We start from the raw sequence: 288,358 nt of genomic DNA, 5'->3' as shown, positions 1-288,358 counted from the left end.
AAATCGAAAATTCAGACACTTTTTTGACATTTCTAATTTTTCTATTTCTCGATTTTTCGATATCTCCAATTTAAAATTTTCGATTTTTCCGTTTCTCGATTTCTCGATTTTTCAAAGTTTCGATTTCTCGACTTCTCGATTTTTTTGTTTTCAATTTTTTGATTTCTTGATGTGTAAGTTCTGAGATTTTTCAATTTTTCGATTCTTCGTTGTCCCGATTCTCCAACTTTTCGATTTCTCGATTTTTTAATTTTTAAATTTTCGATTTTTTCGAAATAGAGAATTTAGAAACGTCAAAAAGTGAAACATTTTTTGACATTTCTAAATTTTCTATTTTTCGATTTCTCAATTTCTCGATGAATCGATTTTTGATTTTCCGAATGTTCGATACTTCTTGATATTTCGACTTTCAAAATTTTTTATTTTCCGTTTTCTCGATTGTTTAGATTTCTTGATTTTTCACTTTTTAGCCATCTTACTTTTTCCTTGTTTCGGTTTTCCCATTTTTCGACTTTTCGATTTCTCCATTTCATACTTTCTCGATTTTTCAATTTTTGATATTTAAAATTTTTGGTTTTTCAATTTTCAGGGTTTTAAATGTTTCGATTTTTCAATTTTTCGTATCCTCGATTTACGGAGATTTTTCTGTTCAAATTTTGGAATTTTCAATTTCTCGATTCGCTGTTTTTATAATTTTTCGGATTTTTGATTTTTGTTATTTTTCGATTCTTTAAATTTTCGATTTTTCAACTTTTCGATGTCTCGATTTCTGTTTTTAGATATTTCAATTTTTAAATTTTCGTTTTTTCCGTTTTCTGATGTTACGATGTCTCGATCTTTTTATTTTTCGACTTCTCGGTTTTTCAATTATCCCATTTTTCGATTTTTCAGTGTTTTGATTTTCCAAATTTTCGATTTTTCCACTTTTCGATTTCTTTCTTGATTTTTCCCTTTATCGATTTCTCGATGTTATAGTTTTGAGATTTTTCAATATTTCGATTTTTTTTTATCGTTAGATTCCTCGGTTTTTCAATTTTTCAATATTTCAATTTTTCGATTCTCCATTCACGCTATTATCCAAGTTTTCATTTCTCGATTCTGTATTTTCAATGTTTCAATTCTTCAATTTTTAGATTTTTGGATCCAGGCTTTGATTTTTCAATTTTCTGATTTTGTTAAGCTTCCGATTTTTGATTTCTCGTTTTTCACTTTTTGATTTCTCAATTTTTCCTTGTCTCCATTTTGGGATTTTTCAATATATCGATTCTACAGTTTTTCGATTTTTCGACTTTTCGATTTGTCGATTTTTTGAGTTTGAACTTTAGATTTTTCAATTTTTCGATTTTTAAATTTTTCGATTTTTTCATTTTTCAATTCACCGATTTTTCAATTTTTCAATTTTTCGATTTATCAATTTTATAAATTTTCGATTTTTCAATTTTTTTTTATTTTAAATTTTCGATTTTTCAACATTTCGATTTCTCGATTTCTCAGTTTTTGGATGTTTCTGTTTTAGGTCTTCTCCATATTCCGTTTTCCCGATTTTTTACATTTTAGATTTTTCAATTTTTCGATTTTGAATTTTTAATGTTTCAATTTTTCAATTTCTATTTTTTTGATGTTTCGATTTCCGATTTTTTGTTTTTCGATTCTTCAGTTTTTGAACTCAATGTTTCTAATTTTTAAATTTTCATTTTTTCAGTTTTCTGATGTTACGATTTTAATTTTTCGACTCCTCGGTTTTTAATTATTTCATTTTTCGATTTTCCAGAATTTTGATTTTTCAATTTTTGGATATTTAAATTTTGGATTTTTAAGTTTTTCGATGTTTTTGACATTTAGATTTCTCGATTTTCCAATTTTTCGATATTTCAGTTTTTGGGATTTTTCAATTTTTTGATTGTTCATACTCCCGATTCTCCAAATTTTCGATTTCTCGATTCTTTATTTTTAGATTTCTCAATTTTCTATTATTTAAATTTTTCGATTTTTAAATTTTTAAATTCTTCAAAATCGAAAATTGAAACACTTTGTTGACATTTCTAATTTTTCTATTCCTCGATTTTTCGGTATCTCGACTTTCAAATTTTTTATTTTTTTGTTTCTCGATTTCTCGATTTTTCAAAGTTTCGATTTCTCGACTCTTTGATTTTTCAATTTTTCAATTCTTCAATTTTTAGATTTTTAGATCCAGGCATTGATTCTTCAATTTCTGACTTTTTTAAACTTTCGATTTTTGATTTTTCGTTTTTCACTTTTTGATTTCTCAATTTTTCGTTGTCTCCGTTTTGGGATTTTTCAATATTTCGATTCTTCAGTTTTTCGATTTTTCAATTTTTTGATTTCAAAATTTCAGATATTGAAATTTTTTTAATTTTCAATTTTTCGGTTTGTAAATTTTTCGATTTTTTAATTTTTCAATTCACCGGTTTTTCAATTTTTTGATTTATCAACTTTATAAATTTTGGATTTTTCAATTCTTTGATATTTTAAATTTTCGATTTTTCAACATTTCGATTTCTTGATTTCTCAGTTTTTGGATGTTTCTGTTTTTGGACGATTTTGAATTTTTTAGATATTTCAATTTCAATTTTCCCGATTTTTCATTTTTCGATTCTTCAATTTTTTCATCTCAATTTTTACGGTGCCTCGATCTTTTGATTATTATTAATCGAGTTCTCGGTTTTCAATTATTCAATTTTTCGATTTTTCACTTTATCGACTTCTCGTTTTCAGATTTTTCAATTTTTCGATTATTAAATAATGTATAATAAATTTTAGATCGTTAAATTTTTCGATTTTTTGATGGTTTAATGTCTCGACTTTTCAATTTTTCGAGCTTTTTTAATTTTTCGATTTTTCATTCTCCTGATTCTCCAAGTTTTTGATTTAGAAACGTCAAAAATTGAAACACTTTTTTCAGGTTTCTAAATTTTAAATTTTTCGACTTTTCAATTTTTTCGTATTCTCGATTTACGGAAATTTTTCTATTGCTCAATTTCCCGATTTTAAAATTTTCTATTTTTCAAGATTTCGATGTCTTGAATTCTCACTTTTTGGATGTTTCTGTTTTAGGACTTCTCAATATTCCGTTTTCTCTATTTATTACATTTTGAACTTTTAGATGTTTCAATTTCAATTTTTTTGATGTTTGGACTTCCGATTTTTTATTTTTCGATTCTTCAATTTTTTGATCCCAATTTTTCAAAATGTTAATTTTTCGTTATTTCAGTTCTCTGATGTTACGGTGTCTCGATCTTTTGATTATTACCTAAACGAGTTCTCGGTTTTCAGTTATTCAATTTTTCACGATTTTGATTTTTCAATTTTTCGATTTTTCGACTTTTTGACTTCTCGATGTTTCGTTTACAGATTTTTCAATTTTTCGATTATTAAAATAATAATGTATAATAAATTTTAGATCGTTGAATTTTTCGATTCTTCATTCTCCTGACTCTCCACCTTTTTGATTTAGAAACGTCAAAAATTAAAACACTTTTTCGGGTTTCTAAATTTTAAATTTTTCGAGTTTTCAATTTTTCGTATTCTCGATTTACGGAGATTTTTCTGTTGTTCAATTTCCCGATTTTTAAATTTTTCAATTTTTCGATTTACGGATGTTTTAAATTTTGGAATTTTCAATTTCTCGATTAGCTGTTTTTAGAATTTTTCAGATTTTTGATTTTTTTTATTTTTCGATTCTTTAAACTTTCGATTTTTCAACAATTCGATTTCTTGATTTCTCACTTTTTGGATGTTTCTCTTTTGGGATTTCTCAATATTCCGTTTTCTGTATTTATTACATTTTGAACTTTTAGATGTTTCAATTTCAATTTTTTTGATGTTTGGATTTCCGATTTTTTATTTTTCGATTCTTCAATTTTTTTATCTCAATTTTTCAAAATGTTAATTTTTCGTTTTCTCAGTTTTCTGATTATTAATCGAGTTCTCGGTTTTTAGTTATTCAACTTTTCGATTTTTCGGGATTTTGATTTTTCAATTTTTCAATTTTTCGACTTTTCGATTTCTTGATTTTTCACTTTACCTACTTCTCAATGTTGCGTTTTCAGATTTTTCAATTTTTCGATTTTTAATTTCGGGCTGTTTAATTTTTCGATTCTTCATTCTCCTGATTCTCCAATTTTTTGATTTAGAAACGTCAAAAATTTAAACATTTTTTTCAGGTTTCTAAATTTTAGATTTTTCGATTTCTCGATATTTCGGCTTACAATTTTTTTTATTTTTCGCCTTCTCGATTGTTTGGATTCTGGACTTCTCGATTTTTCAGTTTTCAATGTTTCGATTTTTTGATTTCTTGATTTTTCATCTTTTAGATATCTTACTTTTTCCTTGTTTCGGTTTTTCGATTTCTCCATTTCATACTTTTTACGATTTTTGAATTTTTCGATATTTAAAATTTTTTGTTTTTCAATTTTCAGGTTTTTAAATGTTTCGATTTTTCAATTTTTCGTATTCTCGATTTATGGGGACTTTTCTATTGTTCAATTTCCCGATTTTTAAATTTCTCGATTTGCTGTTTTTATAATTTTTCAGATTTTTGATTTTTTTTATTTTTCGATTCTTTGAATTTTCGATTTTCAACTTTTAGATGTCCAGATTTCTCAGTTTTTTGATATTTCAATTTTTAAATTTAGCGATTTTTCAGTTCTTCGAAATTTCAATTTTTCAAATTTTTAAATTCTAGATTTTTCAGTTTTTTGATGTCTCGATCTTTCGATTTTTCAAATTTTGGTTTTTCGATTTTTCAATTTCTCTGCTTTTAATTCTTTTGATTTATCAATTTTTAATATTCTTGATGTTTCGATTTTTCGATTGCTTAATTTTCAGATTTTTGAATTTTTAAAATTTCCCGACTTTTCGATTTTTAGAATTCTGGTTCCGCGTTGAACCGCAACCCTCGACCTCGCCTCGCACGTATTTGATAAACTCGACGTTACCTCGATCAAAAAACACATTTTTCGTTAAAACAGTAAGCATTTTGGTGACGATCGACCCGAAAATGCGTAATGACGACAAAAAAAATCAAGGCGGATTCATAAACCACAAATACACACCTACATAACACAACACAAACGTGAGATTAAAATAATGCTATTAACGTTTTTACATCAAACATATAGACCTCGTTTAATGCATACCAACCATTAACAGTAAACTTATTTAAACGAGCCATAATAATTACACCTTTGTTACTCAAACACAAACGGTACATAATCTGAATCCTGGATTGTAACTCAAGAACTATAAAATACGATTGAACATTACCAAACAAAGAAAGAATAGGCAGTAGAATTAATTCGTTGTAATTTTCCCCGCATTCTCTTCCATTTAATGTAAATCGAACTAACTGCAAGTAACGGTATATCGTATAACGTTCCTCTTTTTACGACACACGTTTCAGTTTATGTCGATTCTCTGTGACGTTAAATTTTTTATGTGGTGTATTTCTATTTATTACCTTAAAAGCAAGTTGTGGTGTTTCACACAAGTGGCCATTCTCGCCTGAATCCCCCTCTGAAATTTCGCAGACTTAAACTTTTCCACATCCCCGCAGTGTTCCATTAGCCCACGATCCAATTTTCCCAGCATTCCCTTCAAAAGCATGAACTGACCACCTAAATGCTGACACGCATAAACGAAAAAAAAATCAAAAATTGCGTTTCCAAAAACCGACATAAACATATTCCAGGTCAAAATAACAAGCAAAATTTCGTGTAGCGGACTATCGTCTTGGTTCCACGGTAAAGCGATGAGGGTGGGTAACCATCTTGTTCGACCTTCCGGAATGGACACTTCGGCAAACAACAAATGCAAAATAACGTAAAAAATACTGGTGGTTAAATGTGCGAGGAGAAAATAGTTGACAAGTTTGTAGCGATTTTTCAAATACGTTTCCAGTTGTTTTCCCGCTATACTCACATCCCAAAAATCTTCCGCAACGACATTAAACAAAAATCGCACATTTTTGTGTTTAAATAGGACGAAAACCATCTTAACTATAGCCTGCAAACCTAAACTCTAAAATCGATCGATTTGTGTCCAGATTTACCAAAAGTGGGATCGAGTAAGTCGCTGAAACTTCAAGAAGAACGTCCAAGTTGTTGAGAGATTGTAAAATAAAAATTGTTCTAGGGACAAAGCCGAAGATTTTTATAACTGTGATTGCTAGACATACAGTTATCAGTTTTTTTCTTTGTCCCCAAAGTCGGATTGTGTCCCGTAGTTGCCAAAACGGGTCCTCTAAAAATTGATTTTTATTTTTGTCGAAATTTTTATTTCGTTTCTACGTTTAATGCGGAATTTGTTGTTGGCCATTGTGGCTGAAACGAACTGAAGTTTGCGTCGATCGATCGATGTAATTGGATTAACCGTGATTTCCGTAATGAGGATTAATTTTCGACATGCGATCTCTCGTATGATGTAATTTGTGGGCTGGTTTTGACCTTTTTAAAAAATTTAGGTATTTTGGGGGGTGTGTCAAGGACGTTTGACATCTTGTTGCGCAAATAGGAATCGATTGTTGCAAGGAGTAGCTATCAGTGGTTGCCCCCATGATCGAAATCAGCTGATATCTAGTTATCAGTTTATGTCATCTCTAACTGATAAACTAATCTACTTTGATGTTTTTTTACAATTGTGGTTCTCTCCTGTGATAAGATGTTTTATGGAGATTAAGTATAATTAATGTTATATACGAAGTGAGATTTTTTTATTTTTGGTACTTGGTGATCCCGCGAAAGTCGCATAAACAACCTGCGCTGCGTTCATAATTTTTTTCGATTTTTAAGTTTCTCGTTTTTTAAGTCACCCTGTGCACGTAATTATGAAAACAATGAATACACTGATAAATCATAATAATAAATATGTATAATAATATACATATCAAAATTTTTTCAAGTATACAGAGTGTTTTTATTTTAAGAGGTAACACACAACTTGGTGTTTCAAATGGAATTCCCTATATATTTTTATATATGTATTCCGACGTTGCGAAGTTATTCCAATTATTTTGAAATATTTTACCAATGGAATTTTTTATTAAAAATAATAAAATTCGGTTTTGATATACAGAGTGCCAGTTTTTTTCAAATAAACCACCCTGTAAATAAAATATGAATATTCCAAATAAATACGAGGCGAAACCGAGAGTTGTAAAAAATAACATGAGTTTTTTGATTTTTTTTAATTTTCCTTGTGAAACAGAAAACTGAAGAACCAAAACATTGAAAAATCGAAAAAATCAAAAATTCCGAAATAATTAAAATCAACAGAGTCAAAAATCTAAAAAAAAAAAACGAAAACTATGAAGTCAAAAAATTGTATAATTTAAATTTGAGAAATTCTAAAATGAAAACGTGAAAAAACTTTGCAAATCAAAAAATCGTAAGATAGAAAAATGACGAAATAAAAATCGGAAGACTAAAAAATCGAAAAGTGGAATACGTTAAAGTCGGAAAAATCTAAAAATTTAAAATCGGAAAATTTAAAATTTAAAAAACGACAAATTGAATAATCTAAAAGTGAAGAAACGAAAGGTAAAAAACTCGAAAAATTGCAATGAAAAAACTGAAGAAACGACATTGAACAATTGAAAAATTAAAAATCTAGAACTTCAAAATTAGAAACTGAGAGATGATCAATAAATCGAAAAATCTAAAATTTGAACAAACTCAAATCAAAATAAAAAATCAAAAAATGAAAAAATTGAAAACTTGGAAACTCGAAAAATTGAAGAACGAAAAATCAAGAAATTTTAAAATCAAAATTAGAAACATCGCAAATCGCAACAAAAATCGAAACTTTGAAGAATTTGAAAATTGAAGAAACGAAAAGTAAATAAAGCAAAAAATTAAAAAATAAAAAATCTGAAATTGAATTCTTGAAAAATTGCAATCGAAACGTTAAAGAAACGAAAAATTAATAACCCAAAAAATTCAAAAGATGAAAAATCGAAAAACTGAGGAAACAAAAAATTAAAAAATCAAAAAAATTGTTAAGTTGAAATACTGAAAAATTTTAATTTGAAGATTAGCAGAACTGCAATTTGAAAAATTGAACAAAAAACCAGAAGATTGAAAAATCGAAAAACTGATGAAACGAAAAATTAAAAAATCAAAAGTTTAAAAGTTGAAAAACGGAAAAGTTGAAATCGTAAACTAAAAATGCAAATCAAAAAATTGAAGAAAGCAGAATCTGAAAAATAGAAAAATTACAAATTCAAAAGTTGAAAATTATAAACATTTGAAATCGAAAACTAGAAAAATTGTAAATCCAAAAGTTGAAGAAAGCAGAAACTGAGAGATCCATAAATTGAAAAATCTAAAATTTGAAGAAATTCAAAATAAAAAAAATCAAAAAACGAACAAAATTGAAACATCGAAAAATTGGAAAATTTAAACTTCTAAACTCGAAAATCGAAGGAACAAAAACCTGAAAATTTAAAAAATGGAAAAATCTGAAAACTGAAGAACGAAAAATGAAACAAATTTAAATTTAAAACTAGAAAAATTGCAAATTGAAACCAGAAACTTAAAAATCGAAAAATGGAATACATTAAAGTCGGAAAAATCGACAAATTTAAAACCGGAAAATTGAAAATTTAAAAATCGAAAAGTGAAGAAACGAAAGGTTAAAAAATCGAAAAATTGAAAAACTCATTTTGAAAAATCGAAAAATTGCAATGGAAAAATTGAAGAAACAAAATATTGAGCAATTGAAAAATTCAAAATCTAGAACTTCAAAATTCGAAAAATATCATCTAGAAATTAAAAAGTTGGAAAGTCGAAAAATTGAGGAAATGAAGAATCAAAAAATCGAAAAACGAAAAAACATTTGAAATTCGAAACTAGAAAAATTGCAAATCCAAAAAGTTGAAGAACGAAAAATGAAGACATTTTAACATCAAAACTAGAAAAATTGCAAGTCGAAACAAAAATCGAAAATTTGAAGAATTCAAAAATTGAAGAAACAAAGAATTAAAAAATAAAAAAAAAAGTGTGAAGTTGAAATACTGAAAAATTTTAACTTGAAGATTAGCAGAACTACAATTTGAAAAATCGAAAAACTGATGAAACGAAAAATTTAAAAAGCAAAAAGTTTAAAATTTGTAAAAACAAAAAATTAAAAATCTAAACTGAAAATCTGAAAAATCGAAGACTTGAAGAAACAAAAAATTAAAAGTTCGAAAATTCAAAAATTAAAAAACTAAATATTTGAAATCGAAAATTGGAAAAATTGCAAATCCAGAAAGTTGAAGAAAGCAGAAACTGAGAGCGATAAACTGAAAAATCTAAAATTTGAAGAAACTCAAAACAAAAAGCTAAAAAATTAAAAAAATTGAAACGTCGGAAAATTGGAAAAAATAAACTTCAAAACTCGAGAAGTTTAATTAAGAAAGAAAAACCCGAAAGTTTTAAAAATTGAAAAATCTAAAAATTGAGGAACGAAAAATGAAAAAAACTAAAACGTAAAAACTAAAAAAATTGCACATCGAAACAAAAAACTCAAAAATCGAAAATTTAAAGAATTTAAAAATTGAAAAAACGAAAAGTAAATAAACCAAAAATTTAAACTGAATTCTTGAAAAATTGCAAAGTCGAAAAGGATAGTCGAAAGATTTAAAATTGAACAAAAAACACAAAAATTAAAAAAAATCGGAAAATCGGAAAATTAGACAATTTAAACTTGAAAACTCGAGAAGTTGAAGAAACAAAAACCTGAAAGTTTGAAAATCTGAAAAATCTAAATGTTGAAGAACGAAAAATAAAAAAAAATCTGAAATCAAATTCTTGAAAAACTGTCGAAACGTTAAAAACCCAAAAAATTCAAAAGATGAAAAATCGAAAAACTGAGGAAACAAAAAGTTTCAAAGTTGAAAAACGGAAAAGTTGAAAGCGAAAACTAAAAAATACAAATCAAAAAATTGAAGATAGCAGAATCTGAAAAATAGAAAAATTAAAAATCTAAATTGAAAATCTGAAAAATTGAAGAATTGAAGAAATACAAATTCAAAAGTTGAAGAAAGCAGAAACTGGGAGATCCATAAACTGAAAAATCTAAAATTTGAAGAAACTCAAAATAAAAAAAATCAAAAAATGACAAAAATTGAAAGATCGAAAAATTGGAAAATTTAAAATCTAAACTGAAAATCTGAAAAATCGAAGAATTGAAGAAATACAAATTCAGAAGTTGAAAAATATAAACATTTAAAATCCAAAAATTAGAAAAATTGCAAATCCAAAAGTTGAAGAAAGCAGAAACTGAGAGATCGATAAATTGAAACATCTAAAATTTGAAGAAACTCAAATTAAAAAAATCAAAAAATGAAAAAAATTAAAAGATCGAAAAATTGGAAAATTTAAACTTCAAAACTCGAAAATTGAAAGAACAAAAACCTGAAAATTTAAAAAATTGAAAAATCTGAAAACTGAAGAACGAAAAATCAAACAAATTTAAATTTAAAACTATAAAAATTGCAAATCGAAACCAGAAACTTAAAACTTTGAAGAAACGAAAAATAAATAAAGCAAAAAATTCAATGGTTGAAAAATCAAAAATCTGAATCGAATTCTTGAAAAACTGCAGTCGAAACGCTGAAGAAACAGAAAATTAAAAACCCAAAAAATTCAAAAGATGAAAAATCGAAAAACTGAGGAAACAAAAAATTAAAAAAACAAAAAAATTGTGAAGTTGAAACACTGAAAAATTTTAACTTGAAGATTAGCAGAACTGCAATTTGAAAAATTGAACAAAAAACCAGAAGATTGAAAAATCGAAAAACTGATGAAACAAAAAATTGAAGAAATAAGAATCTGAAAAGTAGAAAACTTAAAAATCTAAACTGAAAATCTGAAAAATCGAAGAATTGGAGAAATTCAAATTCAAAAGTTGAAAATTATGAACATTTGAAATCGAAAACTAGAAAAATTGCAAATCCAAAAGTTGAAGAAAGCAGAAACTGGGAGATCGATAAATTGAAAAATCTAAAATTTGTAAAAAGAAAAAATTAAAAATCGAAGGAGCAATCGAACTTTTTTGTAAAAAGAAAAAATTAAAAATCGAAGAAGCAATCGAACTTTAAAAAATTGGATAATCTAAAAATTGAGAAAGGAAAAATAAAAACATTTTGAACTGAGAACTAGAAAATTTGTAAACAGAAACAAAAAATAAACAATCGAAAATTGGAAGAATTTAAAAATTGAAGAAACGAAAAGGAAATAAATCAAAAAATTCAAAGGTTGAAACATAAAAAATCTGAAACTGAATTCTTGAAAAATTGCGAATCCAAAAAGTTGAAGAACGAAAAATGAAGAAATTTTAAAATCAAAACTAGAAAAATTGCAAGTCGAAACAAAAATAAAAAATTTGAAGAATTTAAAAATTGAAGAAACGAAAAGTAAATAAAGGAAAAAATTCAAAGGTTGAAAAATAAAAAATCCGAAATCGAATTCTTGAAAAACTGCAATCGAAACGTTGAAGAAACGGAAAATTAAAAACCCAAAAAATTCAAAAGATGAAAAATCGAAAAACTGAGGAAACAAAGAATGAAAAAATCAAAAAAATTGTGAAGTTGAAATACTGAAAAATTTTAACTTGAAGATTAGCAGGACTACAATTTGAAAAATCGAAAAACTGATGAAACGAAAAATTAAAAAATCAAAAAGTTTAAAATTTGAAAAAACTCAAAACAAAATATTAAAAAAATGGAAACATTGGAAAATTATTATTATTATTATTATTATTATTATTATAGAAACAAAAACCTGAAAGTTTTAAAAATTGCAAAAATCGAAAAAGACCATCGAAAAATTTAAAAGTTGAAATAATGAAAAACAAGCAACTTGAAAAAATGAACAAAACACTAGAAAATTGAAAAATTGCAAAATCGAAAAACTGAAGAACTGAAAAATTAAAAAATCAAAAAATTTAAAATTTAAAATTTGTTAAAACAAAAAATTAAAAATCAAAACTGAAAATTTGAAATATCGAAGAATGGAAAAAAAATCGAAAAATTCAAAAGCTGAAAAATCTAAATATGTATCTGAATTCGAAAACTAGAAGTATTGCATATCTAAAACGTTGAAGAAATCAAACTGAGAGGTCGATAATCTGAAAAATTTAAAGTTTGGGAAAATTCAACAAAAAAAAAATCAAAAATTTAAAAAATTCGGAAGATCGGAAAATGAGACAATTTAAACTTTAACTAGAGAAGTTGAAGAAACAAAAACTTGAAAGGTTGAAAATTTGAAAAATCTAAAAGTTGAGGAACGAAAAATAAAAAAAATCAAATTGTAAATCGAAACAAAAAACTGAAAAATCGAAAATTTGAAGAATTAAAAAATTGAGAAGTAAATAAAAAATGTCAAAGGTTGAAAAATCAAAAAAATTTAAAATGAATTCTTGAAAAATTTCTAAAATCGAAAAGAATAGTCGAACAATTCAAAAGTTGAAATACTGAAAAATCCAAAAAATTGAAGAAAGCAGAAACTGAGAAATCGATAAATTGAAAAATCTAAGAATTGAAGAAACTCACAATAAAAAATCACAAAATGAAAAAATTGAAAAATCAGAAAATTGGAAAATGGAAAACTGAAGAAAAAGTTAAAAAAAGTTGAAATATCGAAAAATTGAAACGTTTTAAATTCAAAAGTAGAAAAATTGTAAGAGACAAATTGAAGAAACGCAATACCGATGAATCGAAAAATAAAAAATCGGGAAACTCAAAAATCGAAAAATTGAGGAAATGAATTAAAAATTCAAAAAATTCAAAAGTTGAAATACTGAAAAAGTTTAACTTGAAAATTAGCAAAATGAAAATTAAAAAAAATTGAATAAAGAACTGAAAGATCGATAAATTGAAAAATCCAAAATTTGAAGAAACTCAAATTTAAAAAAATCAAAAAAAGAAAAAAATTGAAAGACCGAAAAATTGGATAATTTAAACTTCAAACTTCGAAAATTGAAGGAACAAAACCCTGAAGATTTAAAAAATTGAAAAATCTGAAAACTGAAGAACGAAAAATCAAACAAATTTAAATTTAAAACTAGAAAAATTGCAAATCGAAACCAGAAACTTCAAAATCGAAAATTTGGAGAATTTAAAAACTGAAGAAACGAAAAGTAAATAAATAAAAAAATTCAAAGGTTGAAAAATGAAAAAAATCTGAAATTGAATTCTTAAAAAATTGCAAAAAGGTGAAAAAATGAAAAATTAAAAAATCGAGAAATTCAAAAGTTGAAAACCTGAAAAATTTTAAATTGAAATTCAGAAAAATTGCAATTTAAAATTGAAAACTAGAACAAATGTAAATCAAAAAATTGGAGAAAGCAGAATCTGAGAGGTAGAAAACTTAAAAAGCCTAAAATTTATAAAAACAAAAAATTAAAAATCGAAGAAGCAATAACCTAAAACTTTACAAAATTCAAAAATCTAAAAATTGAGAAAGGAAAAATAAAAAAATTTTGAACTGAAAACTAGAAAATTTGTAAATAGAAACAAAAAATGAAAAATCGAAAATTTGAAGAATTTAAAAATTGAAGAAATGAAAAGAAAATAAATCAAAAAATTCAAAGGTTGAAACAAAAAATCTGAAACTGAATACTTGAAAAATTGCAAATCGAAAAGTTGAAGAAACGAAAAATTACAAAAATCGAAGAATCGGAGGATTGAAGAAACAAAAACCTGGAAATTTGAAAAATAAAAATCTAAGAGTTGAGGAACGAAAAATAATAAAAATTTAAACTGAAAACTAGAAAAATTGCACATCGAAACAAAAACTTAAAAATCGACAATTTGAAGAATTTGAAAATTGAAGAAACGAAAATTAAATAAATCAAAAATGTCAAAAGTTGAAAAAAGTGGAAAGTGAGAGGTCGAAAAATTGAAAAATCTAAAATTCGTAAACAAAAAATTAAAAATTCGAAGTCAAAAGTTGAAAAATCTAAGGATTTGGAACTGAAGAAGAAAGTTGAAGAAAACAAACTGAGATCAATAAATTGAAAAATTTGAAATATCGGAAAATTGGAAAATTTAAGTTGAAACTTCAATACTCGAAAAGTTGAAGAAACAAAAATCTGAAAATTTTAAAAATTGAAAAATCTGGAAATTGAACTACGAAATATCAAACAAATTCAAACTGAAAACTAAAAAATTTGCAAGTCGAAACAAAAAAACTCAAAAATCGATTAAATTTGAAGAAACGAAAAGTAAATAAAAAATTCAAAGGTTGAAAAACTGAAAAATTTTAAATCGAAAAGTGGAAAAATTGCAAAACCAAAAAGTTGAAGAAAGCGGAAACTGAGAAATCGACAAATTGAAAAATCCAAAGTAGGAAAATTTAAACCCGAAAACTCGACAAATTGAAGAAACAAAAACCTGAAAGTTTAAAAAATTCAAAAATCAAAAAAATTAAGAAATGAAAAATTAAATTGAAAACTAGAAGACTGCAGATCGAAACAACAAACCCAAAAAATCGAAAACTTGAAGAATTTAAAAATTGAAGAAACGGAAAGTAACTAAATCAAAAAATTCAAAAGTTGAAAAACAAAAAATCTGGAATTAAATTGTAGAAGAATTGTAAATCGATAAGTTGAAGAAACGAAAATTAAAAACAAAAAAAAAACAAAAAATGCAAAAATTAAAAAACTGAAAAATTTTAAATTGAAAATCAGAAGAACTGCAACTTAAAACTGAAAACTAGAAAAAATACAAATCAAAAAATTGAAGAAAGTAGAAAACCGAGAGTTCGCAATTTAAAATTGAAAACTCGAAAAAGTGCAAATCAAATAATTGAAGAAAGCAGAATCTGAGAGGCCGAAAAATAAAAAAATCTAAAATTTGTAAAAACAAAAAAAATGAGGATTTGAAAAACCGAAGAATTGAAGATACAAAAATTCAAAAATTGAAAAATATAAACATTTGAAATCGAAAACTGAAAAAATTGCAAAACCAAAAAGTTGAAGAAAGCGGAAACTGAGAGATCGACAAATTGAAAAATCTAAAGTTGGAAAATTTAAACCCGAAAATTCGAAAAATTGAAGAAACAAAAACCTAAAAGTTTAAAAAATTGAAAATAAAAAAAATTAAGAAACGAAAAATTAAGTTGAAAACTAGAAAACTGCAAATCGAAACAAAAAATTCAAAAAATCGAAAAGTTGAAGAATTTAAAAATTAAAGACACGAAAAGTAACTAAATCAAAAAATTCAAAGGTTGAAAAAACAAGAAATCTGGAATTTAATTGCGAATTCAAAAAGTTGAAGCAAGGAGAAACTGAGAGATCGATAAATTGAAAAATCTAAAATTTGAAGAAACTCAAAATAAAAAATCAAAAAAAAGCAACAGAAAAATCAAAAAGTTGGAAAATTTAAACCTGAAAATTCGAAAAATTGAAGAAACAAGAACCAAAAAGTTTAAAAAATTGAAAAATCAAAAAAATGTTCAAAGGGGGAATCATTAAATCGAAAACTATAAAAATGTAAATCAAAAAATTGAAGAAAGCGGAATCTGAAAACTAGAAAAATTAAGAATCTAAACTGAAAATCTGAAAAATCGAAGAACTGAAGAAATACAAATTCAAAAGTTGAAAATTATAAACATTTGAAATCGAAAACTAAAAAAATTGCAAATCCAAAAGTTGAAAAAAGCAAAAAGTGAGAGATCCATAAATTGAAACTAAAATTTGAAGAAACTCAAATTAAAAAAATCAAAAATGCAAAGGTTGAAAAATCAAAAAATTTGAAAATGAATTTTTGAAAAATAGCAAAAATCGAAAAAGATCATCGAAAAATTAAAAAAAATTAGAAGGTTGAAAAACTAGAAACAATGAAAATCAAAAAATTGATGAAAACAGAAAGTGAGCGGTCGAAAAATTGAAAAAATTGAAATTCCAAGAATTGAAAAAAAAAACTCGAAAAAGTCAAAAGTTGAAAGATCTAAAGATTTGATTGAAACTGAAGGAGGAAATTGGAGAAAAGAAACTGAGAGATCGATGAAGTTAAAAATCTAAAATTTGAAAAAACACAAAAGTTGAAGAAACAAAAACCTGAAAATTTTAAAAACTGAAAAATCTGGAAACTGAAGTACGAAAAATCAAACAAATTACAATTGAAAACTAAAAACAAAAAACTCAAAAATAGAATAAATTTGAAGAATTTAAAAATTGAAGAAACGAAAAGTAACTAAATAAAAAAATTCAAAGGATGAAAAAACAAAAAATCTGGAATTAAATTGTGGAAAAATTGCAAATCGATAAGTTGAAGAGACGAAAAATAAAAAAACAAAAAATTAAAAAATTAACAAACTGAAAAATTTTAAATTGAAAATCAGAAGAACTGCAATTTAGAATTGAAAACTAGAAAAATCCAAATCAAAAAATTGAAGAAAGTAGAAATCGAGAGTTCGAAAAATTGAAAAATATAAAATTTGTATACACAAAAAATTAAAAATTAAAATTGAAGATCTGAAAACTCGAAAAATTGAAGAAACAAGAACCAGACAGTTTAAAAAATTGAAAAATCAAAAACATGTTTAAAGGCGCGAATAATTAAATTGAAAACTAGAAAACTGCAGATCGAAACAAAAAACTCAAAAAAATTGAAGAAACCAAAAATTAAAAGATCAAAAAATTCAAAAATTGATTGATAAACTAAAAAAATTTAAATTGACGATTAGAACAATTCCAACTGAAGAAACAAAAAACTAGCAGATTGAAAACTTGGAAAATCGAAAAACTGAAGAAACAAAGTTCTTTTTTCAATTTTTTGTGTGTAAGTGGCTGTTACGTAACGGGTTACAATCAAATTCTAAAGTATGATAGATATCACAGTTTTGCTTATCATTCACTGATTAGTAGATACTGACATGCAGTGAGCGCCAATGTTACCGACACTTGATAATTGTCGGATATATCAGTATCTCAACTTATCGGACATTAATTGCATGAGAACCATAATCTGGGCCACCAACAACATAACAACGAAATGTTATGACTGGAACCACTCGATGATCCCGCCTCCAACTTTTAATTTTTAAATCCAGTCGTACCAGTTTTACCAGTTTTTACCGGTTTTATAGATATGTAAATCAGTGAACTGTTTCTACCCCTCATTCTAAAATTTAAACCACAGCCTGCACACACTCTCCCTGAATCCGCCCCTGCCCCAGGTAGTACGCACCGCTTCCTCCCCTCCCATCGCGCGTGTAAACCCGACTTCAAAGGCACGCAAGGTAGCAGTACCAGCACAGTACCACCAGCCGCCCAAGCATCTCTCTCTCCGTCCCATTGGTCGCGCGCGTCACGTGGCCCGTTTATATTACTCAGCCACCTCTGCCACTTGTTGTCGTACTCGTTTCGCCACGAAAACCGCATTGTTCGCCGCAAATTCGGGTCCCTGAAGATGCCACCGGTGACGACGTTTCGGTGCCCGCCATCGGCGATCGATCGTGTGCGTGTCGGCAGCCGCTAGACGCGATAATGCAACCAAACAGTGCGTACGTGGTGGTATTCGATGCGAGAATTTCACGTTTCCGGATCGCGGCTCCGGGTGATTTTCCGGTAGTTTGTTGAACCGCCGTTCCGATTGTGTGGTACCGTTGGCCGACCGAGTACTCGCTCCAAAATGGAAGATGTTGCCTTCAGCGACTGGCCCGACGGCGCGGCGACCAACTCCTGGTTACCAGCCTACGGCTTCCAGACGCCCAGCGCCCTGCTGGAAAGGGAGGACTTCCTGGGCAACCCAGGTGGGTGAGCGGTGGGCGGCGGGTGGGTTTGGCTGGGACGTTTCGCGATTGATGGCTTGAAGGTGATCGGTTCAAAAGGAAAGGAGATTTGTGATTGTGACGCCATTGCAGGAAGTGTTGGTTCGGAGTGCATTGGTGGTGATGGGTGACTGGGTTGAGGGTCGGGGTACCACCGATGTTATCTCGATCATGAGACATTTAAAAATTTTTTCACTTCTATTATTAGCTTGTGTTTATTTACGATAGTGGAGATAAGGGGTTTGAGAAAACAATAGAGAAACCTTGCGGTTCTACGGGTACGAATAAGGAAGCTAGAAATGAAGGTTAATTGCCCGAAAAGTGGATTTTCTATCTTTTTATATTAAAAAAGAAAGCTCTCTGAAGACGCCAACAGACGCGAAAAGGGAAAATATGTTAACTAAAATTTGCGTTATTTGCTTATTTTCATATTTAAATTGTGTTTCTGTTTTCGTATCATACATATTTATATACACACTATATATTCTATAATACGTTACGCGAAAGATTATATCGCATTTCCGCCAATGAATCAATGATTTGTTTACAAAAAATCAGGACAAGTTTTTTCTGTCAGTTTTTATGTAACACATAATACAAGTACGAAGTGGCTCATTTTAATTACAATTTTTCTGTAATCAGACCAACTTAAGTTAGACAATGGGTTGTAAAACAGCAGGGAAATAATAAATCGTATAAACGAACCACTTTCTATTTTCTTAAAAATAAAATAAGTTAACCCAACTTTTAAACGTCACTTATTCCATTTATATTTCCGTCCTATATTGTTAAATTCGGATGACTATACTTCAAAACTGGCTAACTTTGTCCTGTTGCCTCAGTCAAGTAAAAAACCATCGCAAACAATTACTAGAAAGCCGTATAATTTGAATCGTATAATCGTAATGACTTTAATATAAAGTTTGTAATAACTCAATAATTGTTTCAATAAAAATTTCTAGTAATTTTATTCTGATTAGATTTTCTATTATTTTATTGCTATTGTAGTTTAGTGTTGTGATTTCTAGTCGTAATTAGTTTGAATCGCTTTGAGTTAATTACTAGAGCTATAGTATTTTAAAACAATTTTCATTTTTGTTCACTAGTAGAATTTATTTTGGAAAACGTTGACTTGTTCACTTCACAGTAAAGTAATAAATTTTTATCAAATCAACAGAAGATCAAGTGCAATTTCATGTAGGTAGTTTTTAACGGAAATGTAGAAAGATAAAGAGATAAAAATATAAACAATAAACCCTTAAAATATTTATCTTTATCTGCTGAGACTGTCTTGATGCGTTGTATGTCATAAAAAAAATCGTCAAAATTTTCGAAATTCTGTATACAATTTTTTTTGGATAACTTTTGGAAAATGTTCCTGTCTTTCTAGTTTCTTAATACATGGCTTCAGAATTTTAATGATTTGTTTTAACATTTACTTTTTCCAAATTTATAAAATTTGCCGCTTATTTAAGCGTTATTGCAAAAGTATAGTTTTTTTCATTTTTCTAGGTTATTTAAAATAGCTGCACATTCCGAAGTTGCGGAAACTTTTGTGTAAACTAGCCCATTTTAATGTTTTCTTTTTTGCATACATTTTGAAATGTTTCGATTTTTCAATTTCTTGTTTGTTTAATTTTTCGACTTTTCTATTTTCACGTATTTTAGTTTTCCGTTTTTTCAATTGTTTTCAATTGTTCGATTTTTGAGTTTCCCGATTTTTCAGTCTTCCGTTTCTTCAATGTAGTTTTCCGTTTTTCAATTTTTGATTTTAGAATTTTGGCATTTTTAGATTTTTTGTTTCTTTAGTTTTTTAATTTGCAATTTTTCCATTTTTATTTTAATTAATTTCTGTTTTTTTAATTTTTGACTTTTCAATTTGAAATTTTTAGATTTTTCAATTTATTTCTTTAATTTTTCGATTTGCAATTTTTTTATTTTACAATCTTTCGATTTTTCAATTTTTAGACATTTTCGTCTTTCGTATTTTTCGGTATTTCAAATTTTGACTTTCTATCTCTAGTTTCAATTTTGAATCTTTCAGTTGTTCAATTTTTAATTTTATAATTTGGAAATTTCTAGACTTTTCAATTTTCCGTTTCTTCAATTTTTCGATTTTTCAACTTAAAATTTTTAGATCTTTTGATTTTAAGTCTTTCAATTTTTCCGTGTTAGGTTCCTTTAGTTTTTTGATTTGCAATTTCTCCATTTTTTGTTTCTTCAATTTTGAAAATTTTATAATTTAGAAATTTTTCGATTTTTCAGTTTTTCTATTTTTCAATTTCTAGATTTTTCAACTTTCCGTTTCTGCAATTTTTTGATTTGTACTTTTTCGATTTTTCAACTGGTAATTTTTCGATATTTCAAACTGAAATTTTTATATATTTTGATTTTAAATTTTTCAATTTTTCGATTATTTGTTTCTTTAGTTTTTTGATTTGCCTCTCTTCCATTGTTAGATATTTTCGTTTTTTTCAATTTTTTGATTTTTGTGTTTCTCTATTTTTCCATTCTTCGTTTCTTCAGTCTAATTTTCAATTTTAAATCTTTCAATTTTTTTTCACTTTGCAATTTGCCGATTTCTCGATTTTTTAATTTTTCAGTTCATCGATTTTTCAATTTTTCGATTTGTAACTTTTTATATTTGAAAATTTTAGATTTTTTTATTTTAATTTTCTTCAATTTTTCCATTTTTTGTTTCTTTAATATTTCGATTGGCAATTTTTAGATTTTTAATTTCTCTAATCTAGTGTTCAATTGTAAACCTTCAATATTTAGATTTTTCCTAATTTTCCAATGGACAATTTTTCAGTTTTCAATTTTGCGATTTTCCGTTTCTTCAATTTTTCGATTTTTCATATTCAAATTTTTAGATCTTTTGATTTTAAGTTTTTCAATTTTTCCGTGTTAGGTTCCTTCAGTTTTTTGATTTGCATTTTTTCGAATTTTTAGATATTTTGATTTTATATTTTTCAATTTCTCCATTTTTTGTTTCTTTAATTTAAAAAATTTTATCATTTAGAAATTTTTCGATTTTCAGTTTTTCTATTTTTTAATTTCTAGGGGCCGGTTGCATAAACGCAAATCAAATTTAATCTCTGATTAAGAACAATTGTAACTATGATAATAACAATCGTTACTATGGAGTTAATCAGAGATTAAATTTGATTTGCGTTTATGTAATCGGCCCGAGATTTTTCACCTTTCCATTTCTGCAATTTTTTGATTTGTACTTTTTCGATTTTTCAACTAGTAATTTTTCGATATTTCAAATTGAAATTTTCATATATTTTGATTTTAAATTTTTCAATTTTTGCAGTATTTGTTTCTTTAATATTTTGATTTGCCTCTCTTTGATTGTTACATATTTTCGTTTTTTCAATTTTTTGATTTGTTTCTCTATTTTTCCATTTTACGATTCTTCAGTCTAATTTTCAATTTTAAATCTTTCAATTTTTTTTTTTCACTTTGCAACTTGCAGATTTCTCGATTTCTTAATTTTTCGTTTCTCCAGTTTTTCGATTTGTAACTTTTTTTATATTTGAAAATTTTAAATTATTTTGATTTTAATTTTCTTCAATTTTTCCATTTTTTGTTTCTTTAATCTAGTGTAAACCTTTCTATATTTAGGTTTTTCCTAATTTTACAATTGGCAATTTTTCAGTTCTCAATTTTTCAGTTTTTCGTTTCTTTAATCTTTTAATTTCTCGATTTGCAATTTTATTTTTCGAATTTACAATTTTTAGATTTTTAGATATTTTCGTTTTCCTCGATTTATCGATTTTTGAGTTTCATTCTAAATTTCTGGATTTGTGAATTACTAGAAATTTTAGTTTTTCGTTTTTTCAATTGTTCGATCTTTGAGTTTTTTGATCTACATTTTTTCCGATTTTGAATTTTTTGATATCTTCGTTTTTTCAATATTTCGATTTTTGAGTTTTTTTATTTTTGGATATTTCATATGTTCAATCTGGTTTTCAATTTTTTAATTTTACAAATAGGCAATTTTTCGCGTTTTCAGTTTCTCAATTTTTCCATTTTTAGATCTTTCAATTATGTATGTGTTTCTTCAATTTTTCGATTTTTCAAGTTGAAATTTTTAAATATTTTGATATTATATTTTCCAATTTTTCGATTTTTTGTTTCTTTAGTTTTTTAATTTGCAGTTTTCCCATTTTGCAATTAATTTTTATTTTTTAATTTTTCGATTTGCATTTTTTTTTATTTTACAATTTTTCGATTTTTTAATTTGTAGGTATTTAAGTTTTTTCAGTTTCAAATTTTTCACTATTTCCTTTTTTGTTTCTTCATTTTTCGATTTTTCAATTTTTAGATATTTTCGTCTTTTCAATTTTCAATTTTCAAATTTTGACTTTCTGTTTCTCGATTTTTCGTTTCTTCAATCTAGTGTCAATTTTAAATCTTTCAGTTGTTCAGTTTTTTAAGTTCCTTGTTCGTTTTTTCGATCTCAAATTTTCAGATTTTTTGACTTTAATTTTTCCAATTTTTCCATTTTTTGATGTTTCTATTTTTCGTTTCATCAATTTTTCGATTTTTCAACTTGAAATTTTTGGACATTTTCAATTTATATTTTCCACTGTTTTCCATTTTTTGTTCGGCGTTTTTAATTTTTCGATTTTACAAGGTTTAGATTCCCGTCGGTTTTAAATTTTTCGATTTTTTTCAGTTCCTCGATTTTTCAAAATTTTTCGATTTGCAATTTTTCGATATTTCAATTTGAAATTTTTATATATTTTTTTATTTCAAATGTTTCAAGTTTTCCTTTATTTATTTCTGTATTTTTTTTTATTTATCTTTCTTCGATTTTTAGATATTCTCGCTTTTTCCATTTTTCGTTTCTTCGGTCTAGTTTTTGATTTAAAATTTTTCAATTTTTATTTTTTTTAACTTTCCAATTTGCCGATTGTTTTCATTTTTCAGTTCCTCGTTTTTTTCAATTTTCCGTTTCTTCAGTTTTTCGATTTGTAACTTTTTTTCTGTTTGAAATTTTAAATCTTTCAATATTTTGATTTTTCCTAATTTTACAATAGGCAATTTTTCAAATTTAAAATTTTTCTATTTTTATATATTTTTGTTTTCCTCGATTTTTTGAGTTTCTCCATTATCGATTTGTGGATATTTTCGTATTTCGTAATTTTCAATATTTCGAATTTTGACTTTGTTTTTCGATTTTTCGTTTTTTCTGTTTGAATTTTAAATTTTTCAGTGTTCAATTTTTTAAATTTTGTACTTTATAAATTTTTCAATTTTTGGATTGTTCAATTTGTATGTAAGTTTTTAATTTTTTCAATTGTTTATTCTTTGAGTTTATCGATTTTTTAACTTTTTGTTTTAAAATTTTTTATTGTATCCCTTTTTGTTTCTTCATTTTTTTATTTTTAGGTATTTTCGTCTTTCGTAATTTTGAATTTTGACTTTCTGTTTCTCGATTTTTCGTTTCTTCAATCTAGTGTCAATTTTGAATCTTTCAGTTCAATTTTTAAGTTATTTATAATTTAGAAAATTTTCGCTTTTTCAGTTTTTCTATTTTCCAATTTTTAGATTTTTCAGTGTCAAATTTTCAGATTTTTTGATTTTAACTTTTCCAATTTTTCCATTTTTAGATGTTTCCATTTTTCGTTTCATCAATTTTTCGATTTTTCAACTTGAAATTTTTAGATATTTTCATTTTATATTTTCCAATTTTTTTCGTTTTTTGTCAGTTTAATTTTTCGGCCTTTTTAATTTTTCGATTTTACAAGGTTTAGATTCCCGTCTGTTTTAAATTTTTCGATTTTTTCAGTTCCTCGATTTTTCAATTTTTCGATACATATTTCAATTTGAAATTTTTATATTTTTTTGATTTTAAATGTTTCAAATTTTCCTTTATTTATTTCTGTAATTTTTTAATTTACCTTTCTTCTTTCTGGTTTTTTTCCATTTTTCGTTTCTTCGGCCTAGTTTTTGATTTAAAATCTTTCCATTTTTTATTTTTTTTAACTTTGCAATTTGCCGATTTTTTTATTTTTCAGTTCATCGTTTTTTTCAATTTTCCGTTTCTTCAGTTTTTCGATTTGTAACTTTTTTTGTGTTCGAAATTTTAAATCTTTCAATATTTTGATTTTTCACAATTTTACAATTGGCAATTTTTCAGTTTTTCAATTTTTCAGTTTCTATATTTTTTGAATTTAATTTTTTTCAATTTTTAGATATTTTCGTTTTCCTCGATTTTTTGTTTCTCCATTTTCAATTTGTGGATATTTTCGTCTTTCGTAATTTTCAAGTTTTCGAATTTTGACTTTGTCCTTCGATTTTTCGTTTTTTCTTGTTTCAATTTTAAATCTTTCGGTGTTCAATTTTTTAAATTTTGTAATTTAGAAAATTTTCAATTTTTCAGTTTTACTATTTTCAAATTTCTAGATTTTTACATCTTTTGATTTTGTTTTCCAATTTTTCCGTGTTAGATTTCTTCAATTTTTTGATTTGCATTTTTTCGATTTTACAATTTTTAAATATTTTAACTTTACATTTTTAATTTGTCCATTTTTTGTTTGTCTATTTTTTCGGTCTTTGAAATGTTCGATTTTACAATATGTATTTAGATTTTTCAATGCCAGATATGTTCCTCCTGTTTTTTTAATTTTTCGATTTTTGAGTTTGTCTATTTCTCTATTTTCTATTTTTCAGTTTCTTTATTTTTCGATTTTTCAATTTTTTAATCATTGAGTTAGTTGGTTTTCAATTTTTCATTTCTTCGATTTTTAGATATTCTCGTTTTTTTTTTATTTCTTGATTTTTGAGTTCCTCTATTTTTTCATTTTTCGTTCTAGTCTAGTTTTAATTTGCAATTTGCCAATTTTTCGATTTGCAGTTTTTTAATTTTTCAGTTCCTAGATTTTTCAATTTTTCGCTTCTTCAGTTTATCGATTTAAAACTTTCTTTCTATTTGAAATTTTTAGATTTTTTTATTTTATTTTTCCATTTTTTGTTTCTTTAATGTTTCGATTGCCAATTTTTAGATTTAGATACAGACAAAGTAGCTACAGATTCGGAATTAGATGAAAATTTTTTATAATAAACTTACAAAATTTTTGGAATCCTCTCAAATTAGCAACCCATCACATCCCGAGTCGGTCGATTCTCGACATGACGTCAAGTGCAGATATCTCACCTGCAATTTGACAACTACAAATCTAGAAAGCCGCAACTTTCACTATTGTTTTTATAAATGTTTCGTCTCGATTATCTCTTTAAACATCGAAATAAAATGTTCCTTGTTTTTTTTAATGATTCAAGCTAGTCCGGACCTTCAACTTTTTTGTGTACTCTTTGTAGATCATTGTTGTTTTAGCCAGTCATTAATACTAATCTTGTTTGTTTATTTTTTCCATCCTTTTACGACCCATCCGCGCTATGTAAATCACTTCCAACCGCGATTTAAGTTTCATAAAACCGCCTCACATTCCCACGTAAACAAACAATTCACTCTTACTTAATTTAATTTCGTTTCGATGATTTTCGCTTAACCATTACGCCATCCTCTCTCCCACATAAATATTTATTTATTTTATTATGTCATAATGTTTATTTTAATTCGTTTTTTTCCGCCATTTCGTTTTTTTACTGCACTTAATTAAACAAACCTAAACACGTCAGACAAATTTATTCAAGCCAACCTACTTAAAATCAGAAACAAAATCGACACTGTTCTGACACTACTACTATTATTATTATTAAGAAAGACAAGGTCGCACGTCATTGGAGAACCGCAACCTTTTGTTCTTTCCCCAATATCTTCACTAATAACAACCTTGAATACGTGGTATTGTGTTTAACAAAAATGTTCATCCTGTAGCGATCCTTTCACCTTTCTCTTGCCGTTTCATAGTGTACCAGATTCCAAAAATTTGTCGCAAGACGTCGCATTAGCATATAATTATAGAAGTGTCCCACATGGGTGCCGGTTACAACGAAAACGGTTTCACATACCGCCTAGTTTTGAAGAAAAACGAACATCCAGATGCTATTGTCTCGTTTAGTAGTTTTATTGTCGGAAGGAAGAAGAATTCGATTGTTAATGACCCGTTTCGCGGATTTTCTTCACGCAATCGTTATCTTCACCATCAACGCGAGAAAGTACTACGTACGAGAGAAAATCCACAGACCATCACAATAACACGTTCGAAAGCTTTGCAACGAGTATTTGAAATGTTTTTTATCACTTTTCAGGGTGAGTCAGTAATGATATTTCTATGTACAGCATGCAAGTGGTATTTACGGCCCATCCTGACTCGCGGAATGCTGCTCATTACATTTTAATAAGAAAATTACCGACTTAAGGAAACCCTTTGCATTCCAATATATTTGCATTCCAAGGGTATTTGTTCGCTATTGATTTGGTTATTCAAGTGTGACAGATAATTGGGTGGGGACGTAATTAAATTACGTACGTTGAAGCCAGTTTGAAATCTCTACATCCTGAAAAGCGGCTGACGAAATTACAGTTATCACATTCTTCAAATCTGTGGCAAGAATGCAGGTTTAATATCCGGCATTCGGTTGCTCGTTCGTATGCACTTTCATCGAGATTGGATTGTAGATGCAGTCGCAGGTGTCTAAATCTTGCTTAAATTTTCAAAACTGACATGCTTGTAGTTGTGGTTTATTAGTCCGCCCTTATTTTTCACCTTGGACTTATAAATTTTCGAAAAAAAAAGTTATTCGTCAAAAAAAAGTCTAAAACAACTTCTGGCGGTCACAATCTACAAAATCCCTTTAGCTACTTTTCGAAAGTGGTAGGGGAGAAAAATGAAAAATTGAGATATTGGAAAAATTTGCCTAAAAATCCACAAAAAGCTCTGAGATGTCTATAGATCTTAACGAGCTGATCCTCAAAATACAGATGTTTATGTTTCCGGGCTAAGGTTTTCGCAATATTCGGTTTATTTCACAATTATATTTTAAAAATTTCCTTTGGCGATTCTGGAAAATGGTAGGAATTTTCGAAAAAATGAAAATCAAAACAACTTCTAGAGGTCACAATCTAGAAAAAAAAATGTCTTTCGGTAACTTTCGAAGGTACTCAAACGGGGGTTGAGAATTTCATAAGGGGGAGTATTGAAAAAATTGAATTTTTGAAAAATTGCGTAAAAATCCACGATGTATCAGTTCTCTGTTCTTTGTCCTATATTGTTTCTTTTCTATCCTATTTTCTGACTCTATTCTGTGTCCTATATCCTCCGTTCTGTGTTCTCTATCTTAAATTTTTTGTTCTCTATGATCTGTTCCCTCTCGTCTATTCGCTGTTCTTTATCTTCTATTCTCTTTTCACTGCCTCTATTCTTTATTATCTCTCTTCCATCCTCCATTCTGTCCCCTTTCCTCTGTTCTTTGTCGTCTTTCTCGTGTCGTCTGTTCTCTGTTCTTTTTTCTATTCTCTCTTTTCGTAATTCTGTCCTGTTATCTGTCTTCCATTCTCTGTTTTCTCTTCGCTCTTCTCTACATATGTTCTATCTTCTGTCTTCTATCCACCATTCCCCGTTTTCTGTTCTCTGTTCTTTGTCCTATATCCTTTATTCTGTATCTTCCATATCTGTTCTTTATCCTGACTTCTGTTATCTATTGACTCCTCCCTAACTTCTATTTTTTTCTCTGACCCCTATCCTGTTTCATCAGCTATTCCCTGTCCTCTGTTCTCTGTCCTCCGTCCTGTTCTCTGTTCACCATCCTGTGCTTTGATCTCTATTCGGTGTTGTGTCCCCTAATCTCTGTTCCTTATCTTCGTTTCTCTGTTCTGTGTCCTTCTCTCAACTGTATCTTATGTCTTCTATCCCCTGTTCTTCATCTTCCACCCTATTCTCTGCCCACTATCCCGTTCTTTGTCCACTGTTCTTTGCCGTCTATCCTGTTCTGTGTCCTCTATGCCCTGTTTTATGACCGTCATACTCTGTTTTTTATCTTCTATTCTCTCTTCTCGGTCCACTATTTGGTCGTGTCCCCTATCTTCTGTTCTCTGTCCTCTGCTCTTTATTCTCTATTTTCCTTCCTGTTCCATGTCCACTGTCCTCCAAACTGTGTTATTTATGTTGTCTTCCACTTTCTGTTCTCTGTCCTCTTTCCTCTATTCTTTGTCCTCTATCCTCTGTTCTGTGTCCTCCACACCTGTTCTTTATCTTCTATTCTCTTTTCTCTGTCCTCTATTCTCCTCCTGTGGTCTGTCGTCTATCAGCTACTCTCTGTCTTTTATTCTCTGTTCTCTGTCTTCGGTCCCCGTCTCCGTTCACTATCCTGCTCAATGTCCTCTTCTTTTATTCTCTCTTCTCTGATCTCTATCTTCTATTACCCCATTCTGTTTTGTCTCCGCTATTCTCTATGTTCTATCTTCTGTCCGCTGTTCCCTGTTTTCTATTCCCTATTCCTTGTCCTCTATCCTCTGTTCTGTGTCCTTCACACCTGTTCTTTACTTCTATTTATCCTCTATTCCTTGTTTTCTAACATGTACTTTGACCTCTTTCCTGTTTTGTGTCCTTCATCATGTGTTATGTGTCCTCTATTCTCTGTTCTTGATCTTTGTTTCTATGTTCTGTGTCTTTTATCCTCTGTTATCTATTTCTCTTCTCTCTTCTTTATCTTCTATTCTCTCCCTTCTGTTCTCCATCAAAGTAACAGTGACAGAGTTACCTGTCTTCCATTCTTCATTTTCTGTCCTCTATTCCTTGTCTCCTATCTTCTGTCTTCTATACACTGTTCTGTGATCTCTATCCCCTGTTTTTCATCTTCTACCCTGTCCTCTGCCCACTATCCCGTTCTTTGTCCACTGTCATACTCTGTTCTATATCTTCTATTCTCTTCTCGGTCCACTATTTGGTCGTGTCCCCTATCTTCTGTTCTCTGTCCTCTACTCTTTATTCACTATTTTCCTTTCTGTTCTATGTCCACTATCCTCTGTTAAGTGTCCTCCAAACTGTGTTATTTATGTTGTCTTCCATTTTTTGTTCTCTGTCCTCTTTCCTCTATTCTTTGTCGTCTATCCTCTGCTCTCTATTTTCTTCTCTATTTTCTATTCCCTCCTCTATCTATTGTTCTCTGTCCTCTATCTTTTATTCCCTCTTCTCTGATCTCTATCCTCTATTGCCTGTCTTCCATTCTCTGTTTTGTCTCCGCTATTCTCTATGTTCTATCTTCTGTCCGCTGTTCCCTGTTTTCTATTCTCTATTCTTTGTCCTCTATCCGCTGTTCTGTGTCCTCCACACCTGTTCTTTATCTTCTATTCTCTCTTTTATATCGTCTATTCCGCCCTTTGTTATCTATTCACTCTTCTCTGTCTTCTATTCTTTTTTTTCTGTCCTCTATTCTCATCCTTTTGTGGTCGGTCGTCTGTCAGCTACTCTCTGTCTTCTATTCTCTGTCTTCCGTCCCCTTCTCCGTTCACTATCCTCCTCAATGTCCTCTATTCCTTGTTTTCTAACATGTACTTTGACCTCTTTCCTGTTTTGTGTCCTTTATCACGTGTTACGTGTCTTCAATTCTCTGTTCTTGATCTTTATTTCTATGTTCTGTGTCTTTTATCCTCTGTTATCCATTTTTCTTCTATCTTCTTTATCTTCTATTCTCTTCCTTCTGTTCTCCATCAGAGTAACAGTGACAGAGTTACCTGTCCTTCATTCTTCATTCTCTGGGCTCTATTCCTTGGCTTATATCCGCTGTTCCTATGATTTCTAACCTGTTCTTCGTCGTCTATTCTGTTCTGTGTACTCTATCCCCCAAACTCTGCTGTTTATGTTCTATTCTGTCTTCTCTGTCCTGTATTCGCTGTTTCCTGTCTTCCATTTTCTGTTATCTATCTTCGTTCCTCTGTTTTTCCCCTATCCTCTATTTTCTGTTCTTTATCTTCTATTCTCTCTTTTGTGTCCTCAATCTTGTTCCCTGCTGTCTATTCACTCTTCTTTCTCTTCTGTTGTCTATCCTCCGTCCCGTTCTATGTCCTTTGTTTTCTAACCTGTTCTTTGACCTCTTTCCTGTTTTGTGTCTTCTGTGCCGTGTTAGGTGTCCTATATTCTCTGTTCTGTGTCCTTTATCCACTGTTATTTATTACTCTTCTGTCTTCTGTATCTTCTATTCTCTCCTTTTTGTTCCCTATGAGAGTAACAGTAACAAAGTTACCTGTCTCCCATTCTTAGTTCTATGTCTTCTATTCCTTGTCTCCTATCTTCTGTTTTCTGTCCGCTGTTCTGTGTCTTCTATTCTGTGTTCTCTATCCTCTGTTCTATGTCTTCCACCCTGTTCTCTGCCCGACGCTCCTGTTCTGTGTCCTCTGTCCTCTGTTTTCTAACCTATTCTTCGTCGTCTATTCTGTTCTGTCCTTTATCTTCTATTCTTTCTTCTCGGTCCTCAATCTTGTTGTGTCCTCTACCTTCTGTTCTTTGTCCTCTGTTATAAGTCCTTCAAATTCTGTTATCTATTGTCTTTTCTCTGTCCCTTATCCGCTGTTTCCTGTCTTCAATTTTCTGTTATCTGTCCTCTTTCGTCTGTTCTTTGTCCTTTTTCTTTAGGCGTTTAACCTCTGTTCCTGATGTCCATTCTCTGTTCTCAATCCTCTATTTTCTCTTCTTTACCTTCTATTCTCTCTTTTGTGTTCTCTATCCTGTCCTCTGTTGTCTATTCACTTTTCTTTTTCTTCTATTCTATTCTTTATCTTCTTTCCTCTGTTCTATTTCTTTTATCCTCAATTATCTATTTGTCTTCTATCTTTCGTATTTTCTATTCTCTCCTATCTGTTCTCTATCAGGGTAACTGTATCTTCTATTCGGTTTTCTCTATTCTCTGTCTTCCACCCTGTTCTCTGCCCACTATCCTGTTCTATGTCCTCTGCCCTTTGTTTTCTAATCTGTTTTTCCTCATCTATCTTGTTCTGTCTTCTATCCCCTGTTCTGTGTCCATCATACTCTGTTTTTTATCTTCAATTCTCTCTTCTCGGTCAACTATCTTCTTTTCTGTATCCTATATTCTTTATGCTCTAGTCTCCTTTCTGTTCTCTGTTCACCATCCTGTTCTATGTCCTCTGTCCTGTTTTCTAACCTATTTTTCGTCGTCTATTCTGTTCTGTCCTTTATCTTCTATTCTTTCTTCTCGGTCCTCTATCTTGTTGTGTCCTCTACCTTCTGTTCTCTATCCTCTGTTATAAGTCCTCCAAACTCTGTTATCTATTGTCTTTTGTCTGTCCCTTATCCGCTATTTCCTGTCTTCCATTTTCTGTTATCTGTCCACTTTCGTCTGTTCTTAATCCTTTTACTTTAGTCGTTTAACCTCTGTTCCCTGATGTCCATTCTCTGTTCTCAATCCTCTATTTTGTCTTCTTTATCTTCTATTCTCTCTTTTGTGTCTTCTATCTTGTCCTTTGTTGTCTATTCACTTTTCTTTTTTTTCTATTCTCTGTTCTTTATCTTTTTTCCTCTGTGCTATTTCTTTTATCCTCAATTATCTATTCGTCTTATATCTTTTGTATTTTCTATTCTATCCTATCTGTTCTCTATGAGGGTAACAGTAACATAGTTACCTGTCTTCCACCCTGTTTTCTGCCCACTATCCTGTTCTATGTCCTCTGTCCTTTGTTTTCTAACCTGTTTTTTCTCGTCTACCTTGTTCTATGTCCTCTATCCCCTGTTCTGTGTCCATCATACTCTGTTTTTTATCTTCTATTCTCTGTCAACTACCTTCTTTTCTCTATCCTATATTCTTTATGCTCTATTCTCCTTTCTTTTTCTGTTCACTATCCTGTTCTATGTCCTCTATCCTACGTTTTCTAACTAATTCTTTGACTTCTTTCTGGTTTTGTGTCCCCTATCCTGTGTTATGTTTTCCTATTCTCTGTTCGTTTATCTTCCTTTCTCTGTACTGTGCTCTTTATCTTCTGTTGTCTCCTTTCTGTTCTCTGTCAGAGTTACCCGTCTTCCATTCTTCGTTCTCTGTCCTCTAATCTGTGTTCTCTATCCTCTGTTCTCTCTCTTCACTATCCTGTTCTGTCTTATAACCTTTGTTTTCTAAGCTGTTCTTTGACCTCTTTCCTGTTTTGTATCCCCTATTCTCTGTTCTTTAACTTCGTTCCTCTGTTCTGTGTCGTTTATCCTCTGTTATCTATTTCTCTTCTCTCTTCTTTATCTTTTATTCTCCCCTTTCTGTTTTCTATCAAAGTTACCCGATTTCCATTTTTCGTTCTCTGTCCCCTATTCCTTGTCTTCTACCATCTTCCTTCTATCCGCTATTCTTTGTCTTCTATTCTGTGTTCTCTATGCTTTGTTCTGTCTTCCACCCTGTTCTTTGCCCACTATCCTGTTCGGTGGCCATATCTTTATCTTCTATTCTCTGTCCCTTATCCGCTGTTCCCTAGCTTCCATTGTCTGTTCTATTTCCTCTTTTCTTTATTCTCTTTCTTCTGTCGTCATTTCCCTGTTTTCTAGCGTGTTCTTTGTCTCATATTCTGTTGTGTCCTCAATCATCTGTTCTTTGTTACCTATTCTCTGTTCTCTATCTTCTACTCTCACTTCTCTATTGCCAGTCTTCTATTATCCGTTCTCTGTCCTCTATTCTTCGCCTTCTATCTTCCTGATCCTAAATATATTCTATCCTTTTAAAGTCTAGAGATTTATTCTTCCAAGAGAACCCTAACAACTTCGCTGAGATTCTTTCCCGCACACTTCTGAGAATAAAGTGGAAAAACAGAAGTAAAAATGCGAGCACAGCGAGTAACTTTGCACCAATTGTTTTCGGAATAAATCAACAAAAAGAGATTCTCACTGAACGCGAGCCGAAGCCGAGAGTAAAAAATTTTGATCAACGATTTACTAAATCGCTTTTTTTCCCAGACGCCGAGTACTTTCTCCACGGAACTTCCGCCCCCTGCCTGTACCTCGAGACCATCCACGAAGAGACTTCCGACGACTTGCGTTCCGACAGCGACGTTTCGGACATGAGAGGTTCGCCTTTAGGGTGGCTGGCGACCGACTCAGAGACGGACTCGGTCATTTGCATGGACGCCACGAGTGAGTACCGATCATAAAAAATCCGAGTCAGTTGTGCGTGCGCACCGGAAAACACTTCCTTTGTGTCGCAATTGTTCGAGCGACCGAAAAAGTGCAATTATGCAACGCCGTAAAAGTTTCATTTTCCAATTAGATCGTGATTGGGCAACTCTACGACCACATCTTTCGCCAACGACCGGCGATAATTGAAATTCGCGCCTCTTCCAAAAACGATTTCGAAGAAATATTTTTCGTTTTGTTGGACTTTCTTCATTCCAGATCGAGCATTGCAGTTTCACTTCTGCGTCCATGTCGCAACGGAATAATGTAATTCTCGACATGTATCCATGCACCAAACGAGAAACTCTTAATTTGAAGAGTTACGAAACACCGAAAGGTGTCAATCCCTCATGCAAGTCATTCCACGACACCCATTATGACCGTATCATTTAATTCCGATTGTTCTTTCACTCATCGTCCATTGTTCACTCTCGCAAGGTTGATTGTGGGAAAAAGCCATTCGTTGCTAATATCAATAATTAAACTAACGACTTATGCAAACCCGCCAAATTGAGTTGTTAATCGCAAGCGGTCTCTCCATAAAAGCCAGTCAATATTTGCTCATTTGTATATTATTTATAAGTACGTATGGGGGTACAGATTTCTGCACTCAGTCAGTCGTGATGCACACAGATGGCGCCAGCCTCCGCGTTCCGAGTTCGCCTTGGAGCGGTCTCCCCTAAGCGCAATTAGACCAAACCCATCGATCCGTCATTTACCTAATCCACTTTGTTTCCAAACGAATACCGACGTTAAATCCCGCATTTATGATTTAATACAAAGTCGTTCAGCGAACCGCAAACATTTAAACCGATGTTTAACGGGATTAAGTTTACGTTTCATTTAATTGAATTTGGTCGACCTACGTGTTTTTTTAATTGTTGCAGATTTTGTAGTGGAGTCACGCAGTCATTAGTTCGTTCCCACTAGGCTTAAAGTGTTACGTTGTATTGCAACGATATTATTTTGGATACGAGACGATCGTGGAGATTATTTCTTCATTAAATTAAATTGTTGCTTTTATTGCGACTAATTAAGTCTAAGTTTATGAGAAAAGTTCCCAGGATCGTTGCGCAACGTCCGCTAGATTAGACACGAAATGACATGTGTGCAACAAAAAAGTGGTAATTTGGTAAAGATATATTTTCTCACTTTCGGAATTTTTGAGCGATAATTTCTGAGTACCTTGTTAGTGTTCGGGTTGCTAATGAGGCTAATCATTCAAAAAATTGTGCGAATTGTTCTGACCACTGCGCACACGTGTCAGTTGCGCACCGCGTCCAAATTTAAATTTAATTAGTGCGTATATGGAATTAGATACAATTGTTATTTATTTCACCTTGACTTTCAAATTTTTTCCAAAGCGCTAATAAAACAAATTTTCGATAAGAAATCGCAAAACGAGCTCATGAACGTCCAACAAGTAACAGTATCGAATTTAAATTTTGCCTAAAATATTTGCATAATGAATATTAAATGGGAATACATAAACAAAAAAAATTCGACCATCGCAATTCAGGTTATAGTCTTTAGATTTAACTTTCATACAACTTCCAGTTTATGACGTAATTGGGGTCGCTAAGGTTAGCTTGCACATATTTTCTATGAACGTAGCGTTTTAAAAGGATATTCCGCAAGGTAACGAGTGGAATAAAGAATTTTATTGTACTCGAGGTAATTGCGGTTCAACAACAAAAACAAAACGCGCACATGCCGCTAGCAAAAAATATTTCAACTGGTGTTGGAAAAAAATATGTGTGGAATTCCAGATTGATTTATTGTTCGGACGAAAATTGAGAAGCCTGAGGCTGAGCCGAGGTTTGCAAAAATATTCACAAAATGTAACCAATAAATGTATTTTGAACTTGACCTTGACTCTTGTTGTGAGAAAAAGATTACGTATATTAAAAACAAAGGTAAAAAGTGAGCCCCGCCCACCCGCCCTTTCTCAATTGTGATGATTTTTTTATTTGTCGTGAGCCAAGGGGGCGGAGCTTAATTGCAAAATCTTTATTGTACTACAAGAAACTGTGTGAAACATGTCCTTAACCTATGTAAAAACTACGTGCATTAAATAACACAGAAAGCCACAGATTAAGTCCCACCTTCACCCTCCGATCTCAATTCTGATGAATTTTTCATTCGTTGTCAGACTGAGGGGCGGGGCGTAATTCCAAAATCCATATTTCCTACATTTTTCTCTAAATTACTTGTTGTAAAAAGAAGACTACCTATATTAAGAAAAAAAACTGTAAGCCCCGCCCACCCGCCCTATCTTAATTGTGATGATGATTCTTTTCGATATTTTACTTTTTGATTTTAATTGCTAGGTTTTTAGATTTTTCGTTTCTTTAATTGTTCAACTTGGTTTCTTGATTTTTTAATTTTCAAAATAAAAAATCCAAAAAATTAAAAATGAAAACACTGAAAAAAAACGAAAACTAAAATATCTAAAAACTGCAAAGTCGAAAAATTGTATAATCTAAAATTTGAACAATTTTAAATGTGAGTACAACAAAAAATCGTAATTTCGAAAAATCACGTAATAAAAATCAAAAAACAGAAAACTGGGATACATAATTGGAAAATTGGAAAATGAAAAAAAACAAAATCGGAAAATTGAAAATTTAAAAATCGAAAACTCAAGAAACCAGAAGTTAAAAAATCGAAAAATTTGAAATTTGTAAAAACAAACATTAAAAATAAAAAAAAGAAAAATTCTAAAAATTGATAAATTGAAGAGACAAAAACCTGAAAATTATAAAATGAAAAACCGAAGAAACGAAAATTTAAAAATCGAGCAACTGAAAAATCGAAAGCTAAAGAAACGAAAAGTTATAAAATTGAAAAATTCATTTTTAAAATGGGAAAATTGAAACGCTTTAATATCAAAAGTGGAAAAATTGTAATGAAAAAAATTAAGGAAACGAAATATTGAAAAATCGAAAAATTAACAACCGAGAAACCCAAAAATCGAAAAGGATTATCCGAAAATAAAAAAAAAACATTTCAAATTGAACAAAAATAATCAAAAATCAAAAAAATAAAAAATTGGAAAATTTAAACTTGAAAACTCGAAAAATTGAAACAAAAACCTGAAAGTTCGAAAAATTGAAAGATCTGAACCTTGAGAAACGAAGAACCAAAAAATTTTAAATTGAAAATTAGAAACATTGCAAGTCGAAACAAAAAACTGAAAAATCGAGAATTTGAAGAATTCAAAAATTGAAGAAACAAAAAGTAAATGAATGAAAAATTTCAAAGATTGAAAAGTCAAAAATTTAAAGTTGAAATCTTGAAAAATTGCAAAACGAAAATTAAAAAATCAAAAATTTAAAAGTTACGAAACTAAAAAATTTAAATTGAAAACTAGAAAATTTGACGAATCCAAAATTTGTAAAGACAAAAATTAAAAATAAAAAATTGAAATTCTTAAAAATCGAAAAATTGAAGAAACAAAAACCTGAAAATTTGAAAAATGAAAAATCTAAAAACTGAAGAAACAAAAAATGAAAAATCGAAAACTAAAAAACGAAAACTTAAAAAATTGAAACGTTTTAAATTCAAAAGAAGAAAAATGTTAATGAAAAAATCAAAAAAACAAAAAATTACTAGAAAAAATGCCAATCCAAACAAAAAAAACTGAAAAATCGAAAAATAGAAGAATTAAAAATTTGTAGAAACAAAAAGTAAATAAATTAAAAAATTCAAAGGTTGAAAAACAAAACAATTTAAAATTGAAATCTTGAAAAATTACAAATCGAAAAGTTAAATAAAAGAAAAATTAAAAAATCAAAAATTTAAATGTTAAAAAACTAAAAAAAAACTGAAAATTAGAAAAATTGCAATTTCACGAATTCAAGAAACAAAAAATTTGGAAAATTGGAAAAACGAAAAACCTAAAAATTGAAAAATCGAAAACTCCAAAAAACGAAGTTTAAAAATTGAAAAATTCTTTTCGAAAAATAAAAAGTTGAAGCGTTTTAAATTCACAAGTAGGAAAATTGGGATGAAAAGTACTGAAAAATCGAAAAATTTAAAGGTTGAAAAACCAAAAAATTTTAAATTGAAAAGTAGAAAAATTTTAATGAAATAAATAAAAAAAAAAACTGAAAATGGAAAAATTGGGAACCGAAAAATCAACAAATTTTAAATTGAAAACTAGAAAAATTGCTAATTGAAACAAAAAATTGAAAAATTGAAAATCGCAAAGTTAAATAAAAGAAAAATAAAAAAATAAAAAACTTAAATGTTAAAAAACTAAATAAAAATGAATTTGAAAATTAGAAAAATTGCAATTTGAAGAATTCAAGAAACAAAAAATTCGGAAAATTGAAAAATCGAAGAACTGAAGAAACAAAAACCTGAAAATTTGAAAACTGAAAATCTACAAATTGAAAAATTACAAATCGAAAAGTTAAATAAAAGAAAAATTAAAAAATCAAAAATTTAAATGTTAAAAAACTAAAAAAAAAACTGAAAATTAGAAAAATTGCAATTTGACGAATTCAAGAAACAAAAAATTTGGAAAATTGGAAAAACGAAAAATGTAAAAATTGAAAAATCGAAAACTCAAAAAAACGAAGTTTAAAAATTGAAAAATTCTTTTCGAAAAATAATTTTAAATTCAGAAGTAGGAAAATTGTGATAAAAAATATTGAAAAATCGAAAAATTGGGGAAACGAAAAATTGAAGACCGAAAAATGTAAATATGGGAAATTGGACAATAAAAATAAAAAATCAAAAGAATAAAAAAATTGAAAAATCGAAAAATTGGAAAATTTAAACTTGAAACTCGAAAAATTGAGACGAAAAATTAAGAAATTTTAAATTGAAGACTAGAAAAATTGCTAATCGAAACAAAAAACTGAAAAATTGAAAATCGCGAAGTTAAATAAAAGAAAAATTAAAAAATTAAAAATTTTTTTTTTTATTTTAAACTAAATAAAAATGAATATGAAAATTAGAAAAAGTGCAATTTGAAGAATTCAAGGAACAAAAAATTCGGAAAATTGAAAAATCCAAGAACTGAAAAAACAAAAACCTGAAAATTTGAAAACTGAAAAATCTAAAAATTGGAGGAACAAAAATTGAAAAACCGAAAACTCAAAAAACGAGTTTAAAAATTTAAAAATTCAATTCGAAAAGTGGAAAAATTGAAACATTTTAAATTCAAAAGTAGAAAAATTTTAATGAAATAAATAAAAAGAATGAAAAAAACTGAAAATGAAAAAATTGGGAACCGAAAAATCAACAAATTTTAAATTGAAAACTAGAAAAATTGCTAATCGAAACAAAAAATTGAAAAATTTAAAAATTCTAGAAATAAAAAGTAAATAAAAAAATTCAAAGGTTGAAAAACCAAAAAATTTAAAATTGAAATATCTATTGAAAAATTGCAAATCGAAAAGTTAAATAAAAGAAAAATAAAAAAATAAAAAATTTAATTGTTAAAAAACTAAAAAAAATGAATTTCAAAAAATTAGAAAAATTGCAATTTGAAGAATTCAACAAACAAAAACCTGAAAATTTGAAAACTGAAAAATCTAAAAATTGAAGGAACAAAAATTGAAAAACCGAAAACTCAAACGAGTTTAAAAATTTAAAAATTCTTTTCAAAAAATGGAAAAATTGAAACGTTTTAAATTCATAAGTAGAAAAATTGTAATGAAAAAAATTGAAGAAACGAAAAATTAAAAGCCGAAAAATTTAAAAGTTGAAAAATCTAAATATTTGAAATTGAACAATAAATATAAAAAAAAATCAACAAATCTTAAATTCAAGTAGAAAAATTGCTAATCGAAACAAAAAACTGAAAAATCGATAATCTGAAGAATTTAAAAATTTTAGAAACAAAAAGTAAATAAATAAAAAACCAAAAAATGTAAAATTTTAAAATTAGAAAAATTGCAATTTGAAGAAATCAGGCAACAAAAAATCTGGAAAATTGAAAAATCGAAAAGCTGAAGAAAAGAAAAAATAAAAAATTGAAAATCATAAATATAGAAGAATTGAAGAAACAAAAACCTGAAAATTGGAAAAATGAAAAATCGAAAACTCAAAAAACTGAAACGTTTTAAATTCAAAAGTAGGAAAATTGTGATGAAAAATACTGAAAAATCGAAAAATTGGGGAAACGAAAAATTAAAAACCGAAAAATCTGAATATTTGAAATTGGACAATAAAAATAAAAAATGAAAAGAATAAAAAAATTGAAAAATCGAAAAATTTAAACCGGAAACTCGAAAAATTGTAGAAACAAAAAGTAGATAAATCAAAAAATTCAAACTTTGAAAAACCAAAAAATTTAAAATTGAAATATGTATTGAAAAATTGCAAATCGAAAAGTTAAATAAAAGAAAAAATAAAAAATTTAAATGTTAAAAAACTAAAAAAGATGAATTTGAAAATTAGAAAAATTGCAATTTGAAGAATTCAAGCAACAAAAAATTCGGAAAATTGAAAAATCGAAGAACTGAACAAACAAAAACCTGAAAATTTGAAAACTGAAAAATCTAAAAATTGAAGGAACAAAAATTGAAAAACCGAAAACTCAAAAAACGAGTTTAAAAATTTAAAAATCCATTTCGAAAAATGGAAAAATTGAAACGTTTTAAACTGAAAAGTAAAAAAATTATAATGAAAAAAATTGAAGAAACGAAATATTGAACATTCGAAAAATTCAAAGGTTGAAAAATCTATATATTTGAAATTGAACAATAAAGATGAAAAAAATCAACAAATTGTAAATTGAACTAAAAAAATTGCTAATCGAAACAAAAAGCTGAAAAATCTGAAGAATTTAAAAATTGTAGAAACAAAAGTAAATGAATAAAAAACCAAAAAATGTAAAATTTTAAAATTAGAAAAATTGCAATTTGAAGAAATCAAGCAACAAAAATCTGGAAAATTGAAAAACTGTAGAAACGAAAAAATAAAAAAATCGAAAAATTGAAGAAACAAAAAACTAGAAGATTGTAAAATTCAGAAATAATCAAAAAAACTGAAGAAACAAAAAATTAAAATTAAAATGATTTGATTTTGCTGTGTGCCTAGGATAAAAAATCAAGGCGGATTCATGAATCATAAGTACAGGAGGACGTAATTTTATAACTTTTATATGAGATAACGTTATCAAATTGTGTGTGTTAATTGGTACTAATCTAATAAACATCGTCACAGTCGACAGACAGACGGATGACAGACCGACGGAAACGGGACACTCATTCTTTCATACCCCGAATACTCGTAAAACAAAAACACTATCTTACGCACGTATTTTTTTCAACTCATAAATAAAACTTCCAATATACATTTTGACGACAACCTCGCTATCAACTGCTCCACAAATCCATCTATAATTAAAAATCCAAATCCCGCTCCACCCTATTTTTAACCAAAACAAGCGCACTCATTCAAGAACCCCCCTTTTTCAGACGACACCGACTGCGAATCCGACCGCGAGCTCGCCTGCCCCATCAAGCGTCGCCGCCACGAGGCCCCCCCGTGCCCTCTCGACGACGAGCCCTACCAATCCCTGAGCCGCTCGAGCAGCCTCCTCCAGTTCGAGACCCTCGAGAGGCAGTGCCAGGAGACGTCCAGCAGTTCCCCCAGCATCTACTCCCAGTTCAGCCTCGACTCCCTCGAGCGCGCTAAGCCGCCCCCCAGCGACAGCGACAGCGGCGGCAGCGAGAGCACCCTGGCGCCCGCCAAGTCCTGCGGCAGCCTGCGCGCCTGGCGCAGCTTCGAGAACCTGCAGCGCGGCGCGCCCAAGCGCGACATCATCTCCGCGGAGAACCTCAGCGAGGACAGCGGCTTCGGCGACCAGAAGGAGAAGAAGTCCCCCAGGAGCCCGGCCTTCGGCGCGTACGACTACTGCGAGGGGTTCGCGAAGATGGGCGGCAAGTTCGGGGCCAGCTGTCAGAACCTGAGCGTGGTGGGCAGCGAGTGGGTAATTTTAGAGAAGGAGGAATGTCAGGTTAAAAATAGTGCGACGTCTGCGAGCGAGCCCGACCTGCGGGGGGGAGATGGGGACCAGCACGAGAAGGAGGACGAACACAGTGTGTGTGTGTGCAGTGTTCCGAGGAACTTGGACCTGGTGGGCAAGGAGGATGAGCCGAGGAAGACTTCTATAGCGGCGAAGAATTGGGACTTGGGGGACTTCAGTCAGGAGATGGCGTCGTTTAAGAGGGAGGGGAGTTATGCGGAGGCTATGAGGAACAGGGTGGATTTGAGCGACGACGAGACGAGTCTTTGCTACAAGAGGAAGCTCCCGAAGACGACGATCGTGGAGTTTGACAAGAAGGTGCTCCAGGCGATCTCGGAGAGTATACACAGTATTAACTCCGTGAGTGTGGCGGATGCCCACTTGAGTAGCATCTATGGGAGCTCAGGAGCTATACAAGGGAAGAGTATACACAGAAATGTTGTAAGTACTCCGAATTTGGTCATGAACCAGCTGGAGCAAGAGAGGATCGTGGACTTGTTACTAGAAGAAGAAAGAAGAAGATCGGTGCAAGATCTAGCAAGAGAAGTGCCGAGGAAGAGCTCATTGGTCAACCATAGCACTAGCACTAGTTGTATATCCGACGTAGACGACAAGACCCTCAACTACGAATCAGGTGAGTACTAGATACATCAAATTCTTGCTTCTATATTTCCGCCTTCCAAGGTAGGTCATTGATCTTCAAAGATTCCTTTGCAATACTCTTTTCTCAAATATTCTGGCACTAACTCACATAGATGAGTTTTTTCTGCATTCAACCAGTTTTGCAAAAATCCTTCGTGTGTGGTGTTAAAAATACATGGTGTTAAACACAGATGGTGTAGAAATGGATTCATCCTCGCTGTTACGACTATAATAATTTAATTTAAGCTACTGGTAGTAAATATGAACAAATCGGAAACTGAATACATAGTTATAAAAAAGTAAACAGACCCACTAGGCAACAGTCCAGAATTCACTTTATTGTTCGTAATCAATGCCGGGTTTACTTTTCTTTTTATGAAGCTTTTATTGGTTGTGTTCATTCTTCAATCGGGACTCATTTCTAATTCTGACGTGACATTTTAGTTTCGACGTAGTCTTTTATTTTAGGATTTTTTCATTTATGTACTATTGGATTATTCACAAGTTGTGCCAAAATTCGAAAGATTTATTGCACGAGTATAGACTGGACATAGCCTCAACAGGGCTTTAGCGCGGGATACTCACGCAGATTTCATTGATGTGATCTAGTATCCTTTTTCTGCCTAATTGAAGTTCCTCAACTGAACCTAGACACTACTTTATCAGCCTCCAAAACGTTCGGAGTAAACGTTAGATTACTTGAGAAATTCGAAAATTTCAATTAAAAAATTGAGCTTCAATTTTTTTCAATTCAAAATTTCAAATTTCGTGTTTTTGTGGTCCCGGAGCAAAATTTTGGAAATTTGCGGCTAGAAAATTAAAAAAATGAGAAAATAGGGAAATTAAAAATCGAGGAGGTACAATGAAAAATCAAGTAATGAAAATAAAAAAACATGAAAATCTAAAAATTTTTAAACAAAAAATTGCAAATCGAATAATTGAAAAGACAAAAAATTAAAAGTTGAAAAATCGAAAAATTCAAAAATTTCAAATTGACAATACAAAAAATTGCACTAGAGAATTTGAAAAATCGAATATAAAAACCGAAAAATTGAAAATCGAGAAATAGAAAAATCAAAAAATAAAATAAATGAAGAATTTAAAATAGACAACACGAAAAATTACATTTTGAAATTTGAAAATTAGAAATTCAAAACACAAAAAAAAATCGAAAAATTGCGGTTCGAAATAAATAAATGAAACATTGAAAAATAGAAAAACTAAAAAATTTAAAAATTGAATAATTAAAAATCGAGAAACTGAAATTCCATTCTTCATAAATCCAATTTTTGAAGAATGGAAAAATTTTAAGCTCAAAAATAAAGTCCAGGAACTGAAATATCGAAAAATTGAAAAAAAATTCAAAAATGGAATAATTAAAGATCGAATAATTGTAAAATCCAAAAATTGCATATGGAATAAGTGAAGAAAAGTAAAATTGAAAAAAAATTCAAAAGTTGAAAAATCGAAAAATCCAAAAAGTTAAAATTGCCTACACAAAAAATTGCAATTCGAAAATTAAAAAAATATGAGAAAATAGAAAAACTTTAAACGATAACTGTAAAATCGAAAAATTGCAAATCGAATAATTGAGGACACACAGGATTAAAAAACATTCAAAAACTGAAAAATAGAAAAAACTTAAAATTTAAAATCGAGAAAATTAAAAATTAAATATACATAAAGGACAAAAAATTGGGAAATCGAAAAATTGCAAATTGAATACATAATTGAAGAAACGAAAAGTTAAAAAATCCAGAAAATTGAAATGCCAACACAAAAAATTACAATTCGAAAATTAAAAAAGAAAAAAAATCGAGGGACTAAAATGAAAAATGAAGTATAATTGAAAAATAAAAAAATTTGAAAATCGAAAAATTTTCAAAACAAAAAGCTGTAAAATCGAATAATTGAAGCGACAGAAAATGAAAACAAAAATCAAAAATTAATTATATATAAAAGATAAAAAAGTAGAGATTTTCGTAAGGTCATATTGAAAAATTGTGATTTTTTTTTCGAAAAATTCGATCTGAAAGACGTTTTTTTTAATCCTGAAAATTACCAGGTGACCTGATGTGGTCTAACTGATTTGTCTTGAACTGACTTGACCTGGCAATTTTGGAAAATCATAGGAATTCTCGAAGAAGTGAAGCCGAAAATAACTTCATAAGGAGGGAGTATTAAAAAATTGAGCTTTTGGAAAAATCAAGAAAATTTTGAGACAGATCTCGACGAACTGATTCGAAAAATATAGCTTCTTTGTGATCCCAGAGCAAGATTTTCGAAATTTTCCATTTGAAAGTCAAATTTTTTTAAAAATCTAAAAATTGCCATACTTCAGTTGGCGATTGGAAAAACAGTAGGAATTTCCGAAGGAACGAAACTGAAAGTAACTTCTGCATGTAAAAATCAAACGTAAAATTTTTTTAAATTAGTTTCGAAGATGAATGAAAAATGTTCGAAAATTTCCCAACAATTAAAAAATTGAGATTTTGGAAAAGTTGCCTAAAAATCAAGAAAAAAATTCTGGGGTACAGGTCTCAACGATGATAATTCCAAAAATATAGCGTTTTTGTAACCCCGGAGAAAGATTTTGGAAATTTTCGGATTGAAAATCAATTTTTTTAAATTCCAAAAATTGCCATACTTCAGCTGGCGATTCGGGGAAAACGGTAAGAATTTTCGAAGAAATGAAGTCGAAAATAACTTCTACAGGTAAAAATCTAAAAAAAATATAGCGTCTTTGTGGTCTTAGGACATGATTTACAAAATTTTCGGTTGCCGATTTTGGAAAAAGTGTAGAAATTTTCAAAAAAATGTTCTTTGCTAATTTTTGAAAGGTGCTCGGAAAACGTCGAAATTTTCATGAAAATTTGAGATTCTAAGTTGGCCAAAAATCTACAAAAATTCTGAAATAAAGATGTCGAATTCGGTTTGAAAGATATTTTTTTAAATCCTAAAAACTACCAAGTGAATCTTGAACTGACTTGACCTAAAAATTATGGAAAAATCGAAAGATTTCTCGAAAAAATGAAGCCGAAAATAACTTCTATTTGTAAAAAAAATTTTTTAACTAAATTTCGGCGGTGGACAAGTAATGTCGAAAATTTCATAAGGGGAGGGAGCAAAAAAATTGAATTTTTGAAAATATTGCCATAAAAACAAGAAAATTCTGAGAAATTGGTCTCTACAAGAAAAATTTTGAAAATTTTCCGGTTGAAAGTCAAATTTCTTAAAAATCTAATAAATGCCATACTTCAGTTGACGATTCTTGAAAAACCATACGAATTTTCGAAGAAATGAACACGAAAATAGCTTCCGGTTGTAAAAATCTACAAAAAAATCTTTTTCGAAGCTATAAGTATTCAAACATTGAAATTTCGAAAATATTATTTGAAAATGGAAAAAAAAAATCTGTCCATGAGCAAGCTTTTGGAAATTTTTCGTTTAAAAGACAACTTTTTAAATATCCAAAAAAAATTATTTCAGTTGGCAATTGTGGAAAAACCGCAGAAATTTTCGAAGAAATCCAGCCAAAACGCAGCAAAAATTGAACTTGAAAATGTTGCCAATAAATTAAGAAAAAATTCTAGAATATAGATCTCGAAAGATACAGCGCTATTGTGATCCTGGAGCAAGATTTTGGAAATTTTCGGTTTGAAAATCAAAAATGTTTTTAAAATTCTAAACATTGCCATTCTTAAGTTGGCGATTCTGGAAAAACGGTAAAATAATTTTGAAGAAATAACGCCGAAAAGAACTTTTGGAGATATGAATCTACAAAAAATTCTCTTTAACTAAATTTCGAAGGTGGAAAAAAATGTAGAAAATTTAATAAAAAATTGAGATTTTGGAAATATTGCCTAAAAATCGCAAAAAATCTGGGATCTCCACAAACAAAGTCTAAAGATACAGCGGTTTTGTGATCTCAGAACAAGATTTTGGAAATTTTGGTTTTGAAAGTAAAATTTTTTTAAAATGCTGAAAATTGTCACAGTTCAGTTGGCGATTTTAGAAAAACGGTAGAAATTTTCGAAAAAATAAAGACGAAATAACTTCTAGATGTCAAAATCCACAAAAAAAATAACCAGGTGTCGAAGTCGGGCGAAAAATGGTCCAAACATTTCATAAGATGTGTCAAAAATTAAGCTTTTGAAAAATCTGGGACGTACGAGTAGATCTGGATAAGCTGATTCAAAAAATATAACGTCTTTGTGATCCCGTAGCAAGATTTTGGAAATTTTGGTTTTGAAGGTAAAATTTTTTAAAAATGCTAAAAATTGTCACAGTTCAGTTGGCGATTTTCGAAAAACGGTACAAATTTTCGAAGATATAAAGCCGAAATAATTTCTGGATGTCAAAATCCACAAAAGAAAATAAATAAACTAGTGTCGTGGGTGGAGGAAAAATGGTCGAATTTCATAAGGGGTGTCAAAAAACTGAACTTTGGAAAATGTTGCCAATAAAATAAACAAAAAAAATCTAGAATATACATCTCGAAAGAGATAGCGCCTTTGTGATCCTGGAGCAAGATTTTGAAAAGTTTCGGTATGAAAATCAAAAATGTTTTTAAAATTCTAAACATTACCATACTTTAGTTGGCGATTCTGGGAAAACGGTAAAATATTTTTGAAAAAATAAAGCCGAAAATAACTTCTAGAGATATAAATCTACAAAAAATTATCTTTAACTCAATTTCGAAGGTGAAAAAAAATGAAGAAATTTTAATAAAAAATTGAGATTTTGGAAATATTGCCTAAAAATCGCAAAAAAATCTGGGATCTCCACACACAAAGTCGAAATATTCGAAGATTTTGGAAATTTTGGTTTTGAAAGTAAACTTCTTTACAAATGCTCAAAATTGTCACGGTTCAGTTGGCGATTTTGGAAAAACGGTCGAAATTTTCGAAGAAATGAAACCGAAATAATTTCTTGATGCCAAAATCCATAAAGAAAATAAATAAACGAGTGTCGTAGGTGGAGGAAAAATGGTCGAAAATTTCATAAGGGGTGTCAAAAAATTGAACTTTTGAAAATGTTGCAAATAAAATAAACTAAAAATTCTGGAAAATAGATCTCGATAAAGTGATTACAAAAATATAGAGCCTTCGTGATCCCGTAGCAAGATTTTGGAAATTTCGGTTTTGAAAATAAATTTTTTAAAAAATACTAAAAATTGTCACAGTTCAGTTGGCGATTTTCGGAAAACGGTAGAAATTTTCGAAGAAATAAAGCCGAAATAATTTCTAGATGTCAAAATCCACAAAAAAAAATAAATAAACGAGTGTCGTAGGTGGACGAAAAATGGTTGAAAATTTACCATAAGGGGTGTCAAAAAACTGAACTTTTGAAAATGTTGCCAATAAAATAAAGAAAAAAATTCTGGAATATAGATCTCGATGAGGTGATTCGAAAAATATAGCGTTTTTGTGGTCCAGGAGCAAGATTTTGGAAATTTTTCGTTTAAAGACGGTTTTTTAAACATCCTAAAAAAATTTCAGTTGGCAATTCTGGAAAAACGGCAGGAATTTTCGAAGAAATGCAGCCAAAATGCAGCAAAAATTGATCTTTAGAAAATGTTGCCAATACATAAAGAAAAAATTCTAGAATATAGATCTCCAAAGATATAGCACCTTTGTGATCCTGGAGCAAGATTTGGGGAATTTTCGGTTTGAAAGTCAATTTTTTTTTAATTCTAAACATTGTCATACTTTGGTTGGCGATTTTGGAAAAACGGTACGAATTCATTGAAGAAATAAAGCCGAATATGAAAATATAAAAATATAAAAATCTCCAAAAAAAATCTGTTTAACTAAAATTCGGAGGTTGACAAAAAATGTAGAAAACTTAATAAAAAATTGAAATTTTGGAAATATTGCCTAAAAATCCCAAAAAAAATTTGGGATCTCCACAAACAAAGTCGAAAAATATAGCGCTTTTGTGATCTCAGAACAAGATTTTGGAAATTTTGGTTTTGAAAGTAAATTTTTTTAAAAATGCTAAAAATTGTCACAGTTCAGTTGGCGATTTTGGAAAAACTGTATAAATTTTCGAAGAAATAAAGCTGAAATAACTTCTGGATGTCAAAATCCACAAAAGAAAATAAATAAACGAGTGTCGTAGGTGGGCGAAAATTGGTCGAAAATTTCATAAGGGGTGTCAAAAAATTGAACTTTTGAAAATGTTGCCAATAAAATAAAAAAAAAATTCTGGAATATAGATCTCGATGAGTGATTCGAAAAATATAGAGTTTTTGTGGTCCAGGAGCAAGATTTTGGAATTTTTTCGTTTAAAAGACAGTTTGTTAAATATCCTAAAAAAATTTCAGTTGGCAATTCTGGAAAAACGGCAGAAATTTTCGAAAAAATGCACCAAAATGCAGCAAAAATTGAACTTTAGTCAATGTTGCCAATAAATTAAGAAAAAATTCTAGAATATAGATCTCGAAAGATATAGCGCCTTTGTGAACAAGATTTTGGAAATTTTCGGTTTGAAAGTCAATTTTTTTTTAATACTAAACATTGTCATACTTTAGTTGGAAAAACGAAGTTACTGAAGAAATAAAGCCGAATATAACTTCTGGATATAAAAATCTACAAAAAAATCTCTTTAACTAAAATTCGGAGGTTGACAAAAAATGTAGAAAACTTAATAAAAATTGAGATTTTGGAAATATTGCCTAAAAATCGCAAAAAAATCTGGGATCTCCACAAAGTCGAAAAATATAGCACTTTTATGATCTCAGAATAAGATTTTGGATATTTTGGTTTTGAAGGTAAATTTTTTTTAAAATGCTAAAAATTGTCACAGTTCAGTTGGCGAGTTTGGAAAAACGGTAAAATAATTTTGAAGAAATAAAGCCGAAAATAACTTCTGGAGATATAAATCTACAAAAAATTCTCTTTAACTAAACTTCGAAGGTGGAAAAACAAATGTAAAAAATTTAATAAAAAATTGTGATTTTGGAAATATTGTCTAAAAATCGAAAAAAAATCTGGGATCTCCACAAAGTCGAAAAATATAGTGCTTTTGAGATCTCAGAACAAGATTTTGGAAATTTTGGTTCTGAAAGTAAAATTTTTTAAAGATGCTAAAAATGGTCACAGGTCAGTTGGCGATTTTGTAAAAACGTAGACATTTTCGAGGAAATGAACGGGGGAAATAGTTTCTGGATGTCAAAATCCACAAAAAATTCTTTTTGGATAAGTTTTGGTTTGTGATCCAGAGCAAAATTTTGGAAATTTTCAGCCTGAAAAGCAATTTTTTTAATTTGTAAAAATTGCCCAAATTTAGTTGGTAGTTCTAGGAAAATAGTACAATTTTTTGAAAAAATAAAGCCGAAAATAACTTCTGGGGTCAAATTCTGCAAAAGAATCTTTGTATCCAAATTTCGAATATGGACAAAAAAATAGTCAAAAATTTTATAAAAATATTACAAAATTTAGATTTTGGAAATATTGCTTAATAATCCAGAAAAAATTCAGGGAAAAAGATCTCGACGACCTAATTCGCAAAATATGTAGTCTGTGGTTCCGGAGTAAAATTTTGGAATTGGCTAATCTTGGAACAACAGTAGGAGTTGTCAAAAAAATGAAGCCGAAAGTAACTTTTAGGTGTCAAAAACTTCAATAAATCTCTAGATAATCTTCAGAGGTCATTGCAGGATGATCTAAAATTTCATCAATGGTAAACTGAAAAATTGAGCTTTTGGAAACATTGCCATAAAATCAAGAAAACATTCTGGGTTATAAATCTCGACGAGCTTATTTTAGAAAAAAAAATGGTTAAAAAGTTCATAAATTTAACCTGAACTGACCCGACCCATTATGACCTGGCAAGCATCAGGTCACCTCTCAGTGTGAGGGAAATACTGCATAAATTCTTTCGAGCGATATTTCCTGCACTGTGACTAGTATGATCTAAACCTAAGGACCTAAACTGTAACTAGTTAACCCCGAACCCTAAACCTTCCAGGCAGCACCAAAGAGGTGCACTTCAGCCCCGTCGTGTCCGAGGTGAACTGGCCCGAGGACAGCCACTCCAGCCCCAGCACCGTCGAGCGCGAGTCCAGCTACAGCCTCTCCAGCAGCCCCGAGCGCGAGTCGTTCGACGCCCTCACCAAGGTCCTGCTCGAGCCCCGGCCGCCCACGCCGCCCAAGCCCTCCTGCTCGCAGTCGCGCCCCGTCCCCGAGAGCCGCCGCACTTTCCGCCCCCTCAGCGAGGCCTTCCCCCCGTACGACGAGCCCGAGTACTCGCCGCCCCCCTACCACCCCCTCAGCGAGAGCCAGCCCGAGCTGCGGCGCGTCCCCTTCCGCTCCGGCCTGTCCCAGTCCCAGCCCGACGTGCGCTGCAGGCGCCGGGGCTCCCAGCTCATCAAGAAGGACGCCGACGGGTGCATCATCAAGGCCTACATCGACGGGGACGGCGTCCAGTACAAGCACACCCATCTGGACCTTGACGAGCCGGCCCCCCCCACGAGTCACGTGCCGGTGGGCCGCGATGCTCAAGTCAAACGGAGCGATGCAGTTGCGGTTATGGAAGCGGCAGAGGTGCCTCGGAAAGAACTGAAAGAAGCGAAACAACAACAACAACAACAACAACAGCAGACGAAGAAGAAATTGGGGGGGTTCTTCTCGCGGTTGGCCAGTTTTCGGTTCTCGACGAGGAAGGATGAGAAGAACAAGAAGAAGAAGGATGGCGACAAAAAGACAGGTGAGCTAGTTGCTTTCTCTTTTTTCGGAGCGCTGGCCACCGCGATCACCTGATTTCGGCCGATCGGCCGGCGGAATGGTTTGTTTGGGGCGTGGGTGTGGAGGCCGCGACATCGAATTTCCTTAAGTCGCGCTAAACATTTTGTTTGGGTTGTGGGCGGAATCGCCACCGCGTTCGCCCGATTCCGCACCATCGACTCGAAATAGTACGCCGATTACAATAATTATGAACTGCGCGCGAGCTCGTGCCATAAATTTTTGTTTGGCGATGATTGAACCGGAAGTGACATCTGCTTTTTTTCCTATTCAATTGAGTGCGGATTTGATTAGGCGTTTGGTAAGCGGGTTACGTAAGCGGAACTTTTATCCGATGGAAGGGTTTGGGAAACGTTCTAATGAGAACAGAGTTGTTCACATTTTATGGAGTGTCATTACTGGTGTTAATGAGCGGGAAAGTGGAATTAATTGATGGAGGGATGGACCCGCATTGTGTGTGATGAATTTTAAATAATGTGGTAAACAAGCTCGCATCCTTTCACAACGTGGTCAAAGTCGGTTATTGAAGTTTAATAACGCGATAATTTTGAGATGGATACATTTCGAAAGGTCATGAAGGTCGGGAGAACCCCTCTATAAATTCAGAATTGTTAACATTAATTTTCTAAACAATCCAAGACCTATTTTTAGTTTCGTACATGCGCAAGTCGAGCATGTCGGCATTATTTGACCCTCATTTTCACACCTAATTACAAATTTGGACTTTGAAAGTATTCACGAATCCCGAAAGTTCTTAATCGAAAATATGGAAATTTCGACGAACCGACTGCGGGAATAAACAAGTGTTTCTAAAAAGAATCTGGAACACTCATAATTCCCCGAGTATTTATTTTCGTCCAGGGAATGAACGTTCGAAGTGATTTATTCCTGCTTTTTCAATGTAAATGCGTTGTTGATAGTTATATTCACTGATCTTTTGAATAGCGCATTCCTAACAAACCAAAAACGGAAAATATTAATAACGACGTTTAAACACCCAGGTTTACCTACAACAAACACACTTATCGTCGTGTAAAGCAACAAAGTAGCCATTCTATACATATTTGTTTAAGTTATTTGCATATTTTCCTTTCTACACACAATTAATTTAAAGAAAGTCCGTCAGAAACAGCCAACACAAACAATCGCCTTATTGTGTGTTTGAAAAGATTTAAAATAGTTTTATGTAAATGGGCGTTGATTGAAATGTTTATGGTACTAATACTTGCCGGGTTTAATTGAAGCTACTAAAAATACCGTTTGCGTGGATTCCGTTTTAACCCACAAATGTTTGTGTTTAGCGGTAATTCTTTTATTGTAAGCAATGCTTCCATGTTTTTGTTAAGTACCAACTACCAATTGGATGACGTCGTCTCCAAAATTTACAGTAATACATTTGGCGAGTTGGGTTTTCAAACCAGATGCCCAGATATTTGGAAAAAAAATGTGTAACAATATTTTGTAATTTTAATTTTATTAAAATTTATTCTTTTACACCCCCAAAAAATTGATGACGTCGTTTCAAAATCTACCGAAGAAATCCTCTCCATTAAATTTTTTCCATTTTTCAACATCTAAATTTTTCAGTTTTTCGTTTCTTCGATTTTTTGATTTGCAATTTTGCAATTTCTCGATTTTACAATTTTTCCATTTTCAATTTTCCAGTTTCTCAATTTTTAATTTTTCGATTTTTCAGTTTTTCGTTTCCTCAATTTTTCAAGTTTTTGTTTTCATTTTTCATTTTTCGTTTATTCAATTTTTCAATCTTCAGATTTTTCAGTTCCTGGATTTTATAATTTTTAAATTTCAATTTTGCAATTTTTGGATTTTTCAGTTGATTTTTTTTTTTATTTTCATTTTATCAATTTTACAATATTTAATTTTTTCGATGTTTCAGATTCTCAGTTTTTTGATCTTTCAGTGTTTTAATTTTTCGTTTTTTCAATTTTTCAAATCCTTGATGTTTCAATTTTTAGATTTCCAAAGTTTTCATACTATACTTTTTAGTTTTTTCATTTTTAATTTTTTTAATGTTACAATTTTGAGGTTTTTTCTTCTTTTGATTCGAAAAGTTGAAAAATCGAAAAAATCAATGAATCAAAAATTATAGAAACGTCAAAATTGTAAATCGAAAAACTGTAACATTGAAAGATCGGGAAATTGGATAATTGAAAATTGAAAAATGCAACGAATGAAAAAGTTTTAAAGTCCAATGAAAATGGAGAATTTCCAAAGTCGTAAAACTCAAAAAGTAAAAAATTTTAAAAATTATAATAAAATTATCACTACATATTTTAAATAAAAACTAAGTAGAATTACAAAAATTGCAAAATCGAGAAACTGAAAAATCTAAAATTGAAACAACGAAAAATTAAAAAATCTAAAATTTTAAAACCGAAAAATTATAAAATCCGAACATTGAAAAGAAAAATTATAAAATCATGACACTGAAAGCCGAAAAAAAGAAAAAATAAAGAAAATAAAAAACGAAACGAAAAATTTAAAACATTTAAAAATTAAAACTCGAAGAGAAAGAAAAAAAAATTAAAAATTAAAAAATTGCAAATCGAAAAAAAATAAAAATAATGAAAATAAAAAATTAACAAAAAATTGCAAATTTGAAGAAATGAAATAATGAAGACTCGAAAAATTGAAAAGTCAAATGAATGAAATATTTTTAAATTACAATAACTGAAAAATGGAAAAATTCTAAAATCGTAAAATTGAAAAAGTGATAAACATTTTTAAAAATTATTGTCATTACATACTTATTTAAAATGAAAACTAGAATTGAAGAAAGGAAAAATTAAAAAATCATGAAACTGATAAATCTAAAATTTAATACGAAAAATTAAAAAATTGAAACATTCCAAAAATAAAAAATATCGTAAAATTGAAGAAATATAAAACAATGAAAAATAAAGAAAAAATGCAAAATCTAAAAATCTAAAAATTGGAAAATTGAAAAAATGGAAAAATTAAGTCAAAAAACTGCGGAAGTGTTATTTACTCCACTGGTTTTAACTTTATAGAGGTTCTAAACAGAAAACAAAAATTGACAGCAGTAGATTATTGAAGAAAAACTGAAACATTGGAAAACTAAAAATTGAGAAACTTAAAAATCGAAAAATTATAGGATCGTCAAAATTTTAAAATTGAAAAACTGTAACATTATAGATCGAAAAATGAAAAGATTCCAAAATCGTAAAATTGCATTTTTTTCGTTGCAAATCGAAAATTTAAAGAAATGAAATATTAACGAATCGAAAAAGTGCGAAATCCAAAAACAGAAGAAACAAAAAACAACTGAAAAATTGCATTTCGAAAACTTAAAGAAGCGGAAAATTGAAAAAAATTAACGTTGAAAAGAAATTATAAAATCGAAACATTGAAAAATCGAAAATTGAAGAAAGTTAAAAAAAAATATGAAAAATAGATCAATTAAAATGTCTTGAATTTGTTGTTTCGATATTTCAATTTTTCGATTTCTCAACTTTTAAATTTTGCGATTTTTCTTTTCGATTTTTTATTTCCTGGATTATAATTACTTGGTTTTTAAATTTTTCGTGTCTTCAATTTCTTGTGTTTTTTGATTTTTACTTTTCCTTTTATTCAATTTTGATGTTTTCCAATTTTTCGATTTTTCAATTTCTTAACTATTCAATTTTACAATTTTATAGTTTTTCGATTTCTCAGTCATCCGATTTTTCAGTTTCTCAGTTATTAATCTTTCATTTCGACTTTTACATTTTTAAATGTCTAGAACTCCCAAATCGAGAAATTGTAGAAACATAAAATTGAAGAACTAAAAAATTGAAAAATCGAAAATTAAAAAATCAAAAAATTAAAAATAACCGCAGCGAAAAAACGAAAAAAAAACGCAAAAAATTAGTCAAAAAATTGTATAATTAGAAATTTGAAAAATTTTAAATTGAAAACTTGCAAATCGAAAAATCGTAAGATCGAAAAATTACGAGATAAAAATCGAAAGACTAATAAAATCGAAAAATTGAAACAAAAAATCGAAAAGGAAACAATTCAAAAGTGGAAAAATGTAAACATTTCAAATTGAAAATTAGTAAATTAAAAAATGAAAATCCAAAAAGTTTAAAAAAACAGAAACGCAGAGGTCGATAAATGAAGAAATCTAAAACAAAAAATGAAATATTAAAAATTGAAAATTCCAGAAATTGTAAATCGAAAAATTGCAAAATCCAAAAACTGGAAAAATTAAAATGAAAAAAAATATATACATATACAAAATCGAAACATTGAAAAATCGAATAATTGAAAAAATAAAGAAAATAAAAAACCGAAACCAAAAATTGCAAATCGAAAAATTAAAAATTGAAGACTGGAGAAATCGTAAAATTCAGAATCGGAAAATTGAAAATTTAAAAACCGATAAATTGAAAAACCGAAAACTGAAGAAACTAAAAGTTAAAAAAAAATCATTTTGAAAAATAAATCAATTAAAACGTCTTGAATTTTCTTCTTTTCCGCGTCTTCAATGTTTCGATATTTCAATTTTTCGATTTCTCAACTTTTAAATTTTGCGATTTTTTATTTTCTCGATTATAATTACTTGCTTTTTAAATTTTTCGTGTCTACAATTTTTCGACTTGTGTTTTTTAATTTTTACTTTTCCTTTTATTCAATTTTACGATTTTTTCCAATTTTTCGATTTTTCAATTTCTTAACTTGTCAATTTTACAATTTTATAGTTTTTCGATTTCTCAGTCATCCGATTTTTCAGTCTCTCAATTATTAATTTTTCATTTCGACTTTTACATTTTTAAATGTTTAGAACTCCCAAATCGAAAAATTGTATGAACATAAAGTTGAAGAACTAAAAAATTGAAAATCGAAAATTAAAAAAAAACAAAAATTATAAAATAACGACAGCGAAAAATGGAAAAAAAAATACGAAAAATTAGTCAGAAAATTGTATAATCTGAAATTTGAAAAATTTTAAATTGACAACTTGCAAATCGAAAAATCGTAAGATCGAAAAATTACGAGATAAAAATCGAAAGACTAATAAAATCGAAAAATTGAAACAAATCGAGAAACTTAAAAATCGAAAAGGAAACAATTCAAAAGTGGAAAAATGTAAACATTTGAAATTGAAAATTAAAAAAAAAAATGAAAATCCACAAAGTTTAAAAAAACAGAAACTCAGAGGTCGATAAATGAAGAAATCTAAAACAAAAAATGAAAAATAAAAAATTGAAAACTCCAGAAATTGTAAATCGAAAAATTGCAAAATCCAAAAACTGAAAAAATTAAAATGAAAAAAAAATATATACATAATAAAATCCAAGCACTGAAAAATCGAATAATTGAAAAAATAAAGAAAATAAAAAACCGAAACCAAAAATTGCAAATCAAAAAATTTAAAAATTAAAAATTGAAGACTCGAGAAATCGAAAAATTCCAAATCGGAAAATTCAAAATTTACAAATCGATAAATTCAAAAACCGAAAACTGAAGAAACTAAAAGTTAAAAAAAATCATTTTGAAAATAGATCAATTAAAACGTCTTGAATTTTATTTTTTTCTGCGACTTCAATGTTTCGATATTTCAATTTTCGATTTCTCAATTTTTAAATTTTGCGATTTTTCTTTTCGATTTTTTATTTTCTCGATTATAATTACTTGGTTTTTAAATTTTTCGTGTCTTCAATTTTCCGACTTGTGTTTTATGATTTTTACTTTTCCTTTTATTCAATTTTACGGTTTTTTTCAATTTTTCGATTTTTCAATTTCTTAAATATTCAATTCTACAATTTTATAGTTTTCCGATTTCTCAGTCATCAGATTTTTCAGTTTCCCAGTTATTAATTTTTCATTTCGACTTTTACATTTTTAAATGTTTAGAACTCCCAAGGCGAAAAATTGTGGAAACATAAAATTAAAGAACTAAAAAATTGAAAAATCGAAAATTCAAAAAAAAACAAAAAATTAAAAATAACGACAGCGAAAAATCGAAAAAAACACGAAAAACTAGTAAAAAAATTGTATAATCTGAAATTTGAAAACTTTTAAATTGAAAACTTGCAAATCAAAAAAATCGTAAGATCGAAAAATTCCGAGATAAAAATCGAAAAGGAAACAATTCAAAAGTGGAAAAATGTAAACATTTGAAATTGAAAACTAAGGAAAAAAATGAAAATCCAAAAAGTTTAAGAAATACAGAAACTCAGAGGTCGATAAATGAAGAAATCCAAAAACTGAAAAATTAAAAATCTAAAACTCGAGAAATCGAAAAATTCTAAATCTGAAAATTGAAAATTCAAAAATCAATAAATTGAAAAACCGGAAACTGATAAAACTAAAAGTTAAAAAATTGTTAAAATCGAAAAATTGGAACGTCTTGAATTTTCCATTTCCCGCATCTTGTATATTTCGATATTTCTCTTCGATGCTTTATTTTCTCGGTTCCAATTTTTCGTTTTTTCAATTTCTTGACTATTCAATTTTACAATTTTATAGTTCTTTTATTTCTCAGTAATTAATTTCGACTTGCACATTTTTCAATGTTCTAAATTCCGAGTCCACAAATTGTAGAACCAGAAAATCAAAAAAATTAAGAATCCCAAAAATTTAAAATCACGACAGTGAAAATAATGAAAAAAACCGAAAAACTAGTTAAAAATTGTATAATCTAAAATTTGAAAATTATGAATTGAAAACTTGAAAAATTGAATAAACGAAATATTAAAAAATCGAGAAACTCAAAAATCGAAAAGGATCATCGAACAATCCAAAAGTTGAAATAAAGAATCGAAAAATTGCAAAATCCAAAAACTGAAGAAACGAAAAAATTGTAATTTGAAAAATTGAAGAAACAGTATTTCGATATTTCAATTTTCCGAATCTTCAACTTTTGAATTTGTGGGGTATCAGGTGATTAAAATAGTATGAGGGAAGAGCCTTGGAGTTTGTGAAATTGAAATGAAAAAACAAAAATTTGAAAGTTTGAGAAATCTAAAAATTGAAGAAACGAAAAATCAGAATTTGAAATTGGAAGCTATAAAAATTGCAAATCGAAACAAAAAAAAATAAAAATTTGAAACATTGGAAAATTTAAGTAAACTAAAACTCGAGAAATTTTAGAATAAAAAAATTGAAGAACAACCGTAGGATTGAAAAATCGAAAAAATAAAAAATTAAAAAATTAAAAATCAAGATAGTGGAAAAACGAAAAAAACATCTAAAAACTGCAAAATAGAAAACCTAGATAACCTAAAATATGAAAAATTTTAAATTGAAAACTCGAAAAATTACAAAACAGAAAAGCGTCAGGTCAGAAAAACTACGAAATAAAAATTGAAAGACAAAAAAAAACAATCACATCTAATTTGAAAATCGGTAAAATTGAAAAAATCATTTTGAAGAATCGAAAACTTGAAACATTTCAAATTCAAAAGTAGAAAATTGTAATGAAAAAATTGAAGAAACATAATATTGAAGAATCGAAAAATTAAAGAACGAGAAACTCAAAAAAATTGAAAAATCCAAAAGTTGAAAAATCGAAAAATTGTGGAAATGAAAAATAAAAAAATGGAAAAATTCCAAAGTTGAAAAATCTAAACATTTTGAAAACTAGAAAAATTGCAAATCCAAAAAGCTGAAGAAAGCAGAAACTGAGACAAACATAAAAAAACAAAAATTAGAAAATCGAAAAATCGGAAGAGTGGAAATTTAAACTTGAAATCTCGAAAAATTGAAGAAAAAGAAAACTGAAACTTGAAAAAATTGAAAAATCTAAGAATCGAGAAACTAAAAATCAAGAAATTTTACATTCAAAATTTGAAGAAACAAAAAGTAGCGTTTGTTCAATTTTTAAATTCAAAAGGGAAAAATTAAAAAATCTGAAATTGAATCCTTCAAAAATTGCAAATCAAAACGTTGAAGAAACGAAAAATTTGAAAATTCAAAAGTTCACAAAGGAAAATTTAAACTTAAAAATTAGAAAAAAAATTGCAATTTGAAAAACTCAAGAAACAAAAACCTAGAAAATCGACACATTAAATATCGAAAAACTGAAGAAATTGAAAATTAAATAAAAATTTTATCTTGAATAACCGAAAAATTTGAAATAGAAAACTAGTAAACATAAAAAATTAAAAATTGAAAATCTGAAAAGTCCAAGAATTGAAAAAACAAAAATTTGAAAGTTTGAAAAATTTAAAAATTGCAGAAACGAAAAATTAAAATATTGAAAAATCAGAATTTGAAATTGGAAGCTATAAAAATTGCAAATCGAAACAAAAAAAATAAAAATTTGAAACATTCAAAAAAAATCAAAAAATTAAAAATCAAGCCAACCGAAGAACTAGTTAAAAATTGTATAATCTAAAATTTGAAAATTATGAATTGAAAACTTGAAAAATTGAAAAAACGAAATATTAAAAATCGAGAAACTCAAAAATCGAAAAGGATCATCGAACAATCCAAAAGTTGGAATAAAGAATCGAAAAATTGCAAAATCCAAAAACTGAAGAAACTAAAAAATGAAAAACTGAAAAACTTTTGAATTTGTGGGGTGATCAGGTGATTAAAACAGTACTTGCGTTTTGGCGTATTTATTTTGATGTTGTCGGTACGGCTGATGAGGAAAGAGTCTTGGAGTTTGTGAAATTGAAATGAAAAGAAAGGTCGGTAGAAAGCGATGGAAACAGTTGTGTCTAAAGGGTTCTTGGAAGGTATTTGAAATCTTGAAAAGGATTAGTATAAGATAGGTTTTACGACATGCAGGTAGACGAAGAGAAAATTTCGGGGTGATACTGGTTGAAAGTAATTAAACACGGATTATATACAAATATACAATTTTGTGGGACTTGACAGCCCCCACAAATTTTTCGATTTTTCTCTTCAATCTTTTATTTTCTCGATTTTAATTGCTTGGTTTGGTTTTTAAAATTTTCGCTGCTTCAGTTTTTCAACTTGGGTTTTTTGATTTTTTAATTTTTCTTTTGTTCAATTTAGGATTTTATAGTTTTTCGTTTTCTCAGTCATCCGTTTCTCGGTTTCTCAGTTATTAATTTTTACTTCCACTTTTACATGTTTCAATATTCAAAACTCCAAGTCGAAAAATTATAGAAAGAAAAAAATCAAGAACTAAAAAATTGAAAAAATTTGAAAAATTTTAAATTGAAAACTTGAAAAATTGCAAATCAAAAAATCGTAAAAGGGAACACTTTTGAAAAATCGAAAAATTGTTGGCTGCAAACCGCTTCCCACGTCACTTCACCCTCTTGACTCTAAAAGCGAATCGTGCTTTATTCTTTCATTCATCCCGTAAAACTTCCGTCTACAAATTGGCCGCTTAATTCCCTTTGTGTACGTCACTTCAACAAACACTACATGAAAACCTCCTTTTGTACGCTTTTGCTCCAGCTTTGGCGTACTTTGTGTGAGCTTTACCAGTGCTTGTGGAGATAAATTTTGCTGTATCTAATTTTTCATAGACTAGTAAAGCTCGAAAAGCTCTCTAGGAAATACCAGGTCTTGAGTGTAAATTAATTACTGGAATGCAGCTACCTGTTTGCTAACCACTTTCAGAGTACACCCCTTTCATGCAGCTTGAGTTAATTAGCAATGCAGTAATTAAATTGTCCGGAGTCCGGTGTAAAGTTAATCGGGACGTCCAGGGTAGAGTTCAAGGGAAGTTGTCTAATTAGGGGAATTTTACGCGACTTTTAAAACTTTTTAGAGTAAATAGCCTTAACCTACGTTGGTGTTGTCGTTTAAATGGGAAACATTATCCCGTTTTGTTGTTCTCTGATTAATTCGGTATTTGATTTCATTAAATAAAATTATCAAGTAAGTAAGTTTAAGCATTAATTAATTATTTAATTGAAATACAGTTTCTGGTGTCGTTCACCAAATTGAATGACCTCGCTGTTAAAATCTGGAAATTTTTCTTAGAAAATGCAAAACCGGCTACCTACTCTCTACCTGCAGTATATAAGTAATATAATATATTAAATCCACCCCTAATTTAGCTTTGTGGTCTTCAGAAATATAACCCAAGAGATTATTTTCTTCCAAAGTACTCACTTCAATATTCACTAATTCCCTGATTTACTACCCCTATTAGCCCATCAGGTAACTCAGAAACATCAAATTAGGGTGGAGGGGGCGAAAAATTTTGTACAAAAGGACACCTGAACAGTATAAAGTGCATTCGACTGTCTTTGGTCGACGTAGCAAGTTGTCTGTGGCAGTTTAGTAAAAGAATAACTGACTTTTTTTGGTGTTGTCCTGTTTTTAGTGGATAAGTTAGTGTAGCGAATTAAGTTTTAGAAGATTGACAATGGGAGGTGAGTTTTAGATATTAAAATTAACCGCCACGGGTGAAATTAGCCAAATTGAATAGTCTCATTGTTAAAATCTGGAAATTATATTTTTTAATGACGTCATTTCCAAAGTTTGCTAAGTAACCCCAATTTAAAATGTTTACGATATTTAATCTAGAGGAAATATTCGAAATAAATGTGAGGCGAAGCCTAGAGTTGTGAACGATCTGAACATTTTTTGTGTGATCGTTTAAACCCGAGACGGAGCCGAGCTACAAAAATGTATACTACAAAATCACTTCGAACTAATTGTTTTCGGAATAAATTAACAAAAAGAGATAGGCATCTCTCCATAACTGCGAGGCGAAGTCGAGAGCTGTAAACAATAATATTCGATTTTTGAATTTTCCATTTTTCTGTTTCTCCAGTATTTGGATTCTTCAATGTTTCGATACTGCTTTTCGATATTTTAGTTTCTCGATTTTAATTACTAGGTTTTTAATTTTTTTGTTTTTTCAATCGTTCAGTTTGGTTTTTGATTTTATAATTTTTCGTTTTCTTAGTTATTATTTTTTCACTTTGACTTTTTTTTGTTCAATTTTCAAAACTTTAAAGTCGAAAACTTGTACAAACAAAAAATTGAAGAGCCAAAAAATTAAAAATCGAAGACAGTGAAAAATCGAAAAAACGAAAAACTAAAATATCTAAAATCGAAAATTTAAAAATCAAAAACTGAAGAAACGAAAATCAATTTTCTGTTTTTTCCCGTCTCAATATTTTTCTGGATTTTATTTACTTGGTTTTTAAATTTTCCGTGTCTACAATTTTTCAATTTCTTGACTACACAGTTGAAGCCGAAAAATTGTAATTAAAAATGGAAAGAAACGAAATTTGTATCGAAAAATGGAGAAACTCAAAAATCGAAAAGGAACATTTGAAATTGAAAACTCGAAAAGTCTAAAATTCGGAGAAACCAAAAATTAAAAAACTTAAAACTTGGAAAATTTAAACTAAAAATCCGATATTGAAAATTCGAAAAAACGAAAAAATATCTAAAAACTGTAAATAGAATAAAATTATATAGTTTAAAATACGAAAAATTTTAAATTGAAAACTCGAAAAATTGCAAAACATAAAATCGTTAAGTTCGAAAAACTACGGAATAAAAAATGAAAGACTAAAAAATCGAATCACATCTAATTTGAAAATCGGAAAAATTGTAAAATTCAAAACGGGAAAACTGAAAAATCGAAAACTGAAGAAATCAAAGCTAAAAATCTAAAAATTGAAAATTTAAAAATCAAAAACTGAAGAAACGAAAATGAATTATCCGTTTTTTCCCGTCTCAATATTTGGATATCTCAATTTTTTTATTTTTAAACTTTTCAATTTTTCAGTGTTTTATTTTCTCGATTTTAATTACTTGTTTTTTAAATTTCCCGTGTCTTCAATTTTTCAATTTCTTAACTATACAGTTTTACAATCTACACTTTTTCGATGTCTCTGTCTTCCGATCTTTTTTTTTTAATTTTTCAAAGTTCCAAGTCAAAAATTGAAGAACCAAAAAATCGAAAAATCTAAAATATAAAAAATCCAAAAAAAAAACGAAAAAACCAATGAAAAAATTCTATAATATAAAATTTGAAAATTTTTAATTGAAAGCTTGAAAAAATGGAAACCAAAAATTCGTAAGATTGAAAAATTACGAAATAAACATCGAAAGACTAAAAAATTAAAAATGGAAAAGATAATTATTGCAAAATCGAAAACTGAGGAAACAAAAAGTTAAAAAATCAAAAAATAGAAACGAAAAGTCCGAAAAATTGTAATTAAAAATTGAACGAAACAAAATTTGTATCGAAAAATGGAGAAACTCAAAAATCGAAAAGGACATTTGAAAGTGAAAACCAGAAAAAAAGCAAATCTAAAAAATTTAAGGAAGCAGGAACTGAGAAGTTGAGAAATAGAAAAGTCTAAAACTCGGAGAAATCAAAAATATAAAATCAAAAAACTTAAAACTTGGAAAATTTAAACTAAAAATTCGAGATTGAAAAATCGAAAAAACGAAAAAAATACCTAAAAACTGTAAATTGAAAAATTATATAGTTTAAAATACGAACAATTTTAAATTGAAAACTCGAAAAATTGCAAAACAAAATCGTTAAGTTCGAAAATCTACGGAATAAAAATTGAAAGACTAAAAAATCGAATCACATCTAATTTGAAAATCGGAAAAATTCTAAAATTCAAAATCGGAAAATGAAAAATCGAAAACTGAAGAAACGAAAGCTAAAAAATCTAAAAATTCATTTTGAAAAATCGAAAAATTCAAACATTTTAAATTCAAAAGTAGAAAAATTGTAATGTAAATATTGAAAAATCTAAAAATAAAAAATCCAGAAACCCAAAAATCGAAAAAAGCATTGGAGAATTTAAAAGTTGATAAATCGAAAAATTGAGGAAATGAAATATCAAAAAAATTAAAAATTGAAACATCGAAAAACTGGAAAATTTAATTAAAATTTGAAGAATTTAAAAACTGAAGAAACGAAAAGTAACATTTTTTCTATTTTTAAATTCAATGAAAAATTCAAAAATCTGAAATTGAATTCTTCAAAAATGACAAAGCAAAACGTTGAGGAAACGAAAAATTAAAACTTGAAAAGTTCGAAAACTGAAAATTTTAACTTAGAAATTAGAATTTGGAAAATTGAAACAAAAAACTTGAGGATCGAAAAATTAAATATCGAAAAACTCAAGAAATGAAAAATCAAATAAAAATTTTTACTTGAGTAACCGAAAAATTTGAAATTGAAACTACAAAAATTGGAAATCGAAACAAAAACATTAAAAAATTGAAAATTTGGAAAATTTAAGTAAACTCAAAAAATTTTAGAAACAAAAAATTGAAGAACAACCATAAGATTGAAAAATCGAAAAAATTAAAAATCAAGGCAGTGAAAAATCGAAAAATCGAAAAAAGTACCTAAAAACTCTGTAAAATAGAAAACTTAGATAACCGTAAATTTAATTTGAAAAATTTTAAATTGAAAACTCGAAAAATTACAAAACAGAAAAGCGTCAAGTTCGAAAAACTACGAAATAAAAATTGAAAGACTAAACAATCGAATCACATCTAATTTGAAAATAGGAAAAATTGAAAAATTCAAAATCGGAAAAGTGAAAAATCGAAAACTGAGGAAACCAAAGCTGAAAAATCGAAAAAGTGAAAAATTCATTTTAAAAAATCGAAAAATTGAAACATTTTAAATTCAAAAGTAGAAAAATTGTAATGAAAAAATTGAAAATACAAAATATTGAAAAATCTAACATTTAAAAATCCAGAAACCCAAAAATCGAAGAAAGCATTGGAGAATTCAAAACTTGAGGAAATGAAAAATCAAAAAAATTAAAAATTGAAACATCTGAAAAGTGGAAAGATTTAAGACACAAAAAACTGAAACTTAAAAAATTGAGAAACAAAAAATCTATTCAAAGACGAAAAATTTAAAAATCTGACATTGAATTCTTCAAAAATGGCAAATCAAAGCGTTGAGGAAACGAAAAATTTAAAAATTCAAAAGTTCAAAACGGAAAATTTTAACTTAGAAAAATTAGCAAAAAATTGCAATTTGAAAAACTGAAGAAACAAAAAACTAAAGGAGCGAAAAATTAAATATCAAAAAACTGAAGAAATGGAAAATTAAATAAAAAGTTTAACTTGAATAACTGAAAAATTTGAAATAGAGAACTAGTAAACATAAGAAATCAAAAATTGAAAATCTGAAAAATCCAAGAATTGAAAAAACAAAAATTTGAAAGTTTGAAAAATCTAAAAATTGAAGAAACGAAAAATTAAAAAATTGAAAAATCAGAATTTGAAATTGGAAGCTATAAAAATTGCAAATCGAAACAAAAAAATTAAAAATTTGAAACATTGGAAAATTTAAGTAAACTAAATTTAGAATAAAAAAATTGAAGAACAACCATAACATTGAAAAACCTAAAAAAAATAAACACAAAAAAATAAAAATCAAAACAGTGGAAAAACGAAAAAAATATGTAAAAACTGTAAAATGGAAAACTTAGATAACTTAAAATGTGAAAAATTTTAAATTGAAAACTCGAAAAATTACAAAACAGAAAAGCGGCAAGTCAGAAAAACTACGAAATAAAAATTGAAAGACAAAAAAATCGAATCACATCTAATTTGAAAATCGGTAAAATTGAAAATTTCAAAATCGGCAAACTGAAAAATCGAAAACTGAAGAAACCAAAGCTAAAAAATCGAAAAATTGAAACATTTTAAAATCAAAAGTAGAAAATAGTAATGAAAAAATGAAGAAACATAATATTGAAAAATTGAAAAATTAAAGAACGAGAACTCAAAAAATTGAAAAATTCAAAAGTTGAAAAATCTAAACATTTTGAAAACTAGAAAAATTACAAATCCAGAAAGCTGAAGAAAGCAGAAACTGAGACAAACATATAAAACAAAAATTAAAAAATCGAAAAATCGGAAAAGTGGAAATTTAAACTTGAAATCTCGAAAAATTGAAAGAACAGACAACTGAAGCTTGAAAAAATTGAAAAATCTAAGAATTGAGAAACGAAAAATCAAAAAGTTTTACATTCAAAATTTGAACAAACAAAAAGTAATGTTTCTTCAATTTTTAAATTCAAAATGGAAAAATTTTAACTTAAAAATTAGAAAAAAATTGCAATTTGAAAAACTGAAGAAACAAAAACCTAGAGGATCGAAACATTAAATACCGAAGAACTGAAGAAATGGAAAATTAAATAAAAATTTTAACTCGAATAACCGAAAAATTTGGAATAGAAAACCAAAAAAATTGAAAATCGAAACAAAAAATTAAAAAATCGAAAATTTGAGGAAGTTAAATATTGGAGAAACGAAAAGTAAATAAATAAAAAAATTTAAGGGTTCAAAAATCAAAATATTTTAAGTTCAAATCTCGAAATTGAAGATCAAAAATTCAGAAGTTAAAAACTGAAAAATTTGAAAATTAGAAAAATTGCAAAATCGAAAAACTGAAAAAACGAAAAATTAAAAAATCAAAAACTTGAAGTTGAAAAATCGAAAAAAAAATTTAAATTGAGAACTAGAAAAAAAGGCAAATTAAAAAATTAAAGAAAGCAGAAACTCAGAGGTCAAAAAATCGAAACCAATGAATTAAAAGTTAAAAAATCGAACAAATGAGGAAACAAAAACCTGAAAGTTCGATAACTTGAAAAATCAAAAAATTGGAAAATTTAAACTTGAAAACTTGAAAACTGGAAAAATTTAAAGAGAACCTGAAAGTCGAGAAATTGAAAAAATGAAAGTTTTTAGAACTGGAAAAATTGTAAACTGAGACAAAAAATAAATAAAAAAATGAAAGTTGAAAAATCAAAATATTTTAAGTAAAAAGAACAAAAACCGAAAACTGAATCAACAAGAAACTGGAATATCTAAAAATAGATTTTTTTGTGTTTGTCTACGACGTCCAATTCCTGTGGAGCTTGTTTTTCTGAAGATGCTCCGATATCTAAATATCGAAAAAATTATATTATCGTGCTTGCATTTTTTGGAGTTTCAACACACCCGGTTATGGGCGCATTACGGACGGCCTACATATTAAACAGCATCAGTTTCGCGTACGCTTAGAGGCAAGATTCGAGTCTGCCCGTAATTATCACGGAAACAGCGACTATAAAAAATAAAAAAATTCAATATATTTCAGATCACGAAACTCTAAAATAATTTTCATCGCTCGAATTATCGCCCACAAAAAGAAACCTGACCGATCTTCGATCATTACCGGCGTCTCATCGCCAGCTAATTAGCCTCCTTTCGGCCGGCCCACCCCACCCAGCGTCCCACCAATTAGTCGCAATTAAAAAATCAAACTCGGCGGAAATTGAAACACCTTCATCACCTGAAAAAAGCCGGCCCGACACGTCTTCTCCGTCTCCCAATTAGCTCCCAATCAAAATGCAAATTCGTCGATTAATTATCGGCCCCGTTTCAGGCGACCTCGTCCAGAACCAGCGCGTCGCCACCAAGGAGGACTACATCTACATCCCGCTCAAGGACCCGTCGCCGCCGGCCAGCGCCGCCAAGCCGCCCCTGCCCAGGGCGCCGCCGCGCGTCGTCGGCGCAAGCGTGAAGGGCGCGCACCACCGAACCCACGATCAGGACCACCGCCGCCGCCGGACTATTGATTCGGGAGAGTGCCCCCGGCCGATGGAGCCCATGGGGCTTATCGAGACAGACCTAGACACCCAAGTGACGGTCATCACCAGCGGTGCGAACAATGTGAAGACGCGCAGCCTCCTTAACCTGGGGGCCGAGCCCAGACTCGGCCACCTCCTCGCCGACGACAGGCAGACCGAGCAGACGGCCAGGCCGCACAAGTCGATGGAGTTCCTGCTGGACAAGCAGAATCTCAAAGTTGTTGAGGTATTTTTTTTTTTTTATTTATGTATATGTAGTGTTTGGGGTTACGTCATTCATTCTCATTGCTCTCGTGGGGCGGTTTGGCGTGGCGGAAGCGTGACGGCGCGCTGCACAGGTGTCCCAAAATGAAGAGTTTGGTATAGGTTTAGTGCGTGTGTGGTGCGGAGAAACGTCGAAACTGCTGCTTATTGCTGAATAATGCAGAATCATCGTAAGTTTGATGTACGTTTGGTGCTAGGTTGAATGAGATGCGGCACTTTCGTAAATGGCTTTCACTTTTTTACACATTTTGGGTTTTCACTTTTAAGCCCAGTTTCAACGATTTCTGAAGAGCTTATTATTCAGACCGCGTTTTACTACTAGTATTTGACGTTGTATTTTTTTAAGGTAACTATTTTTTTTAACAAAATTGTTTAAAAAATAATTACACAAATTTGGCACAAAAACGAAAAAAGTCGACGAAAGTCAACGAATTTTGAGTTGCATAACCTAAAAGTTGAAGTCTTATAGACTTCGAGCAGCAATTTTTCCAAAATTCATTAATTAAAAATAACAGTTTTCGAAATATTAAAAACAAAAATCATTTTCAAAACGAATTTTACCGATTTTTTCGAAAATCTTGGCCCGGGACTATGAACACATCAAGTATTTGGAATCAGTGTGTCGAAATATGTTCTTCTGAATTTTCTGAGGTTTTTAAAGCGAAAATAGAATTAATTTTTTGACCGTTTTTCGAAAAAACTTTGAAAATTACCGAAAGACATATTGTTACAGATTTCGATTTGTAGAAGTTACTTTCGGTTTAATTTCATCAAAAGTAACAATTTCCCAGAAATCAGCTCGTCGAAATGTGTATTTCTGATTTTTTTTTAGGATTTCTAGACTTCAAAAATCTCAGTTATCAATGAAATTAGAATTTTTGGATAATTTTTCGACCACCTTTCGAATATTATCGAAAGACATTTTCTTGTAGACTTCGAGTAGAAGTTCTGTTCGCCTTCATCTCTTTGAAAATCCAATAGTTTTTCCAAAATAACAGTTTTCGGGTTATTAAAAAAAAATCATTTCCAAAACGAATTTTACCGATTTTTCCGAAAATCTTGATCTGGGACCGTGAACACGTCAAGTATTTGGAATCAGTTTGTTGGAATGTCTTTTTCTGAATTTTTTGAAGTTTTTTAGGCGTGTTTTCAAAACTCGAATAGATTTTTCGAAAAAACTTTGAAAATTACCGAAAGACATTTTGTTACAGATGTCGATTTGTAGAAGTTATTTTCGGTTTAATTTCATCGAAAGTAACAATTTCCCAGAATCGCTAAAATATAAAATGACGTTTAAAAAAAAAACAGACATAATTTGATCGAATTTTTCGAAAATCTTGGTTCCGGACTTTCAGCACGCTTTTGGAATCAATTCGTCTAAATGTATTTTCCAGAATTTTTTGAGGATTTTTTTAAGCAACTTTTCAAAAATCTGAATTTTTGACTATTTTTCGAGCACATTTCAGAAATTACCGAAAGATATTTTCTTGTATATTTCAACTTGTAGAAGTTATTTTCGGATTCATTTCTTTGGAAATTCCAGCAATACTTCCAAAATCAATCCATAAAATGGAAAATGACGATTTTCGAAATTAAAAAAAAATCATTTTCAATCTGAACTTTACGGAATTTTGCGAAAATTTTGCCCCGGGACTATCAAAATGTTATGTTTTTGAAATCAGCTCGTCGAAATGTGTATTTCTGATTTTTTTTAGGATTTCTAGACTTCAAAAATCTGTTATCAATGAAATTAGAATTTTTGGATAATTTTTCGACCACCCTTCGAATATTATCGAAAGACATTTTCTTGTAAACTTCGAGTAGTAGAAGTTCTGTTCGCCTTCATCTCTTTGAAAATCCAATAGTTTTTCCAAAATAACAGTTTTCGGGATATTTAAAAAAAAAATCGTTCCCAAAACGAATTTTACCGATTTTTCCGAAAATCTTGATCCGGGACCGTGAACACGTCAAGTATTTGGAATCAGTTTGTCGGAATGTGTTTTTCTGAATTATTTAAAGTTTTTTAGGCGTCTTTTCAAAACTCGAATAGATTTTTCGAAAAAACTTTGAAAATTATCGAAAGACATTTTGTTACAGATGTCGATTTGTAGAAGTTATTTTCGGTTTAATTTCATCGAAAGTGACAATTTCCCAGAATCGCTAAAATGTAAAATGGCGTTTAAAAAAAAAATCAGACATAATTTGATCGAATTTTTCGAAAATCTTGGTTCCGGACTTTCAGCACGCTTTTGGAATCAACTCGTCTAAATGTATTTTCCAGAATTTTGTGAGGATTTTTTTAAGCAACTTTTCAAAAATCTGAATTTTTGACTATTTTTCGAGCACATTTCAGAAATTACCGAAAGATATTTTCTTGTATATTTCAACTTGTAGAAGTTATTTTCGGATTCATTTCTTTGAAAATTCCAGCAATGTTTCCAAAATCAATCCATAAAATGGACAATGAAGATTTTCGAAATTTAAAAAAAATCAGTTTCAATCTGAACTGTACCGAATTTTGCGAAAATCTTGGTGCGGTATCATTAATAGGTTATGTTTTTCGACTAGTTCGTCAAAATATATATTTTTTCTGAAAATGTTTTGTCAACTTTTCAAAACTCGATTTTTCAATGCAAACTTTTGACTATTTTTTGAGCACCCGTCAAAAATGACCCAAAATTACATTTTCTTGTGGATTCTGACATGTGGAAGTTATTTTCGGCTTCAAGACACTGAAAAATCGAAAAACTGTAAAGTCGAAAATTTGTATAACCAAAAATTTGAAAAATTTTAAATTGAAAACTCGAAAACTGTAGAAACGAAAATTAAAAAAATTAAATCATTTTGAAAAATCGAGACATGAAACGTCTTGAATTTTCCATTTTCGCCTCTTCAATATTTCGATATTTCAATTTTTCGATTTCTCTTTTCTCTGTTTCATTTTCTCGATTTTAATTACTTGGTTTTTAAATTTTTCGTTTCTTCAATTTTTTTGAATTTTTAATTTTCCCTTTCGTTCAATTTTACAATTTTTGTAGTTTTCCAAAAACGAAAAACTCTAGTCAATAGAATGTAATCTAAAATTTGGAAAGTTTTCATTTTAAACTTGAAAAATTGTAAATTAAAAAATCGTAAGATCGAAAAATTAGGCAATAAAAATCAAAAGACCAAAAAGTCATAAAATGAAATACATTTCGAAAATCGGGAGAATCAAGAAATTGGGGAATCGAAAAAGAAACAAAAAGTTTAAAAATCGAAAAATTGAAACGAACAGTAGAAAAATTGTAATAAAAAAATCGGGAAACCCAAAAATCGAAAAGCATGATTGAACAACTCAAAAATTGAATCCAAATCCACAAAGTTGAAGAAACCAGAAACTGGGAGGTCGATAAATGGAAAAGTCTAAAATTTGAAGAAATAAAAAATTTAAAATATAACAAAACAAATCGGAAAATTGGAAAATTTAAACTACAAACTCGAAAAATTGTAGAAACAAAAAATTGAAAACAACCATAAGATTGAAAAATCGAAAAAATCAAAAAAATTCAAAATCAAGACAGTGAAAAATCTAAAAGACGAAAAACTGTACATCGAAAAATTGAATAATCTAAGATATGAAAAATTTTAAATCGAAAACCCGAAAAATTCCAAATCAAAAAGCTACGCGATTAAAATAGAAAGACTAAAAAATTGAAAAATGGAATGCACCTGATTGAAAAACCCGAAAATTGAAAACCGGAAAATTAAAAAATACATTTTGAAAAATCGAAAAGTTGAAACATTTTAGATTCAAAATTGTAAAGATAAAAACTGCAGAAACGAAAAATTAAAAGTCGAGAAACAAAAAATTTCAAGAGTTGAAAAATCTAAAAATTCAAAATTTGAAAAATTTTGGGTTTTTCGAACACCCTTCAAAAATTACCGAGAGACATTTTCTTCTAGTTTCGACTTGTAGAAGTTATTTTCGACTTCATTTGTTCGAAAGTTACAACAATTTTTCCAGAATCGAAAAAATGACAATTTCGACATGTTTAAAAAAATTAATTTTCAGAATTTAAAACTTAATTTGATCTAATTTTTCGAAAATCTTGGCTGTGAACCATCAACACATGTTTTTGGAATCAACTCGTGGAAAAGTATTGTCCAAAATTCTTTGAGGATTTTTCGGCAACTTCAAAAATCTCTGTTTTCAATGAAATTACGAATTTTTTGGAAGTTGTTCAAGCGTCCTTCGAAAATTACACAAGTACATTTCGACTTGTAGAAGTTATTTTTGAGTTTGATTCGAAAATTCCAACAATTTTTCAAAAAAAGATAAAAGAAAAAATGACAATTTGCGAAATATGGGTATATTAAAAAATATATTTCCAAATTAAATTTTAACGAATTTTTTGAAAATGTTGATCCAAGACCTTCAAGGCGTTTTTTAACCCAGCTTTGTCCAAATGCAAAGATTTCTTCGAAGATTTTTTGGCAATTTTTCAAAAACCTCAATTTTTCGGTATGGATTTTTGACTTTCGAGAACCCTTCAAAAATTAGCTAAAACATTTTCTTGTGGATTTCGAGTCGTAGAAGTTATTTTCGGTTCCATTTCTTCGAAAATTTCAACAACTTCTCTAGAATCGATATAAGGGGAAATGACAATTTTCGAGATAAATATTTTGATTTTCTAGTTTCATTGAAAAAATACTGAAAAACCTTTTCTCGCAAGTTTATACTTGTACAAGTTGTTTTCACCTTCGACTCTTCGCAAATTCCAATAATTTCTCCAAAAGCGATAAAATAAAAAATGACTACATATTTCCTTTTTTCAAAAATCTTAGTTTTTCAGTGCAATTATGATTTTTTGACAATTTTTCAAGCAACATTTGAAAATTACCGAAAGCAATTTTCTGGTAGATTTCGACTTCTAGAAGTTATTTTCAGTTTCATTTCCTCGACAATTTCGACAATTTTCCAGAATCGATAAAATTAAAAATGACAATTTTCGAGAAATTTCAAAAAAATGATTGTCAAACTGAATTTTACCGAATTTTTCGATAATCTTGGTTTAGAATCATCGACACATTATGTTTTTCAAACCAGCTCGGCGAAATATATTTTTCAGAATTTTTGGAAATTTTAGAACCAACTTTTCAAAAATGAAATTATGAATTTTTTGGAAGTTGTTCAAGCATCCTTCGAAAATTACAGATGTACATATCGACTTATAGAAGGTATTTTCAAGTTTATTATTTCGAAAATTCTATCAATTATTCAAAATTCGATAAAAGGAAAAATGGCAATTTTCCAGATATAATATATTAAAAAATATATTTCCAAATTGAATTTTAACGAATTTTTTGAAAATCTTGATCCAAGATCGTCAAACGTTTTTTTAAACCAGCTTGTCCAAATCAATTTCAAAGATTTTTTGAAGATTTTTTGGCAAATTTTCAAAAATCGCAAATTTTCGATATGAATTTTTGACTTTCCAGCACCCTTCATAAATTACCCAAAAACATTTTCTGGTAGATTTCGAGTCGTAGAAGTTATTTTCGGTTCCATTTCTTCGAAAATTCCAACAATTATTTTCAAACTGAATTTTACTGAATTCTTTGAAAATGTTTGTGAAGATTTTTGGCAACTTTTCAAAAATCTCAGTTTTTCAGTGAGATTATGATTCTTTTACCATTTTTCAAGGAACAATTAATAATTACCGAAAGCAATTTTGTGATAGATTTCAACTTCTGGAAGTATTTTTAGTTTCATTTCCTCGACAATTCCAATAATTTTCCAGAACCGATAGAATTGAAAATAACAATTTTCGAAAAATTTGAAAAAAATCGTCGTCAAACTGAATTTTACGAAATTTTTCGATAATCTTGGTCCGAGAGCATCGACAAGTCATGTTCTTCGAACCAGTTGATCGAAATATATTTTCCAAAATTTTCCGAGAATTTAGAACCATCTTTTCAAAAATCTCAGTTTTTCAGTGAAGTTATAATTTTTGGATAATTTTTCGAGCGCCGTTTGAAAATTGCCGAAAGCATCTTTCTCGTAGATTTCGAGTTGTAGAAGTTATTTTCGAAAATTCCATTAATCTTTCTAAATCGACAACATGAAAAATGATAACTTTCGAAATATTAAACAAAAAACATTTTCAAACTGAATTTTATCGAATTATTCGAAAATCTTGGTTCGGGATCATCAACACGTCATATTTTTAGAATCAGTTCTTCGAAGTGAATTTCCCACAATTTTTTGACGATTTTCAGTTAACTTTTCAAACACCTCAATGTTTCAACAATTTTTCCAGAATCGATTAAATCAAAAATGACAATTATTTAAAAAATTTGATTTTCAGACTGAATTTTTCGAAAATATCGAAAGCAATCTTATAGATTTCGACTTGTAAAAGTTATTTTCGGCTTCATTTCTCCGAAAATTCCAACAATTTTTCCAAATCGATAAAATAAAAATGATAATTTTTGAATTATTTAAAAAAACATTATTTTCAAACTGAATTTTTCGAAAATCTTGATCCGGAACCATCAATACGTAATTTTTTGAGGATTTTGACACAATCTTTCAATGGAATTATAAATTTTGAAATCATTCGAAAACTATAATTACGTCTGACGCGTATTCGCCTGAATTGAACTAAAATCGAGTTAATCCAATCCGAAGTAACAAAATATTTTAACTAATCTCGGTATTACGACTAAATCTGCCAAACTATGTAATGTATAACGAAACCATTTCCTTCCATATTATTAGATTATTAGACTCGGTGAATGTCGAAGTTCCCATGATTGGCTTCTCTTCTTTCAGTCTTTTTTACGACACAACCGCTGTTTAATCTGACACGAAAAATAACCCAACCAAAACCACAAACCCAAAAAACGCCTCACCAGAATTGTGTTTGTTCATCACAGCTTAAAAAAATTGAGAACATAGTTCTCTTCTAGGCGAATAACATCACGAATGCACTAGACTCGACACGAGATTTGCATAAATTTTCGACTCCGAGAGATTTATAGCGGAGATCGTTGCTGAAATATTACGAGATTTAAAAAGACAACGCTGAGAAAAGTCGACTTTATTGTCTTTTTTTAAAGAAAATCGATGACTCCACTAACAATTTGCAACTTCCAGTAATGATTAATGTTATAGCTTCGTCTAGATAAGCCGGAATCGATGTTTTCAAGGTATTAGCATTTATTGATTTTCTTGGTTATAAAATTCATATTGCGCTATAAAATTTAAATGAAAAGTTTTATAACGTGTGTTTATTATTTTCTGCCTGGAGACGTCTGCGTATTTTAACATAACGCTGTGCCTGGAATAAACGCTGTTTCACGCTAGCGAAAACTTACTAGAGTCTGAAATTTTTCACCAAAAAAGTGGTTTGAAAATGTGCTTATGACCATTATGGAGACATGTAGTCCGTCTCGAGTAATAAATATTTGCGACGTTTTATTTCCATAAGCCTCTTACTTGAACGAGCTTTTATCCTCAAGTGCATCTTATTTCAAGGGTTCGTGGAATAATAATCGGGACTGTTGAGAAAATCGCTCCTAATGGAAAAGTATCGTATTTAGTACTTGTGGTTTATGAATCCGCGTCGACTTTTTAATGTAATAATTATCCGTTATTTATCACAGTCTCCAGATAAAATTATTATCGTGAAACTGCGGATGCGGCTACAAGAAAATGGAAAATCTCGCCGTTTCCACAACCATATTTCGAACTTATCACGTGAAAATTACGCTCATCTATTGATTTTCCTTCTTTCTGCCAGCCGGCAGAATTCCTTTGATACCATCAGAAATTGGAATCGATAAGAGGGGTTATTGAAGTTTAGATATGCACCAGAGAGAATCCATCCTGTTTCCTGGCAGGATATGCGCGATATTCCGACTTTTCCGGCAATCCTGAATATTCATTACCCTGTTATTGAAAAACGAAACCTTTCGCGATATTATTTAGTCCTGCTCCACATTATCTCGTCGAAAAAACCGTATTAAAACGATAACGACGCCGTAAAAGAAATTCCAAAGAAAGAAAACTTCATCCGCTCAAGTGCGAAGGAAATATGCCACTTTGATGTGGAAGTATTACCGCTTAATCCTATTTCCCCTGTCTTCATCTTATTTTCTTTACGATGCTTTTTATGCGGTTTTAAGTGTAAGTGCTATTGGAAAAAGGAAATGTGTTCGTGCAGTGTTATCACCGGCTATTTTTATGCTCGACCTTGACCGTTGCGGAGGATTTGCATGGGTGAGTCGATATTGTTTTAAACGCTGTTGCTTCCCAAGAAAATCACCAAAGTCTTAAGCGACAGATTTTGTACTAACATTTTTCGGACGAGAAAATGGCAGCGTAGCTGCTGAAACGCGTCGATGGAGGAATATCGGCGAAATAACGTTGTTGTGTCCTAATCGACTTGAATTTTCACGTCTTTTCCTGACGTGGCAGACTTGCTAGACCCTTTCCTATAACACTTACGATGTTCACATTGAAGCCATTTCGTCAATTTTTTTTATCAAGGTTTTACGACTGTTGCAAAACTTCTCACACAAAGGTTTTGTAGAAATTGATCAAAAGTCGGTTCGAGGAACTTTCCTCGACTTGAAGTACAATAAAATAGCTTTTTCGAAAAATTATAAATACAATATATAATAAATTTTGATTACCGAGTTATGGTAACCATCTAAAAATTTTAAATCGAAAAACTGAACATTGAAGGCTTGATTGAAAAAAACGAAAACACGAAAAATAAAAACAGGGAAATTCAAAAATCGGAAAATTTAAAAAAAACGAAAAACTGAACAACCAAAAAATTCGAAAATTGCAAAGCCAGAAAACTGAAAACTTGATTGAAGAAATATAGACAAACTGAAAAAGCCAAAAATTGAAAAAAAAAATCGAAGGATGAAATTGTCTAAAATCGAAAAATTGCAAATCGGAAAATTTAAGAAACCAAAAATTGAAAAATTGAAAAACTAAAAAATTTTAAATTAAAAACTAAATTGAAAAAACGAAAAATTGGAAAATTAGGGAACTCAAAACAGAGAAAAAACTCAGAAATCGATAAATTAAAGAAACAAAAATTGGAAAAATTTTAAAAATTTAAAATCAAAAAGTTTAAAAATTGAAAATTTTACATTGAAAACTTGATTGAAGAAACGAAAAATTGGAAAATGGAGAAACTTAAAAATCGGAAAATTGAAAAAAAAAACGACATGAAAATATCCACAAATTGAAAAATCGAAAAATTTAGCAAACCAAAAATGGAGACATTGAAAACTAGAAATTTTAAAATTGAAACTAGATTGAAAGAACAAAAATTGAAAAATCAAGAGTCGAGTCAAAGATCGAACAATTAAAAACAAAAAAACTAAAATAACTAGAAACTGAAAAATCGAACGATTTAAAATAGAGAAAAAACTCGAATCGAAAAATAAAAAAAATATTTAAAAATTGAAAAAACTTGAAATTCAAAATCAAAAAAACAAAAATTTCAAATTGGAAAATCGCAATATTGCCAAATTATGAAATTAAAGAAATAGAACAATTGAAAAATTAAAAATAAAATCTAAAATTCTCAAATCTCAAATTGAAAAATTGAAGAAATCAAAACAGAAAAATATCAGAAATCGATGAATTAAAAAAAACGAAAATATCTAAGAACTGAAAATTCAAAATTTTGTACTTAAAATTGAAAAATTAGAGACAAAAACAGGAAAAATTTAAAAATCAAAAAATCAAAAAATTTCAAACTGAAAAATCGAAAAAGAAAAAACGAGAGATGAAAATATGCAATAATTGAAAAATTAAAAATCAAAAAATCTACAATTTTGAAATCGCAAATCGAAAAATTGAAAAACCAAACAATTTAAAATTGAAACTAGATTATTGAAAGAAAAAAAAAATGAAAAATCCAAAAACTCAAAAATCGAACATAAAAACGAAAACACTAAAATAACTAGAAACTGAAAAATCGGAGAATTCGAAATAGAGAAAAAACTCGAATCGAAAAATGTAAAAAACGAAAATATTTAAAAATTGAAAAATCAAAAAATTAAAGCAACCAAAAATTTAAAAATTGAAAATCAAAAATCTAATAAAAACTAAAAAATTTTAAATTGAAAACCAACTTGAAGGAACGAAAAATTGAAAAATCGAAGAATTCAAAATAGAAAAAACTCAGAAATCGATAAATTGCAAAAAACCAAAATATCCAAGAACTGAAAATTCAAAATTTTGTAAAATCGAAAAATTAAAGAAACAAAAATGGTAAAACTTAAAAATTTAAAATCCAAAAAATCTAAAAATTTGAAAAATTGGAAAAACGAGAAATTAAAAGATCTAAAAACTGAAAAATCGAAAATCTAACATTGAAAACTTGATTGAAGAAACGAAAGATTGAAAAATAGAGAAACTCAAAATTTGAAAAATTGAAAAATAAAAACTGCAAAATGATAAAATAAAAAAAATGATAACTGATAATTTTAAAATTGAAAACTAGATTGAAGGAACAAAAATTGAAAAATCAAGAAACTGTAAAATCAAAAAAACAAAAATTACAAATTGGGAAATCGAAAAATTGCAAATTGTGAAATTAAAAAAAAATTGAAGAAACGAAAATTCGAAAAATAGAAAAACTCAAAAATCGAAAAACTGAAAAAAAACCAAAGAGAATTTCAAAAAACGGAAAAATCGAACAATTCAAACAAGAGAAACACTCATAAATCGATAAATTTAAAAAACAGAAAATATCTAAAAACTGCAAATTCAAAATTTTGTAAAATCGGAAAATTTAAAATCAAAAAGTCTAAATATTTCAAATTGAAAATTCGAAACATTACAAATCGAAAAATTGGAAAAACGAGAGATTAAGATCTAGAAACTGAAAAACTAAAAAATCGAAATTTAACATTGAAAACTTGATTGAAGGAACAAAAATTGAAAAATCGAGAAACTCAAAAATCGAACAATTAAAAACGAAAAATAAAAATAATTAGAAACTAAAAAATGAACCAAAAATTTTAAATCAAAAAAACAAAAATTTCAAATTGGGAAATCGAAAAATTGCAAAATTGAAGAAGCGATCTAGAGACTGAGAAATTGAAAAACTGGAAAATCGAAAAGTTGCCAAATTGTGAAATTAAAAAAATCGAACAGTTGAAAGATTTAACTTGAAAACTTGATTGAAGAAACGAAACTTCGAAAAATAGAGAAACTCAAAATCGATAAATTAAAAAAAAAACCTCTAAAAACTGAAAATTCGGAAAATTAAAGAAACCAAAAATTGAAAAATTGAAAATCAAAAATCCAAAAATTGCAAATCGAAAAAACGCCAATTCGTAAATTTTAATCGAAAAATTTATATTCGAAAACTAATTGAAGAAATGGAAGATCGAAAATAGAGAAACTCAAAAATCGAAAAGCAAATTTAAAAAAATTAAAAATCTAAAATAAAAAAAATCTAAAAATTTTAGAATGCAAATCGAAAAATTGAAAAATTAAAAAATTGTAAATTGAAAAAACAAATCTCTTAATACTGAAAAATCGAAACATTAAAGATCGAAACAACCAAGAAATCGAAAAACTGCCAAATTATAGAATTTAAAAAATTTAAAATTGAAACATTTGAAGTTGAAAACAACTAGATTAAAAAAGAGTAAAATCGGAAAATTAAAGGAACCAAAAATTGAAAAATTGAAGCAGCGATCGAAAAACTGAAAATCTGAAAAATCGAAAAAATGCCAATTTGCAAATTTTAATAGAAAAATTTAAAATCGAAAACTTGATTGAAGAAATGAAAGTTCGCAAATAGAAAAACTCAAAAGTCGAAAAATTAACAAATTTAAAAAATGGAAAAATCAAATTGGGAAATCGAAAAATTGAAGAAGCGATCTAGAAACTGAAAAACTGAAAAACTGGAAAATCGAAAAGTTGCAAAATTGTGAAATTAAAAGAATCGAACAATTGAAAGAGTTAACTTGAAAACTTGAATGAAGAAACCAAAATTTGAAAAAAACTGAAAAAAAAAGAAAAATGAAAATTTCAAAAAATTGAAAAATCGAACAATTCAAAGCAGAGAAAACACTCAGAAATCGATAAATTAAAAAAAAAAACAAAACTATATGAAAACTGAAAAATCGAAAATCAAAGAAACCAAAAACTCAAAAATTGCACAATTGAAAAATTGCAAATCGAAAAATCGAAAAAACGCCAATTCGTAAATTTTAATCGAAAAATTTATAATCGAAAACCAATTAAAGAAATGAAAGATCGAAAATAGAGAAACTCAGAAATCGAAAAATTCAATCAAACTTAAAAAACTTAAAAATCTAAAATAAAAAAAATCAAAAAATTTTAGAATGCAAATCGAAAAATTGAAAAATAAAAAAATTGTAAAATTGAAAAAACAATCTCTTAATACTGAAAAATCGAAACATTAAACATCGAAACAACCAAAAAATCGAAAAATTGCCAAATTATGGAATTTAAAAAATCTAAAACAGAAAGATTTATCGGAAAATGAAAGGACACCAAAAATTGAAAAATCGAAAAATTGAAGAAGCGATGTAGAAACTGAAAAATTGAAAATTTGAAAATCGAAAAAATGCCAGTTTGCAAATAAATGAAAGAAATGAAAGTTCGAAAATAAAAAAACTCAAAGTCGAAAAATTTAACACATTTAAAAAACTGAAAAATCAAGAAAGTGAAAAATCGAAAAACTTCAAAATTCCAAAGGAAAATAAAACTTAAAATCCAAATGTACAAAAGCTCAATGGAGCGTTTTTTGTAGGTTACGATTTTAAAGTCAAAATATGAGAAAAAAGGTCAAATTTTCAAAAAAAAAACGAATCTGCCGTAATTTTTGCCATAACACTTCAAACAACTGACAAAAACCTAAATGCAAAAAAAAAACCTAATTTACAAAGGTAGGAAAATGTAAAAAAAAAATTACGAAAGCCTATAGGCGGCTTCATAAACCACAAATACAAGAGCGCCCAATTTCATAAAATATAAATTGCATTCACCACACAAAAGCATGAACGCGGAAGGAAAAAATAGGTGTACTATCCGCAGTAATTATCCCCTTTGTTTCCTAGATCGCCAGTTAATTACTGCAGTGTTAATTAACTGGAACCTGATCTCGCTGCATCAAAGGGTGCATTAACAAGTTCGATCAAAATCGAGCTAGCGCATTCACAAATTAATTTCCATTGTAGACCGCACGATTTCATCGAAAACGGCGCAGTCGGTAGGATTTCCGAAATATAGTCAAAAAAAAAAAACTGAGTTTGAAACTGAGTTTGCTTTACTAAAAATAAACACCGCAAATGTTGGTATTATACTTAATTTTAAAAATCGAGTTCCGCGGACGGTGAATAGCTGCGTTTTTACATTGTTATTAACAAACAAACAAAACTCAACCGAATGCGGACGTTTATAAAAAGCGGAAACGCCCTTATTACCCGAAAAATGGCATCATCGCGCAAATACAACATATGTATTCGGACCTGGGATCTAGTTACAAAAACCACCGGAAAACCCGCCCAGATGCTCCCGTCTTCAATGGGATCCTGTTTTATGTGTTGTTCATGCGAACATCTGCAATATCGCATCGTTTCGAAACGACAAAGACGCACACCCATGTGTTTGTAATATAGACCGAACAGTACTTGGGTTTCCTCGTAAAAATATAACGAGGGTTAGTGTAGTGTAATATGTATTATTAGGAATTAAACAGAAATAAAACAATGAGTAAGTGCAATCATAAAGTGACGCAATGGTAGAAAAATGCGAATTATCGCCTTACCCACCTGGCGGTAACGCGAGATGTTTAATTAAAGACGACACCGGCGAATTCCGATTTAGAAAAATAAATTTCGTCCGCACGACGTCGTTCACGTAAGCGGTGAAAGGGTCAGGCCCGAGGCGACGTCCTTGCGGAGCTCCCGAAATTAATTCACAGTGTCAAAATTATAACGCTGAATGACTACAAAGGCCGCCTGAATTAGGACGATCACTTTTCGTGTTCGCCTGGGGAGAAAAAGTCTCCAGCCTGTCAATATAGCGCTGTGGGAGTAGTAAAATGTAGGAAAACTCTCCCGAGATGTGGGAAGTCAGAACGGTGTCAACGGAAAAGCGTAAAAGGACGCATGAAAAAATAATGATACACGCAGGAAAACTAATCCATAATTCATGCCGCAGCGTTGTAGTGACAAGACACAACTGTGGAAAGGCGGTGAATAACTAAACAAAAACAGTAGTCGCTACGCTGTGGGAAAAACTTCACGATTAACTTTGCATGCACTTAATTTTAATTAAAGGGCGCGTTTTTCATTGATTTCAACCAGAGATCAACGATCCCCCGCCAGCTGCTTGAGTAAATTAAATCGTTTTAACGTCTTTTTAAAAATACCCCACCGACTTTATTGAAAACGATACGAAAGCGTAAACATACCGTGTTATAGACACCAGACTACACCATATCCTGTGTTAGTCACCCGTAATTGCTCCAATTACCCGAATTGATGCACCCATCTTGGAATGTACAGGCTGTCTCATCAAAACAATTTTTATTCGACTTTGAAAGGTGCGTGGCCTCCTTACCTGACTGCACGTGAAACTGATTTGTGAATAAATCAAAAGGTAACGGTTTCGAGTTGCATGATAGAATTTTAACGGCGCTTTTCCGAAACGTGGTCGACTATTATCTGAAGTACTTTTCGGAGGTGGAAATTAAGAGTGACGGCAATCACTTTGAGGCCTTTTAAAATATTAAACCTTTAAATTGTATCGATTATGCAATAAAGTTTGTACACCTCGTGTGTAACAATGAAAGTTGGAACGGTCCCAATATGCTTGGACATCCGCATTAGCGTTTCCGGTGTGGAGGAGAGCGGAAACGGGGGGAATGGGCGAATTCGGTCAAATGCACTTCCGGTTTAAATGGGAGAAGAAAGGTTTTGCATTTAAATTGGAATTTGAAGAGGCGGGGAAATTTGAATTTTCGAGATGGAGTGTGGCGACGATTTGGATAAATTCGTGCGGGTTAAGAGCGGGATAATTAGCGGAAAATGAAGCTCATATTTTTATGAAAATATATATTTAAAAATAAAATATTGCGTCGTTTGTGCAAATTTTAATAGGACATCCTGCCAACGTCACTTCTGTGGTTGTAATCTCGTGTTATTGATAAAATAGGAAACTGAATAATTAGTTATTTTTATTTCTTACTTCGGGTCGAAGTTTGACGGTCGTCAAATGTTGGACAAAGCCGTAAAATATATAATAATGTATATTTTTAATTACTAGGTTTTTAAATTTTTTGTTTCTTCAATTTTCCAACGAGTTTTTTGATTTTTCAATTTCCCGATTTTACAATTTCTCGATTTTTCAGTTTTACAATCTTACAGTTTTTCCATTTCTTGATCATCCGATTTTTTGATTTCTCAATTTTTGATGTTTCACTTCAACTTTTAGATTTTTCAATTTTCAAAATTAGTCGAAAATTTGTACAACAAATTGAAGAACCAAAAATTGAAAAATAGACAACTTGTGTAATCTAAAACTATAACTAACATATATATAACTAAATTGAAAACTTGAAAATTTTCAAATAGAAGCAATAAATTGAAAATCGAAAATTTTAAAAATTTAAAAATTGGAGAAACTGGAAAATTTGGGAAATTTAAACGAAACATTTAACAGTTCAAAAGTTAAAACATCAATAAATCGAGCCAAAAATTGAAAAATTCAAAAACCAAAAAGTCAGAAAATCAAAAAAAAATCGAAAAAACGAAATCTTGAAAAATCGAAAAAGCGAAAGTCGAAAGGTGGAAAACTCAAAAAATCGAAAACAAAAATTGAAAAATCGTAAAATTGAAAAATTTAAAAATTGAAAAAACAAAAGCCTCAAGATTCAAATAAAATAAAAATATACTATATATTAAATTAAAAACTAGAAAATTTTCAAATAGACGCAAAAAACTGAAAATCGAAAATTTTGAAAATTTAAAAATTGGAGAAACTGGAAAATCGGGAAATTTAAACGAAATATTTAACAGTTCAAAAGTTAAAACATCAACAAATCGAGCCAAAAATTGAAAAATTCAAAAACCAAAAGGTCAGAAATTCAAAAAAAAAATAGAGAAAACGAAATCTTGAAAAATCGAAAAAGTGAAAGTCGAAAGGTGGAAAACTCAAAAAATCGAAAAAATAAAAATTGAAAAATCGGAAAATTGGAAAATTTAAAAATTGAAAAAACAAAAGCCTCAAAATTCAAATAAAATAAAAATATACTATATATTAAATTAAAAACTAGAAAATTTTCAAATCGAAGCAAAAAGCTGAAAATCGAGAAACTAAAAATAAATCGAAAAATTGAAGAAATGAAAAGCTGGAAGATCAAAAATTGAAAAATCGAAAAATTTAATAATCAAAAAATTCAACAGTTGAAAAACTGGAAATTTTTAACTTGAAATTTAGAGAAATTGAATAACAAAAAAAAAACTGAAGAAACGAAAAATTAAAGTCTAAAATTTAAAACTGAAAATTTGAAAAATTGCAAATCGAAACAAAAAACAAAAATAAAACGAAAAGAGCGAAGCGAGGAATGTAAAAAGCGAAAAATTCAAAACTTGAAAAATCAAAATTAAAAACCAAGAGAATGAAAAATCGAAATCTTTCAATGAAAAGTTTCAAAAATCCAAAATTTGAAGAGTCGATCGAAAAATCGGAATACCGAACATAATGAAAAACGGAAAAATTGAAAAATCGAGAACACGAAAAATCGAAAAATCAAAAAACGAAAAGTCGAGGAATGGAAAAAACGAAAAATGAAAAATCGAAAAATAGAAAATTTGATTGAATAATCGAAAAATCCAGAATTCGATGTCAGATTAAAAAAAAAATGAGAAATGAAAAAATCCAAGTCGAAGAATTACGGAAAAAATCCAAAAATCCAAAAATTAAAAAATCGAAAATTCGGGAAACTGAGAATTCGAAGTCGGAAAATTCAAAAAACGAACATTTAAAAAATCGGAAAGCCCAAAATCGGAAAATCCAAATTGAAAAATCCAAAAATCAAAAATCGGAATGACGAAAAATCAAGAAATCGAAAATACGAAATCCAAAAATTCAAAAATCGCACATTCAAAAAACAGGAAAGTCCAATAATCGAAAAACCCCTCCAAAAATCCAAAAAAAAAAGACGAAATATTGAGAAAGCTAAAAACGAATTTTAGAGCCTAAAGATGTGAAAAATTGTAAAATTAGAAAATGAGAAACTGGAAAAACGGAAAATTTAAACGAAAAATTTAAAAGTTCAAAAGTTAAAAAATCCACAAATCTAGCCAGAAATCGAAAAATTAAAAAATAAAAGTCAGAAAATCCAAAATTTGACGAATCGATCGAAAAATCCAAGAAGTCGCAAAATCGAGAATTCGAAAAGTAGAAAGAAAAATGCAAAAATTGAAAATTCTAAATATAGAAAAATTAAAATCGCGAAATGGAAAAAACGAAAAATCAAAAGTCGAAAAATTGAAAATTTGAAGAGTCGAAGTCAGAAATTTGAAAAAACTGAGAAATCGAATAATCCAAGTCGAAAAATTACTCGAAAAATCCGAAAATCCCAAAATTAAAAAATCGAAAATTCGGAAAATTGAGAATTCGCGTAAAATTCAAAAATCGAGGAATCAAAAATTTAAAGAATCCATCGATTAATCGAAAAATCCAAAAATCGAAAAATTCAAAAATTGAGAAACCAAAAAAACGAGCAATAAAAAAACGGTCATTCGAAAAATCTAAAAATCCAAAAATCCAACATTCGAAAAACAGAAAAGTCTAAATATCGAAAAATCCCTCCAAAAATCCAAAAATAAAAAAGAAAAATTGTAAAATTAAAAATGAGAAACTGGAAAATCCGAAAATTTAAAATTTCAAAAGTTAAAAAATCAACAAATCGAGCCAGAAATCCAAAAATTAAGAAATCGAAAAAAACGAAATCTTGAAAAATCGAAAAAGCGGAAGTCAAAAGGTCGAAAATTGAACAAATCAATAGAAAAATCCAATAATAGAAATTAGAAAAATTGCAATTTGAAAAACTGGAGAAACAAAAAATTAATAAATCCAAAAAAATAAAAGCTGAAAAATCGAAAAGTTGAAATTAATTGTCAATTCAAAAATGCAACAAATCAAAAAATTGCAAGACAAAAAACTGAAAAATCGTAGATTTGAAGAATTTAAAAACAATAAAGATGGAAAATTGAAAAATAAAAAAATTCAAAAGTTAAAAAAAAACAAAATTTGAACTAAAAATTAGAAATATTGCGAATCCAAAAAATCGAAGGAAGCATAAACTGGGGGATCAATAAATTGAAAAATCTGAATTTTGAGGAAATTGAAAATTAAAAATCAAAAAATTGGAAAATAGGGGAAGTCGAAAATTTAAACTAGAAAATTCGAAAAATTGAAGAAACAAAAAACTTTGGAACATTGAAAAATCGAAAAATTTGAAATTGATAACAGAAAAAAATTCTAATAAAAAATTGAAGAAAGCAGAAATTGAAAAATCAAAAAGACGAAATATTGAGAAATCTAAAAACGGATTGTAGAATTGAAAAAATGGAATAATTGAAAAATTGTAAAATTGAAAAATTAGAAACTGGAAAATCGAAACAATTAAAGGAAAAATTTTAAAGTTCAAAAGTTAAAAAACCAACAAATCGAAAAATTCAAAAATCAAAAAGTCAGAAAATCCAAAATTTGACGAATCGATGGAAAAATCCAACAAGTCGAAAAATCAAGAAATCCAAAAAACGAAATCTTGAAAAAGCGAAAGTCGAAAGGTCGAAAATTGAAAAAATTTATGGAAATACCAAAAATCGAAAAGTTGAAAAATTAGGAAATCGAAAAGACGAAAAATTGAAAAATCTAAAAAATTGTAACCTAGAAAAATTGCAATTTGAAAAATTGGAGAAACAAAAAAAATAGAAGATTGAAAAATCGAAAAACAAAAAAAACGAAAAATTAAAAAGTCAAAAAAAAAAGTTGAAAAATTGAAAAGTTGAAATTAATTTCAAATTCAAAAATACAACAAATCAAGAAATTGAAAGGTCGAAAATTGAAGAATCTGAAAATTGAAGAGAGGAAAATTTAAAAAAAAATTAAAGAACCAAAAATTTGAAATTGAAAACTAGAAAAAATTGCAAAACAAAAAACTGAAAAATCGTAAATGAAGAATTTAAAATTAATAAAGATCGAAAATTGAAAAATAAAAAAATTCAATAGGTAAAATTTGAAATATTGCGAATCCAAAAAATTGAAGAAAACAAACTGAGGGATCAATACATTGAAAAATCTGAATTTTGAGGAAATTGAAAATAAAAATCAAAAAATTAAAATACGAGAAATGGAAAATGTAAACTAGAAAACTCGCAAAATTGAAGAAACGAAAAGTAAATAAATCAAAAATCCCAAGGTTGAAAAACCAAAAAATTTTGCAAATCGAAAAATTGAAGAAACAAAAAACTAGAAGGTTGAAAATTTTAAAATTGATAACTAAAAAAAAATTGAAGAAAGCAGAAATTGAAAACTCAAAAATTGGAAAAACAACACATTCGAGATCAAGATTTTTGGAAAAAAAATCAAAATTGTAAACAACATTTAGCAATATAACTTTGAAACTACACAACCAAATGCCCTGAAATCTTGCAAACGTTTTAAGACCATCATAACTGCAATAAATTGCTAATCAAATTTATCCGTTCACCTCGTCCCAAAAAGTTGATGACGTCATCTCAAAATTTTGACGATAAATCCTATTTAAAATATCCATAATTAAGGTGTTAGAAAACCTGACCTGACCTACTATCAAAATGGATATTCTTCAAGCACTAAATCAATTTAGCTAATTCATAAACATTTCAACCAAGATCAGATTTTGCCGACATTTTTAAAGGCTTGCGGACGATTTCGTCAACATTTCACCGCACCGGTCCCAGAAATAAACCAAAGCAGTTTTCTCCAGTTTCCTCCATTTCTGCGCAGTGGAAATACATCTCACGTCACGAAAATTATTGCTACGGTAGTAAAGAAAACATGTGGAATAATTCGCACCGAGCCGTCTTATATTTAGACCGTCTCATGTGTGTGGCTAGACGTTAACTTTGTATACACAGTGCTCCCATGTACCTACAAGCCACAACACAAACAGCAGAAACACTCTGTATAGATGCACTGAACTATTCCAACAATTGCTCCTCATTTTGTGCTTCTATTTCGGTATTCCAGATATGAACACTAGAATAACCCCATTGTCTGGCTTGCCTTTGCCTAAGCAACGAAACAATCTTGCCACCGCAAAGATATAATATATTGTGTCTAAAACTAACCGGGAAAAACACAAGAAGGCTACATCACTTACCACATTCCAACTAATAAATCATAATTTCATCACAGAGCACAGATTAGTCGGGGTTAACGCACTTGTTGCTTCTTTAGTGCACTCTTAATAGTTCTTTATCTATCGGTTTACAGCGGCCTTGTACCAATCTATAACCACATCAATAAAAACCAAATTTACGACCTCTTCTTCCAAATATTATTATTTGCGGGTTAAAAGACTAATGACCCTTCTATTGACAAAATCCGACTTTTTTCATATTATCGCGCTTCAAGTGAACCTCGTCATTATGCTAATTGATGTTATTACAGTGACGCAATGGAGAGTTTAGAGGGGGTATGGAAGCGCGTGTCGACGTACCTACTTTACATACGCTGTGACATTTTAGCACAGTCACGAAATTCAATCAGTTCGGTGCACAATAGGGAATTGTGTCAACATCATCGGATTGTAGTGTTTGCACTGCTGTCGGTAGCTGGTGGTGGCTAAATCAGTTTGAGATAAAATCGGAAATTGAGAATGGCGGCGAGATGAGGAGTTCGGCAGACACTTGAGATATTATTGAACGAAAATTTTGGCCAGTTTCTACTGTATCGCATTTTACGACGAAACACGACATTGTCAGAACCAGACTTTTCAATTTAGAGAACTAAGAAAAGATAAAAATAAAACTTAATCAAAAAGTTTTTCGAGCTGAAGTTGTGACGCAAAATAAATGCAAACCGAACCGTTATATTTAATTTCAACTCGGCATACCTACTATACATATAATTTTTTTGGCATTTTGTCTTTTTGTTTTAATGGTAAATTTGTATAAGGAGATATCGATTTTGCAATTAGGCTCTGAATCATAATTACAAAATCCATATTTCGTTGCAAAAATGTACGATTTTAAATATGTTAAATAAGTTTCTTGTTGTGAAAAGACGACTACGTATATTAAGAAAAACAAGGCAAAATACAAGCCCCTCCCACCCGCCCTATCGCAATCGAAATGATTTTTTTCATTCGTTGTCAGACCGAGAGGCGGAGCTTAATTGCAAAATCCGTATTTTTCTAGGAGAAACAGGTGAAACATGTTCTTAAGTATTCGTGTTGTTCCAAGAAAAATAAATCTATGTATTAAGTAAAAAACAGAGTTAAAATATAAGCGCTATTAATCCGTCTCGATTTCAATCGCGATGAATTTTTCGTTAGTTGTTAGACCGAGGGACGGTAATCCATATTTCCCTACAAAAGTTTTAAAAATAAAAAAAAATTGAACCAAAAATTTGAAACTGAAAACTAGAGAAAATTGCAAATCGCAAAAAAAACTGAAAAAACTGTAGCTCAAAAATTGGAAAAATTGCAATTTGGTAAACTGAAGAAACGAAAAATTAAAAAATCAAAAAGTTTAAAAGGTGAAAAATCGGAAAAGTTGAAATCGAAAATTCGAGGAAACGAAAAGTAAAAAATCAAATAATTCAAAGATTAAAAAACCAAAAAATTTAAAATTGAAACCAACCTCAATAAATTGCAAATAGAAAAATTGAAAAAGACAGCAAAATTGAAAAACGAAAAGTTGAAGAAACGAAAAATTAAAGAAACAAAAAACCAGAAAACCAAAAAATTGAAAAATCTAAACGCAGAAAAAACGAAAAATTAAAAAATCGAAAAAGCTGAAATTGAAAATTAGGAAAAATACAGATCAAGAAATAGAAGAAACAGAAACTGTAAGGTCGAAAAATTCAAAAATCTAAAATTTGAAAAAACAAAATTTCGAAAATCTAAAAAATTAAAGAAACCAAAAATTAGAGAATAAAAAACAAATTGAAGAACACAAATTTGAAATTGAAAACTAGAAAAAAAGCAAATCGCAACAAAAAACTGAAAAATCGTAAATTTTAATAAAGTTCACAATTGGAGAAACGGCAAATAAATAAAAAAAATCAAAACCAAAACCTGGAAGATCGAAAATTAAAAAATTCAAAAGTCAAAAATGAAAAGAACACTACGTATACTAAGAAAAAAACCGAAAATATAAGCCCCGCCCACCCGCCCTGTCTCAATTGTGATCATTTTTTATTCGTCGTGAATCAAGAGGGCGGAGCTTAATTGCAAAATCCTTATTTTTCTAGGAGAACTAGAATTTTAAAAATTAAAAAAAAATGAACCAAAAATTTGAAACTGAAAACTAGAAAAACTTTCAAATCGCAAAAAAACTGAAAAAATTGTAACTCAAAAATTAGAAAAGTTACAATTTGAAAAACTCAAGAATCAAAAAATATAAGATGGAAAAATTGAAAAATCGAAAAACTGAAGAAACAAAAAATTAAAAAATCAAAAAATTTAAAAGGTGAAAAATCAGAAAAGTTGAAATTGAAAATTAAGAAAAATGCAAATCAAAAATTTGAAGAAATCAAGAAACGAAATATATATTTTTTTTAATTCAGAGAAGCAAAAAATTTAAAAATTGAAACCTTGAAAAATTGCAAATCCGGAAATTGAGAAGCAAAAAAAATCGTAAATTTGAAGAATTTAAAAATTGGGGAAACCACAAATAATAAATAAATCAAAAACTTCAAAAGTTGAAAAACTAAAGAACAAAAAACTGACTCAGGAAAGCATAAACTGGGAGATCAATAAATTGAAAAATCTGATTTTTTTTAGGAAATTGAAAATAAAAAATAACAAATTTGGAAAATTTAGAAAACTAAAGTAACAAAACCCTAAAATGTAAAAAATTAAAAAAAATAAAAATTGAGAAAAGAAAAACTAAAAAATTTTAAATTGAAAACTAGAAAAATTGCAAATCGAATTGGAAGAAACAAAAAATTAAAGAAAAAAAAAACAAAAGAAAACCAAAAAATTAAAAAATCAAAAAAGTTGAAATTGAAAATTAGGAAAAATACAGATCAAGAAATAGAAGAAACAGAAACTGTGAGGTCGAAAAATTCAAAAATTTAAAATTTGAAAAAATAAAATTTTGAAATTCTAAAAAAACTGGAGAAACCAAAAATTAAAGAATAAAAAACAAGTTGAAGAACAAAACAAAAACAAAAACTGAAAAATCGTAAATTTAAAGAATTTCAAAATTGGAGAAACGGCAAATAATAAATAAATCAATAAAATCAAAAGAAAAAGATCGAAAATTAAAAAATTCAAAAGTTAAAAAATCAACAAATCGAGCCAGAAATGGAAAAATTCAAAAATCAAAAAGTCGGAAAATCCAAAATGTGACGATTCGATCGAAAAATCGAGAAATCGAAAAGTAGAAAGAAAAATGCAAAAATTGAAAATTGTAAATATCGAAAAATTGAAATCGAGGAATGGAAAAAACGAAAAATCAAAAATTTGAAGAGTCGATTGAATAACCCAAAAATCAAGAATTCGAAGTCAGAAATTTGAAAAAACTGAGAAATCGAATAATCCAAGTCGAAAAATTAGTTGTAAAATTTAAGAATCGAGGAATCGAAAATTTAAAGAATCTATCGATTAATCGAAAAATCCAAAAATCGAGCAATAAAAAAAAACGAAGTCGAAAAATTCCAAAAACGGTCATTCGAAAAATCCAAAAATCTAACATTCGAAAAACAGAAAAGTCAAAAAATCGAAAAATTTAAAAATCGTATGATCAAAATATTTATGAGAAACTGGAAAATCGGAAAATTTAAAAGTTCAAAAGTTAAAAAATCAATAAATCGAGCCAGAAATCGAAAAATTCGAAAATCAAAAAGTCGGAAAATCGTAAATTTGACGGATCGATCGAAAAATCCGAGAGGTCGAAAAATTAAGAAATCGAAAAAAACGAAATCTTGAAAAATCGAAAAAGCGAAAGTCAAAAGGTCGAAAATTGAAAAAATCAATAGAAAAATGCAATAATAGAAAAGTTAAAAAATCAGGAAATCGAAAAGACGAAAAATCTAAAAAATTGTAACTTAAAAATTAGAAAAATTGCAATTCGAAAAACTGGAGAAACAAAAATTAAAAAATCCAAAAAAATAAAAGCTGAAAAATCGAAAAGTTGAAATTAACTTTGAATTCAAAAATGCAACAAATCAAGAAATTCAGAGGTCGAAAAATTGAAAAATCTAAAAATTGAAGAAACAAAATTTTGAAAATCTAAAAAACTGAAAAATCGTAGATTTGAAGAATTTAAAAACAATAATGGTGGAAAATTGAAAAATAAAAAAATTCAAAAGTTAGAAAAAGCAAAATTCGAGCTAAAAATTAGAAATATTGCGAATCCAAAAAATCGAAGGAAGGGTAAACTGGGGTATCAATAAATTGAAAATTTTGAATTTTGAGGAATTTGAAAATAAAAAATAAAAAAATTAAAAAATTGGAATATAATTGAAACTAGAAAATTCGAAAAATTGAAGAAACAAAAAACCTGAAGATTGAAACATTGAAAAATCGAAAAATTTGAAATTGGTAACTACAAAAAATTCTAATAAAAAAATTGAAAAATCAAAAAGACGAATTATTCAGAAAACCTAAAAACGAATTGTAGAGTCGAGAAAATCCAACAATTGAAAAATTGTAAAACTAAAAATTGAGAAACTGGAAAATTGCAATTTGAAAAACTGAACAATCAAAAAATAGAAGATGGAAGAATTGAAAAATCGAAAAACTGAAGAAAGAAAGTGAGAGATCTATGAACAGAAAAATCGAAAATTTGAGGAATTCAAAAAACGAAATGTAAACAAAATTTTAAAAATTCAGAGAACCAAAACATTTAAAAATTGAAACCTTGAAAAATTGCAAATCCGAAAATTGAAGAAGCAACAAAAAATCGTAAATTTGAAGTATTTAAAAATTGGGGAAACCACAAATAATGAATAAATCTGAACTGAAAAACTAAAGAACGAAGGTTTTTGATTTTTTTAGGAAATCGAAAATAAAAAACTAAAAATTCGGAAAATTTAGAAAATTCGAATAATTAAAGTAACAAAAACCTAAAATGTAATAAAATTAAAAAAAATCAAAATTGAGAAAAGAAAAACTAAAAAAATTTAAATTGAAAACAAGAAAAAAATGTAAATCGCAACAAAAAACTGAAAAATCGTAAATTTAAAGATTTTCAAAATTGGAGAAACGGCAAATAAATTTAAAAAAATTGAAAGATCGAAAATTAAAAAATTCAAAAGTCAAAAAACTGCAAAATTCGAACTAAAATTAGAAATATTGCAAATCCAAACAGTTGAAGAAAGCATAAACTGGGAGATCAATAAACTGAAAAATTGGAATTTTAAACATGTTTTAAGTTTTTCAGTCGTGACGAATTATTTGCAAAATCCTTATTTTTCCACGAGAAATTAACCATGTGAAACGTGTTCTTAAGTGAAAAAGAAAGCCCCGCCCATTCGTCTCCATCTCAATCGTGATGAATTTTTCATTCGTTGTCAAACCGAGGGGCGGCGCGTAATTCTAAAATCCATATTTGTCTACAAAAGTCTTAAATGTTTTAGTTTTCTTGTTGTGAAAAGAACACTACGTATACGAAGAAAAAACGTAAAATATAAGCCCCGCCCACCCGCCCTGTCTCAATTGTGACCATTTTTTATTCGTCGTGAGTCAAGAGGGCGGAGCTTAATTGCAAAAACCTCGTTTCTCCGCAAGAAATGTGTTTCTGAGTATCGTGTCCGTCTACTAAAAAAAATTCCAAATATAAGCTAATTAAATTACACAACATGGACATAATTTTATTTCTTTCATCTCTGTCAAAAACTTGATAACAATTTTTCAGATTAGGCACAATCCAGCCGATTTATCTTGTCAATACATATATCTAAACATCAATTCTAGGTTATGCAACCCATTATACTACTTCTAAAATCCTGCCTATTATTGGGTGTTTTATCACACAGAAACTATCAATTAGTACATAGAAAGCCCCAAAAATTATTATTTCACTCAAACCTGACCACAAAAGTGCCCCCCTTCTCAATTATCGTGAAAATCTTATTCAACCAAGTTGGCTTTGCCTGTCAATGCCGACCCGGCAAACTTTCACAATATTCCAATATTTAATTACCATGGATATTATGGAACTTAATTTAGTCTTGTTTATCATTATTAGCATCGTAATTAGATTAATTTCTACCCCAAAACGAAATATCGTAGTTAAAACCGCCCGAACGTGCACCCTCAGAACTACACCATTATTGAAAGATTTACGAAGATTTAAAGAACAACGTATTAATTGCAAAATTTACACCAATTTCAAGTCAAAACTCACCTCCAGAGAGCCCCTTGTCTTCATTATCAATCAAAACGGGACACATTTATTTTCCAAGAACGCGCACTTTTAATGTCAACTTCGACCATAAATCAGTGCAGCCACTGCCAAGTCGCTCCCTTAAAAAGTCCCTGCAAAATCTCAAGTTGTGCCAGATTTTCAAATAAACGCTTCGTTTATTCACTTTATTGAATAAACAGAAACGTTCGTTAATCTCTCCAACGAAAATAAACCAATCCTGATTTTTTTTGCACTTCCCGTGATAAACGAGTTATCGGCGCAGCCAACATTGGGACACAAAGTTACTAACTGGGCTTTTAACAAACTAATCAAGTAATCACAGAACTAATAATAATAAGGTTGTTGTATTGTTTTCCATAAACGTACAAAACATAGACGGGTTGACGTAACTCGTGAAAAGTGGTGTACTAAAATTAATTCTGTTGCTTGTGTTGCAGAGTTGTGGGGTTATAAAAATGTCACCACAACGTCACTAACTCTGTGGTCTGACTTTTATATTTAGGGGAATTGTAGTTATGCCAACCGTTATTTTTATGTGTGTTCCTAATTGATGGAAACATTTCTAGGGTTTTTAGTAAATGGGTAAAAGTCATTAAGGTATCGATTGTATTTAAATGGAAAGAAAATCATTTATCGATAGCCCTATTAATAATGTAAGGGTGCAGCCTCCTATAATAGGTGTCTTCATATATTTTCCATTAGTATCATTAGAATACATCTTTAAAGTTCGAATTACCACCCAAGAACATATTTGTTTGTTTACATAATGTTTAGCTATAACTTAGGTAGTTATCTATAATAAACATAAAGTATATAATAGCCTACGTTCATCCACTTATTAATTCCGTCATGTTCGATATTGATTAACCTTCTCCGTGCCCGGAATAATTATCCTCTTAATAAATAATGCCCCAGTATTAGAACTAGAAGCTAGAAAATAAACGAACTCTGTAAATAAAATATCGCTCCTGCACGAGTCAACACCTCTACATTCAATTAAAGTCACTCTATCTACAGGGTGGCGCAAAGTTGCCTCACCCTGCACCACCCACACCTACTAATGCTATTTATTTTTATAGTATTTCGTATAGTGTCGAAGGCAAGCTACACACAATTTCGAGGTAAGATTTGTGTGTTCCTCCGCTTGATTTACAGACAAAAGTCCTAACACGATTTTCGTTTGATTTTTGTTTTAACGTAGAACACTTGTCGATAACTCCACTTGTGGCCTTTGGGACACTCTGTACATGCACACGCCCGTTGATCTATTACTTTGAAGGTTAATTACCAATTCCTAGTGCCCCCGTTTTCGCAATTATTTCATTATTAGAGTGCTAAAAATGCTGGCTTGTCTCACTGTATCGGGGAACGTCGTCGTGATGGACGACGTATCGGTTATCTTTGTCAGTGAGAGTGAGCACGAGATGCCCGGCCACCTTGATAGCGATTTGTTTTGTCAACAATGGGTCCGATTGAGTATGCTGTGGGAAGATGTTGTAAGTAATTTTCACATTGTTAGTGGAGTAATTTTGTGTCTTTGTCAGGCGCTGAATGGACTGGGTGGTATCGGGTGGAAGGTGCGGTGGGGGTTATTGTTGTCGAAGTTGGTTGATTTAGCAAATCGCGTCAAGATGGCGATTGTATGATGTCATCGTAGTAAATTGGCTAGGTTTAGGTTTGAAGGTGAAGAATTCCACGGTTGGACCTTGTTACGAGATTCCTCTATCTGAGCCAATCGATGGACTGATAACGCAACATAATCACGGTTATCTCTTCTATAAACAATCACTTTCACTGTTTGGGGAAAATTAGTCGAAGGTTACGAGTATTTCGAGTATTTTTTATTTTCTTTATTTTTACAATTTTTGATTTCCTCAAATTTTCGATTTGCAATTTTTTTATTTTACAATTTTTCGATTGATTTTTGAGTTTCTCGATTTTTTGACTTTCTGTTTCTCGATATTTCGTTTCTTCAATCTAGTGTCAATTGTAAATCTTTCAGTTGTTCAATTTTTTAAATTTTATAATTTAGAAATTTTTCGCTTTTTCAGTTTTTCTATTTTCCAATGTTTAGATTTTTCAATTCCTCGTTTCTTCGGTCTAGTTTTTGATTTAAAATCTTTCAATCTTTTATTATTTTTTTTTTTAATTTTGCAATTTGCCGTTTTTTTTTATTTTTCAGTTCCTCGTTTTTTCAATTTTCTGTTTCTTCAGTTTTTCGATTTGTCACTTTTTTTCTGTTTGAAATTTTAAATCTTTCAATATTTTGACTTTTCCCAATTTTACAATTGGCAATTTTTCAATTTTTCAATTTGCAATTTTTCGAATTTGAAATTTTTCTATTTTTAGATATTTTCGTTTTCCTCGATTTTTTGAGTTTCTCCATTTTCAATTTGTGGATATTTTCGTCTTTCGTGATTTTCAATTTTTCGAATTTTGACTTTCAGTTTTTCGATTTTTCGTTTTTCCTTGTTTCAATAGTAAATGTTTCAGTGTTCAATTTTTTAAATTTTGTAATTTAGAAATTTTTCTATTTTTCTATTTTCCAATTTCTAGATTTTTTAATTTTCCGTTCCCTCAATTTTTCCATTTGTACTTTTTCGATTTTTCAATTTGAAATTTTTATATCTTTTGATTTTGTTTTCCAATTTTTCCGTTCAGATTTCTTAAATTATTTCATTTGCATTTTTTCGATTTTACAGTTTTTAAATATTTTAATTTTACATTTTTAATTTGTCCATTTTTTGTTTTTTTATTTCGGTCTTTGAATTTTTGGTTTTTGCAATATGTAACAGTTTTACAATTTTTCAATTTTTTAATTATTCCATTTTAATACTTTTTCATTTATTACGATTTTTAAATTTTTTTAATTTCTTGGTATTAAATTTTTCAATTTTTCGATTTTTCAGTGTTACAGCTTATCGACTTTACAATTTTGACGATTCTAAATTATTTCGCTTTTACAATATTTCGATTTTTCAATTTTTCGTTTCTTCAATTTTTCGATTTGCAATTTTTCAGTTTTTATTTTTTTGTTTCTTCGAGTTTTCATTTTTAATTTTTTCGGTTTTTCAATGTTCCAATTTTTTGTTTTAATTTTTTTTTTTCATGGTTTTTTCAATTCCTGTGCTTTTCGGTGTTCTGGGTTTATAATTGTTCTTTTTTTCAATGTGAAATTTTTCAGTTTTTGGATTTTCCAATTTTTCGATTTGCAGTTTTTCAGTTTTCAATTTTTCGGTTTTTCAACTTTTAGATTTTTTAATTTTAAATATGTAAGATAGTAATTTTTATTTTTTCAATTTTTTTCCTGTTTTAGTTTTTTGATTTTTAATTTTTGAATTTGTCGATATTAAACTAAATTGTATAATTGAAAAATTAATTATACGTTTCTGGGTTTTCCACTTTTTTGGTTCAACTCGATTCAAATTTTTTTTAATTTTTAGTTTTTCAATGTTTCAATTTTTCGTTTCTTCAGTTCTTCGATTTGAAATTTTTCCATTTTGACAATTGAAAAATTTGGAAGTCGAAAAATCGAAAAATTGACGTTGAAAAACGAAAAATTATGAAACCGAAACATTGAAAAATGAAGAAAATGAAAAACGAAAAAGTAAAAATGAAGACTTTGAAAAATTTAAAAACTGAAAATCAAGAACTTGAAAAATTGAAGAAATGAAAAATTGAAAAATCGAAAAATTAAAAACTGAGAAACTAAAAATTGAAAAACTAAAAATTGTAACATCAAAATTGAAAATTTGTAAATTGAAAACTTGAGGAAACGAAAAATTGAATAAATTGAAGTGGAAAAAACGAAAAATTATGAAACCGAAACATTGAGAAATGGAAAAATTGAAAGATAAAAAAACAAAAACGAAAAATTGTAAGATGAAAATTTGCAAGTCGGAAAATTGAAGAAAGGAATAATTGAAAATTTGGAAGTCGAGAAATTGAAAAATTAAAAAATGAAAGTTGAAAAACAAAAAATTACGAAACGAATCAGAGAAATCGAAAAATAGAAAAAATAAATAAAATGAGAAAACGAAAAAATTTTAAACGAAGACTGGAAATCAAGAACTTGAAGAAATGAAAAACTGAAAAATCGAAAAATTACAAAATTGAAAATTTGTAAATCGAAAAATTGAAGAAACGAAAAATTGAAAATTTGTACGTCGAGAAAATGAAAAATTAAAACATTAAGGATGAAAAACGGAAAATTATGGAACGAAACAGAGAAATCGAAAAATAGAAAAAATAAAGAAAATGAAAAAACGAAAAGTATAAAATGGAGACTTTGAAAAATCGAAAAACTGGAAATCAAGAACTCGGAAAATCGTATAATTGCTAAATCCAAAAATTGCAAAATTGAAAAATTTAAACATGGAAAATCGAGGAATTGAAAAATCAAAGATTGAAAATTTGAAAAATTGAATGAGTGAAAAATTATAGAATCGAAATAAGTATTGACAAAATAAATAAAAGGAAAAAACGAAAAATTAAAACATCAAATAGAGAAAATCTGAATAAAAAATCGGAAAAATGAAAAATTGAGGAAACGAAAAATTGAATAAATTGAAGTGGAAAAAACGAAAAATTATGAAACCGAAACATTGAGAAATGGAAAAATTGTAAGATGAAAATTTGCAAGTCAGAAAATTGAAGAAACGAATAATTGAAAATTTGTAAGTCGAGAAATTAAAAAATTACAGTTGAAAAACAAAAAATTACGAAACGGATCATAGAGAAATCGAAAAATGGGAAAAATAAAGAAAATGAGAAAAAGAAAAAATTTTAAATGACGACTTTGAAAAATCTAAAGACTGGAAATCAAGAACTTGAAAATTTGTTGTAACAAGAAATTGAAAAATCGAAAAATTAAAAACTGGAAAACTGAAAAATTGCCAAATTGAAATATTTCGAAGTCGAGAAATGGAAAAATTTCAAAATCAAAGTACTAAAACGAAAAATTATGAAACGAAACAGAGAAATAGAAAAATAGAGAAAATAAAGGAAATGAAAAAAAGAAAAAGTATAAAATAAAGACTGAAAAATCGAAAAATTAAAAACTGAGAAACTGAAAAATCGAAAAACGAAAAACTGTAATATCAAAAATATACAAAATTGAAAATTTGCAAGTCGAAAAATTGAAAATTTGGAAGTTGAGAAATTAAAAAATTAAGGAAAAAACGAAACAGAGAAATCGAAAAATAGAGAAAATGAAAAAAGAAAAAAGTAAAAAATGAAGACTTTGAAAAATCTAAAAACTGGAGATCAAGAACTTGAACATTTGAAGAAACGAAACATTGAAAAATCGAAAAATTAAAAACTGTGAAACTGAAAAATTGTAATATCAAAAAATTGCAAAATTGAAAAATTTGGAATTAGAGAAATAGAAAAATTTTAAAAATTAAAATTGAAAAACCGAAACTTCGAGAAATCAAAATATTGAAAAAATAAAGAAAACGAAAAAACCAAAAAGTATAAAATGAAAACTTTCAAAACTAAAAATTGAAAGTTAAGAACTTGCAAAACTGAACAAACAAAAAATTGAAAAATGGAAAAAAATGAGAAACCGAAAAGTCACAAAATGAAAAAATGTAGATAAAATTGAAAAATTGCAAATAGAAAATTGAACAAACAACGACAAGAAATTGAGAACTTTTAAAGTCGGGAAATTGAAATATTGAAACAATGAAAAATTATAAAACCGAAACATCGAATACAAAAATTGAGAAAATAAAAAAAAATAAACATCGAAAAATTGTGATATCAAAAAATCGAGAATATGAAAAATTAAAAAATTAAAGTTGAAGAACGAAAAATTATGAAACGAAACATTGAGAAATCGAAAAATAGAAAAAATAATAAAATGAGAAAACGAAAAAGTATAAAAACAAGAACTTGAAAATATGAAGAAATGAAAAATGAAAAATCAAAAAATTAAAAACTGAGAAACTGAAAAATTTGGAAATCGAAACATTGAAACATTTTAAAAATCAAAGTTCAAAGAAAATTTGGAAGTCGAGAAATTAAAAAATTAAAGTTCAAAAACGAAAAACTGTGAAACGAAACATTGAGAAATCGAAAAATAGAGATAAAAAAGAAAATGAAAAAGAAAAAAGGAAAAAATCAAGACTGAAAAATCTAAAAACTGGAAATCAAAAACTTGAAAATTTGAACAAACGAAAAATTGAAAAGTTGAAAATTTAAAAACTGGCAAACTGAAAAATTGAAAAATGAAAAATTGTAATACCTACCGAAAAATTGCAAAAATGAAAAACTTGGAAGTCGAGAAATTGCAAAATTAAAAAATTAAGGTTGAAAAACGAAAAATTATTAAACGAAACATTGAGAAATCAAAAGATTGAAAAAATAAAGAAAATAAATAAACCAAAAAGTATAAAATGAAAACTTTCAAAACCAAAAATAGCAAGTCAAGAATTTGAAAACTGAACAAACGAAAAATTGAAAAATGGAAAAAAATTGAGAAACTGAAAAGTCAAAAAATGAAAAATTGTAAAATCGAAAAAAATTGAAAAATTAAATTAAATTTGAAAAACGAAAAAGTATGAAACGAAACATTGAGAAATCGAAAAATAGAAAAAATAATAAAATGAGAAAACGAAAAAGTACAAAATCAAGAACTTGAAAATATGAAGAAACGAAAAATGAAAAATCAAAAAATTAAAAACTAAGAGACTGAAAAATTCAAAAATGAACATTGTAGTATTAAAAAATTGCAAAATTGAAAAATTTGGAAATCGAAACATTGAAATATTTTAAAAATTAAAAAGCCGAAACTTCGAGAAATTAAAAATTAAAGAAAATAAAAAACCAAAAAGTATAAAATTAAAACTTTAAAAACTAAAAATTACGTCATCAAGTTTTGGAAGGGCATAAAAGAATAAATTTTGGTTGCGGTAAAATTAAAACGTTAGCTTACACTTAGCAAGTAAAAACAACATTTGTTACCATTAACGTGGAATTACTCTTAACAATGTGTACGGTGTGAGTAAGTACACGCTGTTATCAAGCCCAGGGTCATGTGATATTTTTTGAATAAACAGTGATAACCACAATGTTGAGATATCATTAAGCCGATCTAAATTAGCGGAAGAGTTACCGATATCTCCTCTCTGGTACGAGAGCTGGTTTTCGGGGTGCGCGGTTGTGTAAGGGTTACTTAAGTGCGATCTTGAAGGGATGACGGGTGCGAGTACTTCTGTGACTGATTTATCGGTGTCTCAGGTCTACAAGGTTAGTTACAAATGTAGTTCAAATTCGGGTTAAAGTGGCACATACACGGTTGGATTTTTTGGAAGGTGTAGAGGCCACGACCTTGGTGATTGTGAATGTGCACCTTAACGGTGTAATTTTTGTTGACATAAAGTTCCGTCTTAGTTTCTTAGTTTAGCCCCCTATTATCGCGTTTCTTGCGAATATTTATACTGACTGTGTTTTCCTGTTGCAGCCCCCCGAGAATGAGCTCCAGAAGGGCGAACGTGTGATGTCTGAACACCAACTCCGCGTGCAGCGCTCCCTCCAGAAGCTCACAGTCCCCGAATGGTACAAGCAGGCCCAGGTGCCCCGCGAAGGCTTCATCCTCAAGAAGCCTCGCGAGCCCCGCTGGACCGGCACCGGCAGCAAGACCACCTCCCTCAGCAGCCTCGGCTCCAGCAACCCGTCCCCCATCATCCTCAGCCCCACGTCGTGCGCGCAGCCCTTCGTGCGGTGGTCCACCTCCAAGCTCAACTCCACGGCGTCGTCGCCGTGCGCCTCCACCCGCAGCAGCTTCAACACGCGCCAGCCCAACGGCTCCATCTCGCCGTCGTCGGTGCGCAGCAGCTTCAGCTACCGCCAGCCCTACCTCGGCTGGCGGTCGCAGGAGCGGCTCAACAAGCCGCGGACGCCCGCCGAGCGCCTGGCCAACAGCCTGCTGACGCAGGCCGGCCAGCCGCAGAGCGTGCAGGCCAGCCCCGAGATCCAGACGTCCATCAAGGAGGTGACGTCGGCCATCGCCGACTACGTGCGCGGCCTCAAGCCGGACAGCGACGAGAGCCAGCGTAGCCGCTCGGCGAGCCCGCGGGGCAGCCAGAAGCTGTGCTGGCTGGAGAGCAGCTTCGTGGGGATCCGGCCGCTGGACTCGCCCCAGACGCCCGTCACGCTGACGGAGAGCCAGCCCACGCCGCCGACGAGTCTGCGGCTGGACCTGCAAACGCACAATGGTGAGTCTGTACACGCTTAGGACGTCTAGACTGTGGCGATGCTCTCTATGTGGTGCTATCTAGCGATTGTCACCTCCCAGTTTACGGAATGGGTAAATTGTGATGGTTGTTGACGCTTGGTTCGGACGGGTCGGTGCTAGGCCGGCCGAGCAATATTAGCACTAATTCGTGTAAATAATGTTCATATTTACTTAACACGTGCCTTAGATTTTTCAGCCACGAGTTTGTTACGGTTATTGAGCTGAAAGGTCTACCGTTTTATTCATTTTAAGTGTCTGTTGTTTTCCATTGTTTTGTTTCTTGTGTACTTTAATTTAGTTTGACTCATTTAGTATTATATAGTCTATAACTACTATTGTCATTTATATTTAATTTTCTTTGGATTTTATTATGTGTACCACGTTTTTATTTAGGTACGTTTTGTCACATATATTCTATGTATTGTGTTGTACTCTTCAAACGAATGTCGTCAAATAAATTATTTTATTTTAAATATTTTTTTTCTTTTTTTATTTTTATTATTTTACTACGTGTCTGTGTTTCTTGCGGTAAGTGAATGTGTCTTTTTGTGGCGTTTGCACGTGCATGCTTAACCTTCTCTTTCGCTAATAACAAAAAAGCCAAAAGTAATTCTTGAGGGAATCAGTTCTTTATAGTCGTGTCATACAAAGTGACCACTTTTTCCACCAGAATTTTATATGTATTTGTTGCAGATAGCCTAAAACTGACCTTTCGATACTCGGGCAAAATAGTTTTTTTCATTTATCTCCCTAACCACGAGTTTGACGAAAAAATCGTACCAAGCATTTTCATATACAATCTGAAGATCTACAACTTTTATTAAAAACTTTTTGGCGTAACATTAATAATAAAAAAGTTATGACCTAAACAATTTAAAAATTTGGGGACGAAAATCCCAACGCGAGATAACCCGGATTTTCGTTCCCACAAAGCGAAGAAAATGTGTAAAAGTGATCAAAACACAAACCTAAAGGGTTGACTCTCAAGATCGACCGTTTGGAAGTGGGGATGTCGCAGACATACTATGAGCCAAAACCGCGTTTTCGGGACTCGGATAAAATTATTTTTGGCATTTATCTTCGTAACCACAAGTCTAACGAAAAAACTCTAAGAAGCATTTTTGTAGATAATTTGATTACCTACAACTTTGATTCAACACTTTTCAGTGTAACATTAATAATAAACAAGTTATGACCTAAATATTTAAAAAATTTGGGGACGAATTGAGCCAATTCCTTCACCAACTGTGTTATGAGCTGATCATGTTGCAATACCTGAAGTGATTACCGTCAAACTTAGCTAAAAGCCATCTCTGTTAAACCAGGTTTCCAACCAAAAAATCTCTTTGAAATCGGTTCATCCGTTTAGGGGTTACCGATGATACAGAAAGACAGATAAAAACTTCAAACTTAAAATAGACAAGGGTTTCACATCCTTATTTTCAAGATGGAGCCCAAACGACAACATCCAGTCCCGAAAAGTCAGTTTAACCCTTGATTATACTCAAAAAACCTGTTTAACCAGCGCTGGAAAAACATATCAGAATTTCCAGATTGAAAAAAACTGGGTTTGAAGTAGTTTCAAAGAATCTCGAGGACCTCTTGTGTCGGATTGTTGAAGTCATCAGAATTTTGAAACTTACTTTCGCATATAATTTTTAGAACATTTAACATTTCAAATTTGGACTTTGGGCTTCTCCGCAGAATATTACTTTTTTCGTATCACTTAAACTTTTCCAGATGTTTACAATTTTGGAAGTCAACTTACAACAAAAAAATTAAAAAACTAAAATTTTAAATTTTAAACATTCAATTTCGTAATTTTTGAAAAATTTTTGTAATAATTTTTAATGTTTTAGAAATGACAAAATTTTTCAGTTCTTTTACAATTTTTCAAATGTTTATATTCTTTGGAAGTCCAACTTCCAATATTTAGAAATTTTTTAGAACTTCAAAAATTACAAAATCATTCCCAAAGTTTTGAAATTTTTCGAAAATTTGACAAAGTTTGCAAATTTTTGGACTTCAAGTTTCGCAATTTTCGTAAATATTTCAAAACAGATTCAAAACTACTCTTATCGTCTGAAACCGTCAGAATTTTGGGACTTACTGCTTCTCTCCAGATATGTTTTTAAACTCTTAAAATTTTCCAAATATTTACAGTTTTTGGAAGTCCAAGTTACAACATTTAGAAATTTTTTAAAACTTCAAAAACAACAAATCTGAGTTAAGGAATCTCGGGGACCTCTTGAGTCTATTTGTTGAAGTCATCAGAAATTTGGAACTTACTTTCGCATATAATTTTTACAACATTTAACATTTCAAATTTAGACTTCGAGCTTCTCCCCAGAATATTACATTTTTTCGTATCACTTAAACTTCTCCAAATGTTTACAATTTTGGAATTCAACTTAGAACAAAAAAATTAAAAAACGAAAATTTTAAATTTTAAACATTCAATTCTGCAATTTTTGAAAAAGTTCTGTAATAATTTTTAATGTTTTAGAAATGACAAAATTTTTCAATTCTTTTACAATTTTTGGACTTCACATTTCCAAAATTTAAAAACCTGTCGCAATTTTCATAATCGATTCAAAAATAAATTCAGAATTTATTTTTTCGTATGAAACCATGAGAATTTTGAAACTTTTTCCGAATATAATTTTTTGGAGTAGTTATTTAACATTTTATGTATCATTTTTTAGCTTCTTGAAATGTTTCAAATGTTTACAATTTTGGAAGTCCAACGTACAAAATTTCGAACTTTTTTAGAACTTTAAAAATTACAAACTTGAAAGTTTACAATTTTCGAAAGTTCTGTGCTTTAGGAACAACAACTTGACAAATTTTTTACAATTTTTGGTCTTCAAGTTTCCAATTTTTCCAATGTTAACTAAGAAAACTGAAATTGAAAATGAACTTTTTCGGTCTAAAATTACAATAATTTTTAGACATATTTCTGCATATAGTTTTTTATAGTTTTTAACGTTTCACATTTGGACTTACGGCATCCCCTTGGAACATCATACATTTTTCCGGGCTTCTTAAAATTTACAAAATTTTTATAATTTTGAAGTTGACAATTTTCCCATCATTCCTAAAATTTTGAAACTTTCAAGTGTTTTACAAATAACAAAATTCAAAATATATCGTAATTTTCGTAAATGTTTCATGTTTCATCCAGCAGAATTTTATCGACTTCCTCACGTACATAATTTTTCCCTTATTTTCGGTAGTATGAAGTGTATTTTATATCTTTGGACTTGCGGCTTCTCTCCAGATAATTATAACATTATTTCAAACATCTTCAAATTTTTCAAATGTTTACAATCTGTGGAAGTCCAACTTCCAATATTTAGAAATTTTGTAGAACTTTTTTGAAGTTTTTCCAATATTTGACAAGGTTTGCAAATTTTGGACTTCAAGTTTCGCAATTTTCGTAAATATTTCAAAACAAATTCAAAACTACTCTTATCGTCTGAAACCGTCAGAATTTTGGGGCTTACTGCTTCTCTCCAGACTTCTTAAAATTTTTCAAATATTTACGATTTTTGGAAGTCCAAGTTACAATATTTAGAAATTTTTTAAAACTTCCAAAACAAAAAACCTGAGTTAAAGAATCTCGAGGAACTCTTGTGTCTGATTTTTGAAGTAGTTTGAAAGAATCTCGGGGGCCTCTTGTGTCTGATTGTTGGAAGTCATCAGAAATTTGGAACTTACTTTCGCATATAATTTTTAGAACATTTAACATTTCAAATTTGGACTTCGAGCTTCTCCCCAGAATATTACATTTTTTCGTATCACTTAAACTTTTCCAGATATTTACAATTTTGAAAGTCAACTTACAACAAAAAAATTAAAAAACGAAAATTTTAAATTTTAAACATTCAATTCTGTAATTTTTGAAAAAGTTTTGTAATAATTTTTAATGTTTTAGAAATGACAAAATTTTTCAATTTTTACAATTTTTGGACTTCACATTTCCAAAATTTAAAAACCTGTCGCAATTTTCATAATCGATTCAAAAATAAATTCAGAATTTATTTTTTTCGTATGAAACCATGAGAATTTTGAAACTTTTTCCGAATATAATTTTTTGGAGTAGTCATTTAACATTTTATGTATCATTTTTTAGCTTCTTGAAATGTTTCAAATGTTTACAATTTTGGAAGTCCAACGTACAAAATTTCGAACTTTTTTAGAACTTTAAAAATTACAAACTTGAAAATTTACAATTTTCGAAACTTCTGTGCTTTAGGAACAACAAGTTGACAAATTTTTTACAATTTTTGGTCTTCTTCTTCTGCATATAGTTTTTTATAGTTTTTAACGTTTCACATTTGGACTTACGGCATCCCCTTGGAACATCATACATTTTTCCGGGCTTCTTAAAATTTACAAAATTTTTATAATTTTGAAGTTGACAATTTTCCCATCGTTCCTAAAATTTGGAACTTCCAAGTGTTTTACAAATAACAAAATTCAAAACATATCGCAATTTTCGTAAATGTTTCATGACTAACCAGCAGAATTTGGCGACTTCCCCTCGTACATAATTTTTCCCTTATTTTCGGTAGTATGAAGTGTATTTTATATCTTTGGACTTGCGGCTTCTCTCCAGATAATTATAACATTATTTCAAACATCTTCAAATTTTCCAAATGTTTACAATCTTTGGAAGTCCAACTTGCAATATTTAGAAATTTTTTAGAACTTCAAAAATAACAAAATCGTTCCCAAAATTTTGAAGTTTTTCCAATATTTCACAAAGTTTGCAAATTTTGGACTTCAAGTTTCGGAATGTTCGCAAATATTTCAAAACAAATTCAAAACTATAATACTCTTATCGTCTGAAACCGTCTGAATTTTGGGACTTACTACTTCTCTCCAGATATGTTTTCAAACTTCTTAAAAATTTTCAAATATTATCAGTTTTTGAAAGTCCAAGTTACAATATTTAAAATTTTTTTAAAACTTCAGAAACAACAAATTTGAGTTAAAGAATCTCGGGGAACTCCTGTGTCTAATTGTTGAAGTCATCAGAACTTTGGAACTTACTGTCGCATATAATTTTTAGAACATTTAACATTTTAAATTTGGACTTCGGGCTTCTCCCCAGAATATTACTTTTTTTCGTATCACTTAAACTTTTCCAGATGTTTACAATTTTGGAAGTCAACTTACAACAAAAAAATTAAAAAACTAAAATTTTAAATTTTAAACATTCAATTTCGTAATTTTTGAAAAATTTTTGTAATAATTTTTAATGTTTTAGAAATGACAAAATTCTTCAATTCTTTTACAATTTTTGGACTTCACGTTTCCAAAATTTAAAAATCTGTCGCAATTTTCATAATCGATTCGAAAATAAAATTCGAAATTGTTTTTTTCGTATGAAAGCATGAGAATTTTGGAACTTTTTCCGAATATAATTTTTTGGAGTATTTCACATATTATATATTATTTTTTAGCTTCTTGAAATGTTTCAAATGTTTACAACTTTGGAGGTCCAACGTACAAAATTTCGAACTTTTTTAGAACTTCAAAAATTACAAACTTGACAATTTACAATTTTCCAAACTTCTGTGCTTTAGGAATAACAAGTTGACAATTTTTTTACAATTTTTGGACTTCAAGTTTCCAATTTTTCCAATGTTAATTAATAAAACTAAAATTGAAAATATTATTTCAAAAATTTTTAAAACTTCAAAGATTACAAAATTGAAAGTTGACAATTTTCCCATCATTCCTAAAATTTGGAACTTCCAAGTGTTTTACAAATAACAAAATTCATAAGACATATCGCAATTTTCGTAAATGTTTCATGACTAACCAGCAGAATTTGGCGACTTCCTCCAGTATATAATTTTTCCCTTATTTTCGGTAGTTACATTATTTCAAACATTTTCAAATTTTTCTAATGTTTACAATCTTTGGAAGTCCAACTTCCAATATTTAGAAATTTTTTAGAACTTCTTTGAAGTTTTTCCAATATTTGACAAAGTTTGCAATTTTTGGACTTCAAGTTTCGCAATTGTGGCGGGAAAGGGCGCAACGTGATTCGTTTAATTCTTGTGTAGAAAAAGCGTTAATTTTGAAAATTGTTTGTTGACTGGCACAAGGAAAAAAAAAGGTGACTAAGAAAATATTGTTTAATTCAAGGTGAAGTGTTATTGGCAACCCAATGTACACCTACATTAGAACTAAACTAAGGTGTATTTTGGGTTGCCGACTTCTAGAACGTCTTAATATATACTTAAGTCAGTTTTATCTTACTGAGTCACTTTGTATGACACAAAATGAAAAAAAATCAGTGCTTCCATACTATATCGCTTTAACTTCAACCCAGTCCTTCTGCTTCTCTTCCAAGAATTCTTTTAGTTCTCTTCTCGCTGTCGATGGCATGCTCAGCGTAACCCATCGGCCTGAAATATTGATAACTCTGTGTATTAGATGTGACTCTGCTGCATACAACAAGCGGGCCAAAGCCTTCCCCCAGCTCAACGACTCTCGAAGACGTATTAGACTCACTGTTGGGCCTTCCATCATCGGATCGAGCCCCTAGCCCCAGTCTCCAAGGTAGGAGACATGTGTAAGTTTCATTCCAGGTCATTTCTACCGAATGCACTTCTCTCTAACTCTAACAGTATTGCAAAAGCTTTAGCGCACGCTTGTCCGCAGCTTCTCTTCGTCCGCTCACGATTGCTCTTTTCTAGCGACGGGGTCAGCTAATAGCAGTCCGAATCACAGCTCGGAGTTCCGAAGACGCTCGGACGGCAGCGAGCAGACCTCCCTCGGGAGCATTTCTCGCCGAGTGAGTTTCCAGTCGTCACCTGTCATCCAGTGCCGGTACTCGCGCTGCGCTCGGGTGGTCTCGGTGTCTAGTCCGGAGGCTGCCAACTTCAAGAACTGTCACAACTGCTCGTACACGTACTGCTCGAGGGCGTGCAGACGGGCGCACTGGGAGAAGCACAGGAAGACGTGTCTGTTTTCGCGGATCGGCACGTTGTGCAGACAGGTTGTTATTTAAGTGGAAGTTTAGTGGGTGGTCTACGTTCATTCGGTGTAATTTAGCTTTGGAATAACACTCTGGATAGTAATCTTGAAGTCTCGAAGTGTTACGAGACTTATAGACCTAAAGCCCCACAGGTTGCCAAAATTTCTCAGGTTTGTAGGTGTTCCAAAGACCAGGTCTTTTGGAACAAAGCATGCCTAGCTTCGTAGAATTTTTGGGTCCGAAGCTATGCGGACCATAGGTTTTATGGAAACTTAGATCTCCTAGGTTTCTTAGTTCTTTAGGTTCCCGAAACCCAAATTTTGTATGTTCGCGGAGTCCAAGGCCTTCAGGTTTCTAGAACTTCGGTAGCCTATTTATCAAGACTAAAACTTTGTCTTTCAGAAGGCGAAGCTCTCAGGTTTCGCAAACTTCGTGTACTTTCCAAAGCCTAGATTCTTCAGGTTTACAAAATTTTTCGGGATTCTAGGCGTTTTGAGCCTTAATGTGCTCCTCGGTTTTGTAAATCTTCAGGTTCTTGGACTGGAGGTTCTAGAACCATTCTTGGTCCATGTCCCTCACCTTCAATGGTCTTTTGAAACCCTACAAATATAGAACACTTAGGTTCACGGACCTTTTGGAAGCATAAATCTTTCACATATCGTCATTTTTTTAGGTTTGTGTAGAATCAGACGCCCAGGTTTTTAAGTTTTTTTGATTTAAGTCTTTTCTCTCTGAAGTTCTTTAGGTTAGTTAGTTTTGTAAGCTTAGAACTTCAGAGATCTAGGTTTATACGGTTTTTAAGCCATTCTTGAACAAAGTTCTCCAGCTCCGTAGGTCTTTTGGAAGCCTAAATCTCCTAGGTTGTCAAAGCTTCTAAGACTTGTGATCTTCGGCTTGGTACGGCCCAAGAACACTCAGGTTCCTAGATTTTTTGGACGCCTAAATGTTCCAAGTACGAAAATTCAACTTTTGTAGGTCTCTCTGAAGCCTAAATCCTTTAGGTTGTCGAAGTTTCTTAGGTTTGGGAGACATTTGGGACTTCCTCGGCCTCGTAGAACTTCAAGTTACAAGTTTGTACGAGTCTGAGGACATTCAGGACCATGGACCTTTCGGGAGCTTACATTTTTTTGAGATTCTTATGTCTTTCAAATGTAAGGCCCAGGTTCTGTGACCTAAGCCTATTAGATTCGTAAATTTAAGGTTTTCAAGTTCGGTAGTCCTGTAAATTTAAAGTTGCTTTTAGAATTCCAGGAGTCTAGATAATTCAAGTTCTTAAGTCACTCTTAATTCCAGTTTTCCAGTTTTGTTGTGTTTATCTCCCAGATTGTTAAAGCTTCAGAAGCTTAAATATCCCAGGTTCTTCAGGTTTCTAAAGTATCCTTGGTTGAAGTTCTTGAACTTTGTAGGTCTTTCTGAAGCCTAAATCGTTTAAGTTCTCGAAGTTTCTCAAGCTTGGGAGACTTCCGGGACTTAAATTCCTCAGCTTCATAGAATTCCAGGTTCCAAAGTTGTGCGAATCTGAAAAGATTTAGATTCATAGACCTTACGGGAGCTTACATTTTTTTAAGTTTCGTAGGTTTCTCAAGTTTAAGTCCCAGGTTATTAAATTTCCGTGACCTAAACTTGATTCGTAAATTTAAGGTTTTAGGTTTCGGTAGTCCTGTAAATTTAAAGTTGCTTTTAGAATTCCAGGAAGTTGGATACTTCAAGTTCTTAGGTCATTCTTAGTTCCAGTTTTCCAGTTTTGTAGGTCTTTCAAAAGCCTAAATCTATCTCCTAGATTGTCAAAGCTTCAGAAGCCTAAATATCCCAGGTTGTCAAAGCTTTTCAGTTTTGTAACTTTTGGAGGTAAAATCCTTCAGCTTGGTTCCTACATTTTTGGACGCCTAAATGTTACAGGTGTCAAAATTTCTTAGGTTTGTGTAGATCGTAAGGTCAGGTTTGTCATTTTTCAATGTAAGGGTTCGTCAGGTTTCTAAAGTATCCTTGGTTGAAGTTCTTCAACTTTGTAGGTCTTTCTGAAGCCTAAATCGTTTAGGTCCTCGAAGTCAAGCTTGGGGGACTTCCGGGACTAAAATTCCTCAGCTTCATAGAATTCCAGGTTCCAAAGTTGTACAAATCTGAAAAGATTTAGATTCATAGACATTTCGGGAGCCTAAACGTTTTTAAGTTTCGTAGGTTTTTCAAGTTTAAGACCCTGGTTGTTAAATTTCCGTGACCTAAATTCGATTCGTAAATTTAAGGTTTTCGGTTTCGGTAGTCCTGTAAATTTAAAGTTGCTTTTAGAATTCCAGAAAGTTGGATACTTCAAATTCTTAGGTCATCCTTAGTTCCAGTTTTCCAGTTTTGTAGGTCTTTCAAAAGCCTAAATCTATCTCCTAGATTGTCAAAGCTTCAGAAGCCTAAATATCCCAGGTTGTCACAGCTTCTCAGATTTGTGACCTTCGGAGTTAAAATCCTTCAGTTTGGCCCAGGTCCAAGAACACCCAGGTTCCTAGACTTTTGGACGCCTGAATTAGGTGTTAAAATTTCTCAGGTTTGGTAGATTGTTAGTTAAGTCAGGTTTGCCATTTTTCAAGGCAAGGGTTCTTCAGGTCTCTAAAGTATTTTTGGTTGCAGTTCTTCAACTTTGTAAGTCTTTCAGACGCCTAAATCGTTCAGGTTGTTGAAGTTTCTTAGGTTTGAGAGACATCCGTGATTAAAATTCCTCAGCTTCATAGAATTCCAGGTTCCAAAGTTGTACGAGTCTAAGAAGATTTAGATTCATCGACCTTTCGGAGCTTACATTTTTTTAAGGTTCTTAGGTTTCTCAAGTCTAAATTTCCGTGAGCTAACCCTATTAGATTCGTAAATTTAAGGTGTTCAACTTCGGTACTCCTGTAAATTCAAATTTTCTGGATTTATAGGTCTTTCAAAAGCCTAAATCTATCTCCCAGGTTGTCAAAGCTCCTCAGATTTGTGACCTTCGGAGTTAAAATCCTTCAGCTTGGTACAGGTCCAAGAACACTCAGGTTCCTAGACTTTTGAGGTCTAAATATTTCAGGTGTCAAAATTTCACAGGTTTGTGCAGGTTGTAAGGCCAGATTGACCATTTTTCAAGGCAAAGTTTGTTCAGGTTTCTAAATTCTCCTTGATCCAAGTTCCCCAAATACTTAGGTCTTTCTGAAGCCTATTAGATTCGTAATTTTAATGTTCAAATTCGATGGTTCTGTAGATTTAAAGTTGCTTTGAGCATTCTGGGGGTCTAGACTCTTCAGGTTCTTAGATCATTCTTAGTTACCATTCTCCGGCTTCATAGGTCTTTCAAAAGCCTAAATCTCTCAGGTTATCAAAGCTTCAAAAGCCTAAATCTCACAGGTTTTTAAAGCTTCTCAGGCTTGTGACCTTCGGAACTTTTTCATCGTGGTACGGGTCCAAGGACACTCAGGTTTCTGTGCTTTTTGAAGACCTAATTGTTTCAAGAGTTAAAATTTCTCAGGTTTGTGCAGATTCTAAGGCCAGTTTTGACATTTTTCAAGGCAAAGTTCCTTCAGGTTTCTAAAAAATCCTTGGTTCAAGTTACTCAACTTCGTAGGTCTTTTTGAAGCCTAAAACTTTGAAGTTTCTCAGGCTTGGGAGACTTCCGGGATTAAAATTCCTCAGCTTCGTAGGATTTCTAGTTCCAGGCTTTCGGGAGCTTAAGTTGTTCAAGTCTAAGGCCCAGGTTGTTAAGTTTCCGTGGTCGAAACCTATTAGATTCGTTCTAGTTCGGTAGTCCTGTAGATTCTTCAAGTTCTTAGGTCAGTCTTAGTTCCAATTCTCCAGGTTCGTAAGCCTTTCAAAAGCCTAAATCTCTCAGGTTGACAAAGCTCAGATTTAACTTCAGAACTAAAATCTTTCAGCTTGGTGCCGGTCCAAGAACACTCAGGTTTCTAGACTTTTTGAACGCCTAGATGTTTCAGGTGTCAAATTTTCTCAGGTTTGTTCAAATTATAAGGCTAGGTTTGCCACTTTTCAAGGCAAGGGTTCTTCAAATTTCCAAAATATCCTTGGTCGAAGGTCTTCAAATTTGTAGGTCTTTCTGAAGCCTAAATCTTTCAGATTTTAGGAATTTCTCAGGCTTGTGAGACTCCTGGAACTAAAATTGCTTAACTTCGTAGAATTTCAAGTTCCACGCCTGCACGAATCCAAGATTATTTAGGTTCATAGAACCTTCGGAACCTAAATGTTTTAAGTTTCGTAGATTTTTCAAGTCTAACGCCCAGGTTGCTAAGTTTCCGTGATCTAAATCTGCCAGATTTGTAATTTTAAGGTTTTTAAAATATCCTTGGTCGAAGTTTTTTAACTTCGTAGGTCTTTTTGAAGTCTAAATCTTTGAAGTTGTCGAAGTTTCTCAGGCTTTCGGGAGCATAAGTTTTTCAAGTCTCAGCCCAGGTTGTTAAGTTTCCGTGGCCTAAACTTATTAGATTCGTAAATCTAAGATGTTCAAGTTTGGTAGTCTTGTAGATTCTTCAAGTTCTTAGGTCAGCCTTGGTTTCGATTCTCCAAGTTCGTAAGCCTTTCAAAAGCCTAAATCTCTCAGGTTGACAAAGCCCAGATTTAACTTCAGAACTAAAATCTTTCAGCTTGGTGCCGGTCCAAGAGCACTCAGGTTTGTAGACTTTTTGGACGCCTAGATGTTTCAGGTGTCAAATTTTCTCAGGTTTGTTCAAATTACAAGGCTAGGTTTACCAATTTTCAAGACAATGGTTCTTCAGGTTTCCAAAGTATCCTTGGTCGAAGGTTTTCAGATTTGTAGGTCTTTCTGAAGACTAAATCTTTCAGATTTTAGGAATTTCTCAGGCTTGTGAGACTCCTGGAACTAAAATTGCTCAACTTCGTAGAATTTCAAGTTCCACGCCTGCACGAATCTAAGATTATTTAGGTTCATAGATCTTTCGGAACCTAAATGTTTTAAGTTTCGTAGATTTTTCAAGTCCTTGGCCTTGGCCCAGGTTGCGAAGTTTTCGTAACCTAAATCTACTAAATTCGTAAATTTAAGGTGTTCAAGTTCGGTAGTTCTGTAGATTTAAGGTTGCTTTGAGAATTGCAGGAATCTAGATTGTTCGAGTTCTTAGGTCCAATTCTCAAGCTTTGTAGATCTTTCAAAAGCCTAAATCTCCCAGGTTGTGAAACCTCCGGAACTAAAATCCTTTAGCTTGGTACAGGTCCAAGACCACTCAAAGACTTTATAAAGACCTAATTGTTTTAAGAGTCAAAAATTTGTCACAAGTTTGTCATTTTCCAAGGCAAAGGTTCTTCAGGTTTCTAAACTATCTTTGGTCCAAGTTCCTCAATTTCTTAGGTCTTTCTGAAGCCTAAATCTTCCAGGTTGTGGAAGTTTTCAGGCTTGTGAGATTTCCGAAACTAAAATTCTAAAAACATTCAGCGTTATGGACCTTCAGGAGTCTAAATGTTTGAAGCTTCGTAGGTCTAAGGCCAGGTTTCCAAGTTTCAGTGACCTAGGTTCATTAGTTAAGGTGTTCGAGTTCGGTAGTCTCGTAGACTTAGAATTGTAAGTTCTTTAGAGTCACAGTTCATCTTTCAAGTGGCTTTTTTGGGGCTTAGGTTCGTGTGATTTCCAAAGCTAAAGTTCTTCGTCCTTCTCATTCCCATAGACCACGCGGGCCCTAAGCCCTTCAAGTTCGTGATCCTTTCGGAAGCCTAACTCTCTCATGTCCCCCAAGTTCCTCAAGTTCGTGGACCTTCCGGAACCCAAATTGTTCAGGTTCGTTGGACTTCCTGAGTGAAATACTTTGGTTATTTGTTGAAAACTGATCAGAGTGTTATTTTAGCCACCTGGCGACGTACCAAGGTAGTTTTCGTTCATTAATAACCCAGTAAAATAGTGAATGCGTCCGACCAGGTGGAACGACTTATGAGTCCAAGTTGTACGAAAACACAATAATCGACCAAAGTGAGTGTAATTCTAACCCCGTCCCCAGGTCATAGCAGCCATCAAGGAGGAAAAGGAGACCCTCCACCACCTCTCTCTCATCGCCCGACGCGGCTACCTCTCCCAGGGCCCCGGGGCGGTGAAGTGCTTCTTCCCCTGCCCCGAGAACGCCGAGAAGTTCCTCGACGGCGGCCTCAGCGAGCTCGGCGAGCTCACGTACGTGCGCTGGCCCGACCTGCTGCCGTCCGAGATGGGCCCCCAGCTGTACTCCGAGCTGGTGGCCATGTGCAAGGGCTACAACCCCGACAGCAAGCTGGTGCTGTACGTGTCCGTGTGCGTCGTGTCCGAGACTCCCGCCAGCGGCGCCGTCAAGTGGGAGCGCCAGCTGGTGTCCCGTTGTGCCAAAATGCGGCTCAGCAGAGACATTTGCGTGCCCGAGAAGGACCAAGACAATCCCGAGACGCTCATCCTCACCTGCAACTCCCTCGACGCCCTCAGCGAGGACAGGGTGAAGGAGCTGAAGGAGATGAGCATCAACAACGTGCAGAAGCAGCTGCGGCTGCGGGGGGTGTCGCTGCGCCGGCAGCACCCCGTCATCTTCAAGCAGCTGTGCGCGTACGCGAACGGCAGCTGCGACAAGTTCACCCCCATCACGGTCTACCCGAAGGACGTCAACACGGGCAAGAGCTTCATGTGCATCATCATGCTGGAGGCCGACCCCGACAGCCTGAGACAGGTGGAGTCGGCCGGAGTGAAAGTCAGGACTGTGGATGTGCTGTGCGCCGATTGAAACTCGTGTTACCCTATCCTGTGATTTATCGTAGCTTGTTGTTATTCTGCAAATTTTAACAAATCCATGTTGATATCTATGATGTTGCTTTTAATATTATGTTTTTATCGAGATTTGTCTCAAATCGTGCTTCGTGAATATGAGAATCTGTGAGATTTTAGACTTCGTTTTAGGGTACGTGCCTTTGAAAGCCTACTGTACTAAATTTTGCACTGACGGACACATATCGGGTGCCGGGACGTACCTACCTGTTGCAGGATTGATATTCTAAATTTTTTTTACTCGTCGTGTCTGACCCGGTTTTTTTTCTCTCGTCACACCAATTGGAAGCAATAAATGTTACTGGAAGAAGATGGAAGTTTAGTATTTTATTCCTACATCTTTTTGTCGTTCGTTCATTATTATTAGGCATATTATCCGATTGTAAAAATTGTTAAATTAAATTATCATCAAACTCTTACTGTATTTTTATTGATATTTCATCTACTACGATACTACGAAGACATGTTGTACCCCTAAAAGAAACTTCACGCACAACTTATTAGATGCTGTTTGATAACTAACAAAACGATGCTATTTTAAACTTTTTTACTCTGTATTATCATTATCAATCCACTAAAATTTTTTAGAAGTCTTCAGACTCTTATTAGAACTTCTAGCGCTTCAGTTTCCTAAATTCCGAAATTATCCAGTTTCTCAGGTTTATAGATCTTCCAGAAGCCTGAATCTTGAAAGTTCCTTAAGGTTTTCAATTAAGTGGATCTTTTGATACTCTAAATTTCGAAAACTTGTCACGTTATGGGATCATTCGGGATTGGTAAATGGAAAATTAAATGGCCAAAGTCTCGGAAGCCTAAATTTCTTAAATTTCTCATGGTCTTCAGGTTCGTGGCGTTTCTAAGTAACGTCAAATCCATGAGGCTTCTGATTTTAGAAGCTTACAGACTCATATTAGAATTTCTGGCGATTCAGTTTCTTAGATTCCAAGATTATCCAGTTTCTCAAGTTTATAGATCTTCCAGAAGACTGAATCATGCAAGTTCCTTAAGGTTTTCAGTTACTTAGATCTCCTGATATTCTAAATGTCGAAATCATTTTTTAGATGCTTCAGCTCCATGAGACTTCTAAATTTTAGAAGTCTTCAAACTCTCATTAGAATTTCTAGCGCTCCAGTCTCCTAAATTCCGAAATATCCAGTTTCTCAGGTTTATAGATCTTCCTGAAGACTGAATCTTGCAACTTCTTTAAAGTTTTCAGTTCCGTGGATCTTTTGATTTTCTAAATTTCGAAATCAATAGATCTTGTTAGGTTGCGAGATCATCCGGGATTGCAAAATGGAAAATTAATTGGCCAAAGCCTCGGAAGCCTTAAATTTCTTAGATTTCTTATGGTCTTCAGTTCATTGTGTTTTTAAGACGCTTCAACTTCATGAGTGTTCTGAACTTAATCTGATTGTAACTATAAAATTTCTGGCGCTTAAATTACCTAAATTCCAAATTTATTCAGCTTCGTAGATCTTTCAGAAGCCTAAGTTTTATAAATTGCCTTATGATGTTCCTATGTTCCCAAATTTTTCAAATTTCCTTGGGTTTGTTGAGTTTCTGGAGCCAAAATCTCCCAAATTTGGGTCCAAAATTCTGCACTTTTGAAAGAAGTATTCGTAGATACGTAAGACAGTTTGCGGAAATTTACATCATGGAGTTCCTTAAGGTTGTTTTTCTAGGCAATCCGAAGCCTAAGTTAGAAATGTTTCAGCTTTGTGAGCTCTACGAACTTAACTCGTCTGGAACTTTATGATCTTAAATTTCTTAGGTTGCTAAACCATCTAGAGCCTAGGTTTTACGTGCATGCCTTTCCGAAAATCTAAAAAGTTGAGGCTCCGGAAGATATCCAAGTTCATAGACCTTAAAAAGCTCAGTTCTGTAGTCCTCGGGCGTAAACCTAGCAAACTTCTCTCAGATTCTTACATTTCCTGGGAGGTTTCTAATTCATACAGAGCGTAAAAATTTTAGGCTTCGGAAGATTTCCAAGTTTATGGACCTTCCAAAGCTCAGTTTTTCGACTTTCCGACTATCAAACTTTGAATATCCAATTTTTTCTGAGATTTCTGTACTCCCTGGGCCTAAACCTGGCGAATTTCTCTCAGATTCTCAGATTTTTGGCAAAACTAAAACTCTCAGGTTTACCAAAGGTCTTCAGCTTCGTGGATATTCCAACCCTCTGAATTTAGAAGTTTTGGGTTTGTCAGGTTGTTGCGCCATCGGGCATCCAACTCTCTCATACACTTAGGTTTTTGGGAAGTTAAATCGTGAAGATTTCAAAGGTTCTTAGGTTTCCCTAGGTTTGTGAATTTTTCGGAGCTAAAATCTTGTAAATTTGGGTCCAAAATTTTGTAGTTTTGAAAGAAATATTCTTAGATAGTTTGCGAAAGCTCAGATTGTCAGGTTCTTTAAGGTTTTCTTCCTAAGTAATTCGAAGTATAACTTTCAAATTTTCCAACCTTATGAGATTTGCAAACTTAAAATCATCTGGAACTTCATGAGTTTAAATTTCTCAGGTTTCTAAACCATATAGAGTCTAGGATTCAAGTGTATGCCTTTTCGAAAACCTAAAAAATTTGGGCTTCGGAAGATATCCAAGTTCATGGACCTTCCAAAGCTCAGTTTTTCAGCTTCGTAAGACTTCCATCTCTCAGAATTTTGAATATCAACTTTTTCAAAGATTCTATGTTCCTTGGACCTAAACCTGGCAAACTCGTCTCAGATTCTTAGTTTTTTTGGGAAAACTAAACATCTCAAGTTTCTTAAAAATTTTCAGCTTCGTGAATATTCCAAACCTCTTAATTTAGAAATTGTTTGTCAGGTTCCTAGGCCATCCGGGATTCAACTTTCTCATACTCTTAGGCTTCTGGGAAGTTAAATCGTGAAGATTTCCAAGGTTTCTCAGGTTTCCTGAGGTTTGAATATTGTGTAAATTTGGGTTCAAAATTCTGTATTTTCGAAAGACTTATTCTTCGATAATTTGAGGAAGTTCAGATCGTCAGCTTAAGCTTCTTTTTGGCTTTGGTTTGGTTTTGGAATTCAACTCTCTCGTACTCTTAGGCTCTTGGTAGGTTAAATCATGAAGGTTTCCAAGGTTTCCCTGATCTCAAATCTTGTAAATTTGGGTCCACAATTCTCAGTATTGAAAGAAGAATTCTGAGATAGTTTGCGTAAGTTACATCATGAGGTTCTTTATTAAGGCTCTCTTTCTAGGCATTCCAAAGCCTAAATTTCAAATTTTTCAGTTTTGTGAGATTTGCGAATTTGAATCACCTGGAATTTCATGAGCATAAAATACTCAAGTCCCTAACTAAATCACATGGAGCCCAGGTTTCAAGGTTTTGAAACTCTCAAGTTTTTAAGTTTCAGAAGTTACCCAGTTCATAGACCTTCCAAGTGCCAGTTTTTTAGCTTCGTAAATTTTCCATCTGCCTTAAATTTTCTACATTTCTTAAAATGGCGAGCTTTGTGGACCTACCGAGGCAAGATGTCTTCAGATTCTTAAAATTTATATGATTGTTCAAGCTTTAGGGCCCCTCAAGATTCGGTTTTGGATTGTAAAGTTCGCCAGGCTGCTGACAGGTATTTTTAGGTCAGTTAAAACCAATTAACACTCTAGACTTTTGAAGTTTTTAAGTAAAATTTTAAACGGAAATTGTTCCAAAAAGATCTAAAACAAATGACCCAATTTTTCATAAATTAAATCAAAAAGGGCTGTTTTTAAAAAGTATACCACGAGGAAGGTACGTTAAATTAAAAAATCGTCGGAAGCTTTACGAAGTGAAAAAACTGAGCTTTGGAAGGTCCATAAACTTGGAAATCTTCCGAAGCCTAAAATTTTTAGGTTTTCTAAAAGGCATGAACTTGAAGCCTAGGCTTTATATGCTTTGGAAACCTGAGAAATGTAAGTCCAGAAGTTTCAGATGACTTTAAGTTCACAATTCTCATAGTTGAAAAATTTGAAATTTATGCTTCCGGTTGCTTAGAAAGAAAACCTTAAGGAAAAAAGATTTTGGACCAAAATTTACAAGATTTTAGCTGCGAAAAATTCACAAACCCAAGGAAACCTGAGAAACCTTGGAAACCATTACGATTTAACGTCCCAAAAACCTAAGAGTATGAGAGTGTTGGATCCCGAATGGCGTAGTAACCTGACACATCAAAAATTTCTGAATTCAGAGGGCTGGAACATCCACGAAGCTAAAGACCTTTCGGAAACCTGAGAGGTTTAGTTTTCCCAAGAAGCCTAAGAATCTGAGAGAAGTTTGTCAGGTTTAGGCCCAGAGAGTACAGAAATGTTTGAAAAATTGGGGTATTCACAGTTCTGAGAGTCGAAAGTTTTACAAGGCTAAAAAACTGATCTTTGGAAGGTCCATGACCTTGGATATCTGCCGAACCCTAAAATTCTTAGGTTTTTGAAAAGGCATATACTTGAATCCTAGGCTCTATATGGTTTAGAAACCTGAGAAATTTAAACTCATGAAGTTCCAGATGACTTTAAGTTCGCAAATCTCATAAAGTTGAAAAATGTGAAAGTTAGGCTTCGGATCGCTTAGAAAGAGAACCTTAAAGAACCTAATCATTTGCGCTTCCGCAAACTGTCTAATAATCCTTTCAAAACTACAGAATTTTGGACCCAAATTTAGAAGATTAGCTCCGAAAAATTGAAAAACCCAGGAAAGCTGAGAAACCTTTGACACCTTCACGATTCAACTTCTTAAAAGCCCAAGAGTATGAGGGAGTTGCATCCCGTACAATGTAGCAACGTGAAAAACCAAAATTTCTTAATTCAGAGGGTTGGAATATCCACGAAGCTGAAGACCTCTGGGTATCCTCAGAGGTTTAGTTTTCTCAGGAAATCTAAGAATCTGAGAAAAGTTTGCCACGTTTAGGGCCAGGGAGTACAGAAATGTCCGAAAAAATTGAAAATTCAAAGTTCTGAGAGTTGGAAGTTTTACGAAGCTGAAAAACTGAGCTTTGGAAGGTTCATGAACCTAGATATCTTCCGAAGCCTAAACTTTTTAGGTTTTCGAAAAGGCATACACTTGAATCCTAGGCTCTATATGGTTTAGAAACCTGAGAAATTTAAAATCATGAAGTTCCATATGATTTTAAGTTCGCAAATCTCATAAAGTTGAAAAATTTGAAAGTTATACTTCGAATTGCTTAGGAAGAAAACCTTAAGGAACCTGACGACCTGAGCTTTCGCAAACTATCTAAGAATACTTCTTTGAAAGCTACAAAATTTTGGACCCAAATTTACAAGATTTTAGCTCCCAAAAATTTACAAACCTAAGGAAACCTAAGAACCTTGGAAATCTTCACGATTTAACTTCCCAAAAACCTAAGAGTATGAGAAAGTTGGATGCCCGATGGCATAACAACCTGACAAACCTAAAACTTCTAAATTCAGAGGGTTGGAATATCCACGAAGCTATAGACTTTTGGTAAACCTGAGAGTTTTAGTTTTCCCAGAAAATATGAGAACCTGAGAGAAGTTCGCCAGGTTTAGGCCCAGGGAGTACAGTAATGTCAGAAAAAATAGAATATTCAAAGTTCGATAGTCGGAAACTTTACGAAGTCGAAAAATTGAGTTTTACTTAAAAATTTTCAGCTTCATGAATATTCCAACCCTCTTAATTTAGAAATTTTTGGTTTGTCAGGTTACTAGGCCATCCGGGGTTCAACCCTCTCGTACTCTTAGGCTTCCGGGAAGTTAAATCGTGAAGATTTCCAAGGTTTCTCAGGTTTCCTGAGGTTTGAAAATTTTGTAAATTTGGGCTCAAAATTCTGTATTTTTGAAAGACGGATTCTTCGGTAATTTGAGGAAGTTGAGAACGTCAGGTTCCTTAAGGTTCTTTTTCTAAGCAAACGGAAGCCCAATTTTCAAATTTTTCAACTATGAAATTTGCGAACTAAAAATCATCTGGAACTTCTGGGCTTAAATTTCTCAGGTTTTTACACCTAACAATTTTAGGCTTCGGAAGATGTCCAAGTTCATGGACCTTCCAAAACTCAGTTTTTCGACTTCGTAAAACTTCCGACTATCAAACTTTGTATATCCAATTTTTTCTGAGATTTCTGTACTCCCTGGGCCTAAACCTGGCGAACTTCTCTCAGGTTTGTCATATTTTCTGGAAAAACTAAAACTCTCAGTTTTACCAAAGGTCTTCAGCTTAGTGGATATTCCAACTCTCTGAATTTAGAAGTTTTAGGTTTGTCAGGTTGCTACGCCATCCAGGATCCAAGATTTCCAAAGTTCCTCGGGTTTCCAGGAGTTTGCGAATTTTTCTGACTTAACTTGTAAATTTGGGTCCAAAATTCTGTAATTTTAAAAGACGGATTCTTAAATAGTTTGCGGAAGTTCATATGGTCAGGTTCCTTAAGGTTCTCTTTCTAAGCAATCCGAAGCCTAACTTTCAAATTTTTAAACTTTATGAAATTTGCGAACTTAAAATCATCTGGAACTTCTTGAGCTTAAATTTCTCAGGTTTCTAAACCATATGGCGCCTAGGTTTCAAGCTTTTTCGAAAACTTAAAAATTTTAGGCTTCGGAAGATATCCAAGTTCGTGGACTTTCCAAAGCTCAGTTTTTCAGCTTCTTAAGAATTCCAACTCTCAGAATTTTGAATATCAACTATTTCAAAAATTCTATCCTCCTTGGGGCCAAACCTGGCAAACTTCTCCCAGATTCTTAGTTTTTCTGGGAAAACTAAACATCTCAAGTTTCTTAAAAATTTTCAGCTTCATGAATATTCCAACCCTCCTAATTATGAAATTTGCGAACTAAAAATCATCTGGAACTTCTGGGCTTAAATTTCTCAGGTTTCTAAACCTAACAATTTTGGGCTTCGGAAGATATCCAAGTTCACGGACCTTCCAAAGCTCACTTTTTCAGCTTCGTAAAACTTCCGACTCTCTAAACTTTAGGTGCCCAAGTTTTCCAGAGATTTCTGTATTCCCTTGCCTAAACTTGGGAAACATCTCTCAAATTTTTAGGTTTCCTGGGAAAACTATACTCATTAGGTTTCAGCTTCGTTGAAGTTCAACTCTCTCGTTCTCTTAGGCTTTTGGTAGGTTAAATCGTGAAGGTTTCCAAGGTTTCCAATGTTTCTCAAGTTACCTGGGTTTTGTGAATCTTTCTGATCTAAAATCTTGTAAATTTGGGTCCACAATTCTCAGTATTGAAAGAAGAATTCTGAGATAGTTTGCGTAAGTTACATCATGAGGTTCCTTCTCTTTCTAGGCATTCCAAAGCCTAGGTTTCAAATTTTTCAGTTTTGTGAGATTTGCAAACTTGAATCACCTGGAATTTCATGAGCATAAATTTCTCGGGTCCCTAAATCACATGGAGCCCAGGTTCCAAATTTTTAGGTTTCAGAAGATACCCAGTTCATAGACTAAGTTTTTTAGCTAACCAGGCTGCTGACAGGTATTTTTAGGTCAGTTAAAAGCAATTAACACTCTAGACTTTTAGAGTTCTTAAGTAAAATTTTAAACGGAAATTGTTCCAAAAAGATCTAAAACAAATGACCCGCTTTTTCATAAATTAAATCAAAAAGGGCTTTTTTTAAGAAAATATACCCAGAGGAAGGTAAGTTAAATTAAAAAATAATAGTTTTTTTTGTTAAATGACAGTTAAATGGCGGAAATAATAATAACACCAACATTTTTATTCAAGATGGATTGCGTTAGGCCGGTAATACAGACTGCTACACCGCGAAACTCATTTCCGCCGTTAGATGTCGCTCCGGCGCACATCCTGTAACAGCATAACATCAATACCAGCGCCACCTTTCCCCAGAAAAATGTTTGCAGCTTGAGTAACAAGGTCAACAACACTGAATCAGAAAGTGGCCAAGTTTTCCAAAATAGTGATTTCCTCAAAGAAATAATAATGTGATTGTGAGTGGTGAACATTCCCTCCATCACCACCAAGAGTTTGCGGTAAGTCTCATGTCCCGAAAATCGCAAACGCCGCAACTCGACACCGATCCGTTGGCGGTGCGAAAAAAGTGGCTCCGCGGCCCCCATTGAGTGACAACGGACCAGCATTCGCGTGCAGTCGCCGCACATCCTCAGGTTTCGCCGCAATCGAAACGTCGCCCGAATAAACGCCACAGAATTCCGATGTTCTCTCCTGTCATTTGTGATTGTTTACGAGCGGGACGTACATACGAAATTTGCCGCCGAATTCAAACTCGGCCGATTTTCCGCAGCCGCGGAAAATCCGAATTCGGGCGACTTTTCCCCACTAAAGTGCCGTTTTTCCGCAGATTTGCCCCGTTTTGCGTCTTCGGGACGAAAAAGTCGCTTGATGGCCTGCAGGAAACTTTCTATCTGAAGCGCCGGTGCAAGGAGTCGCAGTTTTGATTCAGCAGGTAATTTTCCAACCAAAATATTTAATCAAGCGGGCAAAAAGTCGGTCGAAGGCAGGGTCGGACTCTGAAAAATGGGATGGCTTTGTGTGGGGCGAATGACGTATCGACGCACGGTTGCCATGGCGACTGACGCAAGCATCTGTCTATATGTCAAGAACGAGGTCGCGTGGTCTTTTATTTTGACTGTTCGGTCCGATAACGCTTATTTTTGAGATCGTGGCGACTTGTTGGAGCAGTTGGCGAAATTAAAAAACCCTAAACTCAGACGTCAATTTCAAACATTCTTTTACATTCCAGCTTATTTGATTAGCGATGTGGCTGCCGACGTAATACGATTACGCTACCATTTCGACGAAACCAAGAAAAAATGTAAGACATTGCCATGTCGGGCGCCAATTGTTTCAACGACATGCCAACCGAGATATTCGCAGCGAGCTGCACAACGATCTCGAAAAATGAAAATGAACGGTCCAGTGGAGATTTGATGGAAACAAACGGTGATGTTTATGAACATTTGCCGAACAATAATGTTTGTCCAACGAAGAACTTCACCATCGACTCGGTCATCGGTGACGTCACGTCTCAGCCTGGCCAGCAAGATCAGGGTATGGATGCGGATTTTTTTATTTTTTCGGGGATTCTTTGTCTGATCGGAGCGCGATACGGTGTATTGATAACAGAATTGGAACGACTATAATTTGTTAAAGTATGTCAGGTTTATCTAATAATTGTTCTACTTGACATTGAATGTTCACCAACAACGGTTGCAATTAGTGTAATGGTTGTTCTTGACTTTTATATTTTTGTAGTACCGAGCTAAATGGAGACCAATTTAAATTTAACCCTTTGACAATGATAGGTGAAAATTTTGTAAAGTAGCTGACATTTGTCGTACCAACTACGTCAAAATTCCCCAAAATTTTAAAAGTTGCCGTTTTTATTTAAAAATGGGGAAATAAGAAAAAAATGTATGCATAACCGTGCTAATCGGGCTTAATTGTGTTAATAAAACTGGTGTAATTTATGTTTTCAATGTTAGTAACCATTACAAATGTCACCGTTAAATACCTAACAAATGAAATTAATATTTTGGTTTGCATTTTTTTTAGTTTTCAGGTTCAAATTTTTCGATTTTTGAGCTTTTAAATTTTTTAATTTTTCCTTTTTTCAATCGTTTTTGATTTATTTACGTTCGTTTCTTCAGTTTTTATCGTTTTTTGGTTTTTTCAGATTTTCGTTTCTTCATTTTTCGAACTTCCAGTTTTTTGTTTCTTCAATTTTTCAATTTTTAATCTTTGAATTTTTTAATTTATTTAATTTCGTTTTTCAGTGTCTAAATTCCTCAAAATTGCGATTTTGATCGATTTCTTAGTTTCCGTTTTCTTCAACTTGTTTGATTTTCAGTTTTCTGATTTTTAATTTCATTTTTTTTATTTTTGAACCTTTTTTGGTTTTTTAAATTTTTGTTTTTCAACTTTTCAATTTTTCGATCTTTCAGTTTTTTGTTTCCTCAGTTTTTCGATTTACAATTTGTCGAGATTTCAATTTCAATTTTTTTGGTCTTCATTTTTCAAAACTTTTTGGTTTTTCGTTTCTGAATTTTTCGAGGTTTCAAGTTTATATTTTTGGCTTTGTATTTTTCGTTTCTTCAGTTTTTCGATTTTTCAATTTTTCGATCTTCTAGTTTTTTTGATTCTGCAAATCGATTTTACTAATTTTCAAGTTAAAATTTTTCACTTTCTCAATTTTTGAATCTTTTGATTTTGAAGATTTTCGTTTCTTCATCTTTCGAACTTCCAGTTTTTTGTTTCTTCAATTTTTCGATTTGTAGTTTTCAAGATTTCAATTTAAAATTCTTTAATTCTTTTTGTTTATTTCATTTTCAAAATTCGATTTTTCGGTTTTTGTTTCATTTTGAAAATGTTCTAGTTTTCAATTTAATTTTTTTTTTTAGTTTTCGTATCTCAACTTTTAGATTTTTCAATTTTTGAAGCTTTCAAGTTTTTGTTTCACTTTTTCGAGTTTTCCCAGTTAAATTTTAGATTTTTCAATTTTCCGAACCCTTAATTTCTGCTTTCTTCAACTTGTCGAATTTACAATTTCTCGATTTTTGAACTTTTAAATTTTTGGATTATTAAATTTTTTGTTGCTTCAATTTTTTAGTTTTTTAACTTTTGAATTTTTTACTTTTTAAATTTTTCGTTTCTTCAACTTTTCAATTTCTCGGTCTTCCAGTTTTTTGTTTCTTCCATTTTTTAGTTTACAATTTTTCAAGAATTCTATTTCAAATTTTATTTTTCAAATTTTGAATTTTTTGATTTATTTAATTTTTGTTTCCTCAATATTTAAATTCTTCAAAATTTCCGTCTTCTAGTTTTTTATTTCGATTTGGAATTTCTTGGTTTTTCGCTTCTCAATTTTTTAAACTTTCACGCTTTTGTTTCATCAATTTGTCGATTTTTCAACTTTTAGATCTTTTAGATTTTTGTTTGTTCAATTTTTCTAATTTTCGAGTTAATTTTTTTTCAGTTCTTTAATTGAATATTTTGATTTTTAAGTTTTTCGTTTCTTCAGCTTTTGAATTTTTCCATCTTCCAGTTTTTTGTTACCTCCATTTTCCGATTTGCAATTTTTCAAGATTTCAATTTAAAATTTTTTGATTTTTCAACCTTTGATTTTAATTTAGTTACTTTCCATTTCTTCAATATTTAAATTCTTCGAAATTTCGATTTTACAGTTTTTGATTTTGATTTGGAATTTCTTTGCTTTTCAATTTAAAATTTTTGTTTTTCTTTTCTCAATTTTTTAAACTTTCAGGCTTCTGTTTTTTCCATTCTTCGAGTTTTCAAGTGAAAATTTTTGGATTTTAAAAATTTTTCGTTTCAGTTTTTCGAATTTTCAATTTTTTTAGTTATTTTGTTTCTTTTTCTAGGTTTCAAGTTAAAATATTTCAGTTTTTTTTTGGTTTTCGACCTTTCAATTTTTCAAATTTTCGATCTTCCAGTTTTTTATTCCTTTTTTAGATTTAAGTTTCAGGTTTTTATTTCTTCAATTTTTCAAGTTTAAATTTTTGGATTTTTGAAAATTTTCGTTTCTTCAGTTTTCGATTTTTTAATTTTTCGATGTTCCAGTTTTTTGTTTCTTCCATTTTTCGGTTTGCAATTTCAAGATTTCAATTAAAAAATTTTTGATTTTTCGACCTTTGAATTTTTTGATTTATTTCATTTGATTTCTTCAGTAATTAAATTGTTCAAAATTTCGATTTTACAGTTTTTTCGATTTGGATTTTTTTTGGTTTTTTGTTCATCCATTTAAACTTTCAGGCTTTTGTTTCTTCAGTTTTTCGAATTTTCAAGTTTAAATTTTTGGATTTAAAAATTTGTCTTATTTACTTTTCGTTTCTTCAGTTTTTAAATTCTTCAAAATTCCGATTTTTCAGTTTTTGTTTCGATTTGCAAATTGTCTGGATTTTCAGTATAAAATTTTTTGGTTTTTCGTTTCCCAAATTTTAGAATTTTCAATTTCTTTAAACATTTAGGTTTTTATTTCTTCAATTTTTCGAGTTTTCAAGTTTAAATTTTTGGATTTTTGAAAATACATATTTCGTTTTTTCAGTTCTCGATTTTTCAATTTTTCGATGTTCGAGTTGTTTGTTTCTTCCATTTTTCGATTTGCAATTTAATTTTTTTTTATTTTTCGACCTTTGAGTTTTTTAATTTATTTAATTTCATTTCTCTAGTATTTAAATTGTTCAAAATTTCGATTTTACAGTTTTTTAGATTTGGATTTTTTTTTTGGTTTTTCGTTTCTCCATTTTTTAAACTTTCAGGCTTTTGTTTCTTCAGTTTTTCGAATTTTCAAATTTAAATTTTTGGATTTAAAAAATTTTCTTTTCTTTAGTTTTTCGATCTTCTAGTTTTTGTTTCTTCTTTTTTTCAAATTGCAATTTTTCTGGTTTTCAATTTAAAATTTTTCAGTTTTTCAAGTTTTGAATTTTCTGATTTTTATTTATTTTTGTTTTTTGTACCTTTCAATTTTTCAAATTTTCGATCTTCCAGTTTTTTGTTTCTTCAATTTTTCGATCTGAATTTTTTCAAGGTTTCAATTTAAATTTTTTTGGTTTTTCAACATTTGAATTTATTGATGTATTTACTTTTCGTTTCTTCAGTTTTTAAATTCTTCAAAATTCCGATTTTTCAGTTTTTATTTCGATTTGCAAATTTTCTGGGTTTCAGTATAAAATTTTTTGGTTTTTCGTTTCTCAAATTTTAGATTTTTCAATTTTGTAAGCGTTCATGTTTTTTTATTTCTTCAATTTTTCGAGTTTTCAAGTTTAAATTTTTGGATTTTTGAAAATTTTCGTTTCTTCAGTTTTCGATTTTTCAAATTTTTCGATGTTCCAGTTTTTTGTTTCTTCCATTCTTCGATTTGCAATTTCAAGATTTCAGTTTTAAAATTATTGATTTTTCGACCTTTGAATTTTTTGATTTATTTAATTTCATTTCTTCAGTATTTAAATTGTTCAGAATTTCGATTTTATAGTTTTTTCGATGTGGATTTTTTTTTGGTTTTTCGTTTCTTCATTTTTTTAAACTTTCAGGCTTTTGTTTCTTCAGTTTTTCGAATTTTCAAGTTTAAATTTTTGGATTTAAAAATTTGTCTTTTCTTTAGTTTTTCGAGCTTCAATTTTTTTGTTTCTTCTTTTTTTCAAATTGCAATTTTTCTGGTTTTCAAGTTAAAATTTTTCAGTTTTTCAAGTTATGAATTTTCTGATTATTTTTTGATCTGAAATTTTTCAAGGTTTCAATTCAAATTTTTTTGGTTTTTCAACATTTGAATTTATTGATGTATTTACTTTTCGTTTCTTCAGTTTTTAAATTCTGCAAAATTCCGATTTTTCATTTTTTGTTTCTATTTGCAAATTTTCTGGGTTTTCAGTATAAAATTTTTTGGATTTTCGTTCCTCAAATTTTAGATTTTTCAATTTTTAAACTTTCAGGTGTTTATTTCTTCAAGTTTTCAAGCTTAAATTTTTGGATTTTTGAAAATTTTCGTTTCTTCAGTTTTCGATTTTTCAATTCTTCGATGTACTAGTTTTTGATTTCTTCTATTTGACCTTTGAATTTTTTTATTTATTTAATTTTATTTCTTCCGTATTTAAATTCTTCAAAATTTCGAATTTACAGTTTTTTCGATTTGGATTTTTTTTGGTTTTTCGTGTCCCCATTTTTTAGGCTTTCAGGCTTTTGTTTCTTCCATTTTTCGAATTTTCAAGTTTAAATTTTTGAATTTTCTTTAGTTTTTCGATCTTCTAGTTTTTTTTTTTCAAGTTTTGAATTTTCTGTTTTTCAATTTTGTGTTTCTTCCACTTTTAAATGTTCGATCTTCCAGTTTTTTGTTTCTTCAACAAATTTTCGATCTGAAATTTTTCAAGATTTCAATTTTAAATCTTGATTTTTCAATCTTCGAATTTATTGATGTATTTACTTTTCGTTTCTTCAGTTTTTGTTTGGTTTTACATTTTATAAGCTTTCATTTTTATTTCTTCAATTTTTCGAGTTTTCAAGTTTCAATTTTTGTATATTTTCTTTAATTTTTCAAATTGCAATTTTTCTAATTTTCATTATTTTTCTTTTCTTCAATTTTTGAATTTTTCCATCTTCAAGTTTTTTGTTTCTTCCAATTGTCGATTTGCAATTTTTCAAGATTTCAATTTAAATTTTTTTGATTCTTCAATCTTTGATTTTTTTATTTATTTACTTTTACAGTTTTTTATTTTGATTTGGAATTTCTCTGCTTTTCAATTTAAAATTTTTGGTTTTTCGTTTCTCATTTTTTTAATCTTTCAGGCTCCTGTTTCTTCCATTTTTCGAGTTTTCAAGTGTAAATTTTTGGATTTTTAAAATTTTAGGTTTCTTCAGTTTTTAGAATTTTCAATTTTCTGTTTTTTCTACTTTTAAATTTTTCAAATTTTCGATCTTCCAGTTTTTTTATTTCTTCAATTTTTCGATCTGAAGTTTTTCAAGGTTTCAATTTAAATTTTTTTGCTTTTTCAACATTTGAATTTATTGATGTATTTATTTTTCGTTTCTTCAGTTTTTAAATTCTTCAAAATTCCGATTTTTCAGTTTTTGTTTGGATTTTTTTTTCTGGGTTTTCAGTATAACATTTTTTGGTTTTTCGTTTCTCAAATTTTAGATTTTTCGATTTTTTAAATTTTCATATTTTTATTTCTTCAAGTTAAAATTTTTGGATTTGTGAAAATTTTCGTTTCTTCAGTTTTCGATTTTTCAAATTTTCGATGTTTCAGTTTTTTGTTTCTTCCATTTTTCAATTTGAAGTTTAAAAATTTTTGATTTTTCGACCTTTGAATTTTTTGATTTATTTAATTTCAATTCTTCAGTATTTAAATTGTTCAAAATTTCGATTTTACAGTTTTTGTTTCGATTTGCAAATTTTCTACGTTTTCAGTATAAAATTTTTTGGTTTTTCGTTTCTCAAATTTTATATTTTTCAATTTTTTTAAACATTCAGTTTTAGATTTTGCAATTTCAAGATTTCAATCTAAAAATGTTTGATTTTTCGACCTTTGAATTTTTTGATTTATTTAATTGAATTTCCTCAGTATTTAAATTGTTCAAAATTTCGATTTTACAGTTTTTTCGATTAAGATTTTTTTTGGTTTTCCGGTTATCCATTTTTTAAATTTTCAGGCTTTTGTTTCTTTAGTTTTTCGAATTTTCACGTTTAAATTTTTGGATTTAAAAATTTTTCTTTTCTTTAGTTTTTCGATCTTCTAGTTTTGTGTTTCTTCTTTTTTTCAAATTGCAATTTTTCTTGTTTTCAAGTTAAAATTTTTCAGTTTTTCAAGTTTTGAATTTTCTGATTTTTTTTTGTTTTTTCGATCTGAAATTTTTCAAGGTTTCAATTTAAATTTTTTTGGTTTTTCAACATTTGAATTTATTGATGTATTTACTTTTCGTTTCTTCAGTTTTTAAATTTTTCAAAATTCCGATTTTTTAGTTTTTGTTTCGATTTGCAAATTGCCTGGGTTTTCAGTTTTTAGTATAAAATTTTTTGGTTTTTCGTTTGTCAATTTTAGATTTTACAATTTTTTACACATTCAGGTTTTTATTTCTTCAATTTTTCATTCAAGTTTTGAATTTTTGATTTTCAATTTTGTGTTTCTTCTACTTTTAAATGTTCGATCTTCCAGTTTTTTGTTTCTTCAATAATTTTTTGATCTGTTTACTTTTCGTTTCTTCCGTTTTTTGTTTGGTTTTCCATTTTTTATTTCTTCAATTTTTCGAGATTTCAAGTTTAAATTTTTGTATTTTTTTCTTTAATTGTTCAAATTGCAATTTTTCTAATTTTGATTATTTTTCGTTTCTCAATTTTTAGATTCGTTGAACTTTCAGAATTTCTGATTTTTGAGTTTCACGGTTTTTGGTTTTTCAGTTTTAAATCAAGAGTTTAAAAATGGAGAAAAAAGAGCGAAGTAGAAAAAATTGTAAAATATACACCTTTCATAAGATATTTTAGCTCACTCATTCATGTCCTAAAACAGTGTTTTATGATTGAAAAAAAAAAATGTCGTTTAGTCAGCTATGGAATTAATTTTAAGCCGTCATACTTCCATAACCTCAAAACCGATGACTAATTTTTTCCGCCCCGCCCAGGAGCCGTATCTTCCGGTGATCCTTCACCCTCCCACACCCCTTCCGCCGCCATGAAGTCCGACTACCAGGTGTCGAACTCGTCCATCGTCGACTACAACAACGGCAGCATCAAGAACCACAAGGTCAAGAGCAGCCGAAAGAAACTGGGCACCGGAGTAGGTCGAGGCAGGCCTCGCAAGGCTCTGGTCGCCATGTACCACAGTCAGATAAGCGGCGACAAGAACACCATCAAGATCCGAATTAAGAAGAGCAACCTCACGGCGCAAGTCCAGCTCCAACCAAATAAAAAGAAAAGCGGTCGACGGAAAAAACAGAAAGCCACGTCCGACACGGACGTGAGCGACTACGAATACAACAACGTTAAGAAGAGTAGAGCGAGCAGCGACAATGACGTGGTGACAAGTACTCAGGATCAGGAACCTCAGGAGCAGAGCGTGTGGGGCGAACATATCCCTGAGCATATTTTGTACAAAATTTTTCAGAACGTGTGCGTTCAGGACGGGTGCTTACCGAATTTAGTGAGGTACGAGTCTGATGGTTTGTAAGGTACGAGCTCACGGTTGAGGTTGCAGATTGTGTAGGGTGTGTAAGTTGTGGCGGAACGTGGCTTTGACTCCGTCGCTGTGGAATAAGGTCGACTTGAACTACGTCAAGGAGCCGTTCAGGACGGACTTGCAGTTGCACTGGCTCATCTACAACCGGCTGGCGTGTTGTCAGGATTTAAATTTAGGTAAGTTGCTGGCGACTGCGCCACTTTAGCAAACACGTGTGCAATGAATCGTGAACAGGTGAATGGAAGGTTCGTGATATACAAATCGCAATTGAGGCTCTCTGCGCGCACTGTCCTAACCTACAAGGCATCAATCTGAGCGGCTGGAAGGGACTGAACGCCGACAATTTGAAATATCTGACAACGGAAAGCAAGAAGTTGGAGAGATTGGATTTGTCGTCAATTAACGTAGGTGGCGACGACTGGTTTAAGACGAGGTTTTTATAGCTTGTTTCAGTCTACTTCGGCAATTAATTCGCAACCATTGGTGGCTCTGGGGCAGACCATGAGCAGCCGCTTAACTCACTTGGTTCTAGCTCACAACAAAATGGCGGGTTTTACACAGATCATGGCGTCAATTGCTGTAAGGAACGCAATGTCGTTGCGACAGAGTAATTACAAGTTTTTTTTGTTATAGACAAACTGTCCGAATCTTCAGCTTTTGGACATTTCGAATATTCGAACGTTTGCTCACAACAGCGCTCTGCTTCATGTCGAGAAGCTACAAATCGGTTGTCCGAAATTGCGGGTGTTGCGCATTACTAATAGTCAGATTTGGTTGGCTCCTGCTAGTTTAACGGAACAGGTAGGGTGGTGCTCGGTTGGAGTGTGCATTTTTTTTTGTTTTTTTAATAAACGTAGGTGGCCTCCCCTGGTTTCCCTCTTTTGGAAGAATTGTCTCTGGCGGGATTGGAAGAGGATCAGACGACCACTTCCAGGTCCGTGGACGACGACGGAATTGAAAGGATCCTAAAAAATAGTACAAAACTTCGTTTATTAGATGTTAGGGGATGTATCCGGCTGACCGATTCTGGATTGGTTAAAGTGCCAGCTTGGGACCTGGAACATCTCTTTTTGAGTGGTGAGTTCCTTCTAGACGTACGTCGATCAGAGTGTTTGGAGTAGATAAATTGTGGCGCTGACGTCACGATTGTGGCGCCAAATTCAAAATTTATTAAAAACTTTGCTTATGTTCGGAAAAATAAGCGAAACTTATATATTTTAATTAACGATTCACGATTCTGGTTTTTTTTTTCCAAAAATCTGAGTAAAAACTCAAGACGGATTCATAAACCACAAGTGCAAGAGCATGTGGTTAAGAAAAATTTAAACAGTATTTACTTTTTAATATGTATTTCATTTCTTCAATTTTTCGATTGTTGATTTTTATTTTTTCGTTTTTTCAGATTTTAGATTTTTAATTTTTCGACCTCAGTTTCCGCTTTCTTCAATTTGTTTATTTGAATTTTTTCTAGTTTTCGATTTTAAATTTTTCATTTCATCAATTTTTTCAAGATTTCAATTTCAATCTTTAATTTAGTTTAAAATTTTTTGCCTTGTCGTTTCTGTAGTTTTAAAATTCTTGAAATTTTCAATTTTTTGGGTTTTTCTTGAATCTGCTAGTTCTTCTAGTTTTGATTTACATTTTTTTATTTTCCAAGTTTTGTTTTTAATTTTTTAATTTTTCGTTTCGTCAGTTTTTTGAGTTTTCTTTCTTCTAGTTTTATGTTCTTCAATTTTTCAAATTGTGATTTTTCTAATTTTCAATTAAAATTTCTCAGTTTTTCACTCCTTGAACTGTTTGATTGTCTTTTGTTTCTTCCATTTTTCAACATTTCAATTTCAATTATTTTTATTTTTCAAGGTTTGAATTTTCAATGCTGCAAGTCGGAAAATTGTAGAACCAAAAAATTGAAAAATCGAAAAATTGCAAATCAGAAAATCGTAAAAATCTAGAAATTGAAAAATCGAAAACGAAAAATTAAAACGTAAATTTGAAAATGGATAAATTGTTATCTAAAAATGCAAGAAATGAAAAATTTAAAACTCGAAAAATGAATAATCGAAAAATTCAAAAGTCGAAAATTTAAGTGAAAACTTAAGAGATTAATAAATTGAAAAATTTTAAATTTGAAAAAAGTAATAATAAAAATCACACAATTAAAAAATTGAAAAATCGAAAATTTCAATGAATGCTCGAAAAATTGAAGAAACGAAAAATAAATAAGTTAAAAAATTCAAAAGTTGAAAAATATTAAATTTTCAAATCGAAAACTTCGAAAAATGCAAATAGAAAAATTGAATAGACAAAAAATTTTGAAAATCAAAAAAATTGAAACATCGAAAAACGGGAAAATGAAAATTTTGAAGAATTTAAAAATTGAAGAAACCAAAAATAAATAAGTCAAAAAATTCAAATCGAAAAATTGAAGAAACAAAAACCACAAGATCGAAAAAGTGAAGAAACGAAAAATAAAAAATCCAAAAATTCAAAACTTGAAATATCAAAAAATTTTAAATTGAAAACTGGAAGGAAAGCAGAAGGTCGAAAAATTGAAAAATCTAAAATTTGAGAAAACAAAAAATTAAAAATCAATAAATTTTAAATTGTAATCTTAAAAAAATGCAAATCAAACAATTGAAGAACCAAAAATTTCAAAAACTGAAAAATTTTAACTTGAAAATTTGAAAAATTGGAGAAATAAAGAACTAGAAGATCACAAAATTGAAAAATCGAAAAACTGAAGAAACGAAAAATGAAAAATTAAACACTAGAAAAAATTGCAAAGCTGAAAAATGAGAAAATTGAATTTCAAAATTGAAAGAACGAAAAGTAATTAAGTCAAAAAATTCAAAGGTTGAAAAATATAAAAATTCCTAATTGAAATCTTGAAAAAATTCAAATCCAAAAACTGAAGAAACAACTGAACAATCGAAAAATTGATGAAACGAAAATTGAAAAATCTAAAATTTGAAGAAACAAAAAATTAAAAATTAATTTAAAATTGAAATCTTGAAAAAATGCAAATCGCAAAATTGAAATGTCCAAAAATTGAAGAAACAAAATACATATTTAAAAGCCAAAAAATTCAAAAGCTGAAAAATTGCAATTAAAAAAAATTGCAAATTTAAAAAAAATGGAAAATGAAAATTTTGAAGAATTTAAAAATTGAAGAAACGAAAAGTAAATGAGTCAAAAAATTAAAAGGTTGAAAAATATAAAAATTCTAAATTGAAATCTTGGAAAAATTCAAATCGACAAATTGAAGAAATAAAAAAAAAATTAAAAACTAGAAAAAAATTGCAGATTTAAACAAAAACTGAAAAGTCAAAAATTTGAAGAATTTAAAAATTGAAGAAACGGAAAGTAAATGAGTAAAAAATTAATAGGTTGAAAAATATATAAATTCCAAATTGAAGAAATAAATTTAAAAAACGAAAAGTTTCCACATTGGACATTAAAAAAATTGCAATTTGAAAAATTGAATAAACAAAAGTGTTCTTCACTTTTGTTTATTCAAAAACACAAAAAACTAGAAGATCGAAAAAGTGAAGAAACGAAAAATAAAAAATCCAAAAATTCAAAACTTGCAAGATCGAAAAATTTTAAATTGAAAACAGGAAGGAAAACAAATCAAAAAATTAAAGAAATCGGAAACTGAGAGGTCGAAAAATTGAAAAATCGAAAAACTGGAGAAACAAAAAATGCAAAAATTTTCGATTGAAAACTAGAAAAAATTGCAAACTTAAACAAAAAACTGAAAAATAAAAAAAGTTGAATTTCAAAATTGAAAAAATTAAAAGTGAATGAGTTGAAAAATTACAAGGTTGAAAAATATAAAAATTCCAAATTGAAATCTTTTTGAAAGAATTCGAATCGAAATATTGAAGAAACAACTGAAAAATCGAAAAGTTGATGAAATGAGAATTGAAAAATCAAAAATTTAAAGAAACAAAAAATTAAAAATTTCAAATTGGAATCTTGAAAAAGTGTAAATCGAAAAATTGAAAAATCCAAAAATTGAAGAAACGAAATATTTAAAAATCGAAAAAGCTGAAAAATTGCAAATGGAAAAATTTCTAAATTAAAAAAAGCTGGAAAATGAAAATTTTGAAGAGACGAAAAGTAAATAAGTCAAAAAATTAAAATGTTGAAAAATTTAAAAATTCTAAATTGAAATCTTGGAAAAGTTCAAACCGATAAATGGAAAACTAGAATATCGAAAAAGTGAAAAAACGAAAATTAAATACCCAAAAATTCAAAACTTGAAATATCGAAAAATTTGAAATTGAAATCTGGAAAGAAAGCAAATCAAAAAACTGAAGAGCTGAAACTGAGGTCGGTCGAAAAATTGAAAAATATAAAATTTGAACAAACAAAAAATTAAAAATCAATAAATTTTAAACTGAAATCTTAAAAAATGTAAATCAAACAATTGAAGAACCAAAAAATTCAAAAGCTGAGATTTTAACCTGAAAATTTGAAAAACTGAAAAATCTAAAAAGTGAAGAAACGAAAAATAAAAAACCAAAAATTGAAAATTGGAAAGAAGCTAATCAAAAAATCGAAGAGTTGAAACAGAGGTAAAAACATTGAAAAATCTAAAATATGAATAAATTAAAAAAAAGTTAAACTGAAATCTTCAAAAAATGCAAATCGAAAAATTGAAAAACCAAAAAATTCAAAATGTGAAAAATTGAAGAAATAAAGAACTAGAATATCAAAAATTGATAAATCTAAAAATGAAAACATTCTAAATTAAAAACTAGAAAAAAATTGCAAATTTAAACAAAAAACTGACTAGTCAAAAATTTGAAGAATTTAAAAATTGAAGAAACGAAAAGTAAATGAGTCAAAAAATTAAAAGGTTGAAAAATATATAAATTCCAAATTGAAGAAATAAATTTAAAAAACGAAAAGTTTTTGGACATTTGAAAAATTGAAGAAACAAAAAACTAGAAGATCGAAAAAGTGAAGAAACGAAAACTAAAAAATCCAAAAATTCTAAACTCGAAAGATCGAAAAATTTGAAATTGAAAACTGGAAAGAAAACAAATCAAAAAATTGAATAAATCAGAAACTGAGAGGTCGAAAAATCCAAAACCTGGAGAAATGAAAAGTGAAAAAAATTTTAAATTGAAAGCTAGAAAAAATTGCAAATTCAAACAAAAAACTGAAAAATCAAAAATTTGAAGAACATAAAAATTGAAGAAACGAAAAGTAAATGAGTCAAAAAATTCAAATCGAAATATTGAAGAAACAACTGAAAAATCGAAAAGTTGATAAACCAAACAATTCAAAAGCTGTAAAATTTTAACGTGAAAATTTGAAAAATTGAAGAAACAAAGAACTAGATGATCACAATATTGAAAAAATGAAAAACTGGAGAAACGAAAAATGAAAAAATTTTAAATTGAAAACTAGAAAAAAATTGCAGATTTAAACAAAAACTGAAATAAAAAATTTGAAGAATTTAAAAATTGAAAAAACGAAAAGTAAATGAGTAAAAAAATTGAAAGGTTGAAGAATATAAAAATTCCAAATTGAATTCGAAAAATTGAAGAAACAACTGAAAAATCGAGCAGTTGATGCAACGAAAATTGAAAAAATCCAAAAATTGAAACGATATGCTTACAAAAAAAAGTAGAAAAATTTCAAATTTAAAAAAAAACTGGAAAATGAATATTTTGAAGAATTTAAAAATTGAAGAAACGAAAAGTAAATAAGTCAAAAAATTGAAAGGTCGAAAAATATAAAAATTCCAAATTGAAATCTTGGCAAAATTGAAATCGACAAATTGAAGAAACAAATCTAAAAAACGAAAGTTAGAAAGTTAGAGCTAGAAAATGAGAAGAATTGCAATTTGAAAAATTGAAGAAATAAACTAGATGCTCGAAAAAGTGAAGAAACGAAAAATAAAAAATCCAAAAAATGAAGAAACGACATATTTAAAAATCAAAAAATTCAAAAGCTGAAAAATTTAACCGTAAAAATTAGAAAAATTGAAGAAATAAAGAACTAGAAGATCAAAAAATTGAAAAATCGAAAAGCTGAAGAAACGAAAAATGAAAAATAAAATATTTGAAGAATTTAAAAACTGAAGAAACAAAAAGTGTGTCAAAAAATTAAAACGATGAAAAATACAAGAATTCCAAATTGAAATCTCGGAAAAATTCAAATCGAATAATTAAGGCAACAAACAACTGGAAAAGCGAAAAGGTGAAGAAACGAAAAATTTTAAAAACGTAAAACTAGATGAGCCAAAAATTGAAACATTGAAAAAGTGATGAAACGAAAAACAAAAAATCCAAAAATTCAAAATCGAACAATTTGAAATTGAAAACTAAAATCAAGCAAATTAAAAAATTAAAAATAAAAGAATTTGACATTGAAAAAGATGCAAATCGAATTAAACATCAAAAAATAAAAAAATCGAATTTATCAATTTTTTTTTTTTTGTGAAATTTTGAGATGACGTCATCAAATTTTGTGGTGCATTTAAATTGGCATTCAGAGGATAGAGGCAAGTGAAGTTTCCGCAAATCCGGTAATTTACGTCGTTTAATTAACTTTGTGATGGAACTTGACATTATTTATAATTATAATTATAATTGTTGTCCATTATGCGTCAACTGGCGACATCTATGTGACGTAACCCACTAGGGTTTTTCATTTTAACCAACATAAATCAACCCATTATTTAGGCCGCCTTACTTTTTCCAGCCTGTTACATAACGCGAACCCAAAACTCCGGCCTGGAGTTGATCGTACAAAAGTGGAGCCACAGTTTACTGGAGGTGGACTTGGCTTGGTCCACCGCCACGTCATCTCTCGACGCCGCCGTCACGGCTTTGGCCGAAAAGGGTTTCGAGTCGAAACTGAGGTGAGTAATCCAAAAACGCAAATCCCGTCGAAGTTCCGCCTCAGAGCAACCGAATCACGGCCTGATTTTGCAGGATCGTGAACCTGTGTGGGTCCTCGGTGAGTTTAGAGCCCGTCAAAGCCGTTTTGATGAATTGCCCTAATTTGCATTCCATTAATTTGCAATCGTGCCGGGCACTACCCAGGGGAATAAAGAGGTTATATACAGGGGATGCTGTCCAGGAACTCAAACAGAGTTTGCAAAATAGGCCAAAGAACGACGTCAGCGAGTCGGAGAACGAACAGTCGCCAGCTCATCCTATCGCAGCTGTTGAATAGTTTGTTATTGTGCTTTTTAAAGAGTAAAGTACGAAGTGTGATCAAATGATCTAAAAAGTAGCTGTCAATTAAAGTAGTTCGGTGTCTTTTTTACAAGTACAGCGTGGGTTTGTTTGCAAGTTGCGGCTCTCTCATTCACAAGCATTTAAAGGGACCAATAGTTGCGATTTCCACGGGCAGTTCCTGACGATGACAAACGAAACAGTTCAATCCACACTCAAACCAGAATCTCGGAAATGGGAGAGGGTCGACTCAAATGAGGCCGGCTGTGTAAGCAAGCAATAAAACAAGTGATTTGACGGCGTCTTTTGTTTGACAAAAGCCATATATGACGACTCTGATTTGATCACAGTTCGGTCTAAAATAGAATACTTTAATATAAAATTTATAAATATTTATTATATATACATTGTATAAAAATGTACGATAATTGTCTGGATATTTTCAAGTTGGATATCTTATTTTGAATAATTTAGATGAATACTTTACTAATTTAATACAGGTTATCGAGTGTACAAAGTATTTTATTAAAATTCCTTGTTAGGGCTAAATTATTGTCTATGTAAAGGATTTAAGAAAAAATATTAGAGGAGAAACCAGTTGGCCGTTTTTATTTGTTGTTGTTCCCCTGTCGACGAGATTCTAAATCCGGCAGGTGAGTATTGTTGTGATAGTTTGTTTTAGTTGCACTTTTTTATTACATTAGTAAAGTATTTGATTCCACAGTTGGTATTCATCGCTGAATACCAACTGTCGAAGCCACTTTTCCTGTCTATACGTAAATCATTGAACACCAATCAAAGTGTACAACTTGGCGGAACTAAATACACCGACTTATATGCACCATTTTTTTTCCCTTTTTTTTTTCTGTTTGTTTAAGTTGTTACGAACGCACATTGTGTGTGTTACTTAGGCGAAATAAAACCTCTGTGCGACTTTTGTTGGGATCGTTTTTAGTGAACTGTATTTTATTATCATAGATTGTGTACCTAATGTGTATGTCTATATTAGATCAAAACTTATATTGTATTTCTAATTATGTTAACTGTTTTGTAACAATAAAAAGGTTTCGTTATTTTTACAACATTATTACGCACTTTACCACCATGGGTAGCTAAAATCGGGCGTCCGCTGCGCCCCCTAGGGTCGATTCTACTGAAATACTACTAAACCTGTAAGAATTGCGAGTCCACGAGGTTATGAATCTAGCCGCAGTTGTATCAATCGAGATTTCAATTGTTCAATTCATTTTTAATTTTTCGTTTGGGCTACTTAGATTTCTAGACCCTTTCATTTTTGAATTTCTCGATTTTTCAATTTTTCTACATTTTAAATTGGCTTTTTCAGTTTTTCGACTTTTTTAACTTTGGATTTTTCAATTTTTTGATGTTTCGATTTCTCGGTCCGTCTATTATTCGACTTCTCTATTTTAGAATTTTCAATTTTTCGATACTTCAATTTCTCCATTTTAAAATTTTTTAATTCTTCGATTTCTCGATATTTTAATTTAAATTTTGATTCTTTCGATTTCTCGATATTTCAATCCTTCGATTTTTCAAGTTTTTGGTTTTTGAAATTTTAGTATTTTGATTTAATTTCTCAAAAAATGTACCATTTTTATGCATTTTTTTTTTCTTGTCATGATGAGAAAACTACGTACATATATTAACAAAAAAAAGCAAAACACAAAGCCCGCCCACCCTCCCTCGTCTAAATTGTGACTTTTTTTATTCGTCGTGAGCCGGGGGGCGGAGCTTAATTACAAAATGCTTATTTCTCCACAAGAATCGACCACGTGAAACATGTTTTAAGTATCATGTTGTTGAAAGAAAACTACGTATGTCAAGAAAAAAAGCCTTACCCGCCCGCACCAACCTCAAATGTCATGAATTTTTCATTCGTTGTCGGAGCGAGGGGCGGAGCTTAATTGTAAAATCAAAATTTACCATTTGGTACGGCTTGTGTCACCGACAGCTTCCCTTTTTCATATTTTTTTGATCTTCTATTTATTTTAACGTTAAAATTTTTCAACTTTTGAATTTTTTGGTATTTCAATTTTTCGATTTGCATTTTTTTAAGATTCCAATTTAAAATTTATTGATTTTTAATTTTTTGTTTGTTCAAATTTCAGATTTTTCAATTTTTCGACCTACTTCAGTTTTAGTTCTTCAATTTTTCGATTTGCATTTTTTCAAGATTTCAATTTCAAATTATTTATTTTTTACTTTTTGTTTTTTCAAATTTTAGATTTTTGAATTTTCGTTCCATCAACTTTTCGATTTTTCAGTTATTTCTTCAATTTTTCGATTCGAATTTTGTCAAGATTTCAATTTTGAATTTTTATTTTTTGACTTATTTACTTTTCGTTTCTTCAATCTTTAAACTCTGCGAATTTTTGATTTTTCAGCTTATTGTTTAAATTTGCACTTTTTTAATTTTTTTCATATTTTTTGATCTTCTATTTAATTTAACGTTAAAATTTTTCAACTTTTGAATTTTTTGGTTTTTCAATTTTTCGATTTGCATTTTTTTAAGATTCCAATTTAAAATTTATTGATTTTTAATTTTTTGTTTGTTCAAATTTTAGATTTTTCAATTTTTCGACCTACCTCAGTTTTAGTTCTTCAATTTTCTTATTTGCTTTCTTTCCAGTTTTCAATTTTTCGATTTGCATTTTTTCAAGATTTCAATTTCATTTTTTTTCTTTTTAATTTTTTGTTTTTCCAAATTTTAGATTTTTGAATTTTCGTTCCATCAACTTTTCGATTTTTTAGTAATTTCTTCAATTTTTCGATTTGAATTTTGTAAAGATTTCAATTTGGAATTTGTATTTTTTGACTTTACTTTTCGTTTCTTCAATTTTTAAACTCTTCAATTTTTTTATTTTTCAGCTTATTGTTTAAATTTGTAACTTTTTTAAATTTTTTCATTTTTTTTTCTTCTATTTAATTTAACGTTAAAATTTTTCAACTTTTGAATTTTTTGGTTTTTCAATTTTTCGATTTGCATTTTTTTAAGATTCCAATTTAATTTTTTGTTATTCAAATTTTAGCTTTTTCAATTTTTCGACTGAGCTCAGTTTTAGTTCTTCAATTTTTTGATTTGCTTCCTTTCCTGTTTCCAATTTTAAATTTTTCGATATTTCAAGTTTCGAATTTTTGGATTTTTTATTTTTCGTTTCTTCACGTTTTCGATTTGAATTTTTTCAAGATTTCAGTTTGGAAGTTTTATATCTTTTAAACTTTTAATTTTTTGACTCATTTACTTTTCGTTTCTTCAATTTTTAATTGTTCAAATTTTTGATTTTTTAGCTTTCAATTTCGAATTTTTTCATTTTTCGTTTCTCCAGTTTTTCAATTTTTCGATTTGTGTTTTCTTAAGATTTCGACCTTAAATTTTTTGTTTTTCCAAATTTTAGATTTTTCAATTTTTCGACCGACCTCAGTTTCAGTTCTTCAATTTGTTGATTTACTTTCCAGTTTTCCATTTCAAATTTTTCAATCTCTGAAGTTTTTGAATTTTTGGATTTTTATTTTTCGTTTCTTCACTTTTTCGATATTTTAGTTTTCAATTTATCGGTTTGAATTTTTCCAAGATTTCAATTTAGAATCTTTATATTTTTCAACGTTTTAATTTTTTGACTTATTTACTTTTCGTTTCTTCAAAATTTTCATTTTCCGGTTTTTTTTTTTTAATTTAGAAATTTTTCCATTTGCAATTTTTCAGCTTTTTCGATTTTTAAATATTTCGTTTCTTCAATTTTTTGTTTCTTTAAATTTTTGATTTTTCAGTTTTCATTTCATCAACTTTTCGATTTTTCAATATTTCGATTTGAATTTTTTTCAAGAAGATTTCTATTTGGAATTTTTATATTTTTCAACCTTCATCTCAATTGTCACTTTTTTTATTCGTCGTCAGCCGAGGGGCGGAGCTTAATTACAAAGTGCTTATTTCTCCACAAGAGTCTACCACGTGAAACACGTTTTAAGTATCATGTTGTTAAAAGAAAACTATGTATGTCAAGAAAAAAAGCCCCACCCGTCCGCCCCAGCCTCAAATGTGATGAATTATTCATTCGTTGTCGGAGCGAGGGGCGGAGCTTAATTGTAAAATCAAAATTTCCGACAAAAATTTACCATTTTCAATACGTTTTTAACTATTTTGTGAAAATGCGATTACGTATCTACAGAAAAAAAGGCTAAACTTAAGCCCCGCCCCTCCTGACTGACGACGAATAAGGAAAAACCGTCACAATTGAGATAGGGCGGGTGGGTGGGGTTTATGTTTTTCAATTTTGTTTTCTTTATACAATTAGTTTTCTTTTCACAACAAGAAACTGAAAACATGTTTAAAATGGTCAATTCTATGCCCCACATTTCTCTAAAAATGTACCATTTTTAAACATTATGTACATATATTAACAAAGAAGCGCAAAATACCAACCCCGCTCACCCGTCCTCGTCTCAATTGTGACTTTTTTTATTCATAGTGAGCCAAGGGGCGGAGGTTAATTACAAAATGATTATTTCTCCACAAGAATCTACCACGTGAAACATGTTTTAAGTATCATGTTATTGAAAGAAAACTATGTATGTCAAGAAAAAAAGCCCCACCCGCCCTCCCCAACCTCAAATGTGATGAATTTGTCATTCGTTGTCGGAGCGAGGGGCGGAGCTTAATTGTAAAATCAAAATTTCCAGACAAAAATTTACCATTTTCAATTTGTTTTTAACTATTTTGTGACAATGCGATTACGTATCTACAGAAAACAAGGCTAAACTTAAGCCCCGCCCCTCCTGACTCACGACGAATAAGGAAAAATCGTCACAATTGGGATAGGGTGGGTGGGTGGGGCTTGTGTTTTCAATTTTTTTTTCTTTATACAATTAGTCTTCTTTTCACAACAAGAAACTGAAAACATGTTTAAAATGGTCAATTTTATGCCCCACATTTCTCTAAAAATGTACCACTTTTAAGCATATTTTTTGTTTTTGTCATGAAAAGAAAACGGCGTACATATATTAACAAAGAAAAGCAAAATACAAACCCCACCCACCCGCCCTCGTCTCAATTGTGACTTTTTTATTCGTCGTGAGTCGAAGGGCGGAGCTTAATTGCAAAATGCTTATTTCTCCACAAGAATCGACCACGTGAAACACGTTTTAAATATCATGTTGTTGAAATAAAACTACGTATGTCAAGAAAAAAAGCCACACCCTCCCGCCCCATCCTCGAATGTGATGAATTTTCCATTCGTTGTCGGAGCGAGGGGCGGCGCTTAATTGTAAAATCAAAATTTCCCGACAAAAATTTACCATTTTCAATACGTTTGTAACTATTTTGTGAAAATGCGATTACGTATCTACAGAGAAAAAGGCTAAATTTAAGCCTCGCTCCTCCTGACTCACGACGAATAAGGAAAAATCGTCACAAACGAGATAGGGTGTGTGGGAGGGGCTTATGTTTTTCAATTTTTTTTCTTTATACAATTAGTCTTCTTTTCACAACAAGAAACTGAAAACATGTTTAAAATGGTCAATTTTATGCTCCACACTTGTCTAAAAATGTACCATTTTTAAGCATTGTGTACATATATTAACAAAGAAAAGCAAAATACAAACCCCGCCCACCCGCCCTCGTCCCAATTGTGACTTTTTTTATTCGTCGTGAGCCGAGAGGCAGAGTTTAATTACAAAATGCTTATTTCTCCACAAGAATCGACCACGTGAAACACGTTTTAAGTATCATGTTGTTGAAAGAAAACTACGTATGTCAAGAAAAAAAGCCCAACCTCAAATGTGATGAATTTTTCATTCGTTGTCGGAGCGAGGGGCGGAGCTTAATTGTAAAATCAAAATTTCCCGACAAAAATTTACCATTTTCAATACGTTTTTAACTATTTTGTGAAAATCCGATTACGTATCTACAGAAAAAATAGGCTAAATTTAAGCCCCGCCCCTCCTCACACACGACGAATAAGGAAAAGTCGTCACAATTGAGATAGGGCGGGTGGGTGGGGCTTACGTATTTCAATTTTCTGTCTTTATACAGTTAGTCTTCTTTTCACAACAAGAAACTGAAAACATGTTTTAAATGGTCAATTTTATGCCCCACATTTCTCTAAAAATTTACTATCTTTATGCATATTTTTTGTTTCTTGTCATGAAAAGAAAACTACGTACGTATATTAACAAAGAAAATCAAAATACCAACCCCGCCCACCCGCCCTCGTCTCAGTTGTGACTTTTTTATTCGTCGTGAGCCGAGGGGCGGAGCTTAATTACAAAATGCTTATTTCTCCACAAGAAGCAACCACGTGCAGCATGTTTTAAGTATCATGTTGTTGAAAGAAAACTATATAGTCAAGAAAAAATAAGCCCCACCCACCCGCCCCATACTCAAATGTGATAAATTTTCATTCGTTGTCGGAGCGAGGGGCGGCGCTTAATTGTAAAATCAAAATTTCCCGACAAAAATTTACCATTTTCAATACGTTTGTAACTATTTTGTGAAAATTCGATTACGTATCCACAGAAAACAAGGCTAAACTTAAGCCCCGCCCTTCCTGACTCACGACGAATAAAAAAAAATTTTTTTCTTTATACAATTAGTCTTCTTTTCATAACAAGAAAATGAAAACATATTTAAAATGGTCAATTTTATGCTCCACATTTCTCTAAAAATTTACCATTTTTAAGCATGTTTTGTTTCTTGTCATTAAAAGAAAACTACGTACATATATTAACAAAGAAAAGCAAAATGCAAACACCGCCCACCCGCCCTCGTCTCAATTGTGACTTTTTTTATTCATAGTGAGCCAAGGGGCGGAGCTTAGTTGCAAAATGCTTATTTCTCCGCAAGAATCAACGACGTGAAACATGTTTTAAGTATCATGTTGTTGAAAGAAAACTATGTATATCAAGAAAAAAAGCCCCACCCGCCCGCCCTAACCTCAAATGTGATGAATTTTTCATTTGTTGTCGGAGCGAGGGGCGGAGCTTAATTGTAAAATCAATATTTCCCGAAAAAAATTTACCATTTTCAATACGTTTTTAACTATTTTGTGAAAATGCGATTATGCATCTACAGAAAAAAAGGCTAAACTTAAGCCCTACCCCTCTTGGTTAACGACGAATAAGGAATAATCGTCACAATTGAGATAGGGTGGGTGGGTGGGGCTTATGTTTTTCAATTTTTTTTCTTAATACAATTAGTCTTCTTTTCACAACAAGAAACTGAAAACATGTTTAAAATGGTCAATATTATGGCCCACATTTCTCTAAAAATTACCATTTTTATGCATATTTTTTGTTTCTTGTCATGAAAAGAAAACTACGTACATAAATTAACAAACAAAATCAAAATACAAGCTCCACCCACCCGCCCTCGTCCCAATTGTGACTTTTTTTATTCGTCGTGAGCCAAGGGGCGGAGCTTAGTTGCAAAATGCTTATTTCTCCGCAAGAATCAACGACGTGAAACATGTTTTAAGTATCATGTTGTTGAAAGAAAATTATGTATATCAAGAAAAAAAGCCCCACCCGCCCGCCCTAACCTCAAATGTGATGAATTTTTCATTTGTTGTCGGAGCGAGGGGCGGAGCTTAATTGTAAAATCAATATTTCCCGAAAAAAATTTACCATTTTCAATACGTTTTTAACTATTTTGTGAAAATGCGATTACGTATCTACAGAAAAAATAGGCTAATTTTAAGCCCCGCCCCTCCTGACTCACGACGAATAAGGAAAAATAGTCACAATTGAAATAGGGTGGGCGGGTGGGGCTAATGTTTTTCAATTTTTTCTCTTTATATAATTAGTCTTCTTTTCACAACAAGAAACTGAAAACATGTTTAAATTGGTCAATTTTATGCCCCACATTTCTCTAAAAATATACCATTTTTATGCATGTTTTTTGTTTCTTGTCATGAAAAGAAAACGACGTACATATATTAATAAAGTAAAGCAAAAAACAAACCCCGCCCACCCGCCCTCGTCCCAATTGTGGCTTTTTTATTCGTTGTGAGCCGAGGGGCGGAGCTTAATTGCAAAACGCTTATTTGTCCACAAGAATCTACCACGTGAAAACGTTTTAAGTATCATGTTGTTGAAAGAAAACTATGTATGTCAAGAAAAAAAGCCCCACCCGCCCGCCCCAACCTCAAATGTGATGAATTTTTCATTCGTTGTCGGGGCGAGGGGCGGAGCTTAATGGTAAAAGCAAAATTTCCCGACAACAATTTACCATTTTCAGTATGTTTTTAACAATTTTGTGAAAATGCGATTACGTATCTGCAGAAAAAAAAGGCTAAACTTAAGCCTCGCCCCTCCTGCTTCACGACGAATAAGGAAAAATCGTCACAATTGAGATAGGGTGGGTGGGTGGGGCTTATGTTTTTCAATTTTTTTTCTTAATACAATTAGTCTTCTTTTCACAACAAGAAACTGAAAACATGTTTAAAATGGTCAATTTTATGCCCCACATTTCTCTAAAAATATACCATTTTTATGCATATTTTTTGTTTCTTGTCATGAAAAGAAAACGGCGTACATATATTAATAAAGTAAAGAAAAATACAAACCCCGCCCACCCGCCCTCGTCACAATTGTGACTTTTTTTTATTCGTCGTGAGCCGAGGGGCGGAGCTTAATTACAAAATGCTTATTTCTCCACCAGAATCTACCGCGTGAAACACGTTTTAAGTATCATGTTGTTGAAAGAAAACTATGTATGTCAAGAAAAAAAGCCCCAATCTCGAATGTGATTAATTTTTCATTCGTTGTCGCAGCGAGGGGCGGAGCTTAATTGTAAAATTAAAATTTCCCAAAAAAAATTTACCATTTTCGATATGTTTTTAACTATTTTGTGAAAATGCGATTACGTGCCTACAGAAAAAAAGGCTAAAGTTAAGCCCCGCCCCTCTTGACTCACGACGAATAAAAAAAAAACGTCACAACCGAGATAAGGTGGGCGGGTGGGGCTTATGTTTTTCAATTTTTTTTCTTTATACAATTTGTCTTCTTTTCACAACAAGAAACTGAAAACATGTTTAAAATGGTCAATTTTATGCCCCACATTTCTCTAAAAATGTACCACTTTTACGCATATTTTTTGTTTCTTGTCATGAAAAGAAATCGGCGTACATATATTAACAAAGAAAAGTAAAATATAAACCCCGCCCACCCGCCCTCATCTCAATTGTGACTTTTTTTATTCGTTGTGAGTCGAAGGGCGGAGCTTAATTACAAAATGCTTATTTCTCCACAAGAATCTACCACGTGAAAATGTTTTACGTATCATGTTGTTGAAAGAAAACTATGTATGTCAAGAAAAAAGCCCCACCTCTAATTTGATGAATTTTTCATTCGTTGTCGGAGCGAGGGGCAGAGCTTAATTGAAAAATCAATATTTCCCGACAAAAATTTACCATTTTCAATATGTTTTTGATTATTTTGTGAAAATGCGATTACGTATCCCAGAAAAAAAAGGCTAAACTTAAGCCCCGCCCCTCCTGACTCACGACGAATAAGGAAAAATCATCACAATTGAGATAGGGTGGATGGGTGGGGCTTATGTTTTTCAGTTTTTTTTATTTAAACAATTAGTTTTCTTTTCACAACAAGAAACTGAAAACATGTTTAAAATGGTCAATTTTATGCCCCACATTTCTCTAAAAATGTACCATTTTTATGCATATTTTTTGTTTCTTGTCATGAAAAGAAAACTGCGTACATATATTAACAAACAAAAGTCAAACACAAACCCCGCCCACCCGCCCTCGTTTCAATTGTGACTTTTTTTTATTCGTCGTGAGCCGAGGGGCGGAGCTTAATTACAAAATGCTTATTTCTCCACAAGAATCTACCACGTGAAACATGTTTTAAGTATAATGTTGTTGAAAGAAAACTATGTATGTCAAGAAAAAAAGCTCCACCCGCCCGCCCCAACTTCAAATGTGATGAATTTTTCATTCGTTGTCGGAGCGAGGGGCGGAGCTTAATTGTAAAATCAATAATTCCCGACTAAAATTTACCATTTTCAATATGTTTTTAACTATTCTGTGAAAATGCGATTACGTATCTACAGAAAAAAGCCTAAACTTAAACCCCGCCCCTCTTGACTCACGACGAATAAGAAAAAATCGTCACAATTGAGATAGGGTGGGTAGGTGGGGCTTATGTTTTTAATTTTTTTTCTTCATGCAATTAGTCTTCTTTTCACAACAAGAAACTGAAAACATGTTTAAAATGGTCAATATTATGTCCCACTTTTCTCTAAAAATGTACCATTTTTAAGCATATTTTTTGTTTTTTGTCATGAAAAGAGAACTACGCATATATATTAACGAAGAAAAGCAAAGTACAAGCCCCGCCCACCCGCCCTCGTCTCAATTGTGACTTTTTTTATTCGTCGTGAGCCGAGGGGCGGAGCTTAATTACAAAATGCTTATTTGTCCACAAGAATCTACCACGTGAAACTTGTTTTAAGTATCGTGTTGTTTAAAGAAAACTATGTATGTCAAGAAAAAAAAAGCCCCGCCCGCCCGCCCCAATCTCGAATGTTATTAATTTTTCATTCGTTGTCGGAGCGAGGGGCGGAGCTTAATTGTAAAATCAATATTTCCCGACAAAAATTTACCATTTTCAATACGTTTTTAACTATTTTGTGAAAATGCGATTACGTATCTACAGGAAAAAAGGCTAAACTCAAGCCCCGCCCCTCCTGACTCTCGACGAATAAAAAAAATCGTCACAATCGAGATAGGGTGGGTGGGTGGGGCTTATGTTTTTCATTTTCTTTTTTCTTTATACAATTAGTCTTCTTTTTACAACAAGAAAATGAAAACATATTTAAAATGGTCAATTTTATGCTCCACATTTCTCTAAAAATTTACCATTTTTAAGCATGTTTTGTTTCTTGTCATTAAAAGAAAACTTCGTACATATATTAACAAAGAAAAGCGAAAGACAAACCCCGCCCTCGTCTCAATTATGACTTTTTTTATTCGTCGTTAGTCGAAGGGCGGAGCTTAATTAAAAAAGTTGTTGAAAGAAAACTATGGCCCGTATTCAGCAACCATGTTTATTTTCATGTTTAAGCCGTGTTTAGTTAACAGCGCTGCTAACGCTTAGATACGGTTTTAGCAACGGTCCTATTCAGCACTCATTTTAGGATCGTTGTTAGCTAGCAATGCCAGCGCCGTATAAACAACTTGGCAACGTCGCGTATCTTGTCAAATTTGACAGTTTGAAATTGCCGCAAAAACGACAATTTAATTTTTCTGTTGTTTTCTATACTTAATACAGCAATAATTACAAAAGTAAGCATATACGGCAGTTTATTATCCCGTTCGTATTTATTGCTTTTGACGTAGATGTCCGCAAAAAAGGATAAGCGCGTCAGAGGGGGCAATTTTTCCGAGGAGGATAAGATGTTCCTCGTCCAATTTGTGGCAGACAATTCCGAAATTTTGGAATCGAAAGCAAGCGATCCGCGAATTAATATAAAGAAACAACAACTGTGGAAGGCATTGGCCGAAAAATTCAGGGCGCGGGGGCAGTATAGAGAGCCAGCAAAATTGAAGATGCTGTACTTTCGGTTAAAGCAGCATGCCAAAACAACAATTGCAGCCTACCGAAGGTCACAACATCAAACCGGTGGCGGTCCTTCCTCTGCTGAAGATCCAACAGATTTGGACTGGATCATTGCAGATATATCTGCAGTAGATTTTACTGCAGATGTATCTGCATATGATTCAGAGGGAAAGACCGCCACTGAAGTTGTCAGACCTCAGATGGCCAATGCCCCCAAAGAATATACGGGGCTAATAGATCCCATAACGGGAGAAATTGAAATAACAGAAACGTATGTAATTAATTATATATTGAAAAGTTAAAATACAACATAAAATACGTTTCTAGTGTTTCTGAACCGTTGCATGCAGAAACACCTTCCTTGTCGCCGTCTGCAACACCAGTGAGACCAGTCGCTCCTGCCACCCCTAAACGAAACAAACGGAAAAAGCCGATGAGTGAATTTGAAGAGAGCATGCTCAAGTTGCATGAGCGACATATAGAGCAAAAAATTGAAATGGAAAGAGCCATTTATTTTAAAGAATTGGACCTTTTAAATTTAAAACTCAAAGCCAAACAATTAAAAATAGATATGCTGAACAAACAAAAGGAACAATAATTATAACTTATTTGTTAAAGTATTGTATTGTTAAATTAATTAATTGTTTGCATATATAAAGTGTTTCTATAAGACTGCTATTTTACAAACCTGCAGATCACATCTACCGTTGGAAATGTTGGCGAATAAATTGTTGTCGGAACAAATTTCCAGCCATTTGTTCTGCTACTACCGCCTCCTCTTCTACAGGCTCCTCATCTTCGATATCCTCATTATCTGCATTTGTGTTTTTATTAATATATTATTTTTACTAAATAAATTCTTACCATCATATTCAAAGTTGTCATCATAACTGAGCTTGATGTTGTATAGCACTGCTATGGCTGATATGCAGGCTTTTGCGGTATCCAGTGACACTTGCATGTTGTTCTGGAGAGCTCGAAACATGGATTTCCATCTTCCAAAACAGCACTCCACTGTCACACGTGTGGCTTTGTGCGCTCTATTGTATGCTTCTTCTGCTGCATTGTGGGTGTTCAGAAGAGGCGTGAGCATGTATGGTGTGCATGCATATCCACTGTCACCTAATAAAATGCCTGTCTTTCTGCCGTGCTCAAAGTCATCCTTCAGGGTGCAGTTATTCCAGATTCTGGAGTCATGAACACTGCCTCTCCATCGAGCGACAATATGTGTAATGCGACTGGTAGCATCACACACAACTTGTACATTGACCGAATAAAATCCCTTGCGGTTACAGTACAATAAAGGGCGAGAACCATCCGGATTTTTAATCTTGATGTGTGTGCAGTCAACACACCCAACGATGTTTGGAAAGTGGGCCACATCGTAAAAATCCTGTTTCACCCTCTCTATATCCTGAGGCCAATGAACAAAACGTGGTAACATTCCTGCAATAGCTCGTGACACCCGGTGTACAATTCGTGACACTGACGGTTGGCTAATCCCATGCAGATCGCCTGCGACACAAAATCAAGGGCAATACAAAATACCTTTTCACAAACATAACGTTAATTTCACTTACACTTTAGTTACATATTGAATGAAACTTACCTAGCTCTGTTTGATAGCATCCTTTAGCAAAATACCTCAGTCACCAGTACCTGGAGAGCTGGAGAAATGTTCAAGGCTTGATCCGAAAGATGTTCCAGATCTCCTCGCACCAAATCAATCACGAAGTGTACAGCGTCTTTCGTCAACCGATAACGGTTGCGAAATTCGCGATCACTATACTCCTCAAACGGATCTTTGCGCGGTCTCACATGTCGAACATGTTCAACATTCACACCGAATCCTTCGCGAATATTAACAACGTCTTCGATGTCTCGTGCGAACCCCGCCATTTTCACTAACAACGGCTGTAAACATGCCCCTACCCGCGTTTAAATAGCGTTGCTAAATTGACAGTTCGTCCGCCGCTAAAATGCCCTGTTTAGCGCTAAAAGAGGCAGCTGAATAGGTCAAAGTTAGACAACCCTATTTACAGATTTAACCACTGGTTGCTAAATTTAATAATGGTTGCTGAATTCGGGCCTATGTATTTAAAAAAAAAATAACCTCAAATGTGATGAATTTTTCATTCGTTGTCGGAGCGAAAGGGGCGGAGCTAATTTGTAAAAAAATGTGTGCAGTCACACTTGTCACCAAAAGATTTGTTTTTTTAAAATAACGGTGAAAAAGCGGATAAATTCCACATATTTAGCCCATTAATAGATAATTATAATTTAGTCGTCAAAACAAGGAACTCAAATATACGCTGAAACAACCCTGAAAACTCTTAAAAAAGAACAAACTGGCCACAAAATCAATAGTCCCACGATACTCCATCCATAAATAAATAATTTTGCTTAAAAAAACCCACCCAGTGTCGCCAACCTGCGAAAAAAATCCCGTTCACCCCAACCCCGTTTTTGCGAAATCTTCGTCTCGAAGCCTTTTAAAAACCGCAAGACGTCGCCCGGAAATGCGGGTGATGCCCTTTGAAACCATTTAAGCGCCCATTAACCCAGAAAAAGCCGGGATTGGTTGCTTACGAAATGACTAATTTCATCCAGTCGCCGCTGCAATTTTAATCGTGCGGGCGTTCAATTGTTCTCCGTTCAAACTAAGATAAGATAAGACAAAACCGCAAGAATCGCTCAAAACATATCAAAACATCCCCAACTACTGCCGTTTCTACCATGTTCGACGAATAATTTATTAATAGAAGGAGCAACTCCCACAAGGTCAAAATTGCGAGTGAAGGTAGGTGCAGTTGTTAAAAAGTAGAAAGAGCATCTTCGAAAATTGCGTCACCGTTCGGCTTTATTGACTAATATTTTATTAATAGATTGTTTAAACATTTCGCTATTTGTGTGCGATGGAAGGTGCGAGGTTGCGGTTTTGTTGTCAGTTCGTGACTGTTGTCTTTGTTTTTTGTAGAGACACCCCTGAAGACTGAATACAATGTTAAAATCCTCTGCAGAGACTAAAGTACTGAATGTTTTACCAAACGACAGGCCGATCACAGCCATCCGAGTAAGTACTTTTATCATTATCATTAATAATAGAAAGACAATCAACCTAACATAACCTCTCCAGATTGTCGAAAACTTAGACAAATGCCCCAAGGGTTTTCACCCCATTAGTAGAACGTACGACCAGGACCAAGATGCCGATTTAAGAGAAAGCTCAATTTTTAAAAGTAGTTCGGCTAGGTATTTGTGCGTTTCAAAGACAGAAGGTACGGACGTGTTTACACCAACTTAAATACAGCTGTGTCTTACAGGTCTCCCCAATTTAGTGATTCAGGAGATTTTCGTCCTGACTGATAAATTTAACCCCCCGGCTGGTTTTAGTTTGTTGAATAGAACTGTCGATAGTGAACAAAGAGCGTGGAAGAAGAAGCAGCTCTGTTACAAATTAGTGGATCTAAGAGAGACAAGAGTTGCCATTACTGATATTATTGTTTGTAGTCGATTGAAGAAGGCTCCTGAAGGGTTTAAACTCGCTGGGTGAGTTTTTGTCGTTTGCTTTGTAAATTGATAGAGTCAAGGTCGTGGTAATTGTTGTTCAGGGTTATGAATTTGATGTGGTTGTGGGAAAGTGAATTAATTCAGTCTGTGTTGTTTTGTGTATTATTTTAAGTTATCTCTGTTCCAATTTACTTTATCGTTTTTTATATGTGTTTATGTGATGTAAGTGCATTCAGATGTTAGATAAAACAAATAATATTGGGTAAATAATGGGGATACGCGTTATATGTCATAAAAGTTGTCATGGTGGAATTATTACAAGTTGTAAGTTTATTGATTTTGGCTCATTTATGTTTAGCGCTCGTTTTTTGCAACAATGGGTTTAATTGTCTCAGTAAATATTAGTTTGGTTGTTAAAAATGCGCAGTTTGGAATTTTTATTACAAAATTACGACGTTTCATGACTCCTAGTGTACAAAAGAAACAATAGGTCTCCCGTTTCCGTCTGTCTGAATTTTTATTGGACAGATAAACATCCCCACCAACAACGGGATGACGTCATCTCAAAATTTTGCCGAATAAATTCTCTCTGAACTATGCAAAATTTCATTACTGTGTAATTGTGGTTTATCACTCATAGAAGTCATAGATTTTAGAATTACTTATACAGGTGACTCAAAAAATAATAATAAATGAGGTAGTTTATTGTATAAATTAATATCAACAACGACCCACTCCATATTTTAACTTATAAGGGTTATCATAAAAAGTAAAATTCGCAAAGTCGAGTGTTATAATTTTCCGAAAAATCTAGATTTATTTACCTTCGACCAGTTTTTTGGTGTCACAGTTTTTCGTTTTTCCAATTTCTTCAATTCATCCATTTTCCCATTTTTCAAAGTTTCGTCATAATTTTTGACTTTTTCAACTTTAACTTTATTTTTATTTCTATTTAAATCTTTCGTTTTTTCAATTTTTCAATTATTTTTTATTTTACAGATTTTTTAATTTTCTTTTTGTCGATTTTATATCACACTTTTTCGTTTTTTCAAATTTTCAATCTTTGATTTTTCAATTCCCCGGTTTCCAATTTTTAAATTGTTCAGTTTTGTAATTTTTGGATTTCTCAATTGTAATTTTTCGTTTTCTTAAGTTCTGAAATTCTTAATTTTGATGTTTCATTTTCCCGTTTTTTTAATTTTCATTTTCTCGTTTTTGTATCAGTTGTAATTTTTCAAAATTACAATTTTTCCTTTTTCTTCGATTTTACAATTTTTTAAATAACAATTTTTTCCATTTTCTTTGATTTTTCAATTTTTTCATTTTTCAATGTTTTGGGTCCATAATTTTTGACTTTTTCACTTTAATTTTTTTGAGTTTTTCTATTTCTATTTCAATTTTTCTTTCCCCCAATTTTTCAAATTCTTGATTTTTATTTTTTATTTTCCAGCTTTTTTAATTTTCATTTTCTCGTTTTGATATCACACTTTTTCGTTTTTTCAAATTTTCAATCTTTGAGTTTTCAATTCCTCGGTTTCCAATTGTTACATTTTTCAGTTTTGCAATTTTTGGATTTCTTAATTGTAATTTTTCGAAATTACAAGTTTTTGTTTTTCGATTTATCAGTTTCTCAATGTTTAATTTTTCGTTTTCTCAATTTCTCAAGTTCTAGATTTTTACGTTTCATTTTCCCGATTTTTTAATTTTCATTTTCTCGTTTTTAAATCAAATTTTTTCGTTTTTCCATTTCCTTTATTTTTTCAACGTTTCTTTAGATTCTATAATTTTTCATTTATTCAGTTTTTAAAATTTTCAGTTAATTTTTCGAAATTACAAATTTTCGTTTTTCGATTTATTAGTTTCTCAATTTTTAATTTCCCGATTTTTCTTTTTGCCAATTCTTCACGTTGTTACCTTTTGTTTCATTGTCCCGATTTTTTAATTTTCATTTTCTCATTTTTATACCAAAATTTTTCGTTTTTCCATTTCCATTATTTTTTTCAAAGTTTCTTTGGATTCAATAATTTTTTGTTTGTTCAATTTTTCAAATTTTGAATCTTTGATTTTTCAGTTTCTCTGTTTCCATTTTTTTAATTTTTCAGTTCTGCAATTTTTAGATTTCTCAATTGTAATTTTTCGTTTTTCGATTTATCTGTTTCTCGATTTTTTAATTTTCATTTTCTCGATTTTATATCAAATTTTTTCGTTTTTCCATTTCATTTATTTTTGCAACGTTTCTGTGGATTCTATAATTTTTCGTTTGTTCAGATTTTCAAAGTTTCAATCTTTGATTCTTTAGTTCCTCTGTTTCCATTTTTTAAAATTTTCAGTTTTACAATTTTTGAATTTTTCAATTGTAATTTTTCGTTTTTCGATTTTTCAAATTCTTGATTTTTATTTTCCCGATTTTTAAATTTTCATTTTTTCGTTTTTATATCAAATTTTTTCGTTTTCCATTTCCTTTATTTCTTCAACGTTTCTTTAGATTCTATAATTTTTCATTTATTCAGTTTTTAAATTTGTCAGTTAATTTTTCGAAATTACAAATTTTCGTTTTTCGATTTATTAGTTTCTCAATTTTTAATTTCCCGATTTTTCTTTTTGCCAATTCTTCACCTTCTTACCTTTTGTTTCATTGTCCCGATTTTTTAATTTTCATTTTCTCATTTTTATACCAAAATTTTTCGTTTTTCCACTTCCTTTATTTTTTTCAAAGTTTCTTTGGATTCAATAATTTTTTGTTTATTCAATTTTTCAAATTTTGAATCTTTGATTTTTCAGTTTCTCTGTTTCCATTTTTTTAATTTTTCAGTTCTTCAATTTTTAGATTTCTCAATTGTAATTTTTCGTTTTTCGATTTATCGGTTTCTCGATTTTTTAATTTTCATTTTCTCGTTTTTATACCAAAATTTTTCGTTTTTCCATTTCCTTTATTGTTTCAAAATTTCTTCGGATTCAATAATTTTTTGTTTGTTCAATTTTTCAAATTTTGAATCTTTGATTTTTCAGTTTCTCTGTTTCCAATTTTTTAATTTTTCAGTTTTGCAATTTTTAGATTTTCGATTTTTCAATTTCTCAATTTTTTATTTTTCGAATTTTAAAATTTTTCCTTCCCCAATTTTTCAAATGCTTGATTTTTATTTTTTATTTTCCAGATTTTTTAATTTTCATTTTCTCGTTTTTGTCACACTTTCGTTTTTTCATTTTTGCAATTTTTGGATTTCTTAATTATAATTTTTCGAAATTACAAGTTTTTGTTTTTCGATTTTTCAGTTTCTCAATGTTTAATTTTTCGTTTTCTCAATTTCTCAAGTTCTTGATTTTTACATCTCATTTTCCCGATTTTTTAATTTACATTTTCTCGTTTTTATATCAAATTTTTTCGTTATTCAATTTTTCGAAATTACAAATTTTCGTTTTTCGATTTATTAGTTTCTCAATTTTTAATTTCCCGATTTTTCTTTTTACCAATTCTTCACGTTCTTATCTTTTGTTTCATTGTCCCGATTTTTTTCATTTTCATTTTCTCGTTTTTATGCCAAAATTTTTCGTTTTTCCATTTCCTTTATTTTTTCACAGTTTCTTTGGATTCAATAATTTTTTGTTTGTTCAATTTTTCAAATTTTGAATCTTTGATTTTTCAGTTTCTCTGTTTTCAATTTTTAAATTTTTCAGTTCTGCAATTTTTAGATTTCTCAATTGTAATTTTTCGAAGTTGCAATTATTCGTGTTTCGATTTATCAATTTCTATTTTTCAAGTTCTTGTCTTTTTTATGTTTCGTTTTCCCGGTTTTTTAATTTTCATTTTCACGTTTTTATATCCAAATTTTTCGTTTTTCTATTTTATTTATTTTTTCAACAGTTCTTTAGATTCAATAATTTTTCATTTGTTCAATTTTTCGAATTTTCAATCTTTGATTTTTCAGTTCCTCTGTTTCCAGTTTTTAAAATTTTCAGTTTTGTAATTTTTGGATTTCTCAGTTGTAATTTTCCGTTTTTTTTAATTTCTCGAATTCTTGATTTTGATGTTTCATTTTTCCGCTTTTTTAATTAAACAATTTTCGTTTTTCCATTTCCTTTATTTTTCAACGGTTCTTTAGATTGTATAATTTTTCGTTTGTTCAGTTTTTCAAATTTTCAATCTTCGATTTTCCAGTTCCTCTGTTTCCAATTTTTAATTTTTTCAGGTTTGCAATTTTTGGATTTCTCAGTTGTAATTTTTCGAAATTACAATTTTTCCTTTTTCTTCGATTTTACAATTTTTTGAACTCACAATTTTTTCCATTTTCTTTGATTTTTCTTTTTTATTTTTCAGTGTTTCGGGTTCATCATTTTTAACTTTTTCAACTTTAATTTTTTCAGTTTTTCTATTTCTGTTTAAATTTTCCTTTTTGTTTTTATTTTTCGAATTTTCAATTTTTCAAATTTTCAGTCTTCGATTTTCCAGTTCCTCTGTTTCCAATTTTTCATGTTTTCAAGTTTGCAATTTTTGGGTTTCTCAGTTGTAATTTTTCGAAATTACAATTTTTCCTTTTTCTTCGATTTTACAATTTTTTGAAATCACAATTTTTTCCATTTTCTTTGTTTTTTCCATTTTTCAGTGTTTCGGGTTCATCATTTTTGACTTTTTAAACTTTGATTTTTTCAGTTTTTCGAATTTTCAAATTTTCGTTCCCTCAAGTTTTCAAATTCTTGATTTTTTCTTTCCAGATTTTTTAATTTTCACTTTCTCGTTTTTATATCACTGTTTTGTTTATTCAATTTTTCAACTTTGCAATTTTTGGATTTCTTAGTTGTAATTTTTGGAAATTACAAATCTTCGTTTTTCGATTTATCAGTTTCTCAATTTTTAGTTTTTCGTTTTCTCAAGTTCTGAGTGATTTTTATTTTTCATTTTCCCGATTTTTTATTTTTTCAATGTTTCTTTCGGTTTTATAATTTTTCACTTATTCGATTCTTTAAATTTTCAATCTTTGATTTTAAAAATCTATTCTTGATTTCGAATTTTTCAAAGATTTCATTTTATAGTGTTTCGTTTTTTTTTTCATTTTTGTTTTACAATGTTGCAATTTTTCATTTTTTGGTTCGAAAAATTGGAAAATCGAAAAATTATGAAAACGAAAATTTATGAAATCGTCAAAATGGTAACACCAAAAACTGAAATATAGAAAGATCGAAAATTGAAAAATTAAATCGAAAAAATTAAAAATCAAAAAGGAACAAAATATTGAGAAATTAATAATCGAAGAATAAAAAATAATGAAAAATCGCACATCGAAAAATTGAAAAAACCGAAAATTTGAAGAAACAAAAAACTGAAAATCTTGTTAGGCTGAACTTTAGGGGCGAGGGAAGTTTAGTCGAAATAACCGACCAACTTTTTATTTTAAAAGCGACACAATTTTATCAGGTCGCGTCCGTTTAAAAAAATAATTGATTTACAAGCTTTAAATGGAGATTGATGACTAATCCAAACTCCCCATGACTACCACTCTCATCATCAAATAAATCTCGCATTGGAATTTATTTAAATGAAGCAACGCTAGAAATTTCGCAAACTCCCATATTTTTCGCCTCGTCTTAATTAATTAACTCCGTTAATTCACAATGACTAAACAAATTAAACAACCAAATAAATTACCGCTAGGAGCATGACTCACTAACTGTTAAATTTGGACCTCAAACTTCTTTTGTTTGTAATAGAACTTTATACAACCGCAATCACATTCAGTAAATAAAAGAATGAGTATGTCGTTGTCATTAAACTAACTGGAAGTGGGCGGAATGTAAATTAGCCGGATTCCGTTAGCTACAAAGAACGTTATAAATTTTTACGCAACCCCTTTCCAGTGAACTCAACGGCGTCACCGTCTGCTTCAAAATGGGCAACGTCCAGGACAGTCAAAGCAGCCCCGACGCAAACGGCCGCAGTTACAACGTCGCCCCCTCGCCTCCCGACCGCCCCCCCAGACCCGCCCCTCCCATCACCGGGGGCGCCCCCATGTACCCCAGCATCGCGAGCGACGGGGGCGACCATGATTACGAAATACTCAAACCTCCGGGTTATCCCACGGGACCGTCGCGACCGGCGCCTAAGCCTCCAGCGCCCCCAGTACCACATCAAGGTAACAACAATAGTCAAAACAACGCACAATTGACGGTTTTGCCATAGGGTCCACTACGTCAACCCTCAGTGGTAGCACTACTAGTAATTTAGATGGGGTGCCATTTATACCGAATCCGAAATTTTTGAACTCGACGACTGCCGACAGGGTGAGTTTAAGGTGGTTTAGGGGTTGTGATTAGGGTTTTTGTAGTTTCAGTTTCCGGTTATTAAGGCGAAGACTATGCAACAGATTTTGAACGAGTATGATTACCCGTTTAACGTGGAGAGGCAGACTTGAGGGGTTTGAGTAATAAAGGAACTGAAGTTAGGGAGTGTTTTAATGTAATTAGTTAATATGGTTATTTTTAACGATGTTCATTGTTTGTACTATTTTATTATAACTACGTATAGAGATTTAAAGGTGTGTAATAGTCATTATTGTTAAGAGTTAGCAAGGAGAGTGATTTCAAAGTCATACGAATATTTCAAGTTGGATAGTATGTATACTTAATAAGTGCCCATTAGAGTTGCGACGCGTCATATTATTGTCATTAATTTTATTTTAGTGCCAATGTTTTATATTAATAAAATATTTATGTACGTTGAGGGTTTGGAGAGATTTACCAGTTGTTTCCCTAGAATATAGGCAACCAAGAAATCATCACTTCGAAACGTCAATGCAAAAGCATAGATTAATATAGATGCGACATACAGGCTGATTTTGCAAAACCACTCTTATTGACATTGGAGTCCTCAAGCGCCAAATTTAAATAGTCGATGCCAATAAAAAAACTTGTTTGACTACAACTCGTCGCCTGAGAACTTGTTTGATCTATAGACCAGAGCGCGCTCAGGCGAATGTCGACTCTAAGCGTTCAGACGCGATTTGGTTGGGCACTGTTCTATTTTGTGTGAATTTTTAATGTTTTTAGTGACAATTTTTGTATGATATTGACAGGGTGAAAAAAAATGAAAAACAAAAATAATCGAAAAATGGAACATCAGAAAATCGAAAAAATGTAAAATTCAAAAAATCTAAAATTTAAAAACCGAATAACGAAAAATCGAGAAAGCGAAAAATCAAAAGATCTAGAAATCGTGGAGTCGAAAAGTTAAAAATTGAACAATTTATAAATTAAGAAATTGACAATCAAAAATTCGAAAAATTGAAAAATTGAGAGATTAAAAGATCAAAAGAACGAGAAATCGAAAGGTGATGAAGTCGAAAAATCAAAAAATAGAGAAATCGACAAACAAAAAGTTAAAAATTGACGAATGGAAAAGCGGAAAAATTACAAAACGAAAAAATGGAAAACTGGAAAAACTGAGAAACCGAAATAGGCTAAAATAAAAAATTGAAAAACTGATAAATCGAAAACCTGAACAATCAAATCTCCATAAATCGGGAATGAAAAATTAACAAATCGAAAAATTGAAAAACAGAACATCTAAAATTTAAAAATCGAAAAAGTAATAAGGTAGACACATCGAAAAATCCAGAAGTCAAAAATAGAAAAGCCGAAGAATTGAAATATTGAAAAATCAAAAAAGTGAAGTCGAAAAATAGAAACCTTAAAAAATCGAAAAATTGAAAAATCAAAAACCTGAAAAATTAAAGAATTGAAGAACAGGAAATCGAAACACTCGAAGGTCAAGAATGGGAAAATCAAAACATCGATTAATTGAAAAATCGAAAAATTGTGAGTTTATAAAACTCAAATTTGAAAAATTAAAAAAACGAAATTTGACAAAATGACAATTGAAAAACAGAAAATCTAAAACCGAGAAGTCGAAAAATCAAAAGATTAAGAAATCGAAACACTTGAAAAATTCGAAAACTTGAAAAATTGAAATATCGAAGAACTGAAATGAAAAATCGAGAAATCGAAAAATCTAAAATTTTAAATATTGAAAAATTAAAATATCAAAAAACTGAAAAATCTAAAATTTAAAAATAGAACAATTGAAAAACAGAAAATCTAAAACCGGGAAGTCGAAAAATCGAAATATTAAGAAATCGAAACATTTGAAAAATTGAAATATGGAAGAGCTGAAATGAAAAATCGAGAAATCGAAAAATCAAAAAATTTAAATATTGAAAAATTAAAATACCAAAAAATTGAGAAATCTAAAATTTTAAAATCGAAAAAGTAAAAAGTCGATACATCGAAAAATCCAGAAGTCAAAAATAGAAAAGCCGAAGAATTGAAATATTGAAAAATCAAAAAAGTGAAGTCGAAATATCGAAACCTTAAAAAAATCGAAAAATTGAACAATCAAAAACCTGCAAAATCGTAAGATCAAAAAACTGAATATCAAGTAAACTGAAAAATCCCAAAACTGAAATGTCCAAAAACTGAGAAATCGAAAAATCAAAAAAGTGAGGTCGAAATATCGAAACCTTAAAAAAATTGAAAACTTGAAAAAACCTGCAAAATCGTAAGATCGAAAAATTAAATAACAAGTAAACTGAAAAATCCCAAAACTAAAATTTCGAAAAACTGAGAATTCGAAAAATCAAAAGATCAAGGTATCGTGAAGTCGAAAAGTCGAACAATTGAGAGACCGAAATAGGCCAAAATCGGTAAGTTTATATATATATATTTTTATAAATTGAGAAATTGACAATCAAAATATCGAAAAATCCAAATCTCGATAAATCGAGAAATCAAAAAACTTAAAAATTTGAAAAATTGGGATTGAAAGATCAAAATAACGAGAAATCGAAAAGTGATGAAGTCGAAAAATAGAGAAATCGACAAACAAAAAGTTAAAAATTGAAAAATTGGAAAAACAGAAAAATCAATAAACGAAAAAATGGAAAACTGGAAAAACTGAGAAAACGAAATAGGCCAAAATAACAATTGAAAAACTGATAAATCGCAAACCTGAACAATCAAATCTGGATAAATCGGGAATGAAAAATTAACAAATTGAAAAACAGAACATCTAACCAGGAAGTCGAAAGATTAAGAAATACTGAAAAATAATAAAATATCACAAGATTGAAAAATCCAAAAATTGAAAAACCGAAAATAATTATGTAGACACATTGGAAACCTTAAAAAATCGAAAAATTGAAAAGTCAAAAACCTGAAAAATTAAAGAACTGAAGAACAGGAAAATCCAATCTTTAGATTTTTCGATTTTTTTATATTTTACAATTTTAATTAATGTATTTGTCGCTTTTCCATTTTTCTGTTTTTTGCAATTTCTGGATTTCTCAGTTGTAATTTTCCGTTTTTTTTAATTCCTCAAATTCTTGATTTTGATGTTTCATTTTCTCGCATTTTTAATGTTCATTTTCTAGTTTTTGCATCAAAATTTGTCGTTTGTTCAATTTTTCAAATTTTCAGTCTTTGATTTTCCAGTTCCTCTGTTTCCGATTTTTAAATTTTGCAGTTTAACAATTTTTGTATTTCTCAACTGTAATTTTTCGTTTTTTGATTTTTCAGTTTCTCAATTTTTAATTTTTGGTATCCTCAATTTTTCAAGTTCTTGTTTATGTTTCATTTTCCCGATTTTTTTATTTTCATTTTCTCGTTTTTATTTTAAAACTTCGTTTTTCCATTCCTTTAGTTTCCAACGGTTTCTCTCTTCTATAATTTTTCGTTTGTTCAATTTTTCAAATTTTCAATGTTCGATATTCCAGTTCCTCTGTTTCCAATTTTTAATTTTTCAGGTTTGCAATTTTCGAATTTCTCAGTTGTAATTTTTCGAAATTACAATTTTCCCTTTTTCTTCGATTTTACAATTTTTTGAAATCACAATTTTTTCCATTTTCTTTAATTTTTCCATTTTCCAGTGTTTCGTCATTTTTTACTTTTTAAACTTTATTTTTTTCAGTTTTTCTATATCTATTTAAATTTTCCTTTTTTCGATTTTGCAGTTTCCCAATTTTTTATTTTTCGAATTTTCAATTTTTCAGATTCTTGATTTTTATATTTTTTCCAGATTTTTTAATTTTCACTTTTTCGTTTTTATATCACACTTTTTTGTTTATTCAATTTTTCAACTTTTAAGTCTTTGATTTTTCAATTCCTCGGTTTCCAATTTTAAAATTTTTCAGTTTTGCAGTGTTTGGATTTCTTAATTGTAATTTTTGGAAATAACAGATCTTCGTTTTTCGATTTATCAGTTTCTCAATTTTTAATTTTTCGTATCCTCAATTTTTCAAGTTCTTGTTTTTTGTTTCATTTTCCCGATTTTTTAATTTTCATTTTCTCGTTTTTATTTTAAAATTTTTTGTTTTTCCATTGCCTTTATTTTTCAACGGTTTTTAGATTCTCTCTTCTATAATTTTTCGTTTGTTCAATTTTTCAAATTTGCCATCTTCGATTTTCCAGTTCCTCTGTTTCCAATTTTTAATTTTTTCAGGTTTGCAATTTTTGGATTTCTAAGTTGTAATTTTTCGAAATTACAATTTTTCCTTTTTTTTCGATTTTACGATTTTTTTAAATCCAAAAATTGAAAAATCGAAAAAGTAATTTTTAAATGTCGATTTTTCGACTTTTTGACGTTTCGATATCTTGATATATGAATTTTTCAATATTTCGATTTCTCGGTTCTTCGATTTTCCATTTTTAGAATTTTTTTAATTTCGATTTTTCGATTTTAGAATTTCCGATATTTCGACTTTCGACATTTCGATTCCTGGATTTTTCGAAATTTTTGATTTTCGATTTTTAGACTTTTGAGTTTTCGGTTTGTTTACTTTGTTTGATCGAATTTTTTTAACCTTGATTTTTTAATTTTCGATACTCGAATTTTCAGTTATTCAATTCTTCGGTCTTTCAGACTTTTCAATACTTTTACTTTTCGATTCCCAAATTTTCAGTTTTTCGATTTTTCATTTTTTCGTTGTCTTTTAGTTTTTCGATTTTTAAATTTTTTAATAATCCCATGTTTCGATTTTTCCATTTCTCGATTTCTCATCAGTTTTTCAATGTTTAAAACTTTTCAATTTCTCAGGTTTTCAACACTTCAATTTTGGGAAATTTTACATTGCTGGATTTTTAAATTTTTCAATACATTTTTAATTTTAGATTTTTCGGTTTGTCGATTTCTCGACTTCTCTACTTTCCGATTTTTCGACCTTCTGATGTTTCGATATCTCGATGTTTCAGTTTTTCAATATTTGTATTTCTCGGTTTTACGACTTTTCCATTTTTCGAATTATTTTAATTTCGATTTTTCAATTTTAGAATTTTCATTTTTCGATTCTTGGACTTTTGAATTTCCGATTTTTTGTTTCACCAAATTTTCGTTCTTCGAGTTTTAATTTTTTTGAATTTCCGATTTTAATTTTTCCGTTCTTCAATTTTTAGGATTCTCAATTTTTTACTTTTCGGTTTTCGATACTCGAATTTTCAATGTTTCTAATTTTCGATTTTTGATTTTTCGAATTTTCGATTCTTCAGTCTTTAAGACTTCAATTTTTCTACTTTTTTTATTTTTTCATAATCCCATGTTTCGATTTCTCAGCTTTTCAACACTTCAATTTTGGGAATTTTTCCATTGCTGGATTTTAAAATGTTATGTCTCGATGGTTCAATTTTCCAATTTTTCCATTTTTCGAATTTTTTTTATTTCGATTTTTCAATTTTAGAATTTCCAATTTTTCCACTTTCGATATTTCGATTCTTAGATTAAGAAATCATTAAATCAATTAAAAAACATTTGAAAAATTCAAATATGGAAGAGATGAAATGAAAAATCGAGAAATCGAAAAATCTAAAATTTTAAATATTGAAAAATTAAACTACCAAAAAATTGAGAAATCTAAAATTTAAAAATCGAAAAAGTAAAAAGTCGACACATCGAAAAATCCAGAAGTCAAAATTGGAAAAGTCGAAGAACAGAAATATTGAAAAATCCCAAAACTGAAATATCGAAAAACTGAAAAATGAAAGAAAAACTGACGAATCGAAAAACTGAAAAATCCCAAAACTGAGAATCCGAAGAATCGAAAAATTGGGAAATCGAAAAATCAAAAAAATGAAGTCGAAATATCGAAACCTTAAAAAAATCGAAAAATTCAACAATCAAAAACCTGCAAAATCGTAAGATCAAAAAACTGAATATCAAGTAAACTGAAAAATCCCAAAACTGAAATGTCCAAAAACTGAGAAATCGAAAAATCAAAAAAATGAAGTCGAAATATCGAAACCTTAAAAAAATTGAAAACTTGAAAAAACCTGCAAAATCGTAAGATCGAAAAATTAAATAACAAGTAAACTGAAAAATCCCAAAACTAAAATTTCGAAAAACTGAGAATTCGAAAAATCAAAAGATCAAGGTATCGTGAAGTCGAAAAGTCGAACAATTGAGAGACCGAAATAGGACAAAATCGGAAAGTTAAAAATTGAACAATTTATAAATTGAGAAATAGACAATCAAAATATCGAAAAATCCAAATCTCGATAAATCGAGAAATCAAAAAACTTAAAAATTTGAAAAATTGGGATTGAAAGATCAAAAGAACGAGAAATCGAAAAGTGATGAAGTCGAAAAATAGAGAAATCGACAAACAAAAAGTTAAAAATTGAAAAATTGGAAAAACAGAAAAATCAATAAACGAAAAAATGGAAAATTGGAAAGTCAAAAACCTGAAAAATCAAAAAATTAAAGAACTAAAGAACATGAAAATTCAATCTTTAGATTTTTCGATTTTTTTATATTTTACAATTTCAAATAATATATTTGTCGCTTTTCCCCTTTTTCTGTTTTTCGATATTCGGTTCGATTCGATTTTCGATTTTTTGTGTTTTTGATTCTTCTTTTGAATTTTTCGCTTTCTCGATTTTTGAAATATTTCCATTTTCTATACTACAGTTTCTTGATTTTTCAAATTTTCAGTTTTTCGCCTTTCGATTTTTCATTTTCTCAAAATTTTGTGTTTTCCACTTTTGGATTTTTCAATATTTGGATATTCCAATGTCGCGATAAAAAAAATCGAAAAATCGAATTTGAAAAATGATTTTTCAATTTTTAGATAATTCAATTTCCCGATTTTTCTATTTTTCGAGTTTGGATCTTTTAATTTTTCAGTATTTCGATTTTTCGAATTTTTCAGTTCCTTGATTTTTTCGGTTTATCAATTGCTCGCTCTTTCGAAGTTTCGATTTGAAGTTTTGATTTCTCGATTTCACGTTTTTCCATATATTTCGACTCTTCAACTTTTTGAGTTTTCGACTTTTCGATTTAGATTATTCGATATTTCATTTTATGTCATCTCGATTTTTGATTTTTCTATTTTGCAACTCATCCATTTTCCGACTTTTTGATCTTATTTTTTCGAGTTTTCGATGTTTCGACTCAAATTTTCTATCTTTCAATTTTTGTATTCTTGTATTTTTCAAGATTTCGACGTCACGTTTTTCGATTTTCCCATTTTGGAATTATGGAAATTTTAAATTTTGGAATCTTGGAATCCTGGAACCTGGCAATCTGGGAATTTTGAAATTTAGGAATCTCGAAATTTCGCAATCTCGTAATTTTGGAATAGTAGAATTTTCAAATCTTGGAATTTTGGAGTTTTGGAATTTTAAAATCTTGTGAAATTTTGAAATTATAGATTGCTATATTTCTGAATTTTTGGGTTTCTAGGTTCTTGGATTTTTGGGTTTCTGGATGTTTTTATTTCTGCATATTTTGTTTTTTTTTTATTTTCGGATATTAGATTCTGTGAACTTTTGAATTTTTTTGAAGTTTCGATGTCGACGTTTTTTGATTTTTCGACTTTGTAACTTCTGGTTTGCTGGATTTTCTAATTTTTTGGTAGCAGATTTGAAAAATATTATATTTATATTTCAATTTTGTCATTTCGATTTTTGATTTTTTCTATTTTTCAATTCATCGATTTTCCTATCTTTTAATATATTTTTTCGAATTTTCAATTTTTCGTATTTATTTTCAATTTTTGGCTTTTTGGTTATTCGATTTTTCCATTTTTTTTATTTTCAATATCTCAATTTCAAGATTTTTCGAATTTTCAATTTTTTAACTTCCGTACTTGGGTTTTTGGATTTTTGAATTTTTGGATTTCTGGATATTTTTGGATTCTTGAATTTTTGGGTTTTTGGATCTTTGGATTTTCTGATTTTCGAATTTTCGTATTTTGTGAATTTTTAGAATATCGGAATTTTGAAATATTGGAATCTTGAAACCTTGGAATTTTGGAAATTCGAAATTTTGGAATTTTGGAATCTTGAAATCTTGGAAATTTGAAATTTTGGGATCTTGCAATCTGGCAATCTTGGAATTTTGGAATTTCGGAATCTCTGAAACTCGTAATTTTGGAATTTTGGTGTTTTGGAGTTCGAAACACTCGAAGGTCAAAAAAATGGGAAAATCGAAACGTCGATTAATTGAAAAATCGAAAAATTGAGAGTTTATGAAAGTCAAATTTGAAAAATTAAAAAATCGAAAATTTGACAAAATGACAATTGAAAAACAGAAAATCTAAAACCGGGAAGTCGAAAAATCGAAAGATTAAGAAATCGAAACATTTGAAAAATTCAAATATCGACGAACTGAACTGAAAAATCTAAAATTTTAAAAATTAAAAAATCTAAAATTTAATAATCGAAAAATTGAAAAATCGAAAAAGTAAAATAATCAACACATCGAAAAATCCAGGAGTCAAAAATCAAAAAGTCGAAGGATCGAAATATTGAAAAATCCCAAAACTGATATATCCAAAAACTGAAAAATGAAAGAAAAACTGAAAAATGGAAAACCTGAAAAATCCGAAAACTAAAGATCCAAAAACTGAGAAACTAAAAAGTCGAAAAATTGAGCACTCGAGAAATCCAAAAAGTGAAGTCGAAAAATCGAAACCTTAAAAAACTAGAAAATGAAAAATCGAAAAATTAAAGAATTGAAGAACAGGAATATCGAATGCCAAGAGATCGGAAAATCAAAACATCGATTATTTGAAAAATCGAAAAATTGACAGTTTAAATGTCAAATTTGGAAAATTGAAAATAGAAAATTAGAAAATAAATCGGGAATGAAAAATTAACAAATCGAAAAATTGAAAAACAGAACATCTAACCAGGAAGTCGAAAAATCGAAAGATTAAGGAATATTGAAAAATTAAAATATCAAAAGATTGAAAAATCTAAAATTTAAAAATCCAAAAATTGAAAGATCGGAAAAGTAAAAAGGTAGACACAGCGAAAAATCCAGAAGTCAAAAATAGAAAAGCCGAAGAACTGAAATATTGAAAAATCCTAAAACAGAAATATCTAAAAACTGAAAAATCTAAAAATAAAAAAAGTGAAGTCGAAAAATAGAAACCTTAAAAAATCGAAAAATTGAAAAATCAAAAACCTGAAAAATCAAAAGATTCAAGAACTGAAGAACAGGAAAATCGAAACACTCGAAGGTCAAGAAATGGGAAAATCAAAACATCGATTAATTGAAATATCGAAAAACTCAACTGAAAAATCGAGAAATCGAAAAATTTAAAATTTTAAAAATTAAAAAATCTAAAATTTAAAAATCGAAAAAGTAAAACAATCAACACAACAAAAAATTTGAAAAAACGACAATTGAAAAAGAGAAAATCTAAAACCGGGAAGTCGAAAAATGGATAGATTAAGAAATCAAAACATTTGAAAAATTCGAAAACATGAGAAACGGAAATATCGAAGAACTGAAATGAAAAATTGACAATTCGAAAAATCTAAAACTTTAAATATTGAAAAATGAATATATCAAAAAACTGAAAAATCTAAAATTTAAAAATCGAAAAGTTGAAAAAACGATAATTAAAAAACAGAAAATCTAAAACCAGGAAGTCGAAAAATCGATTTTCGAATTTTTAAATTTTCGCTTTAAAAATTTTGTGACCATCCTTTAATTTTTAGATTTCTCAATTTTTTTAGTTTTCGATTTTCGATACTGGAATTTTCAATCGTTCTATTTTTCGATTTTTAATTTTTCGAATTTTTAATTCTTCAGTCTTCTACTTTTCGATTTCCCAAATTTTCAAATCAAATCTTCGGTTTTTCGATTTTTCAATTTTTTTACTGTACGATTTTTTAATTTCCCGAGTTCACGATATTTCAATTTTCGAATTTTTTGATTTCACAGAAGATTTTACAATGTTTTCGATTTTCCACCACTCGATTTGTCGATATTCCAATTTTTCGATTTTTTAAATGTTACATTTTTCAATTTCGACTTCTCGGTTTTTCAATGTTTAAAATTTTTCGATTTCTCAACTTTTCAACATTTCAGTTTTGGAAATTTGTCGATTTTTCGATATCTCGATATATGAATTTTTCAATATTTCGATTTCTCGGTTCTTCGATTTTTCCACTTTTAGAATTTTCTTAATTTCGATTTTTCGATTTTAGAATTTCCGATATTTCGACTTTCGACATTTCGATTCCTGGATTTTTCGAAATTTTTGATTTTCGATTTTTAGACTTTTGAGTTTTCGGTTTGTTTACTTTGTTTCATCGAATTTTCTCTTTTTCGATATTCGAATTTTCAATTCGTCGTTTCCTTTTCGATTTTCTGAACCTTGGTTTTTTTAATTTTCGATACTCGAATTTTCAGTTATTCAATTCTTCGGTCGTTTAGACTTTTCAATACTTTTACTTTTCGGTTCCCAAATTTTCAGTTTTTCGATTTTTCATTTTTTCGCTGTCTTTTAGTTTTTCGATTTTTAAATTTTTTAATAATCCCATGTTTCGATTTTTCCATTTCTCGATTTCTCAGTTTTTCAATGTTTAAAACTTTTCAATTTCTCAGGCTTTCAACACTTCAACTTTGGGAAATTTTACATTGCTGGATTTTTAAATTTTTCAATACATTTTTAATTTTAGATTTTTCGGTTTGTCGATTTCTCGACTTCTCTACTTTCCAATTTTTCGACCTTTCGATGTTTCGATATCTCGATGTTTCAGTTTTTCAATGTTTTTATTTCTCGGTTTTATGACTTTTCCATTTTTCGAATTTTTTTAATTTCGATTTTTCAATTTTAGAATTTTCATTTTTCGATTCTTGGATATTTAGACTTTTGAATTTACGATTTTTTGTTTCACCAAATTTTCGTTTTTCGAGTTTTGATTTTTTTGAATTTCCGATTTTTCCATTTTTCCGTTCTTCAATTTTTAGGATTCTCAATTTTTTTACTTTTTGGTTTTCGATACTCGAATTTTCAATGTGTCTAATTTTCGATTTTTGATTTTTCGAGTTTTCGATTCTTCAGTCTTTAAAACTTTTCAATTTTTCTACTTTTTTTATTTTTTCATAATCCCATGTTTCGATTTCTCAGCTTTTCAACACTTCAATTTTGGGAATTTTTCCATTGCTGGATTTTAAAATGTTATGTCTCGATGGTTTAATTTTCCGATTTTTCCATTTTTCGAATTTTTTTTATTTCGATTTTCAATTTTAGAATTTCCGATTTTTCCACTTTCGATTTTTTGATTCTTAGATTAAGATATCATTAAATCAATTAAAAAACATTTAAAAAATTCAAATATGGAAGAGCTGAAATGAAAAATCGAGAAATCGAAAAATCTGAAATTTTAAATTAAAAAGTCGACACATCGAAAAATCCAGAAGTCAAAAATGGAAAAGTCGAAGAACAGAAATATTGAAAAATCCCAAAACTGAACTAGTGAAAAACTGAAAAATGAAACAAAAACTGAAAAATCCCAAAACTGAAATATCCAAAAACTGAGAATCCCAAGAATCGAAAAGTGAAGTCGAAATATCGAAACCTTAAAAAAATCGAAAAATTGAACAATCAAAAACCTGCAAAATCGTAAGATCGAAAAATTGAATAACAAGTAAACTGAAAAATGCCAAAACTGAAATGTCCAAAAACTGAGAAATTAAAAAATTGAAAAATTGAGAAATCGAAGAATCAAAAAAGTGAAGTTGAAAAATCGAAACCTGAAAAAATAGAAAAATTGAAAAACCAAAAAACCTGAAAAATCAATTACTTGAAAAATCGACAAATAAAGAGTTTATAAAAGTCAAAAATTGAAAAATCGAAATATTTAAAAATCGAAAAATTGAAAAATCAAAACATTAAAGAATTGAAGAATAGGAAAATTGAAACACTCGAAGGTCAAGAAATGTGAAAATCAAAACATCGAGTAATTGAAAAATTGAAAAATTGACAGTTTATAAAAGTCAAATTTGAAAAATTAAAAAATCGAAAATTTGACAAAATGACAAAATTGAAAAACAGAAAATCTAAAATCGGTAAGTCGAAAAATCAAGAGATTAAGAAATCAGAACATTTGAAAAATTCGAAAACTTGAAAAATTCAAATATCGAAGAATTGAACTGAAAAATCGAGAAATCGAAAAATGTAAAGTTATAAATATTGAAAAATTAAAATATCAACAAACTGAAAAATCTAAAATTGAAAAAACGACAATTGAAAAACAGAAAATCTATAACCGGGAAGTCGGAAAATCGAAAGATTAAGAAATCGAAACATTTGGAAAATTGAAATATGGAAGAGCTGAAATGAAAAATCGAAAAATTAAAAATTTTAAATATTGAAAAATTAAAATACCAAAAAATTGAGAAATCAAAAATTTAAAAATCGAAAAAGTAAAAAGTCGACACATCGAAAAATCCCGAAGGCAAAAATGGAAAAGTCGAAGAACAGAAATACTGAAAAATCCCAAAACCTACAAAATCGTAAGATCGAAAAATTGAATAACAAGTAAACTGAAAAATCCCAAAACTGAAATGTCCAAAAACTGAGAAATTAAAAAACTGAGAAATCGAAGAATCAAAAAAGTGAAGTTGAAAAATCAAAACCTGAAAAATAGAAAAATTGAAAAATCACAAAACTGAAATATCCAAAAAGTGAGAATCGAAAGAATTGAAAAATTGAGAAATCGAAGAATAAAAAAAGTGAAGTTGGAAAATCAAAACCTGAAAAAATAGAAAAATTGAAAAACCAAAAAACCTGAAAAATCAGTTAATTGAAAAATCGACAAATAAAGAGTTTATAAAAGTGAAAAATTGAAAAATCGAAATATTTAAAAATCGAAAAATTGAAGAGAAAAACTGAAAACCGAGAAATTGAAAAACCGAGAAATTGCAAAATTCAAAAATTGAATAATAAATAGGAGTAAACTAAAAATTCCCAAACTAAAATTTCGAAAAACTGAGAATTCGAAAGTTGAAACAGCAAGAAATTATGCTCGAAACGCGTCAAAATAGTTATTTATGTTACAAGTGTTGAAAACAGTCCATTGCATTACGAACGGGAATACGGCGCGAGACGCAGTCGAGCGCTGTATGTAAGTGAGTAATGCAATGGAGTTTTCACACGAGTATCATACAATATTTTTTGCGCTGCCTTTTTGAAAAAATGATATTTTTCAATCGCTAAAAGAATAAATATTATTGAACCGAAATTATGTTGGTATTGAATTTATCACCAAATACGTCAAATACCAAATTGTCAATTTGTCCGGGCTAGATTTTGAATTTCAAAGTTGAAATGGAAATTCCTCCACATATTCAGCAAATTGCTGCTAAAGCAACATCAAATTTGTTGCCTACAAAATCCGCAAGTCGGTATGAGGCAGAATATCACAAATTCATTCAATGGTGCGAAGAAAATGAAATTCGTGAATTTTCGGAAACAACGCTTTTGGCCTATTTCCAAATCAAGTCGGAAATTATGAAAGCTTCCACACTGTGGACAATATATTCAATTTTGAAAACTACTCTTGGCCTCAAAAATAACATAGATCTTTCGAAATTTCATAAATTAACAACGTTTTTAAAACGGCAGAATGACAATTACAAGCCTAAGAAGTCTGAAATACTGACAGAGTCCCAAGTGGAAACATTTTTAAATACAGCTCCAGACGAGAGGTTTTTAATGATTAAGGTACAAACGTAATTTTAACTTTATTTATACATACAGTAATTTACTACAATACAGACATAAAATTTTTAAACAAAGATCTAAAATTAGTATTATGTTGTAGACTGCTCTGATCATTGCAATATCTGGAGCTTGCAGACGGATGGAACTTACAAATCTTCTGACAGATAATGTTACGTTCATGCCGCATCAAATTGTTGTGACATTATGCAACACAAAAAATAAAACTAATCGCACCTTTGTTATAAACAATGAGCAATGGCTGTTGGTAATTCGCAAGTATTACGAATTAAGACCACCAAATACTCCACATCAACGTTTTTTCTTATTTTACGGTAATAACAAATGCTCGCGACAACCAGTGGGAATGAATACGTTTGGCACTATGCCTCGGAAAATTGCTGAATTCCTTCGACTACCCAACCCGCAAAGTTATACAGGCCACTCATTCAGAAGAAGCAGTGCAACATTGTTGGCGGCAAAAGGTGTTGATTTTCTGGGAATTAAACGTATTGGGGGATGGAAATCATCCACTGTAGCAGAAGGCTATATTGAACAGTCCCTCCGCGACAAAATTGCTATAGCTGAGCAGTTAACCACTGGGTCTTCTTCAAGATCATCCCTTGACAACCCTCTACCGTCCACATCAAAGTGTACTTGGGAGCCATCGGTTGAAAACTTAAATGCCGGAGACGTTCATGGACCTTCTACTTCGACTGCGTCGATGAATGTTCAAAACAAGAATTCATCTCTTGCATTCAAAGATGTACAGGGAAATTTCACGTTCGCGAACTGCAATAATTTTACCATTAATTTTATTAATAACAATAAGTAAGTTGTTACCTCCAGATGTTTAGTTTCTTTTTTCTTGTTATACAATTCAATAAATAGTACGTTTTTTCGCAATCTTGTGATTATCATCAGCCTGAGGTCGCGAATAGTGTGAATAACGTCAAGTTTAAACGGTTTTTTTAATAAGCAAGAACTACTAACAAACACTAATAACATAATGCTGTCAACAACGTAAACCATCTAGTAGTGTCAACTGTCAAATTACTACCAATCCAAAATTTGAACAAATTCCCCTATTTAAGATTACAACTTAAATTGCGCTTTTTTAAAATTTCGAGCCACTTTTTGTTATAATAACTTTAGATACATGATTATCAATTAGTCGTAATTACTTTGTGATAATCAATTTATTTTTTCAAAGCTTAAATTCCTCGTTTGTATTTTGCGGCGCTAGATCCTTTTTCATTGCCATTACGACACGCCACGTGTCAACGTAAAATGTCAATTACAACTATGGCAGCGCAAAAAAGATATTATGACATTTTTTTCTACAGTTAAATCCATAAGGTTGTAACCACTCGTTAAATTGTAAGGTTGGCATTACAGCCAATGGTGTTTTTCACATGAACAGATTGGTAGCGGCGCATATGTCAAAATTTGACAATTACGCACGAGAGAGTTTTATTTAAATATCTCACAGTTTGTTATTAAACCATACCATTGAAAAATGGTACCGACACGGCATATTGTGGTAAATAAGCAGATGAAAATGGCACTTGCCAACTGCCACAATGAATTGAAACTTGCTTATCCCCATCCTCCCGAGAACTTGAATTCAAGCTTGTAAAAATCTTTTCAGTATGTAGTTATTCTTATACCATGGAAAGAGAGTACTATACTATGAGAGTAACGTATCGACATTCGGAACTTTTTTCATGTTATTACAACATGGTGGTATGTCGAACGACTTTTAGTTTTAACTATCTCAAGTTGAAAGTGTATATCTCGCTTTTTAGTACAACATTGTCTTTTCAAGTTTTATACCCACTCTTTATATCCTACACAATACAACTAAATGTCCCTCATTAAATTCAAGCACTGCATACTTTCCCTGTAAACTTATCATTAATTCCTATCCTTTCCATAGTGTTCTCGATGTCAAGCCCACAAAATTATAACCCAACACCAATCTGGAGAACCGTTACAAGAAGCAAAGTGGAAACCAAAACAAAAATCGCAGTGGTATTCAAATTTGGAATTTAAAGAAGATCTAACCTACCGTATATTTGACAAAAACAAAAAAAAATGAGTTTTTTACTCTTCAGGATTTGTTTATTTTTGCGAAAGAACATCCAGAATATACAGCAAGTTTAAATACTTTACGTTGAGTATTAAAATCCATGGGATTCAGATTTAAGAAAGTTAACAACAGAAAAATAATTGCTTTTTGGTTATTTGGTCTATGTGTTCCCAATGTTTCTAACCACTCCTGTAACAGTAAGTTTAAATAAGCCGTCAAATTATTTTCAACATACCTATTATTTTAGCCTCTGAATTTTGTGAAGTTACATTTTGTTCATTATTACCACTAAAATCGTCAGGACGGAGGAGCATAGCCAGACCTATCGCCTTCAACCAAATCCCTTGTACATTTTGTAAATAATAAGTAGTACCAAATATTAGAGTTATTAAACATAACATTAAAGACTTGTTGGTGTCCCATTTTTTTGATGAAAAATTGGTCATCCATTGCAACTAATTAAGGTGATCTACCCATTATAGACAATTTTGGTGTTGCTCGCGAGATTGATCATTTCAGTCGAGAGAGCTGATCCTTCGAGTCATAGTTAGCCACACATATAATTATCACGTATACTCATGTACAATAATTTAAACAAATTCTGAATATCTCAGTTATTCCCCATCTGTAAAGTAATTTTTATGAAGCAGCAACAATAAATAAATCAATTCACCTTGTTTTTTTACCAGCCCAATATTTGATTTCATTCGTGACCACAATATTTTTGGGTTCATTTTATCGTAATTCGTAAACGTATCGACTGCAAGTCTAAATTACAGCAGGTGGCATTCTTTCTACAGATGAAAGATAAAACACGTTTCTATTTATCGTTGCTCTTGTATTATAATTACCATGAAGACTCAGGTTATCCTGTTTTTATTGAAAATTGTTTATCAGTTTTTACAATATTGCGACAAGTTACAATGATAATTATGAAATAACCTGTGCAGGAGTGCAAGAATTGCAGTGAAGTCGAACGTAATCATGTGTCGCGAATACATGAATGAACTGACATTATATTGACAGGTCACCAAATATGTCACCAGGTTATTAAAAGACAGATTTACACTGAATAATTTTTAAAAATTTACACTAGGGAGTGGTTACAACCTTATGGATTTGAGTTTAGTTAATTTTATTCCTAGTTAGAAACAAACACTGTTGCCAATATAAATCGAGGAGTCCTCAACCGTCATTTAATTTAAACTATGACGCTTCTCTACGTTCTCTGCTTTTAGTAACTTTCTAGGGACTTTTCTATTTATTGATTGACAATTGACATATAGGTTATAATTTTGAAAATGGATCAGAACGACTCCGAATTTTCGAAAAACTACCAAAAATCGCTCTTTACCGACAACGCAGAAACCGCAAGTCAGCGTGCTGGTATCCAACGAAAATGCCTAACCCAAATGTACAACTTTTCATTATCCAAGTAAGTACAAAATTATCCACAAACACATCTGACCACAACTTTTAGACTAGACGACGCCAGCAGCTGCCACCTCCTCGAAAAAAACCTTCACAAATACTACGCCACCCTCGACGAAGACCCCACAAAAAGCACCTTCTTGTATAACGACAAAATCAAGACAATCCTCGAAAAACACAACATCCGGACACCCGTCCCTCTGAAAACTAACATCGAAAACGTCGACCTTAAATCCATGCTCAAGCGATTACCGTGCTATCAAAGCAGCGACTTCACCTGCACGACAACAGAAGCCGCCTTGAAGACAGATTTCGACACTTTTGTTGACGCTTTCAAGAAAAAGAAACCAGAAAGAGCTGTTAATCAACCACGAAAAGTATGTGAGCTAAAGCCACTATCGCGTTCAAACTCAGACGACAGCCCCCAAACCGCGTCTTTCAAGACCGCCAGAGACGAACTCCAAGCACAAAACGCCAAGAAAAACGCTGGCACGAAACGCAAACTCGGAATCCGTAGAAACGTCAACAGTAAATTCGTGCCCCCTTTACTATCCAACAGCAGTGAAGAGGCTTCAAAAAGCGAAGAATGGCCCGCGGAAGTCGACGATCGTTTAAAAAACATTGACCCAAAAATGGTCGAGTTGATAAAATCGGAGATCATGGACGTGGGGGCGACGATTGAGTGGAACGACATTGCTGGATTGGAATTCGCGAAAAGCGCGATTCAGGAGGCTGTGGTGTGGCCTATGCTGCGACCTGACATTTTCACGGGGTTGCGCCGCCCCCCGAAAGGCATTCTGTTGTTTGGGCCCCCAGGAACCGGGAAAACTCTAATCGGGAAATGCGTGGCGTCCCAAAGCAAGTCCACCTTTTTCAGTATTAGTGCATCTTCGTTGACTTCCAAATGGGTCGGTGATGGGGAGAAAATGGTGCGGGCTTTGTTTGCAGTGGCCAGGTGTCACCAACCGGCGGTTATTTTCATCGATGAGATTGATTCTTTGTTGTGTCAGCGGAGCGAAAGCGAACATGAGAGTTCGAGGAGGATTAAAACCGAGTTTTTGGTGCAGCTGGATGGGGCTACCACTGACAGCGAAGAGCGGCTGTTATTAATTGGGGCCACGAATAGGCCGCAGGAGTTGGATGAAGCCGCTAGAAGGAGGTTTGTGAAAAGGCTCTACATACCTTTGCCGGATTTTGAAGCTCGATTTCAACTAGTCAGTCGATTGATAGTTAAAGAGAGACACGATTTAAACACTGAGGATTTGAAAAGGGTCGCGGAGTTGTCTGACGGGTATTCCGGGGCTGATATTCGCTGTTTGTGTTCGGAAGCGGCTTTAGGCCCCATCAGGTCGATCCACATGAGTATGATCGAAAAGATTCAAGCTGACGAGGTACCGTTTATTACAATTTAAACAAAATGGGGTTTAATAAGGTGATTGTAGGTCCGAGCGCTCAGTATGGACGATTTTCACAAAGCTTTCATGAGGGTAAGGTCGAGCGTCGCTCCTAAGGATTTAGAACAGTACCTGGTATGGGATAAGACTTACGGTTCAGGTTTATAAATGAACGTTTTCTTGTCCTTCTTCTAATTTATTATTGCTGAAATAAAAATGTTGAACGAAAGTCTATATTTACTAAGTAGGTAACAGGAACAACTAAATTACTTCTTGCTTTTTTTGGGTCTTAGTGCGAAGTACGCTATTAGGAGTCCGACGGAGGCGTAAGTGGCCATGGCGACCTGCAACATTTCGATAAATCGATAACTGAAAATTTTAACATAACCTCGCTTTATTGACATTTTGAATTTCATAGCCACCTGCGACCATCGCGCGACTGACTAAAAATGGTCATTTTTGGCCACTTTTCCAAAACTTTGGTTGATTTAAACTGTGCAACCGTTGTGCAAGGTATTGGCGGGGTCCGCATTTACAAGTTGACCGATAAACGACAACCTTCACGTAATTTTCCGAAATTTGAGGTTATGTTGCAAACGAGAGTAAAAACTCGTCAAATGGGCGTTAATTCTTCCGAAATAACGCTAAATTACGCAAAGCACCCCTATTATGCAACAAACTTACGTTCGCCCTTCCTCTAGTGGTCTGCGCGTTGAAAATCTTGGACAACCCCGAAAGTTTCGCTTCTTCTGCTGCCTCGCTTCCCCCGGCCATTGTCTAAACAAACAACCCCATTTTACCCTTATTATCACACATAAGCCGAAAATACTCACAATTTTACTGATTTAAATTCTTGAAGATATTTCTTTCCACACTAGAATTTGCCGATGACTGCTGTGGTTGGCTGTGACTGCGCGTACGTCTCTGTCGCACTCGCAGCGAGTTTCGCGTAGTCAAAAAGAGACAGAAAACGGGAGGGATGTTTATTCGTTCGTCTAGTTACATAAGTGCAGTATTGCCAATACAAGAATTTCGGTTATGGCGGGACCCTTGAATTACTTTTGATCACAGTTGCATTTGCAGAGTTTCTGGAAGAGAAACGCGCCACCGAGGAAAGCGAACGTGGCTTTGGCTACCTGAAAGAGTCGTTAATAGGGTGAAACAACAGACTTTGACTTACATTTGCGCGTCCGCGGATTGTTTTGCTGTTGAAATAGCGCGAAATGCCTTTTAATGAAGGGTCATCATATGGTTCTAAGTCATTCGCCATAACTTTGACAAGGTTCGGAGATGACGGGAGTCATAGATTACTACATTTTCTAAACTATGTTTGTGTAAACTGGGGGACAAAGGAGTGGTGTTCGGTGTTTCGTGGGTACATGGGACGCCAAAGGTATGGAACTGACTGTTGACAATAAAGGTGTTATACCGTACATATTTATTAAACAATTACGTTTAAATGGAGTAAGAACTGCAACTAAATATCGACTAGACAGCTAAACTACAAACTAAAGTGAGCTTAAACGTAATACACGTCGAAATGATCTGCTGGAGCTAAAACAGTAGCAAACACGGTGGCCCTTAGCAAATATACAGCTTGTCTGATACATCCATTGTAAAATAGTGTAAAAAGTTAACTTTATGAATTGACCATCTTATTTAGAAAGTATCAACATTAGCCTAATTTAAAATCAGTCATTACTCAAGGAATGTACTCCTACTAAAAACAGAACATCACGAGATCCCTCTGAGACAGTTTCAAATGCAAGCCAAAGCTCTGAGTGTATTTATCGTTATAAAATAATAGGAACACATAAAACTAAGCATTATTTCTTTCAGAAAAAAAAAAACAACTCCTAAACACTCACTAAATAATTTATGACAACTTAGACTAAACAAGTCATAAAAATAACAGTGGACGGGTCCGTAGATATTAGTTACTGCTGTCCATCTCCGGATCGCTTTCAGCGTCCGAACTGGAACTGACGGCGAGATCCCCCGCCATGGCGACCCTGGCGTATTCGTCTTTGTCGATCGACTTACAGAAGTGAATGGCGTACTTCAATTTTTGTTGCAAAACGTGCTAAAACCCACACTTAGTACGTTAACTCTGATCGAACCCGACTTACCTTGCACGAGTATCGAGGCATTTTAAGCAAGAAAAAGCAGGTGTAGCTTTCCGGTAAGAAATGATCCGGCGGATTATACTTGTCTAAGATTTGTATAACGAAATCTCGGCCTCGGAAGTCGGCTATGGTTCGCGGTAATCGCGTCCTGCCCCACACGAAGCGCAGGAACAGGGAGCGCTCCTGATTGGTGAACTCCTCCATTACTTCCCAGAACCACTGGATGAGGGGGGCGCTGCTGTCGACGCCTTTGTACGTTGCTACGGATTTTAGGAGGTTGAGGGGGATGTCGGGGGAGCCGCAGACCATCGTTTCGAGCTCGTAGCCGCTGAAGAGGGAGAGGAGGGGCACGGGGACCACCTTGGACATGCCGTCGCGGACGGCTTTGACTTGTTCGTCGAATTCATGCAATCTAAAAAAACAATTCATCAGCGACATCTGTGATATCAGCGCAAACTACGCAATATTCACGAGTTATATAAAGGGGACGCCGAATTACGTTTTCATTATTCCATTTTTTGCTTTGCTAGTTCTCCGATTTTGCAATTTTTTGAGTTTTAAACGTTCAGTATTTTTAATTTTTCAATTCGTGCTTTTTTATTTTTCAGTAAAAGAACAAATTTATCCCAACTAAAATATTGGAAAATCGGAAAATTGTATCACTGAAACAATGAAGAATACGAAACTTTTAAAATTAAAAATGCAAAAATTTCAAAATGAAAATTGAAAAACTAAAAAATCGAGACACCGAAAAATTGAAAAAATCAACAAAAAGAAACAATTTTGAAGTTTTTCAATATAAAATTCTTCAAATTCTCAATTTTTAATTCTTTATTTTCTCGATTTTTCGTTATTTAATTGTTCAACAAAAGGACAATTTTATTCAAACCGAAATTTTGAAAAATTCAAAAATTTAAAAACCAGAAAATTGTATCATTGAAGCGTCTAAAAATGATTGAAAATTGAAGAATCAAAAAAATTTAAAAATTGAGAAGTCGAAGAACTGAAAAATAAAGAAACATTGAAAAAAAAAAAACGAAAAAATGAGAATCAAAAATTGAAAAATGAATGTTGAAAATGAAAAAAAATGAGAAATTAAACAAGTAGATAATTGAAAAAACAATTGAAAAATTGACAAAACGAAAAACAAAAATAGTATTCTCTTTTACTATTTCTTAATTCATAGTTAGATTTTGATTTTTTTTTGTATTTTTGATTGTTTAATTTATAGAAACATGGAAAAATTGAAAAATTGTAACATCGAAAAGACGAAACACTGAAAAACCGAAAAAAAAAACCGGAGAAATCGAAGATTTGAAAAAATAGAGAAAATGAAAAATCTGATAATTGAAAAGCCAAGAATTGTACACTTGAAAAAAAAAAAAAACGTAAAATTGAAAGCTGAAAAGGTTATGAATTAAAAATTGAGAAATGAAAAATCGAAAAAACGAAAAATTGGAAAAATTTGACCGAAAAATAAAAATCATAATGAAAATCGCAAAATTAACAATTAAAAAAACCAAAAATTAAAAAATCTCTAATTGAGAAAATAAAAAATCGAAGAAACAAAATAATTTGGAAGTATATACTTTATTTTTAATTTTTCAACAAAAGGATAAACTTATTAAAATTGAAATTTTAAAGAACCGTAAAATTGTAACACTGAAACATCGAAAAATTGAAAAATCAAAAAATTAAAAATTGAAAAACTAAAGAAACTCAAAATCGAACAATAAAGAGGTCAACAATTGGAAAAGCAAAAATTGTAACCTTAAAACTTGAGGAACTGAAAAAACAACTGAATATTTGAAAAATTGAAAAAAAGACACTCTAAAATCGAAAAACTGATTAATTAAAAATCCAGAAATAGAAAAATACGGAAACAAAATTTTCTAGAAATCGAAAAATCGACAAATTCTAAAATTCAAAAGTTGAAGAATCGAAAAATTAAAATATCTAGACACTAAAAAATCGAGAAATACAAAACATTTAAACTGAAAAATCCAAAAATGTCAAAATAACCATCGAAAAACTGTAAAATTAAAAAATCGAAAACTGAAAAATTAAAAAATCGGATAACGAAAAAATCAACAATTAAAAATTTAAAAATCTCGAACTGAAAAATAAAAAATCCAAGAAACAAAATAATTTGGAAGTACTTTATTTATAATTTTTCATTTTCTCAATTTTTCGTTTTTTCATTTCTCAACAAAAGGACAAACTTATTAAAAGTGAAATTTTAAAAATTTAAAAAATCGTAAAATTGTAACACTGAAACATCGAAAAATTGTAAAACTGAAAAATTGAAAAATCAAAAAATAAAAATATCTTAAAATGGAAAAATCGAAAAAACGAGAAACTGTCAAATGTGAAAATTATAACATTGAAACCTGAAAAAACTGACGAAATAAAAATCGAGAAAATGAAAGATCCACAAAACTAAGCAATTCTGCAATTTTTCGATATAAAATTTTTCAAATTTTCGATTTTTATTTCGTCATTTTCTCAATTTGTCACTTTTTAATTGTTCAACAAAAGGACAAATTTATTCAAACCGAAATTTTCAATTAAATTGAAAACTCAAAAAATTGAGAAATCGAAGAATTGAAAAAATAAAGAAAACTTGAAAAAACCGAAAAAATGAGACTTAAAAACTGAAAAATGAAACTTGAAATAACGAAATTTAAAAATCGAAAAATGAAAAAAATTGAGAAATTGAAAAAACAATTGAAAAATCGAAAAAAACGAAAAACAAAAATTTCTATAAATTAAATAATCAAAAATACAAAGATTTTAAAATGAAACTTGAAATATCGACAAAACGAAACAATTCTGCAATTTTTCGATATAAAATTTTTCAAATTCTGGATTTTTATTTCTTCATTTTCTCGATTTGTCATTTTTTAATTATTCAACAAAAGGACAAATTTATTCAAACCGAAATTTTGAATTGAATCGAAAACGCAAAAAACTGAGAAATCGAAGAATCGAAAAAATAAAGAAAACTTGAAAAAACCGAAAAAATGAGATTTAAAAACTGAAAAATGAAACTTGAAATATCGAAATTTAAAAATTGAGAAATCGAAAAAAACGAAAAACAAAAATCTCTATAAATTAAATAATCAAAAATGCAAGGATTTTAAAATGAAACTTGAAATATTGAAAAATTGAAAAATCGAAAAATTGTAATATTGAAACCTGAAAACCCTGATTAATTAAAAATGGAGAAATTGAAAAATCGATAAAACGAAGCAATTATGCAATTTTTCCATATAAAAATTTTTCAAATTCTGGATTTTTGTTTCTTCATTTTCTCGATTTGTCATTTTTTAATTGTTCAACGACAGGACAAATTTATTAATATAATCGAAATTTTGATTTAAATTGAAACTTCAAAAAACTGAGAAATCGAAGAATTGAAAAAATAAAGAAAACCTGAAAAAACCGAAAAAATGAGACTCAAAAACTGAAAAATGAAACTTGAAATATCGAAATTTAAAAACTGAAAAATCGAAAAATGAAAAAATTGAGAAATGAGAAATTGAACAATGGGATAATTGAGAAAACAATTGAAAAATCGAAAAAAACGAAAAACAAAAATTTCTATAAATTAAATAATCAAAAATACAAAGATTTTAAAATGAAACTTGAAACTTGACAAAACGAAGCAATTCTGCAATTTTTCGATATAAAAATTTTCAAATTCTGGATTTTTATTTCTTCATTTTCTCGATTTGTCATTTTTTAATTGTTCAACAAAAGTACAAATTTATTCAAACCGAAATTTTGAATTGAATTGAAAACTCACAAAAACTGAGAAATCGAAGATTGAAAAAATAAAGAAAACTTGAAAAACCGAAAAAATGAGACTTAAACTGAAAAATGAAACTTGAAATATCGAAATTTAAAAATTGAAAAATCGAAAAAAACGGAAAACAAAAATTTCTATAAATTAAATAATCAAAGATACACAGATTTTAAAATGAAACTTGAAATATCGAAAAATTGAAAAATCGAAAAATTGTAATATTGAAACCTGAAAACCCTGATTAATTAAAAATCGAGAAATTGAAAAATCGACAAAACGAAGCAATTCTGCAATTTTTCGATATAAAATTTTTCAAATTTTGGATTTTTAAATTTTTATTTCTTCATTTTCTCGATTTGTCATTTTTTAATTTTTCAACAAAAGGACAAATTTACTCAAACCGAAATTTTGAATTGAATCCAAAACTCAAAAAACTGAGAAATCGAAAATTGAAACAATAAAGAAAACTTGAAAAAACCGAAAAAATGAGACTTAAAAACTGAAAAATGAAACTTGAAGTATCGAATTTTTTTTATTATAGAATTAGCGTTAAGCTGTCAGTCGAAATAAAAAAATAACAACAATGCCATTATTGATTTTAAACCCTCTCTGATACTGAATTACACATTAAAAAAATATCTATGAATTTGTGACATCTGATTAACGTTAGATTAAATTGTTAAGATAAGTAAGACATGAGGCACAAAAAGGGGGAAACCAGTTTTCACATATAAATCACTCAATGAAAAAATATAAAATTAAATTATTGAGTTAATTAATTAACCAAAATTACGCGAAACTAAGTAATCAAGTGAATTTAAAACAGTTTAAATCCGTTATTAAATACGCAATCACAGTACTAAATTCCTTTCCATCTTTCCCGAGATAAGTATTGGGGATTTTGTATTGTTATGATTAGATCAGATCCTCTCTATCTACTCCTAGCATAACAAATAAACGATGTGTTTGTGGCGAAAAATAACTTTATTTTTTCTTATGTTGTATAGAACGATATTCGAGTCATGTAAGTACCCCTTAATTATTTCTAGTCTGCTCCAACACGTCCAGGTTACTATATTTGTTATAACCTGAATGTCCCTTACAGTAAGGCAAATGTGGATAAGGGTGACCACACGCCCATACCGGATGCTTTATATTATACGGGATTTAAAAATGGTTGGATTTTGCTTCGCCGTAATTATTGTAATAGGGGGAATAGTTGTTTATCAAAGTGAAATATGGACAAGGTTGAATGAGCTGAAAAACGGATAAACCAGAAGTGTGTATGATATCTGGGACTTCGAATATTAGAATATTTTAAAAGTTTTTTTTTAAACGTCTTTATTTTTTATAAACATTACATTTACCTAGTAGTGTCAACCAAAAAAAAAAAAAAAACCTGATATGACGTCATCTTAATGTACGTAAAGAACCTTTCACACTTCATACCAGATAAGATTAGTGACAAAAAGCAAAAACAATATCAATCAAAGATTAATAAAACGATCGCACCCACAACGTCTTCAAGTTTATTAATTCCTTTGTTCGAGTATTGAAAAATTCATTGCAAGATGGCTCCCAACGAGATCAAAAAAGCCATGAAAACAGGAGGTAAGCGGTAGTTATCACAATTTAACCGCTAAAATAAATGTGCCTATATTTCAGTGAAGCAATTTTTCAAGAAAACAAAAAAACAAATGCGACAAGATGGCGGTGATATTTCGAAGATTATACTGATTCTTTCTTTCGTGTTAGTGCCCGCTTTGATTTGTTTTTTAAAGGGTTTTACCGAAATTATCAAGGTGGAATCCAACCGCATGATGTCCGATTGCATGGAACAGGACTCTTGTACCTATCGTCCCTGGGTACCTAACAGGGTTCGGAAATCGCTGGTTCGAGTTTTTGAATATGGTTGAAAAAACAGTAATAATGATGTCTTCATATTGTAATTGTGATGTTTATTATAGCTTTTTAAAATTATATAAATATACCAATGTTAAAAAAACACTTAATATGACCAATATATATTATTTTAAAGTTATACTGTTTTTTTGTGCCTGTAATGTATATACCACATAGATTGCACAATTTTTGCAACAATAAAATAATCTTGGATTATTATCTTCCAACCGACGTTAGAGATAGAGATAGGACACAAGGATGCAACATTCCTGATATTTCATCATCTTTGTAATTATTAATTTAACTACATAACATGTAGTCAATTTAAAAAAAGAACGCCTGTTAAAAATTTGAAAATTTAATATCATCTTAAAAATTGTCATTTTTAAGTTCATCTATTCTGGAAAAATTGTTGAAATTTTTGAAGAAATGAAGCCGAAATTAACTTCTACAAGTCGAAGTCTTCAAGAAAATGTCTGTCGGTTATTTTGGAAGGGTGCTCGAATAACTAAAAAATTCATATTAAAAAATTGAGATTTTTGAAATTGCCTAAAAATCATCAAAAAAATTCATTCCGACGAGCTGATTCGACAAACATAACGTTTTGACAACCGAGGACCAAAATTTTCGAAAAAATAGGTAAAATTCGGTCCGAAAATAAAGTTTTTTAAAGATCTCGAAAATTTTCATTTCTTGTTTTATCGATTCGACAAAAATTGTTGGAATTTTTGAGGAAATAAAGCCGAAATTTATTTTTACAAGTCGAAGTCTTCAAGAAAATGTCCTTCGGTAATTTTGGAAGGGTGTTCGAAAAATGGTCAAAAATTCATATCGAAAAATTGAGATTTTTGAAAAGTTGCCTAAAAATCATCAAAAAACTCAGGAAAATTCATTTGAACGAGCTGATTCGACAAGCATAACGTGTTGATGGCCCAGTACCAAGATTTTCGAAAAAATCGGTAAAATTCGTTTGAAAATGAATTTTTTTAAAGATCTTGAAAATTTTCATTTCTTATTTTATCGATTCTGGAAAAATTGTTGGAATTTTTCAAGAAATAAAGCCGAAATGAACTTCTACAGGTCAAAGTCTTCCAGAAAATGTCTTTCGGTAATTTTGGAAGGGTGCTCGAAAACTGTAAAAAATTCATATTGAAAAATTGAGATTGTTGAAGTTGCCTAAAAATCATCAAAAAAATTCATTCCGACGAGCTGATTCGACAAACATAACGTTTTGACAACCGAGGACCAAAATTTTCGAAAAAATAGACAAAATTCGGTCTGAAAATAATGTTTTTTAAAGATCTCGAAAATTTTTATTTCTTGTTTTCACGATCCTACAAAAATTGTTGGAATTTTTGAGGAAATGAAGCCGAAATTAATTTCTACAAGTCGAAGTCTTCAAGAAAATGTCCTTCGGTAATTTTGGAAGGGTGTTCGAAAAATTGTCAAAAATTCATATTGAAAAATTGAGATTTTTGAAAAGTTGCCTAAAAATCGTCAAAAAATTCAGGAAAGTTCATTTGAACGAGCTGATTCGACAAGCATAACGTGTTGATGGCCCAGTACCAAGATTTTCGAAAAAATCGGTAAAATAAGTTTGAAAATGAATTTTTTTAAAGATCTTGAAAATTTTCATTTCTTATTTTATCGATTCTGGAAAAATTGTTGGAATTTTTCAAGAAATGAAGCCGAAATGAACTTCTACAGGTCAAAGTCTTCCAGAAAATGTCTTTCGGTAATTTTGGAAGGGTGCTCGAAAAACTGTAAAAAATTCATCTTGAAAAACTGAGATTTTTGAAGTTGCCTAAAAATAATCAAAAAAATTCATTTCGACGAGCTGATTCGACAAACATAACGTTTTGACAACCGAGGACCAAAATTTTCGAAAAAATAGACAAAATTCGGTCTGAAAATAATGTTTTTTAAAGATCTCGAAAATTTTCATTTTTTATTTTATCGATTCTACGAAAATTGTTGGAATTTTTGAGGAAATGAAGCCGAAATTAATTTCTACAAGTCGAAGTCTTCAAGAAAATGTCTTTGGGTAATTTTGGAAGGGTGTTCGAAAAATTGTCAAAAATTCATATTGAAAAATTGAGATTTTTTAAAAGTTGCCTAAAAATCGTAAAAAAATTCAGGAAAATTCATTTGAACGAGCTGATTCGACAAGCATAACGTGTTGATGGCCCAGTACTAAGATTTTCGAAAAAAATCGGTAAAATTCGTTTGAAAATGAATTTTTTTAAAGATCTTGAAAAGTTTTCATTTCTTATTTTATCGATTCTGGAAAAATTGTTGGAATTTTTCAAGAAATAAAGCCGAAATTAACTTCTACAGGTCAAAGTCTTCCAGAAAATGTCTCTCAGTAATTTTGGACGGGTGCTCGAAAAACTGTAAAAAATTCATATTGAAAAATTGAGATTTTTGAAGTTGCCTAAAAATCATCAAAAAAATTCATTCCGACGAGCTGATTCGACAAACATAACGTTTTGACAACCGAGGACCAAAATTTTCGAAAAATAGACAAAATTCGGTCTGAAAATAATGTCTTTTAAAGATCTCGAAAATTTTCATTTCTTCTTTTATCGATTCTACGAAAATTGTTGGAATTTTTGAGAAAATGAAGCCGAAATTAATTTCTACAAGTCGAAGTCTTCAAGAAAATGTCTTTGGGTAATTTTGGAAGGGTGTTCGAAAAATTGTCAAAAATTCATATTGAAAAATTGATATGTTTGAAAAGTTGGCTAAAAATCGTCAAAAAATTCAGGAAAATTCATTTGAATGAGCTGATTCGACAAGCATAACGTGTTGATGGCCCAGTACCAAGATTTTCGAAAAAATCGGCAAAATTCGTTTGAAAATGGATTTTTTTAAAGATCTTGAAAATTTTCATTTCTTATTTTATCGATTCTGGAAAAATTGTTGGAATTTTTCAAGAAATAAAGATGAAATTAACTTCTACAGGTCAAAGTCTTCCAGAAAATGTTTTTTGGGGAATTTTGGAAGGGTGCTCGAAAAACTGTAAAAAACTCATATTGAAAAATTGAGATTTTTCAAGTTGCCTAGAAATCATCAAAAAAATTCATTTCGACGAGCTGATTCGATAAACATAACGTTTTGACAACCGAGGACCAAAATTTTCGAAAAAATAGGTAAAATTCGGTCCGAAAATAAAGTTTTTTAAAGATCTCGAAAATTTTCATTTCTTGTTTTATCGATTCGACAAAAATTGTTGGAATTTTTGAGGAAATGAAGCCGAAATTAATTTCTACAAGTCGAAGTCTTCAAGAAAATGTCCTTCGGTAATTTTGGAAAGGTGTTCGAAAAATGGTCAAAAATTCAAATCGAAAAATTGTGATTTTTGAAAAGTTGCCTAAAAATCATCAAAAAACTCAGGAAAATTCATTTGAACGAGCTGATTCGACAAGCATAACGTGTTGATGGCCCAGTACCAAGATTTTCGAAAAAATCGGTAAAATTCGTTTGAAAATGAATTTTTTTAAAGATCTTGAAAATTTTCATTTCTTATTTTATCGATTCTGGAAAAATTGTTGGAATTTTTCAAGAAATGAAGCCGAAATGAACTTCTACAGGTCAAAGTCTTCCAGAAAATGTCTTTCGGTAATTTTGGAAGGGTGCTCGAAAAACTGTAAAAAACTCATATTGAAAAATTGAGATTTTTAAAGTGGCCTAAAAATCATCAAAAAAATTCATTTCGACGAGCTGATTCGATAAACATAACATGTTAATGTCCCAGTACCAGAATTTTCGAAAAAATCGGTAAAATTCGGTTTGAAAATGAAATTTTTTAACTATCTCTAAAATTGTCAATTGTTTTTTGATCGATTCTAGAAAAATGGTTGAAATTTTCGAAGACTGAAACCGAAAATAACTTCTAGAAATCGAAATCCACAAAAAATATATTTTTTGGTAATTTTTGAAGGGTGCTGGAAAAATGGTCAAAAACATTGAAAGATTAAGATTTTTGAAAAGTTGCCAAACTCCCAAAAAAATCTGAGAAATACACTTCGACGAGCTGATTCCAAAAAACATAATTTGTTGACTAAGATTTTCGAAAATATCGGTAAAATTCCGCTTGAAATTTTTTTTAGTATTTCGAAAATTGTCTTTTCTATTTTATCGATTCTTGAAAAATTGTTGAAATTTTTGAAGAAATGAAGCCGTAATTAACTTCTACAAGTCGAAGTCTTCAAGAAAATGTCTTTCGGTAATTTTGGAAGGGTGTTCGAAAAATTGTAAAAATTCATTTTGAAAAATAGAGATTTTTCAAAAGTTACCTAAAAATCGTCAAAAAAAAAAAATAATAGAGCAATGCATTTCGACGAGCTGATTCGACAAGCATAACATGTTAATGACCCAGTACCAAAATTTTCGAAAAAATCAGTAAAATTCGGTTTGAAAATGAAATTTTTTAACCATCTCTAAAATTGTAAATTGTTATTTTATCGATTCTAGAAAAATGGTTGGAATTTTCGAAGACTCAAACCGAAAATAACTTCTAGAAATTGAAATCTACAAAAAATATATTTTTTGGTAATTTTTGAAGGGTGCTGGAAAAATGGTCAATAATATTGAAAAATTAATATTTTTGAAAAGTTGCCAGTCTCAAAAAAATCTGAGAAATACACTTCGACGAGCTGATTCCAAAAAACATAATTTGTTGATGGGCTAGGACTAAGATTTTCGAAAATATCGGTAAAATTCCGTATGAAATTTTTTTTTTTAATATTTCGAAAATTGTCTTTCCTATTTTATCGATTCTTGAAAAATTGTTGAGATTTTTGAAGAAATGAAGCCGAAATTAACTTCTACAAGTCGAAGTCTTCAAGAAAATGTCTTTGGATAATTTTGGAAGGGTGTTCGAAAAATTGTAAAAATTCATATTGAAAAATAGAGATTTTTCAAAAGTTGCCTGAAAATAGTCAAAAAAATTAGAGCAATTCATTTCGACGAGCTGATTCGACAAGCATAACATGTTAATGACCCAGTACCAAAATTTTCGAAAAAATCGGTAAAATTCGGTTTGAAAATGAAATTTTTTAACCATCTCTAAAATTGTAAATTGTTATTTTATCGATTCTAGAAAAATGGTTGGAATTTTCGAAGACTCAAACCGAAAATAACTTCTAGAAATCGAAATCTACAAAAAAATATATTTTTTGGTAATTTTCGAAGGGTGCTGGAAAAATGGTCAAAAATATTGAAAGATTAAGATTTTTGAAAAGTTGCCAAAGTCTCAAAAAATCTGAGAAATATATTTCGCCGAGCTGATTCCAAAAAACATAATTTGTTGATGGGCTAGGACTAAGATTTCCGATAATATCGGTAAAATTCCGTTTGAAAACGATTTTTTTTTAATATTTCGAAAATTGTCTTTTTTATTTTATCGATTCTTGAAAAATTATTGAAATTTTTGAAGAAATGAAGCCGAAATTAACTTCTACAAGTCGAAGTCTTCAAGAAAATGTCTTTCGGTAATTTTGGAAGGGTGTTCGAAAAATTGTAAAAATTCATACTGAAAAATTGAGATTTTTGAAAAGTTGCCTAAAAATCGTCAAAAAAAAAAATTAGAGCAATTCATTTCGACGAGCTGATTCGACAAGCATAACATGTTAATGACCCAGTACCAAAATTTTCGAAAAAATCGGTAAAATTCGGTTTGAAAATGAAATTTTTTAACTATCTCTAAAATTGTAAATTGTTATTTTATCGATTCTAGAAAAATTGTTGGAATTTTCGAAGACTCAAACCGAAAATAACTTCTAGCAATCGAAATCTGCAAAAAATATATTTTTTGGTAATTTTTGAAGGGTGCTGGAAAAATGGTCAAAAATATTGAAAGATTAATATTTTTGAAAAGTTGCCAGTCTCAAAAAAATCTGAAAAATACATTTCGACGACCTGATTCCAAAAAACATAATTTGTTGATGGGCTAGGACTAAGATTTTCGAAAATATCGGTAAAATTCCGTTTGAAATTTTTTTTTTATATTTCGAAAATTGTCTTTTCTATTTTATCGATTCTTGAAAAATTGTTGAAATTTTTGAAGAAATGAAGCCGAAATTAACTTCTACAAGTCGAAGTCTTCAAGAAAATGTCTTTCGGTAATTTTGGAAGGGTGTCCGAAAAATTGTAAAAATTCATATTGAAAAATAAAGATTTTCCAAAAGTTGCCTGAAAATCGTCAAAAAAATTACAGCAATTCATTTCGACGAGCTGATTCGACAAGCGTAACATGTTAATGACCCAGTACCAAAATTTTCGAAAAAATCGGTAAAATTCGGTTTGAAAATGAAATTTTTTAACCATCTCCAAAATTGTAAATTGTTATTTTATCGATTCTAGAAAAATGGTTGGAATTTTCGAAGACTCAAACCGAAAATAACTTCTAGAAATCGAAATCTACAAAAAAATATATTTTTTGGTAATTTTTGAAGGGCGCTGGAAAAATGGTCAAAAATATTGAAAGATTAAGATTTCTGAAAAGTTGCCAAAGTCTCAAAAAATCTAAGAAATACATTTCGCCGAGCTGATTCCAAAAAACATAATTTGTTGATGGGCTAGGACTAAGCTTTTCGAAAATATCGGTAAAATTCTGTTTGAAAATGTTTTTTTTTTAATATTTCGAAAATTGTCTTTTCTATTTTATCGATTCTTGAAAAATTGTTGAAATTTTGGAAGAAATGAAGCCGAAATTAACTTCTACAAGTCGAAGTCTTCAAGAAAATGTCTTTCGCTAATATTTAAAGGGTCCTCGGAAAACAGTAAAAGGTTCATATTGAAAAATTGTCTAAAAATCTCCAAAAAAAAAAAAAAATTGAAAAATACATTTCGACGAGCTAATTCGAAAAATATAACGTGTTGATGGTCCAGGACCAAGATTTCGGAAAAAAATCGGTAAAATTCAGTTTGAAAATTAAGTTTTTAAATATACAAGTATCTCGAAAATTGTCACTTCTCATCTCATTTAATCGATTCTGGATTTTTGTTTTGAAATTTTCGAAAAAACGAAGTCGAAAATAACTTTTACGAGTCGAAATCTACAAGAAAATGTTTTAGGTGCTTTTTGAAAGTTGCGCGAAAAATGGTCAAAATTTATGATTTTTGAAAAGTGGTCAAAAATTTTTCAAAAAAATCAGTAAAATTCATTTTAAATTAATTTTTTTAAATATTCGAAAATTGTTTCCCACTTTATCGATGCTGGAAGAATTGTTAGTCGAAACCTACAAGATTTTTTTTTTAATTTTTGAAAGGTCCTCAGAAAAGAGTCAAAAGTTCATATTGAAAAATTGTCTAAAAATCTCCAAAAAAAACTGAAAAATACATTTCGACGAGCTGATTCGAAAAATATAAAGTGTCGATGGTCGAGGATCAATATTTTCGAAAAAAATCGGTAAAATTCGGTTTGAAAATGATTTTGTTTAAATATCTCTAAAATTGTCAATTGTCCTTTTATGGATCCTAGAAAAATTGTTGGAATTTTCGAAGAATGAAACCGAAAATAACTTCTAAAAGTTGAAATCTACATGAAAATATTTTTAGGTATTTCTCTGAAAGGTGCTCGAAAATTAGTGAAAAAAAATGAGAAATTGAGATTTTTGAAAAATTGTCTAAAAACCCTGAAAAAATCTAGAAAATACATTTCGACGAGCTGATTCCAAAAAAAATAACGTGTTGATGGTCCAGGACCAAGATTTCGGAAAAAAATCGGTAAAATTCGGTTTGAAAATTAAGTTTTTAAATATACAAGTATCTCGAAAATTGTCATTTCTCATCTCATTTAATCAATTCTGGATTTTTGTTTTGAAATTTTCGAAAAAACGAAGTCGAAAATAACTTTACTAGTCGAAATCTACAAGAAAATGTTTTAGGTATTTTTTGAAAGTTGCGCGAAAAATGGTCAAAATTCATGATTTTTGAAAAGTGGTCAAAAAATTTTCAAAAAAAAATCAGTAAAATTCGGTTTGAAAATTAATTTTTTTAAATATTCGAAAATTGTTTCCCATTTTATCCATGCTGGAAAAATTGTTGGAATGAAACCGAAATTAACTTATTTCTAGAAGTCGAAACCTACAAGATTTTTTTTTTTAATTTTTGAAGGGTCCTCAGAAAACAGTCAAAAGTTCATATTGAAAAATTGTCTAAAAATCTCCAAAAAAACCCGAAAAATATATTTCGACGAGCTGATTCGAGAAATATAAAGTGTCGATGGTCGAGGGCCAAGATTTTCGAAAAAAATCGGTAAAATTCGGTTTGAAAAATATTTGTTTAAATATCTCTAAAACTGTCAATTGTCCTTTTATGGATCCTAGAAAAATTGTTGGAATTTTCGAAGAATGAAACCGAAAATAACTTCTAAAAGTCGAAATCTACATGAAAATATTTTTAGGTATTTTTCTGAAGGGTACTCGAAAATTAGTGGAAAAAATTAAAAAATTGAGATTTTTGAAAAGTTGTCTAAAAACCCTGAAAAAAAATCTAGAGAATACATTTCGACGAGCTGATTCCAAGAAAAAATAACGTGTTGATGGTCCAGGATCAAAATTTCGGAAAAAAATCGGTAAAATTGTTTGAAAATTATTTTTTTTAAATATTCGAAGATTGTTTCCCATTTTATCGATGCTGGAAAAATTGTTGGAATGAAACCGAAATTAACTTCTTTCTAAAAGTCGAAACCTACAAGATTTTTTTTTTAATTTTTGAAGGGTCCTCAGAAAACAGTCAAAAGTTCATATTGAAAAATTGTCTAAAAATCTCAAAAAAAAAAACTGAAAAATACATTTCGACGAGCTAATTCGAAAAATATAAAGTGTCGATGGTCGAGGGTCAAGATTTTCGAAAAAAATCGGTAAAATTCTGTTTGAAAATTATTTTTTTTAAATATTCGAAAATTGTTTCCCATTTTATCGATGCTGGAAAAATTGTTGGAATGAAACCGAAATTAACTTCTTTCTAGAAGTCGAAACCTACAAGATTTTTTTTTTGAATTTTTGAAGGGTCCTCAGAAAACAGTCAAAAGTTCATATTGAAAAATTGACTAAAAATCTCAAAAAAAAAAACTGAAAAATACATTTCGACGAACTAATTCGAAAAATATAAAGTGTCGATGGTCGAGGGTCAAGATTTTCGAAAAAAATCGGTAAAATTCGCTTTGAAGATGATTTTGTTTAAATATCGCTAAAATTGTCAATTGTCCTTTTATGGATCCTAGAAAAATTGTTGGAATTTTCGAAGAATGAAACCGAAAATAACTTCTAAAAGTCGAAATCTACATGAAAATATTTTTAGGTATTTTTCTGAAGGGTGCTCGAAAATTAGTGAAAATAATTGAAAAATTGAGATTTTTGAAAAGTTGTCTAAAAACCCTGAAAAAATCTAGAAAATACATTTCGACGAGCTGATTCCAAGAAAAAATAACGTGTTGATGGTCCAGGACGAAAATTTCGGAAAAAATGGGTAAAATTCGGTTTGAAAATTAAGTTTTTAAATATACAAGTATCTCGAAAATTGTCATTTCTCATCTTATTTAATCGATTCTGAATTTTTTTTTTGAATTTTTCGAAAAAACGAAGTCGAGAATAACTTTTACGAGTCGAAATCTACAAGAAAATTCTTTTAGGTGTTTTTATGAAAGTTGCGCAAAAAATGGTCAAAATTCATGATTTTTGAAAAGTGGTCAACTAAATGAAAAAAAATCTTACCTGAAATTCAGCGCCAACCTCACATACTCCAACCTATTCTCGAACGTAATCCTCTTATACTTCGTGCTCAGCGGCACGTCGCTCCCACACGACGACGGCGTCGAAAACGGCATCTCCAAATTCTGGAAAAGCGGCTCCTCCGAGCCCATCTCCCGAATGCAGAGCAACCCAGGCACATAATCCCTGTCGATTTCAGTCAAATCGGCCGGAGTCAACTCGATCCCCGCCAACTGCTTCCACACCGGCTCCGCCAGGTTCAAACTAAGCGGCGACCCCGTCCTGATCGCAATCCCCATCAAAACCCCCAAAAACCTAAACATGTTCAAATGCAGACAACTCTTCGCCGTCGGGTTCAGCACGAAGCAATCCCGATTGGGCCCGGCGTCGTCGCGCCCGTTCGGAGTGGGAATGAGAAGAGGGAGCGACCCGTTCTGGAGCTCGTCGCACATCTCGGCGATGCTCTCGCTGTAGCCGCCGCCGCAATCGTCCACGCTCTCACCCACGAACTCCACCTTCCAGACTCTGTGCGGCAGCGCTAGCGTCTCCGACGTCAACAGCGGCAACTTCGCCACCATCTGCCCGAACACCGACTTCATCCCGTCCACCCCCGCCAAGCCCCCTCTCGACCTCGACCTCTTCACCTGTATCCTGTTCAGCTCGATGACCGGCCCGTGGTGCTTGTCACGCACCATCGTCGCCTGCACCACCTTCCTGAACGTCGCTTCCTTGATCGTATAAATCAAAATGCTTCTCAACTCATGGAGGGAATCGGGGCCCGTGATCGGGAACATGGTAATGCACGGGCATATCAGTTCGGCGAAATGGTACAAAAGCACCAGCCGCCTGTGCAGAATCCACGGTGGAATGTCTTGCAGCAGATCGTATTCGAGGGGCGCGACCGACGGCAGGCGCGCGCACGCAGAACTCGCGTTATTGGTGGACCAGGCGAGAGTGTGGGCGGAGCCGCAGGCCACGTTCGTAATTTTTTTACCCTGTAAGGCGGACACCAGTCTCGGTCTTTGTATCGCATTGGTGGTGTCGTCCCCCAACTGGCCTTCGTCGTTGTCGCCCCACGTGAAGACCTCCCCTTCGTCGGAACAGGCCACGCAGTGCAAGGAGCCCGTAGCGATACTGATGATTTTTTTACCCTGTAGAGCGGCCACTTTCTTAGGACGGCGGACGTGCTCGCCGGTACCGTGGCCCAAACGGTGATAGTCACCTTTTCCCCTGGAAAAACGAAGCGAAATTTTGAAAATCGTACTAAGGTACTAGCGACTGCGCCACTTTTGCAGACTCACCACGTGTATACGCTTCCGGATCGCGTCAAAGCGACGGAAAACTGCGACCCGCATTCCACTTTGATCACTCCTAAACCAGCCAAGCTTTCGATTTTCTTCGGGATTTTACAACCATCGGACCCACCTCGACCTACAACACGCGTTTTCGAACCTTCACACTAAAAACAACACCAACCACTAACCCAACTTTCCGTAGTCACCATCGCCCCACGACCAGACGTTATCGTCGTCAGTTATACACAAAGTCTGGGCGTCTCCAGAGCCACAAGCGACATCTATAACTTTATAACCCACTAACTCTTCGACCAACTTCGGTTTAAGTTGATCCTCGCTGTCACCATGACCCAGTCTTCCATATCTACCTTTCCCCCACGTGTATAATTGGCCGTTGGCGGTAATGGCGGCGGAGTGGGCGCCCCCGCACGCTATATCCACGACCTCGAAACCCTGTAGGGCTTCAATCAACTTTGGTGTTTCGCAAGCGCTGCAAAAACTTTGTTACTTAAGTAGGGTGACTTAAGTAGACTTACAGTCGGTTGCCGTGACCGAGCTTGCCGTCGTCCCCTTCGCCCCAGGAGTAGACGTCGCTGTCGGCGGACAGCGCTAAACAGTGTTTGCCGCCCGAGTTCACGGCGATCTTCTTGATAAAGACGTGCTGGATGGACTCTAGTAAAGTCGGGACGAGAACTGAGTCGGTACCACCGATCCCCAGACGCCCACCGGCTCCATACCCTACACAAACCACGATTAACTACTACGTACAGCGAAAACTTGCTGGCGCCTTGTACCTGTCGCGTACACTTTCCCATCCGCGGTCACAGCAAACAGCGTCTGTTCCCCTCCTAGAAGTTGTACCGGTCTCAACGTAGACAACGCCTCACACGGAGTCGGTATTTTGACCTTGGCGCCTTCAATCCCACCCAACTGACCGCGATGGTTGTGCCCCCACCCATAAATGGTCCCCGAACCCCCCCACGACAACGTCCAGTCCTCCGGGCGCCTACAACACACCCAATCTCCAATCGACTGTTTACCCACACTAGCCTGAAACTCAGTACCTGTTTAGCCAAATTAGCAGCTGCTCGTCGTGCTCTTTCTTGAAGACGTCGTGCCTTTCGTGCTCCCACGAGTCGCCCACGCCCGAATCCGACAACTTCTTGCGTACTTCTTGACAGAAGTTGAGGGGCAAGTGGGTGCGATGGATCAAGGCCTTGGCCACTCGCGACGCGTGACAGTACTTCCGGAACCAGGACCACTTGTGGTTGTCGATTAAGCCGACCATCTTGTCGAGTTCGAGGTCGCAGGCGAGGGCGACCAATACCTGTGGTAATCGTAAAGGATAACGCACCCTATAGCGAGAGGATAGAGTCACCTTGAAGAAGTCGGAGTGCATCAGGTGCAGCCCGGCCCGCACGGACACGTCTTCGTACTCGTACTGTCTTAACAAAGCTTGCGGTAGCTCTTCGAGGAGGCTCCCCAGAGCGCTATCGGGCGCTTTTAGTTGCTCTAGCTGTAAACTGACTTCTTCGGCTTTGGCGTCGTCCCCCACTAGGAGTCGGTGTAGTCTCGCTGTAGAGCCCACATTCGTTGACTTGCGGCTGAAACGGCAACGTTGACTCGCGCGTCGTGTGATTCGGGGACTTACATAAGAAGCTGAGTTGCGAACACGCCGCCAACGCCGCCGCCAGTCGACACATGAGAGCCGAATCGGCGGTCGGGTAAAGTCGGGCGTCTAGCAAACACATGACCATGTCCATGGAGGGTTGACTCAAGACGGCGCGGTCCGACCCGATTTCGTTCGGGCTGTGGTTGGACATGACGGGGTAGACGGTGAAGCGCCAACCCCACCCGTTCACCGAACTGTCGCTGGTGAAAGTCCAGCGCAATTCGTCACCTATAATACGAGCGGGAGTGACTATGATTAGCTACAACGAGCGGGAGTGACTATGATTCTTACCGGGAATGCGCAACTCGGCGGACCAATCGCTCCACTCTCGCCCGGATCTAGTGGCCACCACTCGACCAGTCCCGTCGGTTATTTGTAAAGGGTCGTGGCGACGCTCAGTCGAGCATCTTCGGTCGAACTCGACTCGGAGGGCGTCGGCGCCTGGTAGACGGACGTGACCTGAGCAACGACTCATTAAGTACTTAAACACTCAAGTGGGTTGTGGTACCTCTGAGGGTCACGTCGTCGATGTACGGATGGCTGGACTCCTGGACCACCGGATGGGGTGTACTCGACATGGACTGAGTGCTATTCGAGGTGTCTTCCAGTTCAGTAACGCATAGTTCTAGAAGCATGGCCCCGATGGATTTATTCGAGCTACCGAGAGCTACAAAGAGAAAGTCAGAGGGGATCGAGCGACTAGGGGGACGTACTAATGAGGACTGACGATAAAATCTCTTTGGCTTGGTCATCCTCGATTCTGTCCGCCACGGCCAACTTAAGCAAATCGACTAACAATCGGGCGTCGTTTTCAGTCAGGAGGGACGTGAACTCGTCGAGTCCCGCTATGCCACTGTCGCCGATAACCTTGAATTGCGAATTTTGTAGTCGTCTGATACTAGATCAGAAAATAGTGGCGTCCGAAGTGTACTTACCTCCGCGTGGGACGTCAACGTAGCCGCGATCACTGACATCGCACTCGTCGACATCCTCGAGTGTTTCGACGACATGCTCGCCGAGCAACTGCTAGCCGTCATTGATTGGATGAGCGCCAACGGATTTTCTTCGTTTTCTGGCGTCGTTTGGTGACTCTGCATTCCCACGATTTCTGTGATGGAAACCGGCGCTTCGCCCCCTCCTAGCGTAATCTCGCCGTCTTTGTTTAGTAGCGACCCTCCACCGCCTAGAGAGCGCTCGTGTGGCGAGTCTGGAGTCGCACTTTGCTACAACACTCAATTTATCAACCGATCGCCGCTTGACTTACGCTAAACCCACCTTGGCACAGGTGTTTTTCATGTTGGTATGACTGCACAGCGCCCTCACTATCGCCTGTCTCAACTGTTGTATATGCACGGCGTTCAAAATGTGCTGCAACGCTTGCTGTTTGGCGGTGTTGCTCTCCAACGACATCACAATACTGCTCAACGTAGGCGCGTTCTTCGCCGCTTGCTTATTCGTAACTTTTTCACCTTCGTAGAGTTTCAAAATGGACGCCCCTAGTGGGTCCTTAGCAACCGGAAAGATAACCGGCTCGACTTTGTTGACGATCTGCGTGTCCTGCAAAGTCCACGCGATCGAGTGCGAGCTTCCGCAAGCCACTCTGTTGATGTGCACGTCCTCCAACCCATGCACCAGCGCTGGTTTCCGGTTGACGATGGTCGAACCGTTGCCTTGTTGACCGTGGTCGTTGTCCCCCCAAGCGTACACCTGTCCGGTGTCCGTAACCGCCAGACAGTGTAACGCCCCCACAGCGACATGAATCACCTTCTTGTCCTTGAGGGCTTCGATTACCGTAGGCTTGCGGACGTGCTGATCAGAGCCATGACCTAACCGAAAGTAGTCGCCTTTGCCCCAGGTCCAGACCTCGCCGCTCTTCGTCAAAGCCAACGAAAACTGAGCCCCGCACTCAATCTGGACCACGTCCAGCGAGTTCAAGCGCTCGATGTTGTGAGGGACGTTGCACCCTTCAGACCCCCCACGACCCAATTTACCGAAGTCGCCGTCGCCCCACGAAAACACCAACCCTTCGTCGCTGAGAGCCAGAGTTTGAGCGTCCCGGCTGCCGCAAGCCACTTGCACGATGCGATGTCCAGACAACGTTTTGATCTGAAACGTCAGGTTAAATTTTTTCCCGGTTTTTGAGGTAAGCGTTTACCATTTTCGGTTTAAGCTGGGTGATGTTGTCGCCATGCCCCAGCCGCCCGTATTCGCCCAACCCCCACGTGTACAACTCCCCGCTGCTCGTAATGGCCGCCGAATGCGAGCTTCCGCAAGCTATATCTCGGATTTTTTTGCTCCTCAAAGCCTCGATCATCCTCGGCTTGTCTAAATTCAAACGGTTGCCGTGGCCGAGCTTGCCGTCTTCGCCTTCCCCCCACGAGAAGACCTTTCCGTCGAGGGTCAGCGCCATGGCGTGCTTCCCTCCCGAATGAACTGCGACTTTCTTGATCACGTACTGGCTGAGGAAGGGTATGGGGCGTGGGTAGGGCACGTTGTTGTTGTGGCCCAGACCTAACCGACCGTTCGTTCCTTCGCCGCAAGCGTACAGCTGAAACAGTCGAAATAAAGACACCTTCAAACTTACTTAACTCATTACTTTTCCTTCGTGCGACACGATGAATAAAGATTTCGACCCACCGGCGATGTGAATTGGACAAAGTTGACTTAAGAAGTCTGATTGGACGGGTAGTTTGACCTTGGAACCTTTCATGCCTCCTAATTGGTCCTTGTCGTTGAGACCCCAGACGAACACTCGACAACCGACTGTCGGCGACGGCTCGCCGTTGGAGTCTTGCGCTAAAATGGGCGGAGTTAAAATGTGACCAAGGACACGAGTGAAGTGTGGGGTGTGTCAAACTATACAAATATAAAATGACACTAAATGACAGAAATTAACACACACACATACACGCAGTCGTCAAACTTGCTGCTTGATGGTTGCATGCAGATTACACCCCAAATCGTGCAAACACAAATTTTTTGACCTCTTCAAACTCACCCTCTGTACTCTCTTTCAAGCTACTTTTAACAGGCTTTGAGTATCGTTTTTCAACTAAAAGCAATGCGATGACTCTAGTCTCGCTATGCGGAGTGGCGGCACTCACCGATATTCGAGGACGTCGACGGTCCCGGGATTTGTTCCTGATTCAGGTCCCAGTCGTTCGCCAGGAAGGAGATCGACGTCTTCAGCTCGCCGTGGGACTGTCGTTTCATTCCCACGATCGTCATTCCGTGGATTTTGCAATCGATGCCGTTGTTTCGGCACTTGGCGATGTTTACCTCAATGATGGGGTAAAACTGAGGACAATTAACGTAAAATTAGTCGTTTTTTGAAAAGTTAAACAAAATTTTTGCGATTTTTTTTCTGATAACATCTATAACAGTGGGGATAATATGAAATATATTTAAAGCAGATAACCAAGGGAAATAATGCTTGTCGAAAAATCGAAAAACTGAAAAATTGAGAAATCAAACATCTTAAAAATCGAAAAATCGAACAATCGGAACATCAAAAAATCGAAAAGTCTGGAATTTCAAAAACCGAAAAATTGACAAATCTAGAAATTAAAAAATTCTCAAAATTAAAATGTCGAGAAATCGAAAACTTGAAAAATCAACAAATCGAAAAATAGAAAAATCTAAAAAATTAAAAACCGAAAAATTAAAAAACAAAAAATCCCAAAACTGACTGAAATCGACAAACTGAATAATTGAGAAATTGGAAAGTCGAGAAGTCGAAAAAGAAAAATTCAAAAATCCAAATATTCTAAAATACAAAAGTCTAAAAAATTTAACATTAAAAAAATGCAAAAATCCAGAAAATGAACAATTGAAAAATGGAAACATCGAAATCTCGATAAATCTAGAAATAGAAAAAGTGAAAAATTAAAATATCGAAAAACTAAAAAACCTAGAAAATTAAAACCGAAAAATTGAAAACTCTAAAATTTAAAAAATCCAAAAACTGAACATCAGGATAATAAAAATATTTAAATTTTTCTATTTATCAAGTTTTTGATTTGTCAATTTTTCAACATTTCAATTTTGAGGATTTTTTAATTTCTGGACGTTTCAATATTCCGATTTATCTAAAAAATTAAAAATATTGAAAATCCTGAAATTGAAATATTCCCAGAACAGAAATTCTGAAAAATTGGGAAATCTAAAACTTAAAAAATCGAAAAATTTAAAAGCTCCAAAAACTGAAAATCCAAATGTCGGAAAATCCAACAACCGAAAAACTGAACATCAGAATAACGATAAATCGGAAAATTGAAAAATCCAGAAATTAAAAAATTGGGAAATGGAAACATCAAAAAATTGTTTAATCCAAAGTTTGGAAAATTGAAAAATCCAGAAATTAAAAAATTCTCAAAACTGAAATGTTTAAAAATTGGGAAATCGAAAAGTTGATAAACGAAAAATTGACATATTAAAAAACTAAAAAATTGTGAAAACGAAACATCAAAAAGCTGTACAATAAAAAAATTAAAACTCCAAAAATTTTTAAAATTAGAAAATTGAAAAACCGAAAAATTAAAAAGAAAGAAATCGAAAAATCGGAAAATCCATAATAAAAAAAAAATTGAAAAAAACAAAACATCCCAAAACTGACTTGTCGTGAAAGTAGGAAACCGAAAAACTGAATAATCGAAACATCGAGAAATTAAAAAGTCGAAAAACTAAAAAATTTTAAAAATTGAAAAACTGAAAAATCCAAATACCGAGAAATGTAACAATCGAAAAACTGAAAAATTGGAAAATCGAAGCTCTAAAAATACAAAAATCCTGAAATTGAAATATTCCCAGAATTGAAATTTTGAAAAATTGGGAAATCGAAAATTTAAAATCTCGAGAAATCAAAAAAACGAAAAATTTAAAAGCTCAACAAACTGAAAACTCCAAATTTCGAGAAATCCAACAACCGAAAAACTGAACATCAAAATAACGATAAATCGAAAAATTGAAGAATCCAGAAATTAAAAAATTCTCAAAATTGAAATGTTCAAAATATTAAAAAATTAAAAAATTGAGAAATGGAAAGATCAAAAAATCGTTTAATCCAAAATTTGGAAAATTGAAAAATCCAGAAATTAAAAAATTCTCAAAATTGAAATGTTGAAAAATTGGGAAATCGAAAAGTTGATACGAAAAACTGAAACATTAAAAAACTAAAAAATTGTGAAATCGAAACATCAAAAGCTGTACAATCAAAAAATTTAAAACTCCAAAAATTTTAAAAAGTAGAAAATAGAAAAACCGAAAAATTAAAAAAAAAGAAATCGAAAAATCGCAAAATCCATAATAAAAAAAATAGAAAAAACAAAAAATCCCAAAATTGACTTGTCGATAAAGTAAGAAACCGAAAAACTGATTAATTGAAACATCGAAAAATCGAAAAGTCAAGAAGTCGAGAAATCGAAAAGTCAAGAAATTTTAAAAATCAAAAATTCTAAAAATCGAAATTTTAAAAAATCGAAAAACTGAACATTAGGACAATAAAAATATTTCAATTTTTCCATTTATCAAGTTTTTGATTTCTTAATTTTTCAACATTTCAATTTTGACGATTTTTTAATTTCTGGACGTTTCAATTTTTCGATTTATCTAAAAAATTAAAAAAAAAAATTGAAAAACTGAAAAATCCAAATGTCGAGAAATCCAACAATTGAAAACTGAACATCGGATTATCGGTAAATTGAAAAATTAAAAAATCGAAGCTCTAAAAATTCAAAAATCTTGAAATTGAAATATTCCCAGAACTGAAATTTTGAAAACTCGAGAAATCGAAAACCTAAAAAATCGAGAAATCAAAAAATCGAAAAATTTAAAAGCTCGAAAAACTGAATATCTATCAGAATAACGATAAATCGGAACATTGAAAAATCCAGAAATTAAAAAATTCTCAAAATTCAAATGTTCAAAATATAAAAAAATATTAAAAAATTAAAAAATTGAAAACTCCAGAAACTAAAAAATTCTCAAAATTGGGAAATCGAAAAGTTGATAAATCGAAAAATTGAAATATTAAAAAACTAAAAAATTGTGAAATCGAAACATCAAAAAGCTGTACAATCAAAAAATTTAAAACTCTAAAAATTTTAAAAATTAGGAATTTGAAAAACCGAAAAAGTAAAAAAAAGGCAATCGAAAAATCGGAAAATCCATGATAAAAAAATAGAAAAAAACAAGAAATCCCAAAATTGACTTGTCGAGAAAGTAGGAAACCGAAAAACTGAATAATCGAAATATCGAGAAATTAAAAAATTTAAAAACTAGTATAAAAAATTTTAAAAATTGATAAACTGAAAAAACCAACAATCAAAAAAATGAACATCGGAATATCGGTAAATCGAAAAATTGAAAAAAGCTCCAAAAATACATAAATCTTGAAATTGAAATTTTCAAAATTTTTTTTCAATTGCAAATGTTCAGTTTTTCGATTGCTGGATTTCCCGGTATTTGGATTTTTCAGTTATTCAATTTTAAAATTTTTTTAGTTTTTCGATTTTTCATTTTTTTTACTTCTGGATTTATCGAGATTTTTTTCGATGTTTCGATTTTTTTAATTTAAAATTGTTTAGATTTTTCCATTTTATGCCATTTTGATTTCTCAATTTTTCATTTTTTCGACTTTTCGATTCTTAGGTTTTGGGATTTTTTGTTTTTTTTTTGTTTTTTTTTTTTTTTAATATGGATTATGCGATTTTTCGATTTTTTTCGGTTTTTCAATTTTCTAATTTTTAAAATTTTTGGAGTTTCAAATTTTTTGATTGTACAGCGTTTTTGATGTTTCGATTTCCCAACTTTTTAATTTTTTAATATTTAAATTTTTCAATTTTTCGATTTATCAAGTTTTCGATTTCACAATTATTCAACATTTCAATTTTGAAAATTTTTGAATTCATGGATTTTTCAATTTTTCGATTTATCGTTATTCTGATGTTCAGTTTTTCGATTTTTTAAGTTTTCGATTTCCCAATTTTTCAAAATTGGCGTTCTGGAAACATTTCAATTTCAGGATTTTTGAAGTTTTATTTTGGGTTTTTTTGTTTTTTCAAAATCGAAAAGGCGAGATGCCAAGAAATCGAAAAATTAAAAAATCTTTTAATCCAAAATTTGGAAAATTGAAAAATTTTAAAAGTCAAAAAATTGAAAAATCGAAAAATCTAAAATTTAAAAAATCGAAAAACTGAAAAATCCGAATGTCGAGAAAAAGAAAAACTGAACATCAGGATAACAATAAATCGAAAAATTGAAATATTAAAAAATTTAAAAATTGGGAAATGGAAACATCGAAGCGCTGTACAATAAAAAAATTTTAAAATTAGAAAATTGAAAAATCGAAAAAATAGAAAAAAAGAAATCGAAAAATCGCAAAATCCATAATTAAATAAAAATATATAAAAAACGGAAAATCCCGAGAAAGTAGGAAACCGAAAAACTGAATAATTGAAACATCGAGAAATTGAAAAATCGAAAATCCGAGAAACCTAAAAATTGCGTAATTCAAAATTTGGAAAATTGAAATAATTTTAAAAATGAAAAAATTGAAAAATCGAAAGCCGAAAATAAAAAAAAATCGAAAAATCCAAAATTTAGAAACGACAAAAATTGAAAACTGAAAAATTGGAAAATTGAAAAATCGTTAAACTGAAATTTCGGAAAATCGAGATATTAAAAACTAAAAAAAATCGAGATTTTTTTTTAAACAGTTCATTTACCCACACCTGCTCGAAACCGACGCCTCACCTTGTCCAAATTCGTCAACAGAACCACCGACGTGTCGTGGCTCTTCACGTTAATGACGTTCAGCTCCGTCAAGGAGTTGAGCGTGGAGCCCCCGTTGATGACGATCACCGACGGCATGTAGCTGTTGTCGGCCGGATCCACCCCGATCTTCAAACTCTTGACGACGACGTCCGGGAAGATCTCCAGCCGGATCCAGTGCTTGCCCTGGCTGCCGCAGCTCTGCCAAATCGAGCCGGGGATCTCGAACCTGGCGGCGTACTTCGACGAGACCGTGACGTTGCGCACGCACTTGCCCCAGTCGGAGATGAGCTCGCCCTCGCCCTCGAAGGCGTCGTGGCGGCAGTACTTGCCGGCCTTGCCGGCGTGCACCTCGGCGCCCCCCGGCTCGTTGATCCGGTTGAACGAGTGCTTGTGGTTGCGCTTGGTGTAGAAGCAGTTCTCGCAGAAGTCGAAGTTGTCGCAGACCTTGCACTTGAAGCGCGGCCCGGAGATGGGCGCCACGCAGCAGCCGTTGCAGGCGACGCCCTCGTGGCAGGAGGGCACCACCTCGATCTCGGAGACGAGGCCCAACCAGTTCTGCTGCTTGGGGAAGTCGACTTGGACATTTTGTCCGTTCGGAGAAATGCCTACGATGTCGTTATTATCCCTATTAAACGAAACGCGATTTCGTCTTACCAGCAACTACTCCGACGCTGTCGTGGGTCACGTGACCCCACTTGTACCTCGGGGTGGAGACGGTCGATTTCACTCGGACTTTGTCGCCGATTTTTAAGGTGGACGGGGTGGGGGCCGAGGGTGGAAAGCCCAGTAGTTCCACGTGGATGAATCTGACCCAGTAGGTGTTGACGCGTTGTTGCCAGTTGACCTAAGTATCACCGTCAGTCCATGGAAGTCTAAATTTTCATACAACCTGTAGGTTTAAGTCATGTAGACCTTCCCTATCAACTTTGACCACTTTTCCGATGTCACCCAGGTGGACTTCTTCGTAGCTTTTGCAGCATCGGACCAACATTCCCACCTCGACGTTGTCTCGGACGTACATTGCGTACTCGTCGTTTGAAAGGAACTGGGAGCGGCGGCAGTAGGTTTGTGTCGAGGAGAAATCATCGCCCTATATATACAAAAAAAAAGTAAATTCTATCAAGCAGTCCGATACTAGGTCGGAAAATAGTGGCGCTCTCTATCCACTTGTTAAATTATTTAGTGTATATATAACCTTGAAACTGACTAGACCAGAATTACTTATCATAATCTTTAATTAAAAAAATTATTATTATTATCAAGTTTATTAATAATAATAATACATTCTTAAAACACACTTATCGATGACGTCATCTAAACATTAATTATATTTTAAATAAAATTTTTATTGATCCAGCTCTCATTACTTTTGATACGTCATATTTAAATTTGCCGCCATTCAAAAATCTCAGACGTCAACCTTCGCAACAGGGTGTATATAAACATAACCTCAATTCGCGAACTTATATTCTCGATAGATGTTTTAGTTTCTAGCGCCGTAGTGTGTCGTTTTGAGTTGAAAAGCGCAAGGGGTGTTGTTCGGAATGGGGTGGACTTGCTGCGTTATTGGTTGCAAGATGACGTCACGAACTAAGGGGTTGTCGTTTTTTTCGTTCCCCAAGAGTCACGAAAAAGAGTGGCTCGAGATACTCAAGATGGAAAATGGGACAAACACGACATACTTAAGGGTGACTATGGGTGGGTTTTAGTACCAAGTTGACTGTTTTTTGTAGATTTGTTCCCTACATTTTCCGGAGTGTGAAATGTACATGGCTGGAAGTATAAGAAGGCTGCGGAAGTATGCGAAACCGTCGATCTTCAATTCGTGTGAAGAGATTGTTTTTTGTGAAAAAGAAGAAATGAAGGAGGAGGATATAAATGAAATATATGTAAGTGTAAATACATGTATTTGATAAAATTTAAAAGTGGGTTTTCAGTTACCTGAAATGACCACTGATGACGATAATTTTGAATTGGAAGAAATAGCAGCTACAGAGATAGTGGAAGAAATTAACCCCGAAGTACGAAAATATCTTTAGGTTATTATAAATTACCCATTCTGTTTTTTTCAGTTAAGTTATGACGCGCTTTTACTAGAAAATCAACAACTGAAGAAAGATTTAGAACTAATGAAGAAGATAAACCAGGCGCTCATAAATAATTGGCACGAATGCAATGTTAGTTCAAAAAAATATCCTCAAGTGTAGATTAATTTGTAATTTTTTTTAATTTTCAGGTTAAATACAATTCTGTCCTGCTAGAGAATGAACAACTAAAGAGCGAGCTAGAAGTACAGAAAGACAAGGGTCATGGGTTAAGGTTGTTGTTGTAAAGTCAAAATTATTTATTTTATGTTTAGGATAATTAAATCTAAAAAAATGAGTTCAGTTCAAATTTTCTACTCCTCATCCTAATGAAGTGTGCCGCTTACAGAATTTGCACTTTAATTCTTTCAATTTTTATTTTTTGGTTTGGGTAATTTTACAATTTTTCGATTCCACAATTTTTCATTTCCTCTAATTTTCGTGTTGCAATTTCTCGTGTCGGTTTTTTATTTTCTTTAATTTTACAAGTTTTCGACTTTTCTTTCACCGATGTCAAATTTTTCAATTTTTCGTTTCAATTTTCCGATTTTCATTTTTCAATTTTTCATTTTTTTTGGTTTCGTCAATTTTACGGCATTCAACTCTTCGAATTTTCAATTTTTAATTTTTCAATTTGCGATTTCTGAATTATTCATTTTTTCAATTTTTCGAATCCCCACTTTTCGATTTCGGTTTTCATTTTTTCGTTTAGGTATTTTATTTTCTTTATTTGTTTCAATTTCTTGATTTTTTTACAATTACATATTCTTTTTTTCGATGTGAACATTTTCAATTTTTAGAATAGCAATTTTTTGGTTTTATTTTTTTTTTAATTTTCGTAGTTTCGGATTTTTTAGGTTTTCGATTCTCGATTTTTCAATTTTTCGTTGCTCCAATTTTTTGGTTTAGGTATTTTATTTTCTGTATTTGTTACAATTTTTCGACTTGCCAATGTTCTGATTTATAATTTTTTTTTTTCAATGTGAAACTTTTCAATTTTTGATTTGTCAATATTTTGATTTGCAATTTCTCAGTTTTCCTTTTTTCTACTTTCGGATTTTTTAAAAACTATTTGAAACTGAAAAAACGAAAAACTAAAAAATCCGAAAGTAGGAAAATTATAAATTAGAACACTGAAAAGTTGAAAAATTGAAGCAAATAAAGAAAATAAATAAAATACCGAAACGAAAAAATAAAAATCGAAAAAATTTAAGTGAAATACTTGAAAATTAAAAAGTGAAAAGCGGAAATTGAAAAAGCAAAAAATTATAAAATCGGAACACTGAAAAATCGAAAAATTGTAAAAATAAATAAAATAAAAAACCAAAACGAAAATTAGAGGAAATGAAAAATTGTAGAATCGAAAAATTGAAAAATTAAAAAGTCGAATAAATAAAGTTAAAAAAAAAAATTCTAAAATTGTAAAATTGAAAAAGTGAATTTTTTTTAAGATCATTACAATTTCAAATGAAAACTAGAAAAGTTGCAAATCAAAAATTGAAAAAGCGAAAAATGAAAAAATTCGAAAGTGGGAAAATAAAAAAAATGAAAACAGAAAAATTGCAAATCGAAATATTAACAAATCAAAAATTGAAAATTTCACATTTAAAAAAAGGAAAAGTATGAATCAGAACATTGAAAAGTCGAAAAATTGAATCAAATAAATAATTGAAAAATGAAAAAATTCTAAAATCGAAAAAGTGATTTTTTTTAAGATTATTACATATGTATTTTAAATGAAACTAAAAAAATTGCAAATCAAAAATTGAAAAAACGAAAAATTAAAAAATCCAAAAGCAGAAAAATAAAAAAAAAGAAAATAATGAATCATCATACTGAAAATCGAAAAATTGTAAAAATAACTAAAGAAAATAAAAAACCGAAACGAGAAATTGCGAAACGAAAATTATTAGAGGAAACGAAAAATTGTAGAATCGAAAAATTGAAAAATTAAAAACCGAAAAATTGAAAAGTCGAATAAAAAATCCCATAATTGAAAAATGAAAAAGTTCTAAAATTGAAAAAGTGATTTTTGAAAGATTATAACATATTTCAAATGAAACCTATAAAAATTTCAAATCAAAAATTGAACAAATGAAAAATTAAAAAATCTCAAACTGAAAAAACGAAAAATTAAAAAATCCGAAAGTAGAAAAATAAAAAAAAAGGAAAACCGAAAAATTGCAAATCAAAATATTGACAAATCAAAAAATTGAAAAATTTCACATCGAAAAAAAGAAAAATTATAAATTACAACATTGACAAGTCGAAAAATTTAAACAAATACAGAAAATAAAATACCTAAACGAAAAAATTGAAGCAATGAAAAATTGAAAAATCTAGAATCGAAAAAACGAAAAACTAAAAAATCCGAAACTAGGAAAATTAAAAAAAATTGGTCTAAAGAGTTTAGACAGTACTTCCCTCGCTGTCGGAAACTTGACGACTGCATGCCTATTGTGTTTTTTTTCTCATTACATTTTTGTAGTGGGAATTTAAAAAAAAATTGCGATGACGTCATCAACATTTTTGCAAGGACACGTATATCAGTTGGGATAGATGTAGTGTAATACTAAGAATAAAATTATTATATTCTCAAATTTTCGGGAAAATGAATTGGGTCGTTTGAATATTGATTTGTAATAATTAATAAAATAACGAAACAATTTACTCACGTATACCTACGTATCAGAGGCAACTGAAAATCGTGTATGTATAAACATTGTTAATTTAAGATGACAGGCGTAACAGCATACGTGAGAGCCAAACACAGAAACTGTAAACAAAACGACCGTCGGTTTTATTGCTTCGACTTCCGCTTATTATATAAAACATTGGGTTTTATTTTAATTCTTGACGGTGAAATTCACAATTGGTTGATTATAAACATGTCTATTTCACATTCGCGGAATCAAGTGAACGCATAAAACAAATGCAGGTCTGTAATGTTAAAGTCGATGTAAATAAGCGTGCTACCCTTATGTTTCAACCGAGTTTTTCCTTTAACAAATTTTGTGTCTACGAAATTGGGTTGGTTGGGGTGTAATACTAATAATAAGTGTTGCCTTTAATTTAATCAATAAAATGAATTGACTTCATTAATTCTTTTGAACCACCTCTTAAGAAAATCTAAAAAATATGAATGGAATGATAAATCACAAGTACAAACTCATCATATTTTTTGCATTTTAGATAGGATTTATTCAGCAAAATTTAAGGGTGACGTCATCAATTTTTTTAGGAGGGATGAACAAATACATTTTGAACAAAAGTTTACCATGCTTATAATAACTTTAAAATATTCCCAAGATTTCAAAGCATTCGGTTTTGTAATTCCTGATTAAATCGATAAAATAAATTCACGCCTTCATTAATTTTTTTGAGTCACCCTGCATATGCAAATCCAAAAATATGAATGGAATGATAAATCACAAGTACAGACTCATCATATTTTGTACATTTTAGATACGATTTATTCGGAAAACTTTTGAGCTGACGTCATCAGTTTTTTGTAGAAGATAACCAAATATATTTTGACTAAAAATTTATTATGCTCTTTATAACCTTAAAACATCTGCAAGATTTCAAAGCATTCGGTTTTGTAGTTCCTGATTAAATCAATAAAATAAATTTACGCATTCATTAATTTTTTTGAGTCACTCTGTATATGCAAATCCAAAAAATATGAATGGAGTGATAAATGACAAGTACAGGCTCATCATATTTTGTACATTTTAGATATGATTTATTCGGCAAACTTTCGAGCTGACGTCATCAAGTTTTTGGAGGGGATAAGCAAATATATTTTGACTAAACATTTATTATGCTCTTTATGACCTTAAAACATCTGCAAGATTTCAGAGCATTCGGTTTTGTAGTTCCTGATTAAATCAATAAAATATATTTACGCATTCATTAATTTTTTTGAGTCACCCTGTATATGCAAATCCAAAAAATATTAATGGAGTGATAGTTCACAAGTACAGACTCATCATATTTTGTACATTTTAGATATGATTTATTCCACAAACTTTTGAGCTGACGTCATCAAGTTTTTGGAGGGGATAAGCAAATATTTTTTGACTAAAGATTTATGATGCTCTTTATAGCCTTAAAACATCTGCAACATTTCAAAGCATTCTGGTTAGCAGATTAAAAATTAAATTTCAAAATGTTGTTTTATAATTTTGATTTTTTTTCAAAAATCTGGACGTTTCGGGTGAAAAGTCGATTCAGAGTTGTAAACTACATGTGTAGGACTATGTTATTTTATACAATTGAAAACCCATTTACTATGTACAATTTTGAAGTGACGTCATCGCTTTAGTGGTGGGGATGATTCGACAAATTTTGGTTAGCGTTTTACCATCTACATGATATTCTTAATATAAGTACAAAATTTCACAACAATCGGTCGAGTACTTTCGGAGATTATCTGTCTAATAAAAATCCGGGACAACAGACGGACAGACGGACAGACGGACGGACAGACGGACAGACGGACGGACAGACGGACAGACGGACAGACGGACGGACAGACGGACAGACGGACGGACAGACGGACAGACAGACGGAAATGGGAGACCTATTTCTTCGTCTTCTAGGGGTCATGAAAGATCGAGAAAACGTAAAAGTAGAGAGTCGGCCGACGGACTCGATTACAATACTTCCTTTGCTTACGCTCGGGAAGTAAAAATAAAACCGAAAAATTGCAAATCTAAAAATTGAAAATGTTCACATCGAAAAAAAAGAATAATTGTAAATCAGAACATTGAAAAATCGAGAAATTGAAACAAATAAAGAAGATAAAACTAGAAAAATTGCAAATCAAAAATTGAAGAAAAGAAAAATTGAATTTTCGTTTCGGTATTTTATTTATTTTCTTTATTTCATTCAATTTTTCGACTTTTCAATGTTCTAATTTATTTTTCTTTTTTTCGATGTGAAATTTTTTAATTTTTCATTTCTTCAATTTTTCTAGTTTTAATTTGAAATATGTAATAATCTTGAAAAAATTTCACTTTTTCAATTTTACAATTTTAGAATTTTTTCATTTTTCAATTATGGGATTTTAAAACCATTTCTTTATTTGTTTCAATTTTTCGACTTTTCAATGTTCTGATTTATAATTTTTCTTTTTTTCGATGCGAAAATCTTCAATTTTTAGATTTGCAATTTTCGGTTAAATTTTCCTACTTTCGGAATTTTTTAGTTTTCCGTTTTTTCAATTTTAGATTTTTCAGTTTCTCGATTTTTCATTTCTTCAATTTTTGATTTGCAGTTTTTCTAGTTTTCATTTAAAATATGTAATAATCTTAAAAAAAATCACTTTCAATTGTTACAATTATAGAATTTTTTCATTTTTCAATTATGGGTTTTAGAAATGTATTCGACTTTTCAATTTTTCGATTTTTAATTTTTCGACTACAATTTTTCATTTCCTCTAATTTTCGTTTCGTAATTTCCCGTTTCGGCTTTTTATTTTCTTTGTTTTTACAATTTTTCGACTTTTCAATGTTCTTTCGATATGAAACTTTTTAATTTTTGGACTTGCAATGTTTAGATTTGAAATTTTTCGGTTTTATTTTTTTTTTTAATTTTCTATTTTAGAATTTTTCAATTTCTCGATTTTTCAATGTTCTGATTTAAAATTTTTCTTTTTTTCGATGTGAATAATTTTAATTTTTAGATTTGCAACATTTAGATTTACAATTTTTTGGTTATCATTTTTTTAAATTTTCCTACTTTCGGATTTTTTAGTTGTTTGTTTTTTCAATTTTAGATTTTTCAGTTTCTCAATTTTTCATTTCTTCAATTTTTGATTTGCAGTTTTTCTAGCTTTGATTTAAAATATGTAATAATCTTAAAAAAATTCACCTTTTCAATTTTACAATTTTAGATTTTTTTCATTTTTCAATTATGGGATTTAAACAATTTATTCGACTTTTCAATTTTTAGATTCTACAATTTTTCATTTCCTCTAATTTTCGTTTCGTAATTTCCCGTTTCGGCTTTTTTTCCTTTGTTTTTAGGGTTTTTCGATTTTCATTTTTTCGTTTCGGTATTTTATTTTCTTTATTTGTTTCAATTTTTCGACTTTTCAATGTTCTTTCGATGTGAAACTTTTTAATTTTTGGACTTACAATGTTTAGATTTGAAATGTTTCGGTTTTATTTTTGTTTAAATTTTCTATTTTCGAATTTTTCAATTTTTAGATTTGCAATTTTTCGGTTGTCATTTTTCTAAATATTCCTACTTTCGGATTTTTTAGTTTTTCGTTTTTTCAATTTTAGATTTTTCAGTTTCTCGATTTTTCATTTCTTCAATTTTTGATTTGAAGTTTTTCTAGTTTTCATTTAAAATATATAATATTCTTAAAAAAAATTCACTTTTTCAATTTTACAATTTTAGATTTTTTCATTTTTCAATTATGGGACTTTAAAAATTTATTCGACTTTTCAATTTTTCGATTCTACAATTTTTCATTTCCTCTAATTTTCGTTTTGGTTTTTTATTTTATTTATTTTTACAATTTTTCGATTTTTTTATTTTGCACTTCAAGTTTTTCGATTTTAATTTTTTCGTTTCGATATTTTCTTTATTTTCTTTATTTCCTTCAATTTTTCGACTTTTCAATGTTCTAATTTATAATTTTTCTTTTTTTCGATGTGAAATTTTTCAATTTTTCGTTTTTTCAATTTTAGATTTTTTAGTTTCTCGATTTTTCAAGTTTTCGTTTCTTCAATTTTTCTAGTTTTAATTTGAAATATGTAATAATCTTAAAAAAAAATTTCACTTTTTCAATTTTACAATTTTAGAATTTTTTCATTTTTCAATTATGGGATTTTAAAACCATTTCTTTATTTGTTTCAATTTTTCGACTTGCCAATGTTCTAATTTATAATTTTTCTTTTTTTCAATGTGAAACTATTCAATTTTTAATTTGTCAATATTTTGATTTGCAATTTCTCAGTTTTCCTTTTCTACTTTCGGATTTTTTAAAAAGTATTTGAAATTGAAAAAACGAAAAACTAAGAAATCCGAAAGTAGGAAAATAAAAAAAAAAAATGAACATTTTCACATCGAAAAAAGAAAAATTAGAAATTATAACAGTGAAAAGTTGAAAAATTGAAGCAAATAAAGAAAATAAATAAAATACCGAAACGAAAAAATAAAAATCGAAAAAATTGAAGTGAAATACTTAAAAAATTAAAAGTGAAAAGCTGAAATTGAAAAAGCAAAAAATTATAAAATCGGAACACTGAAAAATCGAAAAACTGTAAAAATAAATAAAATAAAAAACCAAAACGAGAAATTACAAAACGAAAATTAGAGGAAATGAAAAATTGAAAAAGTCGAATAAAGTTTAAAAAAAAAATTGTAAAATTAAAAAAGTGAAAATTTTTAAGATCATTACATATTTCAAATGAAAAATAGAAAAATTGCAAATCAAAAATTGAAAAAACGAAAAATGAAAAAATCCGAAAGTGGGAAAATAAAAAGAATGAAAACAGAAAAATTGCAAATCGAAATATTAACAAATCAAAAATTGAAAATTTCACATTTAAAAAAAGGAAAAGTATGAATCAGAACATTGAAAAGTCGAAAAATTGAATCAAATAAAGAAATAGTTTTAAAATCCCATAATTGAAAAATGAAAAAATTCTAAAATCGAAAAAGTGAATTTTTTTTAAGATTATTACATATGTATTTTAAATGAAATTAAAAAAATTGCAAATCAAAAATTGAAAAATTTAAAATTGAAAAAACGAAAAACTAAAAAATCCGAAAGTAGGAAAACTAAAAAAAAAATGAAAACCGAAAAATTGCAAATCTAAAAATTGAAAATTTTCACATCGAAAAAAGAAAAATTATAAATCAGAACATTGAAAAGTCGAAAAATTGAAGGAAATAAAGAAAATAAATAAAATACCCAAACGAAAAAATGAAAATCGAAAATATTGAAAATTCGAAAAATTGTAAAAATTAATAAAATAGAAAACCAAAACGGGAAATGGCAAAACGAAAATTAGAGGAAATGAAAAATTGTAGAATCGAAACATTGAAAAATTAAAAAGTCGAATAAATAGTTTTTAAAATCCTATGAAAAAATTCTAAAATTTTAAATTGAAAAAGTGAATTTTTTTTAAATTACATATTTTAAATGAAAACTAAAAAAATCGCAAATCAAAAATTGAAAAAACGAAAAATAAAAAAAATCCGAAAGTAGAAAAATAAAAAAAGAAAATTATGAATCAGCACACTGAAAATCAAAAAATTGTAAAAATAAAGAAACTAAAAAACCGGAACGAGAAATTGCGAAACGAAAATTATTAGAGGAAATGAAAAATTGTAGAATCGAAAAATTGAAAAATTAAAAACCGAAAAATTGAAAAGTCGAATAAAAAATCCCATAATTGAAAAATGAAAAAATTCTAAAATTGAAAAAGTGATTTTTTTTAAGATTATAACATATTTCAAATGAAACCTATAAAAATTTCAAATCAAAAATTGAACAAATGAAAAATTAAAAAAATCTCAAACTGAAAAAACTAAAAATTTAAAAATCCGAAAGTAGAAAAATAAAAAAAAAAGGAAAACCGAGAAATTGCAAATCAAAATATTGACAAATCAAAAATTGAAAAATTTCACATTGAAAAAAAGAAAAATCATAAATCAGAACAGTCGAAAAATTTAAACAAATACAGAAAATAAAATACCTAAACGAAAAAATTGAAGCAATGAAAAATTGAAAAATCTAGAATCGAAAAAACGAAAAACTAAAAAATCCGAAACTAGGAAAATTAAAAAAAATAAAACCGAAAAATTGCAAATCTAAAAATTGAAAATGTTCACATCGAAAAAAAGAATAATTGTAAATCAGAACATTGAAAAATCGAGAAATTGAAAAAATAAAGAACATAAAACTAGAAAAATTGCAAATCAAAAATTGAAGAAAAGAAAAATTGATTTTTCGTATCGGTATTTTATTTATTTTCTTTATTTTATTCAATTTTTCGACTTTTCAATGTTCTAATTTATATTTTTCTTTTTTTCGATGTGAAATTTTTCAATTTTTCATTTCTTCAATTTTTCTAGTTATAATTTGAAACATGTAATAATCTTGAAAAAATTTCACTTTTTCAATTTTACAATTTTTTCATTTTACTTCCCGAGCGTAAGCAAAGGAAGTATTGTAATCGAGTCCGTCGGCCGACTCTCTACTTTTACGTTTTCTCGATCTTTCATGACCCCTAGAAGACGAAGAAATAGGTCTCCCATTTCCGTCTGTCTGTCCGTCTGTCCGTCTGTCCGTCTGTCCGTCCGTCTGTCCGTCTGTCCGTCTGTTGTCACGGATTTTTATTAGACAGATAATCTCCGAAAGTACTCGACCGATTGTTGTGAAATTTTGTACTTATATTAAGAATATCATGTAGATGGTAAAACGCTAACCAAAATTTGTCGAATCATCCCCACCACTAAAGCGATGACGTCACTTCAAAATTGTACATAGTAAATGGGTTTTCAATTGTATAAAATAACATAGTCCTACACATGTAGTTTAGAACTCTGAATCGACTTTTCACCCGAAACGTCCAGATTTTTGGAAAAAAAATCAAAATTATAAAACAACATTTTGAAATTTAATTTTTAATCTGCTAACCAGAATGCTTTGAAATGTTGCAGATGTTTTAAGGCTATAAAGAGCATCATAAATCTTTAGTCAAAAAATATTTGCTTATCCCCTCCAAAAACTTGATGACGTCAGCTCAAAAGTTTGTGGAATAAATCATATCTAAAATGTACAAAATATGATGAGTCTGTACTTGTGAACTATCACTCCATTAATATTTTTACTTCCCGAGCGTAAGCAAAGGAAGTATTGTAATCGAGTCCGTCGGCCGACTCTCTACTTTTACGTTTTCTCGATCTTTCATGACCCCTAGAAGACGAAGAAATAGGTCTCCCATTTCCGTCTGTCTGTCCGTCTGTCCGTCTGTCCGTCTGTCCGTCTGTCCGTCTGTCCGTCTGTCCGTCTGTTGTCACGGATTTTTATTAGACAGATAATCTCCGAAAGTACTCGACCGATTGTTGTGAAATTTTGTACTTATATTAAGAATATCATGTAGATGGTAAAACGCTAACCAAAATTTGTCGAATCATCCCCACCACTAAAGCGATGACGTCACTTCAAAATTGTACATAGTAAATGGGTTTTCAATTGTATAAAATAACATAGTCCTACACATGTAGTTTACAACTCTGAATCGACTTTTCACCCGAAACGTCCAGATTTTTGGAAAAAAAATCAAAATTATAAAACAACATTTTGAAATTTAATTTTTAATCTGCTAACCAGAATGCTTTGAAATGTTGCAGATGTTTTAAGGCTATAAAGAGCATCATAAATCTTTAGTCAAAAAATATTTGCTTATCCCCTCCAAAAACTTGATGACGTCAGCTCAAAAGTTTGTGGAATAAATCATATCTAAAATGTACAAAATATGATGAGTCTGTACTTGTGAACTATCACTCCATTCATATTTTTTGGATTTGCATATACAGGGTGACTCAAAAAAATTAATGAATGCGTAAATATATTTTATTGATTTAATCAGGAACTACAAAACCGAATGCTCTGAAATCTTGCAGATGTTTTAAGGTCATAAAGAGCATAATAAATGTTTAGTCAAAATATATTTGCTTATCCCCTCCAAAAATTTGATGACGTCAGCTCGAAAGTTTGCCGAATAAATCATATCTAAAATGTACAAAATATGATGAGCCTGTACTTGTCATTTATCACTCCATTCATATTTTTTGGATTTGCATATACAGAGTGACTCAAAAAAATTAATGAATGCGTAAATATATTTTATTGATTTAATCAGGAACTACAAAACGGAATGCTCTGACATCTTGCAGATGCTTTAAGGTTATAAAGAGCATAATAAATGTTTAGTCAAAATATATTTGCTTATCCCCTCCAAAAACTTGATGACGTCAGCTCGAAAATTTGCCGAATAAATCATATCTAAAATGTACAAAATATGATCAGTCTGTACTTGTGATCTATCACTCCATTTATATTTTTTGGATTTGCATATACAGGGTGATTCAAGAAAATAAATGAAAGCGTAAATTTATTTTACTGATTTACTCAGGAACTACAAAACCAAATGCTTCGAAATCTTGAAGATATTTTAAAATTATCATAAGCATGGTAAATTTTTGATCAAAACGTATTTGGTCGTCACCCCTAAAAAATTTATGATGTCACCACAAAATTTTGCTGAATAAATCCTATCTAAAATGTACAAAATATGGTGAGTCTCGTCTAGTGATTTATCATTCCATTCAAATTTTTTCGATTTGCATATACAGGGTGACTCAAAAAAATTAATGAATGCGTAAATTTATTTTATTGATTTAATCAGGAACTACAAAACCGAATGCTTTGAAATCTTGCAGATGTTTTAAGGTTATAAAGAGCATAATAAATTTTTAGTCAAAATATATTTGGTTATCTTCTACAAAAAACTGATGACGTCAGCTCAAAAGTTTTCCGAATAAATCGTATCTAAAATGTACAAAATATGATGAGTCTGTACTTGTGATTTATCATTCCATTCATATTTTTGGATTTGCATATGCAGGGTGACTCAAAAAAATTAATGAAGGCGTGAATTTATTTTATCAATTTAATCAGGAATTACAAAACCGAATGCTTTGAAATCTTGGGAATATTTTAAAGTTATTATAAGCATGGTAAACTTTTGTTCAAAATGTATTTGTTCATCCCTCCTAAAAAAATTGATGACGTCACCCTTAAATTTTGCTGAATAAATCCTATCTAAAATGCAAAAAATATGATGAGTTTGTACTTGTGATTTATCATTCCATTCATATTTTTTAGATTTTCTTAAGAGGTGGTTCAAAAAAATTAATGAAGTCAATTTATTTTATTGATTAAATTAAAGGCAACACTTATTATTAGTATTACAACCCAACCAACCCAATTTGGTAGACACAAAATTTGTTAAAGGAAAAACTCGGTTGAAACATAAGGGTAGCACGCTTATTTACATCGACTTTAACATTACAGACCTGCATTTGTTTTATGCGTTCACTTGATTCCGCGAATGTGAAATAGACATGTTTATAATCAACCAATTGTGAATTTCACCGTCAAGAATTAAAATAAAACCCAATGTTTTATATAATAAGCGGAAGTCGAAGCAATAAAACCGACGGTCGTTTTGTTTACAGTTTCTCTGTTTGGCTCTCACGTATGCTGTTACGCCTGTCATCTTAAATTAAGAATGTTTATACATACACGATTTTCAGTTGCCTCTGATACGTAGGTATACGTGAGTAAATTGTTTCGTTATTTTATTGATTATTACAAATCAATATTCAAACGACCCAATTCATTTTCCCGAAAATTTGAGAATATAATAATTTTATTCTTAGTATTACACTACATCTATCCCAACTGATATACGTGTCCTTGCAAAAATGTTGATGACGTCAGCGCAATTTTTTTTTAAATTCCCCACTACAAAAATGTAATGAGAAAAAAAACACAATAGGCATGCAGTCGTCAAGTTTCCGACAGCGAGGGAAGTACTGTCTAAACTCTTTAGACCAATTTTTTGGATTTGCATATACAGGGTGACTCAAAAAAATTAATGAATGCGTAAATATATTTTATTGATTTAATCAGGAACTACAAAACCGAATGCTCTGAAATCTTGCAGATGTTTTAAGGTCATAAAGAGCATAATAAATGTTTAGTCAAAATATATTTGCTTATCCCCTCCAAAAACTTGATGACGTCAGCTCGAAAGTTTGCCGAATAAATCATATCTAAAATGTACAAAATATGATGAGCCTGTACTTGTCATTTATCACTCCATTCATATTTTTTGGATTTGCATATACAGAGTGACTCAAAAAAATTAATGAATGCGTAAATTTATTTTATTGATTTAATCAGGAACTACAAAACCGAATGCTTTGAAATCTTGCAGATGTTTTAAGGTTATAAAGAGCATAATAAATTTTTAGTCAAAATATATTTGGTTATCTTCTACAAAAAACTGATGACGTCAGCTCAAAAGTTTTCCGAATAAATCGTATCTAAAATGTACAAAATATGATGAGTCTGTACTTGTGATTTATCATTCCATTCATATTTTTGGATTTGCATATGCAGGGTGACTCAAAAAAATTAATGAAGGCGTGAATTTATTTTATCGATTTAATCAGGAATTACAAAACCGAATGCTTTGAAATCTTGGGAATATTTTAAAGTTATTATAAGCATGGTAAACTTTTGTTCAAAATGTATTTGTTCATCCCTCCTAAAAAAATTGATGACGTCACCCTTAAATTTTGCTGAATAAATCCTATCTAAAATGCAAAAAATATGATGAGTTTGTACTTGTGATTTATCATTCCATTCATATTTTTTAGATTTTCTTAAGAGGTGGTTCAAAAAAATTAATGAAGTCAATTTATTTTATTGATTAAATTAAAGGCAACACTTATTATTAGTATTACACCCCAACCAACCCAATTTGGTAGACACAAAATTTGTTAAAGGAAAAACTCGGTTGAAACATAAGGGTAGCACGCTTATTTACATCGACTTTAACATTACAGACCTGCATTTGTTTTATGCGTTCACTTGATTCCGCGAATGTGAAATAGACATGTTTATAATCAACCAATTGTGAATTTCACCGTCAAGAATTAAAATAAAACCCAATGTTTTATATAATAAGCGGAAGTCGAAGCAATAAAACCGACGGTCGTTTTGTTTACAGTTTCTGTGTTTGGCTCTCACGTATGCTGTTACGCCTGTCATCTTAAATTAACAATGTTTATACATACACGATTTTCAGTTGCCTCTGATACGTAGGTATACGTGAGTAAATTGTTTCGTTATTTTATTGATTATTACAAATCAATATTCAAACGACCCAATTCATTTTCCCGAAAATTTGAGAATATAATAATTTTATTCTTAGTATTACACTACATCTATCCCAACTGATATACGTGTCCTTGCAAAAATGTTGATGACGTCATCGCAATTTTTTTTTAAATTCCCACTACAAAAATGTAATGAGAAAAAAAACACAATAGGCATGCAGTCGTCAAGTTTCCGACAGCGAGGGAAGTACTGTCTAAACTCTTTAGACCAATTTTTTAAATTATGGGACTTTAAAACATTTCTTTATTTGTTTCAATTTTTCGACTTTTCAATTTTCTGATTTATAATTTTTCTTTTTTTCGATGCGAAAATCTTCAATTTTTAGATTTGCAATTTTCGGTTAAATTTTCCTACTTTGGGAATTTTTTTAGTTTTCCGTTTTTTCAATTTTAGATTTTTCAGTTTCACGATTTTTCATTTGTTCAATTTATGATTTGCAGTTTTTCTAGTTTTCATTTAAAATATGTAATCTTAAAAAAATTTCACTTTTTCAATTTTACAATTTTAGAATTTTTTCATGTTTCAATTATGGGATTTTAAAAATTTATTCGACTTTTCAATTTTTCAGTTCTACAATTATTCATTTCCTCTAATTTTCGTTTCGATTCTTTGTTTTTACAATTTTTCGATTTCCATTTTTTCGTTTCGGTGCTTTATTTTCTTTGTTTCAATTTTTCGACTTTTCGATGTTCTTTCGATGTGAAACTTTTTAATATTTTGACTTGCAATGTTTAGATTTGAAATTTTTCGGTTTAATTTTTTTTTAATTTTCTATTTTCAGATTTGTCAATGTTTGATTTGCAATTTTTCTAGTTTTCATTTAAAATATATAATAATCTTAAAAAAATATCACTCAGTATTTCAATTTTAGAATTTTTTCATTTTTCAATTATTTATCATTTCAACATGAAATTTTTCAATTTTAATTTTTCTATTTTTTGATCTGCAATTTTTGTAGTTTTCATTAAAAAAAAAAATGTAATAACACAAAAATTTTGACTTCAACTTTACGATAAATTTTTCCCAAAATATTGAAAATTAAAACAAAAAAAAAAAACGTCATGAAACGTCGAGAAAATCCAGTGTTAAATACATACTTACCACAAAAATAACTTATATACGACAATCACGTAATGATATCCATTTCCCACGAGCATATATATACTCGTAGGAAATGAGTATTACTTCCTTCAAAAATACTCACGAACTGCACGAAGGGCTGCATCGCATTTCCATTATCGTACGACACCGACTCCGTGTCCGACTCGCAGATCGAACTCAGTGACTCCGTGTCGGACGCCGCCACCTCCGGGTGCTCCAGCAACCAGCAAACTATAGACTCCGGCGTCGTCAAATTATCAGGACCTATAGCTACAACCGGCGTTACTTCAGCCCACAATTTCACACCCTTTTTTATTTACCTAAAGACTTGATCGCCGTCTCCACCGCCCTCTTCGTGAACCCCATCTCCACAATCTGCGACACCATCGGGTGAAGCGGCACCTCCTCGCTCTCCTTCTTCTTCGGCTTCTCGCTGACGACGCTCTTCACCGAACACTCGCTATTCGGAGTCTGCACCTCGCTGTTGCACCTGGTGCAATACTTGGGGGTGGTCTTGTCGTTGTTGACGCTCCCCGACGAGGCGAAGTTGCCTTCGGCCGCCAAGTACTGACTCAAATTGAGGGCTGCTAGTTGCATTTCTTGTCTGGTGAAGCCCGGTTTCAGTGGGCTGGGTTGCGTGGCTTTGGCTAACAGTTTCTGGATCAGGAGAATCGGTTGTTGGTTGAGTTCTTCCTCGATCGATTGTTGTTCTTGCGATTGGTCCATGCCGTTGATTGCGTGCTTGAGGACTTTTCTTAGTTTGTATTGGTTGCCGTTGAGCATTCGAGCCGCGTTTAACGCACTTAAGGTGTTGTGCTGGGTCCGAAGATACGCGGCGTTGACCTGGCCATGAAGAGGCTTTTTCTCGTGGCTGTTGAGGGCCGTGCTTTGTCGATTCAACAATAAGCTGGCCCAAGTTTTAATCATACTCTCGCTTAAGGGCATTCTATCGAAGTTGTATTCTAGTTGCGGCAGCAACTTCATGCCGTTGATCGACACCTTTTTGTTTTCTCCGGTTTCGTGTATTTGGACACAGAGTTTACCTTTCGGGGTGACTCTAACCACTGTACCTTGCAGACCTTCCAGTTCCACGACACTTCCAATTCGTGGCCGGACGTCCCAAGCACCAATCACATTCAAGCACGCTATCACCATGTAATGCTGTTGGTCGGACGTGTTGCCGTCGTTAATCATCGACATCAAGCAAGTGTCGCTCAAGAAATAAGCCGCTAGATTAAGCTTCTGCGCTAAAATTGCGTTCAACACCTGATTCCAACCGACTAAGCCGTGAAGACACCTCAACAAGTTGATAATTTCTTGACCCAAGGTGCTACTGTGCGACTGAGTCAAAAGCACCAAAGATTTAGCCCCTTGAGGCTTATTCCCGGTGTCGTAGGAACACGTCAGGATTATCTTCCCCAAGATATTCAACAACTTCTCCAGCAAACCCGGGATTTCCGAATTATCCATATCCCAAGATTGTAGAACCGTGAGCAGGAATCTAACGGCGAAAATCTGCTTGGGAAGGTTCAGTTCGTTCCCGCAGATGTTGCTAGGGGCTGATAGGAACCCCAAAAGCATGTTAATCCACGGTTTCGTGCTAAAAGCGCGACACATCTGTGTGGTCTGGGCGATGCTGCGCACCAACGTCAAGTTGCACCACTCCGAAATGGTGGGGGCGCTCAAGGTCGCACAGAAAAGGCTACTTAAGCCGTGTATCGTGGTGGGGTGAAGATTACTTTGCGCTAAACCGGCACTTATCGACACATTCCGGAGAAAATTCACGCTTGCGTCGCGGAGGAGTTTGATGAGTTGGTTGTCTTTGACGATTTGGGAAGCTGCTTGAAAAATACTTAGCAAAATGACGTCACCAATTTTCCGGTGGGGATACTTACTGTGGTCGCTCGGTTCTTCCGTGTCCGTGTCCGTGGTGACGGGCGACGGCGGCGACGCCAGCGCCAGGTCGTACTTCCCCTCGATCCCCATCCTGTAGCTGTTCGTCGTACCGTTAGCCCACTCCACACGCACCCACCCGTCGTCCCCCAACTCCCCTATCACTCTACCTTCCCCGGGCGGACACCCATCCTGGTCCCCCCACTTCCAATCAGCTCCTCTCACTACCTTGGTCCCCAATTTCATCAAAGCGGCAAGCTCCGGACCACTCAAACAACTAGTCTTGGGTTTATTATTATCAATAATGTCAGCGTACAAAACGTAGAACTCTGATACCTTCCGGACGATGCTCTGATCGCAGCCGGTTTGTTTCAAGAGAGCTAAAACCGAACTGATGACGCCGCTATTGACCAAAGGACTGAGTTCCAAAGAGGTGTATCGGTTCGAAGCGAGGATACCCAAAATGGCTAGGATCATTCGTGCTCTGGGGACGTCTCTGAGGAGGGTGTAGGTACCCAGATTGAGAGTAACTTTGGCGTTTGTTCCTTTAGTTTTACCAGTCTTGGCTGGGACGTCCCTCAAAATAAACCCACGCAGATTATCGATACACCACTCGGTGACCGACAGCTGCGACAACAAAATCTCGGTTTTCATGAACGGCGTCACTAATTGGATGTTGTCCAAACAGTGCTGAGTATTCTCGGATTTCGCATGGACGTTCAAGTACCCGTTGATTATCGCGTACTTGACCGAGTTGAGTAAGGAGTTTTCGTGCAAGAGGCGATTAATCAACCACAGACCCTGTTTGCGGATTTTGCACCGCTTCACCTGAAACACGACGCGTTTTCACCTGACACCTTCCGACTACGACCAGTGGCGTCTACCCACCTGAAAATACATAGCTTTTCTGAGAATCTCCACGTCGCAGGTCTCCTGCACCACGAACTCCAAAATCGCGCTCATCAACTCCAAGTTCTCGCCGCAGACCTTCTTCATTTGTCGCTCCGTCAACTTACTCACTATCCCGCTCAGAGCGATTTCGTTCTCGATTTTCTTCTCCTTGTCTTCCTCGCTTTGTTCCGTCCTCGCGTCGTTCTCGATCTTCTCCACGTTCCATTCCACGCGGGTTTTGGGCGGGTCGGAGCGACTCTCGGCTGAGGCTTTCTGCGCTCCGTTTTTAATCTCGTTGTTGACGTCGTCGGTTTCGCTTTTGCTCTCTGATATTTTCCCGTCGGAGGAGGTCTTCTTCATGGAAGATTTGCTGACGTCTTCGTTCGAACGGTGTCTTTCGCTCTGTGATTGTATGGTGGCGTTGACGATGTCCTCGGGTTTTTGGATCTCGGAGGTGTGGCGACCGCACTTGAGGTCTTTGATGACTTTTCTCACTAGAGTGCGCACTCGCGGTTCTTTATACAGGATGTTGACTTTTTTGAAGGCTTCCATTTCGACGCTGACGCTGGGTCTGACGTCGTACAACAAAAACCTGCATTTTTCTAGAAGCGGGATACAGATTTCTTTGTAGCTTTTGTTTAGTTCTTGACGCATTTTAATGAGGTTCCACTTGGTGGTGTGGACTAGCTTGATCATCTCGGCTATGGCTTTGGGTACTTTGACGTTCGGTTGGGACGAGTCTGGCGAAACATCGCGACTGGCATTACGAGAACTCTCGAACTGTGCTAATCTACTTACATGCATCTAAAATGGGTAGCACGACATATCCCAATCCTAAATGTTTCAACAAAACGGCATATAGAACTCTACCGATTTCTTCTATAGGGTGTTCAAAAGAAAAATCCACTCTGGTCAAAAAATTATTCTGCTTTGAGTGCTGCTCTACTATTGCGAGAAACGATATGACATAAGAGTCCTGGTAAAGAAAGAGTAAACAGCTAGACTAACACCACGTGAAGGAAAAACTCACGGAAAGGCGACTCTCGGCCAAAGCGTTTATGAATGAGTTGATGCGGTCGATAGGCAGCTGGAATTTTTTCGAGATTCTTTGAGTATCGTTGACTCGAGGCTCGGTTGGAGTATTTTCGGTCGTCGAGTTGGTACTCCTGGACTCGCCCTTTTCCTCGCCGTAGGGGTTCGGGGGTTGGTCGACCTGGAACATGGATGTTACGTTCAGTTCAGGTCGGGTTGGGTCAGAAAATTGACACGAGATCTACTTAAGAAAGTTTTGAGTTGACGTCATCAAATTCTTGGAGGGAATGATCAATTGTGTTAATATCCACGAAATAGTTTCAAATGCTTATTACAGTCGTGTCAATCTATACCAAGTGTCTGGAAAATGGCGGATTAACTCTTCAGTTGTGCATTATTATTAATAAAACAAGCTCTTATTTTATATTAATAAGCAAACTAAAAAAAAAAAAAAATCAAAAAAATATTTAAAAATTCCTGCATTGTGCATAGAAGTAAGCTCGTAATGTTTACAAATTTTGATCATTTTTTGTAAAAGTTAGTCATCAGTACATGCTAAGATAGAACTGATTTTGGCTCTAAGGAAAGAGAGGGTGGGTGGGCGGAGCCAGTAGCTGCTAAAATAAGACTGATTTTGACTAATGAGATACCTTTTAAAAAAAGAAGTACTAGTCCCGCCAACCCACTCTTTATTTTCTTAGAAGACTAGGTCATCTGCCAAAATCAATCTTATCTTGGCAAGTATGAGACTGATTTTGCCAGATGACCCACTCTTCTAAGAAAATAAAAGTGGGTGGGCGGGGCTAGTACTTGTTAAGATAAGATTGATTTTGGCAAATGACAGGACCTCTAAGGAAACAGAGGGTGGGTGGGCGGGGCTAGTACGTGCCAAGGAAAGACAGATTTTGGCAAATCATATATCCGCTAGAAAATAAAGGGTTAAAACTAACCCAGCCACATCCGCTTTTGAATTTCACTGGTTTTTTGATTAGATGAGAAACGAATTTAATTTTGTCAAGTGGTCCAATCTACGCTTAAAAAAATTCAAAGTGGCCCCGCCCACCAACTCGGTTTTCCTCCTGATCACTCATTCTATTGGACAAAAAGGAAATTTTATAGTGACAAACAACGAAATCTAGGCAAAAAAACGTAAAATTAATCCCACCCACCACCGGTTTTGAATTTCATTGTTTTTTTTTTTTTATTAGATGAAAACTGAATTTTACGACGTCAAGTGGCGAATTAGGCTTAAAAAATTCAAAGTGGCCCCGCCCACCCTCCCGGTTTTCCTTCTGATCATTCATTTTATTGGACAAAAAGTAAAACTAACACCACCCACCTCCGCTTTTGGATTTCATTGATTTTTTTCGATTAGATGAAAACTGAATTTTACTACGTCAAGTCGCAAATTAGGCTTGAAATATTCAAAGGCCCACCCAACCTCTAAGAAAAGAGAGGGTGGGTGGGCGGGGCTAGTACGTGTAAGAGTGATTTTGACAAATGACACACCAACTAAGAAAATAGAGGGCTAAAACTAACTCCACCCACCTACGCTTCTGAATTTCATTCCCTTATCTGGTTAGATGGAAAACGAATTTTATTTTGTTGAGTGGCCAATCTACTTCCAAAATTTCAATTTAAAATATACCCCCCAAGAAAAACTAGGGTGGGTGGGCGGATCTAGCACCTGCTAAGATAAAACTGATTTTGGCAAATGACATACCCCCCAAGAAAAAATAGGATGGGTGGGCGGGGCTAGTACCTGCTAAGAGAAAACTGATTTTGGCAAATTACATAACCTCTAAGAAAAGAGAGGGTGGGTGGGAGGGGCTAGTACGCGCTAAGGTAAGAGTGATTTTGGCAAATGACACATCCACTAAGAAAATAGAGGGCTAAAACTAACCCCTACCACGTCCGCTTTTAAATTTCACTGGTTTTTTGATTTGATGAAAACTGAATTTCATTTTGTCGAGTGATCCAGTCTACGCTTAAAAAACTTCAGTGGCCCCGCCCACCCAACCGGTTTTCCTTCTGATCTTTCATTTTATTGGACAAAAAGGGTGTTTCATATTGATAAACATTGGAATCTAAACAAAAAGGTAAAACTAACCCCGCCCACCTCCGCTTTTGGATTTCATTGTTTTTTTTCATTAGATGAAGACTGAATTTTACTAAGTCAAATGGCGAACTAGACTTACAAAAATTCAAAGCGGACCCGCCCACCCACCCGGTTTTCTTTTCGGTCACTCATTTTATTGGACGAAAAGTGCATTTTCTATTGAATAACAGTGGAATCTAGTAATCTACACAAAAAGCTAAAACTAACTCCACCCACCTCCGCTTTTAAATTTCATTGCCTTATCTGGTTGGATGGAAATCGAATTCTATTTTGTCGGGTGGCCTAATCTACTCCTAAATATTCAAAGTGGCCCCGCCCACCCACCCGGTTTTCCTTCTGATCACTCATTCTATTGGACAAAAGGGGAATTTTAAAGTGACAAACAACGAAATCTGAAAAAAAAGTAAAGCTAATCCAACCCACCACCGTTTTTGATGTTCATTGGTTTTTTGATTAGATGAAGACTGAATTTTACTACGTAAGTGGCGAATTCGGCTTCAAAAATTCAAAGTGGCCACGCCTACCCAGCCTCTAAGAAAAGAGAGGGTGGATGGGCGGAGCTAGTACTTACTAAGATAAGACTAATTTTGGCAAATGACATAACCTCTCTAAGAAAAGAGAGGGTGGGTGGGCGGGGCTGGTACGTGCTAAGGTAAGAGTGATTTTGACAAATGACACACTAGCTAAGAAAATAGAGGGCTAAAACTAACTCCACCCACCTCCGCTTCTGAATTTCATTCCCTTATCTGGTTAGATGGAAAACGAATTTTATTTTGTTGAGTGGCCAAACTACTTCTAAAATTTCAAAGTGGCCCCGCCCATCCACCCGGCTTTCTTTCTGATCACTCATTCTATTGGATAAAAGGGGAATTTTAATATTTTAAAGTGACAAACAACGAAATCTGGACAAAAAACGTAAAATTAATCCCACCCACCACCGCTTTTGAATTTCATTGGTTTTTTTGAGTAGATGAAGACTCTATGAAGTGGCGAATTAGGCTTAAAAAAACCTCTAAGAAAAGAGAGGGTGGGTGGGCGGGGCTAGTACCTGCTAATATAAGACTGATTTTGGTAAATGACATACCCCCCAAGAAAAGATAGGGTGGGTGGGAGGGGCTAGTGCCTGCTAAGATAAAACTGATTTTGGCAAATCACATAACCTCCAAGAAAAGAGAGGGTGGGTGGGCGGGGCTAGTACCTACTAAGATAAAACTGATTTTGGCAAATGACGTAACCTCTAAGAAAAGAAAGGGTGGGTGGGCGGGGCTAGTACGTGCTAAGGTAAGAGTGATATTGGCAAAAGACATATCCACAAAGAAATAAAGGGCTAAAACTAACCCCTACCACGTCCGCTTTTAAATTTCACTGGTTTTTTGATTAGAGGAAAACTGAATTTAATTTTGTCAAGTGGTCCAATCTACGCTTAACACACTTCAAAGTGGCCCCGCCCACCCACTCGGTTTTTCTCCTGATCACTCATTCTATTGGACAAAAGAGGAATTTTATAGTGACAAACGGCGAAATCTAGACAAAAAACGTAAAACTAACCCCACCCACTTCCGCTTTTGGATTTCATTGTTTTTTTGATTAGATGAAGACTGAATTTTACCATGTCAAATGGCGAACTAGACTTACAAAAATTCAAAGTGGCCCGCCCGCCCATCCGGCTATTACTTGCCAAGATAAGTCTGAACAATATTTAGAGTAGTCGTTGGAATGAAGAGGGGGTGGGTAGGCGGGGCTACTGCTTGCTTATAAAAGATTATGTAAGAAACAGTTAAAGTTAGCCCCGCCCACCCACCCGTTCTTTTTTTCTTCTGAAATAAGAAATGCATGTTTACCGCAAATAATATGACAAAAAAATAGGATTATCGTTCTTTCTTTTCTTTTTAATAGCCCAGGTTCTGTTAGTTTCTTGCCACTTTACAGAAGAACATATAATTAAATCCACCCACTTAGCCCGCCTTCATTTTAGTGATTCATTGGATCTAAGTGAAAGATGGATTTTATACTGATGAACAGAAATAAAATCGTTAAAATGAGAATAGAGATTTTGGCAAAGATAAGACTGAACAATATTTATAGTAGTTAGTTACCGGAATGAAGAAAGGGAGGGTGTGTGGGCGGAGCTACTGCTGGTTTATAAGATTCTGTGGAAAAAACTAAGCTCGACCCCGCCCACCTCTTTTCTTCATTCCTCTAACTTATTTTCTTTATTGTAAAATGGGAGTTGAATTCTATTTTGACAAGCGGTAGAATCTAGGAATTAAAACAAAGTCAAAAGATTAATTTGTGTATTCATTTTAAAATTACAAAGCCATATAGGGAAAATGAGAAAAAACAGAAAAATTGTTTTTTTTTCGAAAATTCAAATTTTTTAATGGTGATTGTATTTTTTTTTTAAATGAAAATAAATTTTGGAAATTATGTTTGCAAACATATTTTGAAAAAATCACCCTAGTTGTTTTAAGCCACAGAATTGCAAATTTTGTTCCTAAAATTCTACATTCTTTCAAATTTTTTTGAACTGAATTGAGCTTTTAAAATTATTTCGAAAAATTTCGATAGTTGAGTCAAGGCATTAAATTTTCTTGAAAACAAAAATTTTCGTAGTGAAAAATTAATAATTAGATTAACGATCTTTGGATTTAAAGATAATAATTAACAGTATTACGAGTGGTTACTAGATTGAAAAGGGGGTGGGTGGGCGGGGCTATTGCTTGCTTATAGAAGTCTGTGAGAAAAACGTAAAGCTAATCCCACCCACCACCGTTTTTTATTTTCATTAGTTTTTTGATTAAATGAAGACTGAATTTTACTACATCAACTGGCGAATTGGGCTTCAAAAATTCAAAGTGGCCACGCCCACCCAACCTCTAAGAAAAGAGAGGGTGGGTGGGCGGGGCTAGTACGTGCTAAGGTAACAATGATTTTGACAAATGACACACCACCTAAGAAAATAGAGGGCTAAAACTAACTCCACCCACCTCCGCTTCTGAATTTCATTGCCTTATCTGGTTAGATGGAAATCGAATTTTATTTCCGGTTTTACTTCTGATCAGTCATTCTATTGGATGAAAGGGGAATTTTAATATTTTAAAATGACAAACAACGAAATCTGGACAAAAAACGTAAAATTAATCCCACCCACCACCACTTTTGAATTTCATTGGTTTTTTTGATTAGATGAAGACTGAATGAAGTGGCGAATTAGGTTTAAAAAAACCTCTAAGAAAAGAGAGGGTGGGTGGGCGGGACTAGTACGTGCTAAGGTAAGAGTGATTTTGGCAAATGACATATCCACTTAGAAAATAGAAGGCTAAAACTAACCCCTACCACGTCCGCTTTTAAATTTCACTGGTTTTTTGATTAGATGAAAACTGAATTTAATTTTGTCAAGTGGTCCAATCTACGCTTAAAAAACTTCCAAGTGGCCCCACCCACCGACCCGGTTTTCCGTATGATCATTCATTTTATTGGACAAAAAGTGGGTTTTATATTGGAATCTAGACAAAAAGAATAAACTAACCCCGCGCACTTTCGCTTTTGAATTTCATTGTTTTTTTTTTTGATTAGATGAAGACTAAATTTTACGATGTCAAATGGCGAACTAGACTTACAAAAGTTCAAAGTAACCCGCCCACCCACCCGGCTATCACTTGCCAAGATAAGACTGAAGAATATTTAGAGTAGTCATTGGAATGAAGAGGGGGTGGGTAGGCGGGGCTACTGCTTGCTTATAAAAAAAGACTGTAAGAAAAAGTTAAACTTAGCCCCGCCCACCCACCCGTTCTTTTTTTCTTCTGAAATAAGAAATGCATTTTTACCGCAAATAATATGACAAAAAAATAGGATTATCGTTCTTTCTTTTCTTTTTTATTGCCCAGGTTCTGTTAGTTTCTTGCCACTTTACAGAAGAACATATAATTAAATCCACCCACTTAGCCCGCCTTCATTTTAGTCATTCATTGGATCTAAGCGAAAGATGGATTTTATAGTGATGAACAGAAATAAAATCGTTAAAATGAGAATAGAGATTTTGGCAAAGATAAGACTGAACAATATTTATAGTAGTTACTCGAATGAAGAGAGGGAGGGTGTGTGGGCGGAGCTACTGCTAGTTTATAAGATTTTGTAGGAAAAAACTAAACTCGGCCCCGCCCACCTCGTTTCTTCATTCCTCTGACTTATTTTATTTATTGTAAAATGGAAATTGAATTCTATTTTGACAAGCGGTAGAATCTAGGAATTAAAACAAAGTCAAAAGATTAATTTGTGGATTTATTTTAAAATTACAAATCCATATAGGGAAATTGAGAAAAAACAGAAAAACTGTTTTTTTTTCGGAAAATTTAAAATATTTTTATAATTTTTTTAACTGAATTGAGCTTTTAAAATTATTTCAAAAAATTTCGATAGTTGAGTCAAGGCATTAAATTTTCTTGAAAAAAAAACATTTTCGTAGTGAAAAATTAATAATTAGATTTAGGATCTTTGGATTTGAAGATAATAATTTGCAGTATTACGAGTAGTTACTAGAATGAAAAAGGGGTGGGTGGGTGGGGCTATTGTTTGCTCATAGAAGTCTCTGTGAGAAAAACGTAAAGCTAATCCCACCCACCACCGTTTTTGATTTTCATTAGTTTTTTGACTAGATGAGGACTGAATTTTACTACGTCAAGTGGCGAATTAGGCTTCAAAAATTCAAAGTGGCTACGCCCACCCAACCTCTAAGAAAAGAGAGGGTGGGTGGGCGGGGCTAGTACCTTGGTAAAATAAGACTGATTTTGGCAAATGAGGTACCTCTAATGAATTTAATTAAATTGTTATAAAAAAAGACAGGTCAGGTCAGAATTTTCCAAAAATAGAACACCACAGTCCCTCAAAATTGCTTTAAATAATTTCCAAAAAAAAAAAATCCATGAGTTCCCAAAATAATACACCACGGGTACCCAAATACCGAGGCACTCATGACTTTTCAAATTCGTAAAATTTAAGAGCGTAGCGAAGAGTTAATCCGCCTTTTTCCAAACACCCGGTATACACTGTGTGACACTGATTACATCATAAATCAAGCACGATATGTAGAAAAGATAACAATTACACGTCTAATAAGTGGAGAATTTATCCGTTTCGGAACAGACGTCTACGCAAAATCAATCAGGCAGAAAGTGACACCTAAAGAAATATGAAACCTATTGTCATAGTACATATTAACAATCATGAAACAAATGATGTACACTCATTGTTTTTAACGAAGTAATTTGCGAACACGCGTTTCTTAATTGAGCTGTCAACTTTAAACGTCAACCACAATTGAAAAAAAAAAATGTATGCGAGCGAGCGTTGTAGAAACTGTTTGTAGAACTTTACATTTTACAACACACCATTGGACATGTGACAGTTTGTTTTAAAATGTTAGGTTATATTTTTGGATTTATGTCAAATGAAATTCCAACGCCAATGTGATTGTTTCAACGCAACAATAAAATTTGAAATACTCCACCTGCAGACCTGCCCGCAGGAAGCGGGCGTTCAGCCACTGGCTCGAAGCGCTCTCTTCGCTCTGCAGCGGCAAGCTCTGCCTCAGGTTGAAGGCGTGCAACCCCAGCAGGTACCCCAGGTTGCGCTCGGTGTCGAACAGGGTCGAGTAGACATGCAGACTGTCCGCGCTGCTCTGGGGGAACTCGGGTTCGGGTTGACAGTAATTCCCCACGACGTAGTTCTCCATCATTTGCAGCACCGATAAGTGGTAGGCGGAGCTATTGAAGAACTGCGTCGCGTCTTTGCCGGCGTACTTCTGCAGCAGCTCGGTGATGGAGGAGTTGTCGCACCTGAAGTCCTGGACGTCGTAGACTTTGTTGTTGATGAGGACCCACAAGCCGCCGTCCATGTTGTGGTTGTCCAAGTCGGCTTTGCGGATCAGGGGGAGGTCGTCGTAGGGTTTGTGGGTGTAGTGGCTCTGCTTGGTTTGAGTGACGCCGCGCCAGGAGATGTCGTCCACGTCGGAGGAGTCCACGTCCGGCGACAGCCGACACAGTTTGTCCAGGCTCTTTAGCACCTCGCCGAAGACGCTTAACCAATTGACCGACGTCAAAAACATCGGTACTTCGGTTTCGAGGAGGATGAGGCTGCAGATCAACTCCGGGAGCAAGATTCCTGGAAAACATGACTCAACTATACTCGGTTTACCGAATAGATGGAATTGTAGTTTTTTTGGGAAAACCATTTTCGAACAGTTTTATTCGCTTTGTGTGAATTATCGTTTTTTTTTCACAATTTTGGAGAATCAAGTAATGAAATCAACGCCTAGGTGTCGTCAATAACAACAATCAAAAAAACAAAATTTATTACGGGAAGTTATTTGCTGGTGTTAATTCTCTGCCATTGTTTCGAGCGATACAGAGGCTGAAGTGATTACCCCTCATTATATTTAGCAGGCTATTTAAGCAAGAGCAATTAACTATCATTTCATTTCTTTCCAAAATGCATCCAATATGGTTCGTGTTTCTCGTCTCCTTTACAATTATCGCGGTAAGTTAATACTTTACTTAGAAAAGAGTATGTTGAAGACATACTTAAGTCCCTAACGTGCTTTATTTTTAGCCCCCCACGGAGGGCTCAATTTGGCCCTACGCAGGAAACATGGATCCGTCTCCACTGTCCACAGAAGTCCAGTATGACCCCTCGTTTGCCATGCAGGCAAACGACATGAATACTGATATGCTTTCCACAGAATACACTGACGTGGAGACGGATTCGTTCGCTACGTCGGCGTACCGTCAGCCAAGGATCATCACCGGGATATTCAGCGCTGGTGGCATCGTGGTGCTGATGCTCCTTGAAAGAGTCTTCTATTGGTTCAAGACCTTACTTGGGTTCCCGATACGTGTAATCAAGGCCATCCTCTCAGCACCTTTTAGAATTATATACACCATCTTCAATTTTCCGTTGTTCCTTCTGAACTTACCCGTCACAATAGTAACAAAAATAATGCAAACAATCCGGTTTATTTTGTCTCCTATTACAAGAACACTAAGGCTTGTCGCGAAAATTACTAGATTTTTGTTGGGTTATCCAGTTAAGGTGTTCAACACAGAGTACATATTTTGGAGCCTATATGGGTTTTAAGAAAAAAGTTTTGTGACAATAAAGTAGAAGTAAAATTGTGTGTTTGCTTACTCTACCATATGTACGAAGTGCAGTAAGTATCAAAAACAAGTACGATATAATAAATAATTTGCTCGAATTCTGACACCCTAATTGAATTCAGCTACATTTTTTTGTATGAAAAAAATAATAAATGAGCAAAAATCTGATATCATTTAGTCACGTTAAATTTCTTGCGCGAGACGTAGCCGAGAAATGAACAATATAATTTCTTTGTGAACCAATTGAAAAAAAAAAAAAAACAATATGAATGAAATTAAAAATTGGAAATAAATGAAAATATAAAAAAAAAGTTTCCCCCAAAGATTTAAAATATACATAAACTGATTGTTGCAAATTACATATTACCCTAAGAAAATAGAGGGCGGGTGGGTAGGGCTATTGCTTGCTTATAAAAAATTCTGTAGGAAAAACTTAAACTTGGCCCCGCCCACCCACCCGTTCTCTCATTTTTTTCTTCACAAATAAGAAATAAATATTATAGCAAATAAGTTACAATTAACGCTTCAGCAGCCCACGTTCTATTAGTTCCCATTCTCACTTTACAAAAGAAACAGTAATTCACCACGCCCACCCACCCCCGCCTCCATTTCAGTGATTTTGTCTATTCCGAATGAAAGATGGATCTCAGTTGAAGAGAGATAAAATCATTAGAATGGGAGTGTGTGGCGGGCTAGTATCTGCTAAGATAAGATTGATTTTGGTAAATATTACATCTTCTAAGAAAAAACGGGTGGGTGGGTGGGGCTCCCGCTTGCTCATAAAACTATAAAAAAGCTAAATTTAGCCCCGCCCACCTTCTTTCTCCACTTCACGACGTCATCAACATGGACAATTCTAGTCACAGCATAAAAGAAAAGTAGTCACAGCGTTCTACCAATGCAAAAAAAAAGGAAAGACTACTTTTTTTGTACTGTAGTCTGTAGGGGTCATGAAACGTCGAGAAAACATAAAAGTTCGCACATTATCTTTACGTACCTACAAGAATAAAGCAGCTTTTTTCCCTAAATTCCTAATAATAATACACAATAATACATCAGTTACTGATGTTAAATTTCTTGCGCGAGTCGTAGCCGAGTTTAATTGAAAAAAGGCAATAATAATGACTTTAAAAAATATTTTAAAAGAAAAGTTAGTTTTCTCCAAAGTTTTAAAATGTATTATAAATGAATGAAAAAAAGCGATTCAAGAGTGGGATAAGAAGAATGAAAAAAAAAAAAACCGAATATTTTATATCGAAACATTGGGAAACGGAAATATCAAAAATCGAGAAATCCAAAAAGATCGAGGAGTAGAAAACTTGAAAATTTTAAAGTTAAAAAAATCTGTATATCGAAAAAATTGAAAAATCGAAAAGTCGAAAAATTGAATATTCGTAATATGTATTGAAAAATCGCAAAATTAAAACATGGTAAAATTAAAAATGGAGAAATTGAAAAAGTAAAAAATCGAGAAATTGAAAAGTCGAAAAATCGAACAATGGAAATATTGAAAAATCCCAAAAATTTGGAAAAATTGAGAAATCGCAAATTCGAATAATCTGAATACATATTGAAAAATCTCAAAACTGACATATCGAAAAATCGAAAAATGAAAGAAAAACTTAAAAATCCCAGAACTAAAACATTTGCATAATCGAGTAATCGAAAAAATGTAAATGACAAATCGAAAAGTCGAAAACCGAAGTCGAAAAATCTAAAAAACGAAAAATCTAAAACTTGAAAATCGAAAAATTGAAGAATCGAAAAGTCTGAAAACCGAAACCTTGAAAAGTCGAAATATTGAATATTTAGAAGCGTCAAAAATTGAAAAATCGACAACTTAAGAAATCGAGAAACCCAAAATTTGAAGAACCGAGAAATTGAAAACTCCCAACACTGAAATACAAAAAAATTGAAAATCGGAAAACCCAGAAATCGAAAATCCAGAAATTTATAAAGTGCAAAAATTGAAAAATCGGAAAATTGACGAATCGAGAAACTGTAAAATCAAGGTTTTTGTAGCTTTTGGATTTTTAAGTTTCCCAATTTTTAATTTTTCGATTTTTCAATTTTTCGTTTCATCAATTTCCAATTTTTAGATGTTTTAGTTTTCATTTTATACTTTTTCGTTTTTTCATACTTGATTTTTCAATTTTACAAGTTGAAAAATCGAAAAATTAAACAATCGAAATATGAAAAGTCGCAAAATTAAACTAACGAAGACAATAGACAGCGCGTGGGCGGGGTTAGTACCTGCTAAAATAAGATCGATTTTAATAAATGACATAAGAAAGAAAATAGAGGGAGGGTGGGCGGGGTTAGTATCTGCAAGATAAGACTGAGTTTAACAAATGAAGTATCCTCTAAGGAATTTAATTAAATTATTATAAGAAAAGACACTAGAAGCACTTTCAAATTCTTTTCAAACAGGAATACCTACTACCTCAAAATTTTAAATTAAAAAAAAAAAAAAATCGGAGTCCCAAAATTAACTCAAAAACAGGTCAAGTCAGAATTTTCCAAAAATAGAACACCAAAGTGCTTCAACATTGTTTTAAATAATTTACAAAAAAATTGGTCGAAAGGTGTTCCGACAGAGCTTCCCTCACACCTAAAGTACAATAAACATATTCAGCATTTTCGAGTTGAATTTTTTCTTTACACAATTGCAGTGTAATATTACAATAAAATAACAGTATTGTATTCCCAAAATTTACTGGGAAAAAAATTAATTGACACATTCATTAATTTTTTTTTTTGGGTCACCTGTATAAGCAAATCTAAAAAAAATTAATGCACTAATAAATCACAAGTAAAAACTCATCATCTTTTGCACATTTCGGGTAGGAATTTAACTCGTTACTATGGAAATTTGCAATTTACCACTTTTAAATTTTGGTTCTAATTTTCAATTTCGGATTTTTCGGTTTTTCAAAATTTCGGTTCGAATAAATTTGTTCTTTTAGTTAAAAAATCGAAAAACGACAAATCGTGAAAAGGAAAAATTTTCACTTGAGAACTTTGAAAATTAAAAATCAAAAAATTCCAAAATTGTAAAGTTAAAACTTGAAAAATCAAAAGACTGCAATTGAAAACTGCAAAATTGTCAAACAAATTATCAAATGAAATATTTAAAAGTTCAAAAATCTAAAAACTAAAAAGATTTTTTTTTTCAATTTTTTGGTATTTCAGTTTTTGATTTTCCGATTATACAGTTGTACAATTTTCCGATTTTTTCATTTATCCGATTTTTTAATTTGTTATTTTTTTTATTTCTACCAAGTACTGCCCCACCCACGCAGCTTTATTTTCTACCAAAATCAGTCTTATCTTTGCAAGTACTAGCCAACAAATATTGATTTTTGGATTTCTGGACTATAATATTTCGAAGTCCGGAGTTGAAGCTTTAAATCTCAAAACTTAGATGGTATCGTATCAGGATGTTGATAAAACAGAATTATACCATGAAAACTAAAATTGGCAGTTTTTTCTGAAATAAAAATGGAACTTCAGAATTTTCAAATTCAATTTTTAAAGGTCAACGCCACACTTTTTAAATAGCAAAATTTTACCGTTTTAAAATTTTCAGCTACTTATATCGTAGATACTTCTAGAGCTTCGATTTTAAAATTTCTCTCTGAGTTTCAGTAAAACGAAATAAAATTATGTAAAGAAATTGACGTGTTTTTCCTGTGAAAAGTAGTAGAAAGTCAAAATTAACTTCAAGGCTTTGACTTTTTAAATCGGAAGGTTTGCAACATTGTTTTAAAATTTTGATTTTTAAAATTTCGAAGATATATTTTTAGATATTTAAGAAAAAACTGTCAAATACGAAGCCCTAACATTTTAAACAATGAAATTTTGACATAAATCGCAAATCCTTAGTTTTAAAATTTTACTGTTCTTTACATTAAAAGGAAGCGATTTTGCCAACAATTAGAAATCACACTTTTTTCTAAAACAAACGTAAAAGCTTTAAAATGAACTGCAAAACTTTGACTTTTCAGGTACTAAACTTTGGAAACATCTGATAGTTTTAACCTTCGAGATCTCAAATATCGATTTTTGGATTTCTAGCCTAAATTATTTCGATTTTCTACTTTTTAAGTAGTAAAGTCTGGTAATTACTAAGATATTGTTTTGACTTTCGATGTCTCAAATGTCGTTTTCGGAGTTGAAGCTTTAAATCTCAAAACTTCCATTTAATCGTATCAGATTCTTGGTGATAAAACATAATTATACCCTATACCACGAATATCTAGAACTGACAGTTTTTGACAAATAAAATCGGAGATTCAGAATTTTCAAATTCGATTTTTGGACATTTTTTTAAAAATCAAAACTTTACTATTTTAAAATCTTCAAGTGTGATGAACTTCTTATATTTTCAGTAAAACGAAATAAAATTAAAAACAAAATTGACGCTTTTTTCTCGTGACTAGTCAAAAGGTCAAAATTAGGTTCAAGGCTTTGACTTTTTAAATCGTGAAGCTGGCGGTATAATTTTAATTAAAGTTTTGACTATTGACATTTCGAAGATCGATTTTTAGACGTTTGAGATATAATTGTCAAAGCGTAAGCTCTAAATTTTGAAATAATAAAAATATGACATAAATCGTGAGGTCCTCATTTTAAAATTTTACCGTTGTTTACATTAAAACGAAGCAAATTTTGCCAAAAATTGGAACTCTTTTTCAAACAAAAGTAGAAGCTTTAAAATGAATGACAAAACTTTGACTTTTTAAATACTAAAGTTTGGAAATTAGTCCGATAGTTTTAATTTTCGAGATCGCAAGTATCTCAAGTATCGGTTTTTGAATTTCTAGACTTGTAGGAATATTTCGAATTTTGGAGTTGAACTTTGAAAATCTCAAAACTCCAATATTTTCGTATCAGAATTTTGACTTTAAAACTACGATAAAACCACTTATACCACGAAGATCTTGAATTTACAGTTTTTGCTGAAATTAAAATGGAGCTTCAGAATTTTCATATTCAATTTTTGAAGGTCGACAATACAGTTTTTAAAATATTGAAGCTTTACCTACTACTTTAAAATTTCCAACTATAATGTATATATTTATGAAGTACCTATAGCATAACCTCTATAATCCGAACCCACGATTATCCGAACAGAAGCTATTTGAAGTCGATATCTCTTTAATCCGCAGAGTGGGTTATCTGCCAAAATTACTCTTATTTTAAAAAGTACTAGACCCGCCCACCCGTATTTTTTTAGAGGATGTCATTTGTAAAATTCAGTTTCATACTTGCCAAGATAAGACTGATTTTGGCAGATGACCTATTCTTTATTTTCTTAGAACAGTAGGTCATTGACCAAAATGAGTCTTATTTTGGCAAATACTAGTTAAGTTAAGTAGTTAAAATCAGTTTTATCTTAACGAATACTAGGCCCGCCCACCCGCCCCCTATTTTCCCAGAGGATATGTCATTTGCCAAAATCAGTCTTATCTGAGCAAGTGCTAGCCCCGCCCACCCGCTCTTTATTTTCTCAGAGGGTAGTACTTGCTAAGACAAGTCTTGTTTTGACAAATGACATATCCACTGAGAAAATACGAGCGGGTGGGCGGAGCTAGCTAGCACTTGCTCAGATAAGACTGATTTTGGCAAACGCCATATTCTCTGACAAAATAGGGGGCGGGTGGGCGGGGCTAGTACTTTCTAAGATAAGACTGATTTTGCACCCATTAAACTTGTAAAAACTGGTTAAATTTAAAAGGTGTTAAATTACATATTTCCATAGTAACGAGTTAAATTCCTAAATCTGATTGGATATTTATTTTTTAACAACTCAGTCATTAGTTTTTCTGAGACACCCTGTACAAGCAAAATAAAAAATATTAATTATATATTAAAAATAAATAGAGTCATCATATTTTGCACATTTAAGATAGGATTTATTCGGCAATATTTTGAGGTGATGTCATCAATTTTTTAAGAGGGATGAGCAAATACATTTTGATTAAAATATATCATTAGATCAACGGCGCTGTACTTTCGGAGATTATCTGTCTAATAAAAATCCGGGACGGCAGACAGACGGACGGACAGACAGACAGACAGACGGAAACGGGAGACCTATTTCTTCATCCTCTAAGGGTCATGAAAGGTCGAGAAAATGCAAAAGTAGGCAGCTTACGCTCGGGAAGTAAAACAATTGATGTAGTTTCCGGAAAAACCGAAGGTGATGTACTGCCACAGAGACATTATCGACAAACAGGCAACTAGAACACCCGGTATATAAAAATAATATACCAAATGGCACTCAAACACCACTAAAACGCTCGTAGAAGTCTGAAAATCCCACCAAATCGCCTTTCGTCATACCATTCAAGATGACTGTGCACTTGCCGTAATCAGCAGCTAGGCAATTGTAAATGGGTCGAGACGGTAATCAATTTAGACAATTTCTAATTTTGTGAATAATACAACGAGGGCTGTAAAACATTAACCGCAGACAACCTATATAAACTAAAATAATGAACGCATCAAGTTATTGCCGTACAAAATGCACATTACGGTGTTGTTGTTTTTCGCTTGCATCGCCTTAACCTTAGGGGTGAGTACACTGAGTGATAATCATAGTCGCGACTACGGGGCAACTTTTCCAGATTCCTGCGTTTGACTTGGAGGAAAAAGATGACACTCCACTACCAGGTGAGCATTTGTCGTTTTGTTGGGATTAACGATAGTTTCGTTTTTCAGTTAAACACCGCCAGACTAGATCCATAGTGGCGATATTGTCGTTTTTCCCACTCATGATTCTCGGCTTCGTCGTCGTTCGGATTGTCGTTTTTGTGGTCCGTCTACCGTTCATACTATTATTGAAGCTCGTGCATTTACCGGGCACAATAATCTGGACCATAACACACCCGCTGGAAGCCTTTAAGGAGCTCCTGCTGGTCAGAATCCTGTTGTTGCCAATAAGAATTGTACGCTTCGTTGCCCGCCTTATATTTTCCCCCGCCCGAACAATAATATCCATAATACAGTGTGCATTGCGTTCTTAAATTGTTTATATTTCATTTCTGTCAATTCAATAAAGTGTCGATATTACGCCTGCGTTTGCTTACCCACGACGTCCCCCTTCAGGACCTGCATCGCTCCCGCCAAGTTCTTCGGGTTCGTGGAGCAGCTGTCGAAGGCGACGTTGAGCGTCGCCGTCACGTGAGACGTGAAGCACTCCAGATACTTGACCAAGAGCGTCTCGCAAGCGTCCTGGCACTCCACCTCCTTGGAGAAGATCCTCCCGATCAACAACCTCTGGAAGCGCGACAGGAGTTTCAAGCTCGGCGACGGCACGTTTTTCTGCAGCGCCGCCTTGCCGAACTCCCGGAGGTACGTCTGCGTCTGAGCGCTGCCGTTCCGGATGAGCTGCTTGATGAGGTAGAGCAGCGGGATGGTGATGTGGGTCGTGGACTGCTCGAAAGTCTCGTCGGAGTCGGTCAGCTCGGAAATGTCGAGACCTAGGGCCTCGTTGAGGGCGGTCTCGAGCCCGCCGTCCGCCATGAGGCTCCACACGAGCAGGTCGGTCATGAAGCGGTGGCCGGACTTGCACATCTTCGCCTCGGAGTCGCTGTTGAGGAGGAGGGAGCTGAGGATGCGAGCGCGCCCGTTGGCGGTAGGAAGGAGGACCGACCAGCCGGCTTGGAGGGCGTTTTGGGCCGCTAATTGCACGGAGGGGAGGATGTCGGAGGCGCTGGCGAGGCACACGACTTGGGTCTTTAAACTCCCGAGGAGCTTGCTGGTTGGGGAGATCCCGAGGGATTTTGTGTCGAGATTGTTGCTGATGATGCTATGAAGCTGCAAAAAAATCATTGTTAAGATTACTTTCCTAGTAAATTTTTATTAATAAAAGTATAGGCTAAGGATTGTTGTTTGGATGCAGGTGGGTTTGACCCCACACCCTCCGTCCCAATTGTCTAGTTTTATAAATACGATAAGAATTAATTACTTTGGGTGGATAAATGCGGATTTGGATATATTTGATTTTTTATATTTGGAGAACGTTATCGGGGTTTCGGATGGGTGATAAAGCCAACTCTGATTATTTTGGTGCGTTGCACGCTAAAACATGCTGCACAAAATGGGTTACTTGCCCTTTCTTATTGTGATGGGGCTAAATTGTGTGTTTTGTGACGAAACAACAACAGAATCAACAGAAACGACACCATACCCAGATTATGTAAGTGAAAATTATATGCTAAAAAGTGACTTAAGTACAACGCAAATTGATGTACTTAATTGGCACAATTAAATTAAATGCAGTATCCAAATCCACCAACTGCTTATTGTACACCGCTGTATTATCATTAAGTCATTACAAGTATTACAACCTACTTACTCTTATTTAAATGTGCGCAACATTAATTTAAACACTCTGTACAATACAATACAATAATATTAATATAATACAATAGAATATTACAACTTGTCAACATAAACTATTTAAATGTTTCGAAAAAGTATGCTTATAAGATTTCATTATGCAAATTTTATTTTTTATGATTTGGTTATGTAAATAGTTTTGAGGTTAGAAAATCTTTTTTCTCTGCTCCTCTACTAAGAAAAAACTTTGCACCGTCATTCACTTCATTTAAAAAATGTTGGTGAAAAAACGCAAGAGCGAAAACGCAAAAATAAATTTTTGACATTTGAGTACAAAAAAGTGACAAGTGAGTCCGAAAAAGTAATTTTGACATTTGAGTATAAAAAAGTGACACTTCATGGACCTGACTGGAAGCGTAAAACGACTAGATTTGTGTGTTTTTTTAAGACTCCTTATATTCTTAGCACTCCTGATTTTTATTAATACTCAAGTAAGAATTTTTTAATCGAGTCCGTCGACCGACTCTTACTTTTGTTTTGAAAGCTTTTTTTCCTTAAATCTCGGCGTTCTCGGCAGAATTGAATCACTTTAATCCTATTTCAAAAGTTTGGGATATTTTCGACAAAATGCAAATTTGGAACGATTCTTAAAATATTAAAATTGTCTGTAAATTCGATAAAATGCACACACCATTGAGAGCCAATGAAATTTTTATTGGTTGTGCGTTTTTCAATAAAAATAGGCAAAAAGGTAAAACTAACCCCACCCACCTCCGCTTTTGGATGTCATTGGTTTTTTTGATTAGATGAAGACTGAATTTTCCTATGTCAAATGGCGAACTAGACTTACAAAAATTCAAAGTGGCCCCGCCCACCCACCCAGTTTTTGGTCACTCGCTTTATTGGACGAAAAGTGCATTTTACATTGAATAACAGTGGAATCTAGTATCCTAGGCAAAAAGCTAAAACTAACTCCACCCACCTCCGCTTTTGAATTTCATTACCTTATCTGGTTGGATGGAAATCGAATTTTATTTTGTCGAGCGGCCTAATCTACTTCTAAAAATTCAAAGTGGCCCCTCCCACCCACCCGGTTTTCCTTCTGTTCACTCATTCTATTGGACAAAACAGGAATTTTAAAGTGACAAACAACGAAATCTGGACATGTTCATTGGTTTTTTCATTAGATGAAGACTGAATTTTACTACGTCAAGTGGCGAATCAGGCTTAAGAAATTCAAAGTGGCCCCGCCCACCCAACCTCTAAGAAAAGAGAGGGTGGGCCAGTACCTGCTAAGATAAGACTGATTTTGGAAACCCTATGAGAAATCTAAAAATCCAAAAGTCGAATAGTTTTAAAAATCGAATAACCGAAAGACCTAAAATTTAAAATTCAGAAATTAAAATAACGAAAAATTGGAGAATCGATCGAAAAGTTGAAAAACCGAGAAATCGAAACATTGGGGAACGTAAATATCAAAAATCGTGAAATCCAAAAATCGAGAAATCCAAAAATCGAGGAGTAGAAAAATTGAAAATTTTAAAGTTAAAAAATCTGTATATCGAAAAAATTGAGAAATCGAAAAATTGAAAAATTGAATATTCCTAATATGTATTGAAAAATCGCAAAATTAAAACATGGTAAAATTAAAAATGGAGAAATTGAAAAAGTAAAAAATCGAGAAATTGAAAAGTCGAAAAATCGAACAATAGAAATATTGAAAAATCCCAAAAATTTGGAAAAATTGAGAAATCGAAAATTCGAATAATCTGAATACGTATTGAAAAATCTCAAAACTGACATATCGAAAAATTGAAAAATGAAAGAAAAATTTTAAAATACTAGAACTAAAACATTTGGATAATCGAGTAATCGGAAAAATGTAATTGACAAATCGAAAAGTCGAAAACCGAAGTCGAAAAATCTAAAACTTGAAAATCGAAAAATTGAAGAATCGAAAAGTCTAAAAATCCAAACCTTGAAAGGTCGAGACATTGAATATTTAGAAACGTCAAAAATTGAAAAATCGGAAACTTAAGAAATCGAGAAATCGAAAATTTGAAGAAGCGAGAAATTGAAAACTCCCAACACTGAAATACCAAAAAATTGAAAGTCGGAAAACCCAGAAATCGAAAATCCAGAAATTTTTAAAGTGCAAAAATTGAAAAATCGGAAAATTTGCGAATCGAAAAACTGTAAAATCAAGGTTTTTGTAGTTCTTCGATTTTGAAGTTTCCCAATTTTTAATTTTTGGTTTCATCAATTTTTCAACTTTTTGATTTCCAATTTTTAGATGTTTTAGTTTTCATTTTATACTTTTTCGTTTTTTCGTACTTGATTTTTCAATTTTGCAATTTTGCAATGCTTCCATTTTTTATTCGAAGTTGAAAAATCGAAAAATTAAACAATCGAAATATTGAAAAGTCCCAAAATTAAACTAAGGAAGACAATATAGAGGGCGTGGGCGGGGTTAGTACTTGCTAAAATAAGATCGATTTTGGTAAATGGCGTAAGAAAGAAAATAGAAGGAGGGTGGGTGGGGTTAGTATCTGCTAAGATAAGACTGATTTTGGCAAATGGAAATATCTTCTAAGAAAAGAGAGGGTGGGTGGGCGGGGCTAGTACCTGCTAAGATAAGACTGATTTTGGCAAACCCTCTGAGAAATCTAAAAATCAAAAAGTGGAATAGTTTTAAAAATCGAATAACCGAAAAACCTAAAATTTAAAATCCAAAAATTAAAATAACGAAAAATTGGAGAATTGATCGAGAAGTTGAAAAACCGAGAAATCGAAACATTGGGAAACGGAAATATCAAAAATCTAGAAATCCAAAAATCGAGGAGTAGAAAAATTGAAAATTTTAAAGTTAAAAAAATATGTATATCGAAAAAATTGAGAAATCGAAAAGTGGAAAAATTGAATATTGGTAATATGTACTGAAAAATCGCAAAATTAAAACATGGTAAAATTAAAAATGGAGAAATTGAAAAAGTAAAAAATCGAGAAATTGAAAAGTCGAAAAATTGAACAATGGAAATATTGAAAAATCCCAAAAATTTGGAAAAATTGAGAAATTGAAAATTCGAATAATCTGAATACATATTGAAAAATTTCAAAACTGACACATCGAAAAATTGAAAAATGAAAGAAAAATTTAAAAATCCTAGAAGTAAAACATTTGAATAATCGAGTAATCGGAAAAATGTAAATGACCAATCGAAAAGTCGAACACCGAAGTCGAAAAATCTAAAACTTGAAAATCGAAAAATTGAAGAATCGAAAAGTCTAAAAATCGAAACCTTGAAAAGTCGAAACATTGAATATTTAGAAACGTCAAAAACTGAAAAATCGAAAACTTAAGAAATCGAGAAATCGAAAATTTGAAGAACCGAGAAATTGAAAACTCCCAACACTGAAATACCAAAAAATTGAAAATCGGAAATCCCAGAAATCCAAAAACCAGCATTTATAAAGTGCAAAAATTGAAAAATCGGAAAATTGACGAATCAAGAAACTGTAAAATCAAGGTTTTTGTAGTTTTTCGATTTTTAAGTTTCCCAATTTTTAATTTTTCGATTTTTCAATTTTTCGTTTCATTAATTTTTCAACTTCTTGATTTACATTTTTTAGATGTTTTAGTTTTCATTTTATACTTTTTCGTTTTTTCATACTTGATTTTTCAATTCTACAATTTTGCAATGCTTCCATTTTTTATTCGAAGTTGAAAAATCGAAAAATTAAACAATCAAAATATTGAAAAGTCCCAAAATTAAACTAACGAAGACAATAGAGAGCGCGTGGGCGGGGTTAGTACCTGCTAAATTAAGATTGATTTTGGTAAATGACATAAGAAAGAAAATAGAGGAAGGGTGGGCGGGGTTAGTATCTGCTAAGATAAGACTGATTTTGGCAACTGAGATCCCTCTGAGGAATCTAAAAATCGAAAAGTCGAATAGTTTTAAAAATCGAATAACCGAAAAACCTAAAATTTAAAATTCAAAAATTAAAATAACGAAAAATTGGAGAATCGATCGACAAGTTGAAAAACCGAGAAATCGAAACATTGGGAAACGAAAATATCGAAAATCGAGAAATCCAAAAATCGAGGAGTAGAAAAATTGAAAATTTTAAAGTTAAAAAAATCTGTATATCGAAAAAATTGAGAAATCGAAAAGTCGAAAAATTGAATATTCGTAATATGTATTGAAAAATCGCAAAATTAAAACATGGTAAAATTAAAAATGGAGAAATTGAAAATGTAAAAAATCGAGAAGTTGAAAGTCGAAAAATCGAACAATGGAAATATTGAAAAATCCCAAAAATTTGGAAAAATTGAGAAATCCAAAATTCGAATAATCTGAATACATATTGAAAAATTTCAAAACTGACACATCGAAAAATTGAAAAATGAAAGAAAAATTTAAAAATCCTAGAACTAAAACATTTGGATAATCGAGTAATCGGAAAAATGTAAATGACAAATTGAAAAGTCGAAAACCGAAGTCGAAAAATCTAAAATTGAAGGATCGAAAAGTCTGAAAATCGAAACCTTGAAAAGTCGAAACATTGAATATTTAGAAAGGTCAAAAATTGAAAAATCGAAAACTTAAGAAATCGAGAAATCGAAAATTTGAAGAACCGAGAAATTGAAAACTCCCAACACTGAAATACCAAAAAATTGAAAATCGTAAATCCCAGAAATCCAAAAACCAGCATTTATAAAGTGCAAAAATTGAAAAATCGGAAAATTGACGAATCAAGAAACTGTAAAATCAAGGTTTTTGTAGTATTTCGATTTTTAAGTTTCCCAATTTTTCATTTTTCGATTTTTCAATTTTTCGTTTCATCAATTTTTCAACTTCTTGATTTACATTTTTTAGATGTTTTAATTTTCATTTTATACTTTTTCGTTTTTTCATGCTTGATTTTTCAATTCTACAATTTTGCAATGCTTCCATTTTTTATTCGAAGTTGAAAAATCGAAAAATTAAACAATCAAAATATTGAAAAGTCCCAAAATTAAGCTAACGAAGACAATAGAGAGCGCGTGGGCGGGGTTAGTACCTGCTAAACTAAGATCGATTTTGATAAATGACATAAGAAAGAAAATAGTGGGAGGGTGGGCGGGATTAGTATCTGCTAAGATAAGAGTGATTTTGGCAAATGAAAATACCCTCTAAGAAAAGAGAGGGTGGGTGGGCGGGGCTAGTACCTGCTAAGATAAGACTGATTTTGGCAACTGAGATCCCTCTGAGAAATCTAAAAATCGAAAAGTCGAATAGTTTTAAAAATCGAATAACCGAAAAACCTAAAATTTAAAATTCAAAAATTAATATAACGAAAAATTGGAGAATCGATCGAAAAGTTGAAAAACCGAGAAATCGAAACATTGGGAAACGGAAATATCAAAAATCGAGAAATCCAAAAATCGAGGAGTAGAAAAATTGAAAATTTTAAAGTTAAGAAAATCTGTATATCGAAAAAATTGAGAAATCGAAAACTCGAAAAATTTAATATTCGTAATATTGAAAAATCTCAAAAATTTGGAAAAATTGAGAAATTGAAAATTCGAATAATCTGAATACATATTGAAAAATTTCAAAACTGACACATCGAAAAATTGAAAAATGAAAGAAAAATTTAAAAATCCTAGAACTAAAACATTTGAATAATCGAGTAATCGGAAAAATGTAAATGACCAATCGAAAAGTCGAACACCGAAGTCGAAAAATCTAAAACTTGAAAATCGAAAAATTGAAGAATCGAATAGTCTGAAAATCGAAACCTTGAAAAGTCGAAACATTGAATATTTAGAAACGTCAAAAATTGAAAAATCGAAAACTTAAGAGATCGAGAAATCGAAAATTTGAAGAACCGAAAAATTGAAAACTCCCAACACTGAAATACCAAAAAATTAAAAATCGGAAAACCCAGAAATCGAAAATCCAGAAATTTATAAAGCGCAAAAATTGAAAAGTCGGAAAATTGACGAATCGAAAAACTGTAAAGTTAAAGTTTTTGTAGTTTTTTGATTTTTAAGTTTCCCAATTTTAAATTTTTCGATTTTTCAATTTTTCGTTTCATCAATTTTTCAACTTCTCGATTTCCAAGGTTTAGATGTTTTAGTTTTCATTTTATACCTTTTCGATTTTTGCATACTTGATTTTTCAATTTTACAATTTTGCAACGCTTCCATTTTTCATTCGAAGTTGAAAAATCAAGAAATTAAACAATTAAAATATTGAAAAGTCCCAAAATTAAACTAACGAAGACAATAGAGAGCGCGTGGGCGGGGTTAGTACCTGCCAAAATAAGATCGATTATGGTAAATGACGTAAGAAAGAAAATAGAGGGAGGGTGGGCGGGATTAGTATCTGCTACGATAAGAGTGATTTTGGCAAATGGAAATACTCTCTAAGAAAAGAGAGGGTGGGTAAGCGGGGCTAGTACCTGCTAAGTTACGACTGATTTTAGCAACTGAGATCCCTCTGAGATCTCTAAAAATCGAAAAGTCGAATAGTTTTAAAAATCGAATAACTGAAAAACCTAAAATTTAAAATTCAAAAATTAAAATAACGAAAAATTGGAAATTCGATCGAAAAGTTGAAAAACGGAGAAATCGAAACATTGGGAAACGGAAATATCAAAAATCTAGAAATCCAAAAATCGAAGAGTGGAAAAATTGAAAATTTTAAAGTTAAAAAAATCTGTATATCGAAAAAATTGAGAAATCGAAAAGTCGAAAAATCAAACAATGGAAATATTGAAAAATCCCAAAAATTTGGAAAAATTGAGAAATCCAAAATTCGAATAATCTGAATACATATTGAAAAATCTCAAAACTGACATACCGAAAAATTGGAAAATGAAAGAAAAATTTAAAAATCCTAGAACTAAAACATTTGGATAACCGAGTAATCGAAAAAATGTAAATGACAAATCGAAAAGTCGAAAACCGAAGTCGAAAAATCTAAAACTTGAAAATCGAAAAATTGAAGAATCGAAAAGTCTAAAAATCGAAACCTTGAAAGGTCGAGACATTGAATATTTAGAAACGTCAAAAATTGAAAAATCGGAAACTAAAGAAATCGAGAAATCGAAAATTTGAAGAACCGAGAAATTGAAAACTCCCAACACTGAAATACCAAAAAATTGAAAATCGGAAAACCCAGAAATCGAAAATCCAGAAATTTATAAAGTGCAAAAATTGAAGTCGGAAAATTGACGAATCGAGAAACTGTAAAATCAAGGTTTTTGTAGTTTTTCGATTTTTAAGTTTCCCAATTTTTAATTTTCCGATTTTTCAATTTTTCGTTTCATCAATTTTTCAACTTCTTGATTTCCAATTTTTAGATGTTTTAGTTTTCATTTTATACTTTTTCGTTTTTTCGTACTTGATTTTTCAATTTTACAATTTTGCAATGCTTCCATTTTTTATTCGAAGTTGAAAAATCGAAAAATTAAACAATCAAAATATTGAAAAGTCCCAAAATTAAACTAACGAAGACAATACAGAGCGCGTGGGCGGGGTTAGTACCTGCTAAAATAAGGTCGATTTTGATAAATGACATAAGAAAGAAAACAGAGGGAGGGTGGGCGGGATTAGTATCTGCTAAGATAAGAATCATTCTGGCAAATGGAAATACCCTCTAAGAAAAGAGAGGGTGGGAGGGCGGGACTAGTACTTGCTAAGATAAGACTGATTTTGGCAACTGAGATCCCTCTGAGAAATCTAAAAATCGAAAAGTCGAATAGTTTTAAAAATCGAATAACCGAAAAACCTAAAATTTAAAATTCAAAAATTAATATAACGAAAAATTGGAGAATCGATCGAAAAGTTGAAAAACCGAGAAATCCAAACATTGGGAAACGGAAATATCAAAAATCGAGAAATCCAAAAATCGAGGAATAGAAAAATTGAAAATTTTAAAGTTAAAACAATCTCTACATCGAAAAAATTAAGAAATCCAAAAGTCGAAAAATTGAATATTCGTAATATGTATCGAAAAATCGCAAAATTAAAACATGGTAAAATTGAAAATGGAGAAATTGAAAAGGTAAAAAATCGAGAAATTCAAAAGTCGAAAAATCCAGCAATGGAAATATGGAAAAATCCCAAAAATTTGGAAAAATTGAGAAATCGAAAATTCGAATAATCTGAATACATATTGAAAAATCTCAAAACTGACATATCGAAAAATCGAAAAATGAAAGAAAAATTCAAAAATCCTAGAACTAAAACATTTGGATAACCGAGTAATCGAAAAAATGTAAATGACAAATCGAAAAGTCGAAAACCGAAGTCGAAAAATCTAAAAAAAGAAAAATCTAAAACTTGAAAATCTAAAAGTCTAAAAATCGAAACCTTGAAAAGTTGAAACATTGAATATTTAGAAACGTCAAAAATTGAAAAATCGAAAATTTGAAGAACCGAGAAATTGAAAACTCCCAACACTAAAATACCAAAAATTTTAAATCGGAAAACCCAGAAATCGAAAATCCAGAAATTTATAAAGTGCAAAAATTGAAAAGTCGAAAAATTGACGAATCGAGAAACTGTAAAATCGAGGTTTTTGTAGTTTTTCGATTTTTAAGTTTCCCAATTTTTAATTTTTCGTTTCATCCATGTTTCAACTTCTTAATATCCAATTTTTAGATGTCTTAGTTTTCACTTTATACTTTTTCGTTTTTTCATACTTGATTTTTCAATTTTACAATTTTGCAATGCTTCCATTTTTTATTCGAAGTTGAAAAATCGAAAAATTAGACAATCGAAATATGTATTGAAAAGTCCCAAAAATAAACTAACGAAGACAATAGAGAGCGTGTGAGCAGGGTTAGTATCTGCTAAAATAAGATCGATTTTGATAAATGACATAAGAAAGAAAATAGAGGGAGTTGGGCGGGATTAGTATCTGCTAAGATAAGAGTGATTTTGGCAAATGGAAATACCCTCTAAGAAAAGAAAGGGTGTGTGGTTGGGGCTATTTTCCCAGGGGATATGTCATCTGCCAAAATCCGTCTTATCTTACCAAGTACTAGCCCCGCCCACCCGCCCCCTATTTTCCAGAGGCTATGTCATTTGCCAAAATCAGTCTTATCTTGCCAATTATTAGACTTATGTTAGTAAATACTAGCCCCGCCCACCCGCTCTTTATTTTCTCAGAGGGTAGTACTTGCTACGATAAGTCTTATTTTGGAAAACGCTATATCCTCTGAGAAAATCGGGGCGGGTGGGCGTGGCTAGTACTTGTAGTATATTAATTATATATTAAAAATAAATTACAAGTATAGATAGACTCATCATATTTTGCACAATTAAGATAGGGTATATTCAGCAATATTTTGAAGTGACTGCATCAATTATTTAGGGGGGGGGGGGGGGAGAGCAAATCCATTTTGATCAAAAATTTCCCATGCTTATGATAACTTTAAAGCATCTCCACGATTTCGAAAATTCGGTTTTGCAGATTCGAAATTAAATTGGAAAGCGTTGTTGTGACGTTTTGGGTAAAAACTCAACACGGAGTCATAGACTACATGTACAGGACTGTGTTATTTTATACAAACTTAACTTAATCACTGGTTTCAGGTATGCCCCCTCGGCTTCGTCAACTTCAACTCCACCTGCTACCAAATCAACGACGACTGCCCCTACCACCTCCCCCTCCCCTTCGCCGCCTACCTGCCCATCGTCGAGAACACCCCCCACCAATACGTCATCGACGCCGAAAAGAAAACCCAGTACGACTACTACCAGTGGATCGAGCCCCTCGGCAACTACGAAACCTCGTTCACCGACAACTTCACCAACAGCGCCGACGCCACCTTCGTCATCGCCAACTTCACCACCTCCACCGCCACGTACTTCACCACCTCCAACAGCAGCAACTTCAGCCGCGTCTGCGCTTACAACTCCTTCGCCGACGAAAGCAACTCCACCTACTGCCACTTGTTCGACAAGATCTGCACCAACAACACCCACCGCGACTCGTACAACTGCCACTGTCGCAACACCACGCAGAAGTACTTCTGCGAACTGAAGTGCGACAACAGCACGGAGTTCAACGAGACGGTATGCGAGGCGTGTGCCGAGATCTCGGAAGCGTACAAGCAGCCGTCGATTAGTTTGAGTTTCGATTACCACAGGAAGGTGATTTACGTGTCGGTGGAGTCGTACTTGAAGTTGGCGCCGGTGGACGTCGCCGGGAATGTGAGTGTGCATTGTTACACTGATGCGAGGTCTACACTGCACGATATTATGTATAAGTATAAGAGTGACGAAATTCAGACTTATAACACGAGTAACTACAAAACAGTGCACTATAGTATTCAACCGAAGGAGGCGATCGGGCACTACTGGTGCGAAGGGTTCGAGTACAACGCTGACATGACGCTAAAAAAGAGCGGACTAATAATCGCGGAAAAGAATAGTGGAGAGTCGTTTACGATGAATATCACTGTAGTCGACACCAATCGAAGCTATCCTTTGACTTTACACGAAAAAACACTCGAGTTTATTAATCAAATAATAACCGACAACGATCTTCCGATTTCGGTGGTACGATTTTTACGCTTGTACGAACGGGACGAAGTCGACAATACGACGACTCTAGGGTACAGACTATACTTCAACCAATCAGAGATGCTCGACATGCTAGATGCAACGTCACAAGCGTTTGAGAATGTCACCTTAGCACCCAGTTATTGCTTACCTGACACCACCTACTTCAACAACGTGACCCTCACGTGGAAAAAAACCCTCCTAGGCATGACCGTCATCCCCCAGGAACTCTGTCTAAACAACGACTCTACACCGGTCACTCGCAAATGCGTAGGCGAGTACCTCTACGGTGTATACTGGGAAGACGTGAAAGGTTCTTGCGTAAACAACAGCGGAGAACTTTTTGGTTCCAACAGTACCACCACACTCCACAATTTAACCCACACCAAAGACTCAAACAACCACATTCCAAACCTACGAAAACTAATATCCGAGAACCAGGACTATATCACAGTCGATGCACACTTTATGGCGCAGATTTTCGAGAATGTGACGCTCTCGAACGCCTCAGTCGACTTAAGTGATTTAATCGGGCTAGCTAGCGACATCATGGATGTGAACAGGACAGTCTTAAACGACGCTCAGTTGTTACTTAACTCAACTGACATGATCCTCTACAATCTGGACATGATTTTGAGCACTTACAACTACACCGACACTAAAGTTTTTACTAATATTACAAAAAACGTTTTTGTGCAAGTGAGCACATTTAATAGCACGAATGTGACAGGTGCAGCTGTTTATGATAATGGTGGCGTCGTGACCATGAAGCCGCTAAAAATCGACCAGAATCTGGACGACTTGGACACTGAAGGTCTCAAAGTAGTGGCTTTCCTCACCGGGACACAACTCACTCAAGTGACAGCAGCCAATGGGAGCGACGCTCGATTAGTGATAACCGTGTTTCGGGAAGACTCGCTTTTCAACGATCGTGGATTTCCATCCACCACTGGGTACTTAGTTGGGGTACACGTGACCAGTTTCGAGATTCCGTTTCTATATGACTACGTGAGAGTAATAATAACACCTGATAGGAAATACAGAGCCACTTTATTTTGCAACTTTTGGGACTACGGCAGGGACCGACTGTGGATTAACACCCATGGTAAATGGGTGCGCGAGTTCAAAGCCAAACCTTTTAAAGACAGTTATTCGTGTGATGAGTGGGCTTTGCACAAAATGGCAATCGTGACAGGGAGTGAAGCCGACGTGGCGCTCAGTATAGTCGCAGCGGTGGGATGCGCCCTATCCATGTTTGGTAGTATGGCGGTAATAATCACCGGTCTTATATACAAAAACTGGCGCGAAAATTCAGGAACTAAGGTTCTTTTGAACTTCGTTTTGACCAACTTTGTACAAAATATCATCCTGGCGGCAAGCAGCGGCGTCGATTCGTACAAACAGACAGCACTGTGTATAGTGACGGGGGCGTGTCTTCACTATTCAGTTGTTTCGCAGTTCACGTGGATGGTTATCATTGGTTACTTACAGTACGAGAGGTACGTGCAAGTTTTCTACACTGTGAGTACTCGTTTTGTGCTGATGTCGTCCATACTGGCCTGGATGGTACCCACGATTCCCGTTGTGGCAGTTCTAGCTATAGACGACTTCCAACGTAGCGCTTATGTTCAAGACAACTACTGCTACCTCCACGAGAGAAAACTAATATATGGCATCTACCTCCCGGTGGGGCTCACTCTAACCTCCAACACCATCATCTTCGTGATTATTTTAATCAACATTTACTGCCAGAGGAGAAGCACTATATCCGTACGGGACAACATGTCGTGGCTGAATTTGCGCCTGGTGATCCTACTGTTTTTCCTACTAGGATTCTACTGGCTTTTTGGGATAGCAGCAAGACTGACTAATTTAGCCGCCTTTGACTACTTCTTCTGCATTTCGGCGGGCATGCAAGGAATCGTTATTTTCCTATACTTCATTGTTTTCAACAAAATGACTCGAAATTTCTGGCTGAAGCAACTAAGACGCTCTGAGATGATCACCGCGATGCAAATATGGTTACAACAGAGGAAAAAAATCGGAAGAGTAAAAATCGATAAAGGGAGAACGAAGTCGGTTAAAGTTAGACTAATCAAAACACTGAAAAATGACAGTAAAATTGCCTGAAGGCGGGATAAAATCTTTCTGTTCGAAGAACGACTCACTCCATCTATCCAAATTGATATGAGTGTTTTTGAAAAAATGTTGATCACATTTTTTTTAATGTAGACATTACATATCTTTATTTTCATTGTTATCATTAAAAAATAAAATTCGCAAAATAAAATCTAATCATTTTTCGAAAAATCTGGATTTATTTACCCGTTTTCAAGAAGTTCTTAAATTCCAATTTCTAGATTTTTAGTTTTCATTTGTCATTTTTTATTTTAATTTTACAATATTGCTGCCTTTTTTTCACTTTATTTATTCCACAAATTGAAAATCGAAAAATTAAAAAGTCGAAAAATCGTAAAATCGTCAAAATTTCAAAAACTGGAACAATGAAAATATAATAAATATTTAAAACAAAAACTAGAAAGATTGCAAAATCAAAAACTGAAGAAACGAAAAATTGAAAAACCGAGAGACTGAAAAATCTACAATTGAAAAATCCAAAAACTGAAAAAAAAAATCGAAATAAAAAAGGTAAAACTAGAAGACTGAAAATAAAAATCGAAACATTGAGAAATCAAAAATTCAAAACTCGAGAAATTTTAATCGAAGAATTGCAAAATTTAAAAAATTGAAACCAAGAAATGAAAGATCGAAAAATCTCAAATCGAAACTTTTGAAAAATCGAATAATTGAAACAATAAAGAAAATAAAATATCGAAACGAAACATTGCAAACGGAAAAATTGAAAAAATTTAAATTGAAAAAACAAAAAATTATAAAACCGCAACACTGAAAAATAGAAAAACTGTAAAAATAAAGAAAATAAAAACCGAGACGAAAAATTGCAAATCGAAAATTTTAAAAAATGAAAAATTAAAGAACGGAAAAATGGAAAAATTAAAAACTCCAAAAATTTTAATCGAAAAATTACAAAATATAAAAAAATTAAACCCAAAAAATTGAAAAATCACAAATCGAGAAAATTGAAGAAACGAAAAATTGAAAAAAGAAAAAAAAACGTAAAACCAGAACTTTGAAAAATCGAAAAATTGTAAAAATAATTAAATTAAAAAGTCGTAAAATCGTAAAATTGTCAAAATTTCAAAAATTGGAACAATGAAAGATTGAAAAATTAAAACATTAATAATTAAATTTTGTAATCCAGTAAAAGAAGAAGTGAAAAATATTAAATATTTAAAACAAAAACTCGAAAGATTGTAAATCAAAAATTGAAGAAACGAAAAATTGAAAAACCGAGAGATTGAAAAATCTACAATTGAAAAATCCAAAAACTGACAAAAAAACTGATAATTGGAAAAAAACCGTAAAACCAGAAGACTGAAAAATAGAAAAATTGTAAAAATAATGAAAATAAAAATCGAAACTCGAGAAATTTTAATCGAAAAATTGCAGAATTTAAAAAATTGAAGAAAAAAGAAATGAAAGATCGAAAAATCGCAAATCGAAACATTTGAAAAATCGAGTAATTGAAATAATAAAGAAAATAAAAAACCGAAACAGAAAACTGCAAATCGAAAAATTAAAGAATCCAAAAATTGAAAATTTTCACACTGAAAAAAAATCTGAACATTGAACGCGAAAAACTGAAAATATAAAGAAAATAAAATATCGAAACCAAAAACTACAAATGGAAAAATTTAAACTGGAAAAACAAAAAATTATAAAACCGTAACGTTGGAAAATAGAAAAACTGTAAAAATAAAGAAAATAAAAACCGATACGAAAAATTGCAAATCGAAAATTTTAAAAAATGAAAAATTAAAGAATGGAAAAGTTAAAAAATTAAAAATTAAAAACTCAAGAAATTTTAATCGATAAATTGCAAAATCTAAAAATTGAAAAACTCAAAAGTTGGAAAATTGACAAAACGAACAATTTTAAACTAGAAAATTCGAAAAATTGTAAATCGAAAAATTGAAAAAATTGAAAAGGTTTTTCAATTTTTTTGTTTTGCGATTTTTCAGTTTTTCACTTTTTGGGATTTTCATTTTTTTTTATATTTTGCAATGTATCGATTAAAATTTCTCGAGTTTTTAATTTTTAATTTTTTCATTTTTCATTTTTTCAAATTTTCGATGTGCAATTTTTTGTTTCGGTTTTTTATTTTCATTATTTTTCGATTTTTCAAAGTTCTGGTTGTACGTTTTTTTTCTTTTTTCAATTTTTCGTTTTTTCAATTTTCTCGATTTGCGATTTTTCAATTTTTTGGGTCTTTATATTTTGTAATTTTTCGATTAAAATTTCTGGAGTTTTTAATTTATCAATTTTTTTCCTTAATTTTTCATTGTTTCAAATTTTTATTTTGCAATTTTTCATGTCGGTTTTATTTTCTTTATTTTTATAATTTTCCGTTTTTCAATGTTTTGGTTTTATATATAATTCTTTGCTTTTTCAATTTTTTTGATTTGCAATTTTCGAATTTTCAATTCAAATTTTTCAGTTTGTCAATTTTTCCAGTTTTAATTTTTCATTTCTTCAAATTTTTTATTTGCAGTTTTTCGTTTCGGTTTTTTATTTTCTTTATTTTTTAACTATTTCATTTTTCAATGTCTCAATTTGCGATTTTTCAATTTTTCATGTCTTGGTTTTTCAATTTTTTTAAATTTGCAATTTTTCAATTAAAATTCTCGAGTTTTGAATTTTTCAGTTTTTCGGTGTTTTATTTTTCATTTCTCCAATTTTTCGATTTGCGATTTTTTAGTTTTTCTCTTCTTGGGTTTTTTATATTTTGCTATTTTTAAATTAAAATTTCTAGAGTTTTTAATTTTTTTTCTTTTTCAATTTTTCGATTCTTAAATTTTTAATTTTTTCAAATTTTCGATTGCAGTGTGGGTTTTTTATTTTCTTTATTTTTACAATTTTTTCATTTTTTAATGTTCCGGTTTTATATTTTTTTGTTTTTTCAATTTTTCGTATTTTTAAATTTAAAATTGTCAGTTTGTCAATTTTCCAACTTTTGAGTTTTTCAATTTTTAACTTTTCATTTCTTCAAATTTTCGATTTGCAGTTTTTCGTTTCCGTTTTTTATTCTTTTATTTGTTCGATTTTTCAATTTTTCATGTCTTGGTTTTTTCAATTTTTTTAAATTTGCATTTTTCAATTAAAATTTCTCGAGTTTTGAATTTTTCAGTTTTTCGGTTTTTTATTTTTCATTTCTTCAATTTTTCGATTTACGATTTTTTAATTTTTCTCTTCTTGGGTTTTTTATATTTTGCAATTTTTTAATTAAAATTTCTGGAGTTTTCAATTTTTCTTTTTCAATTTTTCGATTCTTTAATTTTTAATTTTTCCAAATTTTCGATTTGCAGTGTAGGTCTTTTATTTTCTTTATTTTTGCAATTTTTCGATTTTTTAATGTTCCGGTTTTATATTTTTTTGGTTTTTCAATTTCAGTTTTTTCAACTTTTTTGTTTTGCAATTTTTCAGTTTTTCACTTTTTGGGATTTTCATTTTTTTTATATTTTGCAATGTATCGATTAAAATTTCTCGAATTTTTAATTTTTAATTTTTTAATTTTTCATTTGTAATTTTTCGTGTCGGTTTTTGATTTTCTTTATTTTTATAATTTTCCGTTTTTCAATGTTCTATCGCAAACCGAAACATTGAAAAATGAAATAATTAAAAAAATACAGAAAATAAACCGAAACGAAAAACTGCAAATCAAAAATTTGAATAAATGAACAATTAAAACTCGAAAAATTGAAAACTCGAAGAAGTCAATTCGAAAAATTGCAAAATCCAAAAATTGAAAAACTCAAATGTTGGAAAATTGACTAACTGAAAAATTTTAATTGAAAAATTAAAAACCCTAGAAATATTAATCGAAAAATTAAAAAATATAAAAAAAATTAAACCCAAAAAATTGAAAAATCACAAGTCGAGAACATTGAGGAAACGAAAATTGAAAAAAGAAAAAAAACGTAAAGCCAGAACTGTGAAAAATCGAAAAATTGTAAAATTAATGAAAAAAAAAGCCGAAACAACAATTGCAAATCGAAAATCTAAAGAAATGAAAAATTAAAAATCGAAAAATTGCAAAATTTAAAAAATTGAAGAAACCAAGAAATGAAAAATTGAAAAAACGCAAATCGAAAAATCGAATAACTCAAAAAATAAAAAAATAAAAAACGGAAACGAAAAACTGCAAATCAAAAATTTGAAGAAATGAAAAATTAAAATTGAAAACTCGAGAAAGTCAAATCGAAAAATTGCAAGATCTAAAAATTGAAAAACTCAAAAGTTGGAAAATTGACAAACCGAAAAATTTAAACTTGAAAATTAGGAAAATTGTAAAAAAATTTAAAAATTGAATTTGAAAAAACAAAAAATGATAAAACTGGAAGATTAAAAAATCGAAAAATTGTAAAAATAAAGAAAATAAAAAACCTACACTAAAAATTGCAAAACGAAAATTTGAAAAAATGGAAAATTAAAGAATCGAAAAACTAAAGAATTAAAAATTAAAAACACGAGAAATTTTAATCGAAAAATTGCAAAATATAAAAAAAATTAAGAAACCAAAAAAGGTAAAAGTTGAAAAATCGCAAATCGAAAATTTGAAATAAACGAAAAATTAAAGAAACGAAAAATTGAATAATTAAATCTTAAAAACCCCAGAAATTTTATTCGAAAAATTGCAAAATATATAAAAATGACAAATCGAAAAAATTGAAAAAACAAACAATTATAAAACCAGAACATTGAAAAATCGAAAAATTGTAAAAATAAAGAAAATAAAAAACCAACATGAAAAATTGCAAAACGAAAATTTGAAAAAAGGGAAATTTAAAAATTAAAGAATCGAAAAATTGAAAAAGAAAAAAATGAAAACTAGAAATTTTAATGTAAAAATATAAAAAAACCCAAGAAGAGAAAAACTAAAAAATCGCAAATCGAAGAATTGAAGAAATGAAAAATCGAAAAACTGAAAAATCACAAATCGAGAAAATTGAAGAAAAATGGCAAATCGACAAAATTGAAAAAACAATAATAAAAACGTACAACCAGAACATTGAAAAATCGAAAAATTGTAAAAATAAAGAAAATAAAAAACTGACACGAAAAATTACAAATCAAAAATTTGAAAAAAGGGAAATTTAAAAATTAAAGAATCGAAAAATTGAAAAAGAAAAAATGAAAACTCTAGAAATTTTAATCGAAAAATTGCAAATTAAAAAAAAAAAATAAGAAACCAAAAAGGGGAAAAGTTGAAAAATCGCAAATCGAAAATTTGAAATAAATGAAAAATTAAAGAAACGAAAAATTGAATAATTAAATCTTAAAAACTCCAGAAATTTTAATCTAAAAATTACAAAATAAATAAAAATGAAGAAACGAAAAAAGTCAAAAATAGAAAAATGGCAAATCGAAAAAATTGAAAAAACAATAATAAAAACGTAAAACCGGAACATTGAAAAATTGAAAAATTGTAAAAATAATGAAAATAAGAAAACCGAAATAAAAAATTGCAAATCGAGAATTTGGAGAAATGAAACTGAAAGAATCGAAAAATTGAATAAATAAAAATGAAAAACTCGAGAAATTTTAATCGAAAAATTGCAAAATTAAAAAAAAAATGAGAAATCAAAAAGGGGAAAAGTTGAAAAATCACAAATCGAAAATTTGAAATTATTGAAAAATTAAAGAAACGAAAAATTGAAGAATTAAATCTTAAAAACTCCAGAAATTTTAATCGAAAAATTGCAAAATATATAAAAATAAAACGAAAAAAGTCAAAAAAAGAAAAATGGCAAATCGAAACAATTGAAAAAACAATAATAAAAACGTAAAACCAGAACATTGAAAAATCGAAAAATTGTAAAAATAATGAAAATAAAAAAACCGAAACAAAAATTTGGAGCAATGTCGAAAAATTGAAAAATTTTAAAACTTGAAGAAACCAAAAAATGAAAAATTAAAAAATCGCAAATCGAAATATATCGAGGTTATCAGAAAACCAAAATCATAAATTTTTTTTATAATTTTTTAAAGCACCGTGATTGCTTAGGTTGCACTTCAAGGGCGGGCGAAGTTCTGTCGAACTAACTTTTGAATTTTTTTTTTTTTTCGTTTTCTTTCACTTATAGGCGAAAATCGCCAAAAAACCCGCAATCCAGCTAACCCAAACCCAAATAAACACCAATAAACTTGCCTGAAGGTGGAGGAGATTCAACGCCGCCACCGCAATACACTCCTTATCCTGCGCGATACTGTTGGTCACCACCGCCTCCAACAACTTGTCGATTAACCTACAACCAACCAAATAAAACCACCCCCTTCACTCACCAACTACTCACTTGAAAGTCTGCTCCGACAAATCAATCACGAACGGCACCGACGTCTTCGGCGTCCTGGAGTTGACGTCCGTCCACGCGAAGCTCTGCGCCGGCCCACAGCACACCCCCACCACCCGCTGTCCCCTCAAGCTCTCCACCAGGCGCGGCTGCTGCACGTACAACTCCAAGCTATCACACACCTGCTTGTTTTCGTTCTTCCCCCAGGCGTACACCTCCCCTTCTTCGGTCAAAGCCAACACGTGCCCCACCCCCAGGCTCACCGCCACCACGCGCTTATCCTGCAGAGCCTCCACCATCTCGGGGAACCGCACGTGCTCTTCGGTCGCGTGCCCCAACTTCCAGCCCTCGCCTTTGCCCCAGGTGTAGATTTTACCGTCGTCGGAGAGCGCCACGCTGAACTGAGCGCCGCAGTAGACTTGCGAGATTTTGACGGTTTGGAGCTTCTCGATCAAGCGGGGGAGTTTCGAGCCGTCGGAGCCGCCTCGGCCTAGTTTGCCTGCGACAAGTTATGGAGTACTGGGGGAGTTTGCGGGGTTTACGTACCGTAGTCGCCGTCGCCCCAACTGTACACTTTTCCCTGCGAGGTGACGCACAGGGTGTGCGCGTAGAAGGAACCGCAGGCTACCTTGACGATGTGTTCGTCGGAAAGGGCGGAGATCATGGTGGGGACGAGGCAGTCTTCGGCGGTGCCGTGGCCCAAGCGGCCGTAGTTGCCGCGGCCCCAGGTGTAGAGGGCGCCGTTGGCCGAAATGGCGGCGCTGTAGGTGCCGCCGCACTCTACGTCGACGATGTCCTTGCCCTTGAGGGCCTGGATTAGGGTGGGTTCGTCTTTGGAGGAGGTGTCTCCGTGGCCTACGTAGAGCGTTAATGTTAGATTTGTAAAGTATTATTTGGGTCCGTCAGCTTGGCAACACCTAGTGATCGAGTCTGTTGGCAATCCTGAATTTTTAGTTGAAATTGGTATCTTCATGTTTTCTATAAGTTCCGGTTGTCAGCTGTCAAGACTGACAGTTGTTGACATAATTAACGCTAAGATAAGACTGATTTTGAATAATATCAAGAGTAACCACTGGAATGAAGAGGGGGTGGATGGGCGGGGTTATTGCTTGCTTATAAAAGACTCTAAGAAAAAGTTAAACGTAGGCCCGCCCACCCACCCTGCCTTCATTTATCTAGCCAGAATCATAAATGGTCCTCATATGAACAGAAATAAAATTATTAGAAAGAGAACTCGCTAAGAAAAACTGAACAATATTAAGAGTAATCACTGGAATGAAGAAGGGGTGGGTGGGCGGGGTTACTGTTTCTTAATCTAGAAAAAAACTAAACTTAGCCCCGCCTACCTCCTCTCTTCATTTCATTGTGTTATTTTACCTAGTGTAAAATGGGAAGTGAATTCTATTTTTAATATGTGACGCCTCTAAAATTTAAAACAAAGTTGTAACTTGAAAAAAACGACGTCACAGTCTTTAATAAGAAAAAATGGAATTAAATTCAGTCCACCTGGTGGGTGGGTGGGCGAAGCAAGAACTTGTTAAGATAAGGCTGATTGTGGCAAATGAGATACCCTCTAAGAAAATAGAGGGTGGGTGGGTGTCGCTAGTATTTGTCAAGATGACACTAATTATCTTGGCAAGTATGAGACTGATTTTTGCAAATGACATATCCCCTAAAATAATAAGGGTGGGTGGGCGGGTCTAGTACTTGTCAAGATAACACTAATTTTGGCAGATGACCCACTCTTCTAAGAAAATAAAGGGTGGGTGGGCGGGGCTAGTACTTGTCAAGATGAGACTGATTTTGGCAAATAACATATCCTCTAAGAAAATAAGGGAGGGTGGGCGGGGGGCTAGTACTTGCCAAGGTAAGACTGATTTTGGCAGATGACAAATTGAAAAATCCGATAAATGAAAAATCGGAAAATTGTACAATTGTATAATCGGAAAATCAAAAACTGAAATATCGAAAAAATTGAAAAAAAAATCATAAAACCGAATTCGAAATTGCAGATTTCATTTTTTTTTAGTTTTTAGAATTTTCGACTTTTAAATATTTAAAATAATTGTAAAGTTAAAACTTGAAAAATCAAAAGATTGGAATTAAAAACTGCAAAATTGTCAAACAAATTATCAAATAAAATATTTAAAAGTTGAAAAATCTAAAAACCAAAAAAATGAAAACTGGAATTTCGAATTCGATTTTATAAGATTTGTTTTTTTTTCAATTTTTCGATATTTCATGATTTTTTGATTATACAGTTGTACAATTTTTCAATGTTCTGGTTTTATAATTGTTTGTTTTTTCAATTTTTTTGATTTGCAATTTTCGAGTTTTCAATTAAAATTTTTCAGTTTGTCAGTTTTTCGAGTTTTAATTTATCATTTCTTCACATTTTTGAGATGCAGTTTTTCGTTTCGGTTTTTTATTTTCTTTATTTTTTTAATTATTTCATTTATCAAGGTTTCGATTTGCGATTTTTCAATTTTTCATTTATTGGTTTCTTCAATTTCTTAAAATTTGCAATTTTTCGATTTTTCAATTTTTCAGTTTTTCGATTTTTCAGTTCTTCAATTCTTCGATTTGCGATTTTTTTATTTTTTTCTTCTGGGGTTTTTTATATTTTGCAATTTTTAAATTAAGATTTCTAGTTTTTAATTTTTTCTTTTTCAATTTTTCGCTTCTTTAATTTTTAATTTTTCCAAATTTTCGATTTGCAGTGTAGGTTTTTTATTTTCTTCATTTTTACAATTTTTCGATTTTTTAATATTCCGGTTTTATATTTTTTTGTTTTTTCAATTTAAATTTTTTCAATTTTTCGAATTTTCAAATTTAAAATTGTCAGTTTGTCAATTTTCTAACTTTTGAGTTTTTCAATTTTTAATTTTTCATTTCTTCAAATTTTCGATTTGCACTTTTTTATTTCGGTATTTTATTTTCATTATTTTCACAATTTTTCCATTTTTCAATGTTCTAGTTTTAACATTTTTTTCTTTTTTTAATTTCAGTTTTTTCAATTTTTCGTTTCTTCAATTTTCTCGATTTGTGGTTTTTCAATTTTTTTGAATTGCAATTTTTTTATTTTCAATTAAAATTTTTCACTTTGTCAATTTTCCAACATTCGAGTTTTTCAATTTTTAGATTTTGCAATTTTTCGACTTTTAATTTTTCATTTCTTCAAATTTTTTTATTTTATTAGAAGAATGCATCTCAAAAATTTGAAGAAATGATAAATTAAAACTCGAAAAATTGAAAACTCGAAAAATTAAAAACTCGAAAAATTGACAAACTGAAAAATTTTAATTGAAAACTCGAAAATTGCAAATGAAAAAAATTGAAAAAACAAACAATTATAAAATCAGAACATTGAAAAATTGTACAACTGTATAATCGGAAGATCAAAAACTGAAATATCGAAAAATTAAAAAAAAACAAATCTTATAAAATCGAATTCGAAATGCCAGTTTTCATTTTCTAGTTTTTAGATTTTTCAACTTTTAAATATTTCATTTGATAATTTGTTTGACAATTTTGCAGTTTTTAATTCCAATCTTTTGATTTTTCAAATTTTAACTGTACAATTTTGGAACTTTTTGATTTTTAATTTTTCAAGTTTTCAAGTTAAAATTTTTCCTTTTCACGATTTGTCATTTTTCGATTTTTTAACTAAAAGAACAAATTTATTCGAACCGAAATTTGAAAAACCGAAAAATCCAAAATTGAAAATTAGAACCAAAATTTTGCGATGTTTTAAAGTTACGGTAAACATGGCAGATTGCTGATCAAAATTGCTTTTTACTCCCTTCCAAAAAACCGGTGACAAAAAATCAAAAATTGAAAATTTAAAAAAATAAATATCCATTTTCTCGATATTTTTAAAAATCAAATAATTGAGAAATAGGAAAACTGCCAAAATTGTAGAATTAAAAAACCGAAAGTTTTTTCGGTTGCCCAGAGAAATCAAAAATCGAAAGATAGATCAAAAAATTGAAAATTTAAAAAGCGAGAAATTGAAAAATTCGAACGTTGAAAAATCGAAAAACTGATCTAGTAGTACTCGCTACGATAAGACTGATTTTGGCAAATGATCTACTCTCTAAGAAAACAAAAGGCGGGTGGGTGGGGCTAGTATTTGCCAAAATAGGACTCATTTTGGCCAATGACCTACTGTTATAAGAAAATAAAGAATAGGTCATCTGCCAAAATCAGTCTTATCTTGGCAAGTATGAGACTGACTTTGGCAGATGATATATCGCCTAAAAAAAATAAGGGTGGGTGGGCGGGGCTGGTACTTGTTAAAATAAGACTAATTTTGGCAGATGACCCATTCTTCTAAGAAAATAAAAAAATTTGAAGAAATGAAAAATTAAAAGTCGAAAAATTGCAAAATCTAAAAATTGAAAAACTCGAATGTTGGAAAATTGACAAACTGAAAAATTTTAATTGAAAATTAGGAAAATTGCAATTCAAAAAAATTGAAAAACCACAAATCGAGAAAATTGAGGAAACGAAAAATTGAAAAAACTGAAATTGAAAAAAGAAAAAAAAAGTTAAAACTAGAACATTTAAAAATGAAAAAATTGTAAAAATAATGAAAATAAAAAACCGAAATAAAAAAGTGCAAATCGAAAATTTGAAGAAATGACAAATTAAAAATTGAAAAACTCAAAAGTTGGAAAATTGGCAAACTGACAATTTTAAATTTGAAAATTCGAAAAATTGAAAAAATTTAAATTAAAAACAAAAAAATATAAAACCGGAACATTAAAAAATCGAAAAATTGTAAAAATAAAGAAAATAAAAAGCCTACACTGCAAATCGAAAATTTAGAAAAATTAAAGAATGGAAAAATTGAAAAAGAAAAAATTAAAAACTCTAGAAATCTTAATTTAAAAATTGCAAGATATAAAAAAAAACCCAGAAGAGAAAAATTCAAAAATCGAAAAATTGCAAATTTTAAGAAATTGAAGAAACCAATAAATGAAAAATTGAAAAATCGCAAATCGAAACATTGATAAATGAAATAATTAAAAAAATAAAGAAAATAAAAACCGAATCGAAAAACTGCATCTCGAAAATTTGAAGAAATGATAAATTAAAACTCGAAAAATTGAAAATTCGAAAAATTAAAAACTCGAAAAATTGACAAACTGAAAAATTTTAATTGAAAACTCGAAAATTGCAAATCAAAAAAATTGAAAAAACAAACAATTATAAAGCCAGAACATTGATAAATTGTACAACTGTATAATCGGAAAATCAAAAACTGAAATATCGAAAAATTGAAAAAAAAAAACTTATCTTATAAAATCGAATTCGAAATTCCAGTTTTAATTTTTTTTTAGTTTTTAGATTGTTCAACTTTTAAATATTTCATTTGATAATAATTTGTTTGACAATTTTGCAGTTTTTAATTCCAATCTTTTGATTTTTCAAATTTAACTGTACAATTTTGGAATTTTTTGATTTTTAATTTTTCAAGTTCTCAAGTTAAAATTTTTCCTTTTCACGATTTGTAATTTTTCGATTTTTTAACTAAAAGAACAAATTTATTCGAACCGAAATTTTGAAAAACCGAAAAACCCAAAATTGAAAATTAGAAACAAAATTTTCAGATGTTTTAAAGTTACGGTAAACATGGCAGATTGCTGCTCAAAATTGCTTTTGACTCCCTTCCAAAAATCCGGTGAGAAAAAATCAAAAATCGAAAATTTAAAAAAATAAACATCCATTTTCTCGATATTCTTAAAAATCAAATAATTGAGAAATAGGAAAACTGCCAAAATTGTAAAATAAAAAAATCGAAAGTTTTTTTCAGTTGCCCAGAGAAATCAAAAATCGAAAGATAGATAAAAAAATTGATAATTTAAAAAGCGAGAAATTGAAAAATTCGATAGTTGAGAAATCGAAAACTGATCTAGTAGTACTCGCTACGATAAGACTGATTTTGGCAAATTATCTACTCTCTAATAAGAAAACAAACGGCGGGTGGGTGGGGCTAGTATTTGCCAAAATAGGACTCATTTTGGCCAATGACCTACTGTTATAAGAAAATAAAGAATAGGTCATCTGCCAAAATCAGTCTTATCTTGGCAAGTATGAGACCGATTTTGGCAGATGACATATCCTCTAAAAAAATAAGGGTGGGTGGGCGGGGCTGGTACTTGTTAAAATAAGACTAATTTTGGCAGATGACCCATTCTTCTAAGAAAATAAAAAAATTTGAAGAAATGAAAAATTAAAAGTCGAAAAATTGCAAAATCTAAAAATTGAAAAACTCGAATATTGGAAAATTGACAAACTGAAAAATTTTAAATGAAAATTAGGAAAATTGCAATTCAAAAAACTTGAAAAACCACAAATCGAGAAAATTGAGGAAACGAAAAATTGAAAAAACTGAAATTGAAAAACGAAAAAAAAAGTTAAAACTAGAACATTTAAAAATGGAAAAATTGTAAAAATAATGAAACTAAAAAACCGAAATAAAAAAGTGCAAATCGAAAATTTGAAGAAATGAAAAATTAAAAATTGAAAAAATCAAAAGTTGGAAAATTGACAAACTGACAATTTTACATTTGAAAATTCGAAAAATTGAAAAAAAAAATTGAAAAAACAAAAAAATATAAAACCGGAACATTAAAAAATCGAAAAATTGTAAAAATAAAGAAAATAAAAAACCTACACTGCAAATCGAAAATTTGGAAAAATTAAAAATTAAAGAATCGAAAAATTGAAAAAGAAAAAATTAAAAACTCCAGAAATCTTAATTTAAAAATTGCAAAATATAAAAAACCCTAGAAGAGAAAAATTAAAAAATCGCAAATCGAAGAATTGAAGAACTGAAAAATCGAAAAACTGAAAAATTGCAAATTTTAAGAAATTGAAGAAACCAATAAATGAAAAATTGAAAAATCGCAAATCGAAACATTGATAAATGAAATAATTAAAAAAATAAAGAAAATAAAAAACCGAAACGAAAAACTGCATCTCAAAAATTTGAAGAAATGATAAATTAAAACTGACAAACTGACAATTTTAAATATGAAAATTTGAAAAATTGAAAAAATTTAAATTGAAAAAACAAAAAATATAAAACCGGACCATTAAAAAATCGAAAAATTGAAAAAGAAAAAATTAAAAACTCTAGACATCTTAATTTAAAAATTGCAAGATATAAACAAAAACCCAGAAGAGAAAAATTCAAAAATCGAAAAATTGCAAATTTTAAGAAATTGAAGAAACCAATAAATGAAAAATTGAAAAATCGCAAATCGAAACATTGATAAATGAAATAATTAAAAAAAATAAAGAAAATAAAAACCGAAACGAAAAACTGCATCTCAAAAATTTGAAGAAATGATAAATTAAAACTCGAAAAATTGAAAATTCGAAAAATTAAAAACTCGAAAAATTGACAAACTGAAAAATTTTAATTGAAAACTCGAAGAACATTGAAAAATTGTACAACTGTATAATCGGAAAATTAAAAACTGAAACATCGAAAAATTGAAAAAAAAACATCTTATAAAATCGAATTCGAAATGCCAGTTTTCATTTTCTAGTTTTTAGATTTTTCAACTTTTAAATATTTCATTTGATAATTTGTTTGACAATTTTGCAGTTTTTAATTCCAATCTTTTGATTTTTCAAATTTTAACTGTACAATTTTGGAATTTTTTGATTTTTAATTTTTCAAGTTCTCAAGTTAAAATTTTTCCTTTTCACGATTTGTCATTTTTCGATTTTTTAACTAAAAGAACAAATTTATTCGAACCGAAATTTTGAAAAACCGAAAAATCCAAAATTGAAAAATAGAACCAAAATTTTCAGATGTTTTAAAGTTACGGTAAACATGGCAGATTGCTGATCAAAATTACTTTTTACTCCCTTCCAAAAACCCGGTGACAAAAAATCAAAAATCGAAAATTAAAAAAAATAAACATCCATTTTCTCGATATTTTTAAAAATCAAATAATTGAGAAATAGGAAAACTGCCAAAATTGTAGAATTAAAAAACCGAAAGTTTTTTCGGTTGCCCAGAGAAATCAAAAATCGAAAGATAGATCAAAAAATTGAAAATTTAAAAAGCGAGAAATTGAAAAATTCGAACGTTGAAAAATCGAAAAACTGATCTAGTAGTACTCGCTACGATAAGACTGATTTTGGCAAATGATCTACTCTCTAAGAAAACAAAAGGCGGGTGGGTGGGGCTAGTATTTGCCAAAATAGGACTCATTTTGGCCAATGACCTACTGTTATAAGAAAATAAAGAATAGGTCATCTGCCAAAATCAGTCTTATCTTGGCAAGTATGAGACTGATTTTGGCAGATGATATATCCTCTAAAAAAAATAAGGGTGGGTGGGCGGGGCTGGTACTTGTTAAAATAAGACTAATTTTGGCAGATGACCCATTCTTCTAAGAAAATAAAAAAATTAGAAGAAATGAAAAATTAAAAGTCGAAAAATTGCAAAATCTAAACTCGAATGTTGGAAAATTGACAAACTGAAAAATTTTAATTGAAAATTAGGAAAATTGCAATTCAAAAAAATTGAAAAACCACAAATCGAGAAAATTGAGGAAACGAAAAATTGAAAAAACTGAAATTGAAAAAAGAAAAAAAAAGTTAAAACTAGAACATTGAAAAATGGAAAAATTGTAAAAATAATGAAAATAAAAAAACGAAATAAAAAAGTGCAAATCGAAAATTTGAAGACATGAAAAATTAAAAATTGGAAAACTCAAAAGTTGGAAAACTGACAAACTGACAATTTTAAATTTGAAAATTCGGAAAATTGAAAAAATTTAAATTGAAAAAACAAAAAAATATAAAACCGGAACATTAAAAAATCGAAAAATTATAAAAATAAAGGAAATAAAAAACCTACAGTGCAAATCGAAAAATTGAAAAAGAAAAAATTAAAAACTCCAGAAATCTTAATTTAAAAATTGCAAAATTTAAAAAAACCCCAGAAGAGAAAAATTAAAAAATCGCAAATCGAAGAATTGAAGAAACCAATAAATGAAAAATTGAAAAATCGCAAATCGAAACATTGATAAATGAAATAATTAAAAAAATAAAGAAAATAAAAAACCGAAACGAAAAACTGCATCTCAAAAATTTGAAGAAATGATAAATTAAAACTCGAAAAATTGGAAACTCGAAAAATTGACAAATTGAAAAATTTTAATTGAAAACTTGAAAATTGCAAATCAAAAAAATTGAAAAAACAAACAATTATAAAACCACAACATTGAAAAATTGTACAACTGTATAATCGGAAAATCAAAAACTGAAATATCGAAAAATTGAAAAAAAACAAATCTAATAAAATCAAATTCGAAATTTCAGTTTTCATTTTTTTTTTGTTTTTAAATTTTTCAAATTTTAAATATTTCATTTGATAATTTGTTTGACAATTTTGCAGTTTTTAATTCCAATCTTTTGATTTTTCAAGTTTTAACTTTCCATTTTTTTAATTTGTTGATTTTTAATTTTTCAAGTTCTCAAGTTAAAATTTTTCCTTTGCACGATTTGTCATTTTTCGATTTTTTAACTAAAAGAGCAAATTTATTCGAACCGAAATTTTGAAAAACCGGAAAATCCAAAAATTGAAAATTAGAACAAAAATTTTCAGATGTTTTAAAGTTCCGGTAAACATGGCAGATTGCTGATCAAAATTGCTTTTTACTCCCTTCCAAAAACCCGGTGACAAAAAATGATCTAGTAGTACTCGCTACGATAAGACTTGCCAAAATCAGTCAAATGATCTACTCTCTAAGAAAACAAAGGGCGGGTGGGTGGGGCTAGTATTTGCCAAAATAGGACTCCTTGTAGCCAATGACCTACTGTTATAAGAAAATAAAGAATAGGTCATCTGCCAAACTCAGTCTTATCTTGGCAAGTATGAGACTGATTTTGGCAGATAACATATCCTCTAAAAAAATAAGGGTGGGTGGGCGGGGCTAGTACTTGTTGAAATAAGACTAATTTTGGCAGATGACCCACTCTTCTAAGAAAATAAAGGGTGGGTGGACGGAGCAAGTACCTTTTCTTAGAAGAGTAGGTCATTTGCCAAAATGAGTCTTATTTTTATTTTTTTAGAGGATAGATTATTTGTACTAGCGAATTTCGACCCATTTTCGACGATTTTCAAAATTTAAGTAAACACTTTTTCTTGTAGATTTCGGGGCGCAGAAGTCACTTCCAGCCTCATTTCTTCGATAACTTCAACCCTTTTTCGAGAATTAGTTAATTAATTCAGTGCATGAAATATCACAATTTTTAAAAATTTCAAAAAATTCAATGCAACACGTACAGAAAGAAGATCTTGTGTCATTTTTGCAAGTAGGTGCATGTTTTCAAGTTCAGTTCGGATTGCAGAGTTTTTGTTCGGAATCAAGGGATACCGACTTCAACTATAGAGGTTATGCTGTACTTCATAAATATATACATTATAGTTGGAAATTTTAAAGTAGTAGGTAAGGCTTCAATATTTTAAAAACTGTTTCTTCGACCATCAAAAATTGAATCGGAAAATTCTGAAGCTCCGTTTTAATTCCAACAAAAACTGTAAATTCAAGATCTTCATGGTATAAGGCGGTTTTATCCTAGTTTTAAAGTTAAAATTCTGAGACGATAATATCGAAGTTTTGAGATTTTCGAAGTTTCAACTTCAAAATTCGAAATATTCCTACTAGTCTAGAAATTCAAAAACCGATACTTGAGATACAATATCTTAGTAATTTCCAGACTTTACTACTTAAAAAGTAGAAAATCGAAACAATTTAGGCTAGAAATCCAAAAATCGATATTGGAGATCTCGAAGCTTAAACTATCAGATGTTTCCAAAGTTTAGTACCTGAAAAGTCAAAGTTTTGCAGTTCATTTTAAAGCTTTTACGTTTGTTTTAGAAAGAAGTGCGAGTTCTAATTGTTGGCAAAATCGCTTCCTTTTAATGTAAAGAACAGTAAAATTTTAAAACTAAGGATTTGCGAGTTATGTCAAAATTTCATTGTTTAAAATGTTAAGGCTTCATATTTGACGGTTTTTTCTTAAATATCTAAAAATATATCTTCGAAATTTTAAAAGTCAAAATTTTAAAACAATGTTGCAAACCTTCCGATTTAAAAAGTCAAAGCCTTGAAGTTAATTTTGACTTTCTACTACTTTTCACAAGAAAAACACGTCAATTTCTTTATATAATTTTATTTCGTTTTACTGAAACTGATAGAGAAATTTTGACACCGAAACTCTAGACGTATCTACGACATAAGTAGCTGAAAATTTTAAAACAGTAAAATTTTGATATTTAAAATTTTTATTTCAGAAAAAACTGTAAATTTTAGTTTTCATGCTATAATTCTGTTTTATCAACATTATGATACAACATCGAAATTTTGAGATTTAAAATTTTGAAACACCGAAAAATCCAAAAATTGGAAATTAGAAACAAAATTTTCAGAAGTTTTAAAGCAGTAGCCCCGCCCACCCACCCTCTCTTCATTCCAGTGACTCCTCTTAATATTGTTCAGTTTTATCTTAGCAAGTTTTAGCCCCGCCCACCCGCCCTCTATTTTCTTTGAGACTATGTCATTTGCCACAATCAGTCTTATCTTAGTATTAAAAACTGAAATTATAGAAAACTTGAAGATACCAATTTCAACTAAAAATTCAGGATTGCCAACAGACTCAATCAAAAGGCTCTTATTTCTGTAATTAAAATTGACTGATGTGCTAGCTTTTGAGTAAAATTCATTACCTCGGCGTTGCCAAGTTGTCAGCCCCAAATAATAATTTGTTGATGTTGTTTGTCTTACCTAACCGGCCTCCATCTCCATTTCCCCACGAATAAACATCGTAGTCTTGAGTCAGCGCCAAGAAGTGTTTACCTTCGGGATGCGCGGCGATTTTAACAATTTCCTTATCTTGAAAAGCTACAAGTCGATTAATACACCTTCTTCAAACAGCCAACAACTCACCTTCCAACACCTGGGGACACTGCGTGTCCGACGAATAATACATGAAGTAGACTTTCCCGCTTTGCGTCAACATCAAAATCGTGCGATCCGAGCAGCAAATCTGCTTGACCGTCAACTCGGAGATGGTGTCGCAGTTCTGGGGCCCGACGCCGAAGGTCCACGAGAACCAGCCCCAGCCGAAAACGCGCTGGCCGTTGTAGTAAAAATTCGACTGAAACGTGACCATCAGGGGGCGTTGGACAAGTAAGGAGTGCTACCTTGTTGAAAGACAGTGGCGGTATGTGGGGCGTCGCTAGTCTGTCGAGGTGCGCCATCATGAAACTCGCGCCTTGCTTCAAATCCACTTCGAGGGCGTCGTCGTCGGGGAGTTCGACGAAGTTGAGGAAGGTTTGAGTGCAAGTGAGATTCTCTTCGGGGTCTTTGTCGGAGAATTCGGGCGACGGTGACGGGATTTGAGAGAAGCGCTTGAGGAATGGCAGCAGAGGGGCGCTGGCCATTTGTGAGATGTTCCGGTTATCGTTGAGATTCGTTTGTTTGTCCCATAGGGTTAGGAGCAGCAGGACGATGTCGAGTATGCTGCTGAGAGTCCCTTTTTGGATGGCTAGTTCCATTAGGAGGTTCAGGGAGGTGTGTTGGTCTTCGATCGGAATGGCGAAGTTTTGTCTGCCTCCGCACATGTCACTGAAAATAGTGGGTGTAGAGAAAACATTTTTTTTGCGACGTTTGTTTGATAACCCCAATAAAGTAAAAATATTATTTCATTTTTTTGTTTCTTCAGTTTTCGATTTGCAATTTTTCGAGAATTTCAATTCTAGATTTTTTAGTTTCCCGAATTTTCAATTTTTCGTTTCATCAGTTTTTGATTTGCAAATTTACTAGTTTTCATTTCAAATATGTAATAATAATTGCAATTTTTAAAGTTTTTCACTTTTTCAGTTTTACGGTTCTAGAGTTTTCCTGTTTTTCCAAATTGGATTTTAAAACTTTTTCATTGATTTAGGAACTCAGTATTGGAAGTCAAAAATCTGAATTTATGATTTCGAACTGGATTTTCGAATCTGTGTTTTGGAATTCGCATTCAAGATTCGGATCCAAGAGTAAGGACTTGGCATTAAGAAGTGGGCATTAACGATTGAGGATTGAGGATCAAGGATCAAGGATGAAAGATGAAGAATCAAGGATCAAGGATGAAGGATCATATATGAGATATCAGACAAAATTCCGAGTTTATGATTTCGAACCGGATTTTCGAATTTGGGATTGGGAATTTCGAATCTGTGTTTTGGAATTCGAGACTCGCATTCAAGATTTGCATCCAAGAGTCAGGACTTGGCATTAAGAAGTGGGCATTAACGATTAAGGATCAAGGAAGAAGGATCAATGACGAAGGATCAAGGACGACGGATCAAGAACGAAGGATCAAGGACAAAGGATCAAGAATGAAGGACCAAGGAAGAAAGATCAAGGATGAAGGATCAAGCATAAAGGATGAAGGATCAAGGATGAAGGATCATGTATGAGATATCAGTCAAAATTCAGAGTTTATGATTTCGAACTGGATTTTCGAATTCAAAACTTGCATTCAAGATTCGGATCCAAGAGTCAGGATTTGGCATTAAGAAGTGGGATTTAACGATTAAGGATCAAGGATGAAGGATCATATATGAGATATCAGACATGAATCAGGTATCAGCAATCAATTCTCAAGGACCAAGGATCAAATGCTAGAACCAAGAACCACAGATGGATCAAGAAGGAAGAATCAAGGATCCATTAAGCAACCTCCAGACTCGGGACTCGAGGCATTGGATATTCGAATTTAGGATTCGGTATTTAGAATTTGGGGTTTGGGATTTGGATTTTGGAATTCAAGTTTCAATTTCTCGATCTTGCAATATTTTTTCGATTAGATTCGTTTTTTCTTCTTTCCAATTTTTCGATTCATTAATTTTTTTCGATTTTTGAGCTTTTCGATATTTAGTTTTTCGTTTCTTCATTTTTCGATTTTTAATTTTTCGAATGTTCATCTCTTCGAATAAAAAAAAAGGGAAAAACTGCAAAATTGTAAAAACAAAAATGAAAAAACCAAAAAGTATAAAATGAAAACTTTGGAAAATCTAAAAATTGAGTATCAAGAACTTGCAAAATCGAAAAAACAAAAACTGAAAAAGGAAAAAATGAAATACATATTGTAATATGGAAATATTGAAAATTAAAAGAATTGGAAAATCGGATAATTGAGAAATCCAAAGATTGCAAAGGCGAAAAATTTAAAAATTGGAAAATCTAAAAATTGAAATATTAAAAATTGAAAATTTGAAAAATTGAATAAACGAAGAATCGAGAAAATGAAAATTGAAATATAGTAATATCGAAAAATTTGGAAGTCGCGACATTAAAAAATTTAAAAAAAATTCGAGTCACGGTGACGGTATGATCAAGGATGAAGTATCAAGGAAAAAGGATCAAGGAAAAAGGATTGAGGACCAAGGACCAAGGATGAAGGATCAAGGGTCAAGGATGAAGGACCAAGAATGAAGGATCAAAGATGAAGAATGAAGGATCAAGAATGAAGGATCAAGGATCAAGAATGAAGGATCAAGGATCAAGATTGAAGGATCAAGGATGAAGAATTAAGGATCAAGGATGAAGAATGAAGGATCAAGGATGAAGAATGAAGGATCAAGGATGAAGAATGAAGGATCAAGGATCAAAGATGAAGAATCAAGGATGAAGGATCAAGGATGAAGTATCAAGGATGAAGGACCAAGGATGAAGGATCAAGGGTGAAAGATCAAGGATGAAGGATCAAGAACCAAGTATTAAGAATCAAGTATGAAGAATCAAGTATCGAAGATAAAGGATCGAGGATGAAGGATTAAGGATAAAGGATCAAGGATGAAGGATCCTGTATGAGACATCAAAAATGATTCAGGTATCAGAAATCAGTTATCAAGGACCAATTACTGCAAGGATCTAGTACCAAAGACCACAGATTTTTTTTAGTTTTTCGATCTTTAATTTGTCGATTGTTCAACTCTTCGAATAAAAAAAAAGGGAAAACCTGCAAAATTGTAAAAACAAAAATGAAAAAACCAAAAAGTATAAAATAAAAACTTTGGAAAATCTAAAAATTGAGTATCAAGAACTTGCAAAATCGAAAAAACAAAAACTGAAAAAGGAAAAAATGAAATACATATTGTAATATGGAAATATTGAAAATTAAAAGAATTGGAAAATCGGATAATTGAGAAATCCAAAGATTGCAAAGACGAAAAATTTAAAAATTGGAAAATCTAAAAATTGAAATATTAAAAATTGAAAATTTGAAAAATTGAATAAACGAAGAATCGAGAAAATGAAAATTGAAATATAGTAATATCGAAAAATTTGGAAGTCGCGACATTAAAAAATTTAAAAAAAATTCGAGTCACGGTGACGGTATGATCAAGGATGAAGTATCAAGGAAAAAGGATCAAGGAAAAAGGATTGAGGACCAAGGACCAAGGATGAAGGATCAAGGGTCAAGGATGAAGGACCAAGAATGAAGGATCAAAGATGAAGAATGAAGGATCGAAGATGAAGGATGAAGGATAAAGGATGAAGGATGAAACACCAAGGATCAAGGATCAAGAATGAAGGATCAAGGATCAAGAATGAAGGATCAAGGATGAAGAATGAAGGATCAAGGATGAAAAATGAAGGATCAAGGATGAAGGATCAAGGGTGAAGGATCAAACATGAAGGATCAAGAATCAAGTATGAAGAATCAAGTATCAAAGATAAAGGATCGAGGATGAAGGATTAAGAATGAAGGATCAAGGATGAAGGATCCTGTATGAGATATCAAAAATGATTCAGGTATCAGAAATCAATTATCAAGGACCAATTACTGCAAGGATCTAGTACCAAGGACCACAGATTTTTTTTTAGTTTTTCGATCTTTAATTTGTCGATTGTTCAACTCTTCGAATAAAAAAAAAGGGAAAAACTGCAAAATTGTAAAAACAAAAATGAAAAAACCAAAAAGTATAAAATGAAAACTTTGGAAAATCTAAAAATTGAGTATCAAGAACTTGCAAAATCGAAAAAACAAAAACTGAAAAGTTAAAAAAAGAAAAAATGAAATACATATTGTAATATCGTAATATTGAAAATTAAAAGAATTGGAAAATCGGATTATTGAGAAATCCAAAAGTTGCAAAAGCGAAAAATTTAAAAATTGGAAAACCGAGAAATTGAAAAATTAAAGATTAAAAATTTGAAAAATTTAATAAACGAAGAATCGAGAAAATGAAAATTACAAAATTGAGAAAATAAAAAATAAAAATCAAGAACTTGAAAAATTGAGAAAACGAAGATTTGAAAAATCGAAAAATGAAATATAGATATGATAAAGGATGAAGGATCAATGACCAAGGATGAAGGATCAAGGGCCAAGGATGAAGGACCAAGAATCAAGGGTGAAGGATCAAGGATAAAGGATGAAGGATGAAAGATCAAGGATGAAGGATCAATATTGAAGGATCAAGGATCAATGATCAAGGATGAAGAATGAAGGATCAAGGATGAAGAATGAAGGATCAAGGATGAAGAATGAAGGATCAAGGATGAAGAATGAAGGATCAAGGATCAAGGATGAAGGATCAAAGATGAAGGACCAAGTATGAAGGATCAAGTATGAATATTCAAGTATCAAAGATGAAGGATCGAGGATGAAGGATCAAGGATGAAGGATGAAGGATCAAGGATGAAGGATCAAGGATGAAGGATCAAGGATGAAGGATCAAGGATGAAGGATCAAGGATGAAGGATCAAGGATGAAGGATCAAGGATGAAGGATCAAGGATGAAGGATCAAGGATGAAGGATCAAGGATGAAGGATCATGTATGAGATATCAAAAATGATTCAGGTATCAGAAATCAATTATCAAGGACCAATTACTACAAGGATCTAGTACCAAGGACCAATGACCACAGATTTTTTTTTTTAATTTTTCGATCTTTAAATTTTCGATTGTTCAACTTTTCGAATAAAAAAAAATGGAAAAGTTGCAAAGTTGTAAAATCAAAAATGAAAAAACGAAAAAGTGTATAATGAAAACTTTGAAAAATCTAAAAACTGAATATCAAGAATTTGCAAAATCGAAAGATCAAAAACTGAGAAACTTAAAAACCAAAAAAATGAAATATTAAAAAATCGACAATTTTAAAAATTGGAAAATTGGATAATTGAGAAATCCAAAAATTGCAAAACTGAAGAATTTAAAAATTGAAAAACCGAGGAATTGAAAACTCGAAGATTGAAAATTTGAAAAATTGAATAAACGAATAATTGAGCTGTAAAATCGAAAAAATGAAAATTACAAAACTGGGAAAATAAAAAATAAAAATCAAGAACTTGAAAACTTGAGAAAATAAAGAATTGGAAAATCGAAAAATGAAAAACAGTAACTTCGAAAAATTGAAAAAACGAAAGATTGAAAAATTTGGAAGTCGCGAAATGAAAAAATTGAAAAAAAATCGGGCGACGGTGACGGTGGGGTCAAGGATCAAGGATGAAGGATAAATAATCAATGATCAAGGAACAAGGATCATGTATGAGATATCAGAAATGCATCAGGTATCAGAAATCAATTATCAAGGACCAACTACTGAGGACCAAGAATCAAGTGCCAAGGACCAAGGACCACAGATCAATCAAGAAGGAAGAATCAAGGATCCAGGACTCGAGTCTGAGAGACCAAGAGTCAGGATTTAGAAATCATGATTGATGTTTTATCACTCAGGACTTACGATTCGGGATTTAGAATCTGGGGTTTGGGATTTCGGGTTTTGGAATTCAAGTTTCAATTTTCGATATTTACAATTTTTCGATCTTGTAATGTTTTTTTCGATTAAATTCGTTTTTTCTTCTTTCCGATTTTTCCATTCATTAATTTTTTAGATTTTGACTTTTTCAATGTTTCAGTTTTTTGTTTCTTCATTCTTCGATTTGCAATTTTTCGGTTTTTCGATTTTTCAATTTTTTCCTTTTTTTAGTTTTTCGATCTCTAATTTTTCGATTGCTCAACTTTCGAATAAAAAAAATGGAAAAGTTGCAAAGTTGTAAAATCAAAGATGAAAAAACCAAAAAGTGTATAATGAAAACTTTGAAAAATCTAAAAATTGAATATCAAGAATTTGCAAAATCGAAAGATCAAAAACTGAGAAACTTAAAAATCAAAAAATGAAATATTAAAAAATCGAAAATTTAAAAAATTGGAAAGTTGGTTAATTGAGAAATCCAAAAATTGCAAAACTCAAGAATTTAAAAATTGAAAAACCGAGGAATTGAAAACTCAAAGATTGAAAATTTGAAAAATTGAATAAACGAATAATTGAGCTGTAAAATCGAAAAAATGAAAATTACAAAACTGGGAAAATAAAAAATAAAAATCAAGAACTTGAAAGCTTGAGAAAATGGAGAATTGAAAAATCGAAAAATGAAAAATAGTAACTTCGAAAAATTGAAAAAACGAAAGATTGAAAAATTTGGAAGTCGCGAAATTAAAAAATCGACGAACGGTGACGGTGGGGTCAAGGATCAAGGATGAAGGATAAATGATCAATGATCAAGGAACAAGATGTATGAGATATCAGAAATCAATTATCAAGGACCAACTACTGAGGACCAAGGATCAAGTGCCAAGGACCAAGGACCACAGATCAATCAAGAAGGAAGAATCAAGGATCCAGGACTCGAGTCTGAGAGACCAAGAGTCAGGATTTAGAATCTGGGGTTTGGGATTCGGGTTTTGAAATTCAAGTTTCAATTACTCGATATTTAGAATTTTTCGATCTTGCAATGTTTTTTTAGATTAAATTCGTTTTTTCTTCTTTCCGATTTTTCCATTCATTAATTTTTTTGATTTTTACTTTTTCAATGTTTTCCTTTTTTTTTAGTTTTTCGATCTCTAAGTTGTAAAATCAAAAATGAAAAAACGAAAAAGGATAAAATGAAAACTTTGAAAAATATAAAAATTGAATATCAAGAATTTGCAAAATCGAAGGATCAAAAACTGAGAAACTTAAAATAAAAAAAAAGAAATATTCGATTTTACAATATTTCATTTTTTTTGAAGAATGTTGAAATTAAAAAAAATTGAAAAATCCAAAAATTGCAAAATTGAATAAACGAAGGATTATGCTATAAAATCGAGGAAATGAAAATTACAAAACTGAGAAAATAAAGAATAGAAAAATCGAAAAATTACGAAACTGAAACATCGAAAAATGGAAAAATTGAAAAATTAAGGAAAATGAAAAATTGTTATATCAAAAAATTGGTCGAAGGCAAACAAAACCAAATTTTTCGGAAAATTACAAGATTGGATTTTGCGAATTTTATTTTTTTATGATAACCCTTATAAGTTAAACTAATGATATTTTCGTACTCTAGAGGTCATGAAACGTGGAAACAACATGAAAGTAGCAATTCGCCCTATTGACTCAATTACTTTTTACTTAGTATATTCGCGTTTTTTTTTTTAATAATAATAATAATAACATAACCTCACCCTGTAATCACTTGTCGCAAAAATTTCACTGAACTCTCCACCACTTCAAGCCACACTGGTGACACCTCCCCCTGCTGGAAAAGCGTGGCCACAGGCAACATTTGTAACGCCTCCAAAGATTCGGTCAACAATTCACTACACAAATCTATATCTTCACCTACAACACACAACGTTAGGTCAATAAAAACCCTAAGCACGACATACCCATTCGCCAGGCCTTCCTCAAAAACGCGAATGCGAAATTGAGGGCCGCCCTCGACCCCACCCTCGCCAACCCCACGGCGGGATCCAAATTCCACGTCTTGCTTTTCCCTAACTTAACTAAGTTCCTAGTTTGAAGAGATTCAGTCGATTTCCTACTAGTAATCAGCCCGTGCTCGTAATCCACGGAATGCGGAACCCTGTTGAGAGCTACAAAGTAGCGCTTTAAAATCACAAGTCTGAAGTGCAGTCGTGTGGCCGAAAGCGTCGAACTGGCGGCCTCTCCACAGAGCAACTTCTGCTCGGCGTTGAGACTCGAGATGAACTGCGAGAGTTGTTCAAGGGCTGGAATAACTAAATTATTGAGAGTTGTTGTTGTTGTGGTTCTTACTTGGCTGTGGGGTCCACGCCCACCTCGCCAACAGGCTCTCCGTGCTGGGCAGCGCCTCCTTGCCCTCCTTCTGCGCTGATTCCTCGCTGTCCAGCTTCTGGCACGGCTGGCAGTTGCAGCCCGTCGAGGGCCCACAAATCCCATCACAACAAGTGCACGTTAATACCTTCTGGTTGCAGTAATACTTCCCGAACTCGCCCTTTCGCGCCGTGACCCCCGCACTGTTCAACAGCCCGTCTGAAAAGGCACCGGTGACTTCCCCGTCCGCTATGAGACTGTTCCAGCAATTTATGAGGCTGCTCTCTTCGGTGAGTATATTCTGGAGATCGCTTTTAAGCCACTTGAGATCCAATCGAGGCTGGGGCCTCAGAGTCGTCTCGAGATGAGACATACCGTTTGTTTATTTTACCATCTGCAATACAAATATTAGAATTTTTTATTAACAAAGCGAATGACAGATGGCAGGTGACAAATTATTCATTTGTTTTGTGGTGATTGATATACAGTGTGACATTTGCGGGATTTCTGAATGAAAACGATTGATTCGAGGTGTGGGGTTGGGGGCGGCGACATTTCAACGAAAGCGATTACCTGGGGGTTGAGTGTCTTCGGCGAACTATAACAATGCGAATTATTGGAGTTACAGTCGATCAGATCGACAAAAACGGAGTGGGCTGCTGTAATGGAGTCGCCATTACGCAGACGGGATGGAGGTGTTTTGTTGGTTGCATAGTCGCGGGGGTTTGAAGTTTGTTGAACTTTATTGAACGGTTCGGAGCGAGTTTTAAACAAATAATTATGTTGTGGTTTAGCGATGTTTTATGCAAATGATTTCGTGGAAGTTGCTACATTTTCGTAAAAAGTGAAGGTTAAAGTGTTCTATTCGACGGTTAAAACACAGGGCCGGATTGAAGAGAAAAACACACCTGGAATTTGTCGGCATGCAATAACCAGTTAAATGATTGTTAATATTTCTAGTCCCTGTAGATTAAAAATAATAATAATTCAGTACACAGAGCAACAATTTGAGTAGAAAAAATTGGTCTCTCGTTTCCGTCTGTCTGTCTGTCTGTCTGTCTGTCCACCGTCTGTGTCAATTTTTGTTAGACAGATGATCTCCGAAACTACCGCATCGATTTCTTTGTTTAACCATCCTCACCAACAATGTGATGACGTCACTTAAAAATTGTACATAGGAAATCACACGTGTAGCTTATGAATCCGTGTAGTTTTACCCCAGACATCCAGATTTTTGGAAAAAAATCAACATTGTGTGACAACATTATGTACCTAATATAAGTTTTGAAACTGCAAAATCCCAAAAAAGTACTTGTGGTTCGCGAATCCATGTTCAGTTTTTACCTTCTACGTCAAGATTTTTGGAAAAAAGACGCCAAAAACCGAATTTTAAGGTTATCGTAACCACGGTAAATCGATGGAACTTTGTCTCCTCCCTTCACCCAAATTTATGACGTCATGGCCAAATTTTACCCGATACATCTCATTATCTAAAATATGCAAACCGGTTTTCCCTTTGCAAACACGAAAAAAAAATTCAAAATTAAATTGCCTACAGGCGGGATTTGTTGGAATATACTTCAGAGGTGAGGAAAGTTCTTTCGAAATAACTTTCAATAATTTCTTTAGATTATTGAAATTCTTTAGCATTTTAGTTAAAATGCCAAATTAAACTGCACTACTGTCTCAACATTTTTCCAAATAAATCCTAACTAAAGAAGTAAAATATTATGACTCCATACTTGTGATTTATCATTCATATTCATAGTTTTTATAATTACGTATTTATACAGGTACTTTTTTTTAATAATGTGAAACCTCAGAGTTCCCAACTGACTATTTTTTATTAAAGAAAGTAAAACATTCTCGGGGGCGCCAAGTGTCTTTTTTTTTAAAGAAAGTGAAACCCGCTCGGGGGTCCCAATTGTTTCCTCTTTTTTAAGAAGTTGAAACCTTCTCGGGCGCCCCAACTGTCTTTTTAAAGAATGTGAAACCTTCTCGGGGACCCAACTCTCTTTTTTTAAGAAGACGAAACCTTGTCAGGTACCCCAACTGTTTTTTTAATAATGTGAAACCTTCTCGGGGTTCCCAACTGTCATTTTTTAAGGTGAAACCTTCTCGAAGGCCCCAAGTGTCTTGTTAAAGAATGTGAAACCTTCTCGGGAACCCAGCTCTCTTTATTTAAGATGAAACCTTGTCAGGAACACCAACTGTCTTTTTTTAAATAAAGTGAAACCTTCTCGGGGATACCAACTGTTTCTTTTTTTTTTAAGAAGTTGAAACCTTGTCAGGAACCCCATAAGTGTCTTTTTTTAAATAAACCTACTCGGGGACCCAACTCTTTTTTTTTTAAGAAAATGAAACCTTCTCAGAGACCGTAACTGTTTTTTTTTTAAGTGTGAAACCTTCCCGGGGGTCTCAACTGTCTTTTTAAAGAATGTGAAACCTTTTCGGGGACCCAACCCTCTTTTTTTTAAGAAAATTAAACCTCAGCGACCTCAAATGTTTTTTTAATAATGTAAAACCTTCTCAGGGATCCCAAATGTCTTTTTTAAAGAAGGTGAAACCTTCTCGAAGGCCCCAACTGTCTTTTTTTTTTAAGAAAGTAAAACATTCTCGGGGTCCCCAAGTGTCTTTTTTTGAAAGAAAGTCAAACCTTCTCGGGGGTCCCAATTGTTTCTTTTTTTTTAAGAAGTTGAAATCTTCTCGGGAGACCCAAGTGTCTTTTTTGAAAGAAAGTGAAAGCTTCTCGGGGCTTCCAACTGGTTTTTTTTAGTGAAACTTTCTCGGAGTTCCCA

The 288,358-nt window shown here is 31.5% G+C and overlaps 9 protein-coding genes and 4 long non-coding RNA genes across 17 annotated transcripts; 8 read left to right on the top strand and 5 right to left on the bottom strand.

Annotated features, from left to right (window-relative positions):
* Positions 1-17,269: 17,269 nt before the first annotated feature.
* Positions 17,270-116,088, top strand: LOC135129517 (uncharacterized protein). Its single transcript, XM_064056682.1, has 9 exons — positions 17,270-17,759; positions 32,639-32,815; positions 40,291-41,475; positions 49,458-50,195; positions 66,570-67,000; positions 101,156-101,909; positions 108,383-108,508; positions 108,646-108,947; positions 114,890-116,088. The coding sequence occupies exons 1-9, from the start codon at positions 17,639-17,641 to the stop codon at positions 115,628-115,630; spliced, it is 4,575 nt and encodes a 1,524-aa protein (XP_063912752.1). The 5' UTR covers positions 17,270-17,638; the 3' UTR covers positions 115,631-116,088.
* Positions 116,089-123,463: 7,375 nt separating this feature from the next.
* Positions 123,464-140,566, top strand: LOC135129523 (F-box/LRR-repeat protein 6). 2 transcript variants are annotated; one of them, XM_064056686.1, is made up of 11 exons: positions 123,464-123,618; positions 123,948-124,052; positions 124,350-124,657; positions 131,732-132,254; positions 132,304-132,461; positions 132,520-132,689; positions 132,739-132,864; positions 132,919-133,086; positions 133,143-133,362; positions 139,006-139,165; positions 139,239-140,566. In XM_064056686.1, the coding sequence occupies exons 3-11, from the start codon at positions 124,435-124,437 to the stop codon at positions 139,480-139,482; spliced, it is 1,992 nt and encodes a 663-aa protein (XP_063912756.1). In that variant the 5' UTR covers positions 123,464-123,618; positions 123,948-124,052; positions 124,350-124,434; the 3' UTR covers positions 139,483-140,566. The 2 variants fall into 2 exon arrangements, with proteins under 2 accessions (XP_063912756.1, XP_063912757.1); XM_064056687.1 differs by lacking the exon at positions 123,948-124,052.
* A 10,782-nt stretch (positions 140,567-151,348) lies between these two features.
* On the bottom strand, positions 151,349-153,129 carry LOC135129366 (putative nuclease HARBI1). The gene is made up of 4 exons (XM_064056516.1): positions 152,686-153,129; positions 151,941-152,591; positions 151,765-151,890; positions 151,349-151,483 (listed from the first exon to the last, which is right to left on the bottom strand). Exons 2-3 carry the CDS (start codon positions 152,518-152,520, stop codon positions 151,778-151,780), a joined length of 693 nt encoding a protein of 230 aa, XP_063912586.1. The 5' UTR covers positions 152,521-152,591; positions 152,686-153,129; the 3' UTR covers positions 151,349-151,483; positions 151,765-151,777.
* A 443-nt stretch (positions 153,130-153,572) lies between these two features.
* LOC135129528 (multivesicular body subunit 12B) lies at positions 153,573-161,293 on the top strand. Of its 2 annotated transcripts, none has more exons than XM_064056693.1 (7): positions 153,573-153,876; positions 154,054-154,149; positions 154,213-154,354; positions 154,400-154,625; positions 160,437-160,711; positions 160,759-160,859; positions 160,904-161,293. In XM_064056693.1, exons 2-7 carry the CDS (start codon positions 154,078-154,080, stop codon positions 160,988-160,990), a joined length of 903 nt encoding a protein of 300 aa, XP_063912763.1. In that variant the 5' UTR covers positions 153,573-153,876; positions 154,054-154,077; the 3' UTR covers positions 160,991-161,293. The 2 variants fall into 2 exon arrangements, with proteins under 2 accessions (XP_063912763.1, XP_063912764.1); XM_064056694.1 differs by lacking the exon at positions 153,573-153,876 and adding an exon at positions 153,883-153,998.
* Positions 161,294-174,584: 13,291 nt separating this feature from the next.
* Positions 174,585-175,617, bottom strand: LOC135129474 (uncharacterized). Its single transcript, XR_010280587.1, has 2 exons — positions 175,424-175,617; positions 174,585-175,372 (listed from the first exon to the last, which is right to left on the bottom strand). It is a non-coding gene; the product is annotated as an uncharacterized LOC135129474 (long non-coding RNA).
* A 579-nt stretch (positions 175,618-176,196) lies between these two features.
* LOC135129547 (uncharacterized) lies at positions 176,197-177,082 on the top strand. Its single transcript, XR_010280601.1, has 2 exons — positions 176,197-176,326; positions 176,389-177,082. It is a non-coding gene; the product is annotated as an uncharacterized LOC135129547 (long non-coding RNA).
* LOC135129546 (uncharacterized) lies at positions 176,679-177,790 on the bottom strand. Of its 3 annotated transcripts, none has more exons than XR_010280600.1 (3): positions 177,524-177,778; positions 177,346-177,466; positions 176,679-177,297 (listed from the first exon to the last, which is right to left on the bottom strand). It is a non-coding gene; the product is annotated as an uncharacterized LOC135129546 (long non-coding RNA). The 3 variants fall into 3 exon arrangements; XR_010280599.1 differs by having other exon boundaries at positions 176,679-176,861; positions 176,908-177,297; positions 177,346-177,775; XR_010280598.1 differs by having other exon boundaries at positions 177,346-177,790.
* Positions 177,791-177,970: 180 nt separating this feature from the next.
* LOC135129509 (fidgetin-like protein 1) lies at positions 177,971-179,665 on the top strand. Its single transcript, XM_064056674.1, has 3 exons — positions 177,971-178,107; positions 178,153-179,494; positions 179,546-179,665. The coding sequence occupies exons 1-3, from the start codon at positions 177,974-177,976 to the stop codon at positions 179,663-179,665; spliced, it is 1,596 nt and encodes a 531-aa protein (XP_063912744.1). The 5' UTR covers positions 177,971-177,973.
* A 7-nt stretch (positions 179,666-179,672) lies between these two features.
* LOC135129513 (ATP synthase membrane subunit K, mitochondrial-like) lies at positions 179,673-180,441 on the bottom strand. The gene is made up of 3 exons (XM_064056677.1): positions 180,331-180,441; positions 180,182-180,274; positions 179,673-179,841 (listed from the first exon to the last, which is right to left on the bottom strand). The coding sequence occupies exons 2-3, from the start codon at positions 180,269-180,271 to the stop codon at positions 179,764-179,766; spliced, it is 168 nt and encodes a 55-aa protein (XP_063912747.1). The 5' UTR covers positions 180,272-180,274; positions 180,331-180,441; the 3' UTR covers positions 179,673-179,763.
* Positions 180,442-180,920: 479 nt separating this feature from the next.
* On the bottom strand, positions 180,921-286,297 carry LOC135129508 (E3 ubiquitin-protein ligase HERC2). The gene is given in 41 exon segments (XM_064056673.1): positions 180,921-181,580; positions 181,627-182,035; positions 197,056-198,282; positions 198,354-198,483; positions 198,536-198,837; positions 198,884-199,085; positions 199,142-199,353; positions 199,412-199,674; positions 199,726-199,920; positions 199,923-199,951; positions 199,999-200,247; positions 200,311-200,478; positions 200,528-200,686; positions 200,733-200,886; positions 200,955-201,242; positions 201,295-202,125; positions 202,175-202,567; positions 202,616-202,815; positions 203,124-203,316; positions 207,772-208,397; positions 208,447-208,636; positions 208,682-208,882; positions 225,083-225,249; positions 225,300-226,820; positions 226,875-227,154; positions 227,209-227,700; positions 227,761-228,503; positions 228,562-228,739; positions 228,794-228,976; positions 236,421-237,073; positions 245,160-245,889; positions 265,269-265,365; positions 265,414-265,909; positions 265,957-266,265; positions 277,230-277,346; positions 277,392-277,602; positions 277,649-278,072; positions 284,951-285,107; positions 285,155-285,496; positions 285,543-285,954; positions 286,134-286,297. Coding segments are annotated over 40 exon segments (14,262 nt in total). The 5' UTR covers positions 285,934-285,954; positions 286,134-286,297; the 3' UTR covers positions 180,921-181,430.
* LOC135129377 (uncharacterized) lies at positions 186,346-187,472 on the top strand. Its single transcript, XR_010280567.1, has 3 exons — positions 186,346-186,455; positions 186,537-187,042; positions 187,097-187,472. It is a non-coding gene; the product is annotated as an uncharacterized LOC135129377 (long non-coding RNA).
* On the top strand, positions 209,186-210,174 carry LOC135129510 (THAP domain-containing protein 5-like). Its single transcript, XM_064056675.1, has 5 exons — positions 209,186-209,480; positions 209,526-209,681; positions 209,730-209,813; positions 209,865-209,969; positions 210,029-210,174. Exons 1-5 carry the CDS (start codon positions 209,337-209,339, stop codon positions 210,122-210,124), a joined length of 585 nt encoding a protein of 194 aa, XP_063912745.1. The 5' UTR covers positions 209,186-209,336; the 3' UTR covers positions 210,125-210,174.
* On the top strand, positions 237,405-238,062 carry LOC135129511 (uncharacterized). Its single transcript, XM_064056676.1, has 2 exons — positions 237,405-237,448; positions 237,521-238,062. Exon 2 carries the CDS (start codon positions 237,560-237,562, stop codon positions 238,043-238,045), a length of 486 nt encoding a protein of 161 aa, XP_063912746.1. The 5' UTR covers positions 237,405-237,448; positions 237,521-237,559; the 3' UTR covers positions 238,046-238,062.
* Positions 286,298-288,358: the final 2,061 nt, after the last annotated feature.

Source organism: Zophobas morio, unplaced genomic scaffold, assembly GCF_036711695.1.
Source record: "Zophobas morio isolate AGI-343-1 ecotype UQ-CSIRO unplaced genomic scaffold, CSIRO_AGI_Zmor_V1 ptg000016l, whole genome shotgun sequence".
NCBI classification, from domain to species: domain Eukaryota; kingdom Metazoa; phylum Arthropoda; class Insecta; order Coleoptera; family Tenebrionidae; genus Zophobas; species Zophobas morio.
This window is presented reverse-complemented; position numbering and strand designations above follow the sequence as displayed.

Coding starts and splice junctions, on each gene's coding strand:
- LOC135129517 (XM_064056682.1), top strand. CDS start 17,639: ATGGAAGATGTTGCCTTCAGCGACTGGCCCGACGGCGCGGCGACCAAC. Junction 32,816..40,290: donor CATTTGCATGGACGCCACGA/GTGAGTACCGAT, acceptor CCCCTTTTTCAG/ACGACACCGACTGCGAATCC. Junction 101,910..108,382: donor GGACCTGCAAACGCACAATG/GTGAGTCTGTAC, acceptor TCTGTGTATTAG/ATGTGACTCTGCTGCATACA.
- LOC135129509 (XM_064056674.1), top strand. CDS start 177,974: ATGGATCAGAACGACTCCGAATTTTCGAAAAACTACCAAAAATCGCTC. Junction 178,108..178,152: donor TACAACTTTTCATTATCCAA/GTAAGTACAAAA, acceptor CACAACTTTTAG/ACTAGACGACGCCAGCAGCT. Junction 179,495..179,545: donor AAAAGATTCAAGCTGACGAG/GTACCGTTTATT, acceptor AGGTGATTGTAG/GTCCGAGCGCTCAGTATGGA.
- LOC135129511 (XM_064056676.1), top strand. CDS start 237,560: ATGGATCCGTCTCCACTGTCCACAGAAGTCCAGTATGACCCCTCGTTT.
- LOC135129528 (XM_064056693.1), top strand. CDS start 154,078: ATGTTAAAATCCTCTGCAGAGACTAAAGTACTGAATGTTTTACCAAAC. Junction 154,150..154,212: donor GGCCGATCACAGCCATCCGA/GTAAGTACTTTT, acceptor TAACCTCTCCAG/ATTGTCGAAAACTTAGACAA. Junction 160,860..160,903: donor ACTCGACGACTGCCGACAGG/GTGAGTTTAAGG, acceptor GGGTTTTTGTAG/TTTCAGTTTCCGGTTATTAA.
- LOC135129513 (XM_064056677.1), bottom strand. CDS start 180,271: ATGGCCGGGGGAAGCGAGGCAGCAGAAGAAGCGAAACTTTCGGGGTTG. Junction 179,842..180,181: donor CCACTAGAGGAAGGGCGAAC/GTAAGTTTGTTG, acceptor GAAATGTTGCAG/GTCGCCATGGCCACTTACGC.
- LOC135129510 (XM_064056675.1), top strand. CDS start 209,337: ATGGGGTGGACTTGCTGCGTTATTGGTTGCAAGATGACGTCACGAACT. Junction 209,682..209,729: donor AGGATATAAATGAAATATAT/GTAAGTGTAAAT, acceptor GTGGGTTTTCAG/TTACCTGAAATGACCACTGA. Junction 209,814..209,864: donor TGGAAGAAATTAACCCCGAA/GTACGAAAATAT, acceptor TGTTTTTTTCAG/TTAAGTTATGACGCGCTTTT.
- LOC135129366 (XM_064056516.1), bottom strand. CDS start 152,520: ATGTTACCACGTTTTGTTCATTGGCCTCAGGATATAGAGAGGGTGAAA. Junction 151,891..151,940: donor TGACAACTTTGAATATGATG/GTAAGAATTTAT, acceptor ACACAAATGCAG/ATAATGAGGATATCGAAGAT.
- LOC135129523 (XM_064056687.1), top strand. CDS start 124,435: ATGTCGGGCGCCAATTGTTTCAACGACATGCCAACCGAGATATTCGCA. Junction 132,865..132,918: donor AGATCATGGCGTCAATTGCT/GTAAGGAACGCA, acceptor TTTTTGTTATAG/ACAAACTGTCCGAATCTTCA. Junction 133,363..139,005: donor GGAACATCTCTTTTTGAGTG/GTGAGTTCCTTC, acceptor TACTTTTTCCAG/CCTGTTACATAACGCGAACC.